This window comes from Trachypithecus francoisi, unplaced genomic scaffold (assembly GCF_009764315.1).
Source record: "Trachypithecus francoisi isolate TF-2019V2 unplaced genomic scaffold, Tfra_2.0 Lachesis_group1, whole genome shotgun sequence".
NCBI lineage: Eukaryota > Metazoa > Chordata > Mammalia > Primates > Cercopithecidae > Trachypithecus > Trachypithecus francoisi.
Genome location: NW_022681454.1, coordinates 104,434,478 through 104,709,801, shown reverse-complemented (window position 1 = coordinate 104,709,801; position 275,324 = coordinate 104,434,478). Strand labels below are relative to the sequence as shown.

General features: G+C 41.0%; 3 protein-coding genes across 6 annotated transcripts; 1 reads left to right on the top strand and 2 right to left on the bottom strand.

Annotated features, from left to right (window-relative positions):
* Window positions 1–68,059: 68,059 nt before the first annotated feature.
* On the bottom strand, window positions 68,060–74,732 carry LOC117084926. The gene is made up of 6 exons (XM_033213329.1): window positions 74,676–74,732; window positions 72,485–72,586; window positions 72,034–72,297; window positions 71,080–71,728; window positions 70,620–70,720; window positions 68,060–68,688 (listed from the first exon to the last, which is right to left on the bottom strand). Exons 1-5 carry the CDS (start codon window positions 74,730–74,732, stop codon window positions 70,707–70,709), a joined length of 1,086 nt encoding a protein of 361 aa, XP_033069220.1. The 3' UTR covers window positions 68,060–68,688; window positions 70,620–70,706.
* Window positions 74,733–75,188: 456 nt separating this feature from the next.
* LEF1 (lymphoid enhancer binding factor 1) lies at window positions 75,189–195,770 on the top strand. Of its 4 annotated transcripts, none has more exons than XM_033214953.1 (12): window positions 75,208–76,589; window positions 79,008–79,074; window positions 80,462–80,595; window positions 154,388–154,520; window positions 160,231–160,321; window positions 162,016–162,099; window positions 164,150–164,272; window positions 165,379–165,541; window positions 172,727–172,834; window positions 179,228–179,276; window positions 179,945–179,985; window positions 194,567–195,770. In XM_033214953.1, exons 1-11 carry the CDS (start codon window positions 76,377–76,379, stop codon window positions 179,977–179,979), a joined length of 1,200 nt encoding a protein of 399 aa, XP_033070844.1. In that variant the 5' UTR covers window positions 75,208–76,376; the 3' UTR covers window positions 179,980–179,985; window positions 194,567–195,770. The 4 variants fall into 4 exon arrangements, with proteins under 4 accessions (XP_033070843.1, XP_033070844.1, XP_033070846.1 ...); XM_033214955.1 differs by lacking the exon at window positions 75,208–76,589 and adding an exon at window positions 76,838–77,871 and having other exon boundaries at window positions 194,567–195,769; XM_033214952.1 differs by lacking the exon at window positions 179,945–179,985 and having other exon boundaries at window positions 75,189–76,589; window positions 194,567–195,769.
* A 10,002-nt stretch (window positions 195,771–205,772) lies between these two features.
* On the bottom strand, window positions 205,773–251,446 carry HADH (hydroxyacyl-CoA dehydrogenase). Its single transcript, XM_033214951.1, has 8 exons — window positions 251,167–251,446; window positions 231,954–232,082; window positions 226,658–226,815; window positions 221,248–221,374; window positions 217,512–217,601; window positions 213,175–213,247; window positions 207,631–207,747; window positions 205,773–206,702 (listed from the first exon to the last, which is right to left on the bottom strand). Exons 1-8 carry the CDS (start codon window positions 251,296–251,298, stop codon window positions 206,584–206,586), a joined length of 945 nt encoding a protein of 314 aa, XP_033070842.1. The 5' UTR covers window positions 251,299–251,446; the 3' UTR covers window positions 205,773–206,583.
* Window positions 251,447–275,324: the final 23,878 nt, after the last annotated feature.

The window sequence follows — 275,324 nt, the reverse complement described above, 5'->3', positions numbered from 1 at the left end:
ATTTGTAAGAGCTTTTGTTTTGTAAGGCTGTTAACCTTTTGTCTGCCATATTGTTTGCAAATAGTTTTCAGTTCAATGAAGCATTTTTCAGTCTATAAAGGCTATATATCCTTGGTGAATTGTATCTTTCATTAATATTAAAATAGTTCTCTGTGTTTTCTTCAATATATCTTGTATCATATTCTTCTTTTATAAATATTTCTATCTCAAATTTCCTTTTTCATATATTTACCTGACACATTTTTCCATGGCTTGTTTTTAAAATAATCCATTGTTATTTTAATTTTGTTATTTACTTTTAAGTATATCTCTTACAAATAGAAAATAGTGATTTTGCTCTTTCACTCACAAAGACTTTGCTTTTTAGTTTAGGTATTGTTAAGTGGTGTGAGAGAAGAATTAACCATTCATATTTATTTAACTATTAATATACTCTTACTATGAGGATATATTAGGCAAAGCACAGTAGCTCATGCCTGTAATCCCAGCACTTTGGGAAGCTGAGGCAGGAGGACTGCTTGAGCCCAGGAGTTTGAGGCCAGCCTGGGCAACATGACAAAACCCTGTCTTTACAAAAAAATACAAAAATTAGGCGAGCGTGGTGGTGTGCACCTGTAGTTCCAGCTACTCAGGAGGCTGAGGTGGGAGGATTGATTCAGCCTGCGAGGTCGAGGCTGCAGTGACCTATGATCGTGCCACTGCACTCCAGCAGTGTAACAGAGGGAGATCCTGTCTCAAAAAGAAAAGGGTAATATATTAAATAAGGCCAGTTTAGGCTTTTTCCTGCCATCTTATCTTGTGCTTTTAATTTATATTTATTATACTTGCTTTTTGCACCCTTTCTTTTTTATCAACTTTTGTTTATTTTAACTTTAACAAACATAACTGAAGTTATATTTCTCTAGAAAATCAAGAATTATTCAGAATCTCTAACCAAGCTCCACACAACCATCAAAATTGATCTTCAGCAGATTTGAATTCCTCTCCCCATTGTAAAGTTTAATACAATCTACATTAGACTTTATAACTACATCATTAGTGAGCTACTATGAATTTTAAAGTGAATCTATCCTATATACTGGATTTCCCTTCTTGATATCTTTATTATGATTTACTTTTAATTTGGCTGGAGTACTTCTTTGAGTAACTTTTTAAATAAATAGTATGTAGGAGCATATTTTCTGTGTATCTTCACATCTTCACAATAGCTTGACTGTGTGAACAGTTCTAGGGCATCTGGTCTTTTATCCTTAAAATCCATAATTTCAGCATATATGGTTTGCTGATTAAAGGTCAGGTTCCAATCTAATTATCTTTCTTGGTAAATAATCTGCTTTTTCTGCTGAGAAGCTTAGACTAAGAATTTTCAAATGATATAAAGTCAAAGGTTACATAACAAGAAACACTAATTACACAGCAAAAGAATCAACAAAATAAAAAGGCAAACTACAAATTGGAAACAATATTTTCAAACTATATATATGTGTATATATATGTGTATATACGTACATGGTTAATACTCAAAATTTAGGAAATAAACACTCAGACAACTTAATAGCAGAAAAACAAATAACCCATTTAAAAAATGGTCAAAGAACCTGAATGGATATTTCTAAAGAGAAGACATAAAAATGGTGTATTCGTCCATTCTCGAACTGCTATAAAGAACTACCTGTGACTGGGTAATTTATAAAGAGAAGAGGTTTAATTGGCTCATGGTTCTGCAGGCTCTATAGGAAGCATGGCCGGGGAGGCCTCAGGAAACTTACAATCATGGTAGAAGGGGAAACAGGCACATCTTACATGGCCAGAGCAGAAGGAAGATGGAGAGGAAGGAGGTACTACACACTTTTAAACAACCAGATCTCCTGAGAACTCACTCACTATCACAAGAACAGCAAGGGGAAATCCACCCTCTATAAGCCAATTACCTCCCACCAGGCCCCTCCTCCAACATGGGGGATTACAATTCGACATGAGATTTGGGCGAGGACACAAATCCAAACCATATCAACAGATATGTATATAAAGTTGCTCAACATGAATAATCACAGGGAAATTGTAAATCAAAACCACACTGAGATAGCACCTCACACCCTTTAGGATGGCTATTATCAAAAACAAAAGTGATAAAAATGTAAGTGATAACAAGAGAAAAGGACCCCTTGTACACTGTTGGTGGGAACGTAGATTGGTATAGCCATTATGGCAAACAGTATGGAGGTTACTTAAAAATTTAAAACTAAGGCTGGGCGTGGTGGCTCACACTTTAATCCCAACACTTTGGGAAGCTGAGGTTGGTGGATCACTTGAGGTCAGGAGTTTGAGACCAGCCTGGCCAGCATGGCCTATCTCTAATAAAGATACAAAAATTAGCCAGTAGTGATGGTGGGCATCTGTAATTCCAGCTCCTTGGGAGGCTGAGGCAGGAGAATTGCTTGAACTGGGAAGACAGAGGTTGCAGTGAGCTGAGATCATACCACTGCACTCCAGCCTAGATGACAGAGTGAGACTCCATAACAACCACCACCACCACCACCACCACAACAACAAAAGGCCAGGCGCGGTGGCTCGCACCTGTAATCCCAGCACTTTGGGAGGCCAAGGCAGGCAGATCACGAGGTCAGGAGATCGAGACCATCCTGGCCAACATGGTGAAACCCTGTATCTACTAAAAATACAAAAATTAGCCAGGCATGGTAGTGCGTGCCTATAATCCCAGTTACTTGGGAGCCTGAGACAGGAGAATCGCTTGAACCAGAGAGTCAGAGGTTGCAGTGAGCTGAGATCGCGCCACTGCACTCCAGCCTGGCAACAGAGCGAGATTCCATCTTAGAAGAAAAAAAAAAGAAGTTAAAACTAAAAGAACTACCATATGGCCCAGCAAAGAAAATGAAATCACCACCTCATAAAGATAACTGCATTCCATGTTCATTACAGCATTATTCACAATACCCATGACATGGAAACAATTCAAGTGTCTGTCGATGGACTAATGGACACATACATATATATATAATGAAATATTATTCAGCCTTTTAAAAAAGGAGATGCTGCCTAATGTGGTTTGGATTTGTGTCTCTGCCCAAATTTAATGCCGAATTGGAGGAGAGGCCCGCTAGGAGGTGATTAAATCATGGGGGTCAATTCCCCCTTTGCTGCTCAGTAAGTTCTCACCAGATCTGATGGTTTAAAAGTGTGTGGCACTTCCTCCTTCACTCTCTCCATCCTGCCGCAATGTGAAGAAGGTTCTTGCTTCCTTTCGCCTTCCGCCATGATTGAAAGTTTCCTGAGGCCTCCTAGTCATGCTTCGTGTTAAGCCTACAGAACTGTGAGTCAATTAAGTCTCTTTTCTTCATAAATTACCCGGTCTCAGCTAGTTCTTTATAGCAGTGTGAAAACAGACTAACACACTGCCAAATGCGACAACATAGATGAGCCTGGAGTACATTAGGCTGAGTGAAGTAATTCAGACACAGAAAGAAAAATAATGCATGACCTCACTTATATGTGGAATTTTAAAATAAAAACCTCGAATATACGGAGATAGAGAATAAAACACTGGGTGATGCAGGTCAAAGGATACAAAGTAGCAGAAATTTAGGATAAATAAGTCTAGACATCTAATGTACAATCTGAGCACTATATTTAATAATGCTGTATTGTATTTGAGATTTTTGCCAAATTAGATTTTAGCTGTTTTTGCTACCAAAAAAAAGGGGGAGTCACTATGTGAGATGATGGATATGTTAATTTTCTTTACTATAGTAACCATTTTACTCTCTGTATATATCCCATAGTATCATGTTATATACCTTAAATAGACACAATAACATTTTTTAAAAAGAAATATTAACATTTGTAATACAAATATAATTATTTCATAAAGTGATTAATATTTACAAAGGCATAATAGCTTGTTTTTTTAAAAACTGGGTAGCAAAAAAGCAAATGTGGTTTATCTCCAAGGTAAGAAAAAGAAAGTTAGGAAGTTATTTTCTAATGGCAATGATTTTTTTTTTAAGTCTGTAAAATTAAGCACTGCTAAAACGTTTCTCAAGGAGGGTCTGTGGAATTGGGAGAGAACCCCTGATCCCCAGATTTCATCACACAACAATCAACAATGGCAGAGAATGTGTCAGGTACTTTTCCTACTTTATTTTCTTAATGGCTCACAAAAAGCTTGAAAGGTAGGTGCTATTACCTATCTCCAACTTCTGGGAGGGGAAATTTGTTCTCAGAGGTGAACACTTACTCACGACCCCACCACTAGTAAATACGTGGCAGAACTAAAATTTGAACCCAGGATTCTATGACCCCACTACACATCCTCTTTGTAATACGCAATACAAAGGATCACCTCCATGTTCAAGGCATTCGTTTGGAAACTGTGAACAATGAAAAGAATCCCACAGAGTTCCTACCTTAAATTGTTACCTGGGTAGAACCTATTTAATTTACAGCCAGCCCTCCACATCCATGAGTTCCACATTGGTCAAGTCAACCAACCACAGATCAAAAATATTGCTGGTGGGGAATGGGGGTGGAATCTGTATTGAACATGTACAGACTTTTTTTCTTGTCACTATTCCCTAAACAATACAGTATAACAACTATTTACATAGCATTTAAATGGTATTAGGTATCATAAGTAATCTATAGGTGATTTGAAATATATGGGAGGATGTGTATAGGTTATATGCAAGTACTAGGCCATTTTATATAAGGGACTTGAGCATTCTTGAATTTTCGTATCTGTGGGGATCCTGAAACCAATCCCCCATGGTATGGAGGGACAATTGTACTTAGTTAAAAAAAAAAAAAAAACTAGCATTTTTCTTCTTGATAGTAAAAATTAATTAGGCCATGAATCTGTGATTCAGAAGAAAAATGTCCTTACCCAGGTGCATTTTTATACATTAGCATTTAGGGCAAATTGCCCAGAAATCCAATACTAATTTACCCCCAGGATCTCAGTCCATAGTTACTGTTGGAATTTTTGGCAAGTGGATTTCCCTGGGGTTAATAGTCAAATTAAGAAGTCTTCTTAAAGAGAAGGTGTTAGAGTCTTAGGCAACAGTTCAAAGCTCAGTGTTCAAAGGTGGAGAGGGATACCCAAGCAGGCAGTGCTCCAATGGCAAATGAGTCCAGAGCCAGCCTGTTTTCCTGCCCTATGCTCCTGCTTAATGGATCCACTGGTAGTTTGATGTGAGTGGTGATAATTTTTACCTTGCACTCAAACTTATAATGGACCATATTTTAACTTCCAATTGTCAAATTGTTTTAGCAGATTTGGGAGGTGAACACTTACAGGGTCAAACCTGAACTCTCTGCAAGTGTGAACTACCAATATGAGTTTCACAGTCCAAATGAGCATTTCCCACACCTCTACCCACTCTGACACCAGAACCCAAGTAAGTGGATTCTGCTTCTACTAAACTGAGAGTTCCCTTAGGTCAACCAGGAAAATAATAATAGTAACAACAATTACTAATTTTATTGGTCATTTACTATGTGACACACACTATTCTAAAGGTGTTACAATTTACTTAATCCTCCCAACAACTCTACAAGCTTGTATATCTATTTTATAGATAAGAAAAAAAGAGATAAAGTGATTTGCCAAAGACTGTACAGCTTGTAAGTGGCAGACCTAGGATTTGAATTCACGTGGACAGGTCCCTGAGCATGCCTTATCAACCATTGCCATTCACAAGTTTGCCTGTGGTCATAACTGACCTTTATAGGCAATTTCCTTGATCAGTTAGATCAGTCTTGCTTGGACTAAGGGCAAATTTGGTTGAAGAAATTGACTTACTTTGGTACTAACTCCTACAAGGTGAAGCAGCATCCTTTGCAGACCCCAAAGGAATCGAAAAGAAGGAATGTCAAGGAAATTCAAACATCAAGATTGGATAGGGTGAAAATAAGTCAGGGGACAATATTAGGAGAAAGCTACAACTAAATGGGCAGGTCAGTACTCATCCCCGAAAGAGTCTGTGGCAACAAGATTAAGTCATGCCCCACTACCTGGTATGCCAAGGGTACTGAACCTGCTTGCTGTCCTAATCAGAACTGAGTTATAATAAAAATTGGATAAAACTGAACCTGCAAATGGAAGGACTTATGGGCTGAGAGGACAGAGGCTGGAAACTAGAATAAACATAAAAGGAACACTTTTCAGGTCCACGTCCAATTCCAACTTGGGAAAACATCTACTTATAATTTCCCAATTTGAATTAAAGTTCTACTCTCAAGATACCTGATCTACCTTAATGTCTCCTTAATGCAATGTCAGTACAAGTTTGTTGATTGATGTCATGTGTAAGACAGAAGGAAGGATTGATTGCATGTCATGTCTCCCTGGCTCCCCAGTGATCCTCTGGGAGAACCACTTCCTCCATTTTGCTCAGAAGCACCTCCCCAAGATAGGAGCTTTAATCTAGAAAACTGCAGATGAACTCACCACCAGGAGCTAGCTGGCTATGTTCCAGCTGGCCCAGCTGAGCTCGACCAGTAGGATACAGTGTGTGGCAAGCCCAAGAAGCAGCAGCCCTGCATAAAACAGCTAATGAGGCATTTTTACTGTTTTAGAGTCACAAATAAAATGTCTCACATTGATTAAAATTCCTCTTTGTCAAAGTGAGACTGACCAGGAACCCAGAGATAAGAACCTTGGGTATGGGCATCCCTGGTTGGCTTTTTTAACTTACATGGTTGTGAAAGATGGGGGCTTTTTAGTTACTTGCTTTTTCCCCCACATTCAAGGTTTTCAGTCAAAGGTTTCTCTGGCTGTCAAGGGAAGACATGGGCAGCAAGAAGGGGAGACTGGCCACCTTTTATTTCCATCAAACTCTAAGGCACTGCTTTCTGCCAAACTGCCCACCCCAGAGGAAAAGATCCTCTTTCTTCTAGTTTTGAACTAGTTCCCTGGCAAGACGGATGTGATTTTTCTTAGCATTTCTCTTCCTTCTGCCAAGGAACAGGCTGTTTGGACACATGGTCTCATTTCTACAATCCTTTAACTCCAGGAAACTTGTGCACCAGGGTTGATGTCAGGTCTGTTGGACCCTATCTGGAATGAAGGTGTAGTCAGCAGGTCACTTCCTCGTGCGATATATGTCTAGAGAAAGGCATAAGCTCCATGAAGTTAGGGTCTGTGTTGGTCTCATGCAGCCCTTATTCCTGGCAGTAACACATAATGGGCATGCAATAAATGCAGGGGTTCAATGGCGTCTTTGAAGTGAATTTCTCAGTAAATTTACTTTTGCATAGAATCTAGTGGTGCTAAATGGCAATAAGTGGGATAACGTGGAAGAAAGTGTATCCCATCTTTATTCTTTATTCTGGGTGGCTAGCACTGTAGGTTATAACATCTTTTCTTAAGGTATTTCGTGGGACACTAGACTCAAAAAGTGCTCAGCAAAAAACTGTTTTTGTGATCAAGTAAGCTTGTAAACACTGCATACCAGAATACCCATTCAAGAGTTCCCATGTACATTAACCTATTAAAGAGACTCCTCTCTTTAGTACATTAACCTATTAAAGAGGCTCCTCTTTAGTACATTAGCCTATTAAACTAAAGAGACTCCTGTCTTTAGTACATTAACCTATTAAGGAGGCTCCCCTCCCTCCTCCCACCCTCCACCCTCAAGTAGGCCCCAGTGTCTGTTGTTCTGCTCTTAGTAGCCATGTGTTTTCTTGGTTTAGCTATTACTTATAAGTGAGAACATGAAGTATTTGGTTTTCTGTTTCTGTGTTAGTTTGTTTACGATAATGGCCTCCAGCTCCATCCATGATGCTGCAAAGGAAATGATCTTATTCGTTTTTATGACTGCATAGTTTTCCAGTGTATATGTATGACATTTTCTGTATCCAGTCTACTGTTGATGTTAAGCCAGAATTTCTTAAACATTTTTTTTACCTCAGAATCTTTACCTTTCACCTATTATTTGCTATCCCATGGAACTAGTGTTCCTCTGAACTCACCTTGGAATTATACTTGGAATCACTGAGTTATACCGTGATTAATCCTCTGGCCTCCTCTACCATAGTCTTTAAAGTGGGTATTTCAGACCGCCTTCTGAAATCATTTATCACATAACTTTGATGATCTGTGATTTCCAAATCACCCTACATGAAAAGAGGAATAATAAGCTCCCTTATGCCTTTCTATGCAGAGTTTAGCACTATCTTCTCGCAGAAGAAGAGCTGGGTAAGGGCATCTCTACATCACCCAGTAATCATGCACATTGCCTGGTATGGCACTCAAAGGGGGCTTAGGGACCCGGTGGGAGCAGGACTCAGGCCATCCTTCATGAACACTGCTTCTTCTTGTGACTGCCTGTGATGGCCAGTCATATGTGTCAATTGGCCAGGCTAATGCACCCAGTCATTAAATTAAACACTAAGCTGGGCATAGTGGCCCACACTGTAGTCCCAGCTATTTAGGAAGGCAAAGTGGAAGAATCACTTGAGCCCCGGAATTTGAATCCAGCCTGGGCAACATAGTGAGACCCTGTTTCTAAAATTAAAAAAAAAAAAAATTTAACACGAATCTAGTTGTTACTGTGAGATTCTCATCAATCAGTTCAGCTGGAAGACCTCAAGGGCAAAACTCAGGTTTCCCTGCAGAAGAAGAAATCCCACTTGGGGACAGCAACTTCAGTGCCTGTGGAGAGTCTCCAGTCCCCTGCTGGTTCTGGTCTGTGGGAGAACCTGGCTGACACACTGCCTATTGTGGAGTTCCCCCATCAGCGTCCCTGCCAGGCTGGCCATGATTTGAGTGAACACACCTCTCAAATGGAGTCAGGAGCCAGCAGGGATGACGATAGCATCTTCTTCCAAGGCTGGGGAAAGGGTCTGCCTCAGAGCCATGAGGAAGGATCAGAATCTGTAGGTCCAATAAGGCTGAGGAGCAGAGGCGGGAGGCACTCTTACCCTCCACCTTGGAGGAGCTGCAGTTTGTGTCTTTTACTGCTTTTGCCCAGTAGTGGGGCTGGGGGTGAATTGCTTACCATGGATGTATATCCATGCCTAGGCACAGCCTGGTGAATTAATTTCTGGAAAAAAAATGTTTGCCTTAAGATTTAATTAATTTTCACAGTTTAATAATATCTCAGGGCATTTTTTCTGCATTTAAGATAAAAAGCATAGATTTGTATATATTATGGAAATAAGTGGAATTCTCATTTTGATAAGAAAATGTGAAAGCCCAACCCATTTACCAGCATTGATACGAGGGAGAGATGGGACGTGTTTACGCACTTAGTGGATGCTCATTTGGCTATATGTAAGGAAGACTTTAATTTTCATAATATGTATTTAGAACCTTAATATGTGAATGCTAAATGATTCCATGTCTAGGATTTATCCAGAGAATGTATATAAAGTTATAACCTATAAGAGATTTCATCTCAGTTGTGAAAAATTAGAAGCCACTTGAATGTCCAACAGTAAGATATTAGTAAACTACAGAGCATCAATACACAATGGAATACAATAAAAATAGCTATCATTCATTGAATTGCATGCCAAGCACTGTTCTATAAGAATTTCATACATATTAACTCACTGAATTGTCACAATAACCTTACAAGGTAGACTGTATCATCCTTTTTTCACTAAGGCACAAAGTGGCAGGGTGAATTGCCCAAGGTCACACAGTTAGTGAGGGATGGAGCCAGGATTCCAATGTGAACATTTTGGCTCCAGATTCTACACTCTGAGTCTATGCTGTGCCCCAGTCTCAAGAGCCAACATATGTCATTTAAAACATCCATATGTTCATTTACATATATATAAAACAGAACAACAACAAAAAGTGGAAAATTCTATAACATCAGTGATCTTTCTGTTTCCTTTTTTGCTCATCTGTTTGCTAAATTTTCTATAATAAACATCTACTATTTTGAAGTTTAAAATAAAAATAATGAAATTTTTTTTTTTTTAATTAGGAACCAAACTCCTAATTTCCCTGGTCAGAGACTAGAATCAGACTAGTGCAGACTGATATTCGGGGCAGCTCTCAAGCCAATACATTCTAGAAGAATATAAACCTAGGTGGCATGGGAGGGCTCCCAAAGGGCCCAGGTCCCAGGCCTCTTGTCATACATACCATCCATGAGCCAGCAAATCAATGCACCCTGCAGGGAACAGAGCTAGTCAGACAACATCTTCTGGACCTTTTTTTAGCCAGCTTCCAAAACTTGATTTTTTTCAACCCACCTAAGTTTTATAATTATCAACACTGACCGTGAATTTCAGATCTATAACATTTCAAAAACTCAGGAAATAAAATGAGTAATAAATGGGATAATTTGAGACTTCACAGAATACTTTGTGTGACTGCTCTGATCTCCTGCAGATGGTAAATGTATTGAATGATATAAGAAATAATTAGAAATGCAAAGGTTAGAACTGTCTGGACCCTTAGAGATAAAATCTACGTCTCTTCATTTGACATACAAAGATGCTAACACTCAGAGAAATTAAATAACTTGCTCTTGGGTATTCAGTCTTTTAAAGGTCAAACCAGGATGAAAAGACAAGTTTTAGTTCCTAGTTCAATATTCTCTGCATTGAGCCATGCTACTTCAGGGGCTTGGGCTCCGTTGAAAACAGGGAAGGAAGTATTGGTTATGAGCGCAATCGATATTTTATGAAAATCATTTTCTATTCACTTCTATTACACTAGCAATATATACAAAAGAGAAGCATACAGAGTAAATGGTGAAGGTCCCTAGCCACAAACTACAGCTCCCTCCCTCCCCCTAGGTGGGGGGCAGTGATTACCACAGTCAATAACTTGCCATTATATATGTATTTAGCGGTGTGCTAGAACCAGCTTGTACAGGTTCTTAAGAGACAGCTTAAATTTTCAGGAAAGCTATAAGCTGGCTGTTAAAAAGAAAGCTATTATTAAATATTAAATTGCATAAACTTATAATCAAACTATATTAAAAACAAAGATAAGAAGTACTCGAAAAGCATCACCTCCCCACTTCTTTTAATTACATTTTACCTTTGTCTATGTTCTTGGGGCCACTTACATCTACTTCATCTCTCTGGTGGAAAGCCCAGTGGTGTGTCCCCAGCTTCACAGTCAGTGACTCATGGTTGTAGAATCCACCACATGGGGAGTATTTACACCACAGAAATTGACAAACGCTGCACAGCAAGGCCTTCCCTCCCTTCACCCCAGCCAGCCAGTGTTTCAGCATTTACTAGCATATCATGATAGACTTTTTTTTTTTTTTTTTTTTTTGAGATGGAGTCTCGCTCTGTCACCCAGGCTGGAGTGCAATGGCACAATCTCAGCTCATTACCACCTCTGCCTCCCAGGTTCAAGCGATTCTCCTGCCTCAGCCTCCTGAGTAGCTGGGATTACAGGTGCGTGCCACCATGCCCAGATAATTTTTGTATTTTTTTAGTAGAGACAGAGTTTCACCATGTTGGTCAAACTGGTCTCGAACTCCTGACCTCGTGATCCGCCCACCTCACCTCCCAAAGTGCTGGGATTACAGACGTGAGCCACCGTGCCTGGCGAACAGACACATTTTTTTCAAGTACCTTTTTTCCTTACATCAATAGACTACTGAAAACTTTATTTAAAGTTGGTTAAATGCATTTCTTTCCATTTGTAGAAATAAAGAAAAAGCACTTGCTAAAACAAGTGAAATATCTTTGCCATCAGCCAGTTTTTTAAACTACTACAGTCATGCACCACATGACATTTTGGTCAAGACAGGCTGCATAAACAAAGCGGTCCCGTAAGATTATAATATTGTATTTTTATTGTACTTTTTTATGTTAAGACACATTTAGATAAACAGATACTTATCATTGTTTTACTGTTGCCTACAGTAGTCAGTACATAACCTGATGTACAGGTTTGTAGCCTAGGAGGACTAGCCCATGTATCCTAGGTGCGTAGTAGGTTATGCCATCTAGGTTTGTGTGAGTACACTGTATGTTGGCACAACAACGAAATCACCTAACCATCATTTCTCAAAATGTATCCCCCATTGTTAAGTGATGTATGACTGCATTTGTCTTCTCTCCCTCAATGCCCTCCCTGTTCCCTTGATAATCTAGGCTTCTATTTTAACTAAATCCCAGTTCCTTTGAACTTTCTTCTTTGAGTACATTCTACCTCCCCTCTTCAATTCCCCACACCTTTCAAGCCTTCTTAGAGAGGGAAAGATGGTAAAGGTGCAGTTTTCTGAAGGTAATTAATTAGCAGGCAAGCAAACAAGAATGGCTGGATTTGCTTTGCCACAGTAAGCACTACTAGCTGCTACTTCACCACTTCTGGGCTCCTGGGTGTCAGAGGGGGAGTGATATACTTAGTCCCTTTTGTTTACACACCAAAATATTAGGTTTCCTTACATTCCTAAGTAATTTCAGAAGATTAACTTTTAGATAGGAAACTTCATAGGCTGAGCAGGCTGAGAAAAGAAAAAAGAAAAAAAAATGTCACCCTCAAGCAGTTCCATCAAGGGATGAAATTTTAAATCACATCATGTCTCACACCCATTTCTTAGTGCAAAATAAATCACTTGAACAGAGTGCAAGCCAATTTTTACTTTAAAAATGTTGTGTCCTAAGGCTGTCTTCTTGAACTTCAAAAGCACACTTTGTAATTACTCTACCTATCAAAGGAAACTCAACATTTTACCTCCAATCTTCTTCAGCTTGTGTTATCATTTTTAATTGTTAATAAACCACATTAATTTTAAACTAATTATTCTGCTTGGGAATTCAATGTTTTTGAAGATAATACACTGAATTATATATAAATAAACTTGTTTATGTACACTTCCTAAATATACTTGTTTACATAAGCTAAAGTTAAGTGGGGCTTTTCCTCGCTACCTGTCATTGGTTTTATTTTTAGTAATTTCTGTCATTTTGGAGACTCGCAACATTTCATACCTCTTGTTTTTTAAAGGAACAGTTTTCTGGAAACTATTTTTATCTCTGAATTTAAAACGCCAGAGATTTTATCCACGTTTGTGCCCAACACTGGTATCATTTAATTGTGAGTTGTGAGTCTTCCTGGGACTTTTTTTCTCTTAAGATAAGTAGAAATAGAGAGCCCAGAAATAAGGCTGCACAGCTACAACCACCTGATATTCAACAAAGATGACCAACACAAGCAATGGGAGAGAATGGGAGAGGACTCCCTATTCAATAAATGGTTCTGGGATAACTGGTCAGCCATACGCAGAAGACTGAAGCTAAACCCCTTTTCCTTAGACTACATACAAAAAGCAACTCAAGATGGATTAAAGACTTAAATGTAAAACCTAAAACTCTAAAAGCACTGGAAGAAAATCTAGGCAATACCATCCTGGACGTAGGAATGCAAAAAGATTTCATGACAAAGACACCAAAAGCAATTTCGACGAAAGCAAAAACTGACAAGTGGGATCTAATTAAGAGCTTCTACACAGCAAAAGAAACTATCAACAGAGTAAACAGACAACCTATAGAATGGGAGAAAATATTTGCAAACCATGCACCTGACAAAGGTCTAATATCCAGCATCTATAAGGAACTTAAACAAATTTACAAGAGAAAAACAAACAACTCCATTAAAAAGTGGGCAGAAGACATGAACAGACGCTTTTCAAAAGATGACATATATGTGGCCAACAAGCATATGAAGAAAGCTCAATACCATTGCTTATTAGAGAAATGCAAATCAAAAGTATGAGACAGCATCTCATACCAGTCAGAAAGGCTACTATTAAAAAGTCAAAAAAATTGGCTGGGAGCAGTGGCTCATGCCTGTAATCCCAGCACTTTGGGAGGCTGAGGTGGGCGGATCATGAGGTCAGGAGTTCGAGACCAGCCTGGCCAACATGGTGAAACCTGTCTCTACTAAAAATCCAAAAATTATCCAGGCATGGTGGTGCACCCTGTAATCCCAGCACTTTCGGAGGCTGAGGTGGGCAGATCATCTGAGGTCAGGAGTTTGAGACCAACCTGGCCAACATGGTGAAACCCCATCTCTACTAAAAAAATAAAAATCCAGGAAAAAAAAAAGGTCAAAAAATAACAGAGGCTGGCAAGGTTGTGGAGAAAAGGCAACACTTATACACTCTTGGTGAGACTATAAATTAGTTCAACCATGTGGAAAGCAGTATGGTGATTCCTCAAAGAGCTAAAAATAGAACTGCCATTCAGCCCAGCAGTCCCATTACTAGATATAAACCCAGAGGAATATAGAGCATTCTACCATAAAGTCAAATCACACAAATGTTCATTGCAACACTGTTCACAACAGCAAAGACCTGGAATCAATCTAAATGCCCATCACTGACAGATTGGATAAAGAAAATATGGAGGGGCAGAGCAAGATGGCCGAATAGGAACAGCTCCAGTCTCCAACTCCCAGCGCGAGCGACACAGAAGACCGTGATTTCTGCATTTTCAACTGAGGTACTGGGGTCATCTCTCTAGGGAACGCCGGACAATCGGTGCTGGTCAGCTGCTGCAGCCTGACCAGCGTGAGCTGAAGCAGGGCGAGGCATCGCCTCACCTGGAAGCGCAAGGGGGAAGGGAATCCCTTTTCCTAGCCAGGGGAACTGAGACACACAACACCTGGAAAATCGGTAACTCCCACCCCAATACTGCGCTTTAAGGAAACAGGCACACCAGGAGAATATATCCCACACCTGGCGGGAGGGTCCCACGCCCACGGAGCCTCCCTCACTGCTAACACAGCCGTCTGCGGCGATCTATCCGCAAGGCAGCAGCGAGGCTGGGGGAGGGGCGCCCGCCATTGCTGAGGCTTAAGTAGGCAAACAAAGCCACTGGGAAGCTCGAACTGGGGTGGAGCACAGCAGCTCAAGGAAGCCTGCCTGTCTCTGTAGACTCTACCTCTGCGGACAGCGCACAGCTGCAGTCCATTAGGGGAAAGAGCGGGGGCCGGTGCAGACCCGAACGACTCTGTCTGACAGCTTTGGGGAGAGCCGTGGATCTCCTAACGCGGAGGTTGAGATCTGAGAACGGACAGACTGCCTGCTCAGGTGGGTCCCTGACCCCTGAGTAGCCTAGCTGGGAGACATCCCCCACTAGGGGCAGTCTGACACCCCACACCTCACAGGGTGGCGTCACCCCTGAGAGGTAACTTCCAAAGAAAGAATCAGACAGGTACACTCGCTGTTCAGCAATATTCTATCTTCGGCAACCTCTGCTGCTGATACCCAGGCAAACAGGGTCTGGAGTGGACCTCAAGCAATCTCCAACAGACCAACAGACAGTCCTTCTGACTGTCAGACGGAAAACTATCAAACAGGAAGGACACCTATACCAAAACCCCATCAGGACGTCACCATCATCAAAGTCCAGAGACAGATAAAACCACAAAGATGGGGAAGAAGCAGGGCAGAAAAGCTGGAAATTCAAAAAATAAGAGCGCATCTCCCCCTGCAAAGGAGCGCAGCCCATCGCCAGCAACGGATCAAAGCTGGCCAGAGAATGACTTTGACGAGATGAGAGATGAAGGCTTCAGTCCATCAAACCTCTCAGAGCTAAAGGAGGAATTACGTACACAGCGCAAAGAAACTAAAAATCTTGAAAAAAAAGTGGAAGAATTGACAGCTAGACTAATTAATGCAGAGAAGATCATAAATGAAATGACAGAGATGAAAACCATGACACGAGAAATACGTGACAAATGCACAAGCTTCAGTAACCGACTCGATCAACTGGAAGAAAGAGTATCAGCGATTGAGGATCAAATGAATGAAATGAAGCGAGAAGAGAAACCAAAAGAAAAAAGAAGAAAAAGAAATGAACAAAGCCTGCAAGAAGTATGGGATTATGTAAAAAGACCAAATCTACGTCTGATTGGGGTGCCTGAAAGTGAGGGGGAAAATGGAACCAAGTTGGAAAACACTCTACAGGATATCATCCAGGAGAACTTCCTCAACCTAGGAGGGCAGGCCAACATTCAAATTCAGGAAATACAGAGAACGCCACAAAGATACTCCTCCAGAAGAGCAACTCCAAGACACATAATTGCCAGATTCACCAAAGTTGAAATGAAGGAAAAAATGTTAAGGGCAGCCAGAGAGAAAGGTCGGGTTACCCACAAAGGGAAGCCCATCAGAATAACAGCAGACCTCTCGGCAGAAACTCTCCAAGCCAGAAGAGAGTGGGGGCCAATATTCAACATTCTTAAAGAAAAGAATTTTAAACCGAGAATTTCATATCCAGCCAAACTAAGCTTCATCAGTGAAGGAGAAATAAAATCCTTTACAGATAAGCAAATGCTTAGAGATTTTGTCACCACCAGGCCTGCCTTACAAGAGACCCTGAAGGAAGCCCTAAACATGGAAAGGAACAACCGGTACCGGCCATTGCAAAAACATGCCAAAATGTAAAGACCATCGAGGCTAGGAAGAAACTGCATCAACTAACGAGCAAAATAACCAGTTGATATCATAATGGCAGGATCAAGTTCACACATAACAATATTAACCTTAAATGTCAATGGACTAAATGCTCCAATTCAAAGACACAGACTGGCAAACTGGATAAAGAGTCAAGACCCATCAGTCTGCTGTATTCAGGAGACCCATCTCACATGCAGAGACATACATAGGCTCAAAATAAAGGGATGGAGGAAGATCTACCAAGCAAATGGAGAAAACAAAAAAAGCAGGGGTTGCAATCCTAGTCTCTGATAAAACAGACTTTAAACCATCAAAGATCAAAAGAGACAAAGAAGGCCATTACATAATGGTAAAGGGATCAATTCAACAGGAAGAGCTAACTCTCCTAAATATATATGCACCCAATACAGGAGCACACCTCATAAAGCAAGTCCTTAGAGACCTACAAAGAGACTTAGACTCCCATACAATAATAATGGGAGACTTCAACACTCCACTGTCAACATTAGACAGATCAACGAGACAGAAAGTTAACAAGGATATCCAGGAATTGAACTCATCTCTGCACCAAGCGGACCTAATAGACATCTATAGAACTCTCCACCCCAAATCAACAGAACATACATTCTTCTCAGCACCACATCGCACTTATTCCAAAATTGACCACATAACTGGAAGTAAAGCACTCCTCAGCAAATGTACAAGAACAGAAATTATAACAAACTGTCTCTCAGACCACAGTGCAATCAAACTAGAACTCAGGACTAAGAAACTCAATCAAAACCGCTCAACTACATGGAAACTGAACAACCTGCTCCTGAATGACTACTGGGTACATAACGAAATGAAAGCAGAAATAAAGATGTTCTTTGAAACCAATGAGAACAAAGATACAACATACCAGAATCTCTGGGACACATTTAAAGCAGTGTGTAGAGGGAAATTTATAGCACTAAATGCCCACAAGAGAAAGCAGGAGAGATCTAAAATTGACACTCTAACATCACAATTAAAAGAACTAGAGAGGCAAGAGCAAACACATTCAAAAGCTAGCAGAAGGCAAGAAATAACTAAGATCAGAGCAGAACTGAAGGAGATAGAGACACAAAAAACCCTCCAAAAAATCAATGAATCCAGGAGTTGGTTTTTTGAAAAGATAAACAAAATTGACAGACCGCTAGCTAGACTAATAAAGAAGAAAAGAGAGAGGAATCAAATAGACGCAAAAAATGATAAGGGGATATCACCACCGACCCCACAGAAATACAAACAACCATCAGAGAATACTATAAATGCCTCTACGCAAATCAACTAGAAAATCTAGAAGAAATGGATAATTTCCTGGACACTTACACTCTCCCAAGACTAAACCAGGAAGAAGTTGAATCCCTGAATAGACCAATAGCAGGCTCTGAAATTGAGGCAACAATTAATAGCCTACCCACCAAAAAAAGTCCAGGACCAGATGGATTCACAGCTGAATTCTACCAGAGGTACAAGGAGGAGCTGGTACCATTCCTTCTGAAACTATTTCAATCAATAGAAAAAGAGGGAATCTCCCTAACTCTTTTTATGAGGCCAACATCATCCTGATACCAAAGCCTGGCAGAGACACAACAAATAAAGAGAATTTTAGACCAATATCCCTGATGAACATCCATGCAAAAATCCTCAATAAAATACTGGCAAACCGGATTCAGCAGCACATCAAAAAGCTTATCCACCATGATCAAGTGGGCTTCATCCCTGGGATGCAAGGCTGGTTCAACATTCGCAAATCAATAAACGTAATCCAGCATATAAACAGAACCAAAGACAAGAACCACATAATTATCTCAATAGATGCAGAAAAGGCTTTTGACAAAATTCAACAGCCCTTTATGCTAAAAACGCTCAATAAATTTGGTATTGATGGAACGTACCTCAAAATAATAAGAGCTATTTATGACAAACCCACAGCTAATATCATACTGAATGGGCAAAAAGTGGAAAAATTCCCTTTGAAAACTGGCACAAGACAGGGATGCCCTCTCTCACCACTCCTATTCAACATAGTGTTGGAAGTTCTGGCTAGGGCAATCAGGCAAGAGAAAGAAATCAAGCGTATCCAGTTAGGAAAAGAAGAAGTCAAATTGTCCCTGTTTGCAGATGACATGATTGTATATTTAGAAAAGCCCATCGTCTCAGCCAAAATCTCCTTAAGCTGATAAGCAACTTCAGCAAAGTCTCAGGATACAAAATTAATGTGCAAAAATCACAAGCATTCTTATACACCAGTAACAGACAAGCAGAGAGCCAAATCAGGAATGAACTTCCATTCACAATTGCTTCAAAGAGAATAAAATACCTAGGAATCCAGCTTACAAGGGATGTAAAGGACCTCTTCAAGGAGAACTACAAACCACTGCTCAGTGAAATCAAAGAGGACACAAACAAATGGAAGAACATACCATGCTCATGGATAGGAAGAATCAATATCGTGAAAATGGCCATACTGTCAAGGTCATTTATAGATTCAATGCCATCCCCATCAAGCTACCAATGACTTTCTTCACAGAATTGGAAAAAACGGCTTTAAAGTTCATATGGAACCAAAAAAGAGCCTGCATTGCCAAGACAATCCTAAGTCAAAAGGACAAAACTGGAGGCGTCACGCTACCTGACTTCAAACTATACTACAAGGCTACAGTAACCAAAACAGCATGGTACTGGTACCACAACAGAGATATAGACCAATGGAACAGAACAGAGTCCTCAGAAATAATACCACACATCTATAGCCATCTGATCTTTGACAAACCTGAGAGAAACAAGAAATGGGGAAAGGATTCCCTATTAATAAATGGTGCTGGGAAAATTGGCTAGCCATAAGTAGAAAGCTGAAACTGGATCCTTTCCTTACCCCTTATACGAAAATTAATTCAAGATGGATTAGAGACTTAAATGTTAGACCTAATACCATAAAAACCCTAGAAGAAAATCTAGGTAGTACCATTCAGGAAATAGGCATGGGCAAGGACTTCATGTCTAAAACACCAAAAGCAACGGCAGCAAAAGCAAAATTTGACACATGGGATCTAATTAACTAAAGAGCTTTTGCACAGCTAAAGAAACTACCATCAGAGTGAACAGGCAACCTACAGAAGGAGAAAATTTTTGCAACCTACTCATCTGACAAAGGGCTAATATCCAGAATCTACAAAGAACTCAAAAAATATACAAGAAAAAAACAAACAACCCCATCAAAAAGTGGGGAAAGGATATGAACAGACATTTCTCAAAAGAAGACATCCATACAGCCAACAGACACATGAAAAAATGCTCATCATCACTGGCCATCAGAGAAATGCAAATCAAAACCACAATGAGATACCATCTCACACCAGTTAGAACGGCAATCATTAAAAAGTCAGGAAACAACAGGTGTTGGAGAGGATGTGGAGAAATAGGAACACTTTTACACTGTGGGTGGATTGTAAACTAGTTCAACCATTATGGAAAACAGTATGGCGATTCCTCAAGGATCTAGAACTAGATGTACCATATGACCCAGCCATCCCACTACTGGGTATATACCCAAGGATTATAAATTACTCTACTACAAAGACACATGCACACGTATGTTTATTGCGGCACTATTCACAATAGCAAAGACTTGGAATCAACCCAAATGTCCATCTGTGACAGACTGGATTAAGAAAATGTGGCACATATACACCATGGAATACTATGCAGCCATAAAAAAGGATGAGTTTGCGTCCTTTGTAGGGACATGGATGCAGCTGGAAACCATCATTCTTAGCAAACTATCACAAGAAGAGAAAACCAAACACCGCATGTTCTCACTCATAGGTGGGAACTGAACAATGAGATCACTTGGACTCGGGAAGGGGAACATCACACACTGGGGCCTATCATGGGGAGGGGGGAGGAGGGAGGGATTGCATTGGGGAGTTATACATGATATAAACGTTATGCACATGTACCCTAGAACTTAAAGTATAATAAAAAAAAAAAAGAAAGAAAATATGGTACATGTACACCATGGAATACTATGCAGCCACAAAAAAGAACAAGATCATGTCTTTTGCAGGAACACAGATGGAACTGCAAACTAACAAAAGAACAGAAAACCAAATACCACATGTTCTTACTTATAAGTGGGAGCTAAATGATGATAACTTACAAACATAAAGAAGAAAACAACAGACACTGGGGTCTACTTGAGGGGGGAGAGTGGGAGGAGGGAGAGGAGCAGAAAAGTAATTATTGGGTACTGGGTTAAATTCCTGGGTGATGAAATAATCTGTACAACAAACCCCTGTGACATGACTTTACCTATGTAACAAATCTTCATATGTACCCCCAAAGCTAAAATAAAAGTTAAAAAGGCTGGAAGCAGTGGCTGACGCCTGTAATCCCAGCACATTGGGAGGATGAGGTGGGAGGATCATGAGGTCAGGAGATTGAGACCATCCTGGCTAACACAGTAAAACCCCATCTCTACTAAAAATACAAAAAATTAGCCAGGTGTGGTGGCGGACACCTGTAGTCCCAGCTACTTGGGAGGCTGAGGCAGCAGAATGACATGAACCCGGGAGGCGGAGCTTGCAGTGAGCCACAATTGCGCCACTGCAGTCCAACCTGGGCAACAGAGCGAGACTCTGTCTCAAAAAAAAAAAAAATCTTAAAAAAACAGAGAGAGGGAGAGGGCTAAAAAAATAATTTACTAAACTCAGACCATAGTACCAACCTGTATAATTCATTCAGATTTGTTTAGATCCTTATTTTTTTTTAACAAGTTTTTCCCCAATTGGAAGTTAACTAGATAAATGCTTTTTGTTATCAACCTCCCTGCCACTGTCAGCATGGATTATGTCTATTGAACAAATGCAATTATTTAAAAACCATATTTTTTCAGTCAGTCAATTTTCTCTCATGGTAACAAACAAAATGTCCTTGAGATACAAACGTCATGCTTGTTTCCACTTTGCCACCAAGCTCAGAATTCAGGAGCTGAGAAAGTTCCTGCCCGAATAAAAAATTCTCAGAATATCCTTCTCCCCATTCGTACTGTGTCCATGTGCTGCATCCTCCACCTGAAGGGCACTCCCTCTCCCCTGCCCAGTAAGATCATGTTTCAGTGCCCTCCCTAGCCTCCTGGATAAAAGTGATATGCCTTCCTCGGGCTCCCACTTGGAGCACTATCACTGCCACCACCACCATCATCATCCTCTATCTAGGGCTTGCTGTGATGCCAGGTTACCTACATAGTTGTCTCTCCACTGGACTACACATTCCCAGAGAGCAGGCCCATCTCTTATTTATTCTTACATCACCCAGAGTGCCTGCCACAGTAACTGGTAAATCATTAACTGTTTATGGAATGAATGAATGGCTTTCTTGGCCTTGCCAGTGTGAACTGAAAGATACTGTCACAGAAAGACAGCGTGTGATGGCATCAGGGAAAGAGCACACCAACCTGGTGGCCCTGGAGTATACATGGTCTGAAGCTAAGATCTGTCCATGCTGGACTATACAAGGTGACCAACATAGCTGACCTTTTCATTCAAGTAAACACTGATCAAGTATCATCTCTCCTAGAAAGTGACAGTAAGGGGCCACAGATGATGCGTGACATAACATAATTCAGTGATTGAGGTTGGTATAAGCTAGCAGGGCTCATCTTGGGTTGTGATAACGTGGTGAAGTTTGGAATTAGCCTATTTTTCTAATTCTTTTAGTGCTCTACTAGAAAAATGGTTGAACCTTATTCAATTATTTATATATACTCTGTCTTTTCCCAAAAACTACATATATATATGTAACTATATATATACTCAGCAGATTTATAAACTGGAAGTGGGAAACTATAAAGCAAAAATAGAGACCAAAAATGAAGCCTAGAATGAAACTAATACAAAAACATGTGCATAATAGAATCATTATATAGTTACTGTGGCTGGGGCAAAAGATTGAAATTATATATATAGTACTTAATCACATATTCACAAAGGTTCTTCTTGTATCTTCTAAGTGGCCATTTCCTATAGCTAATGTCATTAGGTCCAGGTTGCAGATGAGGAGCTTGAGGCTCAAAGAGATCAAGAAACTTGGTTGAGTTCACCCACTAATTAGTGTGACTGGAACTGAGGCTGAACTCCTCAGAGGTAAGGAACTAATTCTAAAACCTGATGCCTGAGAGGTCTCACAACTTAGCTATGCCTAACCCATCTTTTCCAAATGGGAGAAAACAACCAAACATAATTTCAGTAAAATATTTATTTGTTCCTTGAACCTACAATTATTACGTGTAATAATAAGCAATGCAGCTGTATGAAATCTAAGTCTGATTCTAGAACTAGTGTTTTGTGGAGCCTAATGGTGCCTCTTCCTGCATTCCTGTTGACATAGGTCACATTCTCTACCTACCCTCCTCTCAGCTTAGGCATAGATGATTTTCCTCAACCAGCTTTCTGGGTTAAAAGCAGAAACTTAAGATCTGAGTTAAGATCAAAACCTCCACTCCCTTTACTATAAGTCCCTTGGGGCTTCCTGAGCCATTCTGGGGAGGGCTGCTGTGGAGGGGCATGGTCCCAGGCAGACTGCTGTTTGCTCTGCACAGGGCATGAGGAAACATGCAGACCAGTGGCCAGACATCCAGAACCCTGATGCTGCCTCCCTACTTCTAGTTAGGTTGGAACCAAAATATGAACCAGAAGGAATGCAGACATAGATGCTGAAAAAATGTAAAAAGCCAGCAAAAGAAAAGTTTGATGATGATGAAGAAAGACTACTCACAGTAGTTTATGGGACAGGTAATTTATGGGACAGTTGTTTCCTAAGATGGGCCTGTATCTCACTGGCCTCAGTGAACTCTGAGTCTCCTCTCTTTCTGTCCCCTCCATCCTCAGCACTCCCTCCCATCCCCCACTGCCACCATCTGCCTAAGGACCGTTCCTCAGCTGAGCAGTCCTAAGAAAGGTGATGCAGACACTGGCAGAATGTGTCTGTGCTTCTGCCGCTGTTGTCAACATCTACAGTAGGCCCCACTGCGGGGCATTCCAGTCAACACAGTGAACACATAATACTATCCACTTAGACATGGGATTAGTGCTAGCCAGACACACTGAGGAACGAAAATTCCTTAACCACCTGCTGACTTATTGTGTGAACGAGAGGCCCAGCTGATGTGCTAGCAATCTTCCCTGAACAATAAAATCATATAGTGCTTTCCATTTAGAGACAGAATTACCACTAATGGGATTCTGCCAACGACACAAACACCTTTACTGCCCATCTTTCCTGATTTTCCTAACGTGGCCTGTTTCTGGCTGTGATAATGTACCAGCATGCACAACATAAATACTTCTCTTCAGAAAATTAACCACAATTCTGGGGGAGAAAAACCCCAGTATCATTGTGAGACTATCTGGAGTCCAGTTACTTTATCCATAAAACCATCCATAATCAACAGACTGGGTTTGTTCTTTAAATGTTTGTGGAGGTACATGAAATAAAATCCAAAGATACCTCAAAAAATAAAAGGGATTTTAGGAAATAGTTTAACTATCTTAGCAAAATACTTTGACAAAACTACCACAAAATAGCAGATAATGCATTTACTGGAACAAGCTTTGGAGAAAATGTCCTAATCTTCATTTTACAAATAAAGAAATTGAAGCCCAAAGAAGTTAAATGAGTGTCCTAAGGTCATAATACAAGTTAGTGTTAGGACAAGAAACTACATGAGCAGCAGGAGAAGAAAAACAGTAAAAGAAAACATCTTTGAGAATCCAAGACTACGGGGATTAGGCAAATCGGAGACATATACACCCTCTGATCACGACTGACCCCATATGATTCCTTTAATGCCCACTACCCACACCGCTGCTATCCATCCTGGAGTAGATGCCATTTTACAGCAGAGGACAGTGATGTCACAGATGATAAAAAACAGTGGAGGGCAGAAGTCATTTGAGCCCCTTCCTATCCTTACTGGGCTCACCTTGCACCTCCAGCAGTACTTTATTTATCTGTATTTATATATGCACCTCCTCACCCAAAAAAAACTTGTTGCAAAAAAATTTAAGACACTTATTTTTTAAGGTTTAAGCAGCAGAAGTATATGACCTTCAATGTTTTTTTTTTTAAAGTACTACTATGAAAAATGAGTTCAGAACATCTTCATCGTCTCACAAGTGGTTAGCTAAAATACCCTCTTCAAGTTGCTTACAAAAATAAACTAAAGGAGAATTGGCAAGAAGACTGCAGTCAATATTATTGAGTTCTGGGGTTCTTTAAAAAAATCAATGTTATCACTTAAGAACTGGCTTCCTATTGTCTACCACCTGGTACTTGTAGATTGAAGTAACAATTGGTCCTTGGTGACAGTGCTCAATAAAGAAAACACATCAGCCTTTAAGGATTCTCATGGAGGCTGAAGACCTGAAGACCAAGGTGAGAGACTTTAATGGAGACTCAAACACTGTTTGGATCTGAATTTATTCACTGTTGACTTGTTTACAGACTCTTTTTTCTCAACTCCTTTGTAATGTTTAATAATACATGAAGGTAAGTTTTACCATATGAACTAATCACCACTGCCAATTGCATCAAACATAACTGTTGAACTGCGAATTTTTGCAAAGATGGAGAGTGTTCAGAGCCTGGATGTGTAAATCAGCATCTAATATGGCATGTTACAAGTAACTGAACACATCTGGGACAAGAAACCCACTGCTGCTTAAAATACCTACTCTATTCTCTAGCACATCCCTGGTGCAATTAAAGAACCTAGTGCACAATTAAAATTCAGGTCAGCACACAGCAACAATGGCACTCTTTGATGTGAGGTCAGCTTTGGTCATTCTCATATACTCATTAAACAGGTTAATCAACTTAGTGCAGAATATAGGATAGGAGTAACCAAACATCTATTTAATTACCATTACCCGGAGAGTTTTGGCAGAAAGAATCTGTTTTATGTGTTTGACATAGCAAGTGCAGTTGCCTTGTCAGTGCATGCTGGAGCTAAAGGTGCTATTTCTGGAATTATGTGACTTTTTCAGGTTATGAAATGTAGATATTAGACAAGTATTTGTGTATTATAGTTAATTATTAATTAAAATAGAAAAATAGATGGTCTGGTGGGTGGCTTTCCCTTTCTCTCCTATACAGTTCTCTTTCTTGGTTAAAGTAACAAACCATGAGTCAAATTTGTAGATTCTGTCTTATGCTCATTATATTGCTTGCCATCCTTGGGTCAGGATGATGCTGATGTGACACATTCAATTCAGATGAGTAAACTTGATTCATGTTCTCCTAATGTGCTTTGTTCCATATACAAAAGGAAGAACAGCTAACATGGACTTTTACTGCCTATTGCAAATGCTTTAGTAGAACGACCTGGTCAAATAGATGTGTATTTAAATCTAGCTCCCTGATCTTCACATGCTCATTTGTGAAATAAATACAAGTACTATTTTGCAGGGTTGTTGTGAAGATACAATAAAATAATGTATCTAAAGTGTTTAGTACAGTGCTTGGAACATGGTAGAACTTAATGGCAACTATTTTTATCATTTAAAAAATGCTTTCCTAACCATTTCCTCATGCTTGTAGTCCCAGCACTTTGGGAGGCCAGTGCAGATGGATCACTTGAGGTCTGGAGTTTGAGACCAGCCTGGCCAACATAGTGAAACCCCATCTCTACTAAAAACACAAAAATTCGCTGGGCATGGTGGTGTGCACCTGTGATCCCAGCTATTCGGGAGGCTGACTCAGGAGAGTCGCTTGAATCCAAGAGGCGGAGATTGCAGTGAGCCAAGATCGTGCCACTGCACTCCAGCCTGGGTGACAGAACAAGAGACTCTGACTCAAAAAAAAAAATAGAAAAAGAAAAAAAAAAGAAAATGCTTTCCCTAAGTAACTGAGAAATCCATAACATCATTAATCAGAGTGCAATTTTACCTTCCTCCCTAAAAACTATATTCAGTACTCCTAATACAAGTCATTGTTTTTTAAGGATGAAACTGAATATATGACATTGTGAAATTAAACAATGAACCACCCTCACTAGACTTTTAAATAACAAGGTCTAAATGACCTCAAGAAAGAAAGCATAGTAAATGCTTCTTGTTTCATGCTCAAGTAAGATACAGGGAAGTCCCATCTTTGGGGAGTGGGTAGTGGCATGAATACACTCAAGGTTGAAATTCACAAGTAGCCCAAATAATCCTGGAATATTCCATAGAAAAGGACACTTGATTCTCATTACTTGTGGTAGGTATGTTCTATAAAGTTACTGCAAACACTAAATTAGCAAATCCTGAGCCATTGTCCTAGAGGACATACCAGGTTAGGGTCCTTCAAGCCTCTGGTCACAACATTTTCATAATCGAGATGTAACCTTGTTTTATATGTGTTTCTGTTTAAAGAAACCTTCTTTAATATACATTGTTGATACATTAACATTGAACTTAGAGCCAACAGCACTATAACTCATGCCTGAACAAAGCTTATCAAACACACATTTTTTTTCTTCTCTGTAAGGCACATCAAAGACTTTTTGAGCATAGGAACACTAAACAACACTTCAGCACTGTGCTTGAAGGGCATCTTAAACAGCAAAATCACCAACAAGAGCACAAAAATGCAAAAAAACAAAAAACAAAAAAAAATATGGCATTAAATTGATCTCAGAAAGGACAGTTGACAATATGAGAACTGAAACAAGACCGCAGAACATTGCCTGGTTCAGCCTCAGCTGGGAAACTTGTGCACTGCGCAGCTCAGTTTTTCACTGTTTGTTGCAGGTCTGTGAATGAGTGTGAAAGCACAGCAAATATTGATTTGGGGGTTACAAATTAATTTCAGTGAGTAGGTGGATTTACAAAGGTGCAATCTGCAAATAATCAGGATCTACTGAAAACTGACATATCACCTCTCACTAAGTCCAACATAGCAAGTCTTTTCTTCAGTATTTTAAGGAAAACAGTTTCCTTAGATAAGCACCAGATGAAGTAGTTGACTAGCATTTAGGAGCCACATTGTGCAAAAAACATGAGAACAGAACTAAACACTAGAACAAAATTTTAGAGAGTTTCAGAATGAGAAGATCCTAACTCTATAAGAAGCAAGAGTAAACTGAGACTAACTAAAGGATGAATAAATTCGGATCTCCCATCTCAACATGTATTATGAAATAGTCAATTAAAAAATAACAACAAAATATGACAGCTAGTAATTATGTTATTTTTATAAGTACCAGGCACAGTTCTAAGTTTAACTTATCGATTAAATATAGATCAATATAGTAATTTATTATTTTTACTATTATGATCTGAGTTGTTGTTTCCATCTACTTTTTCTTTAGAAATGCCAGTTTTGGGCCGGGCGCGGTGGCTCAAGCCTGTAATCCCAGCACTTTGGGAGGCCGAGACGGGTGGATCACGAGGTCAGGAGATCGAGACCATCCTGGCTAACACGGTGAAACCCCGTCTCTACTAAAAATACAAAAAACTAGCCGGGCGAGGTGGCGGGCGCCTGTAGTCCCAGCTACTCCGGAGGCTGAGGCGGGAGAATGGCGTGAACCCGGGAGGCGGAGCTTGCAGTGAGCTGAGATCCGGCCACTGCACTCCAGCCTGGGTGACAGAGCAAGACTCCGTCTCAAAAAAAAAAAAAAAAAAAAAAGAAATGCCAGTTTTGGAGCCTGAGGAAGGAAGCTATTAGGCTGGTCAGGAAAAGTGAAGTGTACTGGCAGGAAGACTAGAGACTACTGAGTTTCTAGAAGTGCTGTCACCTCACACCTTAGAGACGGGCACTTACTGGTTCATGCAGAAAGCGACAACTACTGAGTTCAACATGGTTACCATGTGGAATCTTCTTCAAAGACAGACAAGTCTTAGGATGATAAAACGTTAGACCTGGATGGGAGCCTGAAAGTCACCTAATTGAACACCTTCTTTTGGGGGAAGAAAATTGAAGCTCAAGATGTTATGTAACAGAGCTAAGTAATAACATGCATATAAATTGATCAGTTAGAAAAATTACATGATCTTGGCCGGGCGCGGTGGCTCAAGCCTGTAATCCCAGCACTTTGGGAGGCCGAGACGGGCGGATCACGAGGTCAGGAGATCGAGACCATCCTGGCTAACATGGTGAAACCCCGTCTCTACTAAAAATACAAAAAAAAAAAAATTAGCCGGGTGAGGTGGCGGGCGCCTGTAGTCCCAGCTACTCGGGAGGCTGAGGCAGGAGAATGGCCTAAAACCCGGGAGGCGGAGCTTGCAGTGAGCTGAGATCCGGCCACAGCACTCCAGCCTGGGCGACAGAGCGAGACTCCGTCTCAAAAAAAAAAAAAAAAAAAAAAGAAAATTACATGATCTTATCAATAAATGTTGAAAGTAATTTTATGAAACCCATACTAATATGAAAGAAAAAAGGCCGGGCATGGTGGCTCACTCCTGTAACCCCAGGATTTTGGGAGATCTGCCAAGGCAGGTGGATCACCTGAGGTCAGGAGTTCAAGACAAGCCTGACCAACATGGTGAAACCCCGTCCCTACTAAAATTGCAAAATTAGTCGGGCATGGTGGTGGGTGCCTGTAATCCCCGCTACTCGGGAGGCTGAGGCTGGAGAATCGCTTGAACCCAGGAGGCGGAGGTTGCAGTGAGCAGAGATGGTGCCACTACACTCCAGCCTGGGTGACAAAGCAAGAAAAATTAAAAAGAAATGAGGATGGGTGCTTGCCCTGTCACAATAAAAATATATTATAAAACCACATTACTTTTTAAAATGTGACAGAAGGATCAACAGACCACTGGAGTGGCACACATAGCTAACAAATAGAATATAGTGTTTGCATGTACATATGGGTATACACACACACACATAATATTGGGAAAATTGGTTAGGAATTAGTGAAAAAAATCACCTATAGCATCACTTGACATTATTCACCAAAATAACTTATAGATAGAACAGAGTTAAATATTTTTATGAACTAGAAAAAACAAATAAAATATAGGTTGAAATTTATCAGACCTCTGTTTAAGAAGGGAATTGTAACTTTGATATATTGGAAGAAATTACAAAAGAAAATACTATGTAAAAGTTCTAATCTTTTGTTTTAAAAAATGACCAAAAGTTAAAGTAAACAAAATGAGAAATATATTTTGGCAGAGTCTGATGGTTGTCTACCTAGCATGGTTCTCTCCTTTTTACTTTACTAACAGAACCCGCCCCCACCCTTTTTTTTTGTTTTTTTGTTGAGACAGAGTCTTACTCTATCACCCAGGTTGGAGTGCCGTGGTGCTATCTCAGCTCACTGCAACCTCCGCCTCCCAGATTCAAGTGAGTCTCCTGTCTCAGCCTCCCAAGTAGCTGAGATTACAGGCACACGCCACCACACCCAGCTGATTTTTGTAGTTTTAGTAGAGATGGGGTTTCACCATGTTGGCCAGGCTGGTTGTGAACTCATGACCTCAAGTGGTCCACCCGCCTCAGCCTCCCAGAGCACTGGGATTACAGGCATAAACCACAGCACCTGGCCAGACCCACAGTTTTGTAAAAGTGGCAATGTATCCAATCAGAAATCCCATTTTAGACATCTTTGCAGCTAGAAGACATGGCTATATGATAAGTCTGGATCAAAAGACTGTATTGGAGCTTGCTAAGTAGGGTATCCAGAGAAGCTTTATATAATAAAAGAGACAAACTGCAGCAAAGTCATGGTACTCTGCCCAGACCGCCTCCAACTCTCTACCTGCTCAGTGAGCTCACTCCCTTATTTCTCTAAGTTGTATCCCTAACAACAGGCACCTGTCACTTTCTTCAGATCACTACTTTGGGCTGTTACAGCTTCTTTGCCTGGATGTCTGAAGGGCCTGGATGGTCAATCCCCACCACTGCAACCACCACTACTCCTCCCCCTCAACCGGAGCAGGAGTCTGTACACTGAGCTACTTTGCTTCAAACTGACACAAACTCTAGTGTAATTTACACTCAGGATTCCTCTTGAGACGGGGCTGAAGCTGGTCCTTGACCCAAAATCACTCTTGTTTGGCTTTCTCTTCTCTGTGCTGCCTTCTTTATTCCATTTACAGATTTCTCCTGGAAACACTTCCTTAGTAAATCACTAGCATATGAATGGGTGAGGGGCTACTTCTAGAGAATCTGACCTAGGACGTATACTCAGCTGACATGCTCTTCCATCTTTCATTCCTCTGCCCTTCACACGGCCACTTTTTTTCTTTCCTGGAGCATGGATGAAATGCCTAGATACTCAACAGCCATCTGGCAACCATGAGGCAATAAGCACAGAGTCAAAGGCTCATACACTAAGGATGGTATAACAGAAAGATGGAAAGAGACTGGATACTTGATGGCATAATTAAGTTGTCACGCTAACCCTAACCTTCTTTTTTGTTTATTTTTCTCTTTGTGATCCTCTCCACCACTCCCCCAGACTTCTTTTTATGTAAGACAAGTAAACACTTCACTTGTTTATATGCCTGGTATGGGAGGCAAAACAATGTCCCCACCCCTTCCCCACCAGGGATATCTACATCCTAATCCCCTGAACCCGTGTCTATGTTATGTTACATGGCAAAGAGGAATTAAGGTTGCAGATGGAATTAAGGTTGCTACTCAGCTAATTTTAAAATAGGAAGATTATTCTGGATTATCCAGGTAGGCTCAATGTAATTAAAAAATGTCTATAAAAGTAGACTGGGTTCAGTGGCTCATGCCCGTAATCACAGTGCTTTGGGAGGCCAAGGTGCAAGGATCACTTGAGGCCAGTAGTTCCAGACCAGCCTGGGCAACATAGTGAGACCCTTGTCACTACAAAAAAATAAAAACAATTAGCCAAGTGTGGTGGTGTGCACCTGTAGTCTTGCTGCTTGGGAAGCTGAGACATAAGGATTGTTTGAGCCCAGAAGGTTGAGGCTGCAGTGACCTATGATTGCACCACCACACTCCTGCCTGGGCAACAAAGTGAGACACTGGCTTTAAAAAAAAGGGGGGGAAGAGGGAGGCAGGAGAGAAATCAGAGTCAGAGAAGGAGATGTGATAACAAAAGCAAAGGTGGGAGTGCAAATGTGCAAATGACTCAGCCTGTCATTGCTAGTTTTGAAAACGGAGAAAGGGATTGTGAGCCAGGGAATACAGGCAGCCTCTAGAGACTGGACAAGGCAGGGAAACAGATGCTCCCTTGGAGCCCCCAGAAGGAAGCACAGCCTTGAAGCCACTGCCATTTTGGCCCAATGAGATGCATTTTGGCCCCTTGACCTCCAGAACAGTAAGATGATAAATTTGTTTGGTTTAAGCCATCAAGTGTGTGATCATTTGTTACACAGCAATGGAAAAATAATGCGCCTAGTTTTCTGTTACTTGCAGCCTAATACAGCTCTAAATGATATTTTTAAACTAAAAAAAGGATTATTTTTATATATAAAAAGCTTATGCAAATCAATAAAAAGCACTAAGTCCAATAAATTGATGGTCAAATAGCACACGTAAAAACAAATAAAGAAGGTGCTGAGAAGCATCATGGAAATAGGTTTTTCACAAAAATACATAAAGCATTTTTAAACACCAAGAGAAAAAAAATCACTGTTACTACATGAAGAAGTAAGGCAAAATTTATATTGTATGTTTCCAACTATGTTAGAAGAAAATAGCATTAAAAAAAGACTGAAAAGGGAGATTTTACATGGTGAGATTTGGGGTGCTTTTTCCCTCTATTACTTTTTTGTATAGGTCATATCTAAATGGCTAATTCCCTCACTTTATTCAGGCCTCTTTAATAGGAAATAGAAAATAAGCTTTCCCTTAAAAAACAATTACAATACAGTATGATATTTATAATAATACATGGAAGGTAAAGCCAAGTGCTTGCACAAAGGAGGGAGAGGCTTTGCCTAGGAACCAAGAGTACTTCACAGAGGTGCAGGCAATTGGGTGGGGTCTTATCCAGGCCAACAAAGGAAGGAGGGCATTCCAGGTAGAGGTGCGCCCGTGCACAAGCTCCAGGGTGTTGCATGGTCTGCGAACAGTCCATGATGGCTGTAATACAGAGTGGGAAAGAGACGGCAGTGGAAGATTGGTTATGGTGAGGTAGAGGCCAGACCTGAAAGAGTTTGACCTTTATACCATAAAGAAGTAACTTTTTTCAGGAAAGAGCCGTGATCAGATTTGTATTTTATAAAGATGTTCCTGCCATAGTGTGAGGATAGACAGGGGACCAGAGTCAGTGAGATAAATTAGCTTTACTGCAATCGTCCAGGCAAGAGGTCTGAACTGAAGCGTGAACAAGGAAGATGGAAAGAAAGAATAAATTCAACAGATAGTTGAAAAGAAGAGTCTATGAGTCAAGGGGATGAGTTAGAGGAAGTGGTAAGCCTGACTCTCAGTATTTATTAAACATCTTTCTACCAAATTTTTCTTAGGTTTTTAAGTGAGAGGCAACATATGTAACATTGCAGAAAGCCATGCAAATAATGCACAGTATTTATAGCTCAATGAATTATCACAAGTGAACACATTCATGTATCCCCCATGCATCTAATCACTTCTTGGACTACTGAAGCCTCAAAAGAAGTGACAACTGCTTGCTAAGGCCAGAAACCAGAATATCACCTTTCATTCCTTTCTACCTCTCATATCATACATCTTAGCCATCAGCAAGTGCTGTCAGCTCTATCCTCAAAATATGTACAGAATTCGACCTGTTCTCACCATCCCTACTGCTACTACCCTACTCCAAACTCATTTCTAACTTGGACTCTTGCCATAACCTCCTGTGTGTTCTCCCTTTCTTTCTAATCTTGCTCCCCTTCAATCTGTTCTCCACACAGTTGCTGGAGTGGTCCTTTTAACATGGGAATTGTATCATGCTACTCCCTGTAGTGAATTGCCATAATGGCTGTAGTTCTTCATCTCTCCCTGTATTGGTGCCCTTTGCCATGTAACTTTGCAGTAATCTGCCCTGCCTCTTTGACTCTAGGTTCAGCCATGTGATGGCTTAGTAGACACAATGCAAGCAGAAGCTTGAACTGGATTAAGGCAATATGGCTTTATCTTTTGCAAAATTGTGTCATACACTATGCTTCTCCCACCTTAGGTGTGAATTGAAGTCTCATGAGATGCATCTGATTGGTCCAGCCTAATTCACATCCAGAACTCCAGCTGCAAGGGTGTCTATAAACCATGGGCTCTGCAACACAAGAAGGAGCACTAGAATAAAGTTGCCATGAATGGGGAATGATCCAAGTCATAGTAGCCACCACCTCTCTCCTGTTTCAATGTGCCTGTCTGGATTGCCTTGCATAGTCTTGCCCCTGTCCTTGCCATTATCCCCAGGATCCACCTACTCTACTCTCTGGATCTCAGAGTCCTGGCCAGGGTCCCAGGACCCACAGAAGATCTCGTCTTTCCCATGGGCCCTTCCCTGCCCACAGTGGCCCATGTTGGTCTCTGCCCCACCCTGCATAGTGTCTTTTAGTAATCTCCTCCCACACTCCACAGCTGGCATCAGATAAAAAGGGATCTCCAGCCTCTCTCACTATGCAGCTGTCCCTGCTTCCTTCTCATTGCACTCAAGACTCGACCCAGCTGCCCATTCTATCTCCACCTCGCCCTGGACACTAACCACTTAGCATCATCTTTTGGCTAAATTTGAATCCCACAGAGCCATAGTTTACATCAAATCTCCTCCTCTTTGGAGTTTTTTTTCTCACTGTGTCTTTTATTTGGAAGCAGGACCATCTTACCCATTAGGCAGTAGTAGCGTAGTGGCTAGAGGTCCACAAAAATGTTTAATTTGTTTTAAAATGAGAATTAAAAAACAGAAAATAAGAATAACAAATCCAGCCTGGATTATATTCTTTTTTAAACACATTTATAGGATATATTTTTAAATTTTTCTTTGATAAAGAAAGGGGCCCACAAAAGCAAAAGTTCCTAAGGCAAACAAAAATAATAATATAATCTTGGTTGTCTCTTAATATGCTGTCACCTTTTGTAGGTGTATGTACGCTTCAACTTCATACTATAAACACTGCCCAGGCTGGAGTACAGTTGCGCAATCATGGCTCACTGCAGCTTCAACCTCCCAGGCTCAAGCCATCTACCCACCTTAGCCTCCCAAAGTAACTGGGGCTATAAGTGAGAGCCACCATGCTCCACTAAATTTTTCTTTCTTTTTTTTTATTTTTTTGAGACTGAGTCTCCCTCTGTCACCCAGGCTGGAGTGCAGTGGCATGATCTTGGCTCACTGCAAGCTCTGCCTTCCCGGTTCATGCCATTTTCTTGCCTCAGCCTTCCGAGTAGCTGGGACTACAGGCACCCGCCACCATGCCTGGCTACTTTTTTGTATTTTCAGTAGAGACGGGTTCTGCCAGGATGGTCTTGATCTCCTGACCTCGTGATCCGCCCGCCTCGGCCTTCCAAAGTGCTGGGATTACAGGTGTGAGCCACTGCCCCCGGCTAAATTTTTTTATTTTTTGTAGAGACAGGGTCTACCTATGTTGCCCAGAGCTCCATTTCTCCCTAGCACTCCTCCGTTGAGCACACAGGCTGCTTGGCCTTGGATCAGTCCAACCTGACTACACGAATCCTACATATTCTTACTCACAAGTCTTTGGTGACTTTGTGCCTTACCATGCTGAATGTCTGCAGATTGAGGAGAGAATTTGTCAGCATCCCCACACGTGGAGTGATAAAAGAAGCATCTCCAATGGTTGGGGGATTACTACAACAGTCAACTAATGGCTTTCTAAATCCAATTTTGCCTCCACTTCAGAACACTGTCCACTAAGCAGTGGGAGATCTTTTTGATGGTGTGTATCAGATGGCATCACTTCCCTGATTATCCCTTTAAAGGTTTCTCTTTGGAGGTAAAGTACAAACTCACAGTGGCCTACTGGGTCCTCCACTCTCCACCCCGCCAGCTTCTCCAGTGTCTCTTTCCCGCCGTCTCCCACTCCCAGCTCCACACTCCAGACCTAACCTGAGCGTTCAGTTCCCCCAAGCAACAACTTCTCTTTGTTTGACAGACCTCCTACCTGCCTTCCCCTGGGCTTTCCTCCATGGAGGTCAATTTTCTTTTTTCTCTTCACTTGGCTACTTTTCAGTCCCCTGCTGGGAAGTGACTCTGACCCCAAAACGGGATTAGATTCCCCCGCTTTGCTTCCTCAGCAGCACCTAGAATTTCCCCAACCACCAATGCAGTCTACTGTTCTTCTCTGTTTAACATCAGTCTTCCCGATAGACTATAAGCTTTGTGGGGCCACCATTATGTCTGTCTTGTTCGTGTCTACATCCTCAGCACCTACCATAGTGCTTGTCCCATACTGTCCCTCAACATATTTACTGACTGAAAGAATGAATTAATACATTAAAGAAGAAAAAGTCCCAAAAAGATAAAACCAAAAATAAGTCTCAATGCCAAGAATCAGTCTACATCCACTAAAAGAACACAGGTGTGGGGCCAGAGAATAAGAGAGACATATGGGTAACCACTCTGTGCCTCACTTTACTCATCTGTTAGTCAGGTCTACTTAAAAAGCCCACCTTACTGGGTTATTGTATTAAGGTAGCTAAATACGGCAAGCATGGCGGCCTCATGCCTGTAATCCCAGCATTTTGGGAGGCCAAGGTGGGAGGATCACTTGAGCCCAGGGGTTGAAGAGCAGCTTGGGTAACAAAGTGAGACTCTGTGTCTACAAAAAATACAAAAATTAGCCAGGTATGGTGGTATACACTTGTGGTTCCAGCTACTCAGGAGGCTGAGGTGGGAGGATCACTTGAGCCCAGGAGTTTTAGGCTGCAGTGAGCCAAGACCGTGCCACTGCACTCCAGACTGGACAACAGAGAGAGACCTGGCCTCACAAAAAAGATAATAATAATAATAATTAAATTTTTAAAAAGGTAGTTAAGGCCAGGCACAGTGGTTCATGCCTGTAATCCCAACACTTTGGGGAAGCCAAGGCAGGGGAATAGCTTGAGGCCAGGAGTTCAAGACTAGCCTGAACAACATAGTGGAATGCCATCTCTATAATAACTTTAAAAATTAGCCAGTGTAGTGTCATGTGCCTGTGGTCTCAGCTACTCAGGAGGCTGAGATGGTAGTATGCTTGAGACAAGGAGTTTGAGGCTACACTGAGCCATGACTGCACTACTGCACTCCAGCCTGGGCAACAGAATGAGAGCCGGTCTCAAAAAAAAGAACAAAAACAAAACCAGAACAAGGTAGTTAATATAAATAAAGCACATAGGACAAGATTTAGGATATGTTGGTATTGTATATGAGGATGATGATTTACTTTTGACATCTTTCCAGGGTAGGATACTCCACATGACACAGTGAACGTGCAGGGAGTTTACTGAGGCAAGCATGTGCCGGAAGGCACGTTTGTGCACTGGTGATGCCCATTGCCCCATCCTAGAGAGGCCGGAGCAAAATCAGCTGAGACTGCTACTTCCTGAAGTTTCCTGTTATCTACAACATGGTACAGAATAGAAAGTTACAACCTTGCTCTGTGGAAATGCACATAAACCACTGCTGCATTTTCATCCCATCTGGAGAGCTGGGCCAAATGAGTATTCCATCTTTATCCTCCCAAGTCCCCAAGAATAACACATCAAAGAGCATGTTTGCATCCCTACAACAGATAACGGCACTGCCATAAGCTTCAGGGTCCACACATGCTACAGATCGAATGAATTAATAATTTCACATATTTATAAAATATAAATTAACCCAAGAAATATATCACTCCAAGTAAAACTCCTGTTTTTTGAAACTGAGCAGAGAAAGACACTTTGATAAATGAAAATCTAGTAAATTTTCATTATATGGCATCACCAAAATGGCATTTATCATGTGGAAAAAATCATTCTTGTCTGATATACAGGTGTTAACACACCAGAAGCATCAGGTTGTGGGGCAGATAGCGAGGGGGAATCCAGAAAACTGACTTTTAAAATTACATTTGATGAGCTAGCTACTTTTTTTAACAATAGAAAGGAAAGTAATATGATCAGTAAGAATTCTAGAGGCTCTAGTGCATTTATATAAGCACAGTAAATTATTCATAAAAACCATGGAGCATTTACCTTCGTCTTTGTGTATAATATACCATGTCTGTGTGGAACCCAGTTGCTTTGATGGTAAACAGCTATTCTTTCTGAAACCTGGCCTTATCTTGCTCTGGTCTGTGTCGACAGGTTGCCTTAATAGCCAAACTGGCTTTCCTGGAAGAAGAAAAAGAGAACAGTACAAGAAATGTATGTATTAGACTTCTTTCTTTTCCATAATACTGTCATGATAATTTTTATTCATATTCAAAGATGTAAGGATCCATACACCAGCTTTGAAGAGAAGTGGTAAAAAATGTAAAACAGCATCCTATATTAAATATACCATGGCAAGCAAAAAAAATTGTCAGTCTATTCTTCAAAAATACAATATACTAAAAATCAACCTTTTCTATGCTCATGTCCCTGATCCTGAAACAGAACAGCGTGTATACCTGCAAGAATGCTGTAGGCATGTGGATTATTTATTACTGAGTTTAAGGATTATTTTATTGTTGGATGGGTTTGAGGGAGGGTATGGATTATCTATGAGATATTTTCCAAACCTTTTTTAAAAACAGCATCCTTAGAGATGAGTGCAACTCCAGAACATATGGTTCTGTTTGTCCCATAAAGAATTTTCTATTCAGCACCTGAAATAATTCTATAGCTTGAAAATTTTCTATATATCTATACTTCTCCCTACATAGATATATATTGTATAGGATTTCATCCCTATGATAGAGAAAAATAAGATTAAGGAAAGAAGAAATCATTAGCATCACCCCTAGGTAAAGAAATATGTGAGCTGAGATGGAAGGCCTGTATATGTAAAGCCAGGAAACACTTGCATATTGTAAAATGTGTCAAGTTTTGTAGAGATAATAGCATTGACTAAAGAATGTTAATGACAATAAATCTCTCAGAAATACCCAGAACTGGAATCTCTCAGTCTAACTCAGGATGGTCTGTGGAACAGACCAAGGAGCTCACCTTTGCCCTCCTCTCCTATTCTGTGACATTTTCCATGTTTCCAGGTAAACTAGAAAATTTCCCTCTAGCAACAGAACCTGAAAGAGGCACACAGAAGGACCCAAAGTTACCCTTAGTGAAAGTTCTTTAAGAGCCCCCACAGTTGCAGCCACAGAACAGACAGCAGGAGATTCTCCCAGAATCAGGCCTGTGAACTCTGCCCAGCCCAGGCCACCCGGCCTCTTGGCAAGGCCCACCTGGGCAGACACTCAGGGGCTGCAATCACACTCAGGGCCACCTGAGAGAAGGGAAGTGATTCTTCCTGCTCCACACTCCTCCACCCCACTGGGTTTTATCAGGAATTTCTATTGTATAAGGATTACGCATAAATCATATGTATCTGAGCCAATTCCATCCTTCCCACCAGCACATCAGGGAAAGCATTCAGTGCTGAGGGAAAGAGCAACACATGGAAAAAGGAGAAGCTGAAGTAGTGTGTGGTCTCTGTACTTGACCACGGTATCCAAACTTCTTCCCAGATCTGTTCTTTTGCAGCATAAAAATCACACTGATAATTCCCAAGTGGTGGGCCTGGGTAATATGCTGGATATAAACCTTATTCAAGAAGAGGAATAATGGGTGATGCCAGTGTATAAAAACTACATTTTATTCAGAATTTCTATTGTATAAGAAATCTGCATAAATCATCTCTGGAAGTTTCTATTATCATCCCATTCTACAGGAGACAAAACTGAAGCTCAGAGACATGAAGGAATTTGCCCACGATTACATAGCTGATCAGTATATGAGCTAGGATTTGAACCCAGATTTTTAAGACTGCATGCTCTTTTTTAATCACTGAACCAAATCATACTATTTATCTTTGTAGATCAGGCAAATTTGGAGAGTATGAAAACAAGTAATGGTTTCATCAAAATATGCATGTCAACTTTATCCATAGTATTTGAATGAGGCACATTACAAGGCATTAAAAGTGTTGATTTGTCATATACACACACACACACACACACACTCTTAGGCTAAACTAATGGAACAGTGCAAACACAGGAAGGCATATGTATGACAGAAAGGCTGCATCATGTGATCAGATGATCTGATTCTGTGGCCATAAGGGGTTTCCTCCAGCCTTATGAATAAAGGCCTATATGGATAACCCCAGAGACTGCAGAGTATTAGGTCGCTGCCTCCCTCTTCGGACTGATCTATTAGAATACTGTTAAAAGCAATGTGGTATCCTGGTTGGATCCTGAAACAGAAAACTGACATGAATGGAAAAATTAACAAAACCTGAAAAAAGTTTAGAGTTTAGTTAATAGTAATGTACCAACATTAATTTCTCAGTTTTGACAGATACACCATAGTTATGTAAAATATAAACTGGGTGGGGAACACAGGAATATTGTATTATATTTTTTATTTTTGAGACAGGGTCTTGTTCTGTTGCCCAGGCTGGAGTGCAGTGGTATGATCATAGCTCACTGCAGCCTCAATCTTCCTGGCTTAAACAATCCTCCTGCCTCAGCTTCCTGAGTAGATGGAACTACAAGCATGCACTAATATACTCGGCTAATTTTTTAATTTTTGTGGAGACGAGGTCTCACTATATTGTCCAGGCTGGTCTTGAGCACCTGAGCTCAAACGATTCTCCTGCCTTGGCTTCCTACAATGTTGGGATTACAGGCATGAGACACAGTGCCCAGCCTGTACTGCCTTTAGAACTTCTCTGTAAATCTAAAATTATTCCAATATAAAAACATTTTGTTTTAAACATTAAGTAAAATATAAATATAAATATAAGAGAGAGGGAGGGGGAGAGCAAGAACATAGTCCTAGAGGCCAGAAAATCATCTTGCTAGCTTCTTAAATCCATACAGCAAAATCATACAGGATAATTTTGTAAATGCTTTTGTGTGTTACTGATATGGTACACAGGTGTAAAAGCATTACCTGTGTATATTTAAATGAGCAGAAAAACAATTCTCCAAGATTAGAATCATACATGAGTTAGACCAAAATCTTGCTTTATCAAAACGGCTCTCCAAGGAAGCTCATCCTCTTGTGAGCACTTCATTAGCAGGGATTTCCTTTGCTGGGGATGGGAATGAGAAGAATCTGCTGCCAGACACAAAAGAAGAATTGAAAAAAAAAATGGCCAAAAATATCATATTCTTAGAAAAAGACTCAACATCCTTACATGTCAGTTTTCCCTAAATCAATCTGTAAATTTATTAATAACATGTTTCCAACAGAAAGGCTGAAAGAATTTTTTAGGGGAACTCAGCAAGCTGATTTTAATATTCATAAACATGCAAGAACAGCCATGAAAATTCAGAAAAGGAACAGTATAAAAGGGAACAAGCTCTGTCTGATTTCAAAATACATAGTAAAAGTAAAATTTTTAAAACAAAGTGGTAATGGTGTCTAACTAGGCAAACTGATCAATGGAATAAAACAGAATGTCCAGAAATAGTCTTGAGGCAAACGGGCAGTGATATGGAAAATATCACTAAGCTGTTTTGTTTGTTTATTTGTTTGAGACAGAATTTCACTTTGTCACCCTGGCTGGAGTGCAATGGCATGATCTCAGCTCACTGCAAACTCCAACTCCCAGGTTCAAGCAATTCTCCTGTCTTAGCCTCCCGAGTAGCTGGGATTACAAGTGCATGCCACCACATCTAGCTAATTTTTGTATTTTTAGTAGAGACAGGGTTACAACATATTGTCCAGGCTGGTCTCGAACTCCTGACCTCAAGTTATCCACCCATTTCAGCCTCCCAAAGTGCAGAGATTACAGGCATAAGCCACCGCACCCAGCCCTAAAGCTGTTTTTTTTACATTATATGTTCCACTAAAATAAATTCCAGATGTATTAAATATACATTCATATACAAAGTAGGTAAAAACATAGAAAGATGTTTTTAAAAATCTATTTTGGGAAAAGCCTCTTTAAGTATAACATAAAAATCTTAAGTCAGAGAAGAGAAGAAATGGATATCTGACTACATAAAAATAAAAACTTTCTGAATAAAAATAAAAACTTTTTGTATTTTACCTTACTACAAAAAGTAATATTACAAACATATTTACCAGTTTGCTGTTTATATTTTACTTTACTAAACAGAGAAAAATACAAACAGCAAACTGGTAAATATGTTTGTAACTCATATCCCAGGAAAAAGGACTAACATTATCAATACATAAAGAGCAATAAAAAATCAATAAGAAAAGAATAACAAACCAATAGAGAAGTGAGCAAAGGATATGAACATACAGCTCAGCAGAATAGGAAATACATACTCAGGAGGCTAAGGCAGGAGGAGCACTTGAGGCCCAGGGTTTGAGGTTGCAGTGAACGATGGTTGCAGTCCAGCCTGGGCAACAGAGCATGACCCCTATCTCAAAGAAAAAAAAAAAAAAAAGGAAAAAGGAAATATAAAGAGCTCTTTAAACTTACGCAGAGATGTTCATCCTTACTTGTATAAAAAGTACACATTAAAATACATTGAGGCAATATTTTCACCTTATGGACTGGCAAAGATAGAGAAATTTGATCAGTGTAAGGAAACAGGCACTCTCATACATGGGTAGTGGATGTATAAATTGGTATGATCTTTATGGAAAGCAATATGGCAACACAATTTCAATCAAAGCCACAAATGCTCATACCTTCTGACCTAGGAATTTCAATTCTAATCATTTGCACTTCATGCACATTCTCACAATTGCAAAATCACACAAACAAAAGAATATTAATTACCACATTGTTGGTGCTAGCAAAAGATTAGATACTACCTAAATATCCATCAATAGAGGACGGGTAAAATAACCCAGAAAATGTCCATATAACAGAATACTATGTTATACCTAAAAAGAATGAAGCAGCTCTAGAGAGACTGAGAGTAAAAGGCTTCCAGAATATGTTAAGTTAAAAAGTCAAATAATGAAACAATGAATGATATGCTATCATTTGTGGGAGTCGTGGGGGGGGGTGGTGGTGTATATATATTTAGAAATGGATATAAAATCTGAGTTTTGGTGATGGAACTTCACACGTTTTCTCTTTAGTTCTAATTTTTTAAATAATGAACATTAATTTCATTTTAAATCAGAAAAAAAAACAAAGTTAATTTTTTAAGGAACTCAATGCCCTATAATTACCCAAACTCGTTTCTGGAAAGAGAAGAAAGTGAAAACAAATAAAACCACCTGGTTCTTTAGGTCTCTCTCCCTGATCCTAAGCAGTCCCCATACTCTCCCTGGGAAAACAATGCAGTGTTAAACCCTCAAAGCCTCCCAGCTCAGTTGTTAAGGTAATTGTGTTTACTCTTTTCCAAACAAAGTAATTTGAATCAGAAAAGTAAATGTGCTCTGTCTTCAGGTTCTTTGATGTCATCTTCCTCCTTGCTCTGGAGTGTATGATGGCTGCCTGCTGCCCAGAGCATTACACACAGATTCTCTAAGCATTGCCATAGCTACACCATTCTGCTTGGGATAATGGTGTAAAACAAATAAAACATAAGTAAAATCAAATTTGAAATAAAACAATAGGCCCTAAAAAACATAAGCTGTGTGTGTTTTTTTTCTTCCCTTTGAACACTTATGCTGATTGTGAAACTTTGGAGTATTTTAAAATTTCAAAACAATTTTTAGTGAGCTAAAGCGCCACAGGCATGACTATTTTCTTTCCTGAAAATAACATCTGATCAAGGTCAATGGTATGTTTGAAACATTAAGAGCCAGTATTTGTACCTCTTAAGCCTATCAGATGATTTCCCTCTAGATGACCCTTGTTAAACATCACATCAGCTCTAAATGTGATTTTAGGATTTTAGGTTCTTAAGACTCCGAAGCTGGTAGCTGTTTAGTCATCCAGACCGGATCCATGCAGGCAAAGGACTGAGTGGTTCATGCTGCATTAGATGAATTATCTGAGTTAGTCAAATAAAATCCTCTGACCTGCGGGCTACCTACTGTCTCCACTGTCCCAAACCACCCCACAGTCACTTCATTCTCACTCTGGGATGTCCTGGGTCTACTCACTTGGAGCTTCAGCTTCTTTTTCCTGCTTTCCTCTTTTTGACACTCCTTTGCTCCACCTCTTTTTTTTTTTTTTTTTTTTTTTTGTAACACAAATTTGGAGTTGGAAGATACTTTAAGAAGACAAGAAAGTTAGAAAAATATTTAAAAGAAATCTGCTAGAATGTCCATTGCTCATTTAACACCCAGGAGTTAAGCTTCTATAATGGCATTTAAATCCTCGGGTTTTTCCTTCTTTTTTTTTTTTTTTTCATTACTTTATGTACTTGCAATAAAAACATTCCTTTAGACTTTAGAAATTCTAAATAAAACAAGAACAAAAGAGGGTTCCTTCTTTTCAACTCTCCACCCAAATGTTACCATTGTAAATCAAGGTAGCAAAGTAAATTAACTACTGGCATTTAAATGTTTGCTGTCCCAAATATTTATTCCTTCCCACTCCCCCAATTTGTTTTATACAAAACAATGCTCATAAAAACAATAAATACTCATTCTTTGTCTACTAAAAATTTTAGATCAAAGTACTGTGTGGTCCAAATCCTGAATTGTAAAAAGTAATGTTTGTTCAGCAGGAAGCCTTCAACTTCCCAACAGCAACCTGACCAAATTTGGTTTCCAATTTTCTCTAAGCACTGCAGTGCTAGGTGTAGACATAATAATATGATTCACTCCACATTTGCATAATATACTTTGCATCTGGAGTTTCATTTACCCCTTAAGTGCATGATGTGCTACAATGGGATGTATTTTGGTGTCAAGAAAGACCTGAATTTGCTGTCACTTGACGCTCATATGCAGCTACAATTCAGTTTTGTCATGGGTAAGAACAAGAGGGTATGTATGCCTACTTCTCTGGGATGCTGTGATGATTGGGTGAAATAACACACCCATGGCTGCTGCCCCACCATGGGCCTGCCCGTTGTTGCACATGCCATACCATGTTGTTTTTCTATGTTTGTATATTAGCATCCCACCACTAGAATGTCTACTCCTCTGGGAATCAACTAGGACCCCCCTCTCCACCTCCTTCTGTAGCCTCAGAGTAGCTTCCATGTACATTCTTAAAAACTGATTTAAGCATACTGATTTTTAAATTCTTTTATTGGGCTCACAAAAATTACTATACCCCATACCACTGCTCCCCAGCAAAAGGGCACTAGAGCCTCTATTTCCCCTGCCACATTCCTACTTCTAGAGCCCTACCCAGGCTGAACATTTACAGGAACTGTGAGAACCTCTGGCTCCCTCAACCTCTAGCCCTGAACCAAGCTAGGTTGGCACAAAACTATCTCCACCCTTGCCAGCCCCAAACTGCCCAGTGCCTCACTGTCCTTCATTCACTGAGCTTCAGCCCCAGCCCCACCCCCACATGCACACATGCCCATCACTCCCAGGAGTAGAATGTCAGGCAATCCATAGCTTTCCATCCAGGCTCTTCCACAGCACTCACCACTCACACTTTTCTGCTGGCCTGATTCCTTCTGCCCAGAGGGTGAGAACAGCTCTATGTTTCCCTGAGGTGGAAGCCCTACCCCAGAGCTTTTGTGTGTGCCTTGTTCGGTGACAAAGTTGTCCCTGGGGACATGCTCTTGAGTAACCAACTTGACAAACAACTTTAAAATGACTACCAACAATCCACTCCGGGGCAGATTATTCGAGGGTAGATACACACTGCCCACCCGCTGCAAACTCCTTTGTGGTCCTATAATTGCCCTTGGGCTCATCTTTCAGAGAGTATGAGGAGAAATGACTGAGGCTCTTTCACAGTCTGGGTAAGTGGTTTTTGGTGAGGTGGACTACTCTCCTCCTAAATTATTCAGGAACGCATACTGATTGCAGCACTATTGAGCAACCAGTTGTGCTAGTTGCTACAAGGGAGATAATTATAAGACACAGCCCCTGCCTTCAGCAGCTTTATTAGAGGCAGCATAGGGCACAGGTTCCAAATCCCAGCTCTGCCATAAACCATCTGCATGACCCTTAGCCTAGCTCTGAGTGTCAGTTTTCATGTGGAATGGAGACACTCTACAGATTGTTTCCAGGACTAGAAATCACACGTGTGATACGCAGGGCAAGCAGTGAATAGGGTGTAAATGACAGGTGTTTGTTTCTGCTTTGTTTCATTGTTTTCTCAATGCTTGCTGAGAGGTGCAGTCCATGCTCTCAGGAGACCTATGGACACAGGAAGGAAGAGGAGGCAAACAAATCATCTAGTACTAGAGTAGACTTCTTCACAGGGTAAAGCTCTAGGGTAGCGCCAAAGGAAGCTGCAGTCATGTCTCCCTGGAGTGGGGAAGTCCTTCATAGAAGAGATGACACAAGCTAGACCATGAAGGATGTCTAAGCACAGCACAGGTGGTGAAGACTGGAACGGCATTTCAGATGCAGTGAAAGCCTGAGAAAAGGTCTGGAAAACTGCATGGAGTTGAACACCTGGAGCCCATGGTGAAAGCCTGGGCCCTGTGGTATGACTGCTGTGTGGGAGAGGACTGAGGGAGAATCAGAGGCAGAGCACAAAGTGATTTCTTGCAAGCAACTGAGGCAGGCAGTTGCTATTGAGCATGTTTTTCTTTAATAATCTTTATTCATTTTAATTGTAAAAATAACATATATTCATTGTTAAAGAAAAATCACATAGTAAAGAAGTACAGGGAATAAAGAGCAAATGATCCTGCCCCATTCTCCACAGGTAAGAGTTTAATGCTTACCTTTCTGGATCTTTCATTAGAGAGTATTTTAAGCAGGAATATGCAATGATCAGATTTGTATTTTTTTTAAAAAAATCACTTTGGGCCAGGCACAGTGGCTCACGCCTGTAATCCTAGCACTTTGGGAGGCCGAGGTGGGTGGATTGCCTGAGCTCAGAAGTTCAAGACCAGCCTGGGCAACATGGAGAAACCCCGTCTCTACTAAAAATAGGAAAAATTAGCCAGACGTGGCGTTGTGTGCCTATAATCCCAGCTACTCAGGAGGCTGAGGCACAAGAATCGCTTGAACCCGGGAGGTGGAGGTTGCAGTGAGCCCAGATCATGCCATTGCACTCCCACTGGGGCGGCAGAGCAAGACTCTGTCTCAAAAAAAGAAAAAAAAAAAATCACTTTGGGTAGAAGGTAGTAGATGGGGTGACTGAAGCCAGGGAAACTCCCCAAGTGATGAGGCAGTTCTTTCAGAGACAGTGAGAGTCTGTATGTACTAAGGCAGTGCTGGGGGTACTTGGTTCCTCACCCATCATGCAGGTGAGGGAGCGAGAGGAATTACAAATGACACCCTGGTTTTGGCTTATGTGAATGAAATTAGATGTATAGAAGAACCAGAGGTTTGCAGGGGGAAATTATGAGGATAGTTTTGGGCATGATGAGTTTGATGTGGCCATCAGACAGGCAGAAAAGGATGTCCAAGGTCTGGGACTTAGGAGAGAAATGTGACATAAAGAAGCAGATGTGGAATACTTTTCATGAGGGGGAGATCACTGAGGGAGAACCAGGGGAAGGCCTATATTTAAGAAGCAAGCAGAAACAGGAGACCTTTAGAGGGAGATGGAGAAGGAGCAGACAGAGGAGGAAAAAGAAGAGAGCAGCATGATGGCAAATAGGAGAGAACTTCAGGAAGGATCAGGTGCATCAAATGCTATGCAGGGAACAAGGAGTCCGACAGAAGTGAAGGCCAGTTTGCTCTTAGCAGTCATCAAGGAAGGGGTTGACAGTAGAGCAGGTTCAGTGCTTTGTTTATATTATTAGAAAAAGGCAGGGAGGAAATATGACACAATGTCCTCAAGTGTTACTTCTAGGTGTTCAGATGACGGTGTTTGCTATTTTCTTTTGTCCCCAGAAAAAGGGTGAGGGAGGAAGATGAAAGTACAACATTCTAAAAGGAAACCCTTTAAAATTACACAGATGAAGCAAGTTTATTCAACCTGCTTAAGCATTTAAAGTCTTAAGAGAAGATACTAGCTTTATAAGGAATATGGCATAAAACAATACAGTCGTTACATATTACTGCTTGCCATTTTGTACAGGCCCCACATGAAGCACAGTGTGAAACTTTCTGGTTCTTCCAAAGATCCTCCAGAGCTAGCTCAGGAACTCACAGCAGGTTTTTCCCCAAGCCTCAGCCATTTGTGTCTATGATTTTTGCCAAATCTCTTTACCACTAGTCTTACTATAAGCATTTTATTTAAACCAGTTGGTTTAAATAAAGTAGTTCTTATATGGATTCAGTTATATCAGAAGAATAAATGGAAAATCTAATATCACAATAAATAGTAGGTAACTAAAAAGTAAATATAATGAAGGAAAAAAAATCCTCTTAGTCCTAATTCTAGCAAGATTCTCTCAACAACTCGAGGTTTCTAGCCTGAGGCCTGAGCTAGCTCTCTGGTAAACAGGCACTAGAAATGGTTAAAGATTTGCAGTTACTGTAGTCTGAGTTTTCCCAGAAGCAAACCTGTGACTAGAATTCAGTTGCAATTAGTTTACTTGAGAAGTGAAGGAAATGTGGAAACACAATGAGGGAGGTGGGAAGTGAGCTCTCACTCTGGACAACTAGAGCTTCATCCCTCTGGGGAAACTCAGGGAGCCAGTGTAGAACACAGCTCAGAATTCGCCTACACGAAGAATGAGAGAGACGGGGTATTTATACACCAACTGCTGTTAGTCACTTGTTGAAGGTCAATCCCTAGGACATTAATTCCCCAGCATTCCTGGGCTGCCTTGTAGGCAGGAAAGCAGGTCTCAGAGTCAAAAGAAGACCTTGGGCAAAGAATATAAGGGCTGCAGATGGAACTCTGGCAGGCATACACCCACTTGATAAAGGTGAAAAGGTAAGGGCCAGGTTCCAACAGAGGCTGCTACAGGTACTAGACTGATAGAGAATAGAAAAGGAAATAGTTTTCTCATTATTTGAGTGAAAGGAATTTATTGCTAGTCCTGTAAATCACTCAAAATCATCTCCCATACCACCAAGCCAAGGCTCCCCAACCCCTGGAAACCTTCAAATACTCTTGTAAGGCCTGAAACAGCTCAGCAAGGACACAGCAACTGTCCTGAGGAGCCTGGCGGAATTCCATCCAGGCCATTGAAAAACAGAACTTTTCAGGTATTTTGTTTACTCTTCTCCCTATGAATTAGAAATAGCCTCATAATACCTGCCTGTTCAATAGAGCATTCCAAAAGAGTCATCTCTAGAGAAGCAGGTCATTAAGATGAAAATCCACATTGACAACATAGACAAATGAGAGTATGACTGTTTACTTTTAAATGGAACTTTCACCTTTATAAAAGGACCATCAAATGCCTTCTAATAACTGCTTCCCTGATTTGTTTAAAATGATTTATTGTTTGTATGTATATTAAGCTATATCCATTGAGGAGATCACAACAATAACAAGAGGTAAAGTATATAGGTACTATGTGCTATGATACTTGTGTGTATGTATTTTTGTAGATATTCTTTCATTCAACAAACATTTACTCGATTCTATCTACAAGTCAGGAACTATGTAGGTGCCTAGATTTATAGCAATGAAGGAAGCAGACAAAAATCCCTTCCCTCCAGGGAATTACATTCTACTAGGGAAGATAGTCAAAAAATAAATGAATAAAATATATAGGATGTCAGCTGGTAATAAGCACTGCAAATATAGTGAGAGAAGAGGATAGAGAGTACCAACAGTTGAGGGAGGAGTTATAATTTTAAATAGGATGATCAGGGAAGACCTTACTGACAAATATTTGGAAAGACCTCGAAGGAGGTGAGGGAGTGAGCCATGTGAAGATCTGGGGAAACATTACTATGGAGAAAGGAAACAGCCTGTGCAAAGATCCTGGGGTAAGAACATGCCCAAGATTTGAGAAAACAAAGAAACCCCAGTGGCCAATGCACAGAAAGCAAGGGGAACAGTGAGAGATGAGATCAGACAAGTAAGAGGTGGGCGTAGATCACATAGGATCCTGCAGAATATTGGGAAATGGTAAACTGCTGGGGCATTCTGAGCAGAGGAGGGACATAAACTGACCTAAGTTTGTAAACCAAAAAAATGCTAAGGCCCCAAATTGACTGTATGGACCCCCTCTGTGCCAAGGGGATCCCAGAGAAACCCAAAAAACTGAATTCCCAGCCATAAGAGGAAAGGACGTCAGGCATGCCTGGTTATACCCCTCCCTTCTAGAGTTTAGGCACAAGTGACCAGCATTAACACTGAAATAGAGATCACAAGACTGACAGAAACAGACTCTTTGTGGCAATAAGATACCAAATTCCAACCTGATTCAGACATAGCATCACATGAGATAGAAGACTCTGAAGGAAATAAAGTGATTGTGCCCTAAAATATATTTCTTTGACATATTTTGAAATGGTCCTAGAAAGCCCTCTCTTGGGGAAATTAGCATCTCTAGAAAATCTCCTTCCCTTTCTAGTTTTTCCTGGATCTAAAAGGGACTAAATGAGAGTCTGACACCTTTAAGTTTTGAAAAGAGACACTTACCATCTATTCTAAGGCTGTTACCTAGAGGTTTAATCTAAATAACAAGAACCTTGGATTTCACAATCCTCCCCGCATCTTGACTCTAGTGTGTCTTTGTACTGACTTCAAGTCTAGACAAAGCTTAACTCTTTAAACCAATTGTCAATCTGAAAATCTGAATCCACCTGTGACCTATAAGTAACCCCCTCATACTCTGACATGTCCTGCCTTTTGGGGACAAACCAATGTATCCCTTACATGTATTGATCTATGTTTTTGCTGGTATCTTCTGTCTCCCTAAAATGTATAAAACCAAACTGCTGCCAGGCACGGCAGCTCACACCTGTAATTCCAAAACTTTGGGAGGCCAAGGCAGACAGATCACTTGAGCCCGGGAGTTTGAGGCTAGGCTGGGCAACATGGTGAGACCCTGTCTCTACAAAAAATACAAAAATTAGCCAAGCATGGTGGTGTGTGCCTGTAGTCCCAGCTACTCAGGAAACTGAGGTGGGCAGATCACTTGAGCCCACAAGGTAGAGGATTTAGTAAGCCGTGATTGTGCCACTGCACTCCAAAAAATTGTAACCCAACCACGTGGGCATACTTTCTCAGGACCTCTTAATACTGTTCCCCAGGCCAGGGTCACTCATATTGGCTAAGAATAAACCTCTTTAAATATTTTACAGAATTTGGCTTGTCATCAATAGTTTTAAGATTACTCTGTGAGCTTTGCAGACAATAGAGGTACAGCATGGTAAAAACAGGGAGATCTGTTTTTTATCCAGATATTTATAATAGCCCTTATTATAAATATCTAGATGAAAAATGATTGCAGCTTGAACCAGGCTGGTGAGAAGTAGCTGGTTCTGGTTATATTTCACAGGTAAATAATTTGTAGATAAGGCTGGGTGTAGTGGCTCAGTCCTATAATCTCAGCACTTTGGCAGGCCAAGGCAGGTGGATCACCAGCGGTCAGGAGTTCAAGACCAGCCTGGTCAACATGATAAAACCCTATCTCTACTAAAAATACAAAATAAAAAATTAGGGGGGCGGAGCAAGATGGCCGAATAGGAACAGCTCCAGTCTCCAACTCCCAGCGTGAGCGACACAGAAGACTGGTGATTTCTGCATTTTCAACTGAGGTACTGGGGTCCTCTCACTAGGGAGTGCCGGACAATCGGTGCTGGTCAGCTGCTGCAGCCCAACTGAGATAGAAAGCCCCTAAGGGAAAAATTCTAAACATACATGCATGTGACCAACCCCCGGGCTTACACAAACAACTTATCTAGAAAACCCCTAGCCATTTGAGGTTGCAACATACATGCATGTGACCACCCCCCGGGCTTACACAAACAACTTATCTAGAAAACCCCTAGCCATTTGAGGTTGCAACATACATGCATGTGACCACCCCCCGGGCTTACACAAACAACTTATCTGGAAAACCCCCAGCCGTTTGAGGTTGCGAAAAAGGCGGGAACCAACCAGAAACTGCCGAATGTTCAACTTTAAATGTTAACCAATAATAAGCTTGTAACTACTGTTTCTCTGTGACTTGTTTGTACCTCGCTATAAAAGAAACCCTAAAACAGCAGCCGGGGCCTCTCTCTTTACCTGCCATTGTATAAAGTGGAGAGGTCCAGGTTCGAACTCGTAATAAAGCGACCCCGGCTATTTGGCTTTGACTCTGGACTCTGGTGGTCACTTACTGGGGTCTCGCAACTTCGGGCACAACACGACCAGCGAGAGCTGAAGCAGGGCGAGGCATCGCCTCACCTGGGAAGCGCAAGGGGGAAGGGAAACCCTTTTCCTAGCCAGGGGAACTGAGACACACAACACCTGGAAAATCGGGTAACTCCCACCCCAATACTGCGCTTTAAGCAAATGGGCACACCAGGAGAATATATCCCACACCTGGCCATGAGGGTCCCACGCCCACGGAGCCTCCCTCATTGCTAACACAGCAGTCTGCCATCTAACCGAAACGGCAGCAGCGAGGCTGGGGGAGGGGCGCCCGCCATTGCTGAGGCTTAAGTAGGTAAACAAAGCTGCTGGGAAGCTCGAATTGGGTGGAGCTCACAGCAGCTCAAGGAAACCTGCCTGTCTCTGTAGACTCCACCTCTGGGGACAGGGCACAGATAAAAAACAACAACAAAAAGGCAGCAGAACATCTGCAGACGCAAACAACTCTGTCTGACAGCTTTGAAGAGAGCAGTGGATCTCCCAACCCCGAGGTTGAGATCTGAGAAGGGACAGACTGCCTGTTCAAGTGGGTCCCTGACCCCTGAGTAGCCTAACTGGGAGACATCCCCCACCAGGGGCAATCTGACACCCCACACCTCACAGGGTGGAGTACACCCCTGAGAGGAAGCTTCCAAAGGAAGAATCAGACAGGTACACTAGCTGTTCAGCAATATTCTATCTTCCGCAACCTCTGCTGGTGATACCCAGGCAAACAGGGTCTGGAGTGGACGTCAAGCAATCTCCAACAGACCTACAGCTGAGGGTCCTGACTGTCAGAAGGAAAACTATCAAACAGGAAGGACACCTATGCCAAAACCCCATCAGGATGTCACCATCATCAAAGACCAGAGACAGATAAAACCACAAAGATGGGGAAAAAGCAGGGCAGAAAAGCTGGAAATTCAAAAAATGAGAGCGCATCTCCCCCCGCAAAGGAGCGCAGCCCATCGCCAGCAACGGATCAAAGCTGGTCAGAGAATGACTTTGACGAGATGAAAGAAGAAGGCTTCAGTCCATCCAACTTCTCAGAGCTAAAGGAGGAATTACGTACACAGTGCAAAGAAGCTAAAAATCTTGAAAAAAGAGTGGAAGAATTGACAGCTAGACTAATTAATGCAGAGAAGGTCATAAATGAAATGACAGAGATGAAAACCATGACACGAGAAATACGTGACAAATGCACAAGCTTCAGTAACCGACTCGATCAACTGGAAGAAAGAGTATCAGCGATTGAGGATCAAATGAATGAAATGAAGCGAGAAGAGAAACCAAAAGAAAGAAGAAGAAAAAGAAATGAACAAAGCCTGCAAGAAGTATGGGATTATGTAAAAAGACCAAATCTACGTCTGATTGGGGTGCCTGAAAGTGAGGGGGAAAATGGAACCAAGTTGGAAAACACTCTTCAGGATATCCAGGAGAACTTCCCCAACCTAGTAGGGTAGGCCAACATTCAAATTCAGGAAATAAAGAGAACGCCACAAAGATACTCCTCCAGAAGAGCAACTCCAAGACACACAATTGCCAGATTCACCAAAGTTGAAATGAAGGAAAACATCTTCAGGGCAGCCAGAGAGAAAGGTCGGGTTACCCACAAAGGGAAGCCCATCAGACTAACAGCAGATCTCTCGGCAGAAACTCTACAAGCCAGAAGAGAGTGGGGGCCAATATTCAACGTTCTTAAAGAAAAGAATTTTAAACCCAGAATTTGATATCCAGCCAAACTAAGTTTCATCAGTGAAGGAGAAATAAAATCCTTTACAGATAAGCAAATGCTTAGAGATTTTGTCACCACCAGGCCTGCCTTACAAGAGACCCTGAAGGAAGCCCTAAACATGGAAAGGAACAACCGGTACCGGCCATTGCAAAAACATGCCAAAATGTAAAGACCATCGAGGCTAGGAAGAAACTGCATCAACTAACGAGCAAAATAACCAGTTGATATTATAATGGCAGGATCAAGTTCACATATAACAATATTAACCTTAAATGTAAATGGACTAAATGCTCCAATTAAAAGACACAGACTGGCAAACTGGATAAAGAGTCAAGACCCATCAGTCTGCTGTATTCAGGAGACCCATCTCACATGCAGAGACATACATAGGCTCAAAATAAAGGGATGGAGGAAGATCTACCAAGCAAATGGAGAACAAAAAAAAGCAGGGGTTGCAATCCTAGTCTCTGATAAAACAGACTTTAAACCATCAAAGATCAAAAGAGACAAAGAAGGCCATTACATAATGGTAAAGGGATCAATTCAACAGGAAGAGCTAACTCTCCTAAATATATATGCACCCAATACAGGAGCACCCACATTCATAAAGCAAGTCCTTAGAGACTTACAAAGAGACTTAGACTCCCAAACAATAATAATGGGAGACTTCAACACTCCACTGTCAACATTAGACAGATCAACGAGACAGAAAGTTAACAAGGATATCCAGGAATTGAACTCATCTCTGCACCAAGCGGACCTAATAGACATCTATAGAACTCTCCACCCCAAATCAACAGAACATACATTCTTCTCAGCACCACATCGCACTTATTCCAAAATTGACCACATAATTGGAAGTAAAGCACTCCTCAGCAAATGTACAAGAACAGAAATTATAACAAACTGTCTCTCAGACCACAGTGCAATCAAACTAGAACTCAGGACTAAGAAACTCAATCAAAACCGCTCAACTACATGGAAACTGAACAACCTGCTCCTGAATGACTACTGGGTACATAACGAAATGAAAGCAGAAATAAAGATGTTCTTTGAAACCAATGAGAACAAAGATACAACATACCAGAATCTCTGGGACACATTTAAAGCAGTGTGTAGAGGGAAATTTATAGCACTAAATGTCCACAAGAGAAAGCAGGAAAGATCTAAAATGGACACTCTAACATCACAATTAAAAGAACTAGAGAGGCAAGAGCAAACACATTCAAAAGCTAGCAGAAGGCAAGAAATAACTAAGATCAGAGCAGAACTGAAGGAGATAGAGACACAAAAAACCCTCCAAAAAATCAATGAATCCAGGAGTTGGTTTTTTGAAAAGATCAACAAAATTGACAGACCGCTAGCAAGACTAATAAAGAAGAAAAGAGAGAGGAATCAAATAGATGCAATAAAAAATGATAAAAGGGATATCACCACCGACCCCACAGAAATACAAACTACCATCAGAGAATACTATAAACACCTCTATGCAAATCAACTAGAAAATCTAGAAGAAATGGATAATTTCCTGGACACTTACACTCTCCCAAGACTAAACCAGGAAGAAGTTGAATCCCTGAATAGACCAATAGTAGGCTCTGAAATTGAGGCAATAATTAATAGCCTACCCACCAAAAAAAGTCCAGGACCAGATGGATTCACAGCTGAATTCTACCAGAGGTCCAAGGAGGAGCTGGTACCATTCCTTCTGAAACTATTCCAATCAATAGAAAAAGAGGGAATCCTCCCTAACTCATTTTATGAGGCCAACATCATCCTGATACCAAAGCCTGGCAGAGACACAACAAATAAAGAGGATTTTAGACCAATATCCCTGATGAACATCCATGCAAAAATCCTCAATAAAATACTGGCAAACCGGATTCAGCAGCACATCAAAAAGCTTATCCACCATGATCAAGTGGGCTTCATCCCTGGGATGCAAGACTGGTTCAACATTCGCAAATCAGTAAACGTAATCCAGCATATAAACAGAACCAAAGACAAGAACCACATGATTATCTCAATAGATGCAGAAAAGGCTTTTGACAAAATTCAACAGCCCTTCATGCTAAAAACGCTCAATAAATTCGGTATTGATGGAACGTACCTCAAAATAATAAGAGCTATTTATGACAAACCCACAGCTAATATCATAGTGAATGGGCAAAAACTGGAAAAATTCCCTTTGAAAACTGGCACAAGACAGGGATGCCCTCTCTCACCACTCCTATTCAACATAGTGTTGGAAGTTCTGGCTAGGGCAATCAGGCAAGAGAAAGAAATCAAGGGTATCCAGTTAGGAAAAGAAGAAGTCAAATTGTCCTTGTTTGCAGATGACATGATTGTATATTTAGAAAACCCCATCGTCTCAGCCCAAAATCTCCTTAAGCTGATAAGCAACTTCAGCAAAGTCTCAGGATACAAAATTAATGTGCAAAAATCACAAGCATTCTTATACACCAGTAACAGACAAACAGAGAGCCAAATCAGGAATGAACTTCCATTCACAATTGCTTCAAAGAGAATCAAATACCTAGGAATCCAACTTACAAGGGATGTCAAGGACCTCTTCAAGGAGAACTGCAAACCACTGCTCAGTGAAATAAAAGAGGACACTAACAAATGGAAGAACATACCATGCTCATGGATAGGAAGAATCAATATCGTGAAAATGGCCATACTGCCCAAGGTTATTTATAGATTCAATGCCATCCCCATCAAGCTACCAATGAGTTTCTTCACAGAATTGGAAAAAACTGCTTTAAAGTTCATATGGAACCAAAAAAGAGCCCACATTGCCAAGACAATCCTAAGTCAAAAGGACAAAGCGGGAGGCGTCACGCTACCTGACTTCAAACTATACTACAAGGCTACAGTAACCAAAACAGCATGGTACTGGTACCACAACAGAGATATAGACCAATGGAACAGAACAGAGTCCTCAGAAATAATACCACACATCTACAGCCATCTGATCTTTGACAAACCTGAGAGAAACAAGAAATGGGGAAAGGATTCCCTATTTAATAAATGGTGCTGGGAAAATTGGCTAACCTTAAGTAGAAAGCTGAAACTGGATCCTTTCCTTACTCCTTATACGAAGATTAATTCAAGATGGATTAGAGACTTAAATGTCAGACCTAATACCATAAAAGCCCTAGAAGAAAATCTAGGTAGTACCATTCAGGAAATAGGCATGGGCAAGGACTTCATGTCTAAAACACCAAAAGCAACGGCAGCAAAAGCCAAAATTGACAAATGGGATCTAATTAAACTAAAGAGCTTCTGCACAGCAAAAGAAACTACCATCAGAGTGAACAGGCAACCTATAGAATGGGAGAAAATTTTTGCAATCTACCCATCTGACAAAGGGCTAATATCCAGAATCGACAAAGAACTCAAACAAATATACAAGAAAAAAACAAACAACCCCATCAAAAAGTGGGCAAAGGATATGAACAGACATTTCTCAAAAGAAGACATCCATACAGCCAACAGACACATGAAGAAATGCTCATCATCACTGGCCATCAGAGAAATGCAAATCAAAACCACAATGAGATACCATCTCACACCAGTTAGAATGGCAATCATTAAGAAGTCAGGAAACAACAGGTGTTGGAGAGGATGTGGAGAAATAGGAACACTTTTACACTGTTGGTGGGATTGTAAACTAGTTCAACCATTATGGAAAACAGTATGGCGATTCCTCAAGGATCTAGAACTAGATGTACCATATGACCCAGCCATCCCACTACTGGGTATATACCCAAAGGATTATAAATTATTCTACTACAAAGACACATGCACACGTATGTTTATTGTGGCACTATTCACAATAGCAAAGACTTGGAATCAACCCAAATGTCCATCTGTGACAGACTGGATTAAGAAAATGTGGCACATATACACCATGGAATACTATGCAGCCACAAAAAGGGATGAGTTTGTGTCCTTTGTAGGGACATGGATGCAGCTGGAAACCATCATTCTTAGCAAACTGTCACAAGAACTGAGAACCAAACACCTCATGTTCTTACTTATAGGTGGGAATTGAACAATGAGATCACTTGTACTCGGGAAGGGGAACATCACACACTGGGGCCTATCATGGGGAGGGGGGAGGGGGGAGGGATTGCATTGGGAGTTATACATGATATAAATAATGAATTGATGGGTGCTGACGAGTTGATGGGTGCAGCACACCAACATGGCACAAGTATACATATGTAACAAACCTGCATGTTATGCACATGTACCCTAGAACTTAAAGTATAAAAAAAAAAAAAAAAAATTAGCTGGGCGTGGTGCCTGTAATCCCAGCTACTGAGGAGGCTGAGTCAGGAGAATCGTTTGAACCTGGGAGGCAAAGGTTGCAGTAAGCAGAGATTGTGCCACGGCACTCCAGCCTGGACAACAGAGCAAGACTCTGTTTCAGAAACAACAACAACAACAAAAGAATTTGTAGATAGATTGGATGTGGGGAGTGAGAGAAAGAGAAGGGTGAGCATGGCTCTATGGCTTTTGGCATGAGCAACTAAAATAATAGATCTGCCATTTCCTGAGACAGAGAAGACTATGAAGGAACATATTTGGGGAAAGATCATAAGTTGGGTTTTGAACATGTCGAGTTTCACATACCTATTAGACATCAAATAGAGGTTTGTAGGCAGCTGGAATATGTAAATCTGTAAATTTGGGGCTAGGTCTAGGGCAACGATATAACTCAAAGTTGTTAGCATGTATAATATATTGAGAGGCATGAGACTGGACGAGCCCATCAGGAAATGAATTAGATAGAAAAGAGAAGGGAGTGAGAGACTGAGCTGTAGGGGTGCTCCACAAACTACATAGAGGTCAGGAAGACAAAACAAGCAGAGGAGACTAACGAATAGCCCAGGAGATCTGGAAAGAACCAAAGCTGGTGGCATCCTGGAAGTAAGGGAAGAAAGTGTCTGAAGAAACTGTAATCAACTGTGTCAAATGCTGATGATGGGTCAAATAAGGGGGATGAGAACTGACCATCAGATTTAGCAGTGTCGGTGGAGAGCTGGGGCAAAAACCATGTCTGGAATGTGTTCCAAAGAGAAGGCAGAGGAGGAATGTATGTTCATTTGCTACCTTCTTTTTGCCTATGATTTCGGTACTGCTTGGAACCTAAAGAAATATCTAATTATTTCCTTGACAAAATAAAGCATGATTGAATATTAGCTCTGTTTGAATTAATTGATTGACTAATTTGGGTCTAAATAAAGTTTTTCTTCAACAGTGTTTTACCTAAGTTATTTAAATGATTGGTGCAATTCTCTACTTTTCACATGAACAAAATATTGGCTACATACTACAGTATGTGGGTTATATATGGTGGATATTCTGCATATGTAGTCTCTATGGTAAGTTAATGAATGTTTTATGTAAGTCAGTAAGTCTCTCCTCTGTTCCCTTCTGGTGAGGCACCAATAATCTGGAAGATGAGAAAAAGGAGACAGTAGAAGGAAAAAGAGAGCAAGCAATACTTCTGAACTATCTCCAACCTGAATGATGGAGTTAGTTCTATTTTAATCCAGTGTCAACATAATAGATGGACACAAAGTCAATTCATCAGTGTTCACAGTGAGGCTTGCAGCATAATTACTGAGTCACGGCACAATGTAAATTGAGTTACCAAAATAAAAAAAGAAATTGCCCCCTTTTTCCTTTTAAATTAAACCTTGTGTCATGTTCCTGGTCAGATCTGGATACAATTCTGAGTTCTTAACTATATAAATTAGTTGTAATGTCTGCAATACCACTCTTATTTGATTGCAAATTCCTCTTTCATCTCACTCAGACTAGAAGAAACTATAAAGAAATAGGGTATCACTCATCTTCTGATTAACTGAAAGTCGGGGCAGCATTTTATTCAAAGGATCATATTTCTGGGCTAGAAATATAATTATTATTGCTTTATTTCTTTTTCTTTTCTTTTTCTTCTTTTTTTTCTTCAATAAAAAAGGAGCAGAAAGAGACATTACAGCTGAAACAGAGTTACTTCCATGAAATGTTTCTTCCACAGTGCTGGGAGCCCTAAGATAACAGCCTTGTATTCAAATGTGAGAGGCAGAAAATGTAATTTACTTGAAGCATTAAGTGAAACAGAATAGGTTTTTTTTTTTAATCATCCACAGTAAGCAAAATAGTAAGTAATGTACAATGTCCATTTGATTTTCAATATTTTTTCAATTTTAGCAATCAAGAAATAAATAGATATAATGACAATGATTTTCATTTAAAGTTCATTGTTGCTATTATTGGAATAATGAATATAATTAATCATAGAGCATTAGCTCTTGTACAGAAAACAAACAGGCCTATCTTGGTTTACAAGTGAGGGAAAGAGATAAAAGTAAATATTTAGTTATTAAGTAAACTCTCCTGCTTTACTTCTTAGATTACACCTTATCTAATTGCTTTCTGTCCAACTGATATTCTCATAGAAATTAACCTTTTTTACTTTAATTTTCAGCTCACTTATTTCTAACTTACACAGCCACCAAGCAAAGGCATTTCTTACTAAGGTGACCTTCTGGCACCAATTCACCACTTTGGGCACCAAATCATCCTTCTTATCAATTCTAATTCCCTTCATTTTCAGGGGTCAAACTATGAAATTCTCATAGCAAACCAGCAGAAACAGTTTCTCAAGTGATTTCACACCCCACATGCTGCAGGATGGATGAAGAGAGGGGGAGGGATGAAATGCACAGTGGCGCAACAGCAAGCAGCTCAGGAGTGTTTTGTGGGCCATACTTGGAGTAGATCTTTAATGTTGTTTTCCCATTATTGTTTTTATTTCCCTCACAGCATGCAATGTCTTTTTGGACTACCAGGCTAGTAATCCCAGAAATCATCTGACCTGAACCATGTTGCAATCCATTCCATAGTCCTCTTTAGGACAATTTTAACCTATGTATTGATCACATTGTTTTGGCATGGACCTTTGAACCCATATTTAAGTTAAATTTTTCCCTTCCTGGAAGTTGAGGTTTATCTTCACCTCAGAAACAGAGGAAAGAGAAAGAGAACAAGAGAGAGAGACAGAGAGAGAGAAAGAGAGAAAAAGAGAAATGAACTTCAGCTATTTCACAATAAGGGGGGAAAACGTCAGACTACACCCTATCTGCATTTTTTAACACTTCCCATAAAAGAAATTCAGGAAATGCTATCTTTTATACAGTAAGTACAATATTGTGCCACAGCCAAAAGATGTTTTTGTTTGCTGTGTTCAACTGCATGTATGCAGTGGACGAGAGCCGACAGAGGCCAGAGGAATGCTAAGCCTAGAAGGTATGTGCAGGGGGCAGGCACAAATTCACTGTGTTGCTCTCCTGTGCTTCTGCACCCACCAAAGAGCCTCATGCTCCCAAGTTTCTGGCAAGCTGCCTCTGGAAATCACCCTATGAGGTCCTTAGTCACTTGCTCCCCTAATACCCTTTCCCAAACATCCATGTCTGGAGCAAACCAAGACCTCTTCTGACTGTCAGTCTGTTTAGACCACAGACATTTCATTTACTACAATGAAAAACAGTTTATAATACAAGTTATTTCATGCAATTTACTTGGTCATTGTTTCAATTCAGCACTTTGATAGCCAATCCAATAACCTGAGTTCCATTTCTCTCCTTCCTGTTAAGTACATTACAGTATTAGCATGTTTTCTAGAAAGGCATACTCTTAAGGTGACAAGTTGTTCAGATAGAGAAAATAAATTATAGAGTTAAGGAATATATCCAAAGCAACCAGTAAGAAAACCACAAACTACCAACAAATGACATTTCACCAAAAATGTAGCTTAAGCTTGGAAATAAGTTCATCCCATAGGGGAAATTTCCAGGATGACTGAAATGTTCTATATCGTGATGGAATGATAGTTTCACAGGTGTATATATTAACCAAAACATACTGGAGAGTCTTTCAGAATCACCTGTGACTCTGAGGGCTGCCTGATTAAAACACACACACACACACACACACGTGTTGATTTGTACACTTGAGACCTACGCATCTCATTGTGTTCAAATTTTACCTTAAAAAAAAAACAAAAAAACAGCCCATCTTTCTGATTGTTATAAACCAGGCGTGTCCAATCTTTTGGCTTCCCTGGGCCACAGTGGAAGAATAATTGTTTTGGGCCACACATAAAAGATACTAATAGCTGATGAGCTAAAAAATAAAATAAATCATAATGTTTTAAGAAAGTTTACAAATTCATATTCGGCTGCATTCAAAGTTGTCCTGGGCCATATGTGGGCTGTGGGCCATGGGTTGGACAAGCTTGCTATAAACTGTCGAAGCCCTTTTGTATTGACCTCTGAGTGGCCAGCAGGTGGCCTTGAAATTGTGTCTGCTATGATGCAGTGGCTCCCACACTGCCCCCAGTTCCTGATACTCTTCCTTTGTGATTTACTAATTTTTGTTGTTGTCAAAATTACCCAGGACAGCTCTTTCACTTTTTAAAATAATTTTATCACATAACATTTAAAATTATATTTTATTACTTTAATAATGTTGGTACATTGCATATGAAATTTTCCAAATACGGCCAGGTGCGGTGTCTCACGCCTGTAATCCCAGCATTTTGGGAGGCCAAGGTGGGTGGATCACCTGAAGTCAGGAGTTCGATACCAGCAGCCTGGTCGACATGGTGAAACCCTGTCTCTACTAAAAATACAAAAATTAGCCAGGCATGGTGGCGCACGTCTGTAATCCCAGCTAATCAGGAGGCTGAGGCAGGAGAATTGCTTGAACCTGGGAGGCGGAAGTTGCAGTGAGCTGAGATTGTGCCACCACACTCCAGCCTGGGTGACCGAGTGAGACTGTCTCAAAGAAAACGAAAAAAAAAAGAAATTTCTAAAAGTACAAAAAATAAAAATCACAATAAAAATCTCCACTATTCAGAGAAAACCACTATTAGTATCTTACTGTCTATCCTTCCAGATATAGTCAACAGATATTGACTAAGTGCCTACTTTGTGCCAGGAATTGTTCTAGACATCAGATATACTGTGCTAAACAAGACAGTGCTCCTGCTCATAGCGTTTACATGCTAATAAATGATCTGTAGACAAACTTTTTTAAATGAGGCATGATTGCACTTATTCTAACTCTCTTTTTTAACTTAGCAATGTATCACTAATATCTTTATAGGAATAAAAATAATTGAGCATCATTATCAAAGGTGTGTGATATTTCACCATCAAGCTATATTAGAATTTCACAAATCCACAGCTAGACCTTTCCAAGTTTTTCAAAGTTATAAAAGCTTCTTTTTCTTCCTCTTTGTCTTCTTCTTCTTGTTCGTCTTCTCCTCTTTCTTTTCTTTTTCTCCTTCTTCCTTCTCTTCCCTCCTCATTTTCTTCTCCTTCTTCTTCCTCCTCTCCTCTTACTCCTCCTCTTCCTCTTCTTCTTCCTCTTCTCTTCCTCTTTCTCTTCTTTTCCCCTTCTTCCTTCTCTTCCCTCCACCTTTCTTCCTCTTCTTTTTTCTTCTTTCTCAACTTCTTTTTCTCCTCCTTCTTCCTTCTCTTCCCTCCTCCTCCTTTTCTTCTTCTTTTTCTCCTTTCCTCTTCCTCCTTTTTCTTCTTCCTCTTCTCCTCTTCCTCTTTCTTCTTTTCCTCCTTCTTCCTTCTCTTCCTCCCTCCGTTTTCTTCTCCTTCTTCCTCTTCTCCTCTTACTCTTCTTCCTCTTCTCCTCTTCCTTCCTTTCTCTTTTTTCTTCTTCCTTCTCTTTCTTCCTCCTCCTCCTTCTTTTCTTCTTATTTTCCGTCCTCTTCTCCTCTTCCTTGTGCTTCCTTTCCTCCTCTTCCTTCCTTCTCTTTTTCTTCTTCCTTCTTTTCTCCTTTTTTCCTCTTCTCTTCTTCCTTTTTCTCCTTCTTCCTTCTCTTCCCTTCTCTTCTCTTCTCCTCTTCCTTTTTCTTCTTTCTCAACTTCTTTTTCTCTTTCTTCTTCCTTTTCTTCCCTCCTCCTCCCCCTTTTCTTGTTCTTTTTCTCTTTTCCTCTTCCTCCTCCTTTTTCTTCTTCCTCTTCTCCTCTTCCTCTTTCTTTTCCTCCTTCTTCCTTCTCTTCCTCCCTCCGTTTTCTTCTCCGTCTTCTTCCTCTTCTCCTCTTACTCTTCTTCCTCTTCTCCCCTTCCTCTTTTTTCTCCTTTTTCCTTCTCTTCCTTCCTCCTCCTCCTTCTTTTCTTATTTTCCATCCTCTTCTCCTCTTCCTTGTGCTTCCTTTCCTCCTCTTCCTTTCCTCTCTCTCTCCTTTTTCTTCTTCCTTCTCTTCCCTCCTCCTTTTTTCCTCTTTTCTTCCTTTTTCTCCTTCTTCTCTTCCCTCCTCCTTTTTCTTCCTCTTCTCCTCTTCCTCTTTTTTCTCCTTCCTCTTCCCTCCTCCTCCAACTCTTTCTTCTTCTTCCTCTTCTCCTCCTCTTCTTCTTCCTCTTCTCTTCCTCCTTCTTTTCTTCTCCTTCTTCTTTCTTCTTTTTCTTGAGGTAGGATCTCACTCTGATGCCCAGGCAAGAGTGCAGTGACATGATTACAGCTCACTGAAGTCTCAAACTCCTGGGCTCAAGTGCTCTTCTTGCCTTAAGCCTCCTGACTAGCTGGAACTACTGGCACACACCACCACATCCAGCTAATTTATTTTATTTGTAGAGATGGGGTCTTGCTATGTTGGCCAGGCTGGTCTTGAATTCCTGGCTTCAAGCAATCCTCTTGCCTTGATTCCAAAGTGCTGGGATGACAGGTGTGAACCATTGTGCCCAGCCTACTCTCTGTACTTCGATGAAAATCTATGGTTCATTTTTATTTTTATTTTTTTCTTGAGATGGAGTTTTGCTCTTGTCACCCAGGCTGCAGTGCAATGGCATGATCTCAGTTCACTGCAACCTCCTCCTCCTGGGTTCAAGCAATTCTCCTGCCTCAGCCTCCTGAGTAGCTGAGATTACAGGCACCCGCCACCACGACCAGTTAATTTTTGTATTTTCAGTAGAGACAGGGTTTCATCATGTGGGCCAGGCTGGTCTCGAACTCCTGACCTCAGGTGATCCTCCTGCCTTGGCCTCCCAAAATGCTGGGATTACAGGTGTGAGCCACTGTGCCTGGCCTATGGGTCATTTTTAAAGTCACAGTAAAGGATAGTATGTTTATGTAATACTTCTCTTCCATAAAAACACATCAAGGCTTTAGAGGTACATCTCTCAACAAAAGAGTCTTTACCCATTTCTTCCAGAAAATGACCTTACTCTTTTGTTCATCTTTCTCCTCTTATTGCATCAGGTTTAAATTTCTGAAATGGAGAGGGATGATTTTTGCAACTAAAAGCATTTGCTAGACCTAAGGCTAATGCCTTATTAAAGTATTTTAGTGAAAACTCAAGGTATAGGACAGAATAGACTTACCATTATATCCGGCGCATGTGTACCAAGAAGCAGTTCAGGAATTGTACCTGAAAATGAAATCTGCAGTGGGAGTAGGCACTCTCCATGGTATACATCTCTGGAGAAACCTTTGATCCTGGATGACTCTTACAGAACTGCAGGTTTGGCAGTTTTACAGGGAGGAGAAAGTTATTCTAGAGAATATGATACAGAAATTTCCTTCAACTTATGTATTTCCTGAAGTTCAATGACAAATCTATTATTTATAATGTAGAAAAGTACTTAACTCAGCAACACATGAGAACGACAACTATTCATTGCACACCTCTGTTATGGGCAATGCACTGTTAAAATATACTTAAAATGATTATAATCTCAAGCTACTTCACCAAGACTTATTTCACCCTCCAATACGTTGAAAGTCTGAATTTGCCATGAAAAATAGTATATAACAATATATTGTTATGATATTGATACTTTTTTTTTTTTTTTTTTTTTGAGACGGAGTCTCGCTCTGTCGCCCAGGCTGGAGTGCAGTGGCCGGATCTCAGCTCACTGCAAGCTCCGCCTCCCAGGTTTACGCCATTCTCCTGCCTCAGCCTCCCGAGTAACTGGGACTACAGGCGCCGCCACCTCGCCCAGCTAGTTTTTTGTATTTTTTAGTAGAGATGGGGTTTCACTGTGTTCGCCAGGATGGTCTCGATCTCCTGACCTCGTGATCCGCCTGCCTCGGCCTCCCAAAGTGCTGGGATTATAGGCTTGAGCCATGGCGCCCGGCCGATATTGATACATTTTTGATCACCTACTGTTTTGAGGGAAATGTGTAAGGCAGTATGGGGGTTACAAAGATGAATCTGACAAAGACTTGTCATTAAAGAGTTGACTAACTGCATACAGTAGCCTCTAGCTATACTCAAGCACTCAAAATGTGGCCAGTTAGAACTGAATCGTGCTGTAAGTTGCTGGGTGGTGGCTCACGCTTGTAATACCAGCACTTTGGGAGGCCAAGGTGGGCGGATCACGAGGTAACGAGATCGAGGCCATCCTGGCTAACATGGTGAAACCCCGTCTCTACTAAAAATATAAAAAAAAAATTAGCCGGGCACGGTGGCGGGTGCCTGTAGTCCCAGCTACTTGGGAGGCTGAGGCAGGATAATGGCATGAATCCAGGAGGCGGGGCTTGCAGTGAGCTGAGATGGGGCCACTGCCCTCCAGCCTGGGTACAGAGTGAGACTCTGTCTCAAAAAAAAAAAAAAAAAAAAGCTGAATGGTGCTGTAAGTAAACTGCACTGGATTTCAAAGACTTAATATGAAAAAAGAATGTAAAATCTTTCATTAGTAAGTTTTAATAATGATTATATATTAAAATGGTAATAACTTCAACATCTGGGTTAAATAAAATTACATATGTGACTTGCATTATATTTCATTTGGCAGTGCTGATCTACATAATTATAGTATCACCTACTGAGTGTATCTACTGTATGCCAGGTAGTTTTATATCAATTATTTGTAATCTTCCATTAGGGAGGTATTCCAGATAAGAAACCTGAGGTTGTCAAAGGCATATTAATTTATTCTTCTACACACCTTGTATTTTCTATGCACCAAGAGCTGCCACAGGCAGTGAGGATAAAACAAAGCAAAGTCCCTACCCTCATGGAACTTATGAACCAGTGGGAGAGAAAGCTAGTAAGTATAGTAAGTAAGTGTAAAAAATAGGCCAGGCAGTGACAGTAAAAGAAGATGAAGTCCATTAAAAAAATGGAGGGTGACCGGAATTGGAGTGAAGGCAGAAGGTTTGGGGGGATGGCTATTTTTTAAGATAACAAACTCTAAGAAGGGGCTATCTAAGCAGAACCTGAATGAAGTCAGGCAGTGAGCCCTGTGAACATCTACCTGGCCAGGAGCTTCTGGGAAGAGGGAACAAGGACTGAGGTGTATAGTGTGGGGGGTGGTGGTGCAGGGAGGTGGTGTGTGTATGTGTGCGTGCATGTTTTGCACTCTGAAGGAACAGTTGGAGAGTCAGTGGTGCTAGAGAGCAGTAAGCAAGAGGAAGCCAGGAAACAGTTTACGTAGGGACTTGGAAGCCACAAGTAGGAAATGTTGAAGGATGACTTTGGCTGCTCTGAGGCATGGACTATTGTGGGGCATGCTTGGGACCCAGCAAGAATAGATGCCAGAGCACTTTGAGAGGTCAAGGCGGGTGGATTGCTTGAGGTCAGGAGTTCACCAGCCTGGCCAACATGGCAAAACCCTGTCTACTAAAAATACAAAAAGCCGAGTGTCATGGTGCAGACCTGTAGTCCCAATGACTCAGGAGGCTGAGGCACGAGAATCACTTGAACCTGGCAGGCAGAGGTTGCAGTGAGCTGAGTTCACACCACCGCAGTCCAGCCTGGGCAACAATGGGAGACTGTCTCAAAAAAAAAAAAAAAAGAAAGCAAGCCAGATACTTGTTAGGAGGCAACTGCAAAGGTGCAGGACAGGAGAGAGCTAGAGCTTCAACAAGGTCTGTCTGACTTAGCCATTATAAGATACAAAGTAAAACAATGTAAAAATTATCCCAGTAGTTTGAACTGCAAAAATCAAATATCTGGGTAATTCAAATACATTTCAAAATATATTTGGGAGTCTGTGGTTATCAGAACTGGCAGTCAAACATTACCATCTAACCTCATAGGATAGTAGTTTATCTCTGTCCCTTGCTTTCTGCCAATTTAACCTAAGGGAAGTGGACTTGAGATCCGTTAATTGGCAGAGCAGGATTGTAGGACCTTTAAGTCAAATTCAGATAAGGCAAATCAGCTTTTTTTTTCTGCCAAAGAAAAGTGTTTGGTGGAGCCAGATGACAATTTTGTAGCCTAAACTATTTGCACTGGCTCTCTCTACCATCTGAATTCACTCCCATTATTGTTAATTCTGAGTTTAAGCATAGCCATACAAACAAGACATAGTTAAGGAAGGAACTAGAAATTGGCTGTGTCTTGGATATATGTATATATGAGTATGGGTAACCTCACTCAAGATGTCTGTTTTTATGGACAGAAGTACTTTAAAACAGAAAGCATCCTCAAGGTCAAATGTCATACAGGCCAAGTTCTTCCTCTGAGAGGTAAATTACGATTTAAAGCAGTTACCCAGTTTCAAATGAAAACAAATACAGACCATTCCCAAGGACACTCAAAAGCCATGTCATGACAAAAGGAGGCTCAATCCTGACCCTCTAGGTTGGTTTATTTACTTTGATGGAACTCACTGGAAAACTGTTCAACTCTACGCTTCACTGTGCCTGTGCAGGATGTGTTTTCTGGGCATTGGATGTAGATCTTGTCAATCAGGCACTTTCCTGGAGCACTAAAATGTACAGATTACACACATCAAAGGCAGGCTGCAGCCACTGTAGCTGAAATTTACAGAAATCTGTGCGGCTAGTAACTGGATAAACAATGAGACTAATGACCTTGTTCTGCATTAATCTCTCAGTGGCTCAGTTGGTACTGCAAGAAGGTTGTGGCTTTGGCTTCTAGCCTCAAACCAGGGATTATATGCTTGCCCAATGCCAACGGAGCCCAGGAAGCCTGAGAATACAGCCCCAGTCCATCCATTTTATGAGGTGCATTTACCACAATTCAAGAAACACATCCATTACCATATCCATCCAGGAAAGAGATTTATAAAAATAAGTAAATTCCTTGGCCATGCCTCCCCTTTCAGGGAGTTTCTTATAGAAGGCCCCAGGTTTTCCTTGTTTTCAGGGTCTCTCCATTGCCCCGCAAAAGCAAGATAGAATCTTTGATCTATGTTCCTCTTTTGGCCAGAAATAAATTTCAAAAAGGTTGCATCTGTAAAGAAAAGGGAAAGGAAGAATCGAAGTTGACCAGTGAACTTGATCAGCATCCACTTTTACTTTGGGACATTTGGGGAAAAGGTACATTGAAAATAGAAGGTGCTTTCTAAGTGCCAATAAAAATTGCTATAGAGTCCCTTCCACACAATTGGCAAAGGCTGAGGGTTGCTGCTGGCAGGAGGCAACTGAAGGAGATGGAGCATCTCAGGAGGAGTCTGCACCCTAGGCCACCTTGGGCCATGCCAAAGGGACCTAGGAACCCTGGAACCCTACCCACCCTCCAGCCCTGCTGCTTTCATCACTTTGTACACAGTTCACACTGAAAAGCTTATATTGGAAAATGGCTCCCAATGAGCCCAGGAAATGGCTCCCTTGGTGGGGTTACCTTAGGTTAGAAAGGATCACACTGAAGTGCATTCAGCTAAATGCCCTATGTAGGACACCTGTGGTACTCCTGTTACTTCACAGTCAGCCCTATCAATAATCTTCACTGCATTGTAAACTTGAGATACCTCTGCCTGGGATACATAATCACTTTCTATTTTAAAACATAGATTTTGGTGGCACACAGTCCCAAGAAACAACTCTTATATACCTTTCTAGTCACTCTCCCCACCTCTGAGTCCTGACAACTGTTGTTGGGGGTATTTTATCCACATAAACATTACTACTTTCTCAGGCCATTATACTAAGACTGTTTTTAGAGCTGCTGTAATGTGTGTTAAATGTCTCACAAAAAAGTACTGTTTTCGGTGTTATTTTCTTCATTCATTTATGAATTCATTAAGAGCTCAACATAAACACGAGTTAAGGCATATTCATCCTGTTCTTAAAATGTTCTCTCATCACACTCACTTGGGGGGTGACAACCGCTTCAATGGCCTTTGTAACACAACTGATGGAGGTGTGGAGATGGTCATAGCGTGGACACGAGAGTGTAACACTGTCCCCATTTGCTCCTGTGGTAAGGGTTCCTAGGCCTTCAGAAGTGTTTGATTTTGCAACTTAACGGGTCCCCTTAAAAGGATCATCTTTGCTTCATGGACTAATAATACCTTACATTTGTACATATTTTCACATGCATTATCTCACTTAATAGTACGGTATTATTATATCCATTTTTCAGAGAGGAAACGGACTCTGGGAGAGGTTAAATGGCTTGCCTGAGGTCACCAATGGCATGAGAGGGAGTGGCAGGGCCCATCTCCAACCCAGGATTTCTGACTTTTCGCATCACAGTATTTCAAAGCTGTCTCTTTATTTTAGTTACTTCCATAACAACAGAAGTGAAGGGACCTATAGTTTTTTAACCTTAAAAACACAAAGGTTTCTGATTGAGTGGCCTATAAGAAAAGATCTCTGTAGTCTATCAACGAGAGGGTTTCAAATTATAGGGATCAACTGTGAGAGTGAGTACTTTGATAAAAATATTAACATTGGTTTTCCAGAATCTAACTTCTGTGAAAAAAACGATACGGTGCACCATATCATGGGTAGAAAAAAAGGACCACTATACACAACGAACATATCCACACGTGTTGGGGCAACGTTCTCTTCCCAAATGTGGCCGCAGAAGAAAGTGCGAAGCGTGCTGAAATAAGACAATATTTACGACTGAAGAAATTCGGCTTCACATACCAGTAATTATGAACAAGACATTTTCCCTAATAAAAGTACTCCAAAACGAAATATAGAGAAACTGTTTCCCTATGTTCTCTTTATTTTATTCCATGTGCTCAAGAATGGTCACAGAAAGAGGCAAAGGGAGCAGAGAGAGAAAGAAAGAGACCTATATAGAGAGCCGGCCTCTGCTGAGGGTTGGTTTTGCTTTAGAAACTGGAATGTGTCCAGGCTTGATTTTTATTTTCAATTCACATTTCAGATCCAGCTCCCCAAACTCTTTGATCTTTCTCCCTGTCTCCTTACCCGGAAGAGAACCCTTGGCCTTCTCAGCTGGGAGCTGGGAGCACACGTGGAAAGACTGGCTCGGATCCATATTCTTGCCAAATTTAGTCACACAAAGGGGCCTGCGAGGGAAAAAAGAAAGGATGAAAGCGGCAGCCGCCGCGACTTCAAAGGCTGTGCCGCCGCGCCGGGCCCTGCGCAGGCGCCGCCCTCAGCCGATATAAAGCCCGACTCGCGCGCGCGGGCGGCCTTTTCGCGCGCGTCCCCGACCCGGGGGGCGGGCCGAGGGACAAGGAGGGCCAGGGCGAGGAGGACTCAGAGCTGGACGCCGCGGCTGTGCTACCCGCCGGCCTTCCGAGGCCGGTCCCCATGCCAAGTTCAGGCGCCTGAGAAAAGTTTTTCAGAAAGGAGGGACAAGAATGTCCCGTCCTGCCCACAAAATGAGCAGTCCTGTGGCCCGCAAAATGACTCCAGCTCCCACCTCCATTCCAGCTCCATTCTAGGCATTCCCCATGCGTGGGAGCCCGGGTTCCCGTCGCGGAGAGCAGCCGAGTGACGAGGGCGCGTGGCCGGGCCCTGTCTGGCTCGTTGGGCTCCCTTGTGCCTGCCTCGCGTTCCTGGTTCCCGTGCGCTCTCCTACCGGCGTGATTCCACTCCCTCTTGGGCAGTCTTAGGACGTGTACCCTCGCTTCCCAGCTGGCAGAGGGGCGGCCTGGAGAGCGGGGTGGGTTGCGCCCCTTGCCCGCGGGCCGCTGGAGGAGGCGGCCCTCTGGACAGCCGCGCCCGGGACCCCCACCCAGCGAGGCAGGGACGCGGGGCTCGGCCTGCACTGGCCCAGCGCGGGGAAAGCCGCAGGACGGCGGGAGGGGTGGCGGACCCCGCTCGCTCGAGCCCCGCGAGGCTGCGCCGAGCTGCGGACGCCAACGGGCGCCGGCCCCGCGGAAGCCCGACGTCCGCAGGCGGCCGGATTTGTGAACGACTTTTTCACGGTCCCACGAGTTCCCTGATACCCCGGAGGGTGGGGGGTTGAGTTTGTTTGTCTTTAGGAGGCGGCAAGAAGAAGCGGAAGCACCCCTGGGACACAAACTGCCATTTCCCTCGCCCCCTTCTCTCCTTTTCCGCGAAGTCCGCTAAACTGAAGATGCCCACAGCTTTCGTCTCCAGGCGAAGACGGGGTGGGAATTCGAGGGGGTCGGAGTTCCGCCTCTGGAGTCACATTATTTGTTTTCTAGCCCTTCTCCTCGGCTCCTGAGTATCCTCTTCCGTAGGCCCCGCCACCTCCTTCCTCTGGGATCCCACCAAAGTTGTAGCTGGGAGAGAGTCCAGGCCACACAAAGGGGAAGACCTGGAGCCTGGGCGGGGGTTAGGACCCAGGGGGCGGAGAGGACTCGAGGGGCACCTTGCTTTTCTCTCGTCCTTGTAATTAAGGACTCACTGGACTGTCTGTAGCCGACTCGAGTTGGCAACAAAATCGCCGGGGGGGAGGGGTTTTCTGGTGTGAGTGGGGGTCACTCCTCTGGCTCTGCTGCCCGCTCCCGAGCTTGACTGGGCTCCGCTTACCCCGTGGGCAGCGAGGCCGTCTCTTCTCCCCGGCTACTCTGTTCTTGTGCGGGGTGGGCGCCTCGCCCCCCACGCACAGTTGAGGCGACGGCGCCCGATGTAGAAGGAAGTGTTGATATAAAACAAGTTTGCTCCCAAACTAAACCCAAACCAAGCAAAGCCACCAGGAGGGGAAAAACCAGCAGCAATCCAGCCAGCCCCTAGCAATTGTTTTCACGGACGGAATTAAATCACATCAAAACGCCCCCTGAAACCCACATCCTGAAGGAGTGAACCTACAACAGCCAACCTCCAGTCGTTCGCTCGAGTTCACACGAACAACTTGCCTCTAACATCCGAGTGAAGGGGGCGGCGGGCGGCGGGTGCCTCTCCTGCACCGCACCCACCACATCCCGGACCTGGGATCCCACTCGCACCCGAAGAGGCGGCTGCTTATGTTAATACCAGCCCCCACACGAATTAGAAAAGACCGCCTGGTGACAGAATTGCCTATGCCAGAAACTACACTGAATCCGTCAGGGAGCGGGAAGAACGTCTTCCCCGGGTTACTTCGCCCCTCCTGCGTCCGCCTGCTTTTTCCAAAAGGAAGACTTCACGTGGAAGTGTCAACCTCTCTCCCAAACGAAGCTTTACAAATTTGGGGCGCATGGATTTTACTAAAGCCCCTTCTAAGTGCTGCTCATCAGAAGATTTACAACAATCCTAAAGACAATCAGCTAACACCAGTTACACCACTGTAAGGAAAACAGCCACGCAAATAGAGCAAGGTGCTGGGTTATTTCGTTAGAAACAATGTTTTCAATGGACAGGGTCACAGTAAAATAACAAACTCAGCCACCTACCCTTGGCCCTTCAAGTAAACAGTTTCCACTATTGTTCTAAAAATTCGCATCTTCTTGAGCTTCTAACCTTCAGGAAACCTGGAGCATAGGCTCCAAATGACTCGGGGAATCCAGCGAGTTAACATGAAGGAGAAAGTGGCATCTGAATTAGTTTCAGCACTTAAACAGCGGGGGGATGTAAGAGTCATCATTTAATCTCTCTTTGGCTTCCAGAAACTACCCCCTAGCCATTCTGTGTTCCTCCCTCCCCCTCCTGAGGGTTTGATGAAAAGGAACCTCTACTCTGCTTTGGTGAAACTGCATTTTCTAGTTGTTTTCCTATTGGTCAAATTGGTGCAGTTATGGGAGGACTTTTGACTATTTTCCCATATGTCTTTTAAGAACGGGGCTATAAATGTCTGACACAGCTATATGTTCACCTCTCTGGGACACTCACTCACACTGGTGCATAACTTTAAGGGAAGTGACATACCACCATCATCCAAAAACAAAAATTGGGTTTCTCACACACTGTAGCAGAATATACTCCTTTTCTTCTCTTGAGGCATAGCATTGTCAGCTATTAAAAGCGGATTTAATGTTTTACTTTTCCTGGATTCCTTCACCAACCCCTTAATTTTAACCCAATCTCCCAGATAGAATTTACATGTGACTACTGGCCATATTCTAGGGACCAACTGGATCCTTCGTAAAGTTTTAAAAATTGCTTCCTAGTAAATTCTCATTCCCAAGAAGTAGTAGTTTTAGTAGGTGAAGTTTTAAGTGCTCACTTAGATACAGCATTGTTAAAATCTTTACCCATTCAATGTTTAGCAGCCTGAAATTTCACCTTTAGGAAAAGAAGAGGAATCTTTGCTAGACCATTCCTATATAACGGAGCAAAATCTGATTCTGTAGTGTTTTCCTTATTTTAAATTTAAGGGAGATGAAGATACATTTCTTTATGTCCTTTGTTTACTGTTCTGAAGTTTTACAGATGGCTACTCTATTGGATATAATAATTTTGCCTAGATTTTTAACAGAGGAGGTTTGAGAACCAAGGGACAAAATGTAATGTGTTTTCAAACTTCAGCTTCCCTTCTGCTGTAACTTTCACAAAGTATCTCCTGAAAACTCCTGTCTTTGTACAAAATGCATCAAAGGCACAGTGGAGACTGAGGAATTTTTGAGGTTGTATTCGGATTTGCATCCTCAAGGGTTCCTTTCAGCTCGCAGTCCAAGGTGCCAGGAACTACCCCGTCCTCCCTCCCTCTTCTGGCTTTGCTCTCCTGAGTCCTTTTGCCTTCTCTTCCCCCTTCTTGGATTATCTTTTCATTCTCGATGAGGTTCCCACACACTGCGGTGTGTGTCTCTGAAAACCCACGAGAGACCTAGCACAACTCTCCGTACATCCCGTGGTGAGGACAGAATGAAAGAGATATTGTTTAAAAAGCAATAATTAAAAGCTAATCTTCAGTTCCTTCTTCCTCGTCATATTTTTTCTCGGTAAGCCTGGAGATTTTATTTTCACTAGCGTGTTCCCTTGTCTCCAAAGAGCGTGTGTGTGATATTATATTCGGGAAAGCCACAACTCTCTTTTCCTTGTCCTTCTGTTCTCTCTTAATAGTTGAGCAATGTCTGTTATATTTTCCCCTTTTCCTTCTTTTCTCAGTCCCAGATTCCCGCCTCTCCCCACTGTCAGAGCATCTATCAATGTGGTGTCGATCACAGCGGCGGCGGCTTTCTCTTTCATCTTCCTCCCCGGGCCAGAGCGAGGGAGGGAGAGTGGGAGGCGTCAAGGAGGTAGGGGAGAGACTGGCAGAGGAAAAGGAGTGGGTGGGTGGGGGCCAAGAAAATAGATACTTAGATGATGAAGTCAAGCCATTGCGGCAATGTTTCTTGTCAATTTCACGCGGGCAAAGCGTGCCTCTCGGTGGGTTTTAAGCAGCGCCGGGTCATTCCTTCTCTCGCCAAGTTGCCTGATCCTTCCCTCCAGGCGCGCGCGCACACACACACTCACACACCCCAAAACCAATACTCGTCCTACAGGATCTGGGAAAAGAAAAAGAAAAAAAACCCTCAATCACCACCTCCTTCTCGCCGACTCCCCCTCACCCCCCGCCTCCCCTCCAGCGGGCAGCCAAGGAGAACTGGAGGCGGGGGAGGGGAGAGGGAGGAGAAGCGACGCAAGTGGGTAGCTTTACAGCGCCGGCTAGGCGCGGGAGGAGGAGAAGCAGTGGGGAGGCGCAGCAGCTCACCTGCGGGGCAGGGCGCGGAGGAGGGACCCGGGCTGCGCGCTCTCGGGCCGAGGAACCAGGACACGCCCGGAGCCTCTCACGCGGCCAAGCTCGGGGCGTCCCCTCCCCTCGGCTGGGCGAACCCAAGGGGCGCAGCTCTTTGCTTTGACAGAGCTGGCCGGCGGAGGCGTGCAGATCGGCGAGCCGGCGAGCCAAGCTGAGAAACTCGAGCTGGGAACAAAGAGGGGTCGGGCTGAGTGTGTGTGTCGGCTCGAGCTCCGGGCAGAAGCACTTGGGCCCGAGGTCCCTGCTGTGACTCCCCGAGACTCCGCCGTGCCCTCCAGTGCGGAGTCCCCGCGCTTGCCGGCAAAAACTTTATTCTTGGCAAACTTCTCTTTCTCTTCCCCGCCTCCTCGGCCCCCACCTTCTCCTCCTCCTCCTTCTCTAGCAGATTAAATGAGCCTCGAGAAGGAAAACCGAAGCGAAAGGGAAGAAAATAAGAAGCTCTAAAACGGACATCTCCAGCGTGGGTGGCTCTTTTTTCTTTTTCTTTTTTTCCCACCCTTCAGGAAGTGGACGTTTCGTTATCTTCTGATCCTTGCACGTTCTTTGCTGGGGCAAACGGGGGCTTTTTGCCCAGACCCCCTCTCTTTTCTCGGCAAAAAAACTACTAAGTCGGCATCTGGGGTAACTACAGTGGAGAGGGTGTCCGCGGAGACGCGCCGCCGGACCCTCCTCTGCACTTTGGAGAGTGGTGTTCCCTCCAGAACCAGCGTCCTCCGCGCGCAAATCCCGGCGACGCGGGGGGCGTGGGGTGGCCGCCGGGGCAGCCTCGCCTAGCGCGCGCCGCGCAGACGCCCCCGGAGGCGCCAGCTACCGCGGCCCTCGCCGCCCAGTGCCCTTCGGCCTCGGGGGCGGGCGGCGGCGTAGGTCTCCGCGAAGCGGGAAAGCGCGGCGGCCGCCGGGATTCGGGCGCCGCGGCAGCTGCTCCGGCTGCCGGCCGGCGGCCCCGCGCTCACCCGTCCCGCTTCCGCCTGCTGTCCTCCTGCACGAACCCTTCCAACTCTCCTTTCCTCCCCCACCCTTGAGTTACCCCTCCGTCTTTTCTGCTGTTGCCGCGGGTGCTCCCACAGCGGAGCGGAGATTACAGAGCCGCCGGGATGCCCCAACTCTCCGGAGGAGGTGGCGGCGGCGGGGGGGACCCGGAACTCTGCGCCACTGACGAGATGATCCCCTTCAAGGACGAGGGCGATCCTCAGAAGGAAAAGATCTTCGCCGAGATCAGTCACCCTGAAGAGGAAGGCGATTTAGCTGACATCAAGTCCTCCTTGGTGAACGAGTCTGAAATCATCCCGGCCAGCAACGGACACGAGGTGAGCGGGCCGCTGCCCCAGTTCCGAGAGGCGTGACGGGTCCCTGGGAAACGCAGAGAGGGAGGAAGGGAGGGAAGGCGCCCGGCCGCCCGGCCGAGGGTCCCGAGTAGATCCCTCGTTTGTTTTGGGGTGTGTGCGTAGCTGGGGCCCCGGTCCGCATTGCGTGTGTGTGTGTGTGTGTGTGTGTGTGTGTGTGTGTATAGAATGGGAGGTAGAGGGGCAGGGAAACTTATTCCAACTGGATCAGTTTAGGGGGTTCGGTGGCTGAACGATTGGTTCGCGGGCAGGAAAACGTGCCCTTAACCCACAGTGTTTCGCCTTCGGTCTTTTTGTTGGGCTGATGAGTGCCAGGGTTTAAAAGCGAGTATGGCTGAATAACGCTACTGAGAAATTCTTCCGTGGGACGGAAAACAAAGTGCACCCGCTATCTTTTGGTAGATGTCTCTGCAAAAGTGCGTTAAACCACCAGAGGCTTAGGTGGAGACGAGCAGAGCCACAGGCAGGAGGAAGGGGGGGCGGGCGTGGGCTGGGGCAGGCGGGGCCGTCCCTACCACCGCCGAGACGGGCTGCAGGGAGCCGGCCGGCCAAGGGGGCGCGCGCCCGGGCTGTGGGGGCGGTGCGGGGTTCAGTCCCTGCGGCCCCAGAGCCTGGGCTGGCAGCTGGGAGCTGTGGGTGCGCGGAGCCGAGCCACCCCAAGCTGTACCGCCTCCAACTCTAGTTTCTCCAACCGCCATCACTTGGAAACAAACCCACAACTTTTATTTGGGGTTTGGGACCGGATCAGGCCTTAAATCTATGCAAAAGAAAGGCGGAGAAGTGGCGGAAGCCGGGCACTAGTCCGGCAGGGCGGAAGGCGCGGGTCTTCTGGCCCGCTGCGGGCAATAGAGCTGGTAACCTGAGTAGAGTAAATAGAGACACGTGGGTGCTGGCTGGAGAAAGCGCGGAGCGGGGCCGCGCTGGAGGGCTGTTTGAAGCCTAGTCCAGAGCTGGTAGGGGGCCGATGGACCCTGATACCCGACACTCCACTGGTCACCCTTGTTCCACAACTGGGAAACCTTTCTCTGGAGGAAATCCGGTAGAAAAGTCCTGACACCCGAATGATTTAACCAACGCCTTTTCCCTCCAAAGAAACTTGAAGGAGATACCTTTTTTCTTTTTCCTTAAATGGCATCTTTCTACCCCCAAAAAGAAAGTGTGTGGTTTTGAGGGCGGGGACATTTTGGGTTTTAAACAGCGCGTTTAAGAACACCTCAGATCTGCCTTCTCTATCCCAATGGCAGAGGTGAGTACGCATTTTGAAAGGCTGGGGGCCTGCGTTCAGAGAACAGAAGGGTGTTCTTTACCCGTTGAATCCAGTTTGAGCGGGATGGGGGCGGGAGTAGGGTGCACCTAACCCCGCATAAAAGATTTGTGACTATTGTGTGTGCTAGGAAAAGGAGGTCAAAGGGAGGACACACGTCCCGAGAACCAAACAACATCCAAAACACAGGTTTTTTGCCAAACTCTCCTATTTGTAGAGCAGCCTCTTTTTCTACCCATTTTGCTAGTCCTGCCTTAGTCCGTAGATAATTTTGCCACCCACTTCATATTCTCCCCACTTTTCTGGTCTGGGTGAAGGACGCTGCGTTCGAATCCGAGCACTCGGGTGTTAAAGCGTTACACTTTGCTGGGTGTTAAGTGGGCATGAGGCCTGAGGGTGAAGGAGTAATACCACTGATTTGCACGTGGTTGAGTCTGTCTGGGTGGATGGTGATTACCAAAACTGATATCAACTGGGCTACTTTTTAGATGTCTATAACCTGACTCTCTAATTTTCCTCCCTTTAACCACAGAGTCGTTCTACTTTTGTAAGCCTGCGCTCAGCCAGCCATAGTAGGTTATAAGCTCGAGTGGAGCTTCTACTGAAACTGCGCTCAGGGCAGTTGCCTTAAGACCTCATCTGAGTGGTTGGCTTGTTTATGTTTAAATGTCATTTTCAGTTGCAAAATGATATTTCAACCTTCTTTTAATCAGATCTGATTGAAGTGAACAGTGGTTGAAGAGGCTATCAAAACCATCAACCCCATTAACTCCTACTCCTTTAATAGTAGGCATCCATGGAGCCTTGATATGGTTTAATAAACAGCAGTCAGAACAGCATGTGGATCATTCCCAAATTTAACTATATTTTTATTGGTTTTGTTATTATTTATATGTTTTTGGTCTCGGGTGGATAATAATCACTCAAAAATACATGTTGACAAGAAAAAGATTTTGCAGTACTAAACACTAGCCTATGTCTGTCTCACAGAGTAATAAAACAGAGTTGCCTCTAAACCTCTTCCTTTGAATTACCAGTGCACACACAATTGTATCATTATTGTCACAAACTCTTAAGGTGATTTTCTTTCTTTTGGGTGTGGGGATTCATGATGTTAGGTGGCCAGACAAGCACAAACCTCTCAGGAGCCCTACCACGACAAGGCCAGAGAACACCCCGATGACGGTAAGACACCCATTCTACTTCTTCTGACTTTAGCAGATAAGGTGTGCAATTTGTATAAATAGGTGTGTTTTGTTATTTTTTAATTCAAGAAACTGGGACTAGGTCAGACTATGCCCACTATTTTAATAAAATAGTAAAGAAAACGCAGGAAACTTACGGCTTACCTCTAATGTATGTTATGTAATTTAAAAAGTGTTTTTGAATGAGTTAGGGACCTTTGGGTTTCAGGTGGGTTCCAGATTCTTTGAGGAAGAGGGAATGTCTATAATGAGTTTTTCTCTTCCTTATCTTACTTTAAGTTCTAATTAGCTTAGATCTTTAGTATTTTTAATATATTATTAAGAAAAATGACAGTATATATTGATTTATTTTCCAACCAGAATAGTTTTGAGTGGATTTTCACTTGCAAAATTGCTGCTTCTTGTTCCTTATTACAGTGAAAAGGCGGTCAGTAAATGAGCAGAGCAGAATCTAACTTGTAAAAACATAAAACTTGTAATTAGGAATGCGCATATCAGAGATGATACACTTTCTCCGTATTTCTGATTCTTACTAAAAACTTTAAAATTACATACATATGTATTTAGACTTCAGGAGAATTCCTTGTGACTTTAAAAGAATCAAGTCACCTTAGGGTTTCCTTGTCAGCCTGTCTCTTCTCCATTAATTACTTAACAATTGGCCTAACTGAAATGAATTGTTTTTACATACAATATATTAACCAGGAGCAGGGGAGAGAGTTATATATTAGGCTTCTTCCTCAGCTACAAAATAGTTACACAGATTAAGAAGAAGAAATATACATATTGAACGGAAATTTTTTGGCAAAATGATCTAAGTGTAGCACATAAAATTAAACCTCCCAGAGTTAATCCTTTATAAATTTGGATAGTTGCCTATATACTAGATAAGAACTCTTTCAGTAGAATCTAGAATTTTTCTGGAAATCTACAAGCACAGGTAGAATTTTTGAGTTTGTCTACAAGGCAAAACATAACTTCACGTGTATAAATCTGTGTGTGTAGCTAGATGGCCTAATATATTTATATTACAGTTTTAGATTTGTGTGTGTTCTGTATTTTTTAGTCCAGTTTGTTAGTGTTAGAACAAATTAAGTTAGATGGATAACACTTAGTTTTGTAAAAACATCAGTCAATAGTGGAAGAACTGTTTGAACCACGTTTTTAAAACATCTGGTTTGCTGCTAAGCTATTTAAGAGAATAAATACTGTCAATCTAAAATAGAGCATAATAATCCAGTTACAGTATTTTGTAAACAAATCTTTTATGTAAGGTCTGATTTATCTTAGAACTATTAGATTTTGATATGAAAAATACAGTAATATAAAAGGGAAGTCATCATTGATTGTTCTTTGGATCCTCCCAGGAAAGCATCCAGATGGAGGCCTCTACAACAAGGGACCCTCCTACTCGAGTTATTCCGGGTACATAATGATGCCAAATATGAATAACGACCCATACATGTCAAATGGATCTCTTTCTCCACCCATCCCGAGAACAGTAAGTAACATGCTGATGTTGCAAATTATGTTCAGAAGTGCAAATTGATTTGTATTTTGGCAGAATGTTTATTTTTCCAAACTCATTGGAAATGCTTTCATTATATATAACTAGTCATTGCTAAATAAGAGCTGTTATGAGGAATGGCCACCTTAAAATAGTGCTACCTTTGATGTCTTGCCTTTGGAATTTTAGCTTTTGGCTTATTGATTAAAATAAATATGTAACAGATCATAAGTTACAAAATCAAGTGAAGTTACATCAACAAATCCATGATTTTATGACTATTATACTTTCTATGGTGATAAGAGGAAAAAGAAACTGATTTATTTTTTCAGCTAAGTAAGGACTGTATAGCTTTTAATGCCCACTAGCTTTCTAGAATCTGAACTACTTTAGCTCATTTGGAGCTGAATGTTTGTTATGTTACTTTGGCTTTTAAAACAGTGTCTTATTTTATTGTATCAGTCAGTGTTTCCTTAGGATCGGTTTGGTGAGGATGAGTTATTTTTGCTTTATTGTCAATTGTAGAGAAAGCATCACTCAAAGATAACCCTAATGAAAGTTGTTCCTTTCTTTTAATCTTGTGGTTTAGTTAACTTTTAAAATTCTAAAAATGCATTGGTATTATAACTGCATTATGCAAATGCATAACATTAAAAAGAATTTCGGGTTTATTTGATGATATTTCTCTTAGGAAGTGGAAACCTCATTTAAGTGAGAAAACACCTAACTGGTAACTTGTGTAGTATGTAGATGTAAAATGTGCTGGTGATGGAGTTCTCTCTTAGAATTGGCCCACCGGCGGTGGTGATGGATTTTTTACTGACCCATCAATATATTTACCTTCTCTCCAGCCCCACTCTCCCTTTACCACGTAACCCCCAATGAAAAACACATGTGTGTGGGTCTCGGGAATTAGGGTTCCAGTCTCACTGACAGCCCTGGAGGTCAAATCTAGGATTGTAAAACGGAACCTATAGTGTTTGACTTATTTGCCCAGTGTTTCTACCAACTGAAAAAAATCAGTCACAAACATCTGGGAAGAATAACGTGCTAATACCTTAGTGAACAAAATCTGGGAGTGAGAAGATTCACCAAAGTAGCAGAGAATAGTGGCTCAAAATCAACAGTTATCAACAAGAGTATTTGTGGTTATCATTACATGTAATCTTCAATTGTTGAAATGATACTTATATCAAATATGATCACTTTGAGCACTGTGATTTAGATGTTACTGTAATTATTTTCCAATAAAGTTCAAAAGGATATTTGATCTCTCAGCTAGGGAATAAGATTTTTCTAATTTTTATATAGTAGTTAAAGTGGAGATCTTGGGGTTCTAATCTTGAGGGATATCTTGTGATGGTTGCTATAAGAAATAGATATTTCATATTTTAAGGCTTTTCAAGTATTTAATGATAAAGATGTCTGTGTAATGAGGATGAATCTCCTACCTTAAAAGGAATTTGAAAAAGTGAAAATAGTTTAATAGAGACCCCTCAAATAAATGCTTGAGTTTTAAAAGTTGTAGGAGACTTTAAATTTTTGAACAAAACATGCAAATATATAGATGTCTCCTTAATATTTGGGAAGGTTTTTGTTGTTTTTTGGAGGGGATGGAGAAGGGAAGGAGAATATGTTTTAGATAAGGAATAATTGAAGATGCCTGTTAAATCATTTTGCGAATAACAAATAATCTTGCCAAATCAAAGTACAGTTTTGGTGACAATAGAAAATAGCCACCAAAACAGCCTTATGTTTTTCAGCTGTGCGTATACAGCATTTGTGGAATTTATTTCTTAAAAAGATCAGCTACTTCTCCACTTCTCCCTTCAAAATGGTAATTTTTAAAAATCAGTATAATGAAAATGTATTGGTATTTATAAATAATCCCTAAGAATATTGAAAATTAAGCTGGTCTTCCTCTTTATGCCAGCATTCTGCCTTGTGTTTCCAGTCTTTTCTCCCAATCTACCGGTATACTAGTCATTTTGAAATTTTGATAGAAAATATCTTTTGATGGAAGGTATTTATTGTTAGTATATGTATTAAAATTTTGAGGTCAGTGAATCAAACAGTCATTCATTGTTTAGGAAAGATTTGTGGCCAGAATAAATGTTGGTCTGGGTAGAGTGTAAGAAAGGGGTGTGGTCAGGAAACAGTTACCCTGTTATCTATCTGTTGCTTAGCTTTATTCTGTTGCATATTAGAATGTATTTATTTTAGGCATGTTTTCTTGAGCTACTCTGCAGTTTGCACAATTCCAGAAGCTTTTCAGCTGTAACCACAAGAGTATGTAAATTTTTTTTTTTTAGGGTGCAACCGAAATGAGTTACAATCTTTGGTTTTTAATACCTAACAGCTGTTTTTAATGTGTCTGAGATCAAAAACACTAACCGGAAGACAGCCGCTCTTCTTCACCCCTAACCACACTTCTGCCTTCTTGCTCTTTAACTCTGTCCTTAGCAGGGCTGAGTGTTTGTGTCACTAACATCCACAGTGATAGATTTTCATCTAGGGTGTCAGGAGCATGGTGACCATTTGTGTTTGGGCTTAGGATGGGAGCATTCCCTTGGCATCCTGCTACTTGAATTTGCATTACAAACAATTGCTTGTTTACTGCATCTGCTTCCCAAAAGTGTTAGGACTGGAAAAACACCTGGGGTGGGGGAGGGACCTGACCACTCCTTCCCTAAATAGTCTTTTGCTTGTATGTAACTGCAGATAATCCAGAGGATACCAGCTATGGCCACCTGGCATGCAGAGAAATGTTTCTGCTGGAATCTAATTATAAAAAGTGCATATGCTTTTTCTTATTTTTTAGACAAACGCTAATGTATGTATGCTCGAACAGATTTTACCTTTGACTAATATACAGTATTATCTGTTCAGGAGAACCACTTTAACCTACTCAGCTTTTTTTCTTCTCAAGGGGAATTTTAATTGGCAAATTACATCCTTCTAGAACTGGAATCCTTAGGGGTATGAATGTGTCTATTACCAGAAGTCTTATGAATGAGTCTCTCACAGAGTTTTAAATAAGAATTCTTCGTTCAGATAAATTGGGTCTAAGAAGAAAGCACCTATCATGACATATTTGGTGTCAGCGTGAGTTCTTAGGGCATAGTAAACCTTGGCTTGAGTTGATCTTCTTCACAGAGAGTGAAGAGAAGATGCAGAAGCCTGCTAAATATTTTAGAGCCAGGACCCTGGAGAGTTTATTAAAAGCATACTCCCAAACCTTTCTTTCTCTGAACTTTATTTATGAAAATCCCTGTAGGCCAATGGTAAAGTATTAAAAGAAGAAAATCGTTCTTTACATCCCTAGTTTGGCTCTGGCAGTTGTGTGCCTGAACACCATGTGAATGATGAGCTTGGCTAGCTTTAATGTAGTGAAAGTTCCCGCTGGCCTAATGCACTGTGGTTATTCATCTTAGGTGTCAATCTTCCATTTGTCCCGCATGCAACCCAAATGTTTAACACCTCAGAAAAGAAACATCTCATTTCTCTTCAGATGCTTGGGGAGGGAAAAGCAACACAGTGCAGGAAGCTGCAGCAAACGTTGCAGCTCAGTCACACCAAACCACAATAACACCTGGTCAGTGTAGCGCTGCGAACTTCATTGTTTTTGGTTCTTTGTGATCTTTCTAAGAGTCAATTTTTAGGTGAGAAAGGAAAGATAGGGGTGTTCTCATTTCAGCTATCTTTTAAAATGTTTATTTGTTTATTTTTTTAAAGTAGAAATTGCTATGAAAATGTCCCATGAGTTCTAATTACCTTGCATAACTTAGTTCTGTTGTGACTTTTACCTTAAGGGAATCAACACTTTGGTTTCTATTAAACAGAATTATACCTATTATAACTTTGTCTTACCCTCCATATTTGTACTTGCTTATAAACAGCTAGAATCTGATTTTGTCATTGTTCACATCTGGAATTAAGGAACTAAGTTGGGCTTGTCTAATCAGTAAGCTTCTGAATATACCACTGTATGTGACATTGTTGGATACCTTTGAAAATAATCACGTAAATAATGTTCAAGGATAGACGGAGACTAAGGCTTATATCTCATGCAAGATTTTTAAGGTAGAGTATCTTTTCACTTTATTGCAAGAAGCTATTGCATTTGACTTACCTATAATTTTCACTTTTCTATTTTAAGTTGTGCGCTTTTTGAGTTTTCCCTTCAAGTGGAGAATAAGTTTTAGAAAGTGTATTATTCTAACTCAAATGTATATATAGATGTCAGGAGAATGTGTGGGAAAATTCCTCAGAACCCCCACAGTTTCCTGTTTGATCCCTCCTTAATTGCATTGCTACAGTTTGGGACAGGATCATAGTCAGAATAATTGGGAGCTCTTGCCATTCCCCCATCAAATACCTTATGGCCAGTTTGCTTATTTAAGTGTCCCAGGGAGCCATACTACATGTAACCCTTGCAGAGCTAATATTGTATTTACATACTTGGTCCTTACTCAGATAGTTTTTTTGAAATGACCCTAGTAGTTTCTTCTTCATTCATAAAGACATGAGAACAACCCAAAAGATAGTCTGAAAAAAAAAAAAGACCATACACTAAAAAAGAGACCATTGGGCCAACGTGCAAAAATCTTGCTTTTGAAGTATTTTTTCCACCCCCATTCAGGTCTTAAATTTGCTCTCATCAACCTCATTGTTTTGATTGAGTCTTTCCTGTGGTCCGAGACTCTTATGTGATTTAACAGAACAGAGATAGGGTCTCACAAATGGCACCCTCTGGACTTGAATTTGTAGACTCACAAGTACTTGCTATAATACCAATTTTGTAGCAGATGAGGTTTTTTTTTGTTTGTTTGTTTGTTTTGTTTTGTTTTTTTTGTTTTTTTAAACGTTCTTTAGGCAGAACCATTTTGGGTTTTTGTGACTGAATTTTTTTTGAGCAATCAAATCACTTCATTTTTGACTCCTTTTGTTCCTCATTTATGTATCATAGACATGATTGGAATTTTATAAAGCTTATTTCCTTTTGATTTTTGGTAAAAGACTTGGAATTTAAAGAGAAAACATGCTAGCACTAGCACTGTCTGTGGCAAGCAGAAAAACATGTATGTTTTATTACCAGGTAAAAGTAGAGCTCAGCATGATGTCGGTGCTGCTGTCCTGGAACTAAAGGTCTCTCTCTCTCTCTCTCTCTTTTTTTTTTTTAAGGGAATGTTCATTTAAAACTTGTCTTCTTTAAAGCTGTTGCTTAAGTGATTGTGCTGAGCTGAGCCAGTCTGTAGGAAGCTAATACTGTAGTAATCAAGAGACTTAATACTGCTCTGTGCTATCCTCTCATGTCCTTACTTATTTAGAAAAGGCAGCCATTGGATTTTATTCAGATAATTTTAAAAATCATACTTTAGGTTCATGATTACTTTTTAAATATTATGATCTTGAAGTCCCTGCCTAGGAACTGTAGACTCTGCTATAAACTCTTTTAGGGATATAAATGATTCAGTCTCTCAGAGAAGCTGAAAGCCTTAAAATGTCCTAGAGTACAACAACAAAGACTGAGGGTGGAGGTAGGGGGAATTGGGAGTTAAACTGTACCCAAGTGAAGAGTGGGGAGTTGAGCAGAGGACTGGACAGGGAGCAGGAAGCATTGCTAACTCAGAAATTCTGATAATCTAGCTGGGACTATTTGCAGACTGTTAGCAGTGGCTGTGTAGAGGATTATAAAGTCTCTGTAAAAGAGTGCATTTGTATACAATACCCACTCTAGCTAAACCTGTAAACCTGCTGAAATTATCCACTTGCAAGATCACTTACAAAGCTCACTGAGCGATGGTACTCACATGCCTTCAATCTGTATGGGGAAAATTGTAAGGGCAGTACAGAGCAAAAAAGAGTTTTGTTGCCAACCCCATTTTTCCACTTATAGGAGAAATAGGACTAGCAGACAGGTTGCATCACAGAATGTCTAGAAATATGGTTTATTTTTGCAGCTAACTAGGGACAAGTAGAATCTTTAAAAAGCTGAATTTCCTGACTGTTGTATCTACCTATGCCCACACATAATCCTATGTGGAACTTGATGACAGTTTTGCAGGTGAAATTTTTATCTTCATCATAGTAATTTATAGTCATTGTTATGTTCACTTGTAAAAAGTTGCCTATTACTGGAGGCAGGTGGGTCACCTGAGGTCAGGAGTTTGAGACCAGCCTGACCATCATGGTGAAACCCCATCTCTACTAAAAAATACAAAAATTAGCTGGACTTGGTGGTGAGTGCCAAGCTACTCAGGAGGCTGAGGCAGGAGAACCTCTTGAACCCAGGAGGCTGAGAGAGAGAGAATGAAGAGGTAGATAGAAGGTAGGCTTTCTAAAAATGAGAGTGGTTCTAGGGTAGCTTTAATTTTCTTTTATTATTATTGTCAGCTTCTGAATGAAACAGTAACCAAGGCAAAATTTTAAAATTTGACCTACTAAGATATATTTCTTTTATTTGTATAAGTTTATGGAGTACAAGTGTAATTTTGTTACATACATACATTGCATAGTGGTGAAGTCAGAGCTTTTATGGTATCCATCATCCAAATAGCGTACAATGTATCCGTTAAGAAATTTCTCATCATCCACCCCCCTCCTACCGCCTCACCCTTCCAGAGTCTTTACTGTCTATCGTTTGACACTCTATGTCCACATTATTTAGCTCACACTTATAAGCAATAATGTGATATTTGCCTTTTTACTAAGATATTTTTATTAATTTTTTGAATCCTGGAAAACCTTACAATAAAAATTGTAAAAAAAATATTGATGATAGTTAATGACCTAGTGATCAGTTGCCATCATAAAGTAACTGGGGGCTGATCATCAGCAGTCCTCCAGTTTAAACTCAGGGACTGCTGATGAATTATGACAGTTACAGTCAGCCTAGCACAGAGTAGAAACCTCAGTAAATTTGCTGAGTTAATGAAGAATGTAGAAGAAATTTTGTACGTGTGTTTTCTGGATATTTCCAAATGATCTGTCTTTATGAAACCAAATGCTATGTGAAAAGTAAAACTTGAAAGTGTTTACTAAGTAATCCTTAGTATTTGATTATTTTACTTTTTCTCTTATTTTTTGCATCGGTGAATAAAATAGCATTAGACCAGTGTTTTTAATGAGGAAGTCAAAACTACTCCATATGGAATATTGAGTTTCCAGGTAACTCCTGAAAACAGCCGGGTGAGTCCACTACTGGAATAAATAAAGAAGGGACTAGACCCTCATATGAGGATTTATCTTAGGAAGTACTTATCTCTTAGTTAGATCCTAGAAACCTAATTGAAGAAATGGAGATGATAGAAATGCTTTTTTCAGAAGGATTCTTGAGGTGGAAACACAGTACTAGTAAAAGGAAAACCATCTTCAAGTATGTTTCAGAATCATGTGGTTAATGCTTTTCCATTCATTTTTATTGATAGAAGGGACTTTTTTTTTCAGTAACACGAGGTATTTTCAGGTATTAAAAAGTTCTGTCCTTTTCAAATACACATGGCAACCTCAGTGCTGACTATTCTAGGCCATTGTGTGTTGTAAATTGATTCTATCCTTTTGCAATGTGGTGAACAAAATTTTTGAGCCTTAATTAGAGAGAGATAGGTAGGCAGTGCCCTATGAAGGCTAAACATAGAGGAGGGAAGGACTAGGCTAGATGTTAAAAGACCTGAGATCTAATGTCAGGTCTCTATCATCTGAAAACTTTGGGAAGGTAAAATGGCATATTAGTATCTGGCTTGTCTACCTGATCTGGTTGACAAGAAGTTCAGATGGCACAAAGCCTGCAAAAGTGCTGTTTTCTAGCTGTGGCCGCAGGGCCCCACCTGGTGGGATTTCTGCAGCCATAAGAAGTGCTTGACTCTACCCAGGAAACTGCAGAGAAAGGGAAGAAACTTTCAGTTCCTCTTGTGCCATCATGCTGACTCAGAGTTTGGATACTGGGTGACAAACCTTTAGAAAATGTTTGCATAAATAAAAATTCAGGGGAATGTCATTGTATTTTTCCAGATCTGATTTTCCTGTCTTGGGCTCGCTTTCCTTATGATTGTTAGGAGAGCAGCAGATTTTCCTCTTTAGCACCGCAATCCACCATGAAATGGAATGAGACGTGTGAGGGAAGAGATTTCTAAATTTCAGGTTAGCCGAAAGTCTCATATCCTTCTAATATTTGATATGAAATTGCCAGATAACTCTTAACTACTTGAATGGAGTTGAATTGAGGTAAGAATATGTTTTTGGTTAGGAGATTTTTTTCCCCTTAATCCTGTAGGAGCTGGGTTTTTTCTGTCCACTGCAAAAATTATAGAGAGAGGATATCCAGGAGCCATATGAAGGACAACGGGCAAGTAATTTTTTTTTTTGCCCTTCGAATTTCCTTCTGGCTTAAATTTTTCTAGCTTTCTTGTCAGCAAAAAGGATCAGGTCCGAAGGGATGTGTTGGCTGGACAGCAAGGAGAAATCAGTGTTTTTCTACCCTCCTGGGAAATTCCAGCTTCTTTCCTTTCAGGACTTTTCTTTTTCTTTCAGTAAAATCCCATGAATGTTAAATATTCATATATTGGATGCAGCTTTCTTTGTACAGGATTCCTCAATTTTGAACACTATAAATGGTACCTTTAAATAATTATGGTCATATCATCTTGGTATACTAGTTAAAATGACCTGGATCAAGGGAAAAAGGTGCTGAAGTCTTATCTCAAATATATTAGACTTTGTTTTGGCATCTTAAAGTCTGTAACAAAACCAAAAGTACTGAAGTAAATAATATTTACTGTTTATTGCAGTTGGGCTGACCAGTCAGCTATCTGGCAGTGTTAGGAAAATAATCATTGCTTGAATTTTTTTTTTTCTTATTTGTATTCATACATTAGAATTTTAAGTTAACACTCAAGTTTGTTTTTTTTTTTCTTGAAAGATAGAAGGAAAAGCAACTGATTTTTTTTCCTTTTTTTTTTTTTTTTTTTGCTACTACCTTGTGCTACATACTGTCCGAGGCACCTTACAGAGTTGTCATATTTAATTTAATCCTAATGTGAAAACTGAGGTGAGTATTATACTTCTGGTGTTAAAGACAAGGAATCCATCCTCAGGGACAGCAGTAACCTGCCCCAATTTAATACACTTCCTTAAGAGCTAAAGACTTGTTTGTTTTCATTAAAAATAGCCATATTTACCTTTAAGAATACAAAGTACTTATTAAATTATCATGATATTGATTGAAATTGAAAGAGGAGCAATTGTTAATAATTTTCTTGGAAATTTCAAAAATGCTTAACCATTTTTATTAAAATAAAAAGAAATTTAAAAAGCAATATATGTTCACTAGAAAAATTAGAAAATTCAAATAAGCAAAAATAATACCAAATATTAAATTCCCAGGATCCCATTGTTAAAGATGATCACTTTTTCTGTGTGGCCTTTTAGACTTCTTTCTATGCACACATATAAATGTAGGTAAACAAATGCAAATACTGGTTATATATTCATGGTGAAAGGAACATAATATATCATTTTGCAACTTTTTCCCCACCAACATATTATGTATATCTTTTTCTATTAATAAATACTCTTCTGTAACATCATTTTTAATAGATTGCCTAATTTATTTAACCAGTATTTTATTGGTAGACATTCAGATTGTATCACCTTTTTCCCCACCTTATGCAGTACTGTGATGAAATGCATATATTCAAACTAAAACTTTGCACAAATTCTGAATTGTTTCTTTGGAACAAATTGCCAGAATTGCAGTCAAAGGCAATGCACCTTTTTAGGTAGGAGTTACCTGCATTGCAATTTAACCTTAAAAACATGTTTTTTAAGTCAATATATAAAAATATGTACTTGTTTACATTCAACTTTGGTTGTGGTGTTTTGAAGCTAATTTTCATTCCTCTTCAAGTCAAGAATTAGTCCAGCGAAGTCAGATAGAGGGAAAGTATAATATCAGCTTTATTATTAATAAGGCCAGACAATATCAGGCAGTATAATACCAACTCTATTATCAATAAGGCTAGATTGGAGAATGTGACTTGAACTGTGATACAAACCGTGGACTTCCTTTGGTTTTCCTAAATTGAACCCAACACCAAGCCACATGCCTCTTCCGCAGAGACAGGGTGCTAACATCCTGTAAAACTGGAGACCAGACCAAACCCATGTTTGGGCAAGCTGACCCGACAGAGAGAACAAAGGATCAGTCTGTCCTTGCTCAGTTCCTTCTTCTAGGCTGCCAAAGAGATGAGGGTCCTTCCTTGTAGAGAGTGCATGAGGTGCTGGGGAGGGAAAAGGGCTACAGCCACTGCTGAGAGGGCAGCAGTTCCTACTTTAGTGGCCAAGCTAGGGAGGAAGGGAAAAGGGTGAGGTGATTGTCTCTTTAGTCATGACTTGCAGTCAGTGAGACTAGGGTCCAATCAAGATAATGGTAAAATAAATGAGTAAATAAATGAGAGCAGCAGCAAAGCATTGCTGTTGGAGTCCATATACCTAGATGCCACCACTCTGCTACTGACTAGATGTGTGTTCACACGCTTTGGCCCTTGGTCTTCTCATCTGGCATTGGTGGTGGTGTGGCTGGAAGGTGGCCAGTGGCCTCTGAATTACAGGTGTTTCTGTTAGAAAGGCAGATTACTGGCCCCGTCTGCAAATGTCCTGAATCACACACTACAGGCAGGTCATGTAGATGTACTTTTAACAAACTCCATTGATTCTTCCATAAAATAAGTTTTGGAAAAACACTGGCACAGTAGATGCTCAGTCATTTAACTGAGGTTCAGATAATGTAAATTACTTTCCAGAGGTCTCACACCCAGACAGCAGTGGAGCTGGGACTCTTAAGTGTGGCCCTTTGGCCCCAAGCTCACTTTCTCTTCACTCAACCATATCGGGCCCTAGTTGAGACCACTGTCACTCTTCACCTCTAGTCAGACCTCGTGAGGTTTTCTCCCTGAGTGCCTTGCCCCACTGGCTAAACCACATTCTGGGGCATTATTTTTGAAAGCTTTCCACACCGTGGAACCATCTCCCTTTCAAGTCTTATACCTCCTCACCACTCTACCTTGCAGCTTATGATTCAGCTATACTCCCAGACCTACATCCTAAACCCTTTTCCAAAACCCTGCCTTTGGATTCTTATAGCTTGCTCTCACTGAAATGCCCTGTTCTCTATTCCCTGCCACCAGGGTCTTGTCCATCCTTAAAGGTCTGGGGTAAGTGCTGCCTCCTCAGTAAAGTTCCTCCAGATCCCACCATCAGTTAAGACTGACTACTGTCTCTTTGGGGTCCTCATAAGTCCTCCCACAGAGCTCTGTAGCCATGTTTTCCAATAGCTTTTTGTCTTTGTGTTTGTATTTCTCATTGATTGTTAGTTTCTTTAGGATAGGGAGCATGTCTTACTCATCTTTGTTGCCCAGAACCTGTTATGTTACTTGCCACAGAGCAGGTTACTCACCAGATGTTTGTGGAACAAACAGAACAGAAATTTTAAAACTTCAAGAATGTAAGGCAGCAACACCAGATATCAATCCATATTTCAATGGAATATCTTAAACATATAAATTTGTATGGAATTGCAAAGCCAAAATGGAGCTTAGAAATTACTTGAGCATTTCATATAGAATCCATGGACTAGACGTTAGTTATTAGTTTTGAGTACTTAGTACATGCGAGGAACTGTTCTAAACCCCTTCTATGCGTTAGCCCATTTAATCCTCATAGTAACTCAGTGCTATCTCTAATATCCCTGTGTTATAGTGGAGGGAACTGAAGTATAGAGAAGGTTGAGAAATGGCATGAAGGGCATAGAGAAGGGTAAGGACGACTATAAACAGGTCAAGAAGTAGAAGATCAGATAGTTTACTCTGATTGCACGACTGGTAAGTAGTGGTACCAGATTGAGGTTCAAGTCTTCACTCTCACAGTAGGGCACTTTCTGTAACTTCAGTTTCTTATTACCATTTCTGCACTAGCGTGCAGAAGATGCTAGATGATTATTGAATCAGTGAGTTTCCCATAGGTAAGATGGAAATGATTCTTAGTAGGGTTTTGTGAGAATAAAATTAGAAATCGTACATTTCTTTAACATAGTTTGGGTAGTAATAGCTATTATGGTGCTAGTGGAGAACACAAGAGTTCGAAGGTGACCTGTTAGATGTGGAGGAGGGAAGGAGTTGTGTAAAAGATGATGAGTGTTCTAGCCTGATGGTGAGAGGACAGTATTAATGGAAATAATGAATTTGGAAAGAGAAGCCAGTTTGCAGACAGGCATTCATGAGTTTAGCTTAGGAAGCATTGTTTTCGGTTTTATGCTAAGAAAACAAAATTGACCAAGATCTGGAACCAAACCATTTTACATTATGGGCATCTTTTTGGTCCATACTTTATTTGATGAAAGTCAACAATGCCTCACAAAATCACTTCGCTTACCTATGAAGCTTCCTGGACCTTCACCAGAAACCTCCATGTGATTATGAGAAATAGGTATTTTGTCCAAGGGTGAAGAGAGTACTTGTATTAATAATATACTAGGATGTAATATTTAATGATGTACTTTACATGCATTTTTCTTATTAAATCTTTACTATAACACTATGAAGTGAACACTACTAATATGTCTATGTTTCCAGTGAAGAAACTGAGGCACAGAGAAGTTACTTGAATGTCCATAGTCCCAACCAGAGTTGAATAAGTGGTAGAGAATTTGGATTCAAAGTCAGGTATTTTGATTCAGGAGCTGGGGCCCAATTCATAAATTAGTTCATCTCTCAAAGAGTTGAGAGTAATCCTTAGTCAATAAACTACTTTGAGGATTAAAGGTGTCTGCTATACTTTTATTAAATAATGTAAATGGCTTAAATAAAAGGTTCTAAGAATACTTGGAAATTGTCTTCTGGTTCATTCAACACATAACCATGTGATTGCTCAATGTATTCTTGAAAATTCCCAGGAAATATTGCTTCCTGGGGTATATCAGACATATTTTGATAAGTGTCTGATTTTTATGGGAATCTCTATTGCTCACTTCTAGAGGCCCAGTGTCCCCAAGTCTTAAGGATTAAATAGATTAATCAAATAGCTGTATGACCAAAGATTTCATGATTCTTATAATCTTTTTGGCAAATGATGTTGCCTCATTATTACATAAGAACTGAGCATTTACAGGCAAAAATCTGCCAAAGAGCATTCTTTGCACAACAAGCAATTAAAATGTGGTATGTGCTTCATTTTTAGGAGCAGTTAGTGGTGATTTTTGTGGTAGCAAGATGTTAGTTTAAATAAGAGAAATTAGTTTAGGATTAACTGGAAATGTGATCATTCCTGAGAAGTTGCAACGGTGAGTTTCCTTTAAAAAGTGAAGAAACTTTTCTTACTAGGGAGACATTAGGAACAGTCTTTTTTTTTTTTCTCAAAAGGAAATGTCTTTTTTTTGGTTGTTTGTTTAACAGTAATATATAAAAACGGGGGAAAACCCATGAAAGAACAGAAAAAATAAATAAAAAGTACCTATATTTCTGTCATTCTGATATAATGGTTTCATTTTGATGAATTGTTTCATTTCAGACATTCTTTTTGTATCTATACCTGTAATACAAACGTTTTTATAAATGAGCTTATAAGATTATTATTCTATGGTAATCTTTTGTCATTAAAAATGTATTACACGTGCTCATCTTTTTATGTGAATGTAGGTCTGTGTCATCGGTTGTAATGGCTGAATAGTATCCAGCCCTTTTATATATATGTATATATATGTGTATATATACACATGCATCTATATATATACACACATGTATACATTTTAATTTATTGGATTTATCCTCAGTTATGGATGTTAAAGTTTTTTCGTTGTTATTTTAAATACTACTACAATGAAACCATGTTAAAAATATATTTATAATCTGTTTGTTTATGTTACTTGCTGGTTCATAGCTTTCTTGATTTAAGATAACTTTTTACATATTAAACATGTAAACAATTTTGACAAATTATTCATGAAATAATGGTTCAAAACTATTTTACACCAACATCATGTATCTGTTTCTTTACTCCTGCACAATTAAGACCTGCTTGCAAGTTAATATGTCAAGAACTCGCTGCTTAATATAAGAAAATTCATAGCAACCCAGTGCTATCTCTGATATCCCTGCAGCATTAGTTTGGTTCATGATTTATACTTAATTTCAGGAGTGAAGATGCTAATACAGCTCTTTTGACCCTCCTAGGGTGGTGCAATAACCAGAAAACATATTTTATTCCAGTTCACTAATCAGAAGATATATGTTGTTTTAGGAGTTTCTGAACTAATCCTAAAGTTTAAGGATAAACAAGTTTCCTGGTAGAATGAAGATAAATACTGAAGAATGTTTTCAGGAATGATTTATCATTCGTTCCATAAATATTCATTGAAGATACTTATTTTGACAGTCAGTGTGCTGAGCCCCATTGTGAATACATGATGATAAAAGCAAAATCACCACCCTCAAGAAGCTTACAGATTAGTGAGGGAGAGACACTTGTGCAAACATCCACAGCTGAACAGAGTGAGGCAGGCATGACATCACTACTACAACCCAGGGATACAGGTGTGGGCAGAGCCTAGCCTGCTCACCCTGGAGTGTTGCAGCCTAGTAGAGCAGTTCCAGAGGACTGTCTTTATATGTGCTATTCATTCTTTACCTGCTTTCAGTTCCATGTGGCCCATTTGAAGCATGATAGGGAATATTTGGTTTACTTGTTTAAAAAGGGTTGTGTAGACAACTCTGGGCTGGGCCAGGAAAGTTGCTTGATAAATTTTTTTTTATTATTATTAAAAGAGCATTCATGTTAAGTAACCTAAGACTATTTAAGAATAGAACTCAGAAACTCAGAACTGTTTATGGAGCATTTGAAATGAACAAGTTTATAAACATTGCTGCCAAGTTAACTGATGGCTGGTGAGAGTGGAGGCCAGGACTTAGACCCTCTTCTGTTTCATGCTGTTGGTACCGTGTCACTGTTTCATTAGTACCACCACCAGAAACCTTTGCCTTGTCTAAGGCACTTGCTTTGTGTACTATTTAACCACATTTTAAATTGTTGTTGTTAAATTTGACTACAATTTGAATTGGGCAAACAGAATGTTATGAAGGTAGGTAAGTTTTCATTAGTTACATATGTCATGTAGTGGCTGAGAACACATGCTCTGCATCGTAAGTGCCTGAGCCCAAATCCAGGATTAGCCACTTACTACAGGTGGGAAAATTGTTTTATCTTTTTGTTTCTGTTTCTTTACTCACAAGTACTTTGAAAAAATTTCTGGCATCCTAAGGGTAAGTTGGAAAGAGTAGGAAATGAGTGTTTCAAAAATATTACTTAGTTCCCACATATAGGAAATACTTGGTCAGAATTCATTGCAGGGAATCACTATACTGCTAGGAATAAGGTGCCAACATAGGACTGTGAATTGCAGGCTTGAGGATATTAGATCCCGTTTAGTGAATAATGTGAAGTCAACAAAAAGTTATGTAATACAGGATTATATGTACTAGATTTTATGAGGGCTTCTTATGTATCTATAGAGGAAAATGCAGATTACATTTTTCAAGAAGAAATATTTCCTCCTAAGATGGCTGGGTATCAGGAAAAAAACAGAGGCCTCTGTGTAGTGGTGAGAGAAATGTGACATTTAAGCTACAAATGAAAAAATGGTTCATAATTCAGGGATATCTGAGATGTTTGTTTTTGTTCTTATTTGTTATTTTAATAGTTCTTGAGTTAATTCAATAATGTCTATGCACATTTGAAAATATTTTGGCTACGTGAGAAAAACCTTTTAAAGACTTTTTTTTTTTTTAAGACTTCTATTGTTGCTAATCTCGTGGTAGAGGAAAAAATACTGACATGGAGTTAGGCAAGTCATTGACTAGCCATGTATCCCTGAACAAACTAGTCCCTAACTTCTCCAAGCCTGTTTCCTTCTCTCCCTCCCTCCTGGACCTCTCTTTGTAATCCAGGCTGGAGTGCAATGGTGTAATCATAGCTCACTGCACCCTCAACCTCCTGGACTCAAGTGCTCCTCCTGTACTTCCCAAAGATTCAGGTATGAGCCACCGCACCCCACTGAGCCTCAGTTTTCTTATCTGAAGTTCTAACGAAGGACTGTTGTATGGACTAAGGGAAACACAGTCATGTCAGTGTGCTTCCCTTGCTTAAAAGCTCCTGGACTTCTTATGGTACCAGACTTTAGAGCTCACTCAAAGAAGACACACTTGCATTTCTCTTTAGTTGTTTTATCAATACAGGTTGAGTAACCCTAATCCAAAGTCTGAAGTGCTTCAAAATCTGAAACTCTTTGAACACTAACATGAAGATCGAAAACCAAAAAACTTGTCGGAGCATTTAGGATATTGATTTTCCCATCAGAGATACTGAATTAATAGGTATATAATGCAAACATTCCAAAATCTGAAATGAAATCTGAAATGCCTCTGGACCTAAGGATTTTGGATAAAGGATACTCAACCTGTACCGAAAGCATCATAATTTACCTCAGTGCTTTAAGAAAGGAGTTTTTTTCTGCTCTAGAGGTGAAGCAAGGTCTGATGGTATGAGAAAGGTAGAAGATTGACTCAATACTTCTTTTTGCCTGGTTCTGGGAGGACATCTCATACGTTAATAACTTACTAGGGGCACCGCAAGTGCATACCTGTTACAGCACATCAGATCTGGACATCTAACGGGAATAATTCCACCGGGTTGGGTTGCTCCGAAGGTCTGCCTTCGGAGCATCAACCCATACCTACTTTCTGCTCATCCTCTGCTCACTCTCTCATAGAATCCTGGAATTCCTTGACCCCAGTCATCATCCAGATACTCCTTTCCATGAGCAAACATTTGGTGTTTTAAAGTCACAAGGTCACTACGTGGACAAAGACTAAGCAACACAGTTGTTTTTACTCATGGAGAACCTGTCCAGGAGAGCTTTTCCTCTGGCTTTTGTTTAATTGGGATAGGAGGAATTCATTCACTTACTCATTCAGCAAATGTTTTTTCAGTGGTTACTTATTTTCAAAATAGTTTCATTTTTATTGAGATATAATTCACATAGCATACATTGTACCCATTTTGAGTGTACAGTGTAGTGGTTTTTAGTATATTCCCATAGTTAATGCAGCCATCATCACAGTCAGTTTTAGGACATTTTCATCACCTCTGAAAGTAACCCCATAGCCTTTAGCTATTATCCCCTTATCTCTCATTCCCTCAGTGCTCACCCCAGGCCTAAGCAACTGCTAACCTAGTTTGTCTCAACACATTTCCCTATTTGGGACATTTCTTTTTTTTTTTTTTTTTTTGAGACGGAATCTCGCTCTGTCACCCAGGCTGGAGTGCAGTGGCCAGATCTCAGCTCACTGCAAGCGCCGCCTCCCGGGTTTACCCCATTCTCCTGCCTCAGCCTCCCAAGTAGCTGGGACTACAGGCGCCCGCCACCTTGCCCGGCTAGTTTTTTGTATTTTTTAGTAGAGACGGGGTTTCACCATGTTAGCCAGGATGGTCTCGATCTCCTGACCTCGTGATCCGCCCGTCTTGGCCTCCAAAGTGCTGGGATTACAGGCTTGAGCCACCGCGCCCGGCCGAGACATTTCATAAGAATAGAATCGTAGGCACATATAGTGTGTAGTCCTTTGTGACTGGCCTCTTTCACTTAGTGTAATGTATTCAGGTTTCATTCGTGTCACAGTGAGTATCACAGTCTGGCTTCCATGGCTCCATCTTGCTTCCTGAAGGTTAGATCAGTACAGTGAGAAAAGGAGTTGATTTAAGCTGTATTGAGAGGAAGGAGAGTGAAACCAATTGATATTTCAGATATCTAAATCCGTGGTGAGAATTATTTTATTGCAAGCCCTCATCAATTAAAAATTTTGGCCACTGTATAATTATGAATTATATACCTGAACTATGTAATTATCTAATGGCTGTTATTTCAAATAAAATTGATAATTTCTCATTATTTTGGTCAGCTTCTTGACAAGTCTTGTCCAGTGTCATTATATATTTTAGCTTTAATGCAAGCTCTTAAAGCGTTGATATTAGAGGTAGAAGTGTTGGCTTTGCCATTTTCTTGATGTTTCTTGTGCTTACATTATTACTGTTATCTTCAATGGCATTCTTGACCATCTGACATACAGAGCAAATGGAGGCCCCAGTGGCAATTTGTATGTTAAATATTTTTGGTAAAACTTAAAATTTTTCATATAAAAATATATATTGAAGTTGTAGTATTTTCTTCCTGCTGCACCCCAGTGGATAATGCTACTCGTTGTATGATGTGTGATAACCAACTATTCTAGATTGATGGCTGGGAAAAGTCAACGGGAAGTCTATTCCTGTTTGCTCCAATAAGATACTTCTGAAAGTGTGGCTGTTGAGTGTTTCATATGAAAGATTTTTATGAGACCTGCAGATTATGCAGTATTCATGAGAATACTTTTTTTTTTTTTGGCTGGTTGGGTCGATTCTTTGCAGTACAGATTACTTGCAGATTGGTCAGAATCACCTGGGTTTGTTGCACACTGAGCTGTGGGCTGAGACTGTGTTTCACCCTTGTGTGGCCCAGCTAAATGACATCATTTGAGGTCATGCTTCATGGTGACCTTGTGACATCTCCTGTTCACCCCTCCTGTGGCTTGCCCTCCAGCAGCTGTGTGGGAATTATGCTCCCTTCCTTCCCTCTAGATTAGATGTCTGCACTAGGGCGCTTGCTATTTTAAACCAAAGATGTACTGTGTGCAAGTGATGAAACCGCTTGAAAAGAAGTCTCTGTGTTATCTGAGACAGTTCTCAGTCTTTCACGAGCATGTTGAAACTTGGGCACCATCCAGTTTTTGCCATATGATTGTAGATCTTGATGGCAGAACTCTGCCAGTTCCCAGGGGGATCTGCTTGATAAGCTGTTCATTTGACTTGGGGAAGACAGGAGAGCAGTTTAAACTCAACTCCAAATATGAGGAATGTTTCTTCAATATGTGCCTGAGACCAGCTTTGTTATTCACTGAAGGAATAACCAAAGGAAATGGACTTAAATTGTTGGAAGAATTTAGGTTGGGAGAATTACTTCAGAGGGAGGGATTAATAAACATTGGAATGGTTTATCAAAGAAAAGCATTGAATCTGGTTATTTAAAGGTTTTAAGAATAAATTTGTATTTGTGTGAAGCAATTGGAAGGCCTCACCTGGAGGGTCCCAGACTTTGGGCAGTGCCTATTAACTCCTGCTTCCCACCCGGCTTGCCTCCCCCACTCCTCACCTCTGAGGCGTTTTCTTTTTTTTACAGTAAGGAGCATATGGACCCTCCAGGTTCTTCAAGAGATTATATTCCTTCCTGAAGGGAAAAATAAATAGGCCAGCATGTAGATTATGCTATATAACGAGTCTCCTGTGTATCATTACAGTGTTGTCACCTCCATTCTCAATTATGGCAATTTTTGCTGAGGGCAGTCTGAGGAATGTGTGAAGCCCCCAGCTCCAGAGGCTACTGAGATTCCATATGCTTTTAGTTTGTCTCTGCTTAGCCACTGGAGTGCCTCTCTCAAGGTTGGTGGCTGAGCAAGTGGTGCTGTGTTCTCTCACATGTTGTTCAAGTGACTAAAATTCTAAGTACAGATTTCTCTGAGGAGCGCCTTGAAGAAGGCGGGGGTGGGGGTGATGAGGGCCGCCATATATTGACTTTTCCTTTGGTTTGAATGAGAAGCCTGGGATGTTTCCAGTGACTGTTTTGCTTGTTACTTTGCAAGAGAAAGCTAATGATAGAATCATAAAAGAAATGTGGTTTTTTTGCCTGATAATCTGAAATTAGGGGGCCTTGGGATATGGAAAATGCAATAAGCTTATTAAGAATGCAACCTACAGAAAAATAATAACACTGGAACTTATTTCTGGCATTTTCCGAAAATGGTAAAATTAAGGAAAGATAGCACTTTTCCAAGAGAAAAATATATAGATTTTGAGTTGTTATTATTCAGGTTTTCTTGCTGATTTTGCTTTTGCAGTTCTGAATTCATGTAGTTTGTACCCTTCCTCTAAAGCAAAACAAACCGCGAATGAAACAAACATAAAAACTGTAACCCAGTAAACTGAAGTAGGCAGGCTGTTAAAAGAAAGAGTTTCCCAGTTCTGCACAGTTACAGACAAATTTTCAAAGAAAATTTACAGTTGGGTACCTTACAGCCAGGTCTGTTGATTCAAAATCCTTTCAAACAAAGGTGGCTTTTGTTTGCCAATTACTTGGTGTTTCAGAACTAAGAAGTTTTGTGTAGAATGAAAGGAAGCAGTTATTTCATAGTCATTTCTCCAATGTCAATAAGTTTTAGAACTTTGTAGACTTGGAAAAGTTGAAGACTGATGGTTCATTGACTACTGTCTACATAAACAATATTAAATCTTTGTGAAAAGGGGACTTTATTAAACGAGATGCATTTTGTTTTATAAACTCTCTTAAGATTCTACTTTTCTCCGTCCATAATCGTGTCCTTTCAATGTGAGTGTAAATTCAGAGTTTCTCTGTAGAGCTATGTATGTTGATTAGGGCAGACATTTTCAAAGGCAGTAATTAAAAATTAGAATTGGAATAACAGAAGGTTTTCTTACTAGGGAGTGATTACTGGACATACATAACACTAAATGTAACACCAGAGACATAGTATAGTGATTTATGGTCGCCCTGCTTGCTTTTTATGTTGATTTTAAATGTAATAATGGATGAATTAGACAATGTATTTAATCATAAGTCCAAAATGTCTTAATTATTTTAAAAAAATTAGAAATAGCTTTACTCTTAATTTCCATTTTAAGAACTAGGATACTAGTGTTGATGTATTTTGGTTATTATGTTCTTAGGAATTTTTCTGCCTCTTTTGGTGGCATTAGATTTTGATTCAGTTGTCAAGACGTGATCCTGTCAGACTGATTTCTGTCTGTGTATCTGGAACCAAAATTGAAAACCACCTTTGACTTTCCTGTTCTTCCTCTTTTGTTAAAGGAATCATGCATTTACAACTTCCCAAATAAACCTGTGATTCTTACAAATGCAAGTATCTGCTCTGCTTAGTCGATTAAAAAGGGCTAAGGAGGAGCAGGTAAGAGGGGGAGACAGGCTTGAGCAGCTGCACCCGTTCACCTTGCATCAGGTGTCTGCAAAGTCTTCAGACCAAATACATGTTAGAGTCCCTTTCCCAATTGGAATCACTTACCCCATAATTTTCATTTTACCCTTTAGGCTTGAAAAAGTGTGTATTTAGCTATCAGTTCATTTTGTGTGGTCTGAGTTATAAAATGCCCCTGCTGGTTTTTCCATATGAAAAACATGGTTTTCATTTGTGGAAACTTATATAATTTTTTTTTCTGGGCCTTTTGTGCTGCTTTAAATTAAAAGCAAATGTATTTCCCTCCCCTTCATTCTTGCTTCCCCACTCCCATCTTTGCATGTTCCAATTACAGAGTTGTGAAAATAAGTCATCTTTCGGCTTTTGTTACTTTAAAACAGCTATCGGTGATGTCAGAGTCAATACTAAAAGCATTAAGAATGCTGGCAGAATGTAATGCAGCTGCAATCCAACATGATGCTGGAAATGGGGTTGAGAGCATAAAGGCTTTCCATATTCCCAGGGCGCACAACTGCTTGCGGCCTTGGCTTTGATCTCTTCAAAGGCTGCTGCCTCCTCCTAGATGGAGAGACTTGGCTGCCACTCGCTTGCATTGAAAAAAGGCAGAGGTCTCTATTCAGGCAGAAATCAATCACTGTGCAGAAACAATTATGTGTAATTCAACCATCATGAAAACAGGACGAGATTACGGGTTTGTTACCTGAGTGACTGTGTGAAGACGGGGAGCAGAGAACACTGGAGTCCCGCTGACATGCCACATCTTGATGACAATTATAGACATATGAATGATGTGGCGGGCGGGGGAGGCACGATGACAAATACTGGTCACGCTGTCCAGCAGAGCAGAAAATGAGGTTACAATTGGGAGATGATGTTTGCATATGTAACCATATTTCAGCAAGCTGAACAACTTCAGGGAACAGAACCTCAAAACTCTTGTGAATATTTGTATGTACAGAGACTAGCATATGAATTTGATATTGGCTGAATTAGGACAAAAATAATCCTAATAATTTGAGGATTATACTGAAAGAGAGAAGGAAAGTGAATTTAACTTTGGTTTATTACACTTGCTAATTTGGAGTATGTACTACTGCTGATACCAAACTCTGAAAACACAACTAACTTTCTAACCTAATATATATATGGATCTGTCTTTAAACCTCTTCTGTTTCAAGAATAACATTTTTATTTTGAATCTGTAAACTTATCTCAAAAAAGCATGTTTTTTCATCTTGATTGAGGCTTTTTGGGGAAATGATTTTTGTCAGTTGTACCATTTTCCCTTGTTTTCAGATTTAATTTTTGAAAAGCAACTTTCTCAAATGTGTTGAAGTTTCCTTTCACTGAGAAGAAAAGCAAGGCATTTTTCTAGGTAGGAAATAACTTTTTGCTTTAAGTACAAGTATGCTTAATCTTGAAGCCCTGGCATGCAAAGCTATCGAGGTATTTATTTTTATTTTAACTTTCTTCTTGTCACCTAACAAAGGCGTAGGAGTAACCTCACACTTTGCTAGCTAACCCAACTCCGGGTGAGGGGAAAGGCAAAATAAGATGAAAACCTAGATGGCTGATTATAAAATGGTATTGCTTCTGCTCAGTTTGATACCCAGGCCTGGGTTTACCTTTTATGCTGCTCCAGCTTAGACATCAGAGGCGTGAGAGCTGCTTTGAGTTACAGATCTTCAAACAATAAGTCAAAACAAAAAATCAATCCCCTCCGGTCCCCGGGTGCAGTTATCGAAAGATAAAAGAGAAAAATAAAGTTATGCTAAAGCAGATAGAGGAAAGGAGCAGATATGCCAAGGAAACACGGAGGATAAGTGCAGAGTTGAAGTGGGCCTCATATGAGCCAACATCAATGAATTTTTATCTTATCAAAAAGTTTTAGGGTTGCCAGTTCTTTGCAAACTGGATCCAGTCTGCTCCAGGGCTGCCTGGAGCGTTGGCTTCAATGAAGTTGCTTCCCCCCCCCTCTAAAATATAACCACATAGGAATTAGATTGCATTTCACTCAAGATATAAAACTTGCCACAGACTTCAACAGCAAATTAGGGGTTTTGATAATCCCTTGATATTTTGAATATAAATTGAGGGGAGTGTGTGTGTGTGTGTGTATTTTTGTGTTTATTGAAAGCTGAGATTTACATGAAAAGTAAGGCAAATCTCTATAGTGTGTTTTTTCTTCAAGCCCAATTTCTAAGGAGAGCTCGAAAGTCCCCATGAATTCTTTTTGAGGTAAGAAATCTGTGTTTTTCCTGTTTCTTGTGGATAATGTCAGATATTTTTGGATATTAATTATAACTGTCTGAACCATTTTTGATGGTATTTTAACATATGAGCCAGTATATATTTTTATGAATCTGAGTTATAGTTTGGAAAAAAAAAGCCTTACATTTTTACATATTTTTAGAAAATAATAAACCAGTTTACTCAATTGTTTTACAGCTGTAAACGTTTGTGAGATGATCCAAGATACAGTTCTTCTATTAACGTCCCTAAAGGTCTCTCAAAAAATGGAAGCACATATTTTATTCTTGTCCTTCCCTTTGCTTCCTCTTTGTTTTCCTTGCTGAGAGAGTCATGTTTTTGGGCTAATGCTAGTGGGGCCAGCAGGGTGAGCGGGTCCAGGGTGGAGGTCCAGGCTCTGCATCCACCTCCCTAACCACTGTGGAGCCCAGCCTGCACCTTGCCCTGTGGTCTGTGCTGGACATAGTCACATTTAACAGCCCTTCAAGTTTCCAGGTTTTAAGGGAGAAAAGGATAGTTAGCTTGGCATTGTAGATGTAGATGCCCTGCTATTTAAAGATGCATGTTCTATATATAAACTCTAGTTAATCATTTGAGTAAAACCATCATAACTTTCCTTTGCATAGTTTGGATGACTCACTGTTTTGAAAACTATGTAAACTCAAATGGAAAACAACCACGCACTGATGGTTGCAACTTACATTTCCCAGTATAGAGTTAATGAGCAGAAAAATGGCAGAGCCACTTCCACACATCTAAGGCTGAACATTTTTTGGAACTATTAATGTACTTTACTGTAAACATTGAAGCTTAGCAGTATGTTCTATAGGCCCTGAGAGGAGGGGAATGAAGATTCTTTCTAGTTTCTTACAATTATACCATGGCAGGGAATCTCAGTCTGTATTTTTAGGTCTTTGTCCTCCAACTCTCCTTCAGGCTTGGTTCAGCTAGCATTTCCACTCCAGTCTCTCTTTACCATTTCCTATCCTTAATCCCTTCTTGTTATCCTTCCAGGCTACTTAGAGGATGTTGCTACAAGTGGCTTCATGTTTACATGCAAGGAAGGGAAGGCAGAGGAGGAAAATGGGACATGGTGGCACATGTAGGTCACATAGGCATCATGCGTCAGCAAGCTCCGTTCTGTCCTCCATGGAAGCACCTTTGAATTCCTGACGTTCTCAGCCCTAAATTCTCAACTCTTCTATTCTCATATAGGCAGTGGCAACTTCAAGAAGTTTGGAGCCCCCACCATCTCCAGTAATACCCTTCGCCACCCCAAATAAACACCTATGCTAGGAAAAATATTCTTCAGATACAACATTTACTTCAATCTTACAACCAGATTGCTGTTCCTAAGCCCCCTTTATGTAGAAATGTATATGCTAGGTAAGCTGTCAGGCATATTCATGTGTGTGTGTACACACTTGTGCATATAATGCAGTGTTTAAAGCTCATGAGTCAGATGGCGTGTGCCTGAATTTCACTGCCAGGTGAGTTCCTAAAGCACTGTAATGCTCACTTTCCTTATCTGTATAATGGAAGTAATAATAGCAACCCATGGGCTTGTGTAAAGGCAATGCTTGATACCTCTTGTTGTTGGGAAAAGAACAATTCCATTCCATACATCATGAAAACATTATTTGCATTTCATTACTGATCTTTTGAGATGTACTCTTTCATCTATTTATTTTATACATATTTGATATTTGAAATTCCACATTTGACCAGCTCCCAGAATAGAGGCCAGGGGTAGAGGAAAGAACTGAGTCCAACAAGCCTCATCTAAACCTGTATTTCTGTTGAAGAAGCAAAAATAGGAGATTTTGTTGGGGTTATCCTAAAGGCTGCATAATTCCCAGAGAAAATTATGTGGTTAATAATTTGTTAACCTCTTAGGTTTCAGTAATTTGGAATTTAGGAAAGTAAAATCATTGTTTACATTTTTCCCTAGTCTTTTTAGTGTTAATATACTAAAGGAAATTAGATATCTCTTTCAAAGGAAAAATGTTTTAAAATTAGGCGAATGTTATATTTTGGCATGTTATATTGGGTTGATATATTCTATAAGACAGTATTAAGTTTTTATTACAGAGTCTATGAGTGTGTAATTCATTAGCGTTTGGAATGGTAGCAGGAAAACCATTTTCAAATATTTTGAGTCACAAAATACGAGTTAGTATCTAAAATTTATAATATTCAGGGATATGATGGGTGAGACGAGCAAGATTCAAGTTAATAAATTATTATAGTCTTCTGAATAAAACCAGACTCTGGACAGCAAAGTAACCAATACCGTTCCTTCCTACATTCAGACTTTGCTCTTCTTCCCCCCAGCATACACAGTCTCTAATCCTCATGCCAACAAATCAGTGCCACTTTCCTCTTTTCCTATCTTTGAGGGCATTTTAATCACATACAAACTCCACATTGAAAAATCTAAGTTGCAGTATGAAGATAGCTTTATGATGTTTAAAATATTACTTGGACTTTCTGTTTTAATTTTTTTTTTTTTGGTTGCATGAATCAGTTTTTTTAGTGGTGATTTCTGAGATTTTGTTGTATCTATCACCTGAGCAGTGTACACTGTACCCAGTGTGGAGTCTTTTATCCCTCACGCCACTCCCACCCTTTCCCCTGAGTCCCCAAAGTCCATTGTGTCATTCTTATGCCTTTGCAATAAACTTTCTGTTTTAATAGGAAGTTGCTAGCTTTGATGATTTGTGATGTTTTGTAAAAAATGTTGAAAATAACTATTTAAAAAACTATTCTTCGTGGCTTCAAAATTCTGTACTGTTTGAAGAATAATTACAATACTTATTTAGGGAGAGACACCAAATACATATTTTAACTAACATTAAAGTCAATTTTAAAGTACTTACAATAAAGAAAAAAATGACTTTTTAATAGGCCAAAAGAAACTTAGTCTGAGTTAATTAAATAGCTTTATCTTTAGCAAAAATGACCAGACAACCTATCAGAATTTTAAAGGAAGACTTAGAGCTCTTTTTGGTAGCTATTTAGTTTACAGTGACTACATACTTATATAATTTCATAAAAATTATTGGAAGTTATTTCCCTTTTTACCCTTGGATATTTTGAGTTAGAACATTATTTTTAAAATCTTATAAGCACAGTAAGGTAAATAATCACAAACATTTATGTTTTTTAAAGAAAGAGACACCTTATTGGAGGGCAAATGACCCTAAATTATTAGATTTAACTATTCAGTCACTGCAGGAATTACATAGCATGTTTTATACAATGTGTGAATTGTAACTCTAGGTCTGCAGTTATAAGACCCCTGAAAGACAAACTTCTGTCATTTGATCATATGTATTGCTGAACTTTCCAGATCTGGGTGGGGTATCCAAACCTGGAATTGTTATAATACTATGCAGCATAAGCATCTAAAGTTTTAAAAAAAGGAAATTTAAGGAGATGAGAAGTATTTGAACTGGCAATATGCTATATAACTGTACATGTTTTTATAAAGATTAATCCTTTGATTTTAGAATACTTGGTCAAATAGCCAGCAGAATTTAAGTTTTGAAGGTTTGGGGGGAATATACATATAGTAGAAGGGCAAAGCAGAAATGGTTAAGAAAGATACGAATTTTATAAAATGCTAAACCAATACCACATGAAATTTTATAGGTGCAGATTCTTCATGGAACTTCTAATACTTGCACATTTGTTTTAGAAAAGATTAACTATGCTTCTGAAAGTTATTTTACATTTAAGTTCAGAGTTATTTCCTGTTTTCTTGTCTACCATAACTTGTTTTGTTTTTTTTCTACCTGAATTTTAACCCTTGAAGGATTTCATTATTTTCACATCACATCATCACCTTCCCCTGAGCAGCTAAGACCAGTTTTTGCTCATTCAGCCTGTTTGTGTAGTAATTTTGTGACTGATTTTCTTCATGGATGGGCAAGGAAGAAGTCATACTGTTTGCACAGTTCACATTTGGGCAGGACTGGGGAAAAGGGGGATGAAGCCAAAAAGAAAAAGTTCCTTGGAGCCAGCCCACGGGGTGCGTGGGAGGAGAGCAGAAGGAATTGCAGGCTCCAAGCGGGTTAGCTTGAAGGACTCACAGTGGATAATTACCTACACTATATGGCTGGAGGAGGGCTACAAGTCTCCACTTGCCTAAAAACATCTCCCCCGCTGGCAGGCCATTGAAGTGTCACTCAGCCAGCTTCCTTGCCCTCAGTTCCCACTGCTAGAGGCTCTCCACAGACAAAGCGGGGAGTTGTTGCCCAGAGGCCCCTGCTCTTGCTGGCTAGCAGACACAGCATTGTACCTCTCCTGGGGCATGCCAGCCCCCCAGTGGGAATAACTCCCTCGACCTTCACTCTCACCATCCTGAACCTCCACTGGAAGGGATGCTTGCATTTCAGGGCCATCACCAGAAATAGATGGAAGTGCATCTCCATCTGAGCCTGCTTTCGTTTACCTCCTGCCACCCTTTATCACTCTTCCAGGCTGAACCGTCTTAGGTCTCCAAGCCTGCTGGTTTCAGAACATTTGCTGTTCTGGCTCCCCTCCTAGTTATGTTCTTTGTTTTGGCCCAATAAAAGTTTGGGTTATGAATTGCACTCAGTGCTTCAGATTGAGCTGGCCCCTACAGGATAGGAGTGGTCTGTAACTTCCCTCATTCTGGACGTTTGAGTTCCATTAATGCAGCTGCAGGTTTTAGAATCTTAATAGCCTCTTGACAGCTGGGCTCAAAGTAGCTTTTAGGCAGCTAAAACTCCTGTCTTCCTCTAACAAGTTTGGTTTATGGACCCATCAACTTGCAATGTTTTACTGTAATCTATATTAGCACCCCCTTCTCAATTTACTTGGTCATTTTAGTCATTTGGGGTCTTTTTGGACCCAGTGATGTAGTGTTTTTTATTCCTTCCATTTTCTTGTTGTATGGGAATTTGAAAGGCAGGCATCTGTATCCCCTTTAAAGTCATTGCTTAAAATGTATGAAGAAGCAGGGATGCTGGGTGGGTTATCATTACCCTTTGAGTATATGAAAGGGTTCTGCTTCAACTTGGGAATCAGATAAGAGTCCTGGATATCCATTTGGCTCGCTATATGACTTTGAGCCATTTACTTTAACTTTTCAGGGTTTTAATTTCCTCGTGTATAAAATGATGTTACCTCCTACTTCATAGAGCAGAGTAAGGACTGGAGAGTATGCATGCAAACCATCAGATGTGCCTCGCACATTGTAGTGGGCAATACATGTTAGTTCTTTTTTATCCTGTTTTGGAATCACATTGATAGAGTTTAATCCTTCATCTGTATGTCTTGATATATTTGGAATAACTCTGTGTGGCCCATCAGCTTCTCCCGTCTCCTCTTTTCTAGGATGGAGTGCCATTGTTGTAGCCTGCCCCTCCAGTGCCCTGTATTATTACACATTTGAACTTTAAATAAAGAAATTAAGCTGCTCTGGATGAGCAGTGGAGCCCTTCCCTAGCCCTCTTCGATTACACTAGGTTAATTTGTCAGTTGATAATTTAGAAGTATGACGTGTGGAGGCACAGTGGATAAGGGAGAAGTGTAAGAGCTGTCTTCCAATAGTGGAAGGACTGCTAGCATGGAAGAGAAGTGGACTTTCTTGTGTATTCACTGAGGACAAAATAATATATGTCCACAGTTCTTTGTTTGTAAATTTGGAATTGAAAGATATGTGAAAGTTGATTTTTTTTTTTTTTTGGTAAATTTGGTGGCAAAATCCAACTTTAATTAATGTGGAGTTATTTATGTATACTCGTTAGCCCACTAATTGTGAATATTTATATGCTTCACTGCAAAAATACAAATGTGTTTGATGATGGAGTGCTTCCCTGGACCCCACTGTGGAGAGTATAAAATACACAGTATGTGTGCCCTATCTAAAACCTGAAAAATTAAGTTGTAAGACATGTAGCTCCAAGGATTTCGGTTAAGAGATTAGGGGCCTGAACCAATGAGTAGATAGAAGTCTTGACAAATACAACCAAATTTAAGGAAGATATCCTCACATATTTGACAATAAAATGAGATTATTTTCTGATGTAATGGCATCTCAGACACAGATCATTCATGATGGAGGTGAGGGTTGCCATGAAACCATCTATTAAGGATATTATCACAGGAGTTTATTGAGTAGGAAACTGGACCTCTAAAGTCCTTCCTAACCCCGCGTTTATTGATTTAAAAGACACAGTTTTGCCAGTGCAGTGGGCACATGCCTGTAGTCTCAGAGGCAGGAGAATCACTTGAGCCCAGGAGTTCAAGTCCAGTTTGGGCAACACAGCAAGACCCGATTTCCTTAAATAAAATTTTGTTTTTAAAGGACATAGTTTGTTTAGTCCTAGGTGGATGAGCTCCAACAGAGGTTTCTCTGATGGAATGAGCTTACAGCCCAGGCCCATTCTGAGAATTAGGGCATAAACTGAACACGGGACACTGTGCTGGAGAGTACAGGCATGTAATGAAGGACGAGTCTGTAATTGCTTAACATTTATTACTTGTATTCCATGATTACATAGTCACTGTCACATTTAAATAAAAGTTACATGATAAACTCTTATTTAATAAGGTTCATCTAACCTAGTGGTTTTCAAAGTGTGGTCTCCAGATCAGCCACATCAGCATCACCTGGGAACTTGTTGCAGACACTGAGGTGGGTGGATCACGAGGTCAGGAGTTTGAGACCAGCCCTACCAACATGGTGAAACCCTGTCTCTACTAAAAATCCAAAAATTAGGCATGATGGTGTGTGCCTGTAATCCCAGCTACTCAGGAGGCTGAGGCAGGAGAAGTGCTTGAACCTGGGAGGTGGAGGTTGCAGTGAGTCAAGATTGCGCCACTGCACTCCAGCCTGGGCGACAGAGTAAGACTCCGTCTCAAAAAAAAAAAAAAAAAAAAAAATGCAGATTTCCGGCTGGGTGCATCTGTAATCCCAACACTTTGAGAGGTAGGGGCAGGCAGATTGCTTGAACCCAGGGGTTGGAGACCAGCCTTGGCAACATGGCGAAACCCCATCTCTACTAAAAAATACAAAAAATTAGCTGGGTGTTGTGGTACATGCCTATAGTTCCAGCTACTCAGGAGGCTGAGTGGGGAGGATGATTGGAGCCTGGAAAGTGGAGGTTGCGGTGAGCCAAGATTGCACCGCTGCACTCTAGCCTGGGTGACAGAGCAAGAGTCTGTCTCAAAAAAAAAAAACGCCAGATTTTCGCTCTCATCCCATATTCTCTATTGAGAATGCTGTAGTTGAGGGCTGGAAACCTGCATTTTATTAATTCCTCCAGATGATTCTGATGCAGGCTAGTTCAGTAAACAATATCAACTACTTTTCATAAAGAAAATCTCTGGAGGGTCCATAGTACCCTGCACTCCAGGTCTCAAAGTATTTGATCTAGGTTATCCTATGCCAAGGTGCTATCCTGAAAGGACTCTAAATGAGACTCTAGATGCAAAAACAGAATAGAAGAGGAAAAAGGGATTCTAATTGGGATGCCAAGACAAAGCTTTTTGGGAAGTATGTGCTTTAAGACATGGGTAGGATTTTGAGGGGATACAGAATGGGATAGTATTCCTCACTGAAGGAAGAGAACAGTGAAACCTCTTCATTGGCTGGGGAACAGAATCATCTCTAGAATGTCAGTGGGGATACAATACTAACAAGGGAGAGCTCCTATCAGCCAGACTAGTTAATTACATTTTTTACATAATGTGAATATGAAATAAATTCTTTTCGGACCCAAGTACCTGCCTTTATCCTTATTAAGGATAGGCACATCAGTCTAGTCCTATGATACATTTTGGATTCCTGAGTCTCGAGCCCTGTTGCCTAATTAGATCATCATCCTGATTGTCAATACAAACCTTTACCTTGAATTCGAAATTTCCTTCCAGATTGACCTAAATCCTAATACTGCTTCAGTGCATTTTGTTGCACTAGAAAGAAATGACCCTGATTTCATGTGTGGTTTTATACAACCAATATTTCATTGAAGTCACTATTATATCATCATACCCTATGCAGTGCACCTAAGTTTTTTACTGGGAGTTTTTACATTTTAAGCTTTTTATGAGATATATTTGATACAATAAGCTGCATAAAGGCAGGGTTTTATCTAGGACTCTTAGCATGTCAAAAACTAAAAAAAAATTTTGTTTCCAAAGAGCCAGTGTCTCATAGAAGCCATAATTGTGCCTAGTACCTTATATCAGCTTGTATACTACTCAAAACACAGGCATTTGGTGGGTATTCAACAACTTTGTTTTTCACACCATGTAGGCAATCTGTGGAGACTGGCTTTGATGCTGTTGCTTGAGTTTACAGTGTTTCCAAATGTCTTTCAGCCAAAATTATGTCCGGTGATATATGGAAGTGTGTTTTTGTGGTAGTCTCTTGCATAGCTGTGTAGGCATTGTGTAGATACTCTTGAGTAGATTTTTATTTAAAACTTTTTTTTTTTTTTTTTTTAAGAGATGGGGTCTTGCTCTGTCACCTCACCCAGGCTGGAGTGCAGTGGCACCATGATAGCTCACTGCAGCTTAGACCTCCACATTAAATGACTAGCTAATTTTTAAAACATTTTTAAATAGAGATGGGTCCTTGCTGTGTTGCTCAGGCTGGTCTTGAACTCCTGGCCTGAAGTGATCCTCCTGCCTTGGCCTTCCAGATCACTGGCATGAGCCACTGCTTGAGTAGTTTAAATTAAAATAAGCTGGATGTAGTGGTGCCACCTGTAGTCTCAGCTGCTCGGGTGGCTGAGGTGGAGGATCACTTGAGTCCAGGAGTTTGAATTCAGCCTGGAAAATACACTGAGACTCCTTCTCAAAAAATAAAATAAATAAATAAACAAAAAATAACCTGGGAGGAAAGATACAGTAGTTTGGTAAAAAGCTTCCTAGGTGATTGAAATTAAAGAAAACGTTTCTCTTTAGCACCTTACTACCACTATCACCAAAATGCAGTAGTTTAATATTGTTAAAGAAAAAAAAAATTATATGTCTCATTAATTTTCTTTCTTTGCTTGTTAATGGAGTGTCTAAGTTCTAAGAAGCAACTTGGGAAGGGCAAGGAAGGGAACGTGTTACTTTACATTTTAGCAAATTAACTGGAAAGTTTTTTTTTTTTTTTTTTGAGTCAGAGTCTCACTTTGTTGCCCAGGCTGGAGTGCAGTGGCATGATCTTTGCTCACTGCAACCCCTGCCTCCTGAGTTCAAAGGATTCTCCCACTTCAGCCTCCCTAGCACGTAGGATTACAGGTGCATACCACCACACCTTGCGAATTTTTTTTTTTTTTTTTTTTTTTTTTGGTATTTTTAGTAGAGATGGAGTTTCACCATATTGACCAGGCTGGTCTTGAACTCCTGACCTCAAGTGATTTGCCTGCCTCAGCCTCACAAAGTGCTAGGATTACAGGCATGAGCCACCACACCCGGCCTGGAAAGTCTTTTGATGAGCCGTAAATAGTTAATAATATGATCTTAGACTGATAATGCAGCATCATAGGACTGGCAAGTAACATAAGAGAGCATTCTTGTGCCTTTAAGGATCTCATCAAAATTATCCAGGTAGATAGTTATCTGTCAAACTCTTAATGGTCTCATTTAAGGAGAATCATATAAGCAGTCTTAATAACTGGTTCTGGTCACTAATGTTATCATCGTCCTCCTCTTTTTTTAACCTTAATTCCAGTTGCTGCTCTGAATGTCCTTGTATGAAGGGAGCAATTTGAAGGGCTATTTTAGCTCACCCTAAGACTCAAAGGGAAGTATATGAACTAGTATTTTCCTCTAGATGATTATTGGAATTGATCTTATGGAAGAAAATAAATGAAAAATGGGATCACTATTGAATACCTTGGTTGTCATTCACCCTGTAAATAGTATCTTTACTCATAACACAGCTTAAGAGGACCATGTTTCTTTCCTAAATAGATACCATTTGTTATTGGTACTTGAGAAACACTAAGAAAATTGTTCAAAGCATACACAGTGTGATTCCTGTGTGTAATCACAATGTGATTATACCCTACTAAGTACCCAAATTTGTATCACATTTTTTGTGCCTAGGATTTGCAGCCAGCTTTTACTAACATAAACTAAGCATATTTCTAACTTTATTCAACAATTAGAATGCCAAGGTATGACCTTGTTATTAATGGGGAATATTTTGTTGTTGAAAAGACTTATAGAGAACGAGTAGAACAACCTTAGTTTTGTTGTTTATGAAGTGGAACATCCTGGCAAGGTTTTTGTTCTCTATCTGGAACTTTCTCAGAATCCAGAAAAGTGTTGTTTTATTTGGATTGTTCCCTCTCTCCTTTGCTTCTCCATTATTCATGAAGCACCATGTTTTTATAGAACAAAGCATTCAAAATTTATGCAATCCATACATGGTTTGAGTTTCTAACTATTACAGGAAAAATTATGACCCTGAGGCTTAGAGAAACTATGATTCAGTGATATTTTTTCTTCCTAAAATTATAATTTGCTTTGGAATTCCCATACTCTTGGAATGCTAGAGGTAAAGAAAGCATTCTAATTGGCCACTGGTTCTTGGGAATGGAAAGGGTTTGTGTTTTTTGACCTCCTTCTAGTGATCTGGTTGACTAATCTACATTTTATAGTAGAAACAATGTGGAGTTGACTAGAGCTCCATATACTCAGAAGGACTTTGAAGTGGCCCCAATCCTGCAGAGGTGTTCAAAGGAACTTTCTGCTCTGTATTCCCGTAGAAGCAGCAGATTCAGTAAGGTGAGGACTTTGAGGAAGAATAGACGCAGAAGGGATGTCCTGATTCGGCTTTGAGTGGTGGGAAAGGAGGGAGTGATGAAGCTGGTGCCCAGTGGACCCTCTCCAGGATTTTTCCTGGCATTATTTTTTAAAGTAAAAATGTTAGCCTATAATTTGGGAAATATTCTTTCATCTGTAATAATATTTATTTGATTGCTACAGACAATCACTTATAATGGACACTTTTATGGATTTCTTCTCTCTTCTTTGTCTTTTAATCTCTATTAAACCAACAACAAAGGAAATATATTTAACTGTACTGCCCTGATAGAGAACTCTTCTCATGATTTACAATTTTTTCTAGTCCTGCCCATATACATAGATATTGTGTACGTTTCTTAGTCTTACCCGATCAAGATTATAATAATCAATAGGTTCATACTGATTATCTTTTCAATAAGTATGGCTTCTGTATCTTTATTTATTTGCTAGCTCAAATGAACATATTTTACATTTTAGAAAAGAACTCCTTTAGAATCAGCCTTAAAATAAGTAATGTCTTTCCAAAGGGCAAAAGAAAGTCTAAATCATAACTTCAGTCATCAGTTTATCATAGGAAAAAAAAAAAAAAGTCCTTCCTCAGTCTGTTTTTTTCCCTGGAGAATTTTAATCCCACCTTGTTTTCCTGCCAATGACTTACTGATACCTTGCCAAGCTTTTATGAAGTTTTTTTAATGATAAATAATTTTGTTTATATTGTAATAATTGACATTTAGGAGTTCTTGTTCCACTTTGTTCATCTTTTTGTTGTTTTTCTTGAATCCATAACTGGTGTTTAGAGGGCAGGACTGAAGATTCTTGTGAACGTTCTGACTTGATTGCTGGACTCTGCTACCACTGGTAAAATTTCCCTGGTGAGAACTCTGCTCCCTCCCAAATAGGTGAATACTCTCAAGTTTTATAATAGAGTTTGCATGTGTATTTATTTTGAGAGTCTGCCATTCTCTCCTGAGAATGGTACATAACTCATTTGCTAATTTTTTCCAATAATCATAATTACATATATACACATTTATAAACACAAATAAGATATAACACCTAAGCAAACCTCCAGTGGTTGGAGAGTTAAGGAAGTAGAGCCCGTAGGGCTGAAATGGTCAGGTCAGACCCTACAGAGAAGATTCAGGACCATGTGGAAACTCCAGAAAAAGGGACACAAGGACAAACACCCAGTCCATGACCTCGTTCTCTTTGCCTAGTCCCAGACACTTCAGATCTTAAATTTCTGTTTCCCATAATCCAGACTTTTTGTCTTGTACAAGTTACATACCCCACTATTGCATCTCTAAGTTCTGTTGACTGCAATTTTCCTACTATTTATATTCCTAAAATCTTTGGTTTCCTACAGTCACGATAATTTATTTTCTGCTTAAATAAGTGAGAAATGGCTAGATACTCTGCCAAAGTAAGTGACATTAGCTGTAAAACCTGTTCAGGATACTACCAGTAGTCCCATTGAGGTGGTTTTCAAGGAGAAGGAGAGAGAACATAACATTTATGACAACACGATAGTCATTGTACGTAATTTGTCAGCAGTGAATCCCTGGGTTTACTTCTTTCTTGCCACTTCTTTCTCCAGTTCTCTCTTTAGCCTATCCCTGGAGAGTCACATGAGATTCAGCTTCAGTGATATATATAGCAGCATTCAGGTGGTAAACATTTCCGTAGATACACAACTTTATAAATGACATAAGTAATTTGTGGATATTTTTATTCCTTTAACAGTCCCCTAGATTAAAGGATTTTGACATGACATGAGGAAACTTCCCGAAAAATAACCCAAAGAATTAACTCGTCAAATGAGAAGTCCCACGTCTGATCACTGAGCCTCTCCCTAGTTTTAGCATACTGTTCTTGGCCTCTGGGCCTTCACCTACACTGTTCTTTCTGTCAAAATGAGCCCCCAGCACACGTGAAAAACTCCTATTTTCAGCCTAGCTCCTATGTCTCCTATGTCCTATGCCTTCTGAGAAGCATTCTTCTAGCCCCTCATTGGCTGTATAATTACCCCTGTAGTATTTTATCCATGTCTCACATACAGCATTTTCCACATTGTATCGAAAGTTGTTCATTTACATCTCATCCCCCTCATTAGACTACATACAGATTCTTAAGGACAGAGACCATGTTTGTATGACTAGCCCCTGAAATAGAGCTGTACACACACACACGTATCAGTAAATAATAGAGTAAATTAATGACATTTTCCACCTATTCTTTTTTTTTTTTTTTTTTTTTTCTGAGAGAAAGTCTCCCTTTGTCACCCAGGGTGGACTATAGTGGCACGATCTTGGCTGGCTGCAAACTCTGCTTCCCGGATTCAAACAAATCTCATGCCTCAGCCTCCTGAGTGACTGAAACTATAGGCGTGCACCATCATGCCCAGCTAATTTTTGTATTTTTAGTAGAGATGGGGTTTCACCATGTTGGCCAGGCTGGTCTCGAACTCCTGGCCTCGAGTGATTCGCCCTCCTTGGCCTCCCAAAGTGCTGGGATTACAGGCCTGAGCCACCATACCTGGCTGCATTTTCTACCTAATTTTTATTAAAAAAGAATAAAAAATCAGGAAATGAGAATTTTGAGAAACTGTTAAGTTATAATTTATCCTAATTCATGATTATTCCGACTACATTTTGTCCTGGTTCTTTTAACCACTTTTTCTTCATTCCTATCACACCCTAATGTACATACCGAAGACACAGGAAGATCAAATTCTATAATCAGTTTAAGTCCTGGTTGGGGACTTAGATGAAAAATTTTCAGTGGAGAGATTGGTAAAACTGACTAAAATAACTTCCCAAGACTTACAAAAATATCCATGATATCTCTGTTTTTTTTATTACTGTCAAAAATCTAGAATTGGCTTCTTATTCATGTGTATTTTGCAATTGAAGAAACTTATAACTGGAGCTTTAAGTCCTTAGTGGAAAATGGAAGAGAGTTTCAGAACATAATTATGACCACTAGAGTCAGGAATAGGACTATTTCCTGAAATAAACAACAACAGTAAAAAATTCCGTATTCCAGTAAAGTTGTTCCATGTACATCTAAGTACTTAAACATTGTAATTGGCAGGTTACAGTTAGTGTTGTGAATTTTGGTGGTGAAAAATCTGATTGATATTAACACTGTTATGATTAGTAACTTTTTGAACTTAGAGTTTTAAGTAAAACAACCTTTTTAGGATCCATAATACACCTAGGATTACCTTATAGATGAATCACTGCACAGTCACATTGCTGTACTTAAACTGTTGTGGGTCAGTTATTTCCAAAATTTGACTAATAAACTGTTTTCCAAATATGTTTAAAAAAATGTGCCAAATATGTTAAAAATGTGCTAAAAAAAAAAAATCCCAAGGTGTGTTATGTACCAAGCAAGTGATTTTTCTGGAAGAACTTAAAGTTGTACAAATTTCTGTAATATCATAAAAACTATCAGTAATATGTACATATCTGCTGAACTTTAATAAATTTTCATTAATTTATTCAGTAAATTCTCAAACACTAAATATTTTACCTGTAATAGTGGGAAACTGGAAAATGATAGCATGTGGAAGGATATATTTAAAAGAGTTCGAGTCATACCACTGTAAATAATATTGGTACGGCCGGGCATGGTGGCTCATGCCTGTAGTCCCAGCTCTTTGGGAGGCTGAGGTAGGCGGATCACCTGAGGTCGGGGGTTCGAGACGAGCCTGGTCAACATGGCAAAACCCCATCTCTACTAAAAATACAAAATTAACCAGGCGTGGTGGTGGGTGCCTATCATCCCAGCTACTCGGGATGCTGAGGCAGGAAAATTGCTTGAACCTGGGAGGCAGAGGTTGCAGTGAGCTGAGATTGTGCCACTGCACTCCAGCCTGGGTGATAGAGGGAGACTCTGCCTCAAAAATAAATAAATAAATAAATAAATAAATAAATAATAAATAAATAAATAAATAAAGGCACACCAATGACTAAATTATATTGAATTGATGAATGTAGTGAATACCAGTACAGTGAATTAGTTCAGAGACATAATTACTGGCCTATCATGGGAAAATATGTTAGTATGTTAGAATTCTAAGTCAGGAGGAGCTAAATTCTATATGATTAGCCTTTTAGTAGAGAAGTCATTTCAGATATAACCAGTCAAGAATAATGACTCCCACAGGTTGGTACCAGCTCTGCCCCATTCAAGTGTATGGAATAAATCTAGTGATACCTAGAAAGGAGTGTTAGAAAATCTGTTTTAGTCCTAGGTCCAAGTTGACCTTTGGACAAATTGACGACAAAAGAATGTGGAAATCCGCAAAGTTCTGAAATCTTAGTGTTTTCATTAACTTTTATGTGGTGGCCCAAACTGACCGATATTAAGACTTTTGATAGCCTTGTCTTTCCTACTTGGATGTTTCGCTAAAGTGGTGTTCATGTGCCGGGCGCAGTGATTCACACCTGTAATCCCAGCACTTTGGGAGGCCAAGGCAGGTGGATCACAAGGTCAGGGTTTTGAGACCGGCCTGGCCAACATGGTGAAACCCTGTCTCTATTAAAAATACAAAAATTAGCCGGTTGTAGTGGTGTGCACCTGTAGTTCCAGCTACTTGGGAGGCTGAGGCAGGAGAATCACTTGAACCCGGGAGGTTGAGGTTGCAGTGAGCCTAGACTGCACCATTGCGCTCCAGCCTGGGGCTGGGGGACAGAGCAAGATTCCATCTCAAAAAAAAAACAAAAAAAACTTCATGTATCTGTTTAAGGAGTATATACTCCCCACACTTTGCTGGGAGTGTTACATAATAAACAGTGTGCATTCTGTATTTTCGTATATGTGAATATTTTGGAAACTGAAAAAATATCTGGCTTTGTGAGTTTCATCTAACACATATGGACCAAAATATCAGTTATCTCATGTAAATTAGAATAATAATACCATACAATCTTGCTAAGAGAAAAGATTTTTGTTTTTAATTTTTTAAGGTAGAGTCTCTCTCTGTTCCACAGGCTAGAGTGCAATCATAGCTCACTGAAGCCTCAACCTCCCGGGCTCAAGCGATCCTCCCACATCAGCCTCTGGAGTAGCAAGGGCTACAGGGGCATGCCATCACACATGGCTATTTTTAGTTTTTATTTTTTTGTAGAGATGGGGGTTTCTCTATATTGTCCAAGCTGGTCTTGAACTCTTGGCCTCAAGTGATCCTCCTGTCTCAGCCTCCCAAATTGCTGGGATTTACAGGCATGAGCCACTGTACCTGGCCCAGAAAAGTTTTTGATATCAGATTATAGATTGTTAATTTTAGATTTAAAGCTGATGTTAGGCATCTTAAAAATTGATGTTCTGGCATTATGGTAGATGTGATACCCTGACCAACATCTGCTGAAGTACACTAAAAATATGGCGACATATTTTACTTACACGTGCACACACACACAAATATCACATATACATAATATATACTCACAGACATACATACACATATCCAATCTGTGAAGTTTTTCCCCCAAAATATACATTTTGAATGCATCCATGAGCTGAATGAAAGTTAAGAGTACTCAGAAAGCAGTAAATGGACCACTAAAGCTGGCTGTTGTAGAATGTGGTGAACCAAGCTTCAGATTCTATCTATCTTGTAGGGTACACTGGACAAAAAGTAGACTAATAGGTTAAAAAAAAAACAACTAACACTAGCAGAAAACTGGGGTCCCAAAGGCTATATCTTTAGTGTAAAGGCAAACTAGAAATAAACCTACCTTCCCAGGGAACTGCAGTGAAAATTTCTTGTCTCAAGTACTGTCACTGACTAGAAGAGGAAAAACACTGTCCTGAGAATTACAACGGCGGGTGGTTTTGATGCAGATTTACCGTCTTAGTTCATATTATCAAGGGAGACCGAAGGACCCCTAGCTGAGAATTTCCTCAACAGAGACCTGGTTTGGTAATGCTCCGCAGCATATGGCAGAAGTGAAGACAGATTCATTCTGGAAGCAGATACTATATAGGCCTCAAGTAATTTCTGCAGCTAAACTTGTAAGAAATGGACACTTACAGTAAAGAAAAAGAAAAAAGAATAGAAAATCACAACACACAGGAAACATGGCCCCATGAGCCAAAGTCAACATATGCAATTGAGTCAGACAAAAATCTTTAAATCTGTGTTGTCATAAGTATTATCCAACATGGTAGTTACTGCATGCATGTGACTATGGAGCACTTCATTAGTGTAACTGAGAAACTGAATTTTTACTTTTACTTAAGTTAAATAGCTACATAGCTGATGACTATTACACTGGGCAATGCAACTTTAGAAAACAGAATTATTGGCTGGGCATGGTGGCTCACACCTTTATTCTCAGCACTTTAGGAGTCCAAGGTCAGAGGATTGCTTGAGTCCAGGAGTTTGAGACCAGCCTGTGTAACATAGTGAGACACCATCTCTACAAACAATAAAAATAAAAATAAATTAGCTGGGCATGGTGGTGCACGCTTGTAGTCCCAGCTACTCAAGTGGTTGAGGTAGAAGGATCACTTGAGTCCAGGAGGTCGAGGCTGCAGTGAATCACTGCACTCCAGCCTGGGTGACAAAATGAGACTCTGTCTCAAAAACAAAAATGAATGGATGGTAACAGCAGATTAGATCTGACTAGATTAATGAAACGAGAGATCTGAAGAAGTGATGCAGAATTGTAGAGACCAAAAGGAAAATTATGAAAGGTATGAAAAAAATATGCTATGATCATCCCAGAATAAGCTGATGGAACTATGGTAATAACAGATAAAGGAAGACATAATTCTGAATCATTATGCATATAATAATGTAACTTTAAGATCAATAAAGGAAAAATGGACCAGAACCACAAAGACAAATCTACCTTCCAGTAAGAGATTTCAGCTTATCTCTATCAGTAGTTAGTAAATCAACAGGAGCCCCCTACCACCTTCAAAAAGTAAATAGGCTATAAAAGATTTGAACAACCGTTAAGCTTGATCAAATGGGTTTTATGAGCTGCCATATCCAACAACTCTAGAATATAAAATATTGGGCCATGAGTAGAATGTTAAAAAACTTCAAAGGATTAGTTGTGACACAGACCATATTCTCTGCTCAGAAAACCATTTAGAAGGAAACAACTAGAAAAACCCTCTTTTATCAATAAGGAAAACTCTTCAAAGGTCAAAGAAAAGATTTCAGGACTGAATGGTAATAAAAAGTTTACATATCAAAACCAGTGATGTACAGCCAACAGGTACTTAGAGGAAAGTTATGGCATTAAGTAGTTATACCAGCAAATAGAGACTAAAAGGTGCAGTAAAAATGTGGTGGATCAAAGAGAATGAATGAGGCACGAAGAATGATTGTAGCATAGTGCAGGCCGGGACTAGTGGCCTTTGCTGCTAGCAGTCCTTTGGCCCCTGTATTTTTGGGAGTGCTCATGACAATGTTAGGTGTGAGTTTTTTATGATCTTGGCCAGAAAATGTTATCCAAGTTATTGGCAATACCTGGTCTAGCAAGTAAGAATATTCAGCTCCTTTTGTTCAGTATATCAGTAGCAGCAGCTTTGGTTTAGCAGGTAGATTCTCAGAGTGTAGTCTCTGTACCTCTGGGGTCCCTGAGACCTTTTTAGGGGGTCCATGAGATCAAAACTCTTCACGATAATACTATCACTTTTTGCCATTTTCACTGTGTAGACATCTGCACTTGTACGAAAACAATAGTGGGAAAACTGCTGGTCACTTGGCACAAATCATGACAGTGGCACCAACTGTAGTAGAAGTTCTTTAGTTACTATATTCATCACCGTGGACTCTCAGTTAAAAAAATGCTAGTGTCACTTAATAAAGCAATAGAAGTTACTAATTTCTTAAACATAGGCCCTTAAGCACATGTGTCTTTTTAATATTCTAGTGATGAGATGAGAAGTACATATAAAGCACTTTTACAATGTGGCAAAGTGCTATGGTTGTCTCAAATACCAGTGTGATTTGAGTTTTTACTTTGCAGAATTATCTGGGCCCAGGCCGGGTGCGGTGGCTCAAGCCTGTAATCTCAGCACTTTGGGAGGCCGAGACAGGCGGATCACGAGGTCAGGAGATTGAGACCATCCTGGCTAACACGGTGAAACCCCGTCTCTACTACAAAATTCAAAAAACTAGCCGGGCAACGTGGCGGGCGCCTGTAGCCCCAGCTACTTGGGAGGCTGAGGCAGGAGAATGGCGTAAACCCAGGAGGCAGAGCTTGCAGTGAGCTGAGATCCGGCCACTGCACTCCAGCTTGGGCGGCAGAGCGAGACTCCGTCTCAAAAAAAAAAAAAAAAAAAAAAAAAAAAGAATTATAGTCCCAGCTTCTTGGGAGGTTAAAGCAGGAGGATTCCTTGAGCCCAGGAGTTCAAGGCTGCAGTGAGCTGTGATCACACCACTGCACACCAGCCTGGGTGTCAGAGTGAGACCTTTCCTTTAAATATATACATACATATATACATATACACACACACGTATATATAAAATATATACATATAATGGTACAACTTCCTATAAAAATATTTATGTTCACATGTAACAATTTAAACAGATTTTTTAAAACAAATTAATAAATATTTTTTAATTTTCTCAGTTTCAGTTTCCAATATGGTAAACATTGATAGATACAGTCCACATAAACAAAAACTCCTTGGGTGTCCTCAGTAATTTTTAAGTAATTATGAATGGATGCTGAAACCAGAAGTTTGAGAACCACTCAAAATTAAGTCAGACTTTTAGGCTGCCTCTTAGGAAAGACTTGAGGCTACCAAATGCACAGATACATGTGTGTTTCTTTTTGTAATGAAGGCTATCGTGATGGGCGAGATCATTCAACATATTCCCAAACAGGGCACATCCTGAAATTGGCAAAGACCTTCACACCTTTTATTGAGGGTTTTTTATTTTAATTTTTTGCATTACAGTGGGACTTCTTGAAAAGTATGGGGATTCTCAGTATTTCATTTTGTACATTACCATAATACTTTTACATGATATTTTGAGCATCATAAATCTGAACTCTGTTATTAGGTTCAATATATAATATGGACTCAGAAATTTCTTGAATGAAAATTTATGATGAGAATTAGTTGTGTCCCTAGGGTTTAGTCATTGAAAACAAAACCTCAGTGTGTGCTTTCAAAGGTGATCAGGAATAGAAATTATCTATTCTAAATGAAAGGACAAAAGATAGAAAATTTCCCCATTTTAACAGAAAACAAAGACAAATGATTTAGAAGGCAAGGACTTGCTTTTCTCCTCAATATGTGATTTTCCATCACCTGATGTTGAACTTTTATCGTGTATGTGGGAGTTAGCTTTCAGTTCTACAGTTATAATCTGTATAGCTGACTGCTTGAAAGGCAGGGAAATTGAAAAAAAAAAAGTTTTTAAAAAAATTCTTATTTTTATGTGTTTTTCTTTGGTGTAAGTTGCTTGACTGTATTTGATCACAAACCATGTGCTGTGCAGTGTAGTTCCCTCACAAGGATGCATGCTGTTGAATATACACAAAAAAATCTTTGTTTAAAAAAAATGCTTAGAAAGTTTTTGCTTTAACCAAAAAGAAGCTCAAGAATAGATTAGACCATAACAACAAATTATGTAAAACAAAACCCAGAAAACAGGTCTGATGGAGTTTGTGTGTTATACTGTCTCATTAAAGAAAATGAGTCAAGATGATCTAATTAACCACACAGGTTCAGTACATTTTACCTACTGGAGCAGGCTGCAGTGGCCATCTCCTGCCACAGCTGTTTGTTTAAATTGTTCACATGAGTCATACTGAGAAAGAGCCTTTAAAAAAAATAAGTAAACAAACTATTTGAAATCTCTGTCTTCTACCTGATAATCATGTAAGAGAGGCATTGTAATTATGTACTTGGAAGAGTCCCTGGCCTAAGGCCTTTCTAAACCTGAGATGGCCTTACATAGATATTTAGAAGTAATGTCTTTTCACATGTCATTCATTGGATGTGTAGTGTTTTATGCAGTCTTTTACCTCCATGTTAGTTTAACTATAGCATGACAATTGACAGTTCACATTAAGCCTAAGTTTTGCACACAAAATCATTTTTCTATAAAATGTATGGAACTTGACTATTGACAAATCGATCTGTTGAGTATTTTTATGTCACTGTTTAGCAAATGCAGTGATGCAGATTTGTAAAAAGATGACTAGGGATGAAAGCATGAATTCTTTGCCACCTTCCAAGTTAGCAGTAAGTATTAATAAGCTCATCTTTTAGAAAACAATGCAATGGAAATAAGAATAATTATTTGTTCTTGTGGTATGCTTGAAAGTATCATGGACTTTGGTGAAAGATCTGGATTTGACTCCTGCCTCTACTACTTGTTAGCTGTGGGATCTTATGCAACGCATTTAGTCGAAGCTTCATCACTCCCCACTCCCTAAAATGGAAATAATGATAGCAATCTCACAGGGTTGTCACTGGGACGGAACATTTATTTAGCATAATACTTGGCTCATAATGACTGCCCCAAATGCTAGTAATAGTAATTGTGGCTGTTATCACTGCTAATATTAAGTTGTATTTCACAAGTGCTAATTAAGTCCTGTTATCTTCCTGAGCCTTGGTTTTCTTATCTCTAAAATGGGGACTTGGGAGGTGATCTCTAAGATTCTTCCAGTCAGACCTTTCCAGTCACCCTGCAGAGGTTGGCGAACTGCCCATTGCTGGGATCCTTCACGCCCACCCTGATCCCCTCCCTGCTCTTCCTCCCCGCTTCCCTCGAAGCTTCTCTCTGGCCAGTTCTGCTCAGCAGGAGGTCGTTTGATCAAAGTCCTGGGAAAGGTCAGACATTCCTGGAGTGGTGACACTCAGCCGACTGCAAGAGCTGCCCTTACAGAACCTTGTACTGCAGAAGCTCCAGCCCTAATGGAGAGGCTTTTCTAGGAGCCATTTTCTGAACACTGTGGCTTAGCCCAGCTGGGAAGAAAGTTATTGAAGAACACCTATTTGGGGGTGGCTATCAAAAGCTTTGTTATGCTTTCATTTTCTTTTGGGATGTGCAAGCGGTGGGAATAGAAAGGTGGAGGTTAAATCTTGTCATAAAGATGCTAACAAGTGGTAGATTACACTGTAGTTAAACCGTGCAACCATTAAAAATTCTGTTAAAATATTTAATCAAGGGAAAATATTTACAACATGTTGAGTAAATTAGATTATAAAATAATATCAGGGTTTTAAAAAAATATTTATATGTGAAGGTATAATGGAGAAAAAAGGTTAGAAAGAAATTTATCTCTAAGTTGTTTTCTGGGTGGCAGTATTAGGTAATTTTTGTTTTGTTTTTGTTTAGATTTTCTAAATGTTTTACATGGGTTGATTCTAATGAGAAGAAACAAAAGAAATAAAATCAAAGAAAGAACCCTAATTGCGTTTCAGATGAAAAGGCTAACCTCTTCACAGAAAAGAGGATGTGTGAATGTGAATTGTGTACAGTGATGTCTCAGAGTGAGGGCACCCTGTGTCACATGTTGCCACCTTTGGCGTCTTGTGGGCTTGAAGCTATAGAATGTGACCAGTCCCTTTACTTGTGAGCACTTACACAGTGCTTATGATGTGCCCAGCACTGTTCTTGGCACTCTAATACTAACTTATTGAATCCTCTCCACAACTTCCTGAAGCAGATCCTGTTATCCTTACCTTACAGGAAACTGAGACACAGGGATGTGAAAACACACAGGGCATACAGCCAGTGAGAAGCAAAGCCAAGATTCACACCCAGGTTCATTGGGCCCCAGAATCCAGGCTCCCACCACATACTGTTCCACTTTGTCCTGACAGCCCTCAGGGCACACAACTCTCAAGTTGGATTTTATGTGTGTGGCTATCATGAGGGTTAACTGGGGTGTACTGTACTCTAGTGTGGTTCAGAAGTGGACTCAGAGGGCTCTTTGGACCCTTCTGTTTTTTTGAGACAGTCTTGCTCTGTCACGTAGGCTGGAGTGCAGTGGCGCAATCACTGCTTGCTGCAGCCTCTACCTCCTGGGCTCAAGCAGTCCTCCCACCCCAGCCTCTCAAGTAGCTGGGACCATAGGCATGTGCCACCATGGCCAGCTAACTTTTATGTTTTTTTTGTAGAGATGGAGTTTCACCATGTTGCCCAGGCTGGTCTTGAACTCCTGAGTTTAAGCAGTCCTCTCACTTTGGCCTCCCAAAGTGCTGGGATTACAGGTGTGAGCCACTGCGCCTGGCCTGGACCCTTTTTTCTTGCTTACTGTTTCTCTTTCCTGTCAGCTGAATCCAGCTCATGTCCCCCTGCCCTTTTCACTGTTTGAGTTCCAAGTCAATTCCTACACAGCTACCTTGACCATATTTGACGGTCAAAATCTTGCCTGGGTGGGAGCACAGCAGTGAGCCTATAGCTTAACTTGGGATTGAAACCACCATTTATTTTCCTTCTGTCATTGTCAGGGACCTCAATTGTCTGTACAAAAATAGCTTTCCATAACTGCTCCTCAGTAGAGGTAAGAAAGCAGTAAAGAGGAAGGGGCACTGCAGCCTTCAGACTGCGGGCCTGTCGTACAGCCGTGTGTGTGTGTGCGTGTGTGTGTGTGTGTGTGTATGTTACATTATAGGCAGACCTCTTAACCTCCCTGGGCCTCAGTTTCCTTATTGGTAAAATGCAAGGATTGAAGTAAATGAATTTCAGGGTTGCACTGCTCTGATGTTTTGAAAAGCTTCAGTGTATCTTTCAACATTTTCCATTACAGTTTCTTTTTTCTCATGCTGTAAATGCCAGAAGCAGAGAGAGGTTAGTCTTATCTATTTCTACAGCAGCAGCTACACAACTATCTTATTATTTCTGTCTTTAACCTCTTCCAGTCTGATTAGGACTCAGCTTCATCCTACTGTTTTGATAGCAATTATCTATTCTGTGGCATCAGCTACTATTTATTTTTGAGGTAGAGCTCAGAGTTACCAATTCTTGGGTTATTAGCACACTTGTATTTAGAAAGACCAATAATGTGAACCATCTTAAAATTAACACTTAAATAGAAATTTTCTCAAGGTTACATAGCAGAATAATGACATGGATTCATCATAGCCACCGAGAGAGGGGGTAGCTTCCCAGTATTAAACCGAATTATATCTGAGTAACTTTTCTTGATCAAGTCTCACCACTGTTCCTACTTACTACTACTGTTCCTGCCCTCAGATTCATTCAGTTGTGTCTATTGATCTGATCTATTTGGATAGCTCATTTCCAATATGTAAATTTGGATCCTTGCATTGTTAGTAGATACTTTCTCCAAGAGATAGTATAGGTGTGCATATGGAATTATATGCGGACATAGATCTTTATTTGAAGCCTTACAACCTAAAATGGATTATAAATTGCTTCTTTAAATTTAGCCTCCTGGATTTAGGTTGTCCACAGCAGGCCAGTGGGAGCACAATTCAGATGCTCGTCTCCTCCTGTCCCATCCTGTCCCGTCCCATTCCCTTCCTTTTAGGCAGCAGCTCCCTGCCCTCGCCGACCCCCAGAAGTGCTGCTTGGGATAATTCCGTCCTGGGCAAATGCAGGGCAGTGGTCTCTGGAGTTTCTGTTCACAGAAGAAGCCGGCTGTTCCATTTAGAACAAGGAAGGGTAGTCCTCTCAGACATTGCACATGTGCTTCAATGTGATATAACCTGACAGCCCCTGACGGAAGTCCGAAGGCTCTCTCTTTAAACCCTTTTCCAAAAGGCAAGGTGTTTTGCTTCCTCTTTGGCTGCTGCTCACAGTATTTCGTGTTATCTCCTCAGACATTAAGTCCTGTATCTTTAGCTCGCAAAGTTTGTCTGCTCATATGCACCATACTTATGTCCACATCTAGAAAACACTCTTGTTTTCACATCACTTTGGGCTGTTTCCCCAAACTACTTACCTTTTCACCACTGAGGCTTTGCTGTTTTCCTCATTTTGACCTTTTCTTGTTAACAGAAGATGCTTCTGTGTTGTTTCTGCAATACCACTTTCTGGAAGGGCCTAGTTGACATTTCTTATCATCCTGCTGTTTTGACTATGATGATGATGGTCATCATCATCACATATATGATTCTTTGCATACAAAGTGCTTTTACAAACTCTTTATCGTTCAGGCCAAGCTTGGTCCTCCTCCCTGGCTTATTGTTACAGATTCCTTTACTTGACTCTGATAATACTTTTTAAATTAGTTTGCTTACCAAGTGGGTTAATAATAAATAAGAGAGAAATCTCTGAAGGACACTTTTCCTTTGTGTTTGTTTGCTTAAATGCTAAATAACTGGCCTATTACAGAGTCACAGAGTATGACTGTAACTACTGACTTAAATATGCTGATTTTCTGCAATGAAAAGAATAGCTTTTGGTAAGTGCTAATAAATAGCTGAAAATTTTTGAGTAATTGTAACTTCCTGATTTTTCACTAGCATACTTGCCTTAAAAAAACTCCGTATTGCTTTAAACTTATGTGTGTTTGTTTTTTATTCTGTCTTCATATAGTGTTTTTTTAAATGAGTTTAGGTAGAACTAAATCTTTTACAGCTGAAAGCAGAACAAAGCAGCTTTCAATTGGATCCATCTTTTCTTTTATTCAAAATGATTATTCTAAGCAGTTGTGACAGTGGGTAGCTGAGTAGTAGAAATAGCTGCATAGTGCTTCATCCTCCCTACCTCTCTTACTTTTCTTTTAACATGCATACCTGCAGTTTATCCATGGTCCCACCCTCCCAACACATTACTGTTGTTTTGTATTTGCCCATCCTCCCATTTGAAAGAGTGCCAGGGAAGTCCTGTTGAATTCTTCGAAGAACAGATTTGTAGATGTTGTATGTTTTGGTATTTTGACAGCACTAGATGCAGACTTGGGTTTAGGGTGCTGTGATCTGTGGCAAAAACAGGATGTTTTAGGTGAGCCTGACTACAGGCAGTGGGCTTGTGGCAGGGTGGGTACTCCCTAACTTTGGTCCCCGTTTCCCACCCACCCCCACAACAATTTCTTTGTGTGTGGGTTTGTTTCAGGACTTGTCAAAAGACAGTCGTTCAGTAGGTGTTCCCTTCTCCCCTATAACGCAGCTGAGGAGATCTTCACTTCCCCCACCCAAACTCAGCCGGCTCTCCTCCCTGACACATGCCCCTGGCAGCAACTAGTGCTCTGGGGCTCTTCTACCTTTTTTCTGCCATCCTCAAAATGCTGTCTGGTTCCATGTAGCTTTCTTTCTGATTTCCAGATTGAAAAATCTGAAGAGGTTTACTGGCAAAATGTGTTTCTTCCCCTTTAGTGAACTGTATGGCAGTAAACAAAGAGAATGGTTTACATCATTGTATTAATTTAAAAACACACCGTGTCCATTTCACTTTAAGAATGTCTCACCTCGGATAGCATTCCACAGCTCAGAGATGTGGCAGCATCAGGCTTCCATTCCTGGGCTTCTGCTATTCTAATGTTGTTTTTCCTCCAACAGGTTGGTTTCTGACAGTGCTTTGATGACGTTGTCTAATGGTGTACCTTATGGGTAGCTGGGGGACATCTTAGAGACAGATAATATTTTACTTTGTAGAGTTAGACTCTGGTTTGACTCTGCCGTTTCTGAGAAGGCTGTTTCTGTACAAGGGTGTAGGATTAAAATCAGGAGCATATACTAATTATGTTTATGTGAAACTATTTGTATTAGTCCCACTTGCAGGCAATGACATTTGTTTACTGTGCAGCTGATGTTGATTTATCTTTACATTTTATCTAGTTAACAAACATACTTATATATCATTATGAGCCAGGAATCATTCTAAAAACTTAACTAATACCAGCTCACTTAATCCTTAACAACCCTATGAAATAGGTACTGTCATCATGATCCTTATTTTCCAGTGAGGAAAAATCAAGACACGGAAAGAATAAGTAACTTGCCCAAGGTTGTACAACAAGTGGCAGAGTTGAGATTCAGCCCCTGGCAGTCTGACTTCAGGCGTCATCCTCTGACTGCCCCATGGCTGTGTGCCCATGGGTGGGTGGAGGTGGCCATCACACAGTCCTGAATGGCATTGCAAGGGACATTTTCTCATTGCCTGGAGAAACCAAGATCAGAACACTCTACCCCAGGGATGGGGGCACACAGCGAAAAACTGACTCTCAAGCCTAGGAACTATTTGTACTGACTTTGGCCCTTCTTGGACCTCTGCTTACAGAAGCAGGTACCTCACAGCCCTCGTCTGACCACACGAAAGCTATCATAAGCTCATAGGACAGAGTTCCAGAGATGGAAGCTTCTAAAGCCCCAGTAGCCACACAGTGTGTATCAATGCCTGACCTCCCAACATCCTAGCACCACTGAACTCCTGACAGGTCATTACCACTGTTTTTTGCCTGTCTCCAACAGCCCAGCTCTTTGCATACTCAGATGGCTAGCTACTGAGCCTTGGAGGGGAATTAGGGCAGGGTTGATTTCACAGATGAGAAGATACAGTGTCAGTAGTCCACCTTAAGACTAGGACTTAAATCCTGCTGCCACTTTTTTTGTATGTCAGTACTTTTACTTTTTAACCTGAGATAGGGTCTTACTCTGTCACCCAGGCTAGAGTACAGTGGCGCATTCACAGCTCACTTGCGCTCCCAAGCTTAGGTGATCCTCCCACCTCGACCTTCCGGGTAGCTGGAATAGAAGGGTGCACCACCATGCCCAGCTAATTTTTTTGTGTTTTTTTGTAGAGACGGAGTTTTGCCATGTTGCCCAGGCTGGTTTCGAACTCCTGAGCTCAAGCAATTCACCTGCCTTGGCCTCCCAAAGTGCTGGGATTACAGGCATGAGCCATCACACCTGGCTTGTATGCCAATACCTTTCTTGCCTCCCTCTACCTCATTCTTCACTCTTCCTCCTCTGATTAAATAAGGTAAATAGGGATACATGACAGTTAGGGCTGGAAATATATATGGTGGCTACAAAAGGTAAAGAATCACTTTTTGCAGGCAGCTCCTGTTTTCCCCTCTTTTCTCCCTTCAGGCAGGAGTTGTGTGGCCTGCAAGATGGCCTGGTTGCTGGAAGGTGACTTAGCCAATAATGCAGTGCATTGGCTGGGTCCCCAGGTGCACTCAGCAGGTGGTGCTTTTAAAGATTAGCTACAGGCCAGTGTGCTGAGAGTCAGGATAATAGTACAGCTCTTGTGCAGTCATCACAGCTTTAGATATATTCAGGAAAAAAGCCAGTGGGAATGGAAGGAAGGCAGAGACTGTCACAACCACCTGGGCACATCTTACATTTCTTCATTTGTTCTTACAGGCGTTCTGTTAGCATCATTAACACGAATAATTCTGTCTTCTTTTTCATTATGTGTTCTTTCATTTGGTGTATCCTATGGAAATATTGGGGGTAGTTATTGAGTAGCACTATATTTTGCCTTGGAAGAACTTAGAGAAAATCATTGATCCAGTTTTACCCAATTGTTAGGTCATCTTTCTATATGCTAGATTACCTTTCATCCAATTTAGTAAATGCTCATTTTCATTGAAATGCCATAAAATGAATTGTAACCTAGAGTCTGGACAGATTTCAGAGATACTGTGGTTCTAGGACCTACTCAAAGTTTGAAATAATATGAAAGATTGCAATGTACTTACTAAGCAGCTTATGAAGGGCTGTGAATTCTGCATATTTTCTTTTATTCTTACTACAACACTGTAAGGTGGATATTATCTTCATTTTACAGTGGAGGAAGCAGAGGTTAAGTCACTCAACGAGGATGACGGAAGGGAGCAGGGTCAAGGTTTGAGCCCAGGTTTATCGGTCTTGTCGCATACCCTAGGAGACCCGCATGATGTGCCCATGCAGGGGGTGGGGCACAGATCAGCTGCGGTGATTTCCTGAGAGAAGTGGTGATAGCATTTTTAGGATAGTAAGGAAATAAAGAACATTGATATGTCTGTCTCTTTAGTGGGGAAAAAAACTCCATTGTGTGTGTGTGTGTGTGTGTGTGGTGTGTGTGTGTGTGGTTTTTTGTTTTTGTTTTTGTTTTTTTTGCTTTAAAATATCCATACAAATGCAATCTCAAAGAAAATTGCAATCATCTTATTAGCAACCTTCTAGGCAACAGACAAACAGTAGTTTCACTAGGGGCATATTAAGGCTATTAAGTTGTAGAGATAGTAAATGCCTGCAATGTTGGATGTTTGAGAAAAATTCTGACTTCAGAGAAACAAGAATAGTGAAACTTGTTAATTTTAGAAAGTGAAAACATGCTCCATAAGGAAATGATTTATAATACTTAGTGACCCCTGCTGCTGTACTCAAAATAGGAGAGACAGAAACATTTAACAATTAAGTATTGTTTGGAGAATGTTAGTTTTCTATCTGGAAAACTGTTTAGCCAACAATGCCACCTGCCTTTCTTCCGCATCTCCCCTCCTAATGGAGGCTGTGTGCTCTTGATGAAGAGAACAGTTCTAATACAAATCCTCATTACTTTCCCTTTCACACCTTTCCCCCACTAGACTTTAGAAGAGATAATTGCTTGAAATACTGGGAGACAGTAATTTGTATTGGTAAAGCTCCTGTGAACTTCAAACAAATCTGTGTTCTCTAATGGTGACTTCTTTTTAATTATGGGGCTGGGCAGGTGTGTATTTTGTGGACCTGCTGCACCTGCCCTCCTACCCCAAGAGCCTCCCATCTCAGCCTGGGACACTTGATGATGGAAAATAACTTCTCTGGATTAAAAAAAAAAAACTGTATGTATACAGTAAGAGGCCATAGCTTAGAACCTGAGGGAGTGTCTTAGTATTCAGGACCCTGAATATTTTGCCTTCTGTTTTCTAGATTAAAACTTACATTAGACAGGAGTGGTAATGTCTAGTGCCTGTTGGTCATCATTCTAAACACTTCACATGTTTTGTTTTAACACTTACATAGTACTTGCTATGTGCCAGATGCCGTTCTAAGTGGTTTGCAAATATTAATGCATGTCCCGCTCATACAGCCCTTCAAGGGTTATTCTGTTTTTTTTTTTTTTTTTTTTTTTGAGACGGAGTCTCGCTCTGTCGCCCGGGCTGGAGTGCAGTGGCACGATCTCGGCTCACTGCAAGCTCCGCCCCCCGGGTTCACGCCATTCTCCTGCCTCAGCCTCCCGAGTAGCTGAGACTACAGGCGCCCGCCGCCTCGCCCGGCTAGTTTTTTGTATTTTTTAGTAGAGACGGGATTTCACCCTGTTAGCCCAGGATGGTCTTGATCTTCTGACCTCGTGATCTGCCCGCCTTGGCCTCCCAAAGTGCTGGCATTGCAGGCTTGAGCCATGTTCTGTTCTTAATACCATTTTACAAATGAGGAAACTAGGCACGTGGAGATGGAGGGACTTGCCAAAGGTCACCCAGTTGGTAAGTGACAGAAGTGATATTCAAACCCAGGCAGCCTGTCTCTGGAGTTCATGCTTGATCACCTTCCATACTGGAAAACAACTTGTCCTTTTTCATTTTTAGAGGCCTTTCTAGATGATTACAGCCTCCAGCAAGTCAACAGCATTTAGCTTCCGTCTGTTAATAATTGAAACAAATTGAGTGCCGAGGAAGTGCTCAGGCTAAAACACTGAGATGTAATAGTTGATGGCCCTACAAGGAGTGGATTTCTCTTCTTTCCTCCAATTTAATTAGTTCTGCACAGGGGCTAACTGAAATATGCCTAAAGATTGCATGCCCACAGCAGATAAGTAGCGTCTAACAGATTTAACAAATTACCCTTTGTCTGCCAAGCTCCTTTTTTATCGAAACTACATCCCTAGGTAGAAATGTTAAGTTTTTACACATCAAAGTTTGCATGCTAAGCTGAGGACACTGGAGAGACCTATTGAATTTGATACTTGGTCTGGATTCAATCCTGCATTCCCGGTTAGAGATACAAAATGAAATACACACATAAGTCAACTCTAATTATTTGTATGATCTTCACTCCAGATCTTTTTAATGTAATTAAGAAGGTAAGAGTATGAAGGAGGAGAGAGAAACTTGCAGCTCAACAGGAAGAGCTTGTTTGCTTGTTTTCTGTTTATTTTTTAACCTAATATTTAACTGCTAATCCTAACTCAGTGCCTGTGTGTCTTATAAATAAAGAAACTGAGAAGTTAGTGATTTGTGTCAATTTCATGAGTGATCCTGTTTACCACATGGAAAAGTCTGGTAAGATGAACAAGTGGGACTCCAGCTACTTGAGTGTTTCTCCTGACAGTGTGGCTGCTCTTATTTTTATTTTGATAGAAGTATCCCCGGTTCCAAGACCACTGGACATCTCCTACATTTTAATATAATTTATTTTACACATACAGAAGGAGAAGAGCAATCCTTATCCATGTCATGCTTTAATTTGGATAGGAAAAATCAAGTCCAGAAAAATATTAGTGCTGCACCTCTTAACCAGGTCAGCTTGCAAGGAGAAAGGGTATATACTACGAGTGAGTCAAATCTAGAAGAAGCTGAAAGTAAGAAAGAGGTGCTGTGACAAACTGATTGCAGATAAGATGATGATAATCTAAGACCTTTTTTTATTACCAGCACAATGTTAGGACTTGTTACAAAACAGTCATCTCTTGCAAAGCACCTGAAGGTTGATGTGGAAAATCTGAGCAATTGGAAAGGAAACCTCAAAGTCGAAGCACACTATTAAAAGCTGTGTATCAAGGTTGAGGTCCTTTGCAACTATACACTTTCCAGAGTGATTGAATAGATGGTTGGGTCTCTTCGAAACTTACATCTCTCTCTTGAATTAAAGTGAAGACCAGCCTCACTTTATAGCTTGCTTTGCTTTTCCCTATCCCTGTCCAGGAGACCTGTCCCTTTCTAGCCCGCTTTTGCACTGTGGATGTCTGACTCTGAATTGAATTGTGAGAGCTGTGCTTCCTGGGGATCTCCTAGGTGTAAGCGTCTAGAAGATCAGTATAAGCATCTTCATGTGGTAATTGTCCTTTTGAATTATGTGCCTGTAGTAGGTTTTCTGTCTGTTGTTCTTTCTCTTATCAATAACAGGGAAAATGGCAGTGAGAAGCAGCATGTTGGGAGGGGGTGAAGAGTGAAATTGGACTGTTAGACTCCATGATAGTCAAAGGACATAACATCCTATTTTACTGTCCTTCAGAAGAGCTAAAGTGTTCTCAGAGAGTGACAAAAAGATGGTATTTACTTCCTTGAAAGCAACATAGGGAGAAACTTTATGAAAAGTCAAAAAATTTATATGCGTCTGACTTCAGTGACTATCCAAAATAAATTTCAAAGTATGCAACTGTTTTTTTTAATAAGACAGCTCAAGTAGCACTATCATTTCCCTTTAAAAAATAAAATAAAATAAGCATTTTCTCTGATTGTAAGGATAATACACAATATTCTAGATAAAACTTTTGGAAAGCATTAGAGACAAAAATTACCTATAGTCTCACAAATTAACATTGTGGTTTACATTTCAGTGCATATACTTCTGGTCTTTTTTTCTCTTTGTAGACTTTCTACGAAATTTTATATTTTTCCCAGAAGTCAGGCTGCTAGATTTGTGTGATCTTTACCAAAAACAAACAAACAAAACAAACAAACAAACAAACAAAAACCACCTTTCTCTCTCTGCTTATAAATTCTATCATGTTTGCCTGCAAAGGTCATTGACCTCAGCTCTTCTTCCGAGGCATGAGTCCATACATTTGTGCAGAATAAAACCAATAAAAGTCATAATGAGGGGCAGAGAGAGTGGACTGTTTAAAGGCTCAGTCCTTTCAAGCCAGCTTAATGAGTCTTTTTATCTTAAGAGGCATGTGAGGTGTGGGTTTTTTTGTGTGTTTTCCAATCATGCACAAGTGACCAGCCAGCTGTTGGACTCTGGGTGACAATGCTTGTGTCTGACCTGCTGTCTGATTTCTTCTCATTCTTCTGTCACTACCCATTTTTCAGCCTGTGTACCGCCTCCATGCAGATGGGTTTCCTCTATGCACTCGCAGAAATAGAAAAGGAATGTAAATATGTGTAAACTCCCCTTCATTGGTGAGTGTTTTTGGATGACCATGTAATGTCAATTTTTCTTGCATATTTTTGACCAACTTGACTCACTTTTCGAAAAATAATTTGTATTTCTTCCACTGATCTTTGCAACCCATCCATGATAGGTAGTCTTCTGGAGCTATGGGATGGCTCGGAACCAGAAGTTGAGCCTTAGAGTCTAGTGCTGGCTCTACTACTTTGCAGCCCGATGACCTCATACAAGTCACTTTGTAACTTTTGTTGCATGAAACGACAACAACAAAAGTACCCTAATGTGTACATCAGTGTACCATATTGTCACTGACTTGCTTCCACTGGACACTGAAAACGAAGCCCATCATCTCTCCTTATCCTGCCTGCCTGCCCCATCCTGGTCCATAAAGACAGCCTCAATCTTGAAAACCTGGAAGCCTCTTTCTCCTGGCCTTTCCCCTTCACCCAGCACACCCAGGCTGTCACTGTCTTCTTCCCATCCTTATTACCTCCTGCCTGGACTTTTATCTCCTAATAAGTGGCTTTGTTCTTAACATTCCATATTGTAGGTGTTTGCATATATATCTTACCTCCTTGAGTAGATACTAAGTTCCTTGGGAATAGTGATGAGATTTTACTTATTGTTGTCTCCTTGTCATGCTTCCTTGGGATGGCACCTTAACATGGTAGGCGTTCACTTAAGTGCTTTTTGAGTTGGATAGATTAACTTAATTGATGGAACCGTTGATCTCCCTGAGCCATATCTGGGCTCACCTCTGAGCATTTGTGACTGAGTCTGGTAGTAGCTTTGTATCCCAGGTGGAGCACTGGATTCGGAGTGGCAACATTTGGAGCCCAACTGCAGACCCAGTTGCCTGATACCTCTGAATATCACTTTCGTCATTGACTGACTGAGGGTAGTTAGAATTTATTGAACCCTCGGGCTCCTTCAGCTCTGGAATTCTACATTAATAAACTGCTTTGCACTTGATTACTTTGAAGTGGAAGTTTCCCCCCTTTCTTTATAAGGTAAATGAATTTTTCATCTCAAGCCCAGGAGTCACTTTGCACATATCCTATGATGGGAGGCTAATGAAAGCTTTGATAGAGAACTTAAATTGGGAGAGATGGGATCATATCCATTGCTCTGTCATAAGAATTTTGCCACATCTATGGAGAAATGAGATAGAAGACTTAAAATTTTCATTCATAACTGTACAAATCATGATTTGAAACATTATTAAAATTAATTTTGAAAACACTTGGGAAAATGGAGATGTTTGAGATAAAAACAATTTTTGAAATTCTAAGAGTGGCTTTTAACCTTTTCATTAGAACCTAGTAGTCTTCTTAAGGAGTGGATATTTTAAGTGGATTCAGGCTGGGTGCGGAGGCTCACACCTGTAATCCCATCACTTTGAGAGGCTGAGGTGGGCAGATCATCTGCGGTCAGGAGTTCGAGACCAGCCCGGCCAATATAGGGAAACCCCGTCTCTACTAAAAATACAAAAATTAGCCAGGTGTGGTGGCACACGCCTGTAGTCCCAGCTACTCAGGAGGCTGAGGCAGGAGAGTTGGTTAAACCCGGGAGGCAGAGGTTGTGGTGAGCCAAGATTGCACCACTGCACTCCAGCCTGGGCAACAGAACAAGACTCCGTCTCAAAAAAAGAAAAAAAAAGTGGATTCTTCATGGAATTCTAAGTTTAAAAAAACAGTGTTTTTAAATGTAGGAAAAACATAAACCCATAGTATTAAGCTCTGAGGGTTAAATATGTATAGCTTCCAGATTATTGATGAAGACTAACTGGGCATGGTGATAGAGACCTTTGCTCATGCCTGTGATTTTAGAGTCTGCACATTCTCTTCAGCTCCCATGTCACATGCCTATCTCTCACCTGGCAGCTGAGAACAAGCCTAGAAGATAGCATGGATTCCCACGAGGCTTGCACATTCCCTCATTGTCCTCTGGCAGTTTGGAGGATACCCGAAAAGGCACACCTCCAACTCCCAGCTGTCAGTTCACTGGCATGCCCACAGAGAGTCAGATTGATGCCATTTATGGAACTCCAGAGAGAACCCTGGAAGGGGAGGGGCAAGGAAGACTAGTAACAGCCCTTTTGCCATCATGGGGAGATAGGCCCAGGAATTGGGGATGGGGAGTGGGAAGGAGCATTCCTAGGTATGTCCTTCATACGATAGTTTGGGTGTTATCTGTCTGCTTAAACATACACAATATGTCATACTTTTGCTGTGGGTTGGACACTGGTTATATACCATTCCAATTTTAGCTTGCTAGGATTCCCCTGTCATGACCACATGTGAAATTACAATATTCAGAGATATAATATGTATACACGGTAAAATTTCACTTGGATTTGCCTTCTGTATAAAGTAAAATTAGCCTTCAATTAGTCCAAATCAGTTTTTGTGCCTTTGGTTTGTTGTTTAATTGGATATAATTCACATAACTTATAATTCATCATGAAATGTGTACAGTTCTGTAGTTTTTAGTATATTCACTATGTTGTACAACTGTCACCACTGTCTAATTCCATTACTCCAAATAGAAACCCAGTATCTGTTAGCAGTCATTCTCAATTACTTCCTCCATTTAGCCCCTGGCAACCCCTCATCTACTTTGTTACTATGGCTTTGCCTGGTCCGGACATTTCATATACATATACATATACATATCATATAATATGTGACCTTTCTGTTTATGGTTTATTCACTTAACAGAATGTTTTCAAAGTTCATCCATTGAATGTCAGTACTTTGTTCTTTTTCATAGATGAATAATATTCCATTGCATTTTATATACCACAGTTTGTTTATCCATTCATCAGTTGATGGATATTTTGAATTGTTTTCAGTTTTTAACATTGTTAAGAACATTTTGTATATATGTATTTGTGTGAATATATGATTTCAATTCTCTCAGAAGGAGTGGAATCACTGGGTCGTGTGGTAGTTCTGTGTTTACCTTTTTAGGAACTGCAAAGCTGTTTTCTGTTTCTTTTGAATATCTTTAAACCTCAAAACATCAACTACTTAGAATTTTTTAAGAGGGAGGGGGAGTTAAATTAACACATTTGGTTAGAGAAAACAACTGGATTAGTAGAGGAGAAGGAAAAATTCAGGTTATGTTAAGCAGAAGGAAACATTATTTACATTGACTTACAGTATCTCCACGTTTACACATCGAAATGATTAAATAGGGTGGGTGGAGAAAATGAATTCCCACAGATCTTTTAATAGACATATCCAAATTCTGGTGAAATAAGTTGTAATTATTGTCAAGAATTAGATGTAACAAGGTAGAGAAGATATCCTGAGCATTTCTAGTTAGCTAGAAGAATTGAGAGCATGAAGAAATTACCATTATTAGCTTAAACTGGAAAATTAAGGGGAAGGTGAAAAACATAGGCACATAAATTCATTCCTTAAAATGGATGCTTCTTTGTTCTATGGGTGGGATTTTTCTGAATGTGCAAGAATAGCTTACATTCTTTCTTGACATCCCATTTATCAGCTTGTCCTGGGAATCACAAGGCTTGTGAATAATATATTGATTGATTGTACTTTTTGTTAGCACATTCACATGATATTGCATAACCATTTCTAAAACATAAACACAGAGGATGACAGCATTTTAGGAGGAAGGTGAAGGTTATATGGTGATTCTTTGTTGTTTGGCTGCGTGTTTGCAGCTTGACAATTCTCACTCTTGCCTCTGAGGCCTATAGTGGCCCACTCTAGGTCAACTTTTGAGACCCATGTAGTGACAGGAGCTGCGTGCTCTTAGAGAACCAGAAAATGGACTGCATCATGGTTTGGCGAAAGAAAACAGGATTGAGTTCTGCTTTGTTACTTACCGTGTGCTTTTGGACTTTGCTGAGCTTTCTTGTCCTTCTCTGAAACATGGGATATTTATTAATACCTTTCTTGCAGACTTGCAAGGTGATAGTGAGATCCAAATGAGATAAGGGTCATGGAAGAACTTTGTAAACTAATGTAAATTTGATGGTTTTCATTATTGTTTAATAATAGCTGTCTCCCTCAAGACATCACCCTTTCGTTGGAGGAGTTCATTCATAGCTATACCACACTGCCAAAGATGTGTCCGCTTTGAAATAAAGTACTTACTGGAGACCGAGAATCCAGACCACTGGAATAAGACAGGACTCTTATTCCACGTTTGCTGTATGTAAGACCCTAGCTCTGTAATCATACAAGGCATAGAACTTAGAACCACTGAACATATCCCTGTATCTGCTGGAGTCTTTGGACTGACCTTATGTCTATGCAACTGACTCTAGGTGCCTGCCATCTCCTTCCCTTCTTCTGAGACTGAGGAAAGCCACTTTTCTCATCACAGACTTGTGTAACTGAGTTTTTCTGCGAAGGTTAATTTAGTGGTAGAGATTTGAGGCAGGTCGAAGGCACAGGAGTACAGAGTGGTGCCTGTGCTGAAGAAAGGGCATAGTCCTTTGTGGAATTTGGGCAGGATGACCACATCTCATCTGTAGGTTATAGTGATTAGCACAACCTTACAGGTCCCTACGCTGGAAGAAATCAGGTTAGTAATAATTTTAATGATAATTGAAGTAATGTAATGACAGAATGCTCCTGCTGTGTGTCTTAAATCTGTTCTGTAAGCTTTATTGATGTTCCTTCAAATTACCATTTATGTTCTTTCAGATTCCCAGTGCACGTTGCCATTAAACCTGTGCCCACCATCAGCAGTGTGGCATTGATCCATCTTAAAACTGATTCTTAACATTTTCAGTAAATAAGTCCTTTCTTTTTTTTTTTTTTTTTTGAGACGGGATTTCACTCTTGTTGCCCAGGCTGGAGCGTAATGGTGTGCTATCGTGGCTCACTTGCAACCTCTGCCTCACAGGTTTAAGTGATTCTCCTGCCTCAGCCCTCCAAGTACCTGGGACTACAGGCACTCCACCACGCCTGGCTAATTTTGTATTTTTAGCAGAGATGGGGTTTCTCCATGTTTATCAGGCTGTTCTCAAACTCCTGACTCAGGTGATCCGCCTACCTCGGCTTCCATATGCAGTTCTTTCTTTTGCTTTCCTGACTTTTTTCCATAGCTGCTTTTAGCCATAGTGTCAGAACTACAAAATATTAGAGTGTTGAAATTCAAAGCTTTAGAACCCATGGGATCATGGGATCACTGGAGCTGGAAAGGGCATTGGAGATAATCATTCCCATACTTTATCATTTGTTGATAGCAGGAATCCAGTGCTCACACTTTATCATTTCTTGATAGCAGGAATCCAAGACTCATGGGTCACAAACTCCAAATTATCGTACACAGGATCTTGCCTACCCACTCCTCTCACTTGCGTTTACCATTCTTGCTACATACAAGAGTAGACTGTCTTGAGAACATTCTTCAGTAAGCCCTTAAATTATTTTTACTTCTTTGCCCCTCTTCCCGAGATTCACAGTAGTTTTCAGAAATCCCTAAACTGATTTTCATATTGTCTAGAAAGAATTTGTTTCTTGAGTGAATCTGCTGCGAAAACAAAAGTGTCTCATCTTTCTCTGTTTTAATACCGTATTTAGCCCAATGTCAGCTTCTGTGCATTTGGCCTGGACAACTGCTCTCTGATATACTGCCTCATGTCAAAAGCTGCATTAATTATTATTTAATGCACTTGTGAAATAGTCTTAATTATTTGCTTTTTTTGTGTAAAATTTGTGTCTTATGGATAACTTTCTAAAATAATCATTTCAAGCGTTTTACATTATGCCTTACATTAACTATTTCCTTGAGAAGTAAAAGGAAGAAAACACCTGTGAATCTTCTACAGATCTCCTCTCATTGCTGTGCAGTAAAGCTCCTCCTTGTATCCAGTGACTCAAACCCAATGCTGTCTAGGCCCGAGGCAAGGAACCAGGCAGAGTAATTAGGGACGAATGCCTGCACATACCTCCAGTGTTAGCAGGAAGTGGGTCATGAAGCAGGTCACCCTAGGCAGTGTTAAATGATGATCTTTGAAATTTTTCATCTGAAATAGTTTCAGACAAAGATCAAGATCATGATCCTGTTGTTTGTCAAAGAGAAATAAAGAAAGAAAAGAATTTTTCACCTAGTAATTTAGTAAGGGATTCAGTGTTTGCCAGTGGGGTGCTGTTACATGTGAAACAATTAGCTCAAGGGAGAGGGGACTTTTCACATGTGCCAATTTCCATGGTATAAATAATCCTACCATGACCAATTTCAGGCTACCAACATGATAATAACAGGCTCTCAAAATTCCTGAAAATTTAGCCATCAGCTCTCTGAGCTAGAACAAGCCGGCTCCTGGACACTACTGTAAATTCAGGATAATGTAGATTGCTCTTGGGAAAGATATATAGATTAGGCATTCAGTATCTGTCTTGAGTTCTTCAGCATGTTACCCTAAAAGAGATGGAAATAAAAATAAACTTCAGGAGGAAAATTTTCTATTTTTAATACATGGAACAAAATGGAGTTTATCTTTGATTTTATATCCACAGAAGTGCCCTTTTTCACTAGCAGAGAATAGCTGTTGTTGTCTTTGCTACTACAGTTTTCCATGGTCTATAGAATATTTCCTTTTTATAATTTATTAATAGAATTGGATGTCTTTTAAAAGGTCTTTAAATTTTGCTTCCTCTTCTTTGAAACAAATGTTTTCAGAGAAAATGTTCTCTTCTGGCTTGACTTATTTGAGAGCTTTAAGATGAAGCAAAGTTACATAGAACCCAGTTTATGTAATCTGCTTTCTTTCTCATTTCAGTTTTCAGACTCAATTTCCAACTCATTTCAGGTTTTGTTTTTAAGTCTATAACAAAAGGTTATTTTTTTTTTTCTTGACTCATATAAATATATCCTGTGAATAGTGTTGTCTGCAGCATCATTTTTCACTCAAGATAAGCTCTGTTTTTTCTTCCTAGATAATGTGCTATGATGTGAAATGGAAAAGATAGTTACCTGTCAAGGAATGAGTTCATCAGTAACTTGTAACGAATCTGAAAATGTGTATTAGGTATTTGTAAAAGTTGTCTGAACTGACTGACAAGTTGAAGAAGTTACATATAACTGCTTCAAGACACAACATTTAATCATAAGGATCATTCTACCCTGCTTTTGGTAATTTTTTTTACACCATAAAATGAAAGGTTATAGTTCTGTACTAGTTGTCATATAAATGTTTTTTGGTTTTAAATATATTGACTTTAGCATTAGGAGAAATATCTAATGTAGATGACGGGTTGATGGGTGCAGCAAACCACCATGGCACGTGTATACCTATGTAACAAACCTGCACGTTCTGCATATGTACCCCAGAATTTAAAGTATTATATATACACACACACACACACATATATACACACACATATATATACACACATATGTATAGACTTGACTCTCAGTATGGGATATTGAAATGCAATGTTAAATTACCAGCTCTACCACTTACCTTCTCTGATTTTCAGGTTTTTTTACCCATAAGTTTTCTTTTCCATAAAAAGAACCTTTGTTTTTAAAACGCCAATTTTTTTTGTTTAAGTCAAATTGGAGTACAAGACAGAAAGGGGGCAATCCCACCTACAAATTTTTAAACTATAAGCAGAGCTGCCTGATGGAAATATAATGCAGATCACAACTGCAAGTAATATTTGTAGTATTATGTTTTCTTAAGCTACATCCAAAGGTAAAGACAGGTAAAATTAATTTTAGTAATGCATTTATTGAACATAATATGTCAAAAGTGTTATTTGAGCATGTAATCAGTATAAACATACTGAGATCATTTCCATTCTTTTCACACAAAATATTTGAATTCTAGTATGTATTCTACACTTATGGCATGTCTCGACTTGGACTAGCCGCCTTTCAAGGGCTCGACCTAATGCCTAATGGCTACCATATTGGACAGCACAACTCTACAACACAATAGAATAGCTTTAATGCTGATCTTACAGTGTAAATATCAAATTTACATGTTCATAGAAAATGATTTGAGTTTTCCAATAACTTTAGCTCTCAGTTATTCATACTTTTAGTCCCAATCTTACTGATAGTAGCTGAACCCAATTAATTTGTTGTATTTTCCCCATTTGATTTCTGAAAGGCTCTTCAGAAGTTCTGTAGAAAAATGGGGACCCCTGTAGACATAAATGTTATCTTTTCACTTATTAAAACACCCAATTTTAAGCAGAGAATACTGTATACATATGGCACTTATTAAAATCAGAGAAGGCTCGGTGGGACAAAATCGTACACATAAGCATTTCTGTTACTGTTCTGTAAATCCTTCACACCTGATCTTAAAATAAGAATCAGTTTTACTTAAACTAAAATCAGGCAAATGCTTTTCATAGAAACTTAAGCGTGAAAGGCACCCCCTTTGAATATGAAATAATTAGATTTAAGTCTGTTGGCTTCGCCTATGAAATTTTACACCCTCCATTTGCAGTCTGAACATATAAACAGATCATCTGCACTTCGCATCTGGGTAGCTGTGGGACTTCTCTGACCTTGACCTTGGGCAGGCTGTAGCTTGCCAACCCCCGCAACCCCGTCACAGATCTAGAGTCCATATCTCAGGCGCGACCATTCGTCATTTCCTGCTGGACATTCTGCATGCCAAGGAGAGCTCTTCCACCCTCTAAACTGGGTAATAGAGAGGTGTGGCTGTGGTGGCTGTGGGAAGTCCCTCCCTCTTAATATGCCATTCCTGGACAGTGGAGGCAGAGAACCTTTTCAACCAACATGTCCCCAGACCAGCACCAGAAAACCTTGTTGAGTCTATTCAGGATTGGTGGCTGATGAGGTTCTGAGGAAATCTTTCTGGAATTTGTCCCCCACTGAACCAGCCCACCCCAAAAGTGCCCTCCCTCTCTGGTTCTGGAGTCCCTGGGGTTGCCTCATGCTGCCTCCGGTCTGAGCTCTCTGCATGGTAGACAGAGAACACTTTTGCTTCTGACTTCTCACTCACCTTAATTGATTTGTTTACCTTGCATTATTTTCCAGTGACTTGCACAAATACTACTTTCATCAAGCTGACTACACTTCAGCTTATTAATCATAATAAGTTATTATGCAGTGATTGGATTGGTAAAATACTTCTCTCAGAATAAGGCAGCAGATATTTAAAAATTTCTAGATTTTAGTTATTATGGGTACATAATCGGTGTGTATATTTATGGGGTACATGTGATGTTTTGATGTAGGCATATAAGGTGTAGTAATCACGTTGGGGTCATTGGGGTATCTGTCGCCTCCAGCATCTATCATTTCATTGTGAGGAATATTCCAATTCCACTCCTTTAGTTATTTTAAAACTTAAGATAAATTATTGTTGACTATAGTCACCTTGTCGTGCTAGCTATCAAAACTAGATCTTATCCTAACTACATTTTTGCACTTATTAACCATTCCCACTCCCTCACCCCCCATCCCAAGCTGCTGGTAATCATCATTCTACTCTGTATGTCCATGAGTTCAATTGTTTTAATTTTTAGCTCCCACAAATGAGTGAGAATGTGATATTTGTTTTTCTGTGCCTGGCTTATTTCACATAACATAATGTTATCCAGTTCCATCCATGTTGTCGCATATGCAAAGATGTCATTCTCTTTTGTGGCTGAATAATATTTCATTGGGTATATACCACATTTTCTCTATCCATTCATCCATTAATGGACACTAAGGTTGATTCCAAATCTTAGCTATTGTGAATAGTGCTCAGCAAATATGGGAATGCAGATAGCTCTTTGATATACTGATTTCCTTTCTTTTGAGTATACCTGGCAGTGGAATTGCTGGATAATAAGGTGGTACTATTTTTAGTTTTTTGAGGCAACTCCACACTGTTCTCCATAGTCATCATATTAATTTACATTTCCACCAGCAGTGTACAAGGGTTCCCTTTTCTTTACACCCATGACACCATTAGTTTTACCTGTCTTTTGGATAAAAGCCATTTTAACTGGAGTGAGATGATGTCACATGGTAGTTTTGATTTGCATTTCTCTGATGATTATTGATGTTGAGCACCTTTTCATATACCTGTTTGCCATTCATGTGTCTTCTTTTGAGAAATGTCTATTCAGACCATTTGCCCATTTTACAATGGGATTATTTCACTTTTTCCTATTGAGTTGTTTGAGCTCTTTATATATTCTAGTTATTAATCCCTTGTCAGACAGGTAGTTTGCAGAAATTTTGCCCATGCTGTGGGTTGTCTCTTCACATTGTTGACTATTTCCTTTGCTCTCCATCCCATTTGTCCATTTGCTGTGGTAAGGCAGCAGCTTTAAATCTAGGGATCATGGGCCACTTCTTTCCCTATCCTCCCCTGTGGATACTGTAACTCCTCTGCCCCAACCCATTGATATGTGATTGTATTTGTGTATAAAAACATTTATACACAACTTTCATCTTATTTTTCATGTCTGTGATCCAGAAAAGATGAACCATTGGACTCTTGCTCTGCCCATGTCCTTCCACTGCAAAGTTTTCCATACCCCATAGAATCCCTGCACCACTACGGCTAGTGGTCCAGGCAGGCAGCTGCTGCTGCTGCTCCTCCTCCTCCTCCTCCTCCTCCTCCTCCTCCTCCTCCTGCTCCTCCTCTTCCTCTTCCTCCTCCTCCTCATCCTGTTTCTCCTTCTCCTTGTCTTCCTCTTGCCTCCTTAGAATCTGGTGAGAATCTGGTGGTCCTTTCTTTTACTTATGCCCCATCCCTTTATTTGACCTCTGAATTAACCACGGTAATGCCTTACTTGTATTATTTTACCACTAAATAGCACAAGTAAGTGAATTGCAAATTGTAGTTTTAGTTTGTTTTTTGGCTCATTTATCTTGAATGACTCCAGGTCCTTCTCTTAATTTTCAAAAGTATTTTCTTCAACATGAAAAATTAATGGAGTACTTAGATGATTAGGGGTGTGGTGAGGGTGTTGTGAAATCAATCAAATAATAGGATGTTGCAACTTTACATAATTAGATGTCATTTTCCCTTTACCCTGATCTTTTCTCAGCCTCTAACCTTAACCCCACTCCCTCTATTTACAGGCTCCAGTTACTGAAAACAGTGGGTCTCCTTTTGGCTCCCAGAATGAATTATTCTCAGAGCCCTGTTTCCTTCTCAGTAAAACAGAAATCTTAACACCTAACTGAGGAGTGGCTTTAGGATTAAATGACGTAGTGTTTGGAATTCATCACCTTACAGAGAACGTGGAGAATATGGGTTTTCCATGTTTTTTAAAAGGGAGCCCTTCCAGCATTCTGTTTGTAGTCTCATTGACTCTGGGGACATCAGTCTTGTCCCATTGGTCCACTATTCCTGTCTAGATGCTTCATTACAGTTGAGCCCACAGCTAGCCACATTCACTTGGTTGGGGAGTAGTTTGGAACAGAGATGGAGAGAGGAGCTGAGCACCAAACAGTATGGGGCAGGAAGAGCGGGGACTTCGATATCAAACAAATGCTGGCACAAATCCTCTCTCCACTAATTATTACTTAGCTCTGTGTTCAAAAAGACTCAGCCTTCTCATCTATAAGTATGGGGTAATAATACCTACTTACATGGATGAGTGCCAGAGTATATAAAAGCACTACTGTAATGACTGATACTTACTAACTGTGCAACCCATGTGTTAATTCCTTTCCCTGTGATATGTTCCTTCCCCTCTTAAGAAAACATTTCAGTTGTCTGATGATGGTGCAGGTCTCTAGACCGTCCCTTTCCCTCCAGAGTTGGGCTCATGGATGATTTGAATCTTAAGAGCCTGGAGCCTCATTCTTATCTGAAAAATGCAGCTGCATCACCACCAGTAGGGGGTCTTAGATTTGAAAGCCACATCAGATCTGAAGCAAGTGTTTGGCTTTGGTGGATCTTAGGAAATATTTCCAGTACCTTATTTCTGAGGTCTAGATGCGAGAATCAATGTATCCTTTTGGAGTAAATCTGCCTCTCTTTCTGAGAAGGCTTGAGAAGCTCAGATTCTCAGAAAAGGAGGGAAAGGCGCAACATGAAGTTACATGGCTTTATCTCACGAGTACCAGACTTCTGACGTGTTTATGAAAAGCAAAAAGGCCACCTTATGACAATCAAGGCCAGATGAAAATTCCTGAAGTGTTAAAATTCCCCTGGATTCAGTTATTACCAGAGGATTATTAATTAAATGCACAGCCAGTTGAAACTCAAGACCTTTATGCACAGCCAGATCCTGCACTTTGGGTTTAGTTTAGTTAGAACCTGCAGATGTAGAAAATGAGGACTAGCTACCCGGCCAGCAGGTTTCTCCCCCAGTTACTCCTCTTACCAGGAGGCCCCAGTCCTTAGCCAGTAGGGAGTTGAACCACCTTTTTGTTCTTCCCAGAACCACATCCTCTGAGGCTAACAGCTTTCATGATACCTTCAATTCCTGCCAGCGGTGAGTGGGTCATTTCTGGGAATGCTGCTTTGGGGGTGGCTCTCAGGATCCCTAAGTGGCACCCACTTCGTGTCCACAGGAGGTGTGGGTTTTATTGGCTGTGATGCCAAAGAGGTCCTTACCTGCAGGGACCAGCCTGGGTGGCAGCCAACCAAGCTTCCTTGGAATGTTTTCCAGTCCTGGAGAGAAAGGCTGCAGTTGAGTCTCCATAGCTCTAACCACTTCTGCTGAGGTGCTTCTTTGTCTGAAGTGATTCCTGTGCCTGGGACAGAGACCACACAGCCATTTCATAGATGTCACATGCTGTCAGGTGTGGCCCAGATGGTCACCTCAGTGTCCAAGATTTTATGAACTTGGCTTTCAGGAAGGCCACATGATGTACGGGTAATGAGCTTGACCTCTACAGCCAGACTTCTGCATTTGAATCCTGGCTTGGCTGTTTGCTAAGGCACATACCCTTCAAGAATATTTTCTTCTCTGTGCCTGTTTCCTCATCTTTAAAAGGGGATAATAATAGTACCTGCCTCAAAGCTGTTGTGAGGATAAAGTGCTTAGCACACAGTAAGCAGTTGATAAGTATTAATTGCTATAATTACTATGTATTATGTGGGTAGGTTGGCCTGATGGTGATTTGCAAATTTAAGAAAGGGTTTCAAGCTTCTCCCTGAACAGCCATCCTTGATATTTTCTCCATTTTCTTTCTTTCTTTTTCTTTTTTCTTTTTTTTTAAGTATCTACTGTTTTCATCTCTTCCTTGGCTCACCCACCAATCACCTGCCTGAGATTAAAGAATGTGCAGTTGGAATCAGAAACCAAAGGATTTTGGCCTCTTACTGCCTTGTGAGCTTAAACAAGTCACTGAACCTCTGAGCAGAAGTGGAGAATTTGGGGTGACTTAGGGCTGCCAGGTATCTTGTAAAGCTGGAGTACCTATGCATCCTGTTACCCTGGGATAATGAAACAGAGCACACATTAGGACTACCTGGTGATTCTCAGCTGGAAGCTAAGACTTACCTGATTGTATCTGTGAATGAAAAAACAAGGTGATTTTTATCCTTTCTCCCTCCTTCCCTCCCTTACAGCAAGAAGTGTAGTAGAGAAAGCACCTGAGTAGGAATCCGGAGACTTGGGTTCTATTAAGTGAGGTACTTACTATGTATACAGTACCCAGCACAGAGTGAGAGCCAAAAGGATCGAATTTCTCTGCTGCATGATTCCACTGTATTGGGCAACCCAGGGGGTTCATTCCGGTTGTACTCAAAGTGTCCTTGTGTTATTGGAGTTGTGTAGCGAGCAGGGCTGTACTATTTTGTACAGTAGTCCTGACTTGACCCACCCATTCCCTGATGACCTCTGTTTCTCAGCTTCCAGTCTGTAAAATTAAAATATGGAGCTAAAATAAGCTACTAAATGTACTTTAGGTTTCTTAGAGCTTAAACATAATACAAAGGCATATACTTAGATACATACTTTCTCCTATCACCAGGTTCATTTTCTTCATAATACTTGATGCTGCCTTTTCAGATTTTGCTTGTCTTTTTTTTTTTCTTTTACATATTCATTGTTTCCAATACCCACCCTCTGCTGCTTGATCCCACTTCCAGAGCCCCAGAAAGTAAACTGCGTGAGTTAGAGACCTTATCTGTGTGTTGGTCATTGGTGCTAGAATAGTGCTTGGAACATTTTAGGTGCTTAATAAATACAAATGCACACGGGCATGTATAACTCTGCATATAATGTAGCCACTTAATTTGTCTACAAACACTTAGATAGTTGGTTGATTATTCTTCCCCTTACCTACTCCCCACAGGAAAATACATACCACATTTTATTAGGAGATTAAATGAATGGAATTAAGAATGGTTATACTGGCTGTCTCAAAACTTAACCAAAGAAGCAGTGCCAGGGTTCTTACTTTGTGTGTGCACGTAGTGTCAAGGGGCAGTAACTCCTGAAATCAGAGGAAACCCGCAGATTTGTGGGCTGAGGACTCTTGACCGTGATGACAATATGCCACATATCTGCAGTGTAAGTTGGAATCCACTTTGTTCTGTTTATATATGTAGTGGAGATGGTTGGTGGGAAGCAAACCATAACCCTTGGAATTCTGCTCACACATGCTATTGAAATTTCATATGACTTTTATTATTTGGCCACAAAAATGGACATAATCCTTGTTGGCTTTAACACACCTACTAGTACTGCTTTCGCTATCCATCTTGCAAAATATAAGACAAGGCCAGGCTTAAATTAAAATCCTCAGCTTCTTATCTCCTTCCCACAGGAAAGCAAATCTGTGTTGAAAACCGTAAAATTAAGAGGAGAGCAAGGATAGCATAATTTAGCAAAAATTCATGGCACCAGATTCTGAGCTATATGACTGGAGGGATAGGTCAGACATTAAGAAGATGCTGCCTGCTAATTCAAGTTCCTTAAGGTGGTGCTCTGGAAAAAAGAATATATCCAGAAGATTTCCGCAGTGTTTACTCTTTATAAGTACCCTAAGAAAATACCTTTGTAGATTGTTTGGCAGTTATGCTTATTTATGAGAATTTCAAAATGAAACTAAAAGCTATTATTCTAAAGTATATTTGAAATCTATTCATTTTAACATTTGGTTGTTGAGATTTGTGTTTCCATTTTAAAAAGAGTTTATAATAACCTCCTCCTATCCCCACGTCTACGCACCCCCACTTTCTAGCATTCTAAATTCCATGTATTTAAGAAGCTTATTCTGTTATTTGGAAAACTGCATCATTAACACTTGAAAAGCATTAAAAGATTTGTTTAACCTTTTACACATTTATATGCATAGATGTTTGTGCTGAGGTGTGTAGAGAAAAATCGTGTGGCTTTGATAATGGCGCTCTATTTAATGTATGCCAAGAGCTATATGAGCTATGCAAGTTTTGCCATTAACGAAGAGCTGATAATTATAAAATAGGGAAAATCTAGTATGGAAATTGTATCATTTTCCAAAAAAAGTGTGATTTTTTTTTCCTTTGCTTTTTTTTCTCCCCCTGAAAGTTTTTTTTGGATGGAGGTTGTAATGATAGGGTATAAGGAGAATTACTAGGGTAATTATTTCTAATTTTCCTGAAGGGAGTCCTTCCCATTGGAGCCACATATGTTTTATGCCTAATTTGTAAAAAATATTAAGTTCAAAATTAGTGTACATCAGGGGTAGAGCCACCATACACAAGTGTTGTGTGGGGGCCCTCTTAACCATTCAGATATGGACTTACATTTTAAGCAGTTCACATTGTGCAGTTTTAGGCACTTCCTCAAACTTTTAAAAAATGTGAATATTTGCTTCAGGAGAAAACTGATTTCACATGCATTTTAGTCAATAATATAGTAAGATCTTACTAATTCAAACTAATTATGATGAAGACATGTCTGAATTAGTGAATTGCGCATAATGATCTGCTCAGTTTCTCTTAAATTCATGTTACCCATTACTATAGTGTTTTCAAGTTGAGATTTTCCTGCAACTGCTTTAATTGTTAGATTAGTTTAAAATCAGAAACAAACACCTTTAACAGGTATATAATTGCTTTGAGTCCCTTTTTATTTGGTGAAGGGGTTATTGAGTCTCTTTAAAATGATCCCCCTAGAGAAGTTGTTAATGGTTATAAAAATACAGTTAGATAGAAGAAATAAGTTGTAGTATGTACAGTAGAGAAATTGTAGCTAACAATAGATTATTAATAGCTAGAAGGGAAGAATTTTAATGTTCACAGCACAAAGAAAATACAATGTTTGAGGTGATGGATATCCCAGTTATCCAAATTTGATCATTCTACCTTTTATACGGATATCAGAATGTTACATATACCACAGAATTTCTATAGCTATGCCATATCAATAAAAATAAATAATAAATAAGTGATTTTACTAGTTAGGTTAAACCTACTTAAGCCTTCTTTATACTTTTTAATCACTTAGTAAGCACTTTTGGGTTGGGGAGGAACAACCTTAACTTTGTAACCAAAGTGATCACAGATTTCAAATTGATGAAGTCCAATTAGATAACTTAAATTAAAAAGTGTGACTGTTGACTTCCAAATTAAATAATAAAATGTTTGTAAACAAGTATAAGACATATAAAATGTGTTAAAATATACAATTTTAACAATTAAAAATATTATTAAAGAAGTATTTCAGTTGGACATGGTGGCTCATGCCTGTAATCCCAGCACTTTGGGAGGCCAAAGTGGATGGATCATGAAGTCAGGAGTTCAAAACCAGCCTGGCCAACATAGTGAAACCCTGTCTCTACTAAAAATACAAAAAGAAATTAGCTGAGTGTGGTGGCGGATGCCTGTAGTCCCAGCTACTTCGGAGGGTGAGGCAGGAGAATCACTTAAACCCAGAAGGCAGAGGTTGCAGTGAGCTGAGATTGCGCCACTGCACTCCAGCCTGGGCGACATAGTGAAACTCCATCTCAAAAAAAAAAAAAAAAAAAAAAAAGGCAATATTTCATGTTACACAGTTCAACTCAAGATTGGAAATTCCTTTTTATCAATTAATATTTATGGAAACTAGAGAAGCAGAAGATGAACTGAGGAGGGCCAAAGCATAATGGCTAGTCGTGTTTGATTGACAAAGCTATAAAACTTGGAAGAATGGTGTAACATGGTTCTTAAAGATGTACAACGAGAGAATTATGAATTCTATAAGCTGAGGGGATATCAGTATAGGAAATTTATATTTACTGGGTTTAAAATTTTGTCCTTCAGATTGGCAATATTTATTCATTTATTTGCTCATTGAACAGTTTTTTACTTTTTGTGCCAGACATATGTAATGAATACAAATGTTGTAAAGCATTCGTAAATTTTGCTCTAATTCGCTCTTTATTGACTTAACCTGAGAAAATAATCTAAAAGAGAGGGTAAATAGATGTGTACCGAAATTCATGCCATATGGAAGAGTAGTGATCAACCTAAATCTCTGAAGAGGCACTGGTGAAATAACTGATAACTCATGAATATCAGTGACATAGTCATATATTTGAGAAGTATTTACCATGGAAAAATTGAGAAAAATTCTAAAAGAGACAATTCCACTTGTCTAGGTCTGAAGGTGATTCTTGGGTTATGTCGATGACTGGTTACTGCTGCTGTGTGATTTTTTTTCTTTGGGAGAAAAGACTGGAGCTGAGCATCCATATTAACTGTTGACCTTGTGGTTACTTTGCAGTCAAATAAAGTGCCCGTGGTGCAGCCATCCCATGCGGTCCATCCTCTCACCCCCCTCATCACTTACAGTGACGAGCACTTTTCTCCAGGATCACACCCGTCACACATCCCATCAGATGTCAACTCCAAACAAGGTGAGAGTCCCTGTCTTTCCCAGCCTTTTTTGCTAAATGAAGAGCCAAGTCTCATCAGCCTGAGTGACTCTCCAGACGCCAGTGCTCCATGTCACTGGGTGGATCAGAATACGTTTTTACAAGACAAGAGTAATTCATTTGATAGCAATTCTTTAGAAACACACAAGAATTTGTTACATGTATTATTCATTATTAAAAAGCAGAAGAAAAGCATAGCAGGGCCACAGGTGACAGCTCTGAAAATCTTTCATTCACTATGTAAACCAATAGATTATGCAAATATACTAAAAATTCAGTACTCTACAATATTCATTTATTTCAGCATGTACAACATGTTGATGTTGGTAATTTTAAAATCGGAATGGAGAAAGTAGGAGATTTTTACTTCAGATGTTATTCTTTTGAATCTTTTTTGGTTATTCCGTTATATCCCTATGGTGTTTCATCTTTTGTTATTTACCAGCACTAGATTACATATTCTAAATAATCATTGATGTATAAAACCTCTATTTAAAGTCCAAGAATCATGAATCTTATTTTATGCCTCTGTATTAATATTTGCTTCTACTTTGTTTTTAGAAAAAATATATAGTACAAGAGGTCTGCAAAATTAAAACATCCTGTTTCTGCCTGATGTGTGCAGGTACGAGTTGGGAATAGGATGGAGAGCTCTGGTTCACCAAGCCTTCTGGTCCCATCACTCAGGGCAAACCTCAAGGGTGGATTTGCTCTCAGGGTAGCTCATTTCTCTTTGCATGCACGTGCACACTTGGACTTCAACAGGGTCTTTGAAAGTTCAAAATAAAAGATTTTAAAAAAATGTGAAGGCAGAGAATGTAAAGGGGTAAAATTTGTCTCTGCCTACATTTTACCTTTTTGTCCATCCCTTTCTGGGATTTACAGTGGATAATAAAATTTAATGACTGTGTGAAAAAGAGTGGCATAGAGGCTGGGTGTTCTTTCCACTACTGGTGAACACTTCTAGATTAAATACTTAACGCTTTCATTTCCCTTCATTGTTAAAACAGAATGCTTATTTGAGGACTTAGTTACTAGTGCACTAGACTTGAGTAGTCTGAGTGCTTTGAAAAGGTGAGAATCACTTATGCATACATTTCCAGGTTTGCCTCTGTTTTATTTTTTATTCTCAGTCCTTCCTCCACCCTGCTTCCTTTAATCAAGAGCCTCCAAAAAATTAGGAATGTCAAAGAGTCCGGTCTATGGCTGTAAAGTGAGAAAGGGAATTAAGATAGGGGTCTCAGGAAGCAGACTTGAGTTTGAGAGGGAGGACCCGTCTTGGTCATGGTCATGGTGAATTTGAAGTGTCTGTGAGATACCCAAGGGGAGACAGGAGGTAGGCCACTGAAACATGTGGGTCTCAGACCAGCGTCCGAGCAGGGTGTGCTTGTCTGGGAACCTACTTAGTTGTTAATTATTTATTTAACAATTAAATAGTGCTTACCCTGTCCTAGGTCCTGTTTGAAACTCTTTGAAACATTAACTTTTTAAAAAGAATAATAAATCAATCATAGTTCAGTAGTTTTTCTTTCAAGAATAATAGGACAGTTCAATTTTTTAAATAGTTGAGTTTATAACTGGCTCTCAATTACAGTTATAGTTTCTCTTCTGTTTCCATCTCTTACTGCCACCCTACCTTGTTTTGACTAATTGTAAGTTATATCATTGCTTCTCAAACTTTTTTTAAACAAACTCTCCAAAACTACAGAGAAGGGACTAATGGTCATCACCAGAAGTTGTCTGTTTGCAGTTTCTTCGGTCTTTATTTTGTTCTAAAGATTGGTGTGATTTTTGTATTCTGGTCCGTGCACTATTTATGCTTGTTTTAATATAAAGATCCTGTTTTATCCCGGGCTTTGTGTTCCTTATCATCATGTACTTCTGGAGATATATAAACTCCACTTTGAAAAAAGCACTCACTTTCATGATACTGAGTTTGTATCATTCCAGTTGGGTACTTTTGTTGCGAAGAAAATAAGCTTTCTATATCTCTTGCTTTTAATTCTTTTTCTCTCCTGCCTTTTGGGATATATCGTGAGCTCAGCTGGTTAGTGCATGATGGTACTGAGGCCAGAGCTGCTGGTTTCAAAGATCGTAATAGACTACTAGTTAGCTGTATCTTTCCCCAACCCCTCCGCCTCAGCCAGAAAAAAGCAACCAAAGAGTGTCATATTCACATTTTAACCCTAGGTAGAACTATCGCGTAAATATAAAGTGTTTGCCAGCAGAACTCATTCTCACTGGTGGAAAAACAACTCCAGGTTAATTTCCTATTAGGGAACACATTAGTTTTCACGTGTGTGTGTGTGTGTGTGTGTGTGTGTGTGTGTGTGTGTAAGTGTAAGGGAAAGTACGTTAATGCTAATTTTCTCATTATGAGTCTGGTAAAAATATCAAAAGTAAAGCACTTTTAGGAAATCCTAGGTTTATATGTCTGTTTTTATCTGTGTGTTACCCATTTTATCCTTACAAATGACAACAAATACTTTTGCACCAGGCACTTTTCCGTAGTACATATATTAATGCATTTATTCTTCACAACAGTCCCATTCTGATTTTATAAAACAGTAGCAATTAAATAACTTCCTCAAAAATACATAGCTAGTGAGCAGTATATCCATATAGTCTGACTTCAGTATTATTTCACCTATGTCTATAGAAGTTACCTATAAAAGTTTAAAAATCTTAAAGGCTATGCTGAGTATATCCTCCAGCACATAGTAAGTGTTCAATAAATACTAATTGAATAAATGATGTGAAATGTGCTGGGCACAATGTGGTTCATGCCTGTAATCCCGGCTACTCAGGAGGCTGAAGCAAGGATCGCTTGAGGCCAGGAGTTTGAGGCCAGCCTGGGCAACAGAGTGAGACCCCCTCAGCTCTAAAAAAATTAAATAAATAAATAATAAACTTTTAAAAAATGATGTGAAATGTGTCTTCAGTGGCATAGTTGTTGGTGGAGAGACACACACTTCTGAGACTCTTTGGAAATAGGATTTTTAAAGGACGGTGACCTATTTAGAAAATCCAGATCCACTTTCTGCTCACATGACGTAAGCCACATCATGTATTTGCATGTACATGCCAAATGATTGAGGATATTGACCCAGCATATGGAATGGGTCTGTTTTAACACTTCTGACTTCACTTGTTTGTTTGTTCAGTTGGTCAGAAATGTTAACTGAGAGGCTCCTCTGCAGAAAACCATGGTTTGATACATAAATTGGTAAAATGTGATCTTTTTCTCCAAGCAGTATATAAGCTCATGCAGGAAATCATTTTCACAGACTAATAAAACAAAATGAAGAGCATCCCAAGTACCACATTAAAAGTACAAATAAAAAACTTGTAGATTCAAAGGAAAAGATTTCTCAGAGCTGTAAGTTAGAGAAAACTGCCTATGAGAAGAACATTTGAAAGAAGAGTAGAATTTCTATAGATAACAGTCAAACGCCTAGCATAGGACCTGCCCTCTAGTTCCTTCCTTCTTCCTTCTAGCAGAAGAATGAAACCCAACTAGTTGGCATTTTTTGTTCTGTTGAATCACTTCTGAACAGTATCACTACTGCTGTGTTCTAAGCATGTTTAGAACATGGAGTAGCATGGAGAGTAAGAGTTTAAGCTTGAAGACATATGACTGCAAGCAAGTTACCGCTCTATGTCCCAGTGACAAAAGTTCAGGACAGAAAACAGATTCCTTAACAGTCACTTAGCCTCTCTAGACCTTAATTTCCATGCCTGTGAAATAGAGGAATTAAAGTAGATAATTCAGGGCCGGGCACAGTGGTTCATGCCTGTAATCCCCGCACTTTGGGAGGATGAGGCGGGCAGATCACCTGAGGTCAGGAGTTCAAGATCAGCCTGGCCAACATGGCGAAGCCCCATCTCTACTAAAAATATAAAAATTAGGCGTGGTGGCACACACCTGTAGTACCGGCTACTCGGGAGACTGAGGCAGGAGAATCGCTTGAACCTGGGAGGTGAAGGTTGTGGTGAGCTGAAATTGTGCCACTGTACTCCAGCCTGGGTGACAGAGCGAGACTGTCTCAAAAATAAAATAAAATAAAATAAAGTGAATACTTCAGGTAGTCTGTGATCGCTACGATTTTCAAGTACAGAACATTGAAATTTTCACTAAGTTTCTGTTTTTCAGGGTTGGTCAAGTCGTATTGCTTTGATTTTGTTTCCCCCGCGACTGAGCAATCCCCTTACAGACCCTGAGATCTGGGGTGGTATCTGGATCTCAGAGTTAAGGGGACAGCAAGTTGAAAAACCACCTCAGTGATTCTGGTATGTCAAGAATCACCACTGCAAACTCTCCCACCCCCCAAAAATCCTAGGGTAAAAAATTTATGTTCCGCTGTAACCAAAAGAGTCAGTATTTCTAACAAAAACAATTTTTTTAAATAAAGGAGATTTGAGACCATTATTTAAAAAACAGCAAAACATGAGATGATTTAAGGTAAGCCCTCTCTTGAGAGATTAAAGAACTTTTTTCCTTCCCACCTACTTTCTGTAAGAATTGAGAAATAGTTCATTCTAACTTCAAAGTTGAATTAACACCAACTTTCAAGACAGCACTTCTTGTCATTCCCAATTTGAAGGCTTTCAATATCTTTAAGATACAAATGAAATTCCTAGGCACTTTAAATAGTAAAAAGCAGAATATTTAAGAAACATCTTCCACGTACTCGTCTAATTCCACAGATTAGCCAGTATGTAATATTTACAGTCACTAAACGTATAATCTGGGTGTTAAACCTTGGAATTTGTGCTTGTATATGGAAGTGGGTCTTTTAAAGCCATCATTAGCTACGTGAAGACACATCTGTGGCTTTTTTCTGTTCCGAATCACTTTCCCCCAAAAACATTGAATCTAAGTTTTTATATTTTACATTTTATGCATTTGTCTTGTCATTTTTTTTCTTCTGTACGTAGGGTAAGGTATAAAGGGATGTCACTTGGGACTGGAATTATATATAATCTTTAGGTGGTTTTCACATTTTCAGGGCAGTGTACTCCAGGGAGTGTGAGCTCAAGAACCAATTTGGTGGCACTCTCATTTTCTGTGGAATTCAGCTAATCCAGAACAGCTTGACCTTGCAGCCCAGAGGACTCAACTCATTGAAGAGCTTAGACAGAGACCAAATGAATCATATCAAGTGTGACCATTATAGGGCTGAAGATGATTCCTAATTAATCTTTGATCCTCTGAGGTGTCACATTTCCCAAATCGGTGTGTCCATAAGGGAACCAATGAAAATACAAAAATGGCAATTTACCTAATCCTTGAACACCATGGCAAGCCATCTACTTATGAAGGGCTGTCATTTTCCATTCTACAAAAAAAATCATTCTCATTCTATACAAAACAATTGTCTACCATTTTCTTAAATAATGTGAAATATTGAGGGCAAAATAAATAATTTAAAAGTCTATTTTGATGATTGTATTACTAGCAGCATCTTTACTCCTTTTGAGTTCCTTAGGATAATACTGTCTGAAGGCCCAATTTTCCCAGATATTGAAATCTTGAGAAAAGCTAACAAATTGACTCCTGTTCTTTGGCTCTGGTTGAATAAATATTGTTTCATTCTGAACCTTAAGTTTGAATGGTATAAAACATGTAGTTGCGTTTCTGGTTAAATATCCTGTGAATGTGCAAATAATACCTCTCTGTTCTGTTTAACAGGCATGTCCAGACATCCTGCAGCTCCTGATATCCCTACTTTTTATCCCCTGTCTCCGGGTGGTGTTGGACAGATCACCCCACCTCTTGGCTGGTAAGAACCTTGCTGTACCCCTCAGCCAGGCATTTGAACACATGTTCCTCCACTTTGCGTTCATGGAAATTAGATTTATGAATGGTAACACTTGTGGAGTTGAGAAAATTTCACATCAACAAGCAAGGTGCTAACTTTATTCATTTTTCATTTCAATTTAAAAGATTAAAAAACATACAGACTTTGAAATGGATTGATCTGATTGCTAATATGGGTAGAAAATGACTGTAGCATTTGCTTTGAAGCTTATAGTTTTATGGATTCCATCTGTGGCTTTGGGCATTTGCTATGCCTGTACAAAGTTAGTACTCAGTGTGGTTTTTCTTTTCTAGGTTTTTTTATGAACAACTTATATTTTTCAGAAATGAATTTAGACACATTTAATATCTACCTTTGCTTGTAAGTGGGCAAGTAAGGTAAATGACAAAAATAACTAGAGAGAAATTCAACAATATAAGAGCATTTTTGGGATGTTAATGAAGTAAGCGTCCAATTTGAGTTCAGAGTAGTAAAAAACTGATTTGGGGGCCTTCTTTTTTTCTGAATATAAATGCTAATGCTCTTTATTTTGTTGTTTATTTCTAAAAATATGCTTACTGCTGCCTCCAAAATCTTTTCAATTATGAAGGTGAAGGAAATATATTTTGGGAAGGAAGAATAACATAGTATAGCCTATTTTTATTATTTTATGATTAGTCCACAGCGTTTCCTCCTCCCACTCCCATACTCTCTCCACTCTTCCCTCCCCAATTCTCACTCCATAGAAATAATGCTCAACTCTAGCAATAGTTTCTTTCTTTTTTCCACTTGACTCTCTATATCACAGCCCCCATGTCATTGTCCCCCATCTCCCTACCTGGACATCCTTGCATTAGCCTTCTTCAGCTAGGAAGGGTCATCCTGCCATGGACAGTCCAGCTTTCTCTTTCTCTCTCTCTCTCTCTCTCTCCCCCTCCCCCAGCATTACATCTCTTAGTAACTGCTTGAATTTAATTGAGTATGCATACACTTTCAAACCTAGATCAATTATTCTGTCTGAACTTAGCGACTTAGGGGCAATAGTCCTGTGCTGAATCGTACCACTGGCAGCTGGAAATAAAGTCTATGTAAATGAAAAATGAGAGATGTAGAAAGAACACAGGGAAAAATGGACTTCTCAGGGTGGAGAGAAAATAATTCCAGTGAATTAGTCTTATTTCTTGACTTTAACGTGTATATGGGGGAAAAGGTACAGTGTTTTTAAACTGTTTATTTTTATATAAATATACAATTTTATTTTCTTTCTTCCCTTGCCTGAAATTCTCAAATATTCAGATCAAGAAGTCACTCAGCTCCTTCTCTGAAGGGAATATTTCACTGTTCTCAGGGTTCTGTTATATTCAGTAAACATTTAAGTGCTTACTTTGTTCAAAGCATTAATGGGATTGGGAGAGGGGATGGGATAAAAGAGACATAATTTGTGGACGGTTTGTTTCAAAGTTGAGGGTGGGAGATTTCTTTCAAGGCAAATGACGCTTTGATTGGGTGGAGGGTGAGGAAGGGGAACGGTTACATATCTGAAACAATGCTGGGGTCTGTAATACTTTCACAAGATTCTGTTTGAATATCTCCCTCTTCTCCCCTCATCCAACTCTTACTACTGGTTGGTAACTCATGTTTTGTCATTGATGGGTTCCTTTCTTCTGTGACCTCAGGCAAGGTCAGCCTGTATATCCCATCACGGGTGGATTCAGGCAACCCTACCCATCCTCACTGTCAGTCGACACTTCCATGTCCAGGTAGGTGGAGGTGGAAACCCGGGCGCTCGAGGACAAGGTGCTCTTCTCGTGCTTGCATCCTGTGCGCCTCTGCTTGCCTTTTGGTTGGCTAGGAGGGTGCATACCTCAGCCATGTGTCTGTCTGTGCAGTGTGCCTGGCTCCCACACTAGGTGTCAGAGAGTCCCGGGTAGGAGCTCTGTGCTATGCCCTGGCTGGACCAGCCACACCATCGGGGGATGGACTCAGCCTCCCTGGAAAGCGTTGCCTCCAAACGAATTCATGGCCGCCTGACTGTGGGATGGAAACTGTCCGGAAAGCGGACATTAGAAGGAAGAGTTTGTTTGATTCAAAATATGCCGGGGGTGGGGTAAGGGAGGAGGATAAAACTGGTTTGGTCTCAGCTCTATAATTTGCTTCCTTTGTGGAAAGTTGTATCAGTTTGATGCGGCAGTGTTTGAAAATGCCCAGGTAGTCTAGAGTCTTCCTGGACGGAGGCTGTCAGAGGAGACAGAACAGTGCGGACAGGCTGGCAGGCCATACAGGGTGTGTGTCCTAGTGTGTGAATCAGGCCCTGTGTGGACATGGTCGTGCCAGCGGAGCTCGGGAGGCCTGCCACGCCGCACCGAGAAGCTGCTGTGTATGATGCTTTTGCTTCTGGAGAGGATGGCTCTGTGCCCTGTGCTTGATGTAAACACACATTTGGGGTGCATCATCTGTGTGTTCGATGTGGCTTTGTCAAGGGAGCTAGCATTATTGTGCCGGAAGTCAAACTGGTGGGTTATTAACTGGTTGTGAATATGTCTTTTTTATATGGATATAGTTTTCAAAGCTTCCGTGGTGAATTACAGCTTTAAAAAAATTTTTTTTTCAGTGAGTTGTAAATGTAGCTGATTGTGGGAGGAGGTGGAATTAATATCCTTCCCCTTAAAACATATTTTTATACTTTTTAACATCGTAAGAACTATCTGATGATAGAATTCTCACAGGCAAATAACTAGCATCATGTATTTTTGCAAGTAATACATTTAGCAAAGCCTCATTATTTGGTCAAATATTTGTATTTTTACCATGCTTTCTTCATATTTTAAAATTTGTTTTTGAAAAATATATATTCTAGCAGAGTTCCTTTCAAGAAGAGGAAATTAATTGTATAGGCTGTGATGAAAGACCTGAGAATGTTGTTCTTGCTGAATTAAATGTTTACTTTAAAACAGTTTGAAAAGCAAAAATTTCTAAAACATATCCAAATTTATCTAGAGAACTTATTGAAAGTACTGTCTTTATTTTATTTTTCTTGCATGGCAGTTTCCCTCCTTTGTGTGGGCTGGTGGTGGATATTTTAAGATTTTTTTTAATGCTGTCCAAGCGTACTTGGGGAAAAAGCCTTTGGCAAGTGTAGTTTTTAACCTTGATGCAAAACTTTATCCTCCCTTTAAATTCTTCTCCTTATTTCTCTTACCAGTTTTCCATAAGATGAGATCTCTGAAACATTAGTGTATTTCTGCACAGAAAATCATTTTGGATGATGTTAATGGAAACCTTATTAAATGGGATTCCTATCCGTTTTCTCAGTTGTTCCCTCCTAATATGGATGAGAAAGCCAATAATATGAGAAAACTCTCATTGTGATGGTTTACTTAGGAATATAGGCAGAGATTTTAAAATATGATGTATTTTGCTTTCATTTAAAGAGCATTTAAAAAGCTAAGTCTTAAATAAAGTGTTATATTTCCAATAATTACTTTTAGTGAAATTCCCATTTCAAAATTGCTTTGCAAGAAAAATGGTTCACTTTTTTTTTAATCTCATGGCCTACAGCCCTCCTAGGAAAAATGTCAGATTCTACTATTAATTTGAAAAAACTACAGGAAATAATTATAAATATTTCCACCCTAATATAGAAAGAAAAAAATAATTATCAGCCCACTCTAATTTATAGTGAATGTTTCTGTGCATAAAGATGTGTTTTTATTCTTAGCCAGTAGCAGTTAGTGGATTGCTTTGAAATTCCATCTAGCTTTTGCTGCAACAGCCAGTAGTACATTGTTTTCTTCTCTTTCCTTCTTTTAGGTTTTCCCATCATATGATTCCCGGTCCTCCTGGTCCCCACACAACTGGCATCCCTCATCCAGCTATTGTAACACCTCAGGTCAAACAGGAACATCCCCACACTGACAGTGACCTAATGCACGTGTAAGTATCCACCCGGGCTCTGCTGTGATTGCCTTAGGATACTGAAGATTTCTCTACACTGTTGCTCCTTTGCAACAGTGATCCTTCACCCCTTTCTGTTACTGTGAAACTCAGTGTACTTCTGCCTTGAAAGCTCTGTCCCTGAGGACATGAAGCAGCTTCATTCCTACTGTGCTGATTTTGATTCTGAGGTTGCAAAGGAGTGCGGACCTTAAAAGATCATGGGAACCTCAACAAAATGGAAGAATCTTCAGAACACAGGCATTCAAGACTCTTGAGCTGTTTAGCCATTTACCACTGAATTTTCATTTGGTTCAGATTATTGGGGAGAACCTGTTCCTACCTGAGTGAAGTAGATTGGAGGGTTTAATGCACTTTCTTCTGGAAGAAGAAAGTGGCTCCAAGCTTCAATAGCACAGAATTCAAGGGAAAGGAACAGATAAAGCCCAAGATTCCCTGTTGGGCCAGGGTTGTCTCAGACTGTGAGTGCAGGGGTAAATTAATTTACTCTGAAGAGATTAGTAATTGAGCTTCTTAATCTAGGTTTTGCGAATGGGAGGGTGGGGATGGGAGGCAGCATGTGATTGTCCATAAAGCCCTTGCAAATGTATGCAAAGGCAACATATATTTGTTTGGGGGAAAAGGTCTAAAGATTTAGTAGCTTCTTGAAGTGGTCCTTAACCCCCTGCAAAAGTTAAGAGCCTCTATTCTGAAAGAGGAATGATCACCTGTGCTATGTGTTCAGCTTCTTCTGAGGGGACCAGAGAACTCAGCCTCAGAGCCCACCTGGAGCATCTTCACAATGCCAAGTCCATTTCTACTTGGGGTTCATAGTTCCATAATGACAGGTCCACTTTCTCAAACCAAAGGTTTTTTTTTCTCAGTCATTGAGTAGATAGGAAGCCCTATTGAATGGGTTGTTTGCCTCTCAGTGTTTCATCAGATGAGTCAAGAGCTGCTCTTCCAAGTTGGTGGTGGTCTGAGGCGAGAGGGTTGTCCGCATCCTGAGTGCAGCCGTGTGAGCAGGTTCTCTGCTTCTCTCCTCCCCCATCCCTTCCTCATTCCTTCCACCCCTTCCCCTAACCACCACCACCACCACCTTTTAGGAAGCCTCAGCATGAACAGAGAAAGGAGCAGGAGCCAAAAAGACCTCACATTAAGAAGCCTCTGAATGCTTTTATGTTATACATGAAAGAAATGAGAGCGAATGTCGTCGCTGAGTGTACTCTAAAAGAAAGTGCAGCTATCAACCAGATTCTCGGCAGAAGGGTAAGTAGTGGAGTCATGTATAAATGTTTATGGTAGCCATGGAACTGCTTCATGAAAATCTGCCCCAATTTAATCACATATCAGGTGGTCACAGAATGTGTTTGCACTTCAAGATATGATATGATGCATTTTAAACAACTTTGATAACTGTTTTTACTGTTATTCTTTTTTTAAAACAGTGGTATGATCATGGTTTACTGCAGCCTTGACCTCCTGGGCTCAAGTGATCCTCCCACCTCAGCCTCCTGAATAGCTGGGACTATAGTCGTTGTGCCACCATGCCTGGCTAATTTTTTTTTTCCAATTCAAAACTTTTCATTAAAAAGTAAACTTTAATGTTGAAAATGCAACTTGGAGAGGGCAGGAAGATCACACACAAGGCTGTCACTTCACACTTGGAGGGTTGCACAGTGGCCGGGCAGAAGTGCTCCTCACTTCCTAGATGGGGCGGCAGCTGTGCAGAGGCGCCCCTCACTTCCCAGACAGGCCGGCGGCCGGGCAGAGGCGCTCCTCTCTTCCCAGTCAGTTGGTGGCAGGGCAGAGGCGCTCCTCTCTTCCCAGTCAGTTGGGTGGCGGGGCAGAGGCGCTCCTCTCTTCCCAGTCAGTTGGGTGGCGGGGCAGAGGTGCTCCTCTCTTACCAGTCAGTTGGGTGGCGGGGCAGAGGGGCTTCTCACTTCCCAGACAGGGCGGCAGCCGGGCAGAGGTGCCCCTCACTTCCCAGATGGGGTGGCCAGGGAGAGGGGCTCCTCACTTGTCAGACAGGGCAGCGGCCAATGCCTGGCTAATTAAAAAAAATTTTGTAGAGATGTAGTATTGCTATGTTCCCAGGCTGGTCTGAAACTCCTGGGCTCAAGCAAACCTCCCAGTTTTGGCCTCCCAAAGTGCTGGGTGAATAAGTGTGAGCCACCATTATTCACCCAGCACTTTGGGTTATTCACTTGTTATCATTCTTCTTCTTTTTTTCTTTGAGATGAGTCTCGCTCTGTCACCCAGGTTGGAGTACAGTGGCATGATCCTGGCTTACTGCAGCCTCTACCTCCTAGCTTCAGGTGATTCTCCTGCCTCCGCTTCCCCAGTAGCTGGAATTACAGTTGCCTACCACCACACCTGGCTAATTTTTGTGTTTTTGTTAGTAGAGACAGGGTTTCACTGTGTTGGCCAGGTTGATCTTGAACTCCAGACCTCAAGTCATCCACCCACCTCGACCTCCTAAAGCCCCATTATCATTCTTTAAACAAATATTTATTATACTTTTGGGCCAGGCATGATGCCTGGAGATTAGGTAATAATTGCTGAATAAAATAGATGCAGCCACTGGGCACGGTGGCTCACACCTATAATCTCAGCACTTTGGGAGGCCGAGGCAGGCACATCACCTGAGGTCGGGAGTTCGAGACCAGCCTGGCCGACATGATGAAACTCCGTCTCTATCAAAAATGCAAAAATTAGCCTGGTGTGGTGGCGGGTAGCTGTAATCCCAGCTACTCAGGAGGCAGAGGCAGGAGAATCACTTGAATCTGGGAGGCGGAGGTTGCAGTGAGCCGAGATTGTGCCACTGCTCTCTAACCTGGGCAACAGAGAGAGACTCTGTCTCAAAAAGTTAAATAAATAAATATTCAGCTGGAATTTACAGATATATAAATCACTGTTAGGGCCTATATTAGCCAAAATAGATCCAGCCCTTTCTGGAGCTTCAAGTTTTATGACAGAATACAGACATTAGACAAATAATTAGCCAATAAATATATAATAAAAATTATGATAAATACTGTGAATGCAGGGAATAAGATTCAGTGAGAAAGAACAGTAGGGGCTTGGGCAGGCCCCTCTGAGGAAACTGTATTTAAGCTGAGATGTGAGAGCTAAGTAGAGATGAATGGGGAGAGGTAGATTACCCCACATGCAGATGGAGTAGCATGTGTGTGCCTCTGAAACAGGAAAGCACTTAGCCCTTTCAGAGAGCTACAGCAAGGTCTTTGGGGGACCAGCCTGGCAAACAGAGGTGGCCACTCCTTCCAGGACAGAAGCAGAGCTGTTCTACCATGAGGCTTTACATGGAAGAATGTATATGATCCTGAGAAGTCTTGATTCTAGAAAGACTGTTCTCCAAATCTCAAAGTGTACACCTGCCAAGTTTCTGGGTTGCCCTTTTCTTTTCATTCATTCTTTGACCAATGCTATATTTTTCTGAGCACCTATTATGTACCAGGCAGCAGGCTACCACTAGGATAGACACTCTAAGATTGTTTATCCAACTGTCAGCCAAAAGACATACATAGTCAGTCCTTCCAAGTCCTTTGCATGGGATTGAAGTGATTTTAGTTAGATGGCTGAAGAGTGGTAGAGAGAGTTTGAATTTCTCTAATTTAAATTACATTTTCACCATAATCACAGTATCATTATAATTTTAGAAATGTTTCATCTTAATTTGTTGATGCTCTTCACATCTGTGTGGTAGCCTCTTAATTTGTGACCCTGCGTTTGTTCTTGCAACCTCTCAAGAAATTCATGATTGGCAAATGAACATTCAGTTGAGTAGGATCTAATAACCCTTGTGAAACATAGAGGATCATGTGTTAGCTATTGTTGATGATAACTTTACCAGGTCTGTTCCGAACCTAATAAATTTGAACATTTATAACAGAAAACATTCAGGAGATTTCCAGTCCATGTGAACAGGAGGGAAGCAGACCCTCTTACATTATTGATTCCCATCAGATAGCCTCAAATGCAGCTATTTCCAATCTGCAAGTCACCAGGGTTTCCAGGGGAGGATGCGGTGGTAGATTATAGCTTTTTTTGGTGTCCTGTGTACAATGCCCTATCTCCCTGTGGATTCTTAGACACTTAATAACAATAATTACAATGCTTTTCCAAGCCAGATCATGGCAGATGAGTGATTCCCATCATCTTGGAAGAACTCCGCCTTAAAAGCTGATGATCATTTTCCCTGACTCTTTAAAAGAAGAAATCAGAGGAAAAGAAGGGCTGATGTTTTTATTTCAGCTTGTATGCAACTCTTAGTTTTTTCTTTTTTGAGTTAAGGGCCCCCTGGCCTTCCAGTGGCAAGTACTTTCCTGCTCAAGAGAGTAAGTGAGGATATGATATGAAGGTATGCTTCCTATTCTTAATGCACATTTCCAACAATTGCTACTTTCCCAGCTCCCTTAACAATCCCCAGATCTGAGCATGTGTCCTAAAGGATGGTTCTTATTTGTGGTCTCTGTCGGTCTCTGATTTAGACACCTGTTTCTATTTATAGGCCTCTGAATCTTTGATTAAGATCAGGTTTTCTATCCTTTCATAACTCCCCTCTGGCAGGGCAGCCCTTGCTAGCTCTTTAAAGTCTCTGGCATCAAAATCATGACGTTTTACACTGGGACAATTTGAGTTCTTAAAAATGGATCTTAAATCCATCCCAGAACATTTTATCTTTTGATTTTTTATTCATCTTTACTATATCTCTAAAATAGAAGTGTTCACGTGAATTAAAGTTTTATTTTTAATCCACATTATAAATAATAATAGGACAAATTTTATTTTAAAATAAGGCTTTTCTCTTCAGACCTTCCTGGCTATTAAAGGAAATCCATTTATCACAAATTTGTCATGAGAATGTTTTATCTTGGAACTGTACAAGTTTATTCAAATTAAATGGGTATTTTCCCCACAACTTGGTGAAATCTTGACAAAGAGATTTGATTTTTAAAAAGTTTGACTCTTTATTTTGCAGTAAACAGAGATAGAGAAGCATTTTTAGTCAATTGTGTTTCAGAAATTCCTGTAAAGAAAGACCATCTTTCAGCTCTGTACTAGACTTTGTTTTTGTTTTCAATGCAAAACTTTAATTCTATCATTTTATCTACTGTTCATTTTGGTACGTGATCTTCTATTTGTGAGTCATTTTTGTACATTAGAAATATCAGAGAACTTCCTGGCTAACACGGTGAAACCCCGTCTCTACTAAAAATCCAAAAAATTAGCCGGGCGTGGTGGCGGGCACCTGTTGTCCCAGCTACTCGGGAGGCTAAGGCAGGAGAATCACTTGAACCTGGGAGGCGGAGGTTGCAGTGAGCTGAGATCGTACCACTGCACTCCAGCCTGGGCAACAGAGTGAGACTCCGTCTCAAAAAAAAAGGGGGGGATCAGAGAACTTAAAGCAATTGAACATGTAAATAGTTTAGCTTATGCCTACTTTGCCTCCTTGCCTTATATTCTGTTTCGTTAGCTTGGATCTTTTTGTCAACCTGTTTCTTGTTTTAACTGAAAAATACCTGGTTGTTTGGGTAGAAGACCCAACCTTGATATCTGTTTTGGGAGTTAATTTGTATTTATGAATCCAGGTTTTCTCAGCTGCTGTAAGTTATGTAAAATTATACTGACAAAAGGTGTTGTATACAAGGGAATGATACTTGTCAAATAATAAATTTAAAATGGAAGACTTCTTGTCTTCTTTTCTTTTTTTTGTCCCTTGTTTTTTTCCTTACTGGTAAAACTTTGCCTCTTGCCAGTCATCTTTATTTAGCACTAAAGCTCACTGTGTAAATATCAGTTTTCTTTTTTCTTTTTGAGATAGAATCTTGTTCTATCACCCAGGCTGGAGTGCAGTGGTGCAATCTTGGCTCACTGCAACCTCTACCTCCTGGGTTCAAGCAATTGTCATGCCTCAGCCTCCTGAGTAACTGGGATTACAGGCATGCACTGCCACACCTGGCTAATTTTTGTATTTTAATAGAAACAGGATTTCGCCATGTTTGCCAGGCTGGTCCTGAACCACTGGCCCCCAGTGATCTGTGTGCCTCAGCCTCCCAAAGTGCTGGGATTACAGGCATGAGCCACTGCACCCTACCATAAATATCACTTTTCTTTAAAAAAATCAAGGATTAGCCAGGCATGGTAATGTATTCCTGTAATCCTAGCTCAGGGCTGCGGTGGGGAGATTGCTGGAACCCAGGAGTTCGAGGTTGTAGTGAGCTATGATCACACCACTGCACTCCAGCAACACAGCAAAACCCTGTCTCCAAAAAAAATAAATAAATAACATCAAAAAACCGATGATGTTTCCTTTTGTGTCCAATTTGGTTTTTCTCCCTGTGAAGGTCTGTAATACTAGGCCAGTGTTCCAGGTTTAAAAAGCTGTCAGTTGCTAGAAGCAGTGTGATTTTTCCATCCCAATTTAAACCACCGCTGCTGCCCCAGAAACAGCTTCTTCTTAGGCTCAATTTGTGTAAGGTTTATTCTACTAGTAAAAAGAACTGTGCTTCAGGTAACTGTTTCTAGGGTTGTTTTGTTTGGTTTGGTTTTTCTGGCACCTCCCTCTAATTTTTTTTTTTTAAACAAAAGCACATCACCTGATTTGCCTTTAGGCTCAGGGCAAGCCCTGCTGTGTGTCATGCTTTTTAACCTCATACTCTGCACTTCTAAAGCAATTAAACAATAAATCACCTATTCTCTTCGGCAGAGCCTGACTTTTAAGGGGCTTTCAAAGGAAATGGACTCTGTTGCCCTGCTAGTGGGAACTCTTGCCTCTCACACTGGAGGCTGGAACTGGAGGTGGGGTGTGGCCAGAAGGTGCTGTCGTGTCCTGAAATCAGCTTCATGTTCTGTTGTCGAACAAGAGCAGCAGGTGTTTGTTTTCTTAGCTACACTTTAGGGGCTGAGTCCAAGTTGATTAAGACTTAGACATATAGCCTCCTCTAGGAGAAGATTTTCTCTCTCATCAACCTCTCTCACTCAGTCCTTCCTCCAACCCACCCACATCCTTCTTATTTAAAAACATTTTAAAAGACATGAACAGGGAGATAAAAATTGATATGCAGGGCAGCCGTGAATGGGAAAGGATCTCATAGCCTGGAATGGGAAGGAAGCAAAATGGGAAGCTCCACACCTGAGAGCTGGGGGAGAACAGGAGCAGGGAGGCTCCCAGCTGACAGATTGTGTGTGCGCACGGGTGAGCATGTGCGGGTGCAAAAGTGAGCATGTGTGGTGTGCATGTAGTTTATGTGCACAGAGGAGCATGTGTGTTATGCATGTGGGTGTGGGTATGTGTGCTCAGGTGAGCATGTGAGTGGTGTGTGTGTGTGTTGTGTGTGTGTATGTGCTTAGGTGAGCATGTTTGTGTGTGTAGTGTGGGCTCTGGTTGGTCTCCTTGTGTAGCTACCATGGCTTCTGTGTCATACTCTCATGGACAGTGGTTCCCCCAAATCCCAGATGTTTCTCCCTTGGAAAGTTCTGCTGGCAGGTCCTGGCATTGGGGAAGTTGGGAAAATACATGAACACTGTCTGCTGGGGACTGGGGTGAGTCATGCACAGATGTATGCAAAGCAGTGTGCAAATGTAAACCCCTTAAAATCCCAGATACCTTTCCTACATAAACTACTTTGTTATATATGCTATATAATCAGTTATGTAAAAAGGAGACAAAAAGTTTGTAGGATATTAGCAGCTACATTCTTCATATTAGAAACTATAGTCTCAAATTCTAGATGGCAAAATAAACTTAAATAATGGCCCTTGCTGTCCATCAAAAGGAAGCTAAAAGCCATAGCCATAAAATGTGCTTGTGTGACTGGACAGTGTCATCAGTGTTGTCCCTATAGACAGCGTCTATATGAGTGTGAGGAGACAGTGAAGAGACGGAGACAGACAAGCTGACTTTTCATGTCCTTCTCTATAGACAAGCATATGATTAAGGTTTCAGACTCTTCCTATGACAAAACGGGAAAGTGTTCATATGAGGAGAGGGTGTATGTTTTAAAAGACATCTGGAAATTATCACATTTTGCATAAATAAAAAGTACTTGGGCTCAGATATCAGAATATGCTACTAACTGTGAAAAACAGTTAAGTTGGGTGTTGAGGTTCACCATTGAAAGTTCTTTTTAATTTATATTGGAAAACAGAAAGGGTGGGTGACAGAGATCATTTTACTTTGAATACTTTGATTGACTTTGATGTGTTACATGTGATATCGGAGAACAGGATAGAGAAACCAAAGTTTGAGTTTCACTGTAGCCACTAGACTCTAAGTAGATTTCTATAGCACTTGGCACTTGGTCTTCTGCAATTTAAAAATAAATCAAAGTTTAAATGCTTAATATTTTCATTTTTTGATTTTTGAAACATAAAATATACTACTGCAATTTTGCTTATTTTTGTTTTTTTCTTCCTTCCTCTCTGTTTTAGTGGCATGCCCTCTCCCGTGAAGAGCAGGCTAAATATTATGAATTAGCACGGAAAGAAAGACAGCTACATATGCAACTTTATCCAGGCTGGTCTGCAAGAGACAATTATGTAAGCCCCTCCTCCATACCCGTGGCTCTTCACTCTCACTCATTTGCTTTTTTGCTTTCAAGAAGGAAATATGTTTTAGGGTGTATATAATGCTGGTACTACTTAATTTTTGGAAGTTAATGAACTTTGTAATAAGGATTTCATGGATATATTGCATTACGAAAGCCTTGAGCTATCTTTTTTTTTTAGCTATGGGTGCTAATGAATGCTTTTAAATAAAATTTTTTAAATAAACTAATACTTTATTATTAAAATTTGGTATAAGAAAGATTTTAAAAAAAGAAGACCATAATCTTACTATGTAAAGGCAACGTTAGTAATAACTACTTATATTACTTTCCAATATTTTTTCTATGCATTTTTTTACTTGTATATTTGTGTGCATATATATACATGTTTGTTGCATACTTCTCAATCTTATATATAAAAAGCATTTCTCATGGCACAGTGTTTATGTATATCAATATTCCATTAAGTGAATTTCACAATTTATTTAATCTTATTTTTTCCTGCTTTTAGACGTTTAAGTTGCTCCCTTTTGTTTTTCTTACAAATGTAAATATTCCTTCAATGAACATGTCTATACATAACAGTTCTTTTCTGTATTTAGGACTATTACTTACGTTGAAGAGATTCATTGTGGAGGTAAAGGATATAAATATTTTAAAGTTATTTTTTGGTTTTTTTTTTTGAGATGGAATCTCACTCTGTCGCCCAGGCTGGAGTGCAGTGCTGTGATCTCGGCTCACTGAAACCTCCACCTCCTGGGTTCAAGTGATTCTTCTGCCTCAGCCTTCCAAGTAGCTGGGATTACAGGCGTGTGCCACCATGCCCGGCTAATTTTTTGTATTTTTAGTAGAGACAGGGTTTCACCATGTTGGACGGGCTGGTCTTGAATGCCTGACCTCAGTTGATCTGCCTGCTGCTGCCTCCCAAAGTGCTGGGATTACAGGCATGAGCCAGTGTGCCTGCTATTTTAAATTTCTTGATACATATTGTCATATTGCTTTCCAAAGAACTGTATTATTTTACACTTCTTATAAACAATGTATTCAGGTGACTGTTTTGCCACAAACTACTTAGATCTGGGTAAAAAATTCTTTTTTCATGTTACTGTACCCCAGCATCTATCATGTATTCTATTCAGTGTACGTATATCATGTTTAAGTCATACTAATTTTATCTGCAAGAAATACCTCATTTGTAGTGCCAATTGTTTTATTACTGTAGAATTTGAGCATCTTACTTCTATAGTCTTGATAAGGCAAAGACTTTTATTTTATAGAGGGGAATAATTTTCACTATTTAAGCTCTTAAAATAATTTAATATTTTGCAGTTATTATGTCTGAGTTCATGCAGCATGCTATAATAAAATACCATAGACGTGGTGGGTTATAAACAACAGGTTTATTTCTCACACTTTTGGAGCCTGTGAAGTCCAGGATCAAGGTGCAGGCAGGTTTGGTGTCTGGTGAGGGCCTGGTCCCAGTCTTCTGGCTGTATCTTTACAAGGTAGAAGAAGGGAGAAGAGAGTGCTCCAGGGTCTCTTCTATAAGGACATTAATCCCCTTCATGAGAGCTCCTTGCTCAGGCCATGATCACCTCCCAAAGGCTCTGCCTCATTATACCATCAAATTAGGGGTTAGAATTTCAGCATATGTATTTGGGAGAACACAACATTCAGTCTATAGTAATTCTCAGGGTCTGTGTGAGACGAGCATTAGAAATGCCAGCAAGGTCAGTTGTAATAAAAGTGGAATTATTTCTTTTTAAAAGAGCAAGAGCCAAGCCATTAATTAATATACAATTTAATATGTAGCCATTGCTTTAGGTGCTCCTGTGGGGCTCATGTTCTCAGAGATGATGACAAGGATGCATATCTGAGGTCATACACACATGGAAACTTATTTCTGGAAATGGGTTGCAATTTATTTCCTATAATGTGCTGCACACAAAAAGTCACTTTACTGGTCAAGGTTTGGAGCTCAGACATTGGATACAAGTTTGACACAGGAAGTAAGAGTCTGTTACTTATGGGAAACAGCATAGTCAGCTCTTCTGAGTTATTTTGGTTGCCTTAATAACTACCATATGCTGATGGTTAGGAACTGTCTTAAATTCTTGACAGCAACCCAGTGGTGGAATGAATATTATTACATGAATATTATCACCCCATTTTTCAGGTGAGGAAATTGAGGGGCTGAAGAGTTTAGGTAATTTATGCAAGGCCTTGTAGTAGGTGGCTAAGCTGAAGTTTTTACCCAGGTCATTCTGACTTCAAAATGTACATGGTTTTCCTCCTCCTGAGTGGATTAGCTCAGTCTTCCAGTACCTTCTTTTTTTTTTTTTTTTTTTTTGAGACAGGGATGCACTCTTGTTGCCCAGGCTGGAATGCAATGGCACGATCTCGGCTCACCACAACCTCTGTCTCCCGGGTTGAAGCGATTCTCCAGCCTCAGCCTTCTGAGTGACTGGGATTACAGACATGTACCACAACACTCAGCTAATTTTGTATTTTTGGTAGAGACAGGGTTTCTCCATGTTGGTCAGGCTGGTCTCGAACTCCTGACCTCAGGTGATCTGCCAGCCTCAGCCTCTCAAAGTGCTAGGATTACAAGCGTGAGCCACCACGCCTTCGTAAGACTGCCGTAGTTGAAGAATTTTCACCCTTGAACCAGGCTTCTGTTTTCTGAGCAGCAATTACCATCTCTGTATAGAGCCCCTGGCACGTCCTGTAAGTAGGAAGATCAGTGTTCACCCAGAGGATTTCAAAAGTGTCTTCTTCTGGCCGGCCATGGTGGCGCATGCCTGTAATCCTAGCACTTTGGAAGGCTGAGGCAGGCAGATAACTTTAGGTCAGGCGTTCGAGACCAGCCTGATCAACATGGTGAAACCCTGTATCTACTAAAAGTACAAAAATCAGCTGGGCATGGTGGCGTACACCTGTAATCCTAGCTACTCAGGAGGCTGAGGCAGGAGAATCTCTTGAACCCAAGAGGCAGAGGTTGCAGTGAGCCCACACTGCGCCATCACACTCCAGTCTGGGTGACAAGAGTGAAACTCTGTCTCAAGAAAAAAATAAATAAATAGTCTTCTAATCCTGCTCTGGGTGGCTTTTGGATGTAGTTTGTCTAAAGGGGGAGAGCTAATCTTCCTCATTTGACCGTTGTAAACTTCACTGTGCTGTGAATTTTATTCAGCATTGCTTGTTGAATGCCTTTACATTTATTTTTCTAATTCTTTAAGTAATGAGTTTTAACTTTTAAAAAGACGCAAAAGAAACACCTACATATTCTGTGTGTTTCTCTGCTCTCTCTTCTTTTCTCCATGTCGATGGGTGGGAAGAAAGCAGTTTTAAAGAAAGCTACTGTAATGTGAATTTATCTTTAAAGATTTCCCTCTGCACAACTTTTAAAGGAAATTGTTTTGCATATTCCTTGAATGAAGGGAAAGCCCAGCTTCATTCATAGTGTTTTCATCATAATCAGAATAAGTCATTCAATTACTGAGGCAAACAGAAGGTGATCAGTGATAGTACTTTATCTAAAGATACTGTTCTTTAAATAACAGTACTGTACAGGGATAGAATAAAGGTAAAATTAAGGTATTTAGTGTCACCAGAATGGTACCCTGATCCTCAGTGAGATCGTGTGAAATATATGTCTCAATTATTCAATATTAAAATATCCTATTACATGACATAGATTTATAATTTATATTTGTTTTTATAACTTTGGCTAATAACAGGCTAATTAATAGTGCACAAATTTTCTTGGGTGAGATTAGCCAAATATTTATAATGTTAGAACTTTTCAATTTAGTTTTTAATGCTTCCCAATATTATATAGTCCATATAATTTTAACAAAAATTTTTTTTATTTTTACCATACATGAATTTGGGTTTTTGTATAACTTGACATTAAAACATCCAAACTACTTAGTTCTTTTTGCATATCATAAATGTAGATCTCTTGAAGAACTGGTTGATACCTAGAAGGTAACAGGTTATTTGAATTAGCAGTAGAAGCGTTAACGGTGCAGGCCTCAGATGGTCGCTGTGTGCCGGCTATGTTCTAGGCATGTGCAAGTGGGGGAGCGTGGTGCTAAGAGACCCAGGTGGTGCTCTGGGGACAGAGCCAGTTACAGCACCTGTGAGGCATTCAGTCATGCAGTGAGCTCAGGGTCATGGGGAGCGCAGAAGAGGAGCCCCAGCTCTGCCTGAGGTGAGGGATGGACGAACAAGGTGTGGAGTAGAGAAGGTTCATGGAATAGATAACACTTGAGACACAGGTTGAAGGGTAAATGGAGCTGAGAAGAAAGTGTGAAATAAGGTTCCAGACACATGAAACAACCTTGTAGCAACTTCCAAACCTTGCAGTAATTACACTGAAAGGACCGCTGTGGATACCCGAAAGAAGCATGCCCTCCCTCTCTACTCTGTCCCCAGAGCACCTTTAATAATCTTGAAAGAAGCCGGGCACAGTGGCTCATGCCTGGAATCCCAGCACTTCAGGAAACCACGGTGGGCAGATCACGAGGTCAGGAGTTCAAGACTAGCCTGATCAACATGGTGAAACCCCTGTCTCTACTAAAGATACAAAAATTAGCCAGACGTGGTGTCATGTGCCTGTAATCCCAGCTACTGGGGAGGCTGAGGCAGGAGAGTCACTTGGACCCTGGAGGTGGAGGTTGCAGTGAGCCAGGATTGCGCCACTGCACTCCAGCCTGGGCAACAGAGTGAGACTCCGTCTCAAAACATAATAATAATCTTGAAAGAAGACTCCTTTCTTTTTTGATGTGCCATTTCTCAGGGTCACTAATACCTGTTCTTTGCCTCAGTGTTAGGGAGGATGATTTCAGTCACCCTTCTGAAGCTGTTAAAGCCTCAATGGCCATATGATATGAAGAATTATCTTGAGGTGCAGAAATATGCACTTTTGTAGAGCCACAAAATATATATGGTACAATCTTACAGCTTTTAAAAAATTGTTAATGTGAGTATTATAGCAGATGTAAGCTAGAGACATTGGATATGATATGTGTTCCATTTTAGTTATTTGAAAATACCTGATGCAGGTTGGTCATTTACTATAAGCAGACTATGGCTATATGCTATTAAAACAATAATTATTTTGAGACAGGGTCTTGCTCTTATAACAATAATAATAATAATGATAATAATAATAATAATAATTATTATTATTATTTGAGACGGAGTCCCTGTTGCCCAGGCTGAGTGCAGTGGCATGATCTTGGCTCACTGCAAACTCTGCCTCCCAGGTTCAAGTGATGCTCTTGCCTCAGCCTCCCAAGTAGCTGGGATTATAGGTGCACGCCACCACGCCTGGCTAATTTTTGTATTTTTAGTAAATACAGAGTTTCACCATGTTGGCCAGGCTGGCCTTAAACTCCTGACCTCAAGTAGTCTGCCCGCCTCAGCCTCCCAAAGTGCTGGGATTACACGTGTGAGCCGCAACACCCGGCCTAAAATTATTTTTGAGGGCAAAGTAGTTATGAAGGAAAAGTGAAAATTAGATCACTATAAGTGGGATCTAAATTTTTAAGTCTGGCATTGAGATGTTTTGAAATGTATTTAAAATGGTGTGCATATCCATGTTATTTTGTCTGTTTTAGGAAGCAAGGTCCTTAATTGCCAGAAATAAGCTTTGAGATATCTCCAGTTTTCTCAGGTTCTCTCAATCTCTTCTCCCTTTCTCCTTGGTTTTGTCGTGCCTGTGCCACAGGGCCTGTGAGTACGCGATTAATACCAGGGAACTTTCAGTTAGACAGTGGAATTCACAGTAAGGTTTATCTTAAGGACTACCAGAAGTGGGTTCTAAGTGTGCTGGTTACTAAGAAAAGGAATAGCTCATTAAGCTGGCTTTCCTTGAAGACGGTCCTATGGCCACAGCTTTAGGACATCATTATCCGTGTGTGTGTGTGTGTGTGTGTGTGTGTGAGTGAGAGAGAGAGAGAGAAGGTCCTATGGCCACAGCTCTTAAGACATCATCCATGTGTGTGTGTGGGGGGTGTGTGTGTGTGTGTGTGTGTGTGTGTGAAAGAGAGAGAGAGAAGGTCCTATGGCCACAGCTCTGGGACATAATTGTGTGTGTGCGTGTGTGTTGGGGGCGGGGAGAGAAAGAGACAAAGAGTCTACCCACGGTGTCAATATTGATGATGTTAAATATGAAGCTATAGAGACGAAGGTCAGCAGGTCACTATTTTCTCCCATTCTCTTGCTCTCTACTTTGTTTCTAGATAGAGATGGTGAAGAGGGAGACAGAATGAGTCATCTTTACCTCTTTGTTGACTGCCTGCCTGTACTTCCACATCACATTCATCTGTGTTCATGGTACAATCTGTGACATGACAGTATACCTCTCTTCTTCCAGGGTAAGAAAAAGAAGAGGAAGAGAGAGAAACTACAGGAATCTACATCAGGTAGGCACCATGAGACTTTCCAGTCAATCCTCAGGCTTCTGACAAGCACCTTGTAAAGCAGTCTGCATCTCTCTACACATTCTTTCTTCTGTCACTATAACTCATGATTCTTTAACTCTGCTTTTTCTTCCTGAAATTCTTTTAAAAAATTTAAAAGACCCTTCTTTTAAATGTGACTGTGGGAAGGTACATGTAGAAACTGTTTCCCAAACCCTGTCACCTGGAATCCTCGTTGTGAACTGTGGGATTTTTGTTTATTTGTTTTATTTTTGCTTCTGTTTGTGTTTACTTTGCTTTAACACTCTTGCCTTTTCACTATTTTATATAACTCCTTAAAGATACAATATTTTATGATGATTAAATGATGTGTTACCTGGTATTCCCTTGAGAATCTCTTTTGTGATTTGAGTTTTTTAAAAATATAAAACATCATGATAGGGTTTGTCTTTCTTGTACATTAATTCAAGACATCAGTGAGGTCCCATTTATTTTCCTTTTTTCTTTCATTAAAAATAAGGCCACTACTTGTACTGCACAAATAAAAATGGCTGGTATAAGAACCATGAAAAGTAAAGCAAACAAGTTCACATGATATTGTAGCTACTACGTATTTGGAATGTACAAAAACCTCTTCAATAAAAATTTGTTAAAGACACAATTTTCTGCAGGTACAGGTCCAAGAATGACAGCTGCCTACATCTGAAACATGGTAAGAACGACTCTCTGGTCCTACTGCTGACGTTAGTTGTTATAAAAAGAGGCACTTGCTTGTGAATCTTCTTGCTCATAACGAGTTCATTCAACATTGCTCCTTAAAGAGGAGAACTCAGCAAAATCAAATTAGTGCTTTAAAAAATCTGATGGTTTTTATACCGGCTATGTATTTGCAATATAGTATGCTTTTATCTTTTCTATCCCTTTTGGCCCATTTCTTCTTCCTCCATTTCCTTTCCCCTAACTCTTTCTTCTAAACCATTTCTTACTGATCAGTGGCAAACCGGCCTGCTTAAAAAAAGAACAAATGACAACAAACAGTAAGCAAAATGCCATCTTACTCAGCAAGTCCAGGGTGGGACTGAGGAGCACCATTTTAGCCCAGGACTCCCAAGCTTTTGCTCAGTAAAGATTTTTTCTCAATTGAAATCACATGTAGTCATTCAAAAGTAATATATTTGTTTCTAGTCAGAAAGCTATATATGCTTTTTTTTCTGTTATTTAATATGGCATGGGCACTTATTTAACTGTGTTTCTTCTATCAAGTATTTCTCTTTATTGGTAACTTGCTAGATTTTACTCTAGTATTTATAAGTAATATTTTATTTCTTTTTACTATAATTTTTATTTATTTCCACATGACCACTAGCCCAAGGAACCTGACATTGTAAATTAAGGGTTGGTCTTTATTAAGCTTTGAATTAGCAGTATGTGTACATCTTCTCCTGGTAACAGTTCTCAAAGGAGCTGCCTTTGTTTATCCTTTCTCTCTCTAGGAACACACGTCCAGTCAATCACCAAGTCTTCCCATCTCTGTCTTTGGGGTCTGTCTTGAGCCTTTTCTCTCACACTTACCACTGCCACAGCCCTAGTTCAGGCGCTCAGACTTTCCATCTGGAGTACTGTAATACATGTTAATAATTTTTCTGCCTCCAGGCTTTATTTCTACCAGTTCATCCTTCACATTGCTCCCAGAAAGATTTCCCACAACTCAGATTGTATGTCACTTCCCGACATGGAAACAGCCAGTGCTTCCCATTGGCTGAAACATAAAGCACCCGCCACTTAGTGTGTGGGTCTGCCCAGCCCTGCGCCTGTAGCTTTGCCCCCAGTCATTCTTGCTGTCTGCCTCCCCTCACTTTCACCATAGCCCTTCTGAGTCCTGTGCTCAGTCCAAACAAAATTATTAGCAGTTCCCCACATGGCGGGAGGGCACCGCACATGCTGTCTGTCCCTGGGCTTCAAAAGCCCATTTCCTCTACAGGGGAATGGATAGATCTCTGCAGTGTTTCTTAGGAAAAGAGTGTTATCCTGCAGCTCATTTGGCTCTTGACTAAGCCTGGTGGCCCTTACCTAAACTTTTAGAACTTAATTTTGGTGCTGAGGTTTCAAACAACTTGCCCAAAGGGACCAGCAGAGATTTTGGTACCAAATAGACCTGAATTTTAAATCAGGTGACTGCCTGAGCAATCTACTTCAGCTTTTTACTCTTCATTTTCCTTACCTGTAAAAAGAGAATATTGATACCTACCCCCTGCGGTGGTTGATGTGCAGGATCTACCCCACGGCCAGCACACAGTTGGAGCTCAGACGCGTTCCTTCCTCCTACTGAGACCTAAGTCAATTGCCCTCTCCTCTGTGAAACTTTCTTCATCTTTATTCAGATTCCCCAGGTTTTTCCAAATCCCATCACTGTAGTTTTATGATATCAAAACTCTTCTAAACTAATACTGAGTGGCAAACTTTCCTCCAAGTGAAGGGAGGACCGTCCCTTCATATAAGATAAAAAATAATATAATTGTTTTAACTTAGTGGCTATTAATCAAGAACCTCTTCTGAGCCAGTCATCTGGCTTGGTTATTGGAAGCACAGATAGGATGTAAGCATGGCCGATGACACCCACCCCTGTAGCTCATGGCTTCTTAGTAGAAGTAAATCTAGTCAAAATCATAAGCCTTGTATTTTTTTTTTTTTGGAAAAAAAATTGTTTTAATTACTGAATACTTAGGAATGGCCAGAAGTGTTTTCATATTCTGCCTCTAAACAGAAAGCCCTCAGAGTGGCAGTGTGCTAAGGCTGGTACTCGGTTTACTTCACTTCTGTGCGCACCAAAATCTGTGAAGCTGTTTTTATTAAAAAGCATGCAAAAATGTATTTCTGTATTTCAGAGTTTGGTACTCGATTTGGTGTTCTTCACGATTAGCATCCTGTGGTATTTTAGTTGTAAAAGATGGCTATTTTTGTCCTAAAGTGTATCCCAGACATCTTTTTCTAGTAAGTCACAGCTGTCATTCTGCTTTCTTGTCATTTATTTATATTTTCTTAAGGTTAAGATGTTCTCTCTATCCTGCACAAGAAAAACAAAAATAACCCTCTCTCTCCACCCAACCCCCCAAAAACATTCTCAGGCCATCCCGCCGCTGGTGAGGCTCCAGTTGGTTGAGCTTCCTGTAATCAGAGTCTTTGGTGTTGCCCTCCCTCTCATTCCCGGATCAGTCATGCGGCCTTTGAAGTCACTGCCCTGCACACCACCTGAGTTTGGAGACCAGAACTGGCAGTTATTGGATAAGAATTGTAGAGTAGAGAGGAGCTCAGATCCACCTTCATAAAGATTTCCATAAATTACCCATGATAATATTTCTGTTGTACCCCCACCCCTTCCTTTGTTGTAGGAATTCAGAAATATTCTGTTTGTGTAGAGCTGACTTATTCAGTCATGATTCAGCATTTATTGAGCACCTAAGATAGGCCCTGTGGAGACTTGTATGACCTGGAAATAGAGTGCTAGATGGAGCAAAGAAGGTCCCTATTCTCACAGTGCTCACTATGTTGCTGTGAGGGTAGTTGATTTAAAAAAAACAAACAGGAAGGTATAAGTACTATAATAAAAATAAATTAGGGAGTAAATTAGGGTCTGCTTTTAGGTTGCATGGTGAAGAAAGGCACCTCTGAGGAGGTGGCACTCAGAAATAACTCTTGTTGTCACAGAAAATGGAGGGGGTCTTCTGTTCTGGAACAGAGCCCTGGCAAAGAAATGAAAGACAAAGGGAACAGAGCGTCATGTTATGGAAACAGCAGAGCACAGGAATGAGGTCACCCAGTCTCCCAGATTAGCTCTTGTGTAAATTTATGTGGCCTGGGGCAGGTCACCTAAAGCCTCTGGTTTCTCAGTATAAGTGAAGGATTGTGTCCATCGTCCTCTGAGATCCCTGTCTGTCTCTCCCTCAAGTCCAACTTTCTGGTCTGCTTTGCTTTTGTGTGGTCTGCACTGCCTCCCAGTGTTATTATAGGGACTCAGATCTCTTTTTTCATTTCCTAATTTATAGTCATCATTTTATGTCTGAGTGGCTCTGCATGACCTTGAAAATGGCTTATACGTGATGGGGTTGTTCTTCAGTTCCTGAACAGATCACCCCATGTCCCTCTTTCCTCCCCAGGATGGCTACCTTGTGTCCTGGGATATTAGAAACATTGCCTCTAGTTTGAGGATTTGATTTTCCATTAATGTAATAATATGGTTCCTTGTTTGCCAGACTACAGTCATACTAGTGCTGACCTCACCTTAGAAATAATCAAATACTTGATTAGAACCAATCCTACAGGCCCGGCATGGTGGCTCACTCCTGTAATTCCAGTACTTTGGGAAGTTGAGGTGGGTAAATTGCTTGAGCCCAGGAATTTGAGACCACTCTGAGCAACATGGCAAGATCCCTTCTCTACAGAAATTAGCTGGGTGCAGTGGCGTGTGCCTATAGTTCCAGCTACTAGGGAGGCTGAAGTGGTTGGATCTGTTGAGCCCAGGATGTCAAGGCTGCAGTGAGCCGAGATCACACCACCACACTACAGCCTGAGCAACATAACAGGACTGTCTCAAAAAAAACAAAATAACCAGTCTGTTAAAGAGTGTGATGTGGAATCTCACACAGCTGGTTTTCAGTTCTGAAGGGAAGTTGACGAGTAAAGGTAAAGCTAGGCCAGATGCAGTGGCTCATGCTGGTAATCCCAGCACTTTTGGAGGCAGAGGTGGGAGGATCACTTGAGGCTAGGAGTTTGAGACCAGCCTGGGCAACATGGCAAAACTATGTCTGTACGAAAAATAAAAACCACTAACTGGGCGTGATGACACACGCCTGCAGTCCCAGCTACTCAGGAGGCTGAGATTGAGAATAGCTTGGACCTAGGAGTTCAAGGCTGTAGTGAGCTATGATTGCACCACTGCACTCCAACCTAGGTGATGAAGTAAGACCCCATCCCTCAAAGAAAAATTAAAAAACAAAAAACTTGTGTTTTCATTTTTTTAAAGATCCTATGGGTTTTATGGAATGCTTCCCATTTTTTGATAGGCAGTGCCAGCGCTGTGGCCGTATGCAGCCCAGCAGAGAGGCTGGCTCCTGAAGCAGTGCTTCATTCACCCGGTTGTGTTCCTGTCTCCCCGTGTGTTTCTACTTTTGAGCATTAAAAAAATTTTCACTCTGGTGAAATCAGATTGAAACAAATAAATTACCATTAATGTGGTCTCAACACTGCGGAGAAACTTTTAGGATAATTGGAAATGAGATCCCTAAAAGCCATTCCTCCAGATTGGAGATGGTGGTCCCCAAGCTGCAGGATCTTTTGGAGAGGCCAGATTCATCCGTTTAGCTTTTCGGACTAGTCATTTGTGGGAATGCTGGGAGCCCAGGACCTCAGGGGTAAGGCTGCACACACTGTCCTGGGTCCAGCTGGAAGGCCAGTGTCATGAAGTCTAATCACTTGTTTCCTCACCACGCAAACATTTAGTGAGGACTGCTGTAAGTCACGAATCCTGTTAGGCGGTGGCAGTGCTTGCAAATAAGACCCTATCCCTTCCTGGAGGAGCTTCAAGTTTAAGAAGATACAGACATATTAAATGGGTAGTTATAAAAGAGTATGTTTTATGCTGTGAAGAAGTGGCATGTTGTGCCTGATACAAAAATAGAATAAGAAAGAGAATAAGAAATATGTAAATGGGAGTGAAATCAAGGAAGGCTTCCTGTAGTAGCACTCAAACTGTCAGGTTGGTGGCAGAATTTGGGGGTTTGATAGCATAGTAATAGAATTGATGTAAATTTCCAGTGTTTGGGTATATGTTTGATTTGGAATACCACCTTTAAATTTGTCAGAAGTTAGAGATTATTATCAAATCCTGAACTTTGCTTTCTTCCTGACTTAATTAAGATTTATATGAAATTAAAGAAGTAAAGAATTATAATTTTTAAAGTGCTGGAGAGAATTATGACTCTGAGTTTACTAATTAAACAGTTTTCAAAATTGGCTTAATATTTATCAAAACAAGTACAAAAAGTCTACCATCTTTAAATTATATAGATTGAAAAGATATTTTTAGATACTTTAATGTATTTCCTTTAGTTATATGACATAAGAGTTAATTTAAAAGAAGGAACAGGCTACTTTTGAAAGATAAAAAAGACTGGGCACAATGGCTCATGCCTGTAATCCCAGCACTTTGGGAGGCCAAGGCGGGCAGATCATAAGGTCAGGAGTTTGAGACCAGCCTGGTCAGCATAGTGAAACCCCGTCTCCACTAAAAGTACAAAAAAAATAGCCAGGTGTGGTGGCAGGCGCCTGTAATCCCAGCTGCTCAGGAGGCTGAGCGGGGAGAAACACTTACACATGGGAGGAGGAGGTTGCAGTGAGCCAAGAGAGCACCATCGCACTCTATCCCGGGCGACAATGTGAGACTCTGTCTCGGGAGGGAGAAAAAAGATTTAAAAATCCTCTGGTTAACCAAACACATTTTGCTAAATAAAAACTTCAGCCTTTATTTCCCTAGGGCCAAGAGATGAGCATGAGAGGTAATTGCTAAGCTAAGTTAATGTTCAGTACTTGGAATTACATTTTATAAAAGATTATTTCTGGCTTTTCTTTGATGATGATGTTTGAGAGCCTGATGAGGTGGTTAAGGCTTGAGAACTTGGGGCTCCTGGGTCCTGTGAAGCTGTGCTACAGAGCTGACAAGTTGCAGAGTGGGAACAGAAGCATCATCTGGACCAGTGAGAGGACTGCAACCCTGAGGGTCTGCCAGGAACTGTGCCTGGTGTTCAACATTTAGCCCTGTCCTCTTAGAGCTGCCAGGGAGAGTTCTAAATATTTTCAGTGGTCTCATTGAGAAAAATATTTAATTCCTATGATTTTTGAATCTCACTCTGGTAAGTTTGACACTTTTGTTTAATCTTTGTTCCAAATTCTGTTCCACAATGTCGTCACCAACATTAAGTATCAGTAAGTTTCTTGGTTATGTCTAGTTAGAAAACAAAACCAGGTTCTTAAAAATTAATAAAATTAAAAGGAAGTTGGTGGCAGCTTGAAGAACTCTTAAGTCTTGTCCAAATCTCAGAGTAAAAATTAAGGCTTCCACAACTAGAAAGTGAAAAAATGATATCCTGTTTTCCATTCTTTATCTTTTGTAACATACTTAGAAAGCACCTCAGCTAGAATTATTACCAAACAAGCAAAAGACCCCTGGGGGTTCAGAACTCTTGGGAAGGAAGCCTACATCTGGGGAGGAGAAGGGGAGTGTCAAACTGGGGAGAACAAAGCATCCCATGGCAGCCAGGTCAACACGTGGCAGCGCAGCTACCCTTGGCCACAGTTCGGTACTTCCTGGGAAAATGTCTGCACCCTGCTCAGCGCTGTCCCGCACTTGGGGGAACCTTGGGCCGCCATTTTACCACAGTGGTGAGGTCCTATGGAAGCGATTGCCGGCGTGCGGATGGCCAGATCGTTGCATAGGAGGTGAAGGTTATGGTGGCCCGGAGAGGCTCCCTTACGCGTCGTTTCTGGGAATGCTGCAGTCTGAGGTGACGGCCTACCCATGTCTTCCTTCTTCTTATGCTTGTGTTCACAAATCCCTGTGACATCTGTCACAGACTAACAGGAAATGTGTACAGGATTCACAAGGTGATGACACTTGACTACAGATAAGCTCAGTCTTGGTCTCATCGTCTTAAATAGCAATAGCAGCATAATGACAGTGTGGTTGGACTCAATTATGCGTAGACGGCAGGTTTTCACATCCTGGCCATTGCTCCAGGGTCCCTAGGCGCATTCATGGGAGCCTTTTGATGGTAAGTGCTGGAAACAAACCATGCTCACTTACGGAGAAAGGGGAAATGTATTTTAAAGATACAGGAGCATCTTGTGGAATCCAAGGACAGTAGTGCAGTTGGGCCAAAAAGAAAGCTGGAAATTAGAAAGCTGTCCAGAGACTTTCCCTGCTTCTTCCATCTGCCCTTCCCTGAAAATCACTTCCTCCTTCCTTTCCCAGATTGACTTGCTCAGTTCTTTGAGCCATATATTCAGAGCACTCAAGCTGTATGTTGTTATGATATCATCTCCCAAAGAGACAATAATTCTTTCAAATTCTATAGAAGCGACTCTGGTTAGCCCAACTAGGGTCAAACTTCCACCCCAATCCATAATCAGCTGTGGTCAGAGGAGAAGGTAATATTGTACAAAATGGCTGTCAGGAGCTCACTGTTATAACAGTGTTGGAGTTGGGATAATGGAGAGGAGAGCTGGGCAGCAGCCAGACAGATGTCCACTATAGCTCACTAGTAAGCTGGTAGTTGGGGTGGTTTTATCTAGACAGCTCTGTGTTAATAAAGAAATTGGGTTAGGTTCATAGGTGCAGTGAAAGCTTTTAAGAATAGGCAGTATCCCTTCCATCAATTCTCTTTTCTCTCCTTAATGATCAGAGGAGCTAGAATTGTGTTTAAGTTGCCTTGGGGATCAGAAATAGAGAAATAGACCCTCAGGTAAGCAAGACTGATCGGATGCCATTAAAAAATAATAGCAGAAGGAGAGAAGTATATGAGGTTCATTAAAACCCTCTTTGAGATGCTTCATGTTTAGTATTGTTCATGAAAACTTACAAAATGAAATTAAGATCAGTGCAGTAGAATATTAGAATGAAAAAGAAGTGTTTCGGATAAATTTTGTTTGATAGAACTGTTTGTTACTGAGTTGTGAGGAACTGTGTGGAAATGAGCCCTTCTGGATAATGGAGTTTTTCAGATAACCTATATGGTTTACATCTTTAAGTGTCAAAATATGTAATTTTTCAAAACACTTTTGGATGCAACTCTGTCTTCTTCAGCAGAGTACATTGAAATTGATTTGAATACAAATACATCATGCCATTATTTTACAGTGGATATTATATATGCCACAAGGAGTATGGTGGTTTATATAATACTATTCTAAATGACCCCAAATAATGTGGAATTTTAAGAAACTGCTTTTTAATAATTATTTTGTGGCTTCCTTTGCTGTTTGGGACTATACCCTCTGCCCACAATAATATGTTTCTTAGGATTTGTGTGGATTTAGGAACCAGAAAAATGAAGCTTAATTGAATAATATATAAATTAAAAGTAAATGGAGTCTGAGTTGGGGTATAGAGGGTAGGGCTCTTTTAAGAAAGGCTAAAATGTGCTATTTTTGCACATAAATTTCATGACATTACTGTGATACCTTGAGATCATTTTAACGTGTTTTTCCTCAGCAGTGTTCTTCATAAATGAAGCTGCCATGTTACTGAAAGCCATGTGAGTGGGGAATCCTGCTGCTCATAGCTGTCCGTGACCTTTAGCAAAGTAACTATTCTTTTTTGACAGAATGAGAGAAAAATTAAAAGCATTAAAAATTAAACTGCTCACTTTTAGGCTTAAGGTTTACATCTGTCTCTGAACTAAATTTTTCTAAATGCCTAGATATCGTTTTTGTGAATCTAACTTTTTTTTCTATTGGGATTACTTTTTCTCATCTAGCATCAGCTTTTCGAAACATTCCGTTTCACAACAGATATTTTAATTAATTTGCAGAATACTCTGTTGGTCTTAATTTTCTACCAGAAGTTCTGTAATAGTATGAATCTTGCTTGCTGCCCCAAATGTGTCGCGTGAAGTTGGAACAGCAGAAATGGTCCCAACCTGTATGGACCACCTGCCACATTCCGGAGGCTTTAACAGATGCCTCTGCATGTGTTGCCTCCTCTTATTCTGTAACAGCCCCATTGTGGAGGGGACAGATTTCAGTCCTGTCTGAAGGATGAGAAAACATCACTTGTCCAGGGCCACGCAGCTGGTGAGCAGCAGCGCTGCGTCCACAGAGTGAATTACTGTCAGCTCTGAGCCCAAGTTCTCCATCCTCTGCTGTTTACTGCACTCACTACGCTGCTTCAGGGCGCCTGCCCCACACTCACCCAGCTCTGCACATACATTTCCCACATCCCGCAGCGCACCTGATGAGGTAGAGCAGCTTCTTATCTTCACTTTACAGATGAGGAAACATGTTTGGTGCATTCAGAGTGCATGCCCGAGATTTCCAGGTGGTAACCAATGGACCCAGGATCCAAACCCAACCCAGGACTGTCTGTCATCAGAGCCCACACTCTAACCCACACAAGTTATCACCTCCCTGTGCTTAACCAGATTCACAGGTGCACACACAAACACTGTCATAACTGTGGAAGGGCTTGGTTGGGGGGGGGAGACAAAAGTGTGCCCTGATCCTGTCACCTCATTTGTGGAAGGTGAACTTGGCATCTTTAGTGTGAGAGAAATGTGGGTTGGATAGCGTTTGGAGGTGAGTAAATGAGGGAGGTCTACCTAGCTAGTTATTGTCCTCTGGAAGCCCTTCAGCTGACAGAACTGCAGTGGGCTTTTGAGGCTCTCTCCTTCAAAACTTGCTCAAGACCATTTCTCCCATGTTTCCCGTGATAGGAAGGATCTAGCGGTCATGACCTGCACCAGGAGGTCCAGCCTACAAATAGGACACACGTCCTCACAGAGGAGACAGACACAGAAGGCTAGGCTGATCAGGAAGAGAAACCAATAGCTACAGAAGAATTCCCCTGGAGTAATTCATTAACAGTCACAGACTTGTCTCAAAGTCATCTTGACATTGCCAAAGTCTGGTTGAGCCGATGGTAGTTCACTCTGAATAGCCACAGCGGAGGAAGCCGCACAGGTCACTCAACCTTGTCTTGGTAGAACATGAATCCAGGAGTGGCCAGTGACCCCTTTCCTCCTACCTCCAGCTTCTGGGAATCCTTTTTGTTTTAGAGCTTTGTGGTTAGAGGACTAACTAACTAGTCTTGAATGCTGGGACTAAGGAGTCACTCAGCTGCAGAAACAAAACTCAGTGTTAACCTTCCTAACCACATATTTTCATTTTTCTTTTTTTCTCAAATGTTGGGTAATGTTTACTGTCAAGAAGCTGAAGCTGGCTTTTGTAGGTTATATTTCCAGTCTTAGGGACTTAAATTTCAAAGTTAACTTATGTGTTTGATTCTCTTTATCATGCTTCTTCAAACAGAGCGTGATATCCTGGGGGGCACTGTGACAGATGTGGACTGCCTCCACCAGGATACAGGGGTTGTTGCCTAGGGACGGACAGACAGAATGATGGAAGGTAGGAAGGACAGAAGAAAGTGAATGATAATTTAGTTCCAAGGTATGGTGGAGAGAGCACGTGTTGAGAGTTCAGAAGCTCATCCTGCTGCCTATTAGTTGCGTGACCTTTGGCAAGTTACTGAACCTCATGCAGCCTCAGTATCCTTATCTATAAGTGGGTGGGAAGATTGAAACTGTAATGATGATTATGTGAAATTCTAAAGTCCATGTCCCAGTGCCTGGCAAATCAGTGCCCAGTGGACAGTGTTTTTGTTCCTTCCCCCTCACCAGCTTCTTATAGACAAGACCACCTTCGAGTCAACGAGACTGTCACTTTTGTGGTGCCAGGAGGCCTAGGGAACAGCCCAGCACTGGGACTCTCTAGGGGTCACCATGGGCCAGTCATTTTATGATCATTTTCCTCAGTCTCTGCTAAAACAACAGGAGTAGACTAGCTCTGCCATGCTTGCTTCCTGCTCTAGAAGTCTGTACCTCTCTTCCTTCATGCACACATGACCTTGTGCAGCAGAAGAGTTCACACCCTCAAATCGCAGGCTTTTGTCAGTTTTTCCCAAGGCGTAAAAATGGAGACAGTAGGCATGAGGTGTGTGGTGTGCTGCTGGAATGCAGTTTTTGCAGTTAAAACTGTGAATCTGTTCACCTCTCATAAAACCAGTCTCTAATGTTCTCCCCTCAAACTGCACATCACTTAAGGCTCCTGCCTCTTGTTAGTAGCAATTGAGAGTGGCGTAAAAGGAAGAGGACGACAAAGGAAGGATCTTTTATTCCAAGTCACTTTTTCTGTAACCTCACCAATTCTGAACAAGGAAGTGATATTACATGATTGGGCGGGGGTGCATTTTGTTCCTAGGCACCAGCTTTGCTGCCCTTGCCTTGGCCTGGACAGCTTGAACTGACTGGCCAGTGATCCCTGAGTGGCACCGTGACAGGGCTGGCCCTTGCCTGCTCCTGACCCTCCACTCCGCCACCTCAGAGCTCACCTATAGGCTTGTCTCCTTGGCCCTCCCTTCCAGAGGACAGCCTGAGAAGGAACCCACAGGACATGAGCTGGCCAAGCGCTCTGCTTTTGGTAGGATTTTACATTTGTTTGCGCTTAGAGAGAAGGAATTTCCCGTTTTCCCTTTCTTCACTCCTGAGTCAGGGTCTGTAAAGTCCTCTTGGCCCAGGGTCGGTGCTGTTGATCTCCCAGAACAGGCCCACTCTTGAAATCTTTAGATTCATCTTTATTGCTTGGGCTTTTAGTAAGGAACTCTGCCCATTTGGGTTCCTGATTACCTTTGGTTGATGGGATATTTTGTCAAGATTGGAATTTGGTCCAGGAGAGCAAGGGGTTCTATTATATGGGGTGGGGTGGGGTCTCGTGCCGCCTTTGCATCCCCAGTACAAATGCGTGGTGACTCCTGGTGGAGGGAGCCCAAGTCTGAACATATGTAAGATGGGCCTTGCCTCACTTCCTTTGAAGCCCAGCCGCAGCCGGAGAGCAGTAATTGCTGGCTTTGATTGCGCAGACTTCACTGGTGGGTTGGGCTGTGCCAGAGCTTGCCTGGCCTGGCCCAGCTTCAGCCGCAGCCCCCTAGTGAAGTCTTAGATGTGGGAACGCTCCAGCCTCTGGAGCCTCATGCCTGTGGTTTCTTGAAAAGAATCTGGACTGGACCTGTTTTATATCTGTAAAGCAGCACTGCAAGGCCCCCGTTTCTCCCACTCGGAGGTAAGACTTGGTCTCCCTTGATGTCCCTGTATTTTAAAAGAGCCACCAGGGACAAACTGCCTCATTTCATAGTGAAGGAATTTATTTGCTTTTTTTTTAAGCATTAGTCCCTGGAAGGGATTAGTTGCTTTTTGGTAAGCAACTGTACAGAGGCTCTCTGAAGCCAGCCTTCCAGGAGAATTTTCAAGGTGACCCCATGAAATAAGGAAATAACAGGTGGGAAAATGTGAGACTGTGGAAAGAGATGACTTTATTAGGAGATGTAGACTCTTTCTGGGTAAGTGACATACTATCTTTTAGTTAATGGCCATCTCTGGGCACCCATGTTTGTGTTAACTACTGTATTATCACTTGTACTCAGCTTAAGAAGAAAGGAGAAGTCACCCTTAGGTAAGGCAGTGAAGGGACAGGAAGACTCTGGTGGAGCCGGAAGTGCAGGTGCTCTAGGTTGGAGGTGTTAGCCCTGCTTGAGAATGGGGCCACAGCAGGGCCATGGAAGTTGTCTGTACCTCAGTACTTCGGGGTTTGCTATGTCAGGCAATGGAGGGATGGCCCAACAGAAGGGCAGGTTGTCTCCCTCAGGCGTTGCTGGCTGCCAATGGCCAGTCTATTCTGAGCCCCAGTGCTTGTCTCAGGCGCTAGCCTAGGACTGCAAGGCCAGGCCTCATCAGGAAACTAAATGTTTTCACATCAGACTGAGAGGAAAACCTTCCCAGGAAGAGCAACCTGGACCAAACCTTTGAAAATCTGTGATGCAAAATTATAATGTAAATAAGAATCTGTGGGTGCCCTCTCTCCCACCCCAGGCTCTGCTAGAGCCCTGTTTCTTTCTCCAAGAAAGGCAGGGTCCTTCATAGCTCTTTGATCTTCCTGCGTGAGGGATCCATACCTCTGTTCAGTTAAAGTATCACAACGCAGTAGTGTTTTCCTGTTAAACAGGGGATGGTTGATTTTCCAGGAGGATAGGAATTGAAATTGTCATTGAAGTACTTCCTCAGTTGAAATCATTCTGTGGCTGATTTCCTCCTATTTTGTTTTTTATTGGTTGGTTGGTTTTTGCTTTTTCAGTAGCTAGCCAGGTATACAAATAGCTTCTTTGTAGTCCCGATCATTTTTAGGGGCCGCATTGGGCATAATTGGAATACTACTACTAGCTAACCTACTTGCAGGGCTTGCTCTGCTCTGTGCACTTTGTGAGCACTTTAAATATAGGAGCCAAACTTCTCTTTCCAACAGCCTGAGGGGCAGGTGTTCTCACAGTTCCCATTCCATAGATCACCATCCTTCCGTGGAAAGTACTTCATGGACTGTAACTTGCCATCTAGACTTTTGTATTCATTATTAAACTATGTCAAAGCTTCCTTTTATTTCTCTTTTACTTTCTGTTTCCATTGAAATGAAAGTGTATGATAATCCACCATTATTTAGACTGAGTTTCTAAAAGGAAACTCCTGCTTGTAACATGGATAGCACAATCACAAGCACAAAGTGTTGGGATTCATTTGAGGCTGTCGAGGGACCCAGGTTGAGAAGGTGCTTCCAGCATCGCTGCCACCAAGGGAAAGCAGCCTCCCCAAGTTCAAAGCAGCGGAAGCACGTGCTCTCTGGAGTGAAGGAACGGAACTTTGCCATGCTTTTACTTTCCTTTTGTCTCTGTCTCATCTTGTTACACTGCTACATTTTACTATTAATCACTTTTTTTAAAAAATCTCACATCATTAAAGTTTTGGGGACGTGGGAGTTCTCTTCTTTGAAAATCATTATCACCAATATCTGGCAATATTACTTTAACATATTTGCTGAGTGTCCTTTCCGAGGTTAACATTAAAGATCCTGGATGTTAGGAAGGAAAAAAAAATCTTGAAAATTGTAAGATCTTAAGGAAAAAGGGAGAGGTTTGTATCCTCTGGACTGTGAATATGAGCAGACAGAGCACACAGCGTCACGGGAGCTGGCAGTGCGTTGGGTAATGTGAATATGTCTGTCCTATGTAGAATCATAGAATGGCTTCCCACAGTGGACTAAAAACACCAAACATTGCAGCATGACACGTCTTTCCCTGATCTGGCTGTTGCCTGTCTTCCCTATTCTTGTTTGGCTGTTTCCTAATTGTGTTTTTCAAACTTTTTTCTGTTCTTTTTCCATGACCCAGAGTATTAGCTACATTTCACATCATAACTCTGTGCATACATATACATGGAACCAAAGTAAAAATGTCACTATATTAACTCTGTAGTGTACTCTCAGGATTTTTGACTGCATAGGGCAATTCATTTTAGCCATCCCCAGATCAGCAAAATGGATTAATTAAATGCAGACGTTATAAGACATATATGGTATGGAATAGAGGTTATAATCTTAAGGCCTACGGCAAATTCATATTAATAGCATTTCATTTGTTCCTTCTTGAGGTGGAAAACGAAGCTCATTCCCAACGTGCAAAGCCAAGGCAGCGACCCCAGGACCTCTTCTGGAGATGGAAGCTTGTTGAAAATCCAGACTGTCTCCACGGCCTGCCCAGTCGACCCCAAAGGAACACTGACATCAATTTTACCCTGAGGTCGCTGCTAGAGACCCTGATCCATAAAGACAATCACTGCCAACTCCTCTTTCATCTACTGCAAGGGCCAAGTTCCAAAATAAAGCATAAAAAGTTTTTTTAAACGGAAATGTTAAAGCACGTGAGAATGCTAGCAGGCTGTGGGGCAGCTGAGCAGCTTTTCTCCCCTCATCTCTGTGTGCACTTCCCAGAGCATCTTGCATCCAAACCTGTAACCTTTCGGCAAGGACAGTAACTTGGCTGCATTTGCCTGCCATGCGCAACTGGAGCCAGCAACCAGCACATCCATCAGCACCCCAGTGGAGGAGTTCGTGGAAGAGTTCCCTCTTTGTTTCTGTCTTCATTTTTCTTTCTCTTCTTTTCTCCTGAAGCTTTTATTTAACAGTGCAAAAGGATCAGTTTTTTTGTTTGCTTTTTTAAACTTGAATTTTTTTAATTTACACTTTTTAGTTTTAATTTTCTTGTATATTTTGCTAGCTATGAGCTTTTAAATGAAATTCCAAGTTCTGGAAAAGTTTGAAATAATGAAATAAAAAGAAGCCTTCTTTTTCTGAGACAGCTTCTCTGGTAAGTGGCTTCTCTGTGAATTGCCTGTGACACATAGTGGCTTCTCTGCCCTTGTAAGGTGTTCAGTAGAGCTAAATAAATGTAATAGCCAAATCCACTCTGTTGGTAGCAATTGGCAGCCCTATTTCAGTTTATTTTTTCTTCGGTTTTCTTCTTTTTTTTTTTTAAACAGTAAACCTTAACAGATGCATTCAGCAGACTGGTTTGCAGTGAATTTTCATTTCTTTCCTTATCACCCCCTTGTTGTAAAAAGCCCAGCACTTGAATTGTTATTACTTTAAATGTTCTGTATTTGTATCTGTTTTTATTAGCCAATTAGTGGGATTTTATGCCAGTTGTTAAAATGAGCATTGATGTACCGTTTTTTAAAATAGCAAGGCACAGCCTTTGCCCAAAACTGTCATCCTAATGTTTGTCATTCCAGTTTGAGTTAACGTGCTGAGCATTTTTTAAAAGAAGCTTTGTAATAAAACATTTTTAAAAAGTGTCATTTTATTAAGAGTGAAGTTCCTGATAACCTAAAATTGGTAATGAACTAAATCCACAGGCCAGGGCAGAGCTGGTTTGTAGAGAGGAGCAGTTTGTGTGAGAGGGGTGCTACTGGTGCAGCCTTCTCCGGGGACAGGCCAGCACTGGCTGTATAGGGGCACCTTGCCCTGTCTCCTAGACATGCAGTCCTCAAAATTACTTGTATGGCTTGGGCCTCCCTCCTTTTCCAGGTGTAGGTATGAAACAGGGTCAAAGGAAAAAAAGAGGGTTGTCAGATGGGAGTGAGTCCTTTCCTGAGCACAGATCATGGGCTCCCACCATCTGGTTGTGGTGCTCATTGAAAGTCCACAGGTATTGCCTCTCTTCAGAGCTCGTTGGTGTTCAAACTGGGCTTCCACATCGTGGGGTCCCAGTGGTGAAGGTATGTCAACACCCCCACCCATCTTCCCAGTCAACATTTTCTAAGTCCTGAGTTGTATTTTGTAATTTTTACCTTACTAGTACATGTTACAAGTTGGTATCTGATTAGGAAAAACTGTATTTTAAGTTTAAAAGTGAATATGTCATGTTCTTCCACAATGGTTTTCTATCCCTTGAGCTACTTTAAGAACCACTATCACTGGTCCAACTTAAACCTCTCTGCTGAAATTCTAGCTCGATTTCCCCTTTGGAACCTTCAGTGCAGCTGGGGAACAGCTGGCTACCATACTTACAATAACCATCCTCATACTGTACTTGAAGATTGCCATTAAATCACCCCTCAAATTTCTCTTCTCCAGGCTAAGTAATCCCAATTCCTTGAACCTTTCATCATCAGTCCTTTAATCATTTTCATTACTATCCTCTGGAACCTTTTCAATTCTTCTTCATTTAGTCCTAAACTTGAACCAGGGAAAAAAAACAAAGTTATGTTTAGGGGGCCTACTTGTTATAAAGGTTTCATATTCAGCCCTGGTCAGAACTTCATTTGAAAATTATCTCTGAGTTTTTTTTAGCATGCATGAACCAACTAGTTAAAAACAGTCTAAAGCTGCCACCATGATCTTTTTGAGAGTTAACTAGAAAATCCAACAAAATGGTAAGGGAGGTAACAGTGGAGCATTATGCCAACACATTGATGAGCTCTTCTGGATGTAGAAAGAAAGCAATTAATAATAAAAGTCTGTTCATCAAGGCAACAGGCATAGCTGGATCTATACCTGAGACTTGAGGCTTGGCCAAAGCCCACTCAACTCTTCTCTCCCTCGGTTCCTCCTCCTCTCAAAAAATGCAGAGGCCAAGCCCCAAGTCTCAGGTGTGTATATCCTGCTATGGAATCTAATAACCCATGTCTTTCAACTTCACAAAAAATTAGTGAAGTTGAAAGAAATGGGTTGCTTGGACCCTCAGCCAGTTCTTTCCACAAACTTGGTCCCCTCCTAGTTTCCTGTATTTCTTCCAGAATAATTTTTCCCAAATAACTTTGATGTCACTGCACAGAGCTCATTCTGGGATCATTCTGCCCAAATCCTGCTTTCTATAGGCAGCAGTTCTGGGGGAGAGTCAATAGTCCCCCTAGAGATAGGGATCAAAGCGGATGTCTGTGGGGAGAGGGACACTCCTCTGGCCACTTCTTCTGTTTGATCTTGAAGGGATTTGGCCTCCTTCCCTGCAGCGAACTCAGAGCTGAACTGTGTGCCAAGAAGAGGCTAGGTCAGCCTTCTTTCTGGGAGCTTAGCCTTCTCTGAGGTCACAGCTGGCATGCGGGTCTGTATGAAGGGGTGTTTTCCTTCTGGTTCTAGTTTGGTTGCTAGGGCTGCTGGCAACTACCTGTTTAGCTGGAAGGTGACTTTGAACTGTTTCATGACTACAGTTGTCTTAAGTATTATACAATACATTTTTCCTCTAGTTTGGTCTACGGCTGCAACAATATGGAAACTAATAAAGGGCCTATGAACAATAACAAGATGTCTGTGTGGCTGTGCTTTTAAAGTAGAAGAGTCATGAGCGAGTAATACACAGTTCTGACAGAAAAGAGGCACCTAACATCCACGTGATGTAGTAGTTGTTGAAAAATCACATTTACCACTTCTGCCACAGAATGTGATCTTCCAGACGTGGAAGATGAGAACTTTAAGAGCTGCCATGTGAAACCTAACCTCTAAAGATACACAAGAAAATGTGGACTGCTTTTTAATAGAAACTATAAACAAAATTGATGGCAATTAAGTATCTTAATACTAATAGAAGGATGTCATTCTATACACCATTTATACTTACGTATTGGAAAAAATAAGATTGGTTTTCTTGGCAATTATTTGGTGGATATCATTCTGGAAGTGGCTTTTCTAAATTTCTTCAACTTTTTTCTGGGAAAACGTTTATCTTTATTCTGCAGCCAGGCGTGACTCAGGGAGAGTGTACCAAGGTGACTCACCTCTAAGCAGGGTGTACCAACAGCAACTATTTAAAATAAAAATTATGAGCATGAATCAAAGTAAACTACATACATGTTAAAATTAATAATTTATAGTAAAACTTGAGACAAGTGAAACTGTTTGCCTTTATTGAAGAAACAGTGCTAATGTTTATAACATTGTTCATCAACAGTAAACTGGCATTAAATAACAGTTGCCTTCATTCAGTACATTTCTACTGAGCACTTTCTAATGGGCTATGCTCAAATAACTGGACGCCAGAAAAATGTTTTGTATTGTCTGTCTACTGTAGGCATATAAGAAATGCCTACTGTCTGTATTTGTTACAATTGCAAGGGTCCTTTTCCCTGGATGGTAATTTGGACTTAAAACAGGTTATATTAGGAAGGAGGCGGCCCAGCGGAGAAAGTCCTGGTTTAGAGTCCACAGAGCTGGACAAAATCTACTCATCCCACTGTTGGGAACAGCACACTAAACCCCTCTGGGCACACTTCCTCATGGGCTAAGGTGTCACAGACCTCTGCCAGGGTATGTGAGAGGTAAAGGAGAGAGAAGCCTGACAGGAAGTGACTAGTAAATTAATTTCCCCTTGAATTGTTTTATAATGTGTTAGAAAACATGTTTTGTCCAGTGCAAAAAGTATCTCGTTTATGTACTGCCTTGTAGCCACGGAACATGTGAGCATATTTCTGCCTAGGGAAGCAGTTGGTAACAGGACTAAGCACTCTGTTTTGGAGTCAGGATCATGGAAGTACTTGCACAAAAGGGGCAGAGTTTGGATTTTATTGGGTCATCTACACTGATATGTTCATATAAATACTTTTCTTAATATATAATAGCTTGGGATGTTACCAGCTAAATTATTAATTTTTGATCCCCACTAAATAAGTGGGAGAAATTGGTAGAAAATGTATTTGCCAGATGGAATGACAATACTGCATACAAATAGAGGTCATCATACATCATTTTAACGGTTTTCTCTGTAGTTACAGTGGAATTTGTATACTAGTCATTTTCTCTTCTCCATCTATAACTTGCCTTGGAATCTGAAATCAGTAGAATCACTGAATTATATTCTACACCATAGTGATTTTTTTTTTTCCCCAACAGGAAGATGAGGCAACCACAGTAAAACAGAGCCCACAAGTTGGCCTGGTTGTCATTACAGGTCCTTTCAAAGTTAGTTCAGACTCCCGCTGCTCAACTGGAGGACAGCAACAATGGCTTTAGAGTCTCGCCTGCCCTCCATGCTCAGCTCTGGAGACAGCCCTCAGCGCTGCACAAAGCCAGGACTGTGCAATGCTCACTGCAGGGCTCACCAAAGCTCAGAGGTGCTTTGTGAGCAATCTCATCTGCTCGCCACATGCTGGCATCTGGTATAGGCTGTGCCTGCTTTGCTTCTCATGTTCCAATTAGCTGGGGCTGATCTTTCCTCAGCGCCTGGTCCTAGAGAGTGCAAACCCATCCAGGCAGCCCTTACGAAAACCACCCGGCTTTCAAGTGCTTTCAATCTGAACGCAAGACAATATCGTGGCCACTGCAACTTTTATACTCAGATTTGTTTAGATTGTCTCTGTTCTTCCCCAGGCCTTTGCTCCTTAGAACAGCATCTCACAGACTGGGTGATGAGATCTTTAGCTGGCAGGGATGAGGATGTGAAGGAGGTGCAGAGTCTCAAGGAGGCCATGGTTAATTGGGAAGGGGCAGGCACTGTAAACTGCAAATCATGTGAATGAGATGAGAGGTGCTATTCTCTCTCGGCATTTGGGATTATTTTAATAAAGGCATGCATTTAATAAAGGTGTGTGTGCGCGCACACATGCACACACAAGACTTAAGAAGGGGAGGACAACAGAAAAAAAATCAAGATAAAAGTATTAATACCCTTACATGAGTCCTGTGATTTGTGATAACATTGTACCAGCTAGCGGCAGAAGCCAGCACGAGACTGAGTGCAGAAAGGGTATCTGGTTCTAAGCAATCAGTGTGCACTGTTCACTCTGACTGCTGTGTGTGTGTGTGCGCACACGCGCAAGCTAAAGTCTCTGCCTAGCTACGTAGACTTTGAGGCTGGACAGAGCTTTTCCATTTCAGCCCCCTTGGTCCTACTACAAATTGGTGTGGTAGAAGGATAGCTTGCTCTCCACTCCCACCCTTCCCTACAACTTGAATATTGAGGCTAAAGGGCTCCAGAAAACTACCTTCCCAGCAGCATATACCAAAACCGCCACACAGAATGAGGCAGTTGGGAACCATTCAAACTGCCTCAAGTAGGAAATTCAGTTTCAAAAATGCCATCCTCCCTCCCTACTAGTTTTGGAGGCATCTCAATTTCCTGTCTTCTACACCTGCAGTCTGAGTGAAATGGTGAAGTGGCTGTTCAAGAGCAGGTAGCAAGGGCAGAGTTCTTACTCCAGGAGGTTTTCTCTTCTAATACCCGCTTGCCTGAGAACAGACTACATTTTCTGGTAGAATATTCCAGTAACTGCATCTATAGAAGTGAGGCTGAGATGTCTCGGTGGTTTACTGACATCATGAAGGGCTCCATTGCCACTCTGTCATCCAAAGGGATTCTACCTCAACAGACTATTTTAAGAGATGGGGTCTCGCTATGTTGCCCAGGCTGGACTCAATCTCCTGGGCTCACACAATCCTCCACCTCAGTCTCCCAAGAAGTTGGTATTACAGGTGTGCCGCACCCCACCCAGCTTGACAAACTGATGTTTAAGTTAGCTATGGTATCCTCTCCCCTCCTTGATGATGAATGTTTCAACCCTAGGGCCCATCCTATTGCTCCCTTGGCTAAATAATAGACCTAGTAGGGACTCCCACAATTGTGTTCTGAAGAATCTTTAGGAGTCACCTAATGTCATTTAAAACTACTGGCCACTACAATCCTAGCACTTTGGGAGGTCAAGGCAGGTGGATCACTTGAGGTCAGGAGTTCGAGACCAGCCTGGCCAACATGATGAAACCCTGTCTCTACTAAAAATTTAAAAATTAGCTAGGTGTTGTGGTGGGTGCCTGTAATCCCAGCTACTAGGGAGGCTGAGGCAGGAGAATGGCTTGAACCTGGGAGGCAGAGGTTGCAGTGAACCAAGATCACGCCACTGTACTCCAGCCTGGGTGACAGAACAAGACTCTGTCTCAACAAAATAAAAAAAAATAAATACATACAACTACATAACGATAGAATGAAGCATCATTCTGCTCTTGTTCATATGCCACCACTTCTCTAATTACCACGTGTTAGGAGAATCTTGGGAACTTCTCTCCTACACACTTGTTGTTTGGGGTCTTAAATCATCTAGTCTACTGCTCACACATAACATGTAGCCTACCTGAGTGACAACAACCCCTTTCTGACTAGCCCCAACCAACACCTCTCTGAAAGCGCGGGAAGACCTTCCAGAGGAGCTGTGGGGTGGAGTGCAGAGCCCCAGCACTGCTCTTTTTGCCAGGTAGGCCAACCGCTTAATTTCTGAGACTCACTTTTCCAACACTCAGTCCTGTTCTGAATCTTCAGCCTATTCCCCGCTGCTGTCACATGTTCAGGGCTGTCATCTGTAACCCGATGAACACAGGTTACTGGGGGCTTCCTTCACAACTGGCCTATAGATGACAGGCAGTGTGCTCAACACCTGAAACCTACTTCGCTCAGTCCCCAGCAACCCTATGGCATAGGTTCCATCCTTATGCCCATTCTTCCGATATATCCAGAAAACAAATAGCTTCTCTAGGTTACACAGGGAAAGACAGTGGAACTGAGAACTAGAACCCAAGTTGGTTTAATTGAAAAGCCCATGCTGTCAATTAGTTGTGTTGGTTAATCCTGCAGCAGCTACAGTTGGTGATTTTCACTAAAACATTGAATAACATCAGTATCAATGACAGGGTTCTCTGTCTTTCAGGAGTTAAAGTGTGTTACGCCATGTCAAATAGTAGCAAGAAAAAAAATGCTAAAATAGACATTAAAACTGTGATGATGAAACAGTGAGACCACTTTAAAAAATAGAATTTACACAGCCAAATGGATTCTTTCAAAGTATAGTACTGAAAGCTCAGCCATGATTTCATTGTTCAAAGCATTTTTTCAGATTACTATTTATGTGGCATCAATGCCTGTTTACAAGAAAATTAGTCTCATAAAATTATAACCACACCTTATACTTTTGGTAGACTTAATGAGTTACTTAGGTTGAAATGTTAAAGGGATTAAAATCAAGGTGGGACAACACAAAAGCTTGTTTCAAATATGTGAGCCATACAACTCACCAAGAGAAAGCATAATTAGTGTATGTTGTTGTATAACATAGTGACTAACAGTGGCTGTACCCTCTCCAATGATGACTGGTTGAATCTCAAATGAGTTTCTGAAAGCTGATGTGTTAGTCAAAACACCTACCCTTAACAGAACCCAGTGGAGAGTCATTTTCTTTTTTTTTTTTTATTTTTTATTTTTGAGACAGAGTCTTGCTCTGTTGTCCAGGCTGGAGTGCCATGGCGCCATCTCGGCTCACTGCAACCTCCGCCTCCTGGGTTCAAGCGATTCTCCTGCCTCAGCCTTCCAAGTAGCTGGGATTACAGGTGCCCGCCACGACGCCCGGCTAATTTTTTGTATTTTTAGTAGAGACGGGGTTTCACTATGTTGGCCAGGCTGGTCTCAAACTCCTGACCTCATGATCTGCCTGCCTCAGCCTCCCAAAGTGCTGGGATTACAGGCATGAGCCACCGCACCCGGCCGAGAGTCATTTTCTAACACTGGATTTGTACATGGTAGTTCCTCAGTTCCAAGACGTGGTTCCACCTTACCCCCACGCTGCATCATTCAACAGTTCACAAAGAGGAAACACATTTTACAATTGATGTCAGAAAAAGTTAACCACTTCCCCCAGAAAAACTACTATTAACAGTGAATCTTAAGACATGAGAGGGCCATGATTTTTATTTTAGAAAGATATCTTAGTAAGCATTAAAACGATCCTTCGGAGAACTCCATTTTACTAAACAGAATTGAAGTCTAGGTGATGGCTATCAGAGGCTCACCATCTTTTTCAGCAAGTCATCTCATAAGTTGCCTGGTTCTTTTTAATCTCAAACTTTCACTTGTATTATAGGTAAATAAAAATATCACTGGCCAGGCGTGGCGGCGCACACCTGTAATCCCAGCGCTTTAGGAGGCTGAGGTGGGTGAGTCACGAGGTCAGGAGTTCGAGATCAGCCTGACCAACATGGTAAAACCCCATCTCTACTAAAAATGCAAAAATTAGCCGGGTATGGTGATGTGTGCCTGTAATCCCAGCTACTCAGGAGGCTGAGGCAGGAGAATCACTTGAACCTGGGAGGCGGAGGTTGCAGTGAGCCGAGATTGCACCACTGTACTTCAACCTAGGCAACAGTGAGACTCTATCTCAAAAAACAAATAAATAAAAATATCACTAAGAGGAAGCATAGGAGAGAGGAAAAAAAGTGGCCAGGTACGGTGGCTCACGCCTGTAATCCCAGCACTTTGGGAGGCTGAGGCGGGCAAATCACGAGGTCAGGAGTTCGAGACCAACCTGGCCAGCATGGTGAAACCTCGTCTTTACTAAAACTATAAAAAATTAGCCAGGCATGGTGGCACACACCTGTAGTCCCAGCTACTTGGGAGGCTGAGGCAGGAGAATTGCTTGAACCTGGCAGGTGGAGTTTGCAGTGAGCCAAGATTGCGCCATTGCACTCCAGCCTGGGTGACAGAGCGAGACTCCATCTCAAAAAAAAAAAAAAAAAAAAGGATCCTCTTGACCTAAAACTTGGTCTTTACTTTCAAGTGTCATAAAAGATTCATGACGTTTAAGAGGCAAGTTTGGGGAGATGAGAACCACGAGCAGTGACACCAGGTCCAGCAGCACTGCCAGGACCCACCCTCCCTCTTGAACAAATGCTGCCAAAACACAGTGGAGGATGATGCAAGGCACCTGGGGCTCTCACTGAGGCTCAGTTCTTAACCACAGACTGAGCAAACAGCAGCAGCGGGCCTGTATTTGGAAGCAGAGAACCTGACTGACATGACCTTCCCTCCCCCTGGCCCCAAGATCTCTCCATGGCAAGCAGCTTCATTTACCTGAGAACGCAGAGATGTGGAGTTGGGAAAGAAAAAGCTACTCCCTCACCTCCTATGTCTAAGGGAAGGATGTTCAAAATCCCTTCCTGGTTCCAAACATGGTGCAGCACAGAAAATATTTTTTGAAAACAATAAAAGGATATTGAGAGACTAGGCCTTTTGACTATTTGGTAGGCTTAAAGTATTTTAAAATGCCAGCCAGAAAGACTGCTGCAGCCCCTACCGTCTCATCCTGGCAGGCTGACAGTCACATTGCTGAGTTACATCTTTCCTGGAATTCAGTGGTCAAATGCTGCCATTTCCAGGACAAGGGCCTGCATCCTATGGGGACTCTGGTGAGACGGTAAGGAAGTGAAGCCTCCACTTAGGTCCAGGGCTCATGTCAAAGGTCAAAAGCCAGCCTGAGAGAAAGCAGGGAGCTGTCAGACCACAAGGGTAACCTCTAGCGATGGAAATGCGGGTGGCCTCACAGGTGCTTCCTTTTGTTCATTAGGCAGCGTTTTATAAGAATAACCTAAAAGTGTCCTACCCAGGTTCTATGTGTGGTAAAAATGCACCGATGTTATTTTTTTTCCCACTACGCTTAGATTCAGATTTTTAAAAATTAATAAGCTCCCTTTTATCAGTCATAAAATGAAGAAAAAAAAATCTCTTGACTATTAGACCTATATGACCCAGGATACCAAACAAGGATGTCCATTTTAGGGAAAGTCCTGTCTGAAAGTTTGGATCTGAGATTTTCTTTTTTTTTTTTTTTTTTTTTTTTTTTTGAGACGGAGTCTCGCTCTGCCGCCCGGGCTGGAGTGCAGTGGCCGGATCTCAGCTCACTGCAAGCTCCGCCTCCTGGGTTTACGCCATTCTCCTGCCTCAGCCTCCCGAGTAGCTGGGACTACAGGCGCCCGCCACCTCGCCCGGCTAGTTTTTTGTATTTTTTTTTTAGTAGAGACGGGGTTTCACCGTGTTAGCCAGGATGGTCTCGATCTCCTGACCTCGTGATCCGCCCGTCTCGGCCTCCCAAAGTGCTGGGATTACAGGCTTGAGCCACCGCGCCCGGCCGGATCTGAGATTTTCAAATGGGCTATTTTGTACTTAATTTTATCAAAACCTAGTCCTAATCTAGGCTCTGTGACAAAATATCTAGTGACTTTGGACACATCCCTTAAGCTTTCTGCTAATGAGGCTACTGGACCTCAGGATTTCTGATGTCTTTCCAACTCCAAAATTCTATCTTGGAAGACATTTTCTCAAGCCAGTGATTAAAAGAAGCTTACGTTACACTATTTCACTTTGTTGGCAAAGAAGAAACAGATGTTCCTTAAAAATTGTTCTCTGTGCCCTTATTACTGCTTTCCTGGTAAGAAATCTGGCAGCGACGGCCACAGGCAGGTTTCACAAAAACGCCTTCCCCTGCCACTCCTCCTCCCCATCACTCCCACTTTAAAAATTAACAGCAGGCCAAAGAAGAGGGGAAATAGCTTCTGCTAAATTATCAACTTTTTACTTTTATAAACATTTGAGTGTATTACAATTTTATATTATACATTTCTGTTTCAATTCAAATTTTCAGACGAAAACATTGTATTTTAGTAGAGTCAATTTAGAGGCAATTTGCAACCGCGATTTCTCATGGAAAAAAGACACAGACAGACAGTAATCATTCAGATCTGTGGAACTGAATGACCATGAAAACTGACCTCCTGCAAACCACGCACACAGAGATATGCCGACCCATCCAGCAGCAGCATCTTCACGATGAACTGAATAAAGACACATCTTATGTCGTGCCCAGAATGTAGGGCAAGACTCAAAGCTGCAGGCAGCAAAATGTTCTTATAAAGGCAAGATCCAGGTGCTGCTCGCTGCAGTGCTTCACAGACATACCACGTGCGTGCCAGTGGCTTGTGACTCTCGCATGCAGCAACAGTGGGCATGGTGAACTCGCACTCTCGGAGGAAGTACTTTTCCCTTGATGAGAGAACGAATCCAGGCAATTCTTCATAAAAATGACAAGGTACAAAAAAAAAAGTTTGCTCCAAGGCACCAAGGGTAGAAAGCTGTTTAGAAAATACACAGAAGTGAATAGACTGAAGAAGGGAATTAGTTCTTAATGGAGAATCTATTACTGCTGTAACTGGTGTAATAATCACTTCAGATAGATTACAATCAAAATGCACATTGATTAGACTGTGCTGTGTGAGAGAATGTCAGACCAAAGAGCATTCCCACAGGCACTCGGGGCACTGGCTGGAAAGTGCTCTCAGGGGTTCTTCTCAGAGCCGGAGAAGCTGCACATCATTTGTATTTGTAAAATCCTTCTCCAGTCTTCTTGCCGAACTTGTTCTCTGCTACCAGCTTATTCAAGCATGGGCTGGGCTGATGTAATGGGTTCTTCACATCTATTTCATGCCACCCTATTGAGAGGAGGGAACAGAATTCAGGATGAAGTGCTGGGTTTATTTTTACACCTTGGCATTCCCAAGGGCAAGTCTGGAGGCCTGCCTCTGCTGTGGGAAAGCCCCCCAGGCATGGTGCCCCTCCGGCCACCCCTGCAGAGGCACCGAGGAAGGCTGTGCTGGTGCAGTCACATCAGCCCCAAAGCTGCTGCACTGCCACCCACCTGTGCTGCCTGAAGCCTGGCCCTGCTATGGCCCTCCTGCTTATCCAGTGTCTTCTCAGAAATCACTAAGGCCAAAGGCCCAAGTACACTGACAGAAGCCATTAATTTGCTTCTGTTAGCTAACTGGCACTGGCACAGTTAACTTTCAGAATACATGTTAAAAAATCTGCATTCCTGCCATTGGTATTTTGCATCCACATAAAATTCAAAATTTAATTCTTCAACTAGCATTCTGTGAAACTTGGGAACAGATAGCTACATTCAACTTCAGTAGTCCAGTTTTAATTATTATTTTTATTTTTACCCTGTCTTCAGAGCTATTACATTACAATGGATATATTTTTTTAAAATGGATGTGTATCTTGCTTGCAATGGAGGTTACACAAATCAATTTATGTGATAAAATAACACATTGTACCAATGTCAATTTCCTGGGATTTAATATTGTACTATGGCTATATAACCATTGGGGGAAACTGGGTGAAGGTCACACAAGACCTGTTTGTGCTATATTTTGTCTTCAAGGTTACCCTGTTAAAGAGATACTAGACAGTCACATTCTTCCTTCTCCTGCCATCTGTTCATGAATCCTCAACCTGGTAAGGCAGGATTTTGGAAGGTCTTAATTAAGACCCCTGCTAACTTGTTTTTAAAAGGCATTATAATTTATAGTTCAGAAAAACTACAACTCAATAAAGACAACAAAAAATTCCAATTCCTACCATCTACGATGAACTTTGTAGTATCTAGTCCGACATAATCTAGAAGTTCAAATGGGCCCATGGGGTAACCGGCTCCTAATTTCATAGCAGTGTCAATGTCTTCTTTGGATGCATCACCTAAGGAGAAAAGGGCAGCACTGGGTCACCACCACCTTTCCTTGAATTCTCCCTATCACAGGATTAGCCCCAGAATTACTAGAATTTTATACGCTTACACAATAAAAAAAAATGTCTTAGAGTAAGACTTTCTGGCTTGGGTAAGATTTCCTCTCTAAAGCACATGCCAAAGAGGTCATAAGATTTTATTTGTTTTTTTGAGACAGACTCTTGCTCTGTTCCCAAACTGGAGTGCAATGGCACAATCTTGGCTTGTTGCAACCTCTGCCTCCTGGGTTCAAGTGATTCTCCTGCCTCAGCCTCCCAAGTGGCTGAGACTACAGCTGTGCACCCCCATACAGAGCTAATATTTATACTTTTAGTAGAGACAGGGTTTCACCATTTGGCCAGGCTGGTCTCAAACTCCCAACCTCAAGTGATCCTCCCGCCTCAGCTTCCCAAAGTGCTGAGATTACAGGTGTAAGCCACAGTGTGTGGCCCAAGATTTTCAAAGCTACTGCACCACTGAGGTGAATTCTGGAGTACTAATACCCTGTTCATGGAGACAGAAGTCTCCATGCCTGGAAACTTCAGCTACTTTCAAATAAATTGGGATTTTCCAACTCTGGAATCATTTATTAAAACATCATTTAATGCTAGGACATATTTTTGATTTATAAATAAACTTTCTTTAAAAAGAAAACTAAGTTTTCTGCTTTTGCATGTATAGTTATTGTATGTATTTTTTTCCCCCAGTTTTTTGGGTTTTACAAGTAAGGAGTACTCCCCTGGCATCACATTCACACAAATCTTTTAGTCAAGATACCTTTTAAAGAAAAGCCCAAACCTGAGTTAGAATCGCCACACATGTTTGGAAGTCTGTTGAGTAGACTAAGACAAGGATCAATGTACTTTTCCCCTGGAAATTTACTCTTACTATGTCCTTTGGCCCCAAGAGGCCTTTACAGAGAACAACCTGTTCCCTTTCTTTGAAATCAGAAAAGTAGAAGAGTCTGCAACAAGTGGCTGTCTAGAATTTTGTTCCAAAGCATAAAGAAGAAGTCAATCAGATCAAAGCTAAAGAAAAGAGGGAAAAATGTTAAGACATTCAGAGAAACTACTTAAACATTGATAAAGACGATATTTTTTAAAAGCATATAAAGTACTAAAGTAATGCCAAAGGATTTCAAGGCATTTTAAGGTGATTAAAATATATCTCAATTATTTATTATGGTTGACATTACTAATAACTACACTAATTAGGATTAGAGATGCCTGAGAAATCATGATTTGAGTGTTAGGCCATAAGAAAGCAAAGAAACAAAAATAATCATATAGGCAGCCTCATTCATTCATTCAACTTCTATTTATTATGTAGCAGGCACCAGAGATGTAGAATGAGACAAAGATGAACAAGACAAGCATTCAAGGTACTCATGATATAATGGGAGAACTCAGATGTGTAAGCCAAAAGCTTCAACATAATAAGACCTGAAGATTCATGACTCACACAGCTGTGTGTGAGAAAAGATGGACAGGTTTACTCACACTGCCAGGGCTTCACCAAAACCACCCCCATGCCTGGGTCCTGGAAGATGAAGGTAATCCTGAGATGAGCAGACCAGGAAGGGCATTCTAGGTAGAGAGAACAGCATATGCAGAGGGAGGAATGGGAAGGAACACAGTACATTTGGGGTGTGGCTCTGAAGCTTAAAAGTGGGTTCTACTCAGAGGATTCCATTAGGAAGCCTTGCGGCTTCTGTGCTGATAGAGCCCCAGAATGCTGGAAGTGCTGGCCTCACAGGCTCCTCAGGCTTGGGATAAGCTCCCTGTCCTTCGGGTGCTGCCCTCGGACATCTTTCGGGCTCAGTCTCTTACTTCCTCCAGGCCTCTGCTCAGGTGTCATCTTTCAGAGAGCCTCTTCTCCTCCCTGCATATATAAAAGAAGCAACTCCTTGAACTAAAGAAAAGGCCAGGACACCAGGACAAGACTCTTGCCATCTCTTACTATCTTCTTCTCTACAATTACTCATCACAACCTCACATGCTTATGTACTGGTTCATTTATCATGGGCAGTCTCCCTGGGACAGAAATCTGACAGTATAATGGTTGCAACTCAGCTCAAGTCATTTAATGAAATCTATATTCAAGGACAGGACAATGAACCCTAGAAGCAAGGCTACAATTGCAGATTCAGAGACTCACTTGAGGACTGTTTTATTTCAACAAATAATATGAAGATACAGCACATGATAGAAAAATATCTAAATAACCCTACAAAGTCAGCACAACTCTAAAAATCCTGTTCTCAATAATGCAGAGCAAAAGAGGCAAACTTTCAGAAACAGAGAAATAAAATAGAAATTGTTGTGTCAAGTGAGAGTTAGACGTGGAATCATGTTTTAAACGAGTAATTCCTAAACTTCTTTAGAATCAAGTACGTCTGACAATCAGACACCCTCTCCATAAAAAGTGCACATATACCCCAAATTCTGCATCAACCTTAGGAGGTTCATTGGACACCCTCTCTCACCTCCCTCCAGTTAAGAGCCCCTAACTCCAGATAAGACAGCAAAGGAAAGCTTCCTCAGTGAAGTCCAGATCAGCACAGTTGAGGGTCTGGGACTTGTCCAACTTCTGTTTCCTTGGCTGGCTCAGCAGCACCACCTGCCAACCATTCTTAGCATGAACAGAGGCACCCAGCAACAACTCAGAAACAGCATTTTTACTCATCAGCAGCTGCCTATGTGCCCGCCCTACACAGGCACTTTGGGGCAAATAAAGATGAAGAGGAGCCAGAGTGCCCCAGAAAAGAGAGTACAGTAAGGGAAAGAAAACACCTGCCATGCCACAGGGAAGACAGTGACAAGTGACCCAAGGGAGAGCCAAAGCATGAAGAGTTGTGATGACAGAGATGACATCCAGCTGCAAGCTCTGCAGACACTCAGGTGGGGCCATGTGGGAATGGCGGGAGTAGAATGTGCGGTGATGACAGTAGGGGCAAAGAGTGGCCAGAAGGAAGGCTCTCTGGCAGAGCCTGTAGATGGCAGGTCACCAGAGAACCACTAAGCCTGTCTTGAGCAGGGGCGACAATGTGAGCAAGATGTCACATGGTGACTGGGGGGCAGGCTCATGTTCCTCCCAGGCCTGCTGCCAGCAGAGCCCTCCTGAGAAAAGCTGACCATTCGGCCCCACCGCCCCGCCCACGCTGGCAATTAGGAGTGGGTGCCTGGCAAAGGCAGCGATCCACTGTCAGACACAGTATCCAGCCTCTGTCCCTCTGACCCACAGGGGTGACAGTTGACTGCGGCATGCATCAGGCCTCAGTCACAGTGTGAAGGAACAAGAGCAATAAAAGAGTGAAGACAGAGCTGGGACACTGGGAAAGAAGGCCCAACATGGAAGCCACAATGAGTGGACAGACATCAGAGCAAGAGGGCATGAGCCTCCACGAGATCCTATGGGGACTGGCGAGAAGTGCTCGTGGCGGGGGCCCAGTCATCCAGGAGGCCCGACCCATAACAGCCCACACGTCCTTCCAAGGAGCCTGCGCCACTCACGGCGGCACTGGCGACACCACGGCATGCAGCCCCAGGTGGATCAACAGTGGGGGACAGGAAGTTCTCCTTGCATGAGTTCAGAAACAGTCACAGAGCATCTGCCGAGGCTGTGCAGGGGGTGTGTGGGCAGATGCAGTGTAGGCGGTGTCTCAACTTCCTGGACAACGTGATACTTTCTCAGTAAGCGCGGTAGTGGGGACCAGTCAGGAAAAGACATGAGTAGCGTGAATTTCTCTGCTACCTGAGGAACCTCATGAAGGCAGCCGGACTGGGATGGGGAAATGCTGGGATGTAGAGGCGGAACAGGCATGACAGGAAGGAATCAAAAGTGATGAATAGATGTGGCAGACAAGAGAGGGAGTCTCCAGATGCTTGAGGCTTCAAGGTGGAACTGTGGGACGGAGATGGCATGGTGGGCGTGCTCTGAGCACTCCTCTGTGTTGGCTAAGAGGAGGGAGCAGGCGGTGGGTGGGGGGACATAGTAAGAGGCCTGGGGTGTGACTATAGTGTGCAGTGGTGAACCAGCACCCACCCCAGGCAGGGCACCCAGCTCCTTCACAAGCAGATTCTGAGAAGGTGGTGGAAAGAGAAGCAGGGGGACCAGCAATGATAGGCTGTTGAAGCCCAGGCCCACAGCAAGCTAAGAGCATGTCCTGAAGCCAGGTCCTGCTTCTCCAGCTTCAGCCTACAGGTGGCCAGGGATGGTGAGGGCCAAAGGGCATGCACCTGTGCAGAAAGGGACCACAGACAAGAAGAGGGCTTTCAACTTACCATCTGATACTTGGTGTACTGGAGAATGTATCAAAGGGACAGTGAAGAAAACACCATCAAGAGGTGGATCTCTCACATGCTACATTCTAAAATATTACGTTAAAAAAAAAAAAAAAAGACATACAACTGCCTTTCAAGGTAGGGCAAAATGCTCCGTACTTTCTTTGAGGTGTAATTAGGCATATTTGTTGATAGATAAACACAGAAGTGTTGGTTTGATCTTGGAGCAAAAGTGAGGCAATTGCATCCATAAACCACGAAGAAAAGTTTTAATATTTAAAGCAGATTTTGAGGACGCAAATGTGCTTTCATCTCTCTGGAAGAGCTGGTGTAAATGTTTTGTTTCAAAAATGACACTCTCAGGAGTGAGCATTTATGAATGAAGTAATTGAAAACAATTACACTTGCTTTTTATCCAGTCCTATTAAGGCTTGTTTGCCTTTGAAGCAGATATGATAGCTACCTTTCCAGAAACCAGGGAGGGTAAGCAAGCAGGAGGATGCAGATCAGTTCAGAAGCCTGGACCCTGTCCCAGGCCTGATATTTCTACAGCAGAGAAAAGCACTCTTTGTCAATCAAGTATTGAGGAAAACTGTTTAAACCATTCTTAAGGTTACAAAAAGTACATCATGACATCATTCAGTAAGGACAGACACAAGACTACTAAAAACTGTCCTTACCACATATCGGCCCTGTCACATATTTCTCATCACCTGTCAGTCACAAGTTTTAGAACCTTAAGGAACTTTCAAGATTTCCTAGCCTAGTGATTTTTACATTATGATAATTTTTAAAAGCAGTAAACCTTTTAATCAAAAGCAGAGATCCAGGATATCAATCTGGGCCGGCCGTGCAATTGCTCTGGCTGGGACTGTAGTTGGGGTGGTGGGAGTTCCAGAACCCTTTCTCAGAGGCCTCACAGGGAAGCCAGGAGGCCCTGGGAAAACAGTGAAAAAGGTACCAGGGCCCACGGTGCAGCTGAGCTCACACAGCTAGAAAACAGACACTGCTTCCTCCATTGTGCATGGCCCGACCCCTGCTAGAGATACTGAGAATTCCAGACAGTGGCACCAGGAGCTGAGGCCTACAGCTCCTGGCCTGGGTCAGGAAGGATACCTCGTTCATACAGCCTGATTGCTTCCATGAGGTATGGAACCAGGAGGCGGTTCACAATAAACCCAGGAGTGTCCTGTTTTGGGAGAGAGAAAAACAAAAAACGAGTAAACTTTCATTAAATGATATCTTTTGTGAAGTCACCAAATTGCCCCTTCTTACCCTGGATCATGTTTGCCCCCATTTATCAAGCTGTACATTTTCAAAATTTGCAGCATGGCCTTATATCTATCTCATATGACAATTTATCCAACAATCATAGTACTTAAAAAAATTCAAACCCAGATGCCCCACTGCACAGATCCTGACATAAAGGCAGATCAAGGCACATGGGTGACCTGGAAGAGCATGGCTTTGGGACAGGCAGATTTGGGTTCAATCTTGAATGCTCTCTTGGTCCTTCTGTTATTCTGAATCTCAGTTTCATCATCTTTGAATTGGGGGTGACAGTTTGTCTCAAAGTTGTGAAGATAAATCAGAAAACACATAAAATGCTGTACACACAGCCCTACACTCATCTCTTTACTCCTCTCCTCTTTCCTCCCACTTCCCTTTCAAGAATCGACACAACGGCACACTCCACCTTGAACAGTCCTCAAAGGAGGGCTGCTTTCCAGGCTCCTGGGAGCCAGTCCTAGGCTACTCAGCATCTTCTCAGGTTCCAGCGCACAGTGCAGTGGAGCTGACTTGGCAGCAGGGGCTCTGACAAAGGAGCACAGCCCCTACAGAGAGCTGGCCTTTCACGGCACATCCCCTAAGACCTCTACATCCTGGGGTGGCCCCTGTGCCATACACGCCTTTCATCCGTTTCCCTTCTCAGTAACTAACATTAATTATCTCTCCGGAGGACAGGTGTGGGATCTGGATTTTATCTACTGATCTCTTCTGGGGATTTGTAGAGAAAAACAGGTGATTTTTTGTTGAAGCTGATTCCCACTAGGCAAATGGTGCCTCCTCTTTGGTCAAAAGGCTGTGATCCTCCTGAGGGCAGAACTCCTCGCCCTGGCCCAAACTCTGCATTCCATTTCTAGCACACACTAGGTACTTCCTTAATATCTGAATTACAGATGACCAGGCACTCCTCACAGAGCTAACCTGACTGCATGCTGGGAAACTGGACAGTAATACAAAGGATGTAAACCTCCTGTAACCCTGAGCAAACTGAAACCAAGTCCTAATCCCATCTACTGCCACATGAGCACAAAGATGCACAAACAAGTTTTATCAGCTTAATTAAGATTATGAAACAATACATATTTTATAATTGAGGCAAAAATACTCTTTTCACCTTCAAAAGGTTCACTATAGAAACTCAAGATAGGGTACCTGAGAACATGAAGCACACCATATGTAAGGTCACAAGTCAGAAAGCAGCCTGAGAAAAACATTTGCTCCAATTAGAATAGTTAATATCTTCTACAGAAAAAGCTCATGGAGCTCAATAAGGAAAAAGTGCCAAGACTCATTAAATATTTAAACTCACTGGCTAGACGCAGTGGCTCACGCCTGTAATCCCAGCACTTTCGGAGGCCAAGGTGGGAGGATCACGAGGTCAGGAGTTCAAGACCAGCCTGGCCAACATGGTGAAACCCCGTCTCTACTAAAAATACAAAAATTAGCTGGGTGTGGTGGCACGCACCTGTAGTCCCAGCTACTCGGAAAGCTGAGGCAGCAGAATCACTTGAACCCGGGAAGTGGAGGTTGCAGTGAGCTGAGATTATGCCACTGAACTCCAACCTGGGCGACAGTGTGAGAGTCCATCTCAAAAAAACAAAAAACAAAAAACTCACTAGTAATAAAAAAGAAATATGCATTCCCGCCAATAAGATTATCAAAGGTTTTTTCCCCCATGGTAATAATATTTGATGCTATTGAGAATGCAGAGAGACAGATACTCTCAGTATACTGGTGGAATGTGAAGAGATATAGTCTTTTTTTTTTTTTTTGAGGGGGGCAGGGTCTTGCTCTGTTGCCCAGGCTAGAGTGCAGTGGTGTGACCTCAGCTCACTGCAGCCTCCACCTCCTGGGCTCAAGTGACCCTCCTACCTCAGTCTCCCAAGTAGCTGGGACCACAGGTGCATACCACCATGCCCAGCTATTTTTTTGTAGAGAGGGGTTTTGCCATGTTGCCCAGGCTGGTCTCAAACTCCTGGGCTCAAGTGATCCACCTGCCTTGGCCTCCCAAAGTGCTGGGATTATAGGCGTGAGGCACCATCCCTGGCAGAAGACATAGTCTTTAAATAAAGTAATTTTATTTTATGTAATCAAATTCATATTTTTCAGATTCTTATTTATTAAACACATTTTATTTACTATACTTACTATGTGCCAGGTACTGTTCTAAATACTTTAAAAAATTAATTTATTCATTCCTCATAATAACCCTGTGAGACAGGTACTATAACTATCCCTATGTGAGGCATGAGGACACTGAGGCACAGCGAGGTTAAGTAGCTTGCCTAAGGTTACACAGCTAATAAGTGCCGGCACCAGGATTTGAACCCAGTCAGGCTAGTTCATACCCTTAACCTTTATACCACACTGCCCTCATGAAGTCTCACTAGGAAGGCACATTCCAGGCATATTAATGTCCCTCTTCTATGTCAGGTATTGGTAAAGTACAACACTGTAGGCCAAATCCAACCCACAGTCTGTTTTTGTAAGTCAAGTTTTACTGGAGCACAGCCACACTCATACTGCATATACTGTCTATGGCTATTTTCACGCTACAACAATAGAATTAAGTACTTGCAACAGAGACTGTATGGCTGAAAATATTCACTATCTGGTCCTTTACAGAAGTTTGCTGACCCCTGTCCTATGTGGTTGCCATATGTTGTCCAGATGCCTCATCAAGGGCTTCAATAACTGACCCAGAGAGACCCTCTGAAAGCCCTTAGAATACCACACAGAAAGAGTTCTGGAATGACCTAACGAGAACAACTTAATAAGAACAAAGAGTTACCATCTCTGCAGCTGCTGTGGCCACTCTGATGGAAGACTGAATCATTACTTTGTAAATTAATGATTATGCTGCTGAAGATAATCATTAGCTTTTTCCCTATACTTCTGTTTCCATATCTTTTTGTCTTGCACAGATGTTCTTTTCAATACTATTACTACTTTCTTCCACTAACAAAGCATAACTGGGTAAGAAAGTACAATCATAACATCCAATTATTAATATGATTTTAGAAATCTAGATAACTTAAGACTACGGAACTAAACAAACAAAAATTGGGCGTTAAAACATGAGACTCCCTAACAACACTTTACCCATGGACAGGGAAGAGCAGAACACACAAGCCTGCTTTCTTCGGCTGCTGGAGTCTACCTCAACAGATGGCTTCTTCAGATGATTCATGAACAACATGATTTTTCATGAGTTAGTACAGTACTGTGAGTTCAAACTTGAGAATATTTTAGAAAGCAAACGTTTGCTATGAGAACTATAATGATATAAAGGATTATGGTTTAAAAAAAAAGTAGATGACTTATATGTAAATCTTTGTAATGATGTAGCATTTTGTGACAAAACTACTCCTTAATAAAAACTGCCAAGTCATGCATAAGTATAGTCCCTGAGTTTTGGGGGAACTAAAGAAGAACTAAAGCAAATGGAGAAATTTAAGGTAATCAAAATAATTACCTTCAAGTAGGTTATCATTTCAGCAACTGGGATTATTTTATATACAATAACTGGGTAGCTTAAGAAAGGCGGAAAAAAAGATGGAAGTCAAGCAGGCTTTTCACTAAACCATGCTGCTTCTTGAAAAACAAAACAACAAACAACAAAAACATAATGCAACTTTCCTGTGAGAAACAGGTTCCTTACTGCTACTTTGGCAGGTTGGTCGCTTACTGTCTTACCATTTATTTCACCATCTGTAGTATTTTTTGCAAAAGTAAAGCCCTCATTTTCTGTCAGGGATGTATGTGTTTACCAGGCTGTACTTGACACACAGGGTTTGGACTCCCAGCGGCCCAGTGGAAGTTAAAGCTGACAGGGCAACCAAAACCATTTATGAAAATGCAGCCATTCATTAGGAGACAAAAGCCAGGACCTAGAGAGCAGTACTGTGTCTTCTACTCAGCTGGAGTCCTCAGCTCCATTCAGGTCTCAGACTATCCACCTGATGGCCTTAGGCATGGCTTAGGAGTCCAGTTTCCCTGTCTGCAAACTAGAACAGGAGGCGTGGACTGCTCTTTACAGCACGTGGACAAGCTTGCAGTATACAATGCTCCCTCTCACATAATTCTATGAGAAGAATTCTACCAGGAATAAGTCAGGGTCCAAGAAGAAAAGAACCACCTCCTTCCTAAGCTACTCATACTCTTACCTTGCAAGAAACAGGATGCTTTCCCAGGGCTTTGCTAAAGTCTACCAAAGATTCAAATGTCTTCTGGCTGGTCATTGGTGTTTTAATGACCTGGAAATGCAAAGCAGAGAATTATGACCAGAGTTAGCAAGCAACTTCAGTAGAATGGTTCAAGGAATGATTGATCAAAAGGTTCCATATAAGCAACAAAAATAGTTTGAGTTTCAGCACAGAAGTAGGAATCTCAAGCCAGAAACAATGTATTTCCCAAAATGACTATTTTAAGACAACAGAGGCCGGGTGTGTTGGCTTATGCCTGTAATCCCAGCACTTTGGGAGGCTGAAGTGGGCAGATAACGAAGTCAAGAGATCAAGACCATCCTGGCCAACATGATGAAACACCGTCTCTACTAAAAATACAAAAATTAGTAGGGCATGGTGGCATGTGCCTGGTAGTCCCAGCTACTTGGGAGGCTGAGGCAGGAGAACAGCTTGAACTCGGGAGATGGAGGTTGCAGTGAGCCGAGATCATGCCACTGCACTCCAGCCTGGGTGACAGAGCAAGACACTGTCTCAAAAAAAAAAAAAAGACAAAAAAAAGACAATAGAGTACTGTAGAATGTACAAAATCAAGGCTTAAAATACAAGTGTGTGTGCATGTACGTGTGTGTATAGGACAGTTTTACTGGCTTTGCTGTTGAGACAAGCCTGGGTTCAGTTGCGCCACTTACTGGCTGTGTGACCCTGAGTATGTTTCTTGCAACTGAAATGACACTGAAATCTCTCTGTTCACCTCAAGGAGAATGAAATTAGATTGGGAGTAAAGCACAAAGCCTAAGCACAAATGCTCAATAAATGCTGACTTCTGTTATCTAATTATTTGAAGTCTGGAAGTATATGATGGTTACCCTTAAAGTCCTCTGCACAGGACCTGACCTTCTATTATAGATGATGAGGAGCCCCAGGAAAGTGGAGTAATTTGCCAAAGTGACAGGTCTCCTGGACTCCTACCTGAGTATTCCTCCCATGACTCCACCCTCTGCCACACAGATGCTCTAGAGGCCAGCGGCCCCTTGGCTTTAGAACATATTCATCCTGCTGGGGAAGGCTTTTATTACAGCAAGCGGGGCCTGCTACCTGCTCCAGCAGCCCTCCTGACCTCTGTGAGGTGCAGGCAAGGGCACAAGGGCTGCCCTACTGGCTTCTGTAGGGGCAGCATCAAGCACAATGCCTCATACAGTCAGCCCTCAGTAAGCATTTACAGAACGCATGTGTCGGGAATTAGATTTTGGTAAATGGAAAGAACCAGAAGAAGTTTATATAAACTTCATCTGGTATATATATATATATACACGCACACATGTAAAATGTAAAGGCCAGTAAAGAACTTCAGAGTCGAAGAGTCTACTTTGACCCTTTGGGGCATGTCTTCACTGTGCAAGAGGGCCGTCTGACTTGGTGAACTAATGAGCTAGTGTCTGTGCAGGGATGAAAGGTGCTATATAAATGAAGAAGAGTTCTCACTCCTGTTTCATGTGATCACAGCCTGGGCTATGGTGTCATGTTGTGACATCAAGAGAAGTGAATGGATGGAAACAGAAAAAGACACAGTGAAGATGGAGATGAGGAGGACGAGAAAGACCAGAAGCTACCCTGTGGGTACCACAAATCAAACAGAATCCCAGAGCTGTTTGAAAGGAGGTCTAAAAAGTCTGCATCAAAACCACAGACTGAGCTGGGACAAACGTTGCTGACTATGGAGTTTTCGAAATAAGTTTTTGGTTTAAAGGAGTTAACAATTGTGAAGGTTTGTTGTTTTTTTTTAAACAGGAGAGACGCATGTTTAGTCACTCATTCATTCAACAAACAGTAATTTGCACAGATATGCTGCTCATAGTTACAACAGAGTCTGAAAAAAAATACATACATATACATTTAAATGAGCCCAGTCCTAAGTAAAAGAGCCACTCAGCTTATTATACAAGTCATTTTGGTGTACACCACCAGCAACACAAGGAAGAGTTAAACAATAAAAGCTGAATAGAGAAGAATACTTTTACAAAATACTTTCTAGAAAATGGCAGCATTTGCTAAACACCAGCTATTAACAGCCAACCCACTACACTTCCAAAGACAAAAGCATACATTACCAGATAAATGCAGTTGAAAACATTAAAGTAAATCTACAGAATGTGTCTATCTCTAAAACACTTATATATACAATATAATAACTAAAAAAATTAGTCCCTAAGTATTGAAATGTTGGAAATGCATGCCACTTCTGTGCTCTTATCTGCATGAGGATAAATGCTATTTCTTCTGTTCCCCAAACCTCTCCTCTCATTCTTCAACTTCCTCAAAAAATCAGACTTGGGGGATAGGAGAAAATAGGAAGAAGCTGAGAATGTTAGCAAGAGAGAAAAGTCCTATTGCAAGATGGTCGAAGTTGTCACTTGAGAGAAAACTAAAAAAATGGCCATTGTTATGATTTATTAAAAATGCTTATGCTTAGTGGCAGGGGAATGAGGAGGATAAAGGAAGGAAAAGGAGTTGGAAAAGGCAATAAGGAAGAAAACAGATGATACACAATCCCAGAGAGGCCACAGCCAGTCTCTGGAGGTTTACCTGGCCCTACATCACCCGCATGGCAGCATAAGCATCCCCCACACTTCGCACGGCAATAACTCCTCAACCTCAGAACAAATGCTACTTCAATAGTGGCTGCTTCTCAGACCCTGTAATTATGGCCCTGTAAAAGGCAAGATGCCCCATTTCAGGTGCAAATTGCCTACTGTGACTCCAACTCCAACATATTGGAGTCTCCAAGCATTCCAAATAGGATGCTGGGGAAACCCTCCCTGCCTCCCACCTCCACCTTCCAGGTTTGTGGTCAGGAGGCTCAAGGCTATCAGAAGCTGGTTTTATATTTTTACTTGTAGGGTTTTTTTATTTGATATAGGATCTTGCTCCATCGTCCAGGCTGGATGGAGTGCAGTGGTGCAATCACAGCTCACTGCAGCCTCAACCTCCCGGCTCAATCAATTCTCCCACTTCAGCCTTCCAAGTACCTGAGACTACATGCGTGCACCAAAACACCTGGCTGATTTTTTATTTTTTGTAGAGATGGGGTCTTGCCATGCTGCTGAGGCTGTTCTTGAACCCCTGGGTCTCAAGCAATCCACTTACTTCCACGTCCAAAAGTTCTGGGATTACAGGCATGAGCCACCGCACCCAGTGGGAGCTGGTTTTAATAGCTCTGATCACAACACACAGGAGATGTACCTCATCTGGGGACAATGCTAAGGCACCGTTACATGGGGTCAGAATTAACCCCAGAACTGTGGACAAGCTAGTAGAATGGATCTAATGAGAACTGCATTTACAGCATGGGCAAGCTGACCTCGACGAGATAATATGAACACGTGTAGCTGCCCTCTCCGTGGTCCCATCAAGCCTGTGATTTCTAGTGCTGCCTTCCCATTCTGATGCCTCTCAGCACTGCCCATCAGCTCTGGCACAAATAAGTAAATGACATTCCACAAAGTTAACAGCACTTCTAGACATCACTAAGCAAAACACAGGGCTTCGAAGAAATAAAGCATACGGGCCTTCCTAGATATGAGGCTCACGGACAACCTTCTACCTTCAGGTTAAAACCCATCCTAGGCAACTGGTGGCAGGGCTGGTGTAACACAGAAAAGCAGGACTGAGAGAGCTGGCAGAGTGGGCAGACACACACAAGCTGATACCCACTGACCTCCACAAGTTTCATCAGGGGCACTGGGTTGAAGAAATGGAGGCCAGCGAATCGGTCTTGTCTGGTGGTGGCATTGGCTATGCTTGTAATTTGCAAGGAGGAAGTGTTGCTGGCAAAGATTGTATGTCTGTGAAGAGAAAATATGGTGGAATATCAGAGTGAATCTCATCTTTCGAAATAGCATGACTCTTGGGTGCAATGCGCGAGGTGACTAGTTACTGCTCCATCTGTTGTCCTGACCCATTGGAGGAATCAGGTAAAAGATACATCTTCATATAACAGGCTGAAATCAAGTGATGCTTCAGTTTTTAAATTTTGAAATTTGAAGGTAAATAAAATTGGAATTTCCTGTTCCAAAAGGATATTTAACTTTCACCAATCCTTCCTTGATTTTCCGGAACAAAATTTCCCCTACCTACTTGTATTAGTTAACTTCCAAGGTATGTGAGATAACAGGAGGTGGCTAATTAATCAAGCTACTTAACCAATCCCAGTCACAAATGAAACTCTCCGTGATCAAAGAATAATGAAAGAAAGAGACCTAAAAGCAACAAAATTCTAAATGAACGCATAAATCCTCAATCAGAAACATCTGATAATAAACATGAATTAAGATATTTTCTTTCAAGTGAAAAGCTTTATTTTTCCATTGGATGGAAATAAAAATTAAAACAAGAAAACCAACATGGTTCAAAAAAATTTTAAGGTTACACAGGTAGATCTGGGGAAAAGATATAGACATATGCATATATAAAACATTAACTTGTTAATTTAAAAAAATCCATACTGACTTAAACAAAATTTAGTTTTTTAAGGTCACAGTCAAGTGGGGTGCCAAAGGCATGAGAGGAAAAGCTTTCAACAGGCAAACTTCCAGGCTTTCCTGCAGCGCCACCTTGTGGATAAAAACATACAAACCGGTCTGGTGCTGATTCCAACCAAGATGGCCTGTGACAGGGCAGGAAAGGCAAGGATTCCTTACTGACCAGACTTGGGGGTTCCTGCTTACCTAAAAGGCAATACTATAATCTGCTTAAGTCAGGTGGGAGGAGAGGAGGAAGAGAAGGGAGAAGAAACCAGTGATTTGGAAAGGAGGGAAGAGAGGTAAAAGGTGAGGCCAGTGTGGGTAGGCAGTGGAGAGACTTCTCTTTCCAGGTAGGCGCACATCTGCCTTCTCCAACAGCTTCCAAAGTAGGCCATTTAAAGGCCAGGTTTTCCTTTTTAAAAAAAAAAAATGACATTTTTTAAGGTCTTAACATTTCAGTTTTCAAAGTTTCTTGCTTTGGTCATTGGGGAAAAAAATAAAAACTATTCCCCATTACAGAAGGTAATGAAATAAAGATCCTCTTCCAATAACAATGTGTGTGGCCAACACAAGCACTGTTCAACCACACAACCTGCACCACGAGCACCTGGAACCACAACAGCAGAGCAGAGACAGCCTGGGCCCAAGGCTGAGCCAGCTGTGGCTCCATTCTCCCCTTAAGAAAAGAAAGGGTTATTTTAAAGATTAGTATTACAATCGTAATACCCCTTTTCATAGAACGTTTGAAGGGCCATTCACCTGCAAAAACGGGAAACTCGGGCACATTTGGTAAAACAAAGTGACATCAGAGCCCAGTTCCAGGTCTCACCAGTCCAAGGCACTCCGGCACATTTTATCAGAAGGAGGAAATGATCAGCAGACCTCTGTTTCTGCCTCTCCCAACAGGGTCAGGCTGACTCTGTTCCTAAAGGTCTCACACTGTTTTCTCTCAAGACACTGTGTTTACATATTAAACACAGGACTGTCTTTTCGTCCACAAAAAAAGTGTACTCTGGGCTGGACACGGTGGCTCACACTCGTAATTCCAGCACTTTGGGAGGCTGAGGTGGGTGGATCACTTGAAGTCACGAGTTCAAGATGAGCCTGGCCAACATGGCAAAACCCCATCTCTACTAAAAATACAAAAACTAGCTGGGCATAGTAGTGCATGCCTGTAATCCCAGCTACTAGGGAGACTGAGGCAGGAGAATCGCTTGAACCCGGGGGCAGAGGTTTCAGTGAGCTGAGATGACGTCACTCCACTCCAGCCTGGGTGACAGAGAGAGATTCCATTTCCAAAAAATAATAATAATAAAAAATAAAGTACTCTTATATTTTCCTGGACATACCTGTCTTGAACCATCTTTTGTTTTTCCCATTCTGACACTCAGGTACCAAAAAAACTACTTTTCTCTTAAATGTTCTAAAAGAAAATCGACAACACAAGCACAATGATGACTAGCAATGCCCCCAGACCCTAGCATCAAGAAGACAGGAGGGGTGGTGGAGACGGCAAAGGATCCAAGAGTCTGTATTTTGCCTAAACGGTAAAGTCAGGACTTCGCTCAGGCTGCCTGTGGGCCTGATCATACTTTTCTTTTCTTTTTTTTTTTTTTTTTTTGAGACGGAGTCTCGCTCTGTTGCCCAGGCTGGAGTGCAGTGGCCGGATCTCAGCTCACTGCAAGCTCCGCCTCCCGGGTTTACGCCATTCTCCTGCCTCAGCCTCCCGAGTAGCTGGGACTATAGGCGCCCGCCACCTTGCCCAGCTAGTTTTTTGTATTTTTTTTAGTAGAGAGGGGGTTTCACCGTGTTAGCCAGGATGGTCTCGATCTCCTGACCTCGTGATCCGCCCATCTCGGCCTCCCAAAGTGCTGGGATTACAGGCTTGAGCCACCGTGCCCGGCATACTTTTCATTAGTGTGTCTTAGGCTGCTGCTAGAGAAGTCATGTTGCTCTCCAGGATGCAACTGTTTCATCAGGGCTTCCGACGGGAAATGTATCACTTGACTATATTTTCTTCTCCCATTATACGATGGAACTGTAAAACCTGCCAGTAAAGTACCTCTCAATACAGCTGTTTAAAAAACGTAGCAAGCATTCAGTAATGGTGGTGATCTAAAACAAAAACAAACAGTGCCAAGAAAGGTGGAGAAGGTCAGAAGCAAAGCCACATCTTCGGTGTGACTATGGGTCATGTCTTCCTTTCACGTCATATCTGTTTTGCATCAATTCAGGTGAAAGAGCCTAGTGTAGTGCCTGATACACACAGGCACTCAGGAAATGTGAGCTAAATTAAAGGAATTTCCTAAACAACTCTGTACAACAGGTACCAGTGCTGCTGCTCCTATTTTACCCATGGGGGAAGCTAGTGTTGGAGAGTTAGAGTCAGAAAGGTCTAGGAAATTATTTACCCCAAACCCTTCAACTCACATTACAGATGATGAAACTGAGGACCTTTCCAAGGTCGGAGGTGGTGGGGGGTCGGCACCAGGCCCAGGCCTCCTGACTTTCCCCAGTGATCCTTCTGTAGCAGACATGGACAACGGAGGGCAGTCAGGCCTTTCACTGTCACCAAGAGTGACCGATCTTTTCAATAAAGATCAAACTGCTTGACAAAACTCCCTTTTTTGGGGTGGGTGTTTATTATTCTAAAGGGCTCCCTGCTGGCCTGGGAGCCAGCCCTGGTACCCACAAGTTCTTCTGTTTTTGTCAGATGTCTCTGCAGCCTCTAGATGCCTGTGTGAAATGCACAAGGACACTGACTGGCAGTGATGTATAGATGACAGAAAGGCAAGTCTCTTTGTCAGGGGCAGGGCCTCTCTGGCCACGAGGCCACCTATCTCTGAAGGTTGACAATCTGGCGAGCCGGTATGCAAGTGTCTCTCTTTAGCCACTGCCCACTGGAAGTGCCCTGAGAATTGTTTTTGTCATATCATCTTATTCTGCCATTCAATTCCAACCAAGAAGCATGAAGTATAGTCAAGCAAGTCACTAGAAGAGCACTGATCAGTGGGTCAGGTGTCACACACTCGAAGGCTCTGGATCCCGAGGTACATTCTGCCAAGAAGAATTCCACCCAGGAAGCCAGGCAGCTAAGAAGTCAATGCTCCTTTAATGCTCCCAAGAGTACTTCGATGGAACCCAGATAAAGCTCAAAACAGGAAAGTCCTCTCTGCCTACAGGCAATCCCTTCAATTACACCATTCTGTTTGCTCCATCCAAAAAAGGAGGAAACACAGAACTGCTCTGAGAGTCCTTGGCAGACAGTTAAGGACACGTAGGGTACTCCTATGCCCGAGAATAGAGTACAGGAGTACCTTACATGTCCTTAACTGTCTGCTGTCAGATGTCTCTGCAGCCTCTAGATGCCAGTGTGAAATGTACCAAGGAACATAAGAGCAGTTTCGTGTTTTGAGGACCCAAGCATCCTCCATTATCTAGCATAGGAGTACTCAAGACCCACACACTTCAAGAAACATATAGGCCTGTCCCTGGATGGACCCCTCCAGGTTACCATGGGTAATTCTACCCTCATTTAGGACAAGGATCAGATCAGGGCAGCCCAAGCCTCGGAAGCAAACTGGGAGTGGGAGGATGAAGAAAAAAGGAAACCATATTGGCTCTTCTTGAAACAGCTGAGGGATAGGAGAGAGGGAGGTGTATGAACTTGGTTAGAGGATACCTTCCTGGGAGAAGGCAATAAACAACGAGGGAAGTTCAAGGCCCAGGGAGGGATCCCTCAGAACCTGTCAAGAATGTCCAGGGGTCATGAACAGATATATTTCAAAAAAAGACATACAAGTGGTCAATAAACATATGAGAAAATGCTCAGCATCACTAATCAACAGAGAAATGGAAATTAAAACCACAATGAGTTTAGCACCTGATACAAGTCAGAATGGCTTTTATTAAAGAGTCAAAAACAACAGATGTTGGTGAGGATCTGGAGAAAAGGGAACCCATGCTTGCTGCTAAGGCAATGTAAAGTACAACCTTTAAGGAAAACAGTATGGAGATTTCTCAAAAACTAAACATAGAACTACCATGCAATCCAGCAGCCCCACTATTGGGAATATATGCAAAGGAAAATAACTTATTCTATCAAAAAGATCCCTACACTCGTATGTTTACATTCACAACAGCAAAGACATGAAATCAACCTAAGTGTCCATCAATGGTTGATTAAAGAAAATGGGGCATATATACACCATGGAATACTACTCAGCTATAAAAAAGAATAAAATCATGTTTTTTGAAGCAACATGAACAGGAGTGAAGGCCATTATCTTAAGTGAAACAACTCAGTCAAATACCATATGTTCTCACATATAAGTGATAGCTACGTAACAGGTACCCATGGACATACAGAGGGAAATAACAGATACTGGAGACTCCAAAAGGTAGAAGGGTGGTGAGGGCTGAAAAATTACCTATTTGGGTATAGTATTCACTATGTGGGTGATGGGTATACTAAAAGCCCAGACTTCACCATTACACAACATACGCATGGAACAAAACTGCACTTGTACCCACAAATCTATAAAAACAAAAAATAAAAATGAAAAACAAAGTAAAAAAAAAAAAAATTGTCCAGAGGTTACATACTCAGCAGCAAACTTGTCCAGCCTTTTGAAGAGCTCGTTTTTCACCTTCAGATTCTCCACGATGGCTTCCACCACCAAGTCTGTGCTGTGGACAACAGAGGCTGCATCCGTGCTGGTCACTATGCTGCTCAAGGTCTTCTCCACAAATTCACCGCCAGCCTAATGCAGTGGGAGGAAGAAGAGAACATTCACCGGGCTCACTGGAAATCAAGTTCTTAGCTCTGCTCCCCTTAGTAAACTGGGTGTTCAGAGCACCTGTACTGGCCCACCCTATCTGTTCTCAAAGTGTCCACGAAGCCTGTAATTTATCCTTCCACAGCTCCGCACCATCCACTAGTCTTGAGGTGGTGCTGACTATTCATCTCTAATAAAAGCAGAGACTAGCTCCTATTAGAGCAAGGGCAAGAGCCAGGGTAACAAAGCTGACTTAACATTTATCAAATAATTATTGCCCGTTGTGTGCCTGAAACTGTTGTTTCCGAAACAAGCTAGACAGAGCCTCTGCTGCCAAAGAGCCCGCAGTTTTCATTGTTTCCTCATTTTCCTCCTGTGACTCCAGGTTTCCACAGACCTCAAGAAGGACAGAATCGGAGATGGTGCCTCTATAAGCCGCCATTTTATTTCATGATGTAATTTGTCCCCAGGGCCATCAAAATAGTCATAATCAGCAAAGGCATTCAAAATCATCATGGAATAAGCAGCTAGATCTCAGCTGTTCTACAGAAATATTCTATTAGCCACATTAAAAAAAGGGAAAAGAGGCAGGGCGCAAGCAGATCACGAGGTCAGCTAATTTTTTTGTATTTTTAGTAGCGACGGGGTCTCACCATGTTAGCCAGGATGGTCTCGATCCACCCGCCTCGGCCTCCCAAAGTGCTGGGATTACAGGCGTGAGCCTCCGCGCCCGGCCTCTTTTCCCTTTTTTTAAGGTGGCTAGTAGAATATTTCTGTAGAACAGCTGAGATCTAGCTGCCTAGCTACTCGGGAGGCTGAGGCAGGAGAATGGTGTGAACCTGGGAGGCGGAGCTTGCAGTGAGCTGAGATTGTGCCACTGCACTCCAGCCTGGGCCACAGAGCAAGACTCCGTCTCAAAAACAAACAAAAAAAAAAAACAAAAAAAAAAAAGGGAAAAGACACTCACAGGTAAAATTAATGTTATTTAACCCAATATATCTAAGATGCCATCACTTCAACAGGTAATCAATATTTAAAAACATTGAGATGTTTTATGTATTTTTTTCCCCTATTACAGCTTTAAAATCTAGTGTATATTTTACACTGAGAGCACATCTCTATCTAGACTAGCCACATTTCAATCACTCAGTAGCCACTTGTGAGTAGCTATTATACGAGTGGTCAGTATAGAGCTAGATAAGCATAGTACGTCAACTAGGCAAAGTGAAACTGACACCTCCCTCCTCAGTAGTGTCCCTGGCAGAGAAGAGAAATCTCCGGAGTATAGACTTCTGAGGAGCAGCTAGCCAGAGCTGAGCAACTTCAGTACAGGGGCCATCCTTTTATCTTTAGGGTGTTGCTCAAAAACAGCCCAAGGAGACAATTAGCTGAAAGTTTGTAAACAAGGGGAAAATGCAGGCTATTTGGGTCAAGCTCACTCTGTCCTAGACTCCAATCCTCAGGCCAGGGCTCTTATAATCTCATCTGTCTGGACCCTCCTCATAACACATCCCCTGTGTAGGGTCCCACTACGATTAAGAATATCAGGGACAGGTGGGCCGGGTGCGGTGGCTCACGCCTGTAATCCCAGCACTTTGGGAGGCCGCGACAGGCGGATCATGAGGTCAGGAGATCCAGACCATCCTGGATAACATGGTGAAACCCTGTGTCCACTAAAAATACAAAAAATTAGCTGGGCGTGGTAGCGGGCACCTGTAGTCCCAGTTACTCGAAAGGGTGAGGCAGGAGAATGGCGTGAACCTGGGAGGCAGAGCTTGCAGTGAGCTGAGATTGTGCAACTGCACTCCAGCCTGGGCTACAGAGCGAGGCTCCATCTCAAAAAAAAAAGAATATAAGGGACAGGTGAAGAAGATCTTAATGTAAAAAGTAAAGTAGAGGTTCCTCTTCAAAGAGACTCTCCTCCCCGTCTAAGAATAAATAGTAACTTTTCTCAGAAGCAAAATTTAGTCTAAGACCTGTGCTAACATTCTTAAATATCTGCTAGCTGTAATAAAGAAATCAATGTACTTTATGTTCTTAGCTCCCACAATTTAGCCTAAACATTTACCCTGGCATGCTTATTCTGGTCCAAGTGGGCATTAGGTCACAGCCTATTCCTCTTCCTTATTTAGAAGTGTTTTTACCTTTCTCAGCATTCCACAAGTTACTTCCTCCTTGCTTTGTTCTCCTCTGCCTTTACCTCTTTTTAAAAGTTCTAAGTTGCTAGCCAATCAAGACAAATACATTTGAATGTGAAGTTCTGTTCCAGCCAACAGAAACCGGACACAGCAGTAAAGTAGACATGTCATGTGATAAATGACCCTGTCTCCTTTGTTCAGTGTACTCTTGTGGCAATACTGCTGGCGAGTGTACCCTTTCTGCAAAAAGTAAAAGTGGCCTTGCTGAGGAAATTAAATTTATGTTCAAGTGCTATTTCTTTACAGCACCAAAGAACAAGCATTTCTAACATTAATCTGCCTGTGATATTTATTCTTTGAATTTCATCCAAGAGAAGGTAAAATTATCTCCACCGTCACCTCTCTGGCTTTTAAAGGCCACTAGACATCGGGAAAAAAAAATGCATATCAAAACCACAATGATTGCAGGTCTCGGTGGCTTATGCTTGTACTCCTAGCACTTTGAGAGGCCAAGGTGGGAGGATCACTTGAGGCCAGGAGTTTGAGAGCAGCCTGGGCAACACAGTACAACTCCGTCTCTAAAAAGAAATTTTTTTTAATTAGCTGGGTGTGGTGGCTCACATCTACAGTCTTAGCTACTCGGGAGGAGATCCAGACCATCCTAGATAACATGGTGAAACCCCGTCTCCACTAAAAATACAAAAAATTAGCCGGGCATGGTAGCGGGCACCTGTAGTCCCAGTTACTCGAAAGGGTGAGGCAGGAGAATGGCATGAACCTGGGAGATGGAGCTTGCAGTGAGCCGAGATTGTGCAAATGCACTCCAGCCTGGGCTACAGAGCGAGGCTCCATCTCAAAAAAAAAGAATATAAGGGACAGGTGAGAGAATGGCTTGAGCCTAGGAATTCAAGGCTACAGTGAACTATGATCACGCCACTGCTCTCCAGCCTGGGCAGCAGAGCAAGACCACATTTCCAAAAAAAAAAAAAAAAAAAAACCACAATGAGATACTACTTCACACCTAAGACGACTACAATAAGAAACAAAACAAAACAAAACAAACACGGAAAATAGCAAGTGTTGGCCAGGATGTGGGGAAATTGGAACCTTCGTACACTGCTGGTGGGAATGTAAAATAGTACAGTCACTACAGAAAACAATTTGGTGGTTCCTCAGAGAGCTAAATATAGGATTACCATACAACCCAGCAATTCTGTTTACAGGTATATAACCCAAAGAATTGAAAACAGAGACTTCAAAACAATAGTATACCAATGTTCACTGCAGCATTATTCAAAATAGCCAAAAGGTGAAAACAACCCAATTCCATTAACAGATGAATGGGTGATATGGTTTGGCTCTGTGTCCCCACCCAGATCTCACCCTGAATTGTAATAATCCCCATATGCCATGGGATGGGCTCCATGGGGGGTGATTTATAAAGGACAGTTCCCCTGCACATGCTCTCTCTCTTGCCTGCTGCCATGTAAGACATGATTTTGTTCTTCCTTCACCTTCCACCATGATTGTGAGGCCTTCCCAGTCATGTGGAACTATGAGTCAATTAAACCTCTTTCCTTTATAAATTATCCAGTCTCAGACATGTTTTTATTAGCAATGTCAGAACAGACTAATACAATGGGTTAAAAAAAAAAGTGGTATAAATCCAATGGAATATTGAATTGGAATATGATAATAATCCAGTGGAATATTAAGCCATAAACAGGAATGAAGTTGGCTGGCGCGTGGTGGCTCACACCTGTAATCCTGGCACTTTGGGAGGCCGACGTGGGTGGATCACAAGGTCAAGAGACTGAAACCATCCTGGCCAACATGGTGAAACCTCGTCTCTACTAAAAATACAAAAATTAGCTGGGCGTGGTGGTGCACGCCTGTAATCCCAGCTACTTGGGAGGCTGAAGCAGGAGAATTGCTTGAACCCAGGAGATGGAGGCTGCAGTGAGCTGAGATTGTACCACTGCACTCCAGCCTGGCGACAGAGCGAGATTCTGCCTCAGAAAAAAAAAAAAAAAAACGAATGAAGTTGTGACACATGTTACAACATGGATGAACCTTGAAAACTTTATGCTAAGTGGAATAAGCCAGACACAGGACAAATATTGTATGAGTCCACTTACATGAAGTATGAATGTGCAGGCGTAATTAATGCTAATGAATTGTATAGTTTAAAACGGCAAATTTTATGTTATATATATTCTACCATAATAAAAAAATTTTTTTAAAGCATCTAGATATACCACCTTGGATAACTGAAGTGAGAAACAACAAATGCCCTATGCGTACTGTTCTCTGTCTGCATACAGCGAGAAATTCTATCCAAGCCCCAAGGAAATCAATCTTAAGCAACTTTAACAAGATGACAAAGGTAAATTAAAATTTGTTTAGGTGATTTGTGCTGTACTTCTAATTAAATGCAAACTCCTAAGTGAAAGTGCACCGAAAAAGCAGCATGGCCCTCAGTCACCGACTCCTTCTCATCCCACCATGCTGTTTTTTCCCAACCTCTACGGAGTTCCTCAAATTCTTCTATCTCTTCTGCTCCTGGAAAGCAGAATTATTCACTCTTAGTTTCTATAAATACCATATTTATTATATCATTCTCTTAACTTGTAGTATAAAAATTATCTTCCCATTTCTTCTTCCATCCTTTTAGCAAAACAAGTGTTCTTCAATTCCAAATTCTCAGTGTTCTTCTAGAATGAGTTCACTACCTGTACAAGCTTTCTTCTCAACCTTAAATCCCACCCAACAAAATGGTTATTTACATCTCCTGTTTTGTAATCAGTACCCCCTGAATGTTTAGTAATTACGTTATTATATTGGTTTAAAGTTACGGAAAAGTGAGTTTTACACCAACAAACTGAAAAAAAAAGAAAAAGAAAGCAAGCCAGAAATCCCCCATTGCCCTGCAAATGTAAAGCAATCAGAGGACTTGTCTTAAAGACATCAATAATAAGAAATTACCTTAGGATTTTCTGCAAACTTCTTCTTTGCCACTTTCCTAAGGCTTTCCTCAATTCCCTTTTTGGATTTTGCCAGAATGTCCTCTGTCTGGTCTACCAACACTACTGTGTGACCAGCTGCTGCAGCAACCTAGAGCAACAAAAGAACAATTTCTTTTTAAAAGAAAGAAAACATAACACACACACACATACACACACACACACATACACACACACACACCCCACCCCAAAAAGCAGTGGCATTTCATATTCCACATGAATTCTACTATCATTCCATTCAAACTACTGAGTGAACATATATGATAAGTCAACATTAACTAAATGCACACTTCCTGCCAGGCACTCTTCTAAAACCTTTATATTGAATACAACAAATTCTCCAAACAACTGTCAAAGGTTAAGAAGCGCCCCTATGGTCACTCAATGGGTAGACAGCAGAGCCGGAATCTGAATCAAAGTCCTGAAGGCTACACTCTAGATACTTCTCTGTACTGATTCTAACACTGCAACTGTTCCATTCAGGGGCCACTAGCTCATGTGGCTATTTAAATTAATTGGAATTAAGTAAAATTAAATATTCAGTTCCTCAGTGGCACTAGCCATATTTCAAAGTGCTTAGCAGCCTGTTCCCAGAGCACCCACTCCCCAGCCACCATCCTTTTCTCCTTGGAGCTGGAGCCCCTGGGGCAGCTTGGCCTCTTGGCCCTTCTCTTCTGCAGCTCTTAAATCAGCAATAGGTAAGACTTCAAACGCTAATAATGGTGGCAAAAAGACTCGTGTCCCCAAGGGCTATTTGGTGACAAGACTCCCATGAAAATGAAGTCTTTGGGATCAGCTAATTTAGGATGGGCAATTCCCTGCCTTCACCATGCCACCCTGGCTGAGGGAGGAATCCTAGGGTCCAGGGTATGTTTAGTGAAGCTGCCCAAGCTCACACACAGCCAGCTAAGCGCAGTCACAGTGAGTGACAAATCAATCCCTATTTCATCACTGTCTGGCAATAGCTTCAGCAAGGATCATGGAATAGGTATTGTGGCTAAAAGCAAACCATTGGGTCACCTTGATCACCTTACAGGCACGTGTATGTCAATCAGTTCAGGACAGAAGCAAGAGGACAGGCATGACCTAATACAATCATAAATGATGCAAGAGGACAGTAGAACTGAGATGCCCCTCAGGATCCGAGACGCCCCCTGCAAAACCATTGCTTTGGAACCTCGATGACACCAACAGTGTGCAGGAGAGGGGCAAGTTATCTGGAATGAACCTGCCCAGAGAAGAACAAGGAGATGACAGAAATAGTCCCAAACCATGGTTGTGATATAAGATTTTTGAAGCCAGGCAACCAAAACTCAAAAGCAGAAAACCAATGAGTAAAAGAAACAGAAAAAAAAGAGCAAAACCTAAAGGCAAAGATGTTCAAATCCCAAGGCAAGATTTCCAAAGAACAGTTTGGTAAGACAAGTTTTAAATGCAAGGTTATTTCAACTGCACTCATGGCTCCCTGAGAAAGCAGCACACGGTGGGCTCATGTCTGAGCCTGTGCACCCGTAGGCTGCATCAGCACTGTCTGGGAACCAAGGCATGAAAATGCTCCCAGGACCAAAAAGTCTGACAACCAGGACTGGGCAACTGGAACAACGGGGGATGAGTTATCTTGATACAAGGACAGAGGCAAGCAGGAAACCAGCCCATCAGCAGAAACATTCCACAGGCTGCAGGTAGGTAGCAAAGTAAAACAACGTCCCAAAAGCAAAACCCTCATCGATCCAAACCAAGGTTTTCCCCTAAGTGGCAATGGACCAAGGCCCATTTAGTCAACGATTCAAATCATCTGATGCAAATTTGAACCTCCAATTCAATAAATTGTAAAAAACAAGAGCAAATTTTGTGCAGAAAAGACTTAACATGGCAGGCCTGAGACTGTTACCTTTAGAAAAAGGCCTGTTAGCAAGGTTGGCCCTTGGCTGGCATCTGGAACTCAGATCTTTCAGGAGGGTTCTCAGCATTCCCTGGTAAGTATGCCTTGCTGTGCCTAGACTGTGTGTGCAAACAATGCAGTTTATGATGCATACCTGCTTTCCTTCTGAGTATGGAATTTTCAAACTTGCCAGGTAGGAGTGTTACATGACCAATCCCAACAAAAAACCTGGACACTCTAATGAGCTCTCCTGTGTTAACAGAAAAAACAAACTCTGTAAAATATTTTAAAGAGATTTATTCTGAGCCAGTGAGTGACGATGGCCCAGATAACAGTCTCAAGATGTCCTGAGAGAGAGTGCCAGAGGTGGGCTGGTGGTAACATCAGAAATCAATGCATAGAAAGTAAACATTGGTTCAGCCTAAACAGGTGGGATATCTTTAAGCTGGAGCTTACAAGTCATAAGTGGATTCAAAGATTTTCAGATTAGCAATTGGATGAAAGAATTAAGCTTTGTCTCAAGACCTGAAGTCAGTACAAAAGAATGCTTAAACTAAGAAAAGGGAGTCTGCTGTCACATGATGGTATACAAGAAGGTGGAAAGTAAGCCACATTATAGTAGGTTAATTTTAAAAATCTGTTTAACAAGAGTATGGTTTGCAGGGCATGACTTAATACTTGCCTGGCATGACCTTAGGTCTTGTTTCTACAAAGAGTCTGTTCTGTCAGTCTTTTGGTCTCTATTTTACCGTTAATGCTGATCAGTTGTGCCTAAACTCCAAATGAGAGTTAGAATGAGGTGCCTCTGATCTCCCTTCCCATCATGGTTGGAAAGCTCAATTTTTCTTCCTACTTCAGTTTAAAGGCTGGAGCATTTTCTATAATTTCAGACTCTCCAAAATGCCTACACTTACATACCTGGTCTAGTGAGAAGGCAACAATTGTATGTTGTAAATGGTTATTCCTGGCAGACTTTTTTTAAAAAATTCTTTTTACTTTAGCTTTTCTTTCCTTGATTATCTCACAAAGCTTCAGGAAAACACAAAAGAAAACTTATAGTGTAGACATTTCACAGACATAGATAGAAAGGACACTCCTGCTTGAACGCAAAGTGCATATGGTTAGGTCTGAAAGGAGAAAATACAGGCAAACGAGAAATTTTAATTCTCCTTAAATTTTTCCATTTTATGGTAAATCTCTGTGATGCAGGTCACAATTTATTGTGTTGCAATAAACTACCACTATAGTATAACTTCAAGTGATTTCAAGTTATAGTAGCATTTTCATTTTACCCATGTGCAGAGATCAACCCAATCTAAAAGTGCAAGGTTCCTTGCCATCATTTCTTACAGTCATACCCTAGAGACACAAGGTCAGCAACTTCTAAGGGCAACCTCAAGTCTTAATCATCTTTACAAACCCCAGTGCCTGACCCATGACCCATAGTGAGCAATCAATGCATGAACAACATACAAACCTGATGCCTGGTACATATTAGATGCTTAATAAAATATCCACAGGATTATAGGTCCAATGTTCTTTGATTAATCTATCCACATGGAGTTGGTGTTCATTTCCTGCTGGTGCCGTTAGTCTAAATGCGCCATCACAGAGATGGACTCAAGATATTAGGTAGGCTATTCCTTTCTCTCATTTGGACCATAAAAACTGCACAACTTTTATCCCAGACTGGTTCGAAAGGCTAAGACACTCTTAAGCATGGGTGACCAGCCATAGGCCACCTGAAGGCCACATCATTTATTTCTGAATTATGAGTGCACTTGTCTTATTTCTTCTATGAGATCTCTAAGAGCTAAGACACCAACAGAAGTCAATCTCTACCTCCCCTCAGAAAGAAGCGTTTGAAAAGCCAAATGCAGCAAAAATAAGAGGCGCAACGTACTGAGCATCTACTATGTGCCAGGTTCATAATCTGCATTTTCCAAAACTATTTCTGATTAATCCAACAACCCTAATCCATTTTATAGATGAGGAAAACTGACGCTTAGAGAGGTTAAATAACGTGTCTAAGGCCCCAGAGCTACTAAGTGAAACTAATACACACCCTCAACAAGAATCCTTCAGCTTCAATCAAAGTCACAGTAATAGCAAAAATTACTTGATAAACAAGAGCACCTACCCAGACAAATGACAGTTTCCATGTCAGTATTATAGACTCAAAAGCAACACAGAACACCCTAACCCTTTTGTGGTTTTAGGACAGGGGTTCTCAAAGTGTAGGTCATGGACTAGCAGCAACAATCACCCAGGGACTTGTTAGAAATGCAAATTCTCAGACTCCACTCCAGACCCAATGCATCAAACTCTGAGTAGGGCCCAGTGAGCTGTGGTTTAGCAAGCCTTCCAAGTGATTCTGATGCTCACTAAGGTTTCAGAACCACTGCTCTAAGATCTGTGCTCCAATCTGGCACAGATTAGAAACAACTGGGAATATTTTAAAAGCCCAAAACCCAGGCCCCACCTATAGCTATTTGAATTCCTCTAGCCTGGGGTGGTGCCTAGTCATTCCTGTTTTTAAAAACACCCCCAGATGCTGAGCACTGCCCTAAAATAACCTGCTGGCCCTGATCCCTATCCCTGCCTACACCAGCCACTCCTGGGTTGCCATCTATCTCCTCAAACCACTGAGAAGCTCTAAACCAATTGAGTTCCAAAGTCTTCCTGTTGCTCTCTGAAAGTTCCAGACGCTATCCTGAAGATACTACTGGGAAGACTCCTCCCCTACACATTCCCCAAGGAAAGGTCAAGCCCCACCAGGCCTCCTGCCTGGGACTCTTCACATCAGGGTCTTGCTCCATCACTCTTACATAAAGCTTGCTTCTTAATTCCTTTCTTGAAGGTCAAGCCCTGCATTTGCTTCCCTGATTATGTTTGTTCCAGCCCCTTTCTCTGCAATAGTGCTCTTCTAGCCTTGACCTCTGGCCACACTTGCATGTACCATCCCCTGTACAGATCCTTGATGGTCACCTGCCTGCTCCTGGCTGACTAACCACCACCTTTGAGCTTTGATCCTCCTTTCTTCTCCCCAGGCCACAATGCTGAGAGAAAATCCTGAATCTCCTAGAGAAGAAATTCCTTGAAAGACTCCACAACCAACTGAAACCAGAGCCCACTGAGGTTTGCCAGCCCTAGTACCAGCTCCCATAGAGAGTGCATTCCAAATGCCAGACACCAGGCCTATCCTATCTCATTTAATTTTATTTAACCAGTTCTCCAAGGTCAAATGTCAATTTTAACGAAGTGTCACTTTACAGTTATGTAGTTTGTTCTTTCGAAACAGACAATTATGATATTAAAATCTGGATTAAATGAGCATATGACTGTTTTTGATATTTGGAAGAGGAAAATTCATCACAGTTACCATTATGCCTATAACTAATTATTCTTCCAAAGAATCCGGACAACACACATTTACAATATAAATACCGTACTGACCATTGTGAGGCTCCATTCTTTAGCATTCGAAGTCCTAACAACAACATTATCAAGTGCCTGTAATTCCTCCATTCTCCCACCACTTTTCTTTCTTCAACTCATGGCAAAATGTTCTTGGAGGAGACACTGTGGCTTCACTTGGCACAAATAATATGAACACAAATGCACATAAGGGCATGGGTATCTCAGATCTCATTATGCCTGGTACATTCAAATCATCCAGAATACATTTATATTAATTCCAGGATCATCCAAAAAGAGGCAAATTTTAAGATTTTGTTTAAGGTAAGTTTTAGATCCCCAAAGACCCTAGTTTGAAAAACAATGGCTTCCTCTAATCTTTTTGGCAACCATAAGATCAAATATTAAGAAAGAAGTATCTTGATTAGGAATATCCAATACAGACAATAAAGAAAGAAAGAAAGAAAGGTGTATATGGTAAGTTACAGTATCAAATAAACATTTAAACTGAATATAGTGTTATCACTTAGTTTAACATTCCTTTTAGTACCACATAACACCCTGAACACTAGTTTAGGGGCATCTTACCTCTTTAACAATAGCCTACCAGCTGGGCTTTCAGCCTCCAAGCTCAGCTCTCCCAACCCTTAACAGATATTTGTTTCATCTTCTTAAAGTAAAACTCAAACATCATCCCCGCAGGGTCATGTTCCTTCCTCCAGCAGACAGCCAGGTCTTGAAGTGTAGTAACTCCTAAGGCTGTCCTACACACATTCTTCAGCTGCTTTTTTTCGACCTTAAAAATCTCTTTTCTATCTAACTTCTTTCTTTCTTCATTCCTTTCTTGAAAGAATTATCCCTCATTGCTGCTGAAGCCAACCTCTTTCCTATGACAGATATGGAAGTTCATGATTATGGTTTCCAGTTATTCCTCCTGAATAAAATCTGGAGTCCTTCAAGTGATTATTCATTCACAGCTTTTGGTTACATGTTGGTTTGGGGCTACAAACAGAACAAGAAGTGCTATGTTTCTCTTGAAAGCCAGGTAGATACACTGGAGTATACCACAACTTGGACAGCAAGGAAGCCTTTGCAGGGTAAAAAAATGCAGAGATTAGAAAATGCTTCCCTTTGAATGATCAAAGGTTACAGACAAAAACACTTGGCTTCTCAGAGGTATGTGCTTTTGATCCTCTGCCCAAGACTTGTGCTCCCCTAGGGATGGACCAAAACTACCACTTACAGCACCACACTAGGCATGCCACTGCATTCATTCCTTCACTGACTACAGCCTATTGACTCAACACCTACCCTGTAAGGTGAACATAACAAAATCCCCTACTCTCAGAGAGCTTGCACTTCTCATAAATTATCCCCTCTGATTCTCATAACTGCCTTTGGGGAAGGCACATTATTCTGTCTACACGTGACAGGGAGCTCAAGCTGCCTGCTCACATGCCTTTCTTGACCCTGGAAGACATGGGGGTCTGAGGGCAATAGCCTGAAACAGCACCGAGACAGGCAAGGGCCAGACTCCAGAGCCTGTGTGCTAAGTGGGGAGATGGAAAACATTCCTTAACCTCAGCAGGCTGTCTCCTCATCTATAAAACAGGGGCAAAAGGGTTGTTGGGACGGTTAAATGAGTTAATACAAGTCAAAAACCTGCAGTGGTGCCTGGCACATCACAATAGCTTGGGGTTTTTTGTTTCCTAGATTTAAAATCCCTTAATGGCTGAAATTGATTTGGTCTTTGTATCCCTTAGTACTTATCACATGCCTTGAACGTGATAGCTGTTCAATAAGTAACTGCTAAATAACAAATGCTTAGGACGGTAGTAACCTGATTTGTAGTCTTCCCCAGCCACACCACACGTCTCCCTCCTCTGTGCTATCTCATGGCTCTGTGCCCTTGCTCATGTGGTCTCCTTTGCCAGACATGTCCTGCTCCCTCATTGCTAATTCATGGACTTCAACTCTTCATAATCTAATATGGACACCACATCTTCTTTAGTGAAACTTCTCCCAACCCTTAGTAGAGGTAATCACTTCTTCTTTGTGCCTCTAGTGATTTACAGATATAGCAGATCTTTTGTGCAGGAATACTGAAAGAAAATAACTGGGTGTGGAGCTGGTGTGAACCACCAATGGTTGCTCAGTTATGTAATGCCAGCCTAGTCCCCAGGATGTGAACAGAACAGAGAAATAAAAACTTAACTGGTTATAGACTATTTCATATCACAAGAATCTCACTGATTTCAGAATAAAAGTTATTTACCAACCAGAGCATAGGAGAAATCCCAGAGGTGAAAGATGAATGATACACTTGAAATAGAAAAGCTTACCATACCAACCTTTTTTTCTTTAAAAAACTGATATGTAATAGCTGTACATATTTTTGGGGTACATGTGACATTTTGATACTTACCTAAAATGTGTAATGATCAAATCAGGGTAACTGGGATATTCAGTTATGTTATCTGAACACTTATCTTCTCTTTGCCAATACCAACTTTAGATGATGAAATCAAGATAGCACGGAGAGACCTTTTCAAAAGTGCTGTTGCATCATCCACTTCAGATTCACAAGCTACTGTTACCACAAATCCCAATATAGGGTGGTTAGGCACACTCCTATCTGCAGGCCAACTAGTATTTTCCGGTAAATACAAATTTCATAAACATAAAGGCAGTACAATGTATACATATATCTTTTTTTAACATAAGCTTTTTTAATGTCCCTTTTTCCTTAGCATAAGATACATACACACTCTATATGTCATATCACATCTTAAGTATTTAGAAACCATACTTTAAGGCAAGGTATGTAAACTATTAAAACTTTCATCTGTTTCAGATCAAATCCCAGATATGACAGGTAGGCTGTCTGTGCCTTCATTACAATTAGTTGTTCATACCTGTACTTCTTCCACTAGACAGTAGGTTTCTCAAGAGCAGCAATCGCATCTTACTTTTCACCTGCCCAGATATCTAGCACAAGGGAGATACTTCATACTCATGAAATGAACACTTGAATGACAGAGCTATTTTTTCATAAGCCTCAATTTGTAAATTATTTTAGAAAAAAGTTCTCAAGAAGTCATGACTGGTTTTGTTGCTAGAAACCTTTATGACAAACTTTGTGTAAGCTTCAAGTTACTTTAAAATTATGAGAAATCACATTATTAGTTTGAAAAGGATAGTAAGAAAAAAAAGGAGCTAATAGCCAGAGTTTTTAGTCAATTCCTGAGTGGAAAAAATGCTACAAAAGTCTCTCTCTGTTATTTTGGTGAGCAGATTAACTGCTTTCTAGTACTGGTGGTTGTGATGCTAGGTAAAAGGGGAAATGGAGGGCAGTTGCTATGTGTTGCCCAGTGCAAGATCAATATTCTTTAAGCGGTACCCAGCCCTGTGATTTCACAATGGATGTGTGCTTAATTCACTCCAACATGTGAATGTGTCTTACACCTTTCCCCAAAGAGGCTGTACGTAAGGCCAGAGGCATGCCAACCCTGTGTCTGCACCTGTCTGTGAGGGGCACATGTGTGAATCAGAGATGGCCACAGACACACAAGCTCACTGCTCTCCAGTACAGGTTTCTTCTCTCTCACAGAAGGGAAACTAAGACACCTAGTTTCTCAACTACTTTAAGAGACTGGCAAAAGCATTTATTGTTTAATCAGGATCATCAGTTTTGAGAGAAGGCAACCCAGAAATCATTCAGTGAGGGACTCGCAAACATTTTAGCCATGAACACCTTTCTCCTTAAGAATGCATATTGAAGGCCAATATGTAAAACAAAGGTCAGAGAAGGAATCTTTGCCAACCTTCTGGGAGCCATTAAGGAGATTAATGAAATCTCTAACGTCCATCACAGTATAATGTTAAAAACCTCTGATCTATTCATATCCATCAGGATGACTATTACTAAAAAAAAAAAAAAAAAAGGACAAAACAAGTGTTGGCAAGAACATGGAGAAACAGTAACCCCTTGTGTATTGCTGATGCATGGTAAAACGGTGCAGCTGCTGGGAAAACAGTACAGCAATTCATTAAAAATCATATACCCCAAAATACTGAAAACAGCCACTTGAACAGATATTTGTACAATCATGTTCAAGCAGCATTATTCACAATAACCAAAAACTGAAAGCAGCTCAAGTGTCCATTGATAGATGAATGGATAAACAAAATGTGGTCTATGCATACAATGGAATATTACTCAGCTGAAAAAGGAAGGGGATTCTGGAACATGCTACAACATGGATGAACCATGAAGATACTATGCTAAGTGAAATAGGCCTGTCACAAAAGGCAAACATTATATGATTCCACATATATGAAGTAACTAGAATAGTTAAATTCATAGAAAAAAAGCAGAACAGTGGTTGCCAAGGGATGGGAGCCGGGAGAACAGGGAGTTGTTGTTTAATGGGTACAGAGTTTCAATTTTGCAAGATGAAAGGAATTCTGGAGATGGATAGTGCTGATGATTACACAACAATGTGAATGTATAAGGCCACTGAACTGTACCCTTAAAAATGGTTAAGAGGAGCTGGGCATGGTAGCTCACACCTGTAATCCCAGTACTTTGGGAGGCCGAGGCAGGTGGATCACCTGAGGTCAGGAGTTGGAGACCAGCCTGTTCAACATGGCGGAATCTGGTCTCTACTAAAAATCAGTAAAATTAGCCGGGTGTGGTGGCAGGCACGTGTAATCCCAGCTACTCAGGAGGCTGATGCATGAGAATTGCTTGAACCCGGGAAACCCGGGAGGCAGAGGTTGCAATGAGCCAAAAATCATGCCACTGCACTCCAGCCTGATGACAGAATGAGACCCTGTCTCAAAAAAAAAAAAAAAAAAAAAGGTTAAGAGGGTAAAGTTTATGTTATGTGTATTTTACCACAACTGAAACAAAAACAAATCTAAAATTATCCAGGTGTGGTGGCACATGCCTGTAATCGCACCTACTTGGGAGGCTGGGGCAGGAGAATCACTTGAATCCAGGAGGGTAGAACCCAGAGGTCGCAGTGAGCCAAGATTGTGCCACTGCACTCCAGCCTGGGTGACAGAGTGACAGTCCGTATCACAAAAAAAAAAAAAAAAAAAAAAAAAGATGTGTCATACATATAGGCAATAGTGTTCCACCTGAAATGCAATTCTGTGTGAGGTACTTCTGTCTGTGTCACTTACTCCACCAAACTTCCATGGCTCCCCATTACCAAATAAAGCTTAAATTCCACAAATGGCATGCAAGGCCCTTAAAGGACTGGGATTCACCTCCTCTCCAGACACACCACTCACTGTTGCCTCATGCATGACAGTCTTAACACTACCACAAGGCTGGTAGCTCCCTACATCTGCCCCTTAACTCCAGCCCTTCTCTTGGCCTCACCTTCTCCCCAACTTCACCTATTAACCAAGCCTAAGCATCGGCCAGGTGTGGTGGCTCACACCTGTAATCCTAGCACTTTGGAGGCTAAGGCGGGCAGATTATGAGGTCAGGAGTTAGAGACCAGCCTGACCAACATGGTGAAACCCTGTCTCTACTAAAAATACAAAAATTAGCCAGGCATGGTGATGTGTGCCTGTAATCCCAGCTCCTCAGGAGGCTGAAGCAGAAGAATTGCTTGAACCTGGGAGGTGGACACTGCGGTAAGCCAAGATCATGCCTCTGCACTCTAGCCTGGGTGACAGAGTGAGACTCTGTCTCAAAACAAAACAAAACAAAGAATCATTTCCAGATAGAAAGCCTACTCCCCAAGATCCTCTCAGCCCCAAGCTAGATGTCCCCCATGTGCCCTGTAACATCTCTGCATCCGTGTACCACAGCACCGACCAAACTGTGTTATAGTAATCTGAACTCCTCTACTGTAGGCTCCTGACCAAATGTCATTCATCTTTGTGCAGAGAACCCAGACCCTGCCTGGCTATGGCTGGCCCTTAAGGAATGTTGACTGAATAAACACATTTATTGGTAAAGTCAAGATGAGACCTGGTGTTCTTTCCACTGCTGTAGCTGATGGCCTCTCCTGATAACGTAAGCTCTTATTTAGAAAAGAACTGCAAAGAAAGAAGTCAAATTTGTTCTCCTGAGTTATGTAGTAACACCCAAGTTACCGCCAACTTTCTGGGATGGAGAAGGCAGTGGAGGAGTGAACCACAAAAAAAAAAAGGCCTTATTTTTCTCCTCTCATAGATATGTTATCTTTACAACAAATGAGGAGGACTCTTCCTGACAGTTTAACTTGAGTGATCATAATTTAAATCAACCCACTGAGAACTCATGTTTTATGTTACAGGGACCTACACGCTGGTAAGACCTTGAGGAAAAGCAGTCCGCAATGGAAAAATAAAATTATGTGAAGGCTATGTCCTCAGCTCCACAACTTTTCTAGGCCTGGTGGAAGGCAGGCTCAGCCAGAGAGGAAGTATTTTTAGACACGGGTGCTTCAGAGTTGTAAAAATAGGCTAAGTGTTTAGCACACTTGTCAAAGCCCCAGAGTACTCTGACCACAGGACCAAGTAAACATGCCAAGCAGAAGCACACTGGATTTATTTATCTTTGTAAATGTATCAAGACTTGAAGCAGCTTTCTCTGAAGCACAACTTGAGTGGTGAGTCTATGAGACTTACATCAGCTGGCGTGGTGACTGGTCTCCCTCCCATCTCCTTCCTCAACAGTTCCACTGGATGTCCCATGTGCCCAGACATTACAAGGAGGGCCACCGTTTTCATCCTCTCTCTGGAAAATCCTAAAGTTATGCAAACTACCTACCATATCTGGTTTCTGACTTTCTTCAGATCCCCAAAATAAGTAGACTGAGTCAGAGCTCCCTGAGGCCAACTGTGCTTCAGAGGCTGCCACGCCTTGACAGCAAGGCCTGCCTTTTACGGTTCTCAAGATTTGATTCAGAGAGGAAAACAGTCATAGGTCAGTTGCATCTCTCAGGGCTGGCATTTCTGGGTTTATGCTTGTTTCTGGTTGTGTAATGTCTTGAACTCTGCCATCAGCACAAGTTGTCTTCCCTGACTTCAACAATTAGCAGAAGGTGTTCTGCTGAGGATGATCCCCCGCTTTTTTTGAGAAGGAGTCTTGCTCTGTTGGCCAGGCTGGTGTGTAGTGGTGTGATCTTGGCTCACTGCAACCTCTGCCTCCCGGGTTCAAGCAATTCTCCCACCACAGCCTCCTGAGTAGCTGGGACTACAGGCATGTGCCACCATGCCTGACTAATTTTTGTATCTGTAGTACAGACTGGGTTTCACTATGTTGGCCAGGCTAGTCTCGAGTGCCTGACTTCAAGTGATCTGCTCCCCTCAGCCTCCCAAAGTGATGGGATTACAGGCATGAGCCACCACGCCTGGCCTGGGTTGTTCTTGAAACAGTTAAATTAATTGGCCAGCCTCCTTTATTAGACTTAAAATTTTACATTTCAAAAAGTATTTCTAAAGAGCAAAGAAAGTGTGCCCCCATTTTTAGACTAGAATTCTGTTACAGTTTTTTTAAAAATTCATTAAGTGTGTAGGTTTCATAATAACCCAGATAACCTCTCCCAGACTTCTCACCTCCTACAAATTCTGAAAAGGTAAAGGGATAACCAGTCATGTCAACAGCATCGTTATATTTAAGAATCCCTGGAAGATGTTGCTATGCTGGACACTTTCCAGGTAGAGGAGAGTTATAAATCCAAAGGTCTCTCTAGGAAGATTAATATGACAATGTTTGTCATGATGAGTGGGTTTTTTCTTTTAGTTTTTGCTGAAAGGACCAATTAAGAGGCTCCCATGACAATTCAGGTTAACACACCTGGTCTAGGAACTGCAAAGGAGAAGGCAAAGAGCCCTCCCTGGACAGAAAAGTTACAGAGCCTTTTCTGGTATGAAGACACTGATTGTGATCCCATCTTCAGAGTACATGTGGCTGGAAGAACAACTGCAGCAACAGGAGGAGCAAGCTCTCTGGAAAAAGCTGGAGGGGTAAAAGGGAGGGAACATAATGAACTAGGTCTTGGCAGGAGAGTTTGAGTCTACGATGGGCAGAAGGATGGCAGCACAGCACCCTGATGGGAGACGACCAGCAGGTGACTAACTGAGTCCAGAGCCAAGGAGACGTCAACCTGGGATGTACTGATTCCAGAGAGGCACAGAGGATCCTCTGCCATGGATGCCACACTTCTCCCCACAATATAGCACATGCCAGAGGTGCAGGCAGAACTGAATTCAGCCTTGGGGATTTACAGGCAGCAGAACAAAAGAGAAACTCAAGTTCAGGCCCCGGCTCTGCCTGCGACCATTGACCCCAGGAACCATCTCTGCAGGGGTGATTACTGTAACAGTCACATGAAATTAAAGAAATCAAAATTCTTTGAACTGAATAAAGTGTCACATTTTGTAGAGTGGTTTTAGCTCTACAGAAACCAGTAAATAGTACACTAAGATTACCTTTCTCAACAACCCACATAAAGAAGTCTTAACATCTTTAGAATTGTTGGAACTCCCTATATCAAATCTCTTCAGACAGTGAAGACAATCTAAGAGAAATCCTCACTAGATCAGGTCTGAGGGTCTATATGAAAGCAGCTAATATTTATCGGACAGTTACTATCAAATACACTAATGCTATTCTAGGAGCTTGTACATTAGTTCATTTAACTTTCGCAACTGTGAGGTGAGTCTCATTATTCCCAGGTAAGTAAAGAGGCAGAGAGGAGTTAAGTGATTCGTCCAAGGTTCCTAAAGGCAGGATAGGAAGGCTAGCATCTAAACCCTGGCAGGGACCTCATAGCCTGTACTTTTGAGCTTAAAATACCACTACCAGAAATAATAACATCATGAATATAACAAGGAGAGCCACAGAGAACAGCCACATTATCTTCCTGTGGTCCCAGTAGAACTGGCGAGTGAGGTACGTGTGCCTACCACAGATAAGGAAGAAAGAAGGGAGAGGGAAAGAAAGAAGAAACTCAAGGGGCAAGTGACTAAAGCTGGAGGCAAGACATGGCGGGAAAACGCCAAAACCTGACTGACTGAAGTGCCATTTCTGCTCTACAAAATGTCCAAACATATCCTATAGCATTATTTTCTGTTACCTGTCAGCTCTACCTCTTCTACCCTCTGGGAATGACAGTATCTTCAACCTCACCCCAAGTCCAATAACTAATATGCTAATAGAGGGTGGTTCTACATCCCATTACCTCAACCAAGAGCAGAGAACAGCCCAACAAAGAACTAAGCAACAACTCAGGAAGTGGGGGGGAAAACTTCATAAGAAACAGACACATCTCATGCCCTTCAGTAGGAAGGTAACAACTGGGAGTACAAATACTCTTTCCATAAGGAACAGTCAAAAGGAGAGCTTACAGCCAGGTAACTATACCTGTCTCCTGTGATCCTGAAACTTCTTCTAGGCGTCTGCACTGCTTTGCAAGCAAACCTCAACAGAGCTGCACTCATAGAAGAAGAGAATAAAGCTAAAAAAAAAAATATGAAACAACTCTGATCACTCTCCTTTTCAGCATCAGAAAATGCAGAGTTGGGGGCAAGGAGAAGAGATGAGAGAACAAACCCAGTGGCTGGAGAGAAGCTTTCAGGTCTATTTGAATCCTATCAAGCATGGTAGAGTAACACAAAATGCCTGCAACGTAGCAGGCTCTCCTTGCCCTTACTTTGTTTTTAACCGCCAAAGAAGCTCTCTCTAGAAAAAAATATGCACTTTTTGCTTTTTAAAAAGGAGGAAAAAAAAAAAAAGCAACCTTTGGGAGAGAAGAACCTACCCCCAACCCCCTTTAAGATGCAAATTTTCTCACTTCCTCAAAGAAGTGTACTGCACTAAAAAGAAGGTTGCACCAGAGAGCATGTAAATGTCTGAAGGGGGACATCCGAAGTGCCCCATTTCCAGGGAGGCCACGGGGTCCTCACAAGTAATCTAATGAAAGCTATGCATCCTCTCTGGGCTCCTCATACGAAAAAATGCAATATATGAAGCAAAGTTTAGAAAGGATCCATTACTGGAGAAATGCACACAGCTATTAGCTTTCTTCCTTTCTTTTTTCCTCTTATAAAGCAAAAAAACAACTTGTCCCTCACTCAAGGCTCATTTAATCCTCTAAGCTTCTTTGCTGGCCTAAGTGTCCAGTGAAGATAAATTAGTAATCAAAACCAAGTCAGAAGTGTATAATAACCAAACACATGAAACAAGTTAACTTTAAATATTAACCTGCAGTCTAAGGGATTTTTTTTTTTTTTTTTAATTTAAAACTAACAAAAGAAATGACAGGCAAAGTAGATCCTCTCGGAAAATACACATGTACAAATGGCCTGTGCTCTGATCAAATGTAATTAAGCACTGAACGTGTCTTACATTGCTTAATTGCTTGAGAAATGCATCAGGCTCCCACAAAATCTATTTATTTTTCCATCCTGCTGAGCACAAACTGGAACACGTGTTTAAAATGACAAACAAAACTATTAACAATTATAAGAACTGCACCTTGACTAACATTAAAACTACGTCAGAAAGTTCAAGAAAATTAAGCTAATGAAAATTAGTAATATAACCTCGATACTGGTCTGTGATTGTACTTTTATGGCTTTACTAAAGTTTAACAATAAAATGGGGGGTAAGTAAAAAGTGCTCTCCTTCCTTTCAGAGGTCCCTGAAAAAACATACCCACTGCTGCATCAGCGGGTATGTGCATTCAAGATTAAGCAAGATGGAACACGGAATCATGACCAATATTCTCCATCTAAACATTACAGGCCTACCTCAGCAGCTATGATCAGGATGGAAGTGGATATGAGGGGAAAAGGGCAAAAGGACAAGGACAACTGCAATGAAGATGACGATGATTTTCTTTCTTTATTTATTTTTGAGACAGAGTCTCGCTCTGTTACCCACGCTGGAGAACAGTGGTGCGATCTTGGCTCACTGCAACCTCTGCCTCCCAGGTTCAGGTGATTCTTCTGCCTCAGCCTCCCAAGTAGCTGGGACCACAGGCACATGCCACCATGCCTGGTTAATTTTTTTGTATTTTTAGTAGAGACGGGGTTTCACCATACTGGCCAGGCTGGTCTTGAACTCCTGACCTCAGCTGATCTGCCTGCCTCAGCCTCCCAAAGTACTGGGATAGCAGGCTTGAGCCACCATGCCTGGCCGAAGATAATTATTATAAAGGCAGCTAACTTTCTGTGAACTCTTATTATGTGCCAGACCACTGTAAGTGCTTGACATAAGCTAATTCATTCAATTCTCTCCCTACGGGGCCAGTACTAGTATTAGTACTACTTTAGAGATGAGAAAACCCAGACACAGAGGTAAAGTAACTTTCCCATGTTAACACAGCGTGAGGCAGAGCTAGCATGCAGACCATCCAACTTCCTATATTGAACTGCAGCCCATCTGTACTCAAAACACATCAACTAATTCCTCTCTGGCACTCAATAAGCAAAACAGATTTACCCTATGCCAAAAGCTGTTGGTCAAGGAGCATAAAAAATGAAGCAATACTGCCTAGAACTGCATGCTATAGGGTAAAGTGCAAAACCAGATCAGTTAAACCACAGGCAAGCATTGTTCACAAATGTTTTACAGGATTGGAGCTGTCAACTAAAGTAACTGAGGCTTTTCCAAACTGTGTTACATAAGGATGCAACTACTGTTTCTCATGGTCGTCCACTTTATAGATTTCTAGTCTTTATAACCTTTCAGAATGACAATTCCATTATGTGTCCAGCCTACGGCATAAAGCTTTTTTTCTCTTAAGTTTCAAAAGGCACTCCCTGGTCCAACTATTTAAGAGTTTGATTGACAAGCACAAATCTGTGTTCTCCATTAATGTCAATCATTCCTCCTAACTCCTTTGTCAGGTGAAAGCTCCAACACCATACCCGTAATTTTAGGTGTTGTCCCTCTGCCTTTTAATGCAACACAACATCCTTTTATGGTCAATGATGGATGCAGCATTCAAAGAACTAAGCACCCTGACTTTCTACAAAAGTTGAAGTGATGATTTCTACTTAGTTTCTAATCCTTTCCACTGCTGTCTTCAAGGACACCAGCCACAAGTTTCTGGACCCATTTCCCACAATGTCCCTGCAGGCTGCTTATGGCCCTAATATTTTGTTACTAAGATGTTGTTAAAATGTTTTTAAAAAACACATTGTTTTATTCCTGCTCACAACAAATCTCACTCTCACAGCCTTGGGAGATTTTGGTGGACCCTGGGGATATACACACATTCAAACTAAACTTTCGAGTACAAATGTGTGGAACTTTTAGGTTAAAGGGAGTTACTCCTCCCAGCCCATGTACAACATAGATTATGGGGATACTATAACTTAGCAGTCAGGGGATCCACACAATAAAAATGGCAATGTATGTCCAAAATTATGGTCTCAGAGGAAATGGGAGACTGTAAGAACTCATATAAATAAAACATAACAGGGATATCGATTTTAGAAGGAGATGCAATCAAATAAAAATGTTGCAAAAAACTTGCCAAGGAGAAGAAAATTGAGATATACAATACCTAATAGTAAAAGGTTTTTTTGTTTTTGTTTTTAAAAAGCAAGCACGAAAGCGTGGACTTGGTTGGAAACAAGACATTGAAAAAGTAAACTCTCTCATGACTGTAGCCACTGTAGTACTGTCCCCAAGAAAAACTAGACGACTATAACTGCCTCGCCCAACAAACCAAGTTGCAAAGGACTGAAATGCTAAGAATATAATCAGCTAGGATACGAAAACCATGGTTCTCCTATGTGAGCTGAAATGGAATAATTTAAAAAAAAAAAAGTACAAGCATTACAGTAACTAGGTAATCAATCACTCGCACAACTGAGCCTGAACCACAGCTCAGCAGAACAACGGAAAAGTCCTGAAGATGATGGATAAGACTTGTTCCTGCTGGGCTCAGAGGCTAACGCCTGTAACCCCAGCACTTCGGGAGGCCAGGCGGGCGAATCACCGGAGGTCAGGATTTCGAGATCAGCCTGACCCACAAAGTGAAACCCTGTCTCTACTAAAAATATAAAAATACCCGGGCGGGGCGCCTGTAATCCCAGCTACTAGGGAGGCTGAGGCAGGAGAATCGCTTGAACCCGGGAGGCGGAGGTTGCAGTGAGCCGAGATAGCGCCATTGTACTCCAGCTTGGGTTAAAGACTGAGACTCCGACTCAAAAAAAAAAAAAAAAAGAGAGAGAGAGAGACTTATTTCGCTGCAGAGCCAAAATCGCAAGCTCAGAACTCTGCACAGCCGGCACTGTTTCAAAGGTCAAAACCAGGACCTCAGCAATCTCCCATTAGACGACTTGACCAAGTGTTACAAAAGTCATGATTACTATTCTTTACAATCCAGGAAGCCAAGGAAAGACCGGGGAGAACCGGGAGGCCGTTTAGGAGAGAAAACTACTTTGACAAAGACTGCACAATTACAGAATAAAAATCAAAAATAACTGATAAAATAAAATTAAAACTGATCGATCGCAGTTCACGTCTTTGACAGCAAACTCCCGTTTGAGCCGAGCAGGAGCAAACGCGTTATGCCTGAACCTTACGCACATATAATTCTTCTCTCGCACGGCCCGGTTCCAAAATGCATTCACCGCCACTCTCCGCGGAACCTTCCGCGGACCCTAGGAGCGGCCAGAATTTTCCAAACGAGTAAACTGAGGATCGGCCCCCAACCCTGATTTTTGAGGGGAGTGAGACTTGGACCCTCACAGGCCCAGAAGCGAGGTATTTCAGCTACACTGGGAAGGGGCGGGGTGAAAACCCCCTGGTGTCGGGCTGGCGCAGGCCCCTCGCGGCCGGTCGCGCCAGCGCTTCCACCTCAGGGTGGGCGGCCAAGCGCGTGGGCACGCTGCAGAGAGGGCCGCTCACCTGGGCGATGCCGGCGCCCATCAGCCCGCCGCCGATGACCGTCACGTGCTTGACGATTATCTTCTTGGCCGAGGCCGAGGCGGTGGACGAGGAGGACATGGAACGCATGAACTGCCTGGTGACGAAGGCCATGGTGTGGCAGCGGGTGACAACAGCAATGAGACGCGGGCGGAGAAGACGCGCGTGGCGGGTAGCGGCGGAAAGACAGCCTTTGGGGTGGGGACCTACGCGGACCCGCCTCCCGCGCTCCCCCCGGCGTCACCGTGACGACACCAGGCGGCGGGGCGGGGCCTTGAGGTCCTCTCTTCCCGTTGGCCTGGGCCGTAAGGTCCCAGCGCTGAGCGGGTATACGTGCGCTGGCTCTCAGCTGTCAAGCAGCCGCAGCGCCAAGTGAGCCTGGGCTTGAGACCTGCTGAGCAGCGGGACCTGGCGCCTGGCGTTCTGGTGTGGGTCCGAGAACAGACCCTTCTTCTGAAAAGCCACTGGCCTCTTGTTCAATGAAGTGAGTCATACTGACTTTGTAAATGCTATCCTTTGATGACATGTGCATATCTAGGCTCTGAAGAAATATGTGCTGCTTGGCTGTGTTGGTAACGGATCCAAAATGTGCACCCTTGGTTGATGTCACCAAATAATCAACTCGGGATTATTTTAATCCCGTGAACAGTGATTGTTTCCCCTAAAAGGGAAAGAAATTTAGACTGCGAACATCCAAAACAAATGCCTAGTGACCCATGAGTTCCAGTGCAAAAATCAGGCTCAGGGAAGGTAAAGGGAGAGTTGACTTTTAGTTACCCATCTTGACATTGGACGTCTATCAGTGTAGTGAACATGTGGACGGTTTAAGGTCATAGAGCAACCTTTGTGGAATAACGAATACTTTTAGAAAGCATAGGAAAGAAATGTCAAATAATGGAAGACTTGATAGCAACTTGGCCAGTCTTCTCACTCAGGTGAACACTTTATAATTACTGTAACTTAGTGATATAGGATTTTTATTAATTTATTTGCTTTATGTTTAAATATTGTTAGTAAGAAAAACTTTAAGCAAATTAAGTTTAGCAGAGTTTATCTGAGCAAAGAAACCATGAATCAGGTAGTACCCTGAACCAGTAAAGATTCAGAGAGCTCCAGCCAGTAACAGTGGGCAAGCAGCGTTTATAGACAGATTTTTTTGCAGCCTGTAATGGGCTCAAAGCTCCGCTTTTGTGATTGGCCAAGACTTGACCACTTGTTAGAAGAACATACTCTCAAGTTACATTGCAGTTTATTTACATATTAAGTATGATTATACTTTGCTAGGTAGGGAGGCAACTTTAGGCCAAATTTAATTTAATAACAGTTTCCTGCTTTGGTTCAGCCTCTCATTTTTAAGAGATTGACCAGAACCTTGTTTTGTCTCGGTATGGAAGTCACAAGGTCAAATTAATTGAGTGATTATAGTTTCTTCATGTTGTTATTCTAACTGTAATAACACCATTTGGTGTACAAAGGATGGCTGCATAGAGACATTTAAGACTCTTGAGGGGAAACAACACATCAGGGAGACTGTTATGGCCACAAGGAGGAGAATAGCAATAAACTGAGGTACACACCTTAACAGGAGTGTCCGCAAACTGATCGAAATCAAACAATTCAAAGTTCAGGCAATAAAGATAGTTCAAAGTATTTGAGTCCAGTTGGTCATAATCTAATTTAGGGCATTATGGCAATTAAGGACTGTTAGAAATGCTTGTTTCTCGGGGCCTTAAAGAAATAGTACTTGAACATAAATTTAATTTCTTTAGCAAGGCCATTTTTACTTTCTGCAGAAAGGGTACACTCATCAGCAGTTTTGCCACGAGAGTACACGAAACAAAGGAGACAGGGTCATTCATAACCTGACACGTCCACCTTACTGCTGTGTCCGATTTCCAGTGGCTGGAACAGGACCTCACATTCTATATTTGTCCTGATTGGCTAGTAACTTACAACTTTTTAAAAGAGGCAAAGGCAGAGGAAAACAAAGGAAGGAGGAAGTAACTTGTGGAACGCTGAGAAAGGTAAAAACACTTTCAAATAAGGAGGAACAGGCTATGACCTAATGCTCGCTTGGACCAGTATAAGCATGCCGGGGCAAATATTTAGGCTAAATTGTGGGAGCTAAAAACATAAAAGTACATTGATTTCTTTATTACAGCTAACAGATACTTAAGAATGTTAGCACAGGTCTTTGAACAAATTTTGCTTCTAAGAGAGGTTACTGTTTATTTCTAATGAGAAGGAAAGGAAAGCCTTTGAAGAGGAACCTCTACTTTACTTTTTACAATGACCATAGTTCACTGAATGACCTGATTCAGCCTTATGGCCTGATATAAAGAGGTATCCATTTTTGTAGTTAACCTGGTAACATGAGTTATAATAACCTGGAGATCCGATAAAGAAACATAAAGATTAGAAAAGTTTGGAATAGCCTAGCTTGTCTTTCACTACCCAGGATGCCTGCAAACCAACTATAAGCTGCTCCCATAAATGTATCATGTGTTCCTTTCCCCTGAGAAGTTTCCTTAATATATTCAGCAGCAGTGTCTAGAGAAACTGCAGTATCTGCCACCTTTTAAAGTAAGTTTTCTGTAGCAGTAAAATTAGAGGAGAAGTAAGTGCAACATTCAGTTTTATTCAGCACCATACAAAAGCCCCCAGCACAAGCAAAGAGGAGATCCAAAGCTGTGTAATGTTCCATGAAGTTTGTTTGTTGAACACAAATGTTTTCAGCCACTGAAAACATTTAAGTAGCTTCTACCCTCTGAACCCCTGGGAAATCTGACTGGCTGCAAATTCAAGATTTTCCCCAATTTACAGATTAGTTTCAAATTCCATACAACAGGCACTCTGCTAATGCCAAGAGTAAGTTTTAGCAACTCCATTGGAACCTCTCCTCAGTAGAAACTAACTTATCTTCATCTATTTTTAGGTTGATGCGAACTTTGGTTATTGACTGCTTTAACCTCTGATTATGGAAGGTATTATAGGAACTTTCAGGGAAAGCTCTTCGGATGTAGGAGCGAGCCAGGCCAAATAGCAAGATCTGAACCAGTGAGGAAACAATAGAGTAAGCAGATTATCCACCAACCCAATATACGCCCTTGGAGGCTTGAGAAGAGGGCCATTTAGTGGTGTTTGAGCAGAGGTCAGTTAAGTTTGTCCACCCGTAAGTTGGCATAGCTCCTGAACAAAGTCCAGTGGTAAACTTACTCTTCTGTGGTCCCTGTATAGCATGTTGTAAGGGTGCAAACCACTAGATCTAGTAAAAAGGCTTTCCTAGATTTAAACCAGTGACATCATACAAGCAATTATTCATATCCATGTAGGTAGTCCCCAGCATCTTGAGTATGCAATGCCTGGAAGCACAAGATAACTTCTGCAGGCATCACTCTGATCGTTTTTTTTTTTACTTTTATTGACAATTGGCACATAATAATTGTACATATTTATGGGGATGACTCAATGCATGTATATGTTGAACAATGATCAAATTGGGGTAATTATTAAATAATATGCCTATCACTTTAAACATTTATCATTTCTTTTTGGGGATAACATTCAAAATCATCTCTTCTAGCTATCTTGAAATATACAAAACATTATTATTAGGTGTAGTCATTCTACTGTGTAGTAGAATATCAGCTTTTATTCTTCCTGTCTAAATGTAACTTTGTACCCATTGACCAATCCCCTCTATCCAGATGTTCTACATTTGGTGACAGTTCAGTTATTAACTGAAAAGATCAAGATACTATTTTTAGCAAGTGTAGGAAGGCAAGTAGCAGTGATGTGTAGCATATCAAGGATGACTTTCCTCTCTTTCCTTGGGGTTGCAGGGTAACTCTCTTTAGGAACACAGAGAGGCATTAGTGTTAATGAAATTGTTTCTAGATTTTTGGGCATTAGCTCATAAACCCGACAGTTACTCTGGTTTCTTAGAGACCATAAGACTTTGCCAAAGTCATCCACAGAGTGTGGTCCCAAGTTGACAAGGAAATTCAGTTATTTCTGTTGCATACAACATTTTGAGATAACAACTAGAATTATGATTAATAGCCCTATACCAGGACTATTCGATTTCTATTAATTTCTTTTAAGTTTTGAAATACATATTAATAACATATCTATACATATATAATTCAAAAAAGGTCTAGCATTATTTAGGGTTTTCCTAAAGAAAGGGAAGGAATTCGTATTGCAGGAAATAGAGAAAAAAGGAAAAAAAAGATAAGCCTTTCATGATAGCAAAGAACTCTTGATCTGCAATATTGGGAAAGCTGTCTGCATATAGGATGCCATGTGCTTCTAGGGAAAAACTTCCCCAATCAGCTTTATTTCAAGGTCTCCAACAGGTATACACTTCCAGAAGTCTACAGGAGCTCGTTTGTATTGAGAAATGCAGATCCAAGATTCAAGGCCTTGGAGTTTGCTGCAGAGAAGAACTTGGTATGGTCCCTTTCAACCGAGTTCAAGTACTGTCTTTCTCTGGGGTTATTTCCAAAAGACTCCCACCTCCAGGTTCTGTATTATGAAACAGTTGGTTGTCATCAGTTGGTGAGTCACGAAGGACTTCTTTCACTTAGTAAAAATATCCTTTTCAGAATGCATTCAATCCTTGCACTATTAAGTCATGTCAGGGTTTATAAGAGTGGAAGATACATGAGACTTTATTATTAGGAGCATAAGCCTTCCAGTAACTATTTTATGAGGGGTCAATTTATGTTTTCCATTGGGAGTGGATCTTTTTGCCATCAATCAGTAATACCTTTGACCAAGGGAATCCAATCAATTCAGTTAGCTTGTCCTATGCTATTGTGTTTATAATACCCGTTTAACTGTTTTACAACTTGTCTAGTGAATTGCATACCTCTGTTGCTGGAAATTTCTCCAACAATGCCCCATAAGGGAAACACATTTTCCAATAACCTTTTAGCTATTGTTATATCATTGGCCTCCCTGCATTGGAAATCTTCTGTACAACCAGAAAACATGCATTTAAAGTGGAAATTGAATGAAAGCCATTTGTAAGTGTTCAGGAAATGTATCACCTAAAGTTTTTATTGTCTTACCACAATTATGGGTTTGACAAACCAAATGTTGGTTATAAACTATTTTAGCAATTTGGTAAGTCACCCCACCAATCTTTTTTCATAATTTGAATCATTTTATCTCCTCCATAATGAATCATGGAGTGCAGAGCTTTTAATATTGGAAGATTTAAGACTCCAGGAGAACCAGGCAGCCATCCAGGTTCTTCATGTGTCCAGGCTTAACACTGAATTTACATTTTCCTAAGTACCAACTTTGTTTCTCCAATTCAGGTGCTTATAGCACTGTTTATTGAATAGGTTTTATCAAATGTAATTTGACTTGGATCAATATTATAGAGTTCATTCAAGTTGTATATCTTAATAATTTCAGTACTGACTTAATTCGCGTGAAATTCTGCCCAAGTCATTTCCTTTGTATTATCTTTTATTCCGTGTGACATTAGGTTAGCAGTTTTATGAATCAGTCAATTTCTTCATTAGAGTCCTGGGAATTCTTACCCAATCCAATGGTATGATTTTAAAGTTATGAGAAACCTGCATGTCTCAGAGTTCTTTCTATAAATCTCCTTGAAGATGAACATTTTAGGTTTATGGTTTCTCAGGAAAGTATCAGAGTAAACAATTAACTGTCTGTGAAGACTTAAAATGGCCACGACTTTAAAGATCTGGTAAGGGTTTATTACAATAATGACACAATTGACAAGGAAACTCAGTTACTTCTGTTGTAGTCAACATTTTAAGACAGTAACTAGAATTATGACTGATAGCTTTATAGCAGGACTATTAGGTTTCTATGAATTTTACTCAATTTCTGAAATACATTTTTTTTTGTTTGTTTTTTTGTTTTTTTTTTTTGAGGCGGAGTCTCGCTCTGTCGCCCAGGCTGGAGTGCAGTGGCGCAATCTCGGCTCACTGCAAGCTCCGCCTCCCGGATTCACGCCATTCTCCTGCCTCAGCCTCCCAAGTAGCTGGGACTACAGGCGCCCGCCACCTCGCCTGGCTAGTTTTTTGTATTTTTAGTAGAGACGGGGTTTCACCATGTTAGCCAGGATGGTCTCGATCTCCTGACCTCGTGATCCGCCCGTCTCGGCCTCCCAAAGTGCTGGGATTACAGGCTTGAGCCACCGCGCCCGGCCCTGAAATACATATTAATAGCACATTCATACAAATATAGTTCAAAAAATTTAGTATTATTTTATAATCCTTCCCATATAATTTAATATATCAGATCAGACCAATTAGTTTAATATGTCTCTTTCTATAATGAGAGATGTCCTTTTGAGATATTCTGAAGGCCCATATGGAAAATCTCAAAGTTAATTCAATTTCAAGAAAAGACTTAATTTAAAATTTTACTTTGGAAAGTTTAGTAAAAATATCAAAGGTTTAAAACATTTGATCAAAAAAGGATCACAGGTCACTGTGAACAATAGTCATTTATTTAATCAAAGTGATAATTTAAAGACTTCAAAGGCAAATACAGAAAGTTACATAGTTGTAACTTACATTTTTTAATAAAGGGGACTCAGTTTTCATAAGTGATCAAAAACCTAATTAAGGCAACATAATGCACAGGAAATTATCTTGGTAAAATACAGAATCTTTGCTTCCTAGGCAAATTATATAAAAAGTAAAGAAAAACTTTTCATAATTTCCTATCAAGAGCAGGCCAACAGTTCAAGAAAACCTTACTGTTTTAACAGAGAGGACTACATTCTAGTTTTGCATCAGTGTACTTTTGATATTGATGCTCAACTTTTGGAGAAACTCATAAATAATTTTCTTCTAATATTAGCCAGCTTAATCACACATGAAATTCCATCCATAAGATTCATCTTCCAGAAAACTTCTACAACTTCCTTATCTGTTCAGTTTTTTCCTATACTTTTCCTTTTCACATTTGGAACAACCAGTCATTCTATTTGAAGACAAAAGTTACTCATTTTTTCCCTTAATGAAAAAATTCTCATACCTTATAACTTTTTCTTACCCAAAGTACATCTTAACTTCCTGATATTCTTGCATATAGAGTGTTTCTCTTACTATTTCTAATAATTCTATATATTAAATAAAATATATTAATTACTTTTTTTTTTTTTTTTGAGATGGAGTCTCCCTCTGTCACCCAGGCTTAAGTGCAGTGGTGCAATCGTGGCTCATTGCAACCTCCGCCTCCCAGGTTCAAGTGATTCTCCTGCCTCAGGCTCCCGAGTAGCTGGGACTATAGGTGCATGCCACCATGCCCAGCTGATTTTTGTATTTTTAGTAGAGATGGGGTTTCACCATATTGACCAGGCTGGTCTCGAACTCCTAACCTTGTGATCTGCCTGCCTCGGCCTCCCAAAGTTCTGGGATTACAGGCATGAGCCACTGTGCCTGGCCAATTAGAATTCTTAATCCTTAGTGACCTTAATTGCCACTGAACACTACAAAGCAAGCAATTGTGAACTGTCACATCACCTATGGAACTGCCACATCACTCATCTGTACCTTGGCAAATTTATCAATCATTACCTCTAGAAGCATATGCTTTCTTATAGTGCAATTTGTCAGTGTTGCCCAGAACATGTTTGTAACATTACAAATATCTTTAGTGTATCAGTAATAAGAAACTGTAGAGGAGACAAAATTTCAACTCTAGCCTCTTAGTTTTTCTTTTTTCATGGCTAGGCCTGAGAATTAAATTGTGGTTTGTACAGATTTCCCTCAACTTCAGTTTTACATCTTGATAAGAATGTTAAGACCTTCTAGTATAGGAAGGACTCTTTTACATGGGAACTTTATCTTATATCTATTTAACTCACTTATTTTTCACAATTATGCATAGATTGCTTTATAAAGATGAGACAGTAAGCAGCTAGTCATCATAGCATCTAAGTTATTTCTCTTGCTGACATATTTTGTAATATAGAGGTAGCATAAGTTTATTTTACCAGTGAACCTAGGTAGGAAAAGTTATGTGCCGGTATTATATTTAATGTTGAAAATTCTGAAGACATGACTGTTTTAATGGAATTAACAATATTCTTATTTACCAAGCTCACCCAAGCATTTGAGTTAGTTCTTAATTTTCTGAGCGAATACTTCATTTATATTAGTATTTATTTTTGAAAGAGCCAAATAAATAGAGCTCTTTTTCAATTTAATTTGGCAATATAATAAGGAGATACAAAAATATCACACACATGTGTCATATATACAGATCTGTCCATAAACATATAAACAGACATAGATCTTAAATAGCTTTTGTTTAAAATTTTTAGCCATTTACCAAGCACAATAAGATAAAACTCAATAATTTATTAAAAAATATCTGAACCAAAATTGTTTTCCTGGCCAACAGCATAAGATTTCCTGCCCCCATGGGTAAAGCTTTTAAATAATATTTGTGAAAAAGATATTTAACATTTTTTCATTTGTTTTCTGTAAGGAACCTGATAAAGAGGCAATCTTTGCTTTATTTAATACTTTAGATGCCTGTGTATACCAATTTTAAAAATGTATCCCATTGCTTTATGGCATTTTGGATTCTTTTTTTTTTTATGCTCCTGCAAATGAACAATTTTATATATGTTAAAATTTCCCCATTGTAACAACTATAATTCTAAGTTGTTCTAGTAAGGGACATTTTTTCAAAAACACACAGGTTCTAGGCCCATAATTTTTGTGCGTAAAGTTAGCTGTTGTACCAAAAAGTGAAGTCCCAGATTCTTGGAAATCCAGACTTTTTTTTTTTTTTTTTTTTGAGAGGGAGTTTCACACTCACCCAGGGTGGAGTGCACAATCTAGGCTCACTGCAACCTCTGCCTCCTGGGTTCAAGTGATTCTCCTGCCTCAGCCTCCCAAGTAGCTGGGATTACAGACACCTGCCACCACGCCTGGATAATTTTTATATTTTTAGTAGAGGTATGATTTCGCCATATTGGCCATGCTGGTCTCGAACTCCTAACCTCAGGTGATCCACACGCCTCAGCCTCCCAAAGTGCTGGGATTACAGGCATGAGTGCCTGGCTGGAATCCCAGACGTTTTTTAAATTTGGAGAAACCCATTTTCAAAAGATACTGACCTCAAGCCTCTGACTGGATCCAATCCAATTACTTAGATCCAGTCAGATCCCAGACCCAGTCCAGTAAAATTGCTCACATAAAGTCAGAAAGGTCAAAACAAAAATTCATAGAGCTTGAATTTAAGAGAGAACCCAGCCATGATCCCAGTTGCTGTGAGAGATGAGTGGGCAAATGATCCCTGGTGAGTACCTTCACTTGGCCATATGGTACTCCTTTGTATCCCTGGAGGTCTGCTTTGGGTCCCACTTCTGACACCAATCTACTAGAATAAATGCTTTAGACAAATTAAATTTAGTAGAGTTTATTTGAGCAAAGAAATAGTTCATGAATTGGGTAGCACCTTGAACCAGTAGCAGTTCAGAGAGCTTCACCCAGTGACAGTGGATAGGCAGTATTTATAGACAGAAAAAGAAAGTGACATATAGAAATAGCCTGATTCATTACAACTCTTTGTCTTATTTTGTCATGGTCTGAGCAGTTGCAGCTTGTAATTGGCTGAAATCTCAGGTGCTATGATTGGTGTAGTTTATTTACATATTAAGATAGGTTACAGTTTGCTATGTATGGACATAACTTTAGGCCACATTTAATTTAACAGTATATAATAAAGACCCACAAACATCAAACAAGTCCTCCCCCTACTAGAAGTAACTGTCATAGTGGATCCTGTGTTTGCTTTTTTTTTTTTTTTGCTTTGATCTCACCTTTATACCTAATTCTGTAAACAATATCAGAAAGCACTGTTGTTGAGCACCTTGTTAGGCTTGGGAGATCACTACTGGCTGAAGAGAAAGTGTTAGGTTCAAATAATAAAATCTATTAAGTGCCAGACGGTAGCAAATGCAAAAACCTATAGGGTATAAATGAAAAAGGAAGATTGCATAGATGAACCTAGGAACTTGAAGCATGAGTCAATTTATGAAGAAAAGAGAATTTGCTTCAGAGGAAGCAACAAATTCAAAGGCAGAAGCATGAGAAATTAATGCAACAGGAAAAGGGGGTGAGGAATTAGGTATAGTTAGAGATGAAGCTAGGATGATAGATTGGGAGGATGATTAGGTGAGTTTTTAGTCCTCATTTACAACTTGTATCTAATCTGAGGCTGAACATAGTCTAATTACAGTGTTGTCATATATTTTTTAATGAAATTTGTGTGTAATGGACAGCTGTGATGCCTCAGTATGGTACATTTTCAGATCTGTAATTCTTTTCCTTGGGAAAGAAAGAATGGCCACTTGTCTTAGTCTATTTGGGATGCTATAACAAAATACCACTAGTTTGGTGGGTTATAAACAATAGAAATTTATTTCTCACAATTCTGGAGGCCAAGATCAAGGCACCAGCAGATTCATCCTACTTCCTGGTTCACAGATGACTCCTTCTCATTGTAACCTCACATGGTAGAAGGGGCAAGGGAGCCACCTCTCTGGGGTCTCTTTTATAAGATCACTAATCCCATTCATGAGAGCCTGCCCTCATGACCTAATCACCTCCTGAGGCTCACCTCCAAATATCTTCACATTAGGATTCAACATATGAATTTTGAAAGGACACAAACATTCAGTCCACAATACCGCTGCAGTATTTTTTTTTTAACAGTTCTCAAATGTGAGGTACCTATAGTATATAAAGATGTGATATGGCCAGGTGCAGCGGCTCATGCCTATAATCCCAGCACTTTGAGAGGCCAAGGTGGACAGATCACTTAAGCCCAGGAGTTTGAGACCGGCCTGGGCAACATGGTAAAACCCTGTTTCTACAAAAAAAAAAAAAAAAAATTAGCTGGACATGGTGGTACTTGCCTGTAGTACCAGCTACTAGGGAGGGTGAGGTGAGAGGACCTAAGTCCAGCAAGATCAAGGCAACAGTCAGCCATGATCATGCCACTGCACTCCAGCCTGGGTGATAGAGTGAGACCCTGTCTAAAACAAAACAAAACAAAACAAAGAGTGATGTAAAGAAAGGAGCACTGTAGCCAGAATTCAGTGTCCTGGCATAGTCACTAGTGTGCCATATGACCTTCTACAAACACTTACCCTCCCTTGGCTCCAGTGTCTTCATCTCTCAAAAGAAATGGTTGGACATGAAGTCCTTGCCCATGCCTATGTCCTGAATGATATTACCTAGGTTTTCTTCTAGGGTTTTTATGGTTTTGGGTCTAACATTTAAGTCCCTAATCCATCTTGAATTAATTTTCGTATAAGGAGTAAGGAAAGGATCCAGTTTCAGCTTTCTACTTATGGCTAGCCCATTTTCCCAGCACCATTTATTAAATAGGGAATCCTTTCCCCATTTCTTGTTTTTGTCAGCTTTGTCAAAGATCAGATGGCTGTAGATGTGTGGTATTATTTCTGAGGGCTCTGTTCCATTGGTCTATATCTCTGTTTTGGTACCAGTACCATGCTGTTTTGGTTACTGCAGCCTTGTAGTACAGTTTGAAGTCAGGTAGCCTGATGCCTCCAGCTTTGTTCTTTTGACTTAGGATTGTCTTGGCAATGTGGGGTCTTTTTGGTTCCGTATGAACTTTAAAGCAGTTTTTTCCAATTCTGTGAAGAAAGTCTTTGGTAGCTTAATGGGGATGGCATTGAATCTATAGATTACCATGGCCAAAACACCAAAAGCAATGTCAACAAAAGCCGTAATTGACAAATGGAATCTAATTAAACTAAAGAGCTTCTGCACAGCAAAAGAAACTACCATCAGAGTGAACAGGCAACCTACAGAATGGGAGAAAATTTTTGCAATCTACTCATCTGACAAAGGGCTAATATCCAGAACCTACAAAGAACTCAAACACATTTACAAGAAAAAAACAAACAACCCCACTGAAAAGTGGGCAAAGGATATGAATAGACATTTCTCAAAAGAAGACATGCAGACAGCCAATAGGCACATTAAAAAATGCTCGTCATCACTCGCCATCAGAGAAATGCAAATCAAAACCACAATGAGATACCATCTCACACCAGTTAGAATGGCAATCATTAAAAAGTCAAGAAACAACAGGTGCTGGAGAGGATGTGGAGAAATAGGAACACTTTTACACTGTTGGTGGGATTGTAAACTGGTTCAACCATTGTGGAAAAGAGTATGGCGATTTCTCAAGGATCTAGAACTAGAAATACCATATGACCCAGCCATCCCATTACTGGGTATATACCCAAAGGATTATAAATCGTACTGCTATAAAGACACATGCACACGTATGTTTATTGCGGCACTATTCACAATAGCAAAGACTTGGAATCAACCCAAATATCCATCAGTGACGGACTGGATTAAGAAAATGTGGCACATATACACCATGGAATACTATGCAGCCATAAAAAAGGATGAGTTTATGTCCTTTGTAGGGACATAGATGCAGCTGGAAACCATCATTCTCAGCAAACTATCGCAAGAACAGAAAAACAAACACCACATATTCTCACTCATAGGTGGGAATTGAACAATGAGATCACTTGGATTCTGGAAGGGGAACATCACACACCGGGGCCTATTATGAGGTGGGGGAAGAGGGGAGGGATGGCTTTGGGAGTAATACCTGATGTAAATGACGAGTTGATGGGTGCTGACGAGTTGATGGGTGTAGCACACCAACATGGCACAAGTATACATATGTAACCTGCACGTTGTGCACATGTGCCCTAAAACTTAAAGTATAATAATAATAATAAATAATGAAGCCATGCATCTCTCCAATTTGCCAGTAATGTCTGAAATTTCTATGCTTAACCTAATGGGTTAATTGGATCACTCTGCCATCATTGCTTCCATTCAAAGGAGTATTTTGCACAGCATAAAAACAAATTAATTTGTATCCAAATAATTTGACATAAATTGTAGGCCTCTCAAACTCAATTTCCTTCTGGATAAAACAGGCCTAGATTCAGTATCCACATTTGTTGCAAGAATAAAATAAAAATATGTTTATAAAAAAGAAAAGAAATGGTTGGACAAACAGCGTTCCAGCTGTTTTCTGCTAAGAGTCTAACACCACTTAACGGTCTTCTAAAGCAGGAGGGCCACCACTGCCCCTCCCCCTGCCTAGTGCTGATCAGATGACAGTTACAATAGAATCATTCTTCTTTTGCCAGAAGTGCAAATTGTTTCCCAAATGTGGCCTTGGGCTTTCAGGAGCCCAGTAGTGACTTCTGTGGTCCCTGATTTGCACCCTCACCCTGTTATTGGGGTTGTGCTTCATTTCTCTCTGTGGAAAGAGTGAAGTATTGTGAAGTGTGACCCTGGTCACCAAACCAACTCAGAGACAGCAAGTGCTTTGGCTAAGGAAAGGGCTGGCACAAAGAACAGAGTAAGTAATAACTGCTTTTATTTTTGTCCTATAAATGGATAATTATAGTACTTAAAAAATAAACATCAAAGAAGCATTATCTAACAACATACATGATGGTGGGCTGTGAGTGCAGCAGAAGTAGTGTGTAAAGTAGGTCTTCTCCAACAGAACAGTGGTGGGCAAAAAATATCAATGGTTTTCTGGTCTTCAAGCTTTATGAAGTAGGCAGGCAGAGAGAGCTGAGCTGACACAGTACTTACACTGTCAGGTGATAGACACATCGACCCAAGCACGGGATTTTTTTGGTTTGTTTGTTTGTTTTTGAGATGGAGTCTTGCTCTGTCGCCCAAGCTGGAGTGCAGTGGCGCAATCTCAGCTCACTGCAAGCTCTGCCTCCTGGGTTCACGCCATTCTCCTGCCTCAGCCGCCCGAGTAGCTGGGACTACAGGTGCCCACCACCACGCCCGGCTCATTTTTTGTATTTTTAGTAGAGACGGGATTTCACCGTGTTGGCCAGGATGGTCTTGATTTCCTGACCTCGTGATCCACCCGCCTCGGCCTCCCAAAGTGCTGGGATTACAGGTATGAGCCACCATGCCCGGCCCCAAGCACAGGATTTTTTTAACAGCCAGGAGCATTTGGGGTTGGGATTCATTGAGTAAGTTGGGATTTTCCTTCTATTTGTGAGAAATTAATAATTTCTGGCTTACTGGGTAAAAAGTGAAAAATTAATGCTGCCTCTTCTCTTTTGTTGAGCAATTTAGAAATTTCATATGGCAGAAAACCAGAGGCTGTGGCTGCTCAGGGTGGCATGAGAGCAGAGTCCAGAAAGTTCAATCAAAAGCTTACCTACTGCAAAATTAAAAATGGGTGACATTACCACTCTCATCTGCAGAGTTTTCAAGGAAATAATCATATGATTTGCATAATTAAGACATAATTAGTTCAGAAGGGAATGATCATGATCATGTGTTTGTGTGGAAACTGAAACATGCTCTCAGGATGACTTATAAGACACATAAAGTAAAATCTCTAATAATACTGAATAATTTATCAAATAATTCTGTGCTCTTGAGCTTTTAGAAAAAAATTTATCCTGGCAGACTTTAAATATCTTGGTTTTTCTCATCATGCTAGCAGTTGTTGTAATACCAGCTACTTTCTACCTCCATTTTCTCCTCCACTTAGAAAACCTTTATTCCACTTACAGAGCATTATGGCCTTCCCAAATAATGAGTTGAAATTCAAGTCTATAAAGTGTGAAGCATAGGATTCCTGGGATCAAAGTAGTCAAACACATGCAAAACAAACATTTGTATAAAATGCTGCCTTTGGAAAAAAGAAGGTGATGTGTAGTACAGCTTATGCAATCTTGATTCAGGGTTTTAGGCATATTCTGCAATCTGGGTGAGAGTTTATATGGACTCTTTTGCTAAGGAGATGAAATGTTCATTCTACCTGAAACACAGATTTTCCACACAGAGGGTAATAATAGCCTATTTTACCATAAGTGTTAGTGGCTCTTGGGATTCACTGAATATAGGTCAGGATTCTTTTTCTATTTTATGGGAAGGGAAAGATTTCTGAATTTTGAGAATGAACTATTTTTCTAACCTCAGCCTGCAGTCTCCAGAATGCTTGCATGAGATCATAAGACTCACTAAGTGGGACAATGAGAACCGTGCAGTACACATTCACTACTACCAAAGAGGGAAACCACCTGCAGAATGTGTCCTTTCACATAAATTACACCTTCTGATTTGTTTTCTTAGGATTTCCAGGTATAAAGTTTTATACAATGAAAACTAACCATTCACTAGCCTTAAAAACAATGATAATGATGGCCATCTCTTTGAGCAATTTTTATATACCATTCAGTTAGGTTAAGTGGTTTTGCATGTAATATCAGCATTTATTATTTATTGAGCCCATTATTATTTTTATACCATTCTGGGTACTTCATGTGAATTCATTCGTTAAATTCTCACAATAAGGCTATGTGGTAGGTACTAAGGGTACCCAGCTTTTACAGGTAAGAACGTTGAGACTCAGAAAGGTTCAGAAACTTAGTCAAGGCCACATGGCTAATGAATGGCACTGGCAGACTTCAAATTCAGGACTGTTTTCAGGGGTTGTGTTCTTGACTACATGCTGTTTTGCCTTTTCATAACAACCGTCAGGCTTTCATGCTATCCTCATCTAAAATGAAGAAATAGGTTTGGAGCATTTCAGCCATTTATTAAATGTAGCTAACCTAATACTTGACCAGGCTCAGATTTTATCCCGCTCTGACCTCAAGGCTCTCATGCTTTTCACAATTCCATACTCGTTAGACAGTACCCCTGCTTCCAGAGGGGAAAAAATGAGGGAGATGTTCTCCAGTAAACATTATCTATGTTTAGATTTGGAGCTTTTTCTGTTATACAAATATTGTCATAAAAATTAGACTGATTCATATATTTGGATATTCTTACTAATAAACCCCAGAGCTGCAAGTTTCCCACAGTGACTCCCAGTGGTTCTACCTGAAGACTGTAAGAGTCATGTGTTTATACCATCTGATTTCCAGCATGCAGACTCTTGTTTCTCAAACACAAACATCCATTTTTAATTGTTTATTGCTCACCTCTCCTTGATACTTCAAATACGTATCAGATACTTCAAATGTAACTTATCAAAATTTGAGCCTATTATTTCCTACCCTCTGCCTCACTCAAATAGCTTCCACCTCTTCTTGCATGTGATATCTCAGTTCATTATGACCCGCCCCCCACATCCAAGGGGCCTTGTGATGTACTGTGCATCAGCAGTTTGTTACTTTTTATTACTGAATAGTATTCCATTGCATGGCTTTACCAGGTTTTGTCTATACATTTAGCAACTGATAGACATTGAGGTTGGTTCCAGTTTGGAGTTATGAATAATGCTGCTATGAACATTCACAAGCAAGTCAATGGAGTCTTGCTATGTTGGCCAGGCTGGTCTCCAACTCCTCTCAAGCAATCCTCTCACCTCAACTTTCTAAGTAGCTGGAATTACAGACATGCACCACTGCGCCCAGCTTGGACGTATATTTTCATTTCTCTTGGGTAGATAGTTTTATGTTTAACTTTTTGAGAAACCACAAAACTGTTTCCAAAATGTCTACACAAATTTTATAACCACCAGCAATATATGAGTTCCTTTTTCTCCACATCTTCACCAACACTTGTTATTTTCTATAGCTTACTTTTGATAGCCATCCTGGTGTGTGTGAAAATGTACACTTAATGCTCTTCCCTAATTACTAATGATGTTGAGCATATTTATGTGCTTATTAGCCATTCGTGTATCTTCTTTATTAAAATATTTCTTCTGGGGCTACCACTGCCCCTCTTGCACTTTTTCCAGAAGTGCAAATCATTTCCCAAATGTGGCCTTGGGCTTTCAGAAGCCCAGCAGTGACTTCTGTGGTCCCTGACTTGCACCCTCACCCTGTTATTGGAGTCATGGTTCATTTCTCTCTGTTGAAAGAGTGAAGTATTGGGAAGTATGACCCTGGTCAATGAATCAGTTCAGAGACTTATTTTCAATATGTACTCTTGAATTCTTAGTCTTTACAAAGGCGTATAATTCATTACTGTATTTTTAAATTATTTTGACTTTCCAATTGAACCACATTTGGCCAGTGGGAATCTCTCCAAGATGGTTCCTTGTGACATTTCCCCACTATCTTCTCACTTCTTAATTCCTCACCATCTTCTCACTTCCTGATTTTTGGACATAAAAAGGCTCATCTTGTACCTCTTCTGCCCTAGCTCCAGAAACAGCCATTTCATTTAGAAACTCTGGTTCCTCTGAGTGGAAATGGTATTAGAAACCAAGGTCTGGGCACAACTGTACTTTAAAGAGAGTAACCTGGCAGCTGAGTGAAGTATGCATTAGTTCTCTATTACCCTGTGTATTAGTCTGTTCTCATGCTGCTGTGAAGAAATACCTGAGACAGGGTAATTTATAAAGAAAAGAGGTTTAATTGATCCACAGTTCCAGATGGCTGGGGAGGCCTCAGGAAACTTACAATCATGGCAGAAGGTGAAGGGGAAGCAAGGCACTTTCCTCACAAGGCAGCAGGAAAGAGAAGTGCCAAGAAAAAGGCGAAAAGCCCCTTATAAAACCATCAGATCTTGTGAGAACTCACTATCATGAGAACAGCATGGAGTAACTGCCTCCATGATTCAGTTACCTCCCACTGGGTCCCTCCCATGACATGTGGGGATTATGGGAACTACAATTCAAGATGAGATTTGGGTGGGGACACAGCCAAACCATATCACTGTGTGACAAATTACCACAACTTTGTGGTCAAAAAAAGAAAAAAAAAAAGTCTCACACTTTGTTTCGATCAAGGAATCAGGGGTAACTTAGCTGGGTGGCTGTAGCTAATGGTTCTTCATGAAACTATAGTCAAAATGTTGTCTAAGTCTGCAGTCATCTAAAGGCTCGACAGGAACAGGCATGTCTATTTTTGAGATGACTTACTCGCATATAGTACATGGCTGTTGACAGGATGTACCATATACTGGCTGTTAGCAGGAGGCCTTGGTGCCTTGCCACATGAGCATCTCCACGGGGCTGCTTGTGTGTCCTCACATGGCAGCAGGTGGCTTCCCCTGGAGCAAGTGACCCAAAAGAGAGCAAGGTAGAAACCACAATGTTTTTTTTATGACCTAGCTTCGAAAGTTGCACATCTTTTGCACGATAGCCTTGTGATTACACAAGTCAGTGTTATTCAATGTGGGAGGGAACCATATAAAGAATCATCAGGGGCCATCTTGGACTCTGGCTACCACACAAGCCCAAGATGGTAAAGAGACTTGTCTATGTAATTTTTATGTTATTTTCTATGCTGTGTTTTACTTTTCACATGTAGGTGTATCACCCATCAGGAATTGTTTTTAAGATATGGTGCTCACACCATAGGGAGTCAGGGTTCATTTATTCCTTTACTGATAGGCAGTTGATATGGCACCATTTATGGAAATTTCCACTCTTTCCCCTGCCATACCGCAGGGGCATCTTTGTCACAAATCATGTGCTCTTATATGTATAGGTTTATTGGTCTATTTGTCTTCGTGCCAGTGCTATGCTGCCTTGCTTATTGTAGCTTTATAAGGAGTCTTGACGTCTGCTACCATGATTGTTTTGGCTATTCTTGACCCTTTGCTTTTATAAATAAATTTTATTTAGCTTTGGCCACTTTTTGCAATTATTTCTGCTCAGGCCTAACACTGGTAAGACTCTGATTTAATTGGCCTGGGGTGAAACCTAGGCATCAGGATTTTTATCAAACACTCCAAGTGATTCTAAAATACTGCCAGAGTTGAGAACCATGGATCTAGATGAACTCTAGTCTGTGGCAGCAGGGAAAATTAAGGCCCAAGAAAGTTGAGTGCTTGCCAAAGGTTACACAGAGAGGCAGTTGCGGAACCAGGGCTCCAGTTCAGGTGCCTTGTTTTCCAGTGCAGTCCTCTTTCCAACATCTATATTTACTCCTGGACATGCTACTGTAGATAAGTAGCAGAAAGGCAGAGAGGAGAGAGGTACCCAGAGATTTTTTAACTCCTTACATCTGGGAGCTTCAGAGGAAATGGCAATTGAGGGACAAGGGGGATATTAGATGGTTAGTTTACAGACACATCCAAGATGCTCAGCAGGGAGAGCATAACAATGGAATAGTAAAGCTACACAGAGACCTGAGAGATCATCTTTCTAAATATTTGATAGATGAAGAAACAGGCCAAAGAGATCACATAGCTAGTTACAAGCAGGGGCAGGACTTGGGTCTGAAGTGTGCCACACTCCTGGTTCAGTCCCATTGTCCCACCATTGTCACAGACTGACAGGTTCTTCTTGCCTGCTGCTCAGAAAAACCAATGCACTGAGAACAGCAGGTATTGCAGCAAAGAAAGAGTTTAATTATTGTGGGGCCAGACAAATGAGGAGAATGGGAGAAATTTCTCAAATCTGTCTCTCCAAGAATTCAGAGGGTAAAGTTTTTAAGGGTAAATTGGTAGTCAGGTGGTGGGGGAACTGAAACAATTGATTGGCTGAAGATGAAATCACAGGAGTGTCTAAATTGTCTTCACACAGCTAAGTCTTTTCCCAGGGAAGGGGGAAAGGGTGTTCTCAGAACCAAATGGTATCTCTTTGTTGAAATGCTAAATCTGAAAAATATCTCAAAGACCAGTTCTTCAGGTTTCACAATAGTTGTGTTATCTATAGGAGTAGCTGGGGAAGTTACAAATCTTATTACCTCTTATGTGACTTTGGAGCAGAAAGCAATGTATAGAAAAGCAAACTAAGCAGTGGTAGGTTATTGTTTAACCATGCTTATTCTTGAGCAAGGTTCGAGCCGCAACCATAATTCTAATCTTGTGTTATGAATGCAGCATCAGTCTCCAACAAGAGGGGGGTCAGTTTTCCTTCCTTCAAAGTTTAACTGTAAACTAAATTCCTTTCATGTTATCTTGGCCTCCATGCTAGAATAAACAACAACAAAAAGGAAGAAAAAAGGCGAGAGAAGAAGAGAAGAAAAGAGAAGAGAAGAGAAAAGAGAAGAGAAGAGCCTGTGAGAATAAAAGCAAGATAGTCAGTCATGTTAGGTTTCTCTCATTACTTACAATTCTGCAAAGGTAGTTTCACTATGTTCAGCATTATACTCAGGTGCATTTAGGCAAAATTGTTCATCTTGAAGATTTTAACAGTGTTGGCATATACTAACCATTCAACATATTTTTTGAATGAATAAGTGAATAGCTTGAAATTTATGGTTATTTAAAAACAATACCATTTCATGCAGTAACTCCCACCACAGGCATGAGCCACCACACCCAGCCTAGACTAAAGGCATATTCAATTAAACATTCTTAGTGTGCTTTAGTAAGAGCTATTGAGGCTTTCATTTTACAGATGAATATTAAAGTATCATGAACCAAATAGGCTCAGTGCTGTAAGAAATAACTCGGCCGGGCGCGGTGGCTCAAGCCTGTAATCCCAGCACTTTGGGAGGCCGAGACGGGTGGATCACGAGGTCAGGAGATCGAGACCATCCTGGCTAACACAGTGAAACCCCATCTCTACTAAAAAATACAAAAATCTAGCCGGGCGAGCTGGTGGGCGCCTATAGTCCCAGCTACTCGGGAGGCTGAGGCAGGAGAATGGCATAAACCCGGGAGTCAGAGCTTGCAGTGAGCCGAGATCCGGCCACTGCACTCCCGCCCGGGCGACAGAGCGAGACTCTGTCTCAAAAAAAAAAAAAAAAAAAAAAAGAAATAACTCAATAGGCCTGGCATGGTGGCTCATGCCTATAATCCTAGCACATTGGGAGGCCAAGGTGGGAGGATCGTTTGAGCCCATGAGTTCAAGACCAGCCTGGGCAATGTGGTGAGACCCCATCTAAAAAAAATACAAAAATTAGGTGGGCACAGTGGTGCATGCCTCTGGTCCTAGGACATCAAGAGACCGAGGTAGGAGGGTCACTTGAGCCCAGGATGTCCAGGCTGCTGTGAGCCATGATTATGCCACTGCACTCCAGCCTAGATGACAGAGTGAGACCCTGTCTCAAAAAAATAAAAAGAAAAAAAGAAATAACACAATTGCTTCCAGGCAAGCAATTGCAATCTGGTAGGACACTGTTCCTTTATTTCTCAAGGAATAGATGTTCGTTATAGAAAATTTGAGAAATATAGAAAAGAATCAAGAGTAAAACAAAAATCAAACACATAAATTGTAAGTCAGATCATGTCCCTTCTCTGCTAAAAACTCTTTTTTTCTTCCCATTTCTCTTCTCTTTTGCTATCAAATATATCACTGCAGTGAATAACTTATCCCAAACTATTTTTCATCTGATTATCTCCCGTAGTGAATATCTTAGAGTAGAATTTATTGGGTTAAATGACATAAATACCTAATTTTTAAAATTTTGGGTTGATTTTAAGTTACAGAAAAATTGCAAAAATGGTCCAAAGATTTCATATTTCCTTCACCCAACCTCTACTAATTTTGACATCGTACATAACCATGGTTCATTTGTCAAAACTAAGAAATTAACATTGGTATAATAGTATTAACTAAACTATGGACTTTATTTGAGTTCCCCAGTTTTTCCGCTGAAGTCAGTATTCTGTTCAATCTAGGATACCATTCTGCGTTTAGGAATAATTAGAATCTTGGTACATATTCTTAAATTTCCTCCAGATATGTGGTTCCAGTCTGTATTGCCAGCAGCAATGTATGACTGCTTCTCCCTTATCAATACTTTGTGTTTTCCTTTTTCAAAAATATCTTTAAAATTCAATGGTTAAAAATGGTATCTCACTGTAATAGTTCCATTTCGATGAATTTGAAAAATGTTTTGTATTATTGGCTGTTTATATTTTTAAAATTTTTTGGCCAGGCATGGTGGCTGATGCCTGTAATCCCAGCACTTTGGAAGCTGAGGCAGGTGGATCATCTGTGGCCTGGAGTTCGAGACCAGCCTGCCCAACAGGATGAAACGTTGTCTCTACTAAAAATATAAAAATTAGCTGGGGGTGGTGGCACACACCTGTAATCCCAGTTACTCGGGACGCTGAGGCACAGGAATCTCTTGAACCCAGGAGGTGGAGATTGCAGTGAATTGAGTTTGAGCCACTGCACTCCAGCCTGGGTGACAGAGTGAGACCGTCTCAAAAAAAAAAAAAAAGTATCTCAAAATTTAACTCAAGATGGATTAAAGACTTAAATGTAAAACCCAAAACTATAAAAACTCTAGAGGACAACCTAGGCAATACCATTCAGGACGTAGGCACTGGCAAAGATTTCATGACGAAGATACCAAAAGCAATTGCAACAAAAGCAAAAATTGACAAATGGGATCTAATTAAACTAAAAAGCTTCTGCACAGCAAAATAAACTACCATCAGAGTGAACAGGCAACCTACAGAATGGGAGAAAATTTTTGCAATCTACTCATCTGACAAAGGGCTAATATCCAGAACCTACAAAGAACTCAAACACATTTACAAGAAAAAAACAACCCCATCAAAAAGTGGGCAAAGGATATGAACAGACACTTCTCAAAAGAAGACATTCATACAGCCAACAGACACATGAAAAAATGCTCATCATCACTGGCCATCAGAGAGATGCAAATCAAAACCACAATGAGATACCATGTCACACCAGTTAGAATGGCAATCATTAAAAAGTCAGGAAACAACAGGTGCTGGAGAGGATGTGGAGAAATAGGAACACTTTTACACCATTGGTGGGACTGTAAACTAGTTCAACCATTGTGGAAAACAGTGTGGTGATTCCACAAGGATCTAGAACTAGAAATACAATTTGATCCAGCCATCCCATTACTGGGTATTTACCCAAAGGATTATAAATCATGCTGCTATAAAGACACATGCACACGTATGTTTATTGCGACACTATTCACAATAGCAAAGACTTGGAATCAACCCAAATGTCCATCAGTGACAAACTCGATTAAGAAAATGTGGCACATATACACCATGGAATACTATGCAGCCATAAAAAAGGATGAGTTCATGTCCTTTGTAGGGACATGGATGCAGCTGGAAACCCATCATTCTCAGCAAACTATCACAAGAACAGAAAACCAAACACCGCATGTTCTCACTCGTAGGTGGAAACTGAACAATGAGATCACTTGGACACAGGAAGGGGATCATCATACACCAGCATACACCAGGGCCTATTGTGGTGGGGGGGGGGGGCGGCAGGGCGAAGGGATAGCATTAGGAGATATACCTAATGTAAATGACGAGTTGATGGGTGCAGCACACCAACATGGCACAGGTATACATATGTAACAAACCTGCACGTTGTGCACATGTACCCTAGAACTTAAAATATAATAATAAAAATAAATTTTTTTTGAAAAATAAATAAGTAAATTATATTAGCATTGCCAAAAAAAAAAAAAAATAGATTGACCAGATATTTTCTTCACTTTCAGCCATAGCTATAAGTCTAGGTCCATACAAGGAGTTTCATTTTGTTACGCAAGGTTTCATTTCTTCCCCATTTTTTTTTTTTTTTTTTTTTTTTGAGGCGGAGTCTCGCTCTGCCGCCCAGGCTGGAGTGCTGTGGCCGGATCTCGGCTCACTGCAAGCTCCGCCTCCCGGGTTCACGCCATTCTCCTGCCTCAGCCTCCTGAGTAGCTGGGACTACAGGCGCCCGCAACCGCGCCCGGCTAATTTTTTTTTTTTGTATTTTTAGTAGAGACGGGGTTTCACCATGGTCTTGATCTCCTGACCTTGTGATCCGCCCGCCTCGGCCTCCCAAAGTGCTGGGATTACAGGCGTGAGCCACCGCGCCCGGCCTTCTTCCCCATTTTTAAAGCAAAGTATGTTCCTGTAAATATAAACAGTTTAGTTAAAAAAAAAAAAAAAGAAAGAAAGAAAGAAAAATAAAATGTGGCATGTATATAGCATAGAATACTATGCACCCATAAAAAAGGATGAGTTCATGTGCTTTGTAGGGACATGGATGCAGCTGGAAACCATCATTCTCAGCAAACTATTGTAAGAACAGAAAACCAAACACACATGTTCTCACTCATAGGTGGGAACTGAACAATGAGAACACTTGGACACAGGAAGGGGAACATCACACACTGGGGCCTGTTGTGGGATGGGGGGAGGGGGGAGGGATAGCATTAGGAGATATAC

Bases quoted from the DNA above. Each gene is read 5' to 3' on its own strand.
- HADH (XM_033214951.1), bottom strand. From the start codon at position 251,298: ATGGCCTTCGTCACCAGGCAGTTCATGCGTTCCATGTCCTCCTCGTCC. The intron at 226,816-231,953 runs GTAATTTCTTAT...CCACTGCATTAG, and splicing joins AGTTTGCAGAAAATCCTAAG to GCTGGCGGTGAATTTGTGGA. The intron at 221,375-226,657 runs GTATGTAACCTC...TTCTCTTCACAG, and splicing joins CTGGACAAGTTTGCTGCTGA to ACATACAATCTTTGCCAGCA.
- LEF1 (XM_033214952.1), top strand. From the start codon at position 76,377: ATGCCCCAACTCTCCGGAGGAGGTGGCGGCGGCGGGGGGGACCCGGAA. The intron at 162,100-164,149 runs GTAGGTGGAGGT...TCCTTCTTTTAG, and splicing joins GTCGACACTTCCATGTCCAG to GTTTTCCCATCATATGATTC. The intron at 164,273-165,378 runs GTAAGTATCCAC...ACCACCTTTTAG, and splicing joins GACAGTGACCTAATGCACGT to GAAGCCTCAGCATGAACAGA.
- LOC117084926 (XM_033213329.1), bottom strand. From the start codon at position 74,732: ATGAAAGAGAAAGCCGCCGCCGCTGTGATCGACACCACATTGATAGAT. The intron at 72,587-74,675 runs GTGGGGAGAGGC...TAACATAAGCAG, and splicing joins CATTGATAGATGCTCTGACA to CCGCCTCTTCGGGTGCGAGT. The intron at 71,729-72,033 runs GTGAGTCCTTAA...TCTTCAGTTTAG, and splicing joins AGTCGGCTACAGACAGTCCA to CGGACTTCGCGGAAAAGGAG.